Here is a 235814-nt window from a genome sequence, read left to right as displayed (position 1 = left end):
GTTATGTCCGAATGATAGCTTTCATCTATCAAGCGGTATTCAAGTGGGGATACGACATGCGCATGCATGAACCGTATCAAAGGTATTATATCAAATCATGGTGTTTGCATAATAGTTCTATTTGCAGATAGTTTAGTTTGTATTATTATTTCCTTTATCTTTTTTGGATAAATTATATGGTATTTTATCTTTAAAAATCTTCCAAATTGCCTAGCCAAATATTCATAAAGATGAGGATCATAAATAAAAGGACCTTTTCAAGTTTTACCAAATTGACAAAAAAGATAAAACAAAGTTTCACATTTGCAAATGTTCGTTTAAAAGTTATAATATTTGCGAGAAAACATTAAATCTAAACGTTTACCGTGCTCTTAAATATTAATCATATACAACTGTTGACAATTTAAAGACCTGAAGAATATTAAGTGAAACAAACGCGAAACGATTTAATCATTCGATGAGATCTTTGTTTATCGTTATATTTTGTGACATAACGAGGACTGCATATATTACATATCAATTTCTTTGCATGAGCACGGATAGCTGAGTGCTTTGAGCGATATACTTTTACTCCGAGGGTCACCGGTTCGAGCCCAGTTGAATTTGTTTCTTTCTTGAGTATTCTTGTTTTTTAACTGGAGCTATTTAGTTCCAATGTTAACATTAATCAATTTAAATCATTTAATGACAAACTTCAATACATCTGTGAAAAGGTGCCTTTAAACTCAACATATTATATCAAAGTCAGTCCTGTGCAATGGAGCGTCCGAGAATTGAAAATTGTATAACAGCCTTTATTTACGCAAGTTTGCATCAGTATCACATTAAGAAGTTTAAACATATCTGTTGCATGTATCAAAATAAACGAATATATTATAAAGTATATAAATTATCGTATTATCCTTATATTGTACTTTCTCACAGTGCACAATGAAAGCGGTAGAGGAAACCTCAAAATGCCCGCATCCTGACTGCAATCAGCACGCCACACTGAAGGACCCAACTCTGCAGTTTTTTAAAGCCATACTTGACGACATGTTTAAGGTGTACGATGTCACCGATCACTGCTCACCTTCCACTCCGCCAAATGGCAAAGATGTGTTGACTGTTTCCCTTCTTACGGGACAGAGTTTTACGCTTCCTTTTGATCAGAACATGGAAGTTCTGGATTTGAAGTTGAGAGTCCAGAATGAATTCAAACATAACGTGAACAAACAGAAGCTGCTGTACAGAGAGAAGAAGCTCAAGGTAACTGTGCACACTATGTGTTCGATAATTATTCATCTTAAATTGCTTTTAAATCTAAACTTCAGTGGGTGGTATTTGTGCAAAGGTTTCTAATTGCAGAGTACATTATTTTTAAAATGTTCACTTCGCATTTTTCATATTGTATTGGTGTGTGATATTTTGGCAATAATACTTAACAGTCGTACCTGTACGTGTTATGGAAAATAATATTAAACATTTATCCCAATCATTCATTGAAAGAATGTAGTTTTGAAATGTAGTACATATTTCAGGACCATTTGAAGAATGGTTTAAGGGCAAGGCTCAGTGATGTCGGTGTGCAGCCGAACTCTACCATATTGCTAGTGGTCCTTCTTGTTGCTATCCCAGAAAACATCAATGACGTTGTGTTTGATTTAAACTGGGGATATCCGTCTCACGGTCGTGATTTCCTTGACGCTACATGTTTCATGTTTAATGGCTCAACGTATTACTGCCTGTGTAATTTCAAAATCAAAGCCCCTTGCGACGCAATACGTCATTCTGGTGACGTCATGGATGATGAGCATAAAAAGGGGCATCACACGATGAATGTTTCGCTAAAGGATCTTCCGCCCACCGTTACACATTTGTTCTTTACTTTAAGCGCATATAAATCTCCGATTATTTCTAGATTTCCTAACACCAGTTTGCAATTCTATGAAGCAGCAAATCCAAGCAAAGACCTATGCAAGACTACATTCCATCACGCAGGTGCCTTTCAGGCTGTGATCATGTGCTCTCTGTCACGTGGAGAGTATGGAAAGTGGGAAATATTTGAATTTGGGAAATGTTCAGAAGGCAATGAGGAGAATTATGAGCCACTGATAACTACAATCCGATCGTTGATTGATCAGGGATTCTGATGCATTACAAGTGTATAATAGGTTTGAATCGTAATCACCTACCAGCCGAAAACGTGATGATTTAATTCGGTTTGGATATTGTTAAAGGGATCTTTTCACGCTTTGGTAAATTGACAAAATTAAAAAAAGTTGTTTCAGATTCGCAAATTTTCGTTTTGGTTATGATATTTGTGAGGAAACAGTAATACTGAACATTTACCATGCTCTAATATAGCCATTATATGCATCTTTTGACGATTTTAAAACCTAAAAATTATAAAGCGTTGCAACGCGAAACGATTGAATAATTTGGAGAGTTCTGTTTTTGTCGTTAAATTTTGTGAAACTACGAAGATTGCTTATATAACGTATAAAATACGTAAATTATGTGTACCCGGCGGAATAGCTCAGTAGGTTAAAGCGTTTTTACTTCAGGACTCTGGCAGGACTTCAGGGGTCACTGGTTCGAAACCTGCTCCGGGCAATGTTCTTTTCCTTTTTTTAATTTTATTCTTGATTTTTTACTGGAGCTTTTACGATCCAATGTTTACATTTATCAATATAAAGCATTTAATGAATAAGTTAAAAAAATGCCAAAATCTGTGAAAAGGCCCCTTTAATATTAGAAATTGAATGGACAAAATATTTCAATAGCTTCAGTTATCATAATGTATAATTTTGTTATCGTTTGGCTTTGTTCGAAAGAAATGTAATTAAAACTTAAAAATGATAGTCCTTTTGTCTTTCCACCTTGATATATAATGAATAGATATTACTTATTTTCGCCGATGGCTTAAAATAAATATAAAGCATTTTGTGTTTTTAATGCAATACGAAAATAAAAAGTGTACTACACACGTCGTTTAACATAATCATGATACTTTATCAATCCATTTCAACGCTTGCTAAAACAAACTTTAGACGGGGCTCCGCAGTTATCTGTCGTTCTTCTTAAACAACACTTAATTGATAAAACGTCGACCAAATTATTTCATATCGGGTAAGTTATCAAGTTTGTCTATAGTTCGATGACAACAAAATTGATAAGCGCGACAGGTGGACTTGATGCGAGACAATAATGGGTTATCATTTAGTGCACGATATGATGATTCGTGTAACATAAAAAGAAACTAACGCTGCTATTTAACTAGTACACGTGTGCTCCGCGTGCTTGCAACTTTAATTAGTTCATTACATATCTCACACTATCAATTAGATCAACGTGACCCGATAACCGTATTTCTAAAGTTGGTTGGTAATGCTAAGATAGTAATTAAAAGCAATTGCATAATAATTGGTGATGTTTTATTCACAAAATGCATAATACACACATGCGTGAAATCAATTCTACGGAAGATAACACTAACAACAATCGTTTATTTTCTTATAGTACTCGTGTTTGTAGAATATAACAAATAATAGTAAATTGTTCGTATAGTTTTTTTTTTCGATGTTTCAACAATAGTTAAGCCAACGCATTGTTATTTTTATCATCGTAGTGTATGTAGAGCAGTGTATCTCTTTAATAAAATAATTGAATAAACTACAGCCACTATCAGTGAACTAATCTTACAACGGTTCAACCTTTACTGCAAACCGATGAGTGATGTAAGACAAGTATCTCAATGTAGTTACCATATTTTACACGGTTCGGCTCGTAGTTCATGATTATGAACTTGTTGCAATTAACCTTATTCCCGGTGACGTTTCGTTTTGAATGTTAGAAAGTTCTCGCTGGTCGCCCTTGTTTTGTTAAACCATTCTTGAACTATGAACGGAGATAATTCATGTAATTAGGCGTTGTTATAACACGTATATGATACGTTTAATCTCGCCCTCGTGATAAATAAAGTTAGATTATAGCTATCGTGCATAATTAATATGGATGTTTCAATACGTATGTATATTCACACGTATTCGACCTCAATCTGATGCCTAATATGAACAGTGCGAGGCTACTGAGTGGTTTTTGACCTAGTTCGAGACTCGAAGCTATCACACTACATTTATTTTCGTTAGTTTTGGAAAGCAAGTTTTAGGCAAACGTCACGTTTTACCGGTCATAATTATGCGTCCGCATTGACGACATTGTGTAGCTTAGCGATGTTTGTATACCAATGTTGATTTAAACACCGACCAAGAGTGAATGTAAATGTGTTTACTTGTGTTGCTATTACTTACACATAAAAGTGAAAAGAACAGTGTTATTTAATGGGCTTAACCATGTATATATGTTTACAAAGTAACTGCATATATAATATGCGTTTAAAGAATCAATTAAAAACCAATTGAGCTCTGTACTCTGAAATGCATGACAGTGGTTCATAAAAGGAAAATAGAAATTTATTCCAAAAATGAATTGGTCCAATATCAAAGAATTTTTTTAGCCCACCCTTTCTTCTACATGTATATCGTTCTTAGAGATAGCATGTGCACAAAATAGTACTTTTACTACGTTTATTAGGGGTTCTTAAAAAATGTCTATGAAAATATGTATTTATCCCCACGCTTTTTAAAAGCGTGGGGATATTGTATTGGTCTCCATCTTTCTGTCCGTCCGTTCGGCCACTATTTCCTCCTACACTATTAGCACTAGAACCTTGAAACTTACACACATGGTATCTATGAGCATATGTGCGACGGTGACGGCGACGGAATGTTGATCTGACCCCTGGGTCAAAAGTTATGGGTAGATAAATGGGAAAAATGGGTAAAAACACGCATTTTACTAACAACATGCGACGCACATGAATCTAATAACTTTTGATCGAAGGGTCAGATTCAAATTCCAAAAAATGAACCGTCGCACATATGCTCATAGCTACCATGTGTGTAAGTTCAAGGTTTTAGTGCTTATAGTGTAGGAGGAGATATTGGCCGACCACGCCCACCAAAAATTTTGTTTTAACATATCTTCTTCATTTATTCATCAATTGACTTCAAATTAATACTGAACATCTCGACCATCCATGTCCACATTACCCACCCCAGGGCCATTGATAAAGGTAAAGGCAGTTTGGTTCCCGTCCTCTTTCAAATTTATTTAGAGGTCCACGAGTACTACTTCCCAGTACCCCCATTTTTTTTTCGTACCCAAAGTTTTTCGTACACATTTTTTGTTCGTACCCAAAATTGTTCGTATAAAATTTTTTTTGCGTACCCAATTTTTGTTCGTACCCAATTTTTTTTCGTACCCAAAATTTTTCGTACCCAATTTTTTTTTCGTACCCAATTTTTTCGTACCCAAATTTTTTTCGCACCAAAATTGTTTTTCTTACCCAAATTTTTTTTCGTACCCAAAATTGTTCGTACTCAATTTTTATTCGTACCAATTTTTGTTCGTACCCAAAAATTTTCGTACCCATTTTTTTTTCGTACCCAATTTGTTCGTACCCAAATTTGTTTTCGCACCCAAATTGTTTTTCTTACCCAAATATTTTTTCGTACACATTTTTTGTTCGTACCCACAATTTTTCGTACCCAAATTTTTTTTCGTACCCAAAAATTTTTTGTACCCAAATTTTTTTTCGTTTCCAAATTTTTTCCTACTCAAATTTTTTTCGTTCTAATTTTTTTTTGTACTCAAATTTTTTTTCCAACCCAAATTTGTTCGTACCCAATTTTTTTTCGTACCCACATTTTTTTCGTACCCAATATTTTTTTCCTTCCCAATTTTTTTTCATACCCAAAATGTTTTTCTTACCCAAATTATTTTCGTACCAAAATAATTTTTTTTGCATAATTTTTTCGTACCCAAAATATTCATACCCAATTTTTGTTTCGTACCCAAAATTTTGTTTAAACATAACTTCTTCACTTATTCACCAATTGACTTCAAATTAATACTGAACATCTCTTATGACAACACGGTCTATCTCGACCATCCATGTCCACATTACCCACCCCGTGGCCCCACCAACATAGGCCTTGCCCACCCAAAATTGCCTTTAATATAACAGCTATGCGGCGTGGGGATACGCGTCGGCCTCTGCCGCGCCACTCCTAGTTATAATTTGACTTTAAGCTTTAAACTGTTCGATTTCTCAATTTACTTTAATGTTACCGAAACATTCGACCTGAAAAAAATATATATATATAAAACAGATTGAAGTTGCAAAAATATCTACAAGCTTGCCATATTACACTTGGATTGCTCTCCGACTTAAACACAGTTTGATAGCTACAATCAGTGGTGGTCTTACGATATATTTTAAAAGTAAATTGATGTGCTTTCAAATTAAATGGCAATAAATCACTTGTTATTCGCTTGATTTATTTTTTGTTTGGTATATGTAACAAGTCGCACGTCTTAAATTAAAGAACAGCTGGTGGGAACAATAGTATCAATCATTTTACTTTTTTGAGTGTTCTTATTTAATTCCATATATGACATGTTTTGTATTTTGTTTAAGACCAAATTACCAAGCGATTTAAAACCTGCTACAATTAAGAAAAAATCTGGCGTGCTACCTTGCATTGCAAGTAAGAGATCATACGACATTGTTGAATTTGGTCAGATATTAATCTTAACGATATCTCAGCTGATTTCGAAACTGGAACGCGTGATGACCAACATTTGGGTCTCAAGGTTACATTATAGAAATAGATTGTTGCCTCACTAGAGACCACATGCGTTGCACTTTATTCAATGAAACTTGGAGAGAATGTTTGTTCCAGTGATATTCTAGCCGAGTGCGAAACAGGTTCGTGGAGCGAAATAAAATAGGTCACTATATCAATCTAAAGCATACGTCTACATTGCATATTTCCTTCCCATTGGTTATAAAAATTAGTAAGATCATATTAGCCACTTATATATAAGCCGTGTTTGAAACTGGATCATCTGGGGTTAAAACTTTATCACGATGTTTAATTTTAAGATACACACTTGTGAACATTCTAGAGGCCTCATTTATTGCACATGCTTCATAAACCTTGGATAGAATATTCGTCGTGTTATATCTCGGTCAAGTTAGAAACTTATTCATGATATAGGGTTAGGCAACTAGGTCATAATCTTTAATTGACGAAGTTTGTAAAAAAAACTCCTTTGCAAAATTTATGAAACGTAAAACACTTTTTCTAATGATTTCTGCGCCGGGAGAGGTATGGTTCTGGTCCATTAAATAATATGGCCGCAATGAGCTGGGGCAGTGTTTCATCTGTTATTATTCGTTTTGATATTGTTATGTTAAGTGCATTGCGAACAAGTATTAAAAAAGGTAAATGAAAATGATATTTTAGTACTGATATGACAAGTCAATTTTATTGATGCAATACTTGAAGGACCTGTAATCACGCTTGTAATGCGGATACTTCGGTAACAAATGGCACTTCGCTAACAGAGAACAACAAAATCCACGCGTGATAGTTAAGTTCCTCAGTTTGTTTTCAAGTTATTTCCTAAAGATTAGTTTTTGAGACAAGGCACATGGTCGAGTTGATAAATGGTGTATCCCTTTCTATTGGGAAGAAACAAATCACGGTTAAATGGTATTTGTTCCCAAAAATAGAATGTTCGGTCGGAAAACAGCATAAACTGGGTGAACAGTGAACAACTGAACATGCCAACAAAATAAAACTACTTAGAAATATTGCAAGAAATTGTTTGCTATTGCAGCATGTAGAGTAATCACTGTGCTTCAAATACTGAAATTTAGATAGTATTCAATGATATATAAACGAAGATAGAGCATTTTTAATAGGTGGGATTCATGGCGTTGCGGATACTTCGATTCCCGATATAGCATACTTCGGATAACAGAGACTTTCAACAAATTGGGTACTCTGATAACCGAGTGTTATCTTCTACCTGTAATGCATTTATGTATATTATTGCTATTCTTACCAAACATTTTGAAGTACGAATCAATTTGCATAGTCAAGCGCGACACATTTGGAATCTATGCATAACGTACGTAATTACATACACATGCGAAATATAACCAATGGTGTTGTTTGTTTTCAAAAATCTTATTACTATTAATTTATACAATTAATGTTATAAGTGCAATTTTTACATAAGATTCAAATGCTTATTTCTGAAGCAATATATTTCAAGTGACAACCGGAAATAATACAACGGATCATGTGGTTCAACACGAATGTGTTTAATTTTACTTATAGCAGGCCTCTAGATAACGGGAGCAAAGGGATCTTAAAGCGGCAACTACACATTTGTTCTTCGTAAAATCCCATGTAAAGTAACACTATAATTGGTGAATAAGAATTCAGTACAAAACTGTCGCTACTTGCATAAAAACTGCGCCTTAATTAATACAGTAGACTAACATGTATATACCGGAAAACACTGATGAGAAAAGCGATTGAAAGTTAAGAATGCGGTATACATGTGTCTTCATGATTGTCACATATTGTTTTGAAAATAACAAACAAAATGAAAAAACAAAGCAGAAACAATACAAACAATCATGCTTAATAACATTTAAACCTTATCTCAGTAAAATCATATTGAGCTGACAAAGTCAAACATCAAAATAAAAAGTCATTAACAAAAATATCAATTCTTGTAATTTAAGTGTCGCATACTGTTGCTTTAAATTAAGATATGTTATGAAATCTTGTATGCGTCATTTGTGGAAAGAAAAGAATACAATGTAACATTACTTTAACAAAATGATGATGACATTAAATGGTCTCAACGTGACCAGAGGCTTTTTTGTGTCGAACAAGGCCACTCATACGTCGCGTCACAAGTACAGAGGAACCTCTGCTCGCTATGCTCCGCGACCATGTGATTCCTCAGGCTTGCCCTATGGCTGTATACTGTATCGAAACAAAAAGTATTCAAGTGCCATGCATGTCATTAACATGCATGGCACTTGAATACTTTTTCTTTCGGGCAAAACGAGAACATGTTCACTTTGAGCATACCGGCGAGTGAATGTCTTCCGACAATGCTCGCACGAATATGGTGTGCGTGTTCAGGTGGTCTTGAAATTTAAAATTCTGTCTGAATATTTTCAAGTTGTTGTTCAAGTTGACAAGCCCTGCCTCGTGCTTTTTTAAAATTCGATATAATTGCAACTGCAGAAAATCTTTTCCACAACTTTCGCACATGATTGGGCTATGTTTCTCCTAGATGTGTTTCCTTTTATCTTCATCAGTCTAAAAGAACTGAGTGCACACTGAGCACTTTATGCATCCATCCTCGTGTGTCTTCAAATGGCGCTTCAAGCTGGCTTTCCTAGTAACTTGCCTCACAAATTCCACACGAGAACCGCTCGCTAGTGCACAAATCCTCTTCTACACTAATGTCTAACAACGAACCATCGGCGGCATTATCCAAGTGCATATGCAGAATGTGTTGTGTTTGTATTAATAATAAAGACGGGTATGCACAATTTTGACACCACTATCGTGTGATTTAATCGACCGCCTGTTCCATTATTGCTATATTTTTTTTATTTTACTGGCATTGAGCCAAAAAGTTCCAATAGAATTTCGGACTTGCATAGCTGCTGAAATTTATCTCCAAGTTGCAGTGTTAGCAGAGTGAAGTTTAATGACATGCTATCTTGTATATAAGTAAATGGTCTTAGTACCTTAATTAGGACATAATTATACTTGCTTTAGATCAGCCGTTTCGCTACAAAGAATGTATTTTTAAATTGTTAAAGCTCGTATTCTTTGTAGAGCTCCAGCTGTTGAGTGACTCGAAAACTGGAAGATGTATGGTCATGTAGACGGTAGTCATCAGACATATCGAAATTTTTTCGTATTTATCTTTCACATTTATACAAAATCATAATTATATTTCAAAGGGATTAGAAAATGTTTCGTTAATTCGTTTTTAATTTACGTCAGTACATACATTTTTTTGTATTGCCTGCTAACTATAACAGTATTCCACAACGAATTCTGCATTTCTGATTGACTAAAAATAGTGTGTATATCTGGTAAAAAGTGTCGAGTAATCTGGAATAGAAGTGCCATTGCCATTGAGATGATGGGTAAAAGAATTGTCCATGAACATTTGGCATCCGACTCTTTAAACATTTGAATTACCTCAAATACGTAAGTAAACTAAAATGTTACATGTTGTAACATTAATTGACATATTGATCTTTTATTTGGAATAGTTGGCACGTTCTCGATTTATTTCCAATTATTTATTTTGTTAAAATACGTACTGATCATCGAATTCATGATGATTATCGATGGCATTTTATCTTTTTTTTTTATAAAATCCACCGTTTTTCCGTGAATTTCTTTGTTCGCAATTTGAAGTACAATACCATAAATCTACCAAACAATGTTTTGCGTTTGAAAACGAAATGAACAGAACATAAATGCAAACAAACTGAAGAACTCGCCGCTCGCGCGTGGCTTGTGTTGTTCTCTGTTATCGAAGTGCCATCTGTGATCAAAGTATCCGCATACCCGGCGTGGTAATTACTACATTAGACATTTGGCTGTGGTCTCTATAGGTCTTCTCGGTGAGATCGGCTCTGATCATGCATGGTTTTATCCTTGCCTTTTTTAGCTGCGATGTTTTGAAGCGCCGCATAATCCTTTAAAAAAGCAAAGGCCGCCACGCTTGATAGCATAGATATAAGGCAATATATGTGGCTGTGACGCTCAGACTGAGCTTGATTTCCTCCACAGCGTTCTTCTGGTTGGGTATAGAGCGGATTGCATTAAAAAACACTCGATTTATATCAGGTTTTTTCCTTCTTTTAGACCCACCGAAAATCGGCTTATTTCTTTAGACGTATTTTTTCCCGTTGTCATGGATTTTTACTCCAATGATCCAAGTTCACCAAAATAATATTTACTAATTTCGTAAATATCGTATAACATTCTACAATCGCAACGATTGTGTCTACCGCAAACAAGCCAGTGGGTATAATATAATGACGGGAATTCCCCAATTGTGTCGATTTATCGCCGAACGACACAAGACTTTCTGTGACAATATATACGATTGAACTTTGCAATGCACACATGTCGAAAACGAAAGAATACGTAATTATTCCAAGATGGCGCTCGATTGAAAAAAAAATTATGATTCTCGGCAAATATGAAACTATCTCATTATCAAAGGTCATCATATAATAAATTGGTATAAATAAAATTCGTTTGTGCATAAACGCTTTAGAATACGTTTCAAGTACTCAAGACCCTTTTTATCAAACAATACCTACCTTTATTAATGAAATTTAGTTCCGTCAATTGTGTGTGATATTTTCTGTATATGCAAAATCTTTCGTTTTCTTCTTTTTTCATGTTGTTTTGTTTATTTATACCAACGTTTACTTACGTGTCTCAGACCATTGCATGTTGTTAACATTTAATTAATGTATGATATTGTTACTAATTTAAGCAAGCATATTTGTATCATACCAACAATAGTCTTTAAATCTTCTTTGGACCATGAGACACCGACCTTTAACCAACATACACTCATTTTGTTCTAGTTGAATTTGTTTCTTTTCCGATACACACATTTACTAATTTACTCACATACTCACTTACTCCCATGTATTATATACATTTCAGTGATGAAAACAACATTTTAAGTCACCGAATCATTACTCTGTCTATGAGTTTCAAACAAAAAATAGAATAGTGTTGTCTTACGCAAATTACATTATGAGGCCATGATGGTGTGTAAATTAGAGACGTCATTCACAAGTACGTTTTTCGAGCCCTTCTATAAGGAAAAGGATCTAACACTGTGAACACCGGATTTCCTATATTTTCATTTGAACAGCATAGTGGAAATTCTCTATTATTTCAGTCTGATTAAAGATATAGAATTAAGCGACTTGATATTACATGTTGTATTATAGTAATTCTAACTGTTTTTATCTGGACTTGTGTTTGCTATTACAGGAAAATCATTTACAATTTTTTAATGTTACGATATAGTCATGTCGAATGTAAAATCTCGCTGCAAACACACACATGGTAAAATTGATTTTTTTTTATTCTATGTGTGAGGACTTAACAAAGCGCTGTCTTTGGACATAACACACATTGTTTTTTAAGATCGCTTCTCTTTGATATCAAATGTCCGTTTTTTAACTATTAATCTTCATACAAAAAATTGGAGGTTATTAATTTGTTGCAGTGGCTGGGGAAATATGTATTATGACTTAAACATATAATTTTCATTTTTTATATATACTTCATTTTCACTTTTTTTTAAGAAACAAAATGCAAGAACAGACTTACATAAGTGTGTGTTTTCTTAATATTAACATAACATAATACTACACAGTACAAAATGACCTTAATTTGAAAATATCGTACCAAAACACTTAGGTTAGACACACACAAGTAAATTAACAATGAACAACAACAGCAGCATTATTGTATTTCAATTTAGTCCTCTGATACACTTTTAAAACATGTTTTCCATGGGAATATAATTAAACATGTATGTGTTTCAGTTTAACATTTTTATTTAAATTACCAAACACAAAAATCACATATGTAGACTTGATACTTTTTCATCTAAAAAAATAAATTAATCAAATAAATCACACGAATATCAAATCGATAATAATTTTACAGCATGTTTTATGGACATAGACTGTGTGACCACAACACTAAGGCTTACTATCGTTGATTGCCTTCGCTTTTAAACAAACTTGTTAAATATGAAATATTGACACTTCAAAATAAAAAATGCTTCACCTTTGTTAACATCAAACTTAATTTGTTAACATCACATTATAAACATGAAACACCATTTCATATGCATATCAATTAAAAGTGAATATAATTTTTTCATGAAAACCAATAAATTAATGAATCACAATACATAAGTTTGGTTTTGGAATGATCATGAATTATACGATACATATATACAAATAAAATACTGAGAAGTATATTTTTTCAAAATGCAATTAAAATCTTATTGATTCATATACTTTGAAGTCAATATAAATTGAAAATATAACATACTTTAATAGTAACAAGGTATTTAAGAAATAAAAACATACTGCGCTATTGTTCAGAATATCGTAAAAACGTATATATAACTTTATTTCCTAAAAATACACGAAGAGCGGAACAAATAATCAGTCAAAAGTTCACAAAAGTTAAATAAACTTAAATAAGCATACTATGTGTGTATAGAACAATACCATATCGCACACTTCTTTAGCGATCAACACAGGTAACATTGCCATTATTAACATAGTAAACGTATATACAAATATGTTTAACTAGCATTTAAAGGCATGGAATTAAATCAAAGTTATAGGAGTTAGGAATATGAGGTCGACGAAAACGAAAACAGTATGCACGTGAAATAAACGTTATAACAATATAATATCATAGTGCACCAGTATATACGGGAATGAGTGAATACGCGTAACGCACATCAGCATGTATTTTCAAACCAATGCTGAGTATGGTGAGTATGTTTGTTTACAGTTGAAACAGGATTGAATACATTATTATAAACAAAATCAAGCCGAAAGAAACACATTTTTCAAGTCATGGGTAGTGAAATACTTAGCTTAATTTTCAGCACATTCAGGCATATTTGAAATACAAAATCTTGAAAAAAATACTTTGTTCTATGTAAATACAAGTGTGAAAGGATGTTAAACAGTGCTTGCTTGTAATAGATCCAATAACAAACATGTAATTTAACCCCAACTTGAATGTATATTACTCTTGTTCATGCTTTACCAGGCCTTTCAACATAGGCAATAGGCATGTAGAATTGTTTTGAGGAATGTGACCTGAAAAACTCCCGTATGTTATATGCGTACCTCTGTCGTTCCACTGAAAGTACTGGTCCTGAGATTGTAACAGGCAATAGGTGATCGAAGTATGCTATGGATGCATATACATTGTATCTGTACGTTTAACTTGGTTTCCTCGCCATTTTAAAGTTCACTGCAGACGAAAATCAAGGCTCTGTTGAACTCAACACAGCCTTGTGGTACTGCAAAAGTCCCCCTTCAATGACACAAATCAAATTGCTGAAAAACACCCACAAGTCATAGCAAGCATAGGTCTTATACAGAATATGTTGGTAGTTGTAACCATGCAGGAAGAACTTTCCACGCTGCTCGCAAACTCATTATTATAATTGTATAAAATTTAATAAGTGGCGTGTGCATAACAACCCAGTCGACAAATAACCGATGTAAACAAAAAACAAAGATCATTTGATAGACATGTTTCTATGAACAATAAAACAAAAAAGCTTTCCATTATATCAGATAACGAGGTATTCATATACAAAATGTTATAACATGGTTTGGTAATTGGTGGACTTGTTTTTGAAGAAAGGGATGTAACAAGACGCATAATAATTTGTTAATTACAAATGTGCTTCGTTGAACTTAATGTACAAAGTTAAAAACACATTCACTGCTTGCAAGTAGTCTGAAACTTACATTTAAGATAAAACAAAATAGCATATGAAACCTGTACAGGTGATACTATTGACAAAAATTAAAGAATGGCAAGGCTGCAAACAGGGGCTTCAAAATCAACTTTGAGACATGTACGAAAGTGGCTGGGGACGAATGAAATGTTTTGATAGCCTGCTTTTGGAATGATATGTTTACACGCAAAACATAGCACAACCCATCAAACCATGAATAAATACCTCGTGGTTTGCGTGCAATAATTCACAGCGTAACCCTACTAGCGATTTCATTTTACAACTAATCCAAAATACAATATGCCTACCGCAGTTGTCCTTCTTGAGTAACAAAGAACAAAAGTATGTGAAGAGGTCATGACCCCACAGTTTTGCATTTGAAAATGGTCATATTCTTAGGATTTAATGCAATTTATGGGTACAAAAAGACATATTTCCCTCAAATTTGACATTGAAATCTACCCTTTCCCAATATTTCACTGTTTCACCGTGTGGCCAATTTGAATAGTCTTATTCCTATGGTGTTGTGCTACCTTAAGGACACCAATTATTCTTTTTCATTACTGCAAAAGCATCTTTTTCTAGTATTTTAGACTATTCCCGACAAAATAGACTGTTTTCACTCAACTGTACTGCAAAAAAGACTGTCTTTCTTAACATCAAACACTTAAACCAAAGTGCACACTTAACTCCTATTTCCCTGATAACACATGCTTTCAGAGTTCTGAGAGAAACACACTTTAAATGTCTCCTGGAACCTTTTGGACACCGTTCAAACCTTTTTAAACACTGTGCTCATGCTTATATACATCTTACTTACACAGCAGATACCTTTTCCAACATGTCTGGACCTAATTTTTGAGAAAAATAGTTGATTTTTCAGCCCTTGGGGAGCCAATTTCCTATATTTTTGTCTAGTTTGCTCCTTTTTTTATTTAAGTACAACTGTTTTAGCATACATAAGACACTAAGAACATGAGTAACACTATAATAACATGTAACAGTAAGAGAAACATGATAAAATAATAACAAACTGGATGTTCGACAGCCAAATCACTGTTAACGCTTTTGTCAGATTCAAGCTAAAAATAGCCATTTTAAAATATTTGAATTACTTCTCTTTTTTAAAATCAGTTATTTACATCCAAATTATGAAAACTAAGTTCATCAAATCCCATTTTCTCACTGCATGTTGGTGGTAAAGCTTAAAAAATACAATTCACAGTCAGGCTGTGTAAAAAAAATTGTCATTTACCAATTAAGCACACCACGGTAAAAACACTCTCTCTCGGCGCCGCGGACGCCTTCTTAATCTCCACCAAGCTCAATTCAGAAAACAACGAACCTGCAATCATAAACCTAAAATTGGTGCAACATGGTAATCAATATTTAAAGGTCATTTACCGGATATTTTTGTTTAAAATGCAGTGTAAAATAATTTGTAAACAAACATGTGAGAAACTTGAAAGTTTTATTACTTTAAGGTGTACTTCCAGTTAATGGTAGTGAATTGTTGCTGACATAAGTTTTGATCAACGTGACCACATATACGTTTCAGTACAATGGTCTATTGTGATGTGGGAGTTGATAACCATGTATTATTAGTACAAGTCCTTCCTTGTCATGTGAAGTATTTGCAATTCGTTTTTATGGATTGAATACGCGAAACTTATGTTAGCTTTGGTTTCTTTCAAAATGTATTTTGACTCGGTCTTTGTCATTGTTAACAGACATCGTGAGATATATAGGTAAGTGTCTGATTTGACAACCAAGTATGGATATTCATTGCTTAATATTAAACAGGATCTCTGGTTTCAATAGTGTCAGTGCCCTTTATGACAACCACAAGGCTTTAAAAAGAATTCCTTAAGTTGTTGTTTTAACTGGTGTCATATTTTCGGTATTCAATTACTTATATCATACTGTGAACAAATCCATTTAGGTTATCTACTTTAGAACTCTATGTAAACCACGTGACCCCTTGGGGTTAGCAAATTAAGTGCGGGTAAATTTTATGAGGTTACACACCAAATTTTAAAGTTATTTACCATAAAGGTGTAAAAAAGTGACCCCTGGGACCTAGCTAGTTTTTACCTCAGGGTATGATTCACATAAAGTTAATAAACGACAACTATATTATATTGCACACAAAATAAAACCCTGGCCTTTGAGAGTATAGAGACTTTATATTTTTAATCAAAATCTAACAGTCGACTGAAAACGAAAACTGACGATTCTCAAAAGACAAGAGGATGTCCCAAAAGCTCACCCTGTGCATAACATAGGTGTGCTTAAGTATGTACAGATAGAATACATGTATGTATCCCCGTTTATTTGACAATTGACCTTGAAGGATGACACTGATCTTGACCTTTCACCATTCAAAATGTGCAGCTCAATGAGATACACATGCATGCCAAATATCAAGTTGCTATCTTCAATATTGCAAAAGTAATGGTCAATGTTAAAGCTTGACGCAAATAAACCAACAAACCAACAAATATACAGGGCACAAACAATATTTCCCGCAGTATAGACTGGGAGACAACTTGGGGACATAATAATCTGATAAGTGCTGTAACACTGAATGGTGCCCCATTTGTGAATGATTGACTTTTGACTGTGGCATGTTTCACTTTACTGAGTTCTGATCAGCGTGTATGGTCAGGTGTGAATATTGGTCTTAATTTTATTAGGATATTTAATTGAATGGATGTGTTTTAGTTTATACAGTAGCATGGAATAGATTTATGTTCAAACGGTTTGATATTCTTTGTAGATGCGTAATAACCTATTAAAGTAAAATGTTTTTTTTAAGAATTGTTTGAATAGAATTACCATATTCATCGCTCAGATATCATTAACTTATTTTGTGAATTAATATTGAACCATTCTTTTTTCTTATATCAATTCATGCAAAGCTACAATAGCATACTTAATATTTATTCCATTATTATATTCAGCATTTCCGAAACCTTATACATTTCAAAATGAAAATAGCAACTTCTACAACAAAAAGCATCTCTGATCAAAAAGGCTTTCTGATTCATGAAATAAATTGTAAACTGTGTTATAATGGAATTTCTAGAAGGGTGACAATTATTTCAGTGCCTGCACATAACTTTTTACCTGGATACAAGTTTTAAGGTAGTACTTAAGATTGTTACAGATGATCCCTATTTATTTTATTATTTGTTGTGTTTGGTGGTTTGCCGTTTTAACACGTATTTCATTCAGCACTTCTATCAGTTAACCAATTAATACAGAACAGAACAGAACAGAACAGACAGTTTATTAGACTTATACATAAGTACATCGTCTTTAATGCATATAATCATAAATAAAGTAATGTCACGTGTCATTATACTATAGTAAGTAACTAAATTAATAATACATTATATATTTATAAATATGACAATTCAATGAAATTTCGACACAAAATAAGAACAGAGAACAACAACGATTTCGCAAAGAAAAAACATAATAATTTTAAAGGTAGTAAGGACAAACTACATTTCATTTACTATGGTACACATATATATGATACAAAGGAAAAATAAAGAACAAAACAATAATACACATACTATCATGACTGCAAAGTGATACATAAACTTCGCGCATGCGAAGTAGAGAACATTATTAATTTCAATTAGTGGTATTTAAAATAGTATTTCGTACAATTAGGGCTTCCTTAACATATTTACATACATTAAGTATTTCAATTTTACATGTTGATATTAATAAATTATGAAACTTGACAACAGATGGGTGCATGTAATAAAAACGTTTAATATATTTTTGTCGTAGTAAACGGTAACATGAACAGACACAAATAAAATGGAACTCATCCTCTATGTCCCGTTGATTACAACAAAGGCAATAACGTTCTTCACGGGGAATATTGTTGCGTGTATATCTCCCGGTCTGTATTCTCAAGGGATGGGCAGAAGCCCTTAATTTTACAAAGTATAAACGTAGACTCTTCTTAATACAATTCCTATGATAGCAGCGTCTTCTTCTATATAAATCAGTTTTGTATAAACAGACCTTTTATCATTTACATCTATTTTCTTATAGCAATGAGACTCGTTCTGGGGAAAACTAGGATTTATGCGTGTGCAAAAAGTATCAATCTAGAGAAGCCTTGAAGTTTACACAGGACGACAATCCGTTTTTGTGGACTTTTTGTGTAATTGAAGTCTCATCATAAAGACAATCCAGACAAAGCGAAAAGTGTCGTTCCTGATTAGCCTGTTGACACTTTACCCACATTCATTAAGCCCAGTTTTTCTAAAACTCAGTCCCAAAGGTCAAATATGAATTCCCGCCAGAAGCCGTACAAGCTGCCAAATCCATGTATTGCTCTCTATAATGTGATGCTGTACAATGCGCAACTCTGAAAGTTGCAAAATTGATATGATGCTGTTTGTAGGTATCATTATTTAAAATTATTAATATCATTATACTCAGGCTTATTATACACATGTTTTAGTCGCATCGGGATAATGCTACCAGTACGTAGAATGTCGGACTGAGACAATGGTATCATTACAACGAATGTCAGGCTGAGACAGTGAAACCAGTACGTAGCATGTCAGACATAGACAATTGTACAAATACGTAGCATGCTCGACTTGAGACAATGATATCAGTACGCAGCATGTAAGACTGAGACAATGGTACCAATATGCAGCATGTTAGACAGTGACACTGGTACCAGAATGTAGCATGTTGGACTGAGACAATCATTTCACGTAGTAGCATGTCGGACTGAAACAATCGTACCACTACGTGGAATGTTATTGCTGAGACAATGATACCAGTACGTAGCAAAAAGGATTTAGACAATGGTACCAGTGCGTAGCATGTCAAACTGATACAATGGTACCAGTACGTAGCATGTCAGACGGAGACAATGATACCAGTAAATAGCATGTTAAACTGAGGCAATCGAATGATACCAGTACGTTGCATATTGGACTGAGAAAATGATACCAGTTTGTAGCATGTTCGACTGAGACAATGGTACCATTATGTAGATTGTTTGAGAAATTAGATAATGACCGATATCCTGTATAAAAGGGAAACAATTCGATAAACTTTGCCTATTCATTTCTTTAATCGTTTGGGTTGGTCTTGATGCGCATCTGTAGATACCTCATGGTTGATTATTATACTTACATACTGTACTGCTATCAACAGCGATACCGATGAATACTAAGTAAGTAATAAAATGAATGAAGTCCGTCCATAAGTAAAATGTACTTTAATAACTTATAATTTTCGGCTATCTGTTAAAAGATATGTTTCATATTAATGGTGCGATGTTATTGCAGCAAATCACGGAGCCGCGCTTGGCGATCATGGACAGTCACGAGGCGTGTCGCTGCCTCCCGGATCGCAGCAACAAGCTGAGTGGTTCTATGCTCTACAACAAAATTCAGAGCACACAGGCAAAGTGGGTTTTAAAAGGTTCGTACGATGAAACTAATAGCTTGTAATGACTAAAATTGGATCAATGTACATAAAAACATGAAATACCGGTTTATTTGTGAAAATTTAATTCTCATTGCAAAGGTTATGTTTATTTAGCCTTTATTTGTTGTTTGAATACTTAAATATAAAAATATATGTAGCTTTAAATGTCGATTCAAACAGTATCAATAATCGTTGAGAGCTTTATTGGGAACCAAGTCCGTTTTCTTTTCTTCCGGTGGAGTATTAAAGTTTTTTTGTTACTCTCATAAATGTTATGGTCAGTGAGGGTGCGCATACGGGGGCTTACTGCGTTTAAGAGAGGTTAGAATTGGATTTACACATAACATTTTCTCTAATAATACGCAGAAAACGCTCATGTGTATAGACAAAAAATAAAAAAACAAGGTTATTTTATTTTTTCTATGCGGATTTATCTCTAATAATTAATTTGTTGCCGAAACATATTGGTTTTACACCTCTTTCTGGAACGAAGTGAATTTCTTTCCAGCAAATTTTGGGACCTGATTTTCAACCGTTGAATATAGCGCATGCCTATGTTAAAATATTTGCAATTAATTCAGAATGTATATACTTTTTAAGAACGTTTTTCTCCGTTTAAATATACACCTTTTTCAAACTTTTCAAAATAAGATTTTGATGTGCAGCCCTGATTGCAAATGTTGATTGCATAGTTACGGTCAATAAGCAAGAATGATTGCCAGTATTGGATACATAGTTACGATAATTATTAAGGTATGTTTTACAGTCTCGGTGGTATATAGCAAGTCTAGGCTTCAACGCGCAATCATGTTTATCAGATGGAGGTTCATCGCGAGGTTAAATGTGCAGGCATGTTTCCCAGTTTGGGGGAAATTTGACGTTCACTTGGCAAGTATGTTTTTAAGTTTTTTGGTTCATAGTTAGGTTCAAAAGTTCAGGCACGTTTGCTAGTTTGTGGTACAGAATTAGGTTTTATGTTCATACATATTTTGCAGGTTTTGGTATAAAGTTGCGTTCAAAGTGCAGACAGGTTTGATGGTTGTGGGAACATAGTTAGATTCTTTGTGCAGGCATGTTCATGCTAAGGCACCTTGTCCAGTTTGGAAACATCATTAGGTTCAATGTTAAATCTTGTTTGCCAGGTTGGTGTACGTAATTGGCACATGTGATATCATTGACGAGACTGCACGACGAAATTATGCAAAAATAAATGTGTAAGTGCCTCAATTTACCAATATCTGATAACATTTCAAAATGTTTAGACTCAATATTATATTTAATCGATGTTTGCAATTCAATTACTCAAAACTGGTCGTACTCAGTATTTGTAGCGCCAACGTGTTGCCCAGTATGATATCGCACGGTCAAATGTGATCCTTTCAGTATGGACAAAAGCACGCAATGTGAAGATGTTTTTACTTTGCATTATAACACATATGGCATAATATATTAGTTCTTTGAATCAAAACGATGATAGTTTAACATAATCTGTTGAAAAACACACATAATAAAATTACTTTTTTACTTAATACAAGGTCCCATTGTATTGATATATGTATACGTTTTCTTTTGAATCCAGATAAGGACTGTTTAACATTATATATTTACAAACGAACATATTGGTGTGTTGAATCAATATAATGATCGTTTGACATTATATTTTGACAAATTGCACAATAAAATAATGACGTATTGACTTAATATAAGGGAACACAGGCATGACGTATTGGTTTGTTGAATAAACATAAGGAGGGTTTGACATAATATATTGACACACCCACAAACCATATTATAAGACATATTGAATTAAGATAATATCACATATGCATCATAAATGTTAGTGTCCATTTGAATCAATATGATATTTGACAATGCACATAATACAATGACCGAAATACTTTATATACAGTTACATGGGCTGGATATAATGTCTAATTGAATCTATATAAGGACTTACTCGCTTAATGTATTAATTAATGCACCTCAATTAATGACATATGTACATAATAGTATGACAAGGTCACTAAATATATTGCTATTTGGAATCAAGCATGTGCATTCTTTAAGTAAAAGACAGTAAATTCTTTCCATACATTTGCCTCGACTGAATTGTACATAACGCGTATTGTTTCACGAACCGGGTGTTTACATTTTCGGTTTTGTAAAATATATCTCCGTAGTCAAATTAATCTCGTTATAGTACATTTTACCTCATTATTATATGTTTTGGGTCTTGTAATAGTTTACTGTATACATATTTTGTGAGCACAAATAACCTTCCAGACCCATTACGTGTCATTGTCGAGCTGTGGTTTGGACGGCAAATCATGCTGCCGGCTTAAAGTAGAATTGCAAGTCCTAATTGTATGTCTGTAATATAAGGTTTCGTCTAATGTCGATAGCGAAAAAGGTAAATTGCCTTTATAATCATTGTCGTATCTTTACCTCTTGAAAATACCAAGCGTTGCTTCAAACTAAATAGGCAAAATACTACCCCCGTGATATTCTCTTTACTTTACAGTTTCGCGTAAGGTGCATTCTTGCTCAGTTTTGGGTTCCATGAGTTTAAATATCTTAAACAGAACGCATATTTTCTCTTACGTTTGTTGTAAAGACACATCCTCGTGTGTTCGCACAAGTTGACGATCGTTGGGCAGGCATTTGAAAAACCTTGCATTCAATGTAAGCATTAAATAGTCGGGGACCTTAACGGGGCGATCATCTGTTAATTTGCTTACAATTAATCCAGCGCAAATAGATACGATGGAAACCAACAGTGAAATATACAGATACGAAATCGAGTACAACCAGTCAAGTCCGTGGATGGTTTCATGAATACCCGGCGTGGTGTTTTTGCTTAGAGTGATTGTCGTATCATATAATGTCCCATTAGTATTTGTCAGTTCGTCAAAAAACGAATGGTCATCAAATGAATTGTTTCTCAAACGTACGGAAACAAATGGCGTCGTCGTGAAGTTGGCACGGGCCAACGACGTATTGTGATAGGAGAAACACTTGTCAGTATGACCCAGCGGTAATATTGCAGGTTGCAGGCGACCGGGTGAGAAGTTGCTCCCCAGAGACAGCCACATGGCAAAACACGCTCCGACTATGACGCTGCTGTAGAGACCCCTACGAGTGGTGCACCTTACGAATATGGACAAGAAGAACACGACAGCAATTGGCGCGTTTACTGCCCCAAGTATGCTGCCGCTTATCTGCCCCATCGGGCCTTTCACCTGGCTGATAAGTATGGCGATACCAATTGAGACCACTCCGGCCATGACAACAATTAATTTTGAAAGTTGCGTTAGCTTCTTTTCGGAGGCTTTCTTTAACCGCGGTCTGATGAAGTCCTCGGAAGTGACTGCTGAAATAGAGCTGAGTAGCGAAGAGATGGTACTCAGTGACGCACTGCATAGCGCGGACAGGTACAGGCCAGTTATACCGGGAACGCTTGCAAATAAATCTCTCACAAGATAGGGTATAATTTGGTTCGGGTTTGATATCTGTTTCGACGCAATAGGATCGCAACCTTTCAGTGAAAAGTATGCATATGCCACTAGACCTTCGCACATGATAAGAATCTGTAATATCACAAATGCTGGGATCGACATTGCTGCTACCTTTCTTGCATCCCCTATAGAGCGGACAGAGTTCAGACGCTGTACCAATGGAGGACTAAATATGATGCCGGCGCACATCCATCCGTTGCCTATTGCAAGAGTCCAGAATGTGTGCCGCTTGTACGGGTTAGGATCGAAGTCAAATATCTGTAATCTACCCGTAGGTCGGTTGATCTCAATCACTGTAGAAACGCCTCCAACGCGAATACAGCCGTATACGAGTATTGAAAATATCATACCTATCATAATTACGCCTTGAACTACGTCAGTTACCACGACCGCCTTAATTCCGCCTAGTGACGTGTAAACCACCGCTATCGACGTCAACACTACGATGTATATCCACGCGGATACGCCAGTAACCCCTTCCATGCCCGTTGCGGCGCCGAAAGTGACGATTCCCGCATATAGAAAACTTCCGACGTTACCCAACCACATGGACATCTGTCGGACTCTTTGGGACTCGTGGCGCATCTGTAGGTACTCGTAGACGCTCGTGATTTGTAGTGGATAAAACAATGGAATAGTTATGAAGAACATCATCAGGTATCCGGCAATCAGCCCCGTGATAAGCATCGCGTAATATGAGCCGTACATGTAGATTTCGCTTGGTAATCCCAAATAGGATATTGAGGATTCAAATGTCACCACTAACGAAACCGCGACAGGAACTGGGTGCAACTTGCCGCCTCCTCGGTGGTACCGGAAGGACGATGACTCATGACGACTCTCTTTCACTGCGTAGACAACACCAACAACCAGGGACGCCAGTATGCCGCCACACAGAACAGCGACATCCGCGGGACGCAAATAGTTATCCATACTCATTCGAAGACCTTTTTTGGCGATTAGTCGTCACGTTATGGATTGATATTAAGTACAATACTTAAACATATGCCCAGACACTGAAAACGCATGCGGTAAGGCCATGCAAATTTAATTGTATGTTAAATTGATATTATGCGCATCTAGTATTATATGGTATGTTTATAGGTGTCTGTCGCAACCGTAATTTTTTAATTATTTTTTTGTGTTTTCACTTCATATACACTTATATTTGTTAGTGCAGCATCAACATACTGAAACAATATCCCGGAAAGAGAAAAATAAAGCATTTGAATATCAACCGTACTTTCGTTTGACAACTGATCATGCATGTACGATGTGAATCTAAATGTAATTTTAGTACAGATTCGTTCTTATCTATTCATACCACCCACGAAAACTAACTCAGATCCTTATTAAAAACAGTTCCGGTCGGGTTAGAGGAAAGTACAGTCATGCAAAATATTGAATATAATATATATCTTTTATAAACAACTGGTAGCAAGATGAGTTGCAGATAATTGGTCAGTTACCACATTTTAACTAACTTTTTTGACCTGTTAATTCTTTTCAGCTCAATTCAACATTGAAAAATACGCATAATATCATTTTAAGAGTCCACTAGGATTATTGAAGTCCACCGGCCGAGCAGGAATAACAAACAACTTATCGGAACGAAAAACTATTTCACAACTTTGTCGTGGCAAAGAAACAATGTATAAATGTATAACTACCAATATATATCATCATCAGACTATATATAACTTAAATAAATTACTGTAATATGACTGTTGACACTATTATTGTGTAAAAAACAACACCAGCAGTATCTAGGATCAATCTTAACAAATTATCATACTTGTGGGTAATTAAAAACCATAGTAGAATATTTCAGAAATTAAATTCCAACAAACGTATTTGAAAGTTAATCCTTAAAGTGCGATGCAACAAATGCTATTAACGACAAAATAAGATATTAGAAATTTGTTCACATTTATGAAGTGCTTAACACTTACAAGAACACGATTCTAAAATCCATTTTGGATTTTTTATTCGTATAACCGCATTCATTAATAAAAGCAGTGAATAATAAACACAAATCTCCTAAAATTGATTGACAACAAATATTCCTAGGTACCACTTTCAGATGACATTATGATCTAAATAAGCCGTCAGGGTTTAAAAAACGATAATGAATCTGCTTTTTATCGAAACGCATGACAGTTTTGGCATGTGGGTTCTTTTAGACATTGTTAATTTCGCTTTTTTACTTGATACTTAACTACATGGCAAAACATAGTTTTTTGTGTTCGGTAAAACATCCGATAACATTCCATTGTGTTTGAGTTGCCGGTGTGCCAGACGCATGCTACGTCATGTGTGTAAGCAAGCTTGTTGAGCAATTACAATGTACAGGCACGTTCACAAGTTTAGGGTTCATAGTTAGGTTTAATGTGCAGTCATGTCTGCCAGTTTGGTGTACCTATTTGTTTAAAGTAATATCATGGACGATATAAAAGGCCAGACTTTTATTATGTAAAAATAATTTGTTAGTACCTTCAACCACCACTCTCTGAAAAAACTTCAAGCTGTTTGAAATCTACATTTTATCTGATCGGAGCCTAAATTTTTTAGTGATCATTATTTGTAGCGACAACGTGTTTCCCAGTATGCTATTAAACGGTCAATTTGATCCACTAACTATGGATCAAAGAATGCAATGTGCAGAAGATTTTACTTTACATTATTTCACATGGTTATGATATATTAGTTCGTTGAATATATATGATGATAGCTTGACATAATTTGTGGACAAATGCACATCATAATGATATGTTGACTTAATTTAAGGTCACATAGGCATGATATATTAGTTTTTTTTAATCCATATAAGGATAGGGTTAAGTAACATATTGACAATTGTACATGACATAATAAAATATTGACTCAATACAAGGTCACATCGGCATATATTAAAGGGGCCTTTTCACAGATTTTGGCCTTTTTTTAACTTTTTCATTAAATGCTTTATATTGATAAATGTAAACATTGGATCGTAAAAGCTCCAGTAAAAAATCAAGAATAAAATTAAAAAAAGGAAAAGAACATTGCCCGGAGCAGGTTTCGAACCAGTGACCCCTAGAGTCCTGCCAGAGTCCTGAAGTAAAAACGCTTTAGCCTACTGAGCTATTCCGCCGAGTACACATACTTTACGTATTTTATACCTAATATAAGCAATCTTCGTAGTTTCACAAAATTTAACGACAAAAACAGAACTCTCCAAATTATTCAATCGTTTCGCGTTGCAACGCTTTATAATTTTTAGGTTTTAAAATCGTCAAAAGATGCATATAATGGCTATATCAGACCATGGTAAATGTTCAGTATTACTGTTTCCTCACAAATATCTTAACTAAAACGAAAATGTGCGAATCTGAAACAACTTTTTTCAATTTTGTCAATTTACCAAAGCGTGAAAAGATCCCTTTAATGCATGCTTGAAACAATATGAGAATAATCAGACATTATATATTGGCAACAACACAAAATATAATGACAAATGACTCAATATAATAAAACATACGCATAATATACAATAGTATCCTTTTCAATCAGTATAAGGATGATTTAACTTAATATATATTAAAACATGCACATACTATTATAACCGATATCCTTTATGGACGGTTATATAGCTATGATATAATGTCTTGTTGAATCTATATTATGACGTACTCACTTAATATATATATATTGATACACCATATTCAATTACAGATGTACTTTATACTTTGACAAGGATCCTAAATATATTGTTATTCGGAATAAAAAATCAGCATGGTGTACGTCTAAGACAGTCAATGATTTTCATACATATTCCTCGACTGAATTGTACATACCGGGTATTGTGCCACCAACCGTGTGTTCACCTTTTTGGTTTTGTAAAATATATCTGCCTAGTCCAATTAATCTAGGTATAGAACAGTTTTCCTAAATATTACATGTTTTGGGGTGTTTTATGTTACATCATGCATATTTTCTTAGAACAAATAATAGAATTTCAAATCCCTCTTTTATGCCTGGCATATAAGGTTTTGTCTGCAGTCGATAGCGATAAAGTTAAATTGCTTTTATAATTACTGCGTGTCGTTACTTCTTGAATATACGAATCGTTTTTTCAAACTAATTAGGCAAAATTCTATATCCGTGATACTCTCTTGACTTGACAGATTCGCGTCAAGTGCAATTTTTGTTTCGTTTTGGCTGGCACGAGTTTTAAGGTCTGTAACAGGACCCGCAATTTCTCTTACATTTGTTGTAAAGACACATCCTCATTTGTTCGCACAGGTTGAACATAGTTGGGCAGGCACATGAAACACCTTGCATTCAATTTAAGCATTACATAGTCTGGGACTTGTACGGGGCGATCATTTGATACTTTGCTTACTATCAATCCAACGCACATAGATACGATTGAAATTAACAGTGAAAAGTACAGATACGAAATTGAGTACAACCAGTCAAGTCCGTGGATGGTTTGATGAAAAGCCGGCGTGGTGTTTTTGCTGGGTGCCACTGTCGTATCAAATAGTGTTTCATTAGCAGATGTCAGGTCGTCAAAAAGCAAATGGTCATCAAATGAATTGTTTCCCAAACGTACGGAAACAAACGGCGTTGTCGTTAAGGTGGCACTGGCCAACGACGTATTGTGATACGAGAAGCACTTGTCAGTAGGACCCAGCCTTAATATTGGAGTTTGTAGGCGACCGGGGGAAAAGTTGTACCCCAGTGACAACCACATGCCAATACACGTTCCAACTACGATGCTCGTGTAGAGACCCCTCCTAGTGGTGCACGTGAAGAATATTGACAAGAGGAACACGGAAGTCATTGGCCCTTTTACCGCCCCAAGTATGCTGAAGGTAATCTGCCCAATCGGACCTTTCACCTGGCTATACCAATGCAGACCACTCCGACCAAAACGACAATTAATTTTGAAAGTTGCGTAAGCTTCTTTTTGGATGCGTCCTTTAACCGCTGTAGGATGAAGTCCTCGGGAGTGACTGCCGAAATAGAGCTGAGTAGCGAAGAGATGGTACTCAGGGACGCACTGCATAGCGCGGACAGGTACAGTCCAGTTATACCGGGAACGCCCGCAAACAAATCTCTCACAAGATAGGGTATAATTTGGTTCGGGTTTGATATCTGTTTCGACGCAATAGGATCGCAGCCTTTCTGTGAAAAGTATGCATATGCCACTAGACCTTCGAACATTATAAGAATATGCAATATCACAAAAGCTGGAATCGAAATGGCCGCTACCTTTTTTGCATCCCCTATAGAACGGTTGGCATTCAGACGCTGCACCAAGGGAGCACTGAAGGAGTTACCAGCGCACATAAAGCCGTAGCCTATAGCAAGCGTCCAAAATGTGTGTCGTTTGTACAGGTTAGGATCGAAGTCAAATATTTGTAATCTACCAGTTGGTCTGTTGATCACAATCACTGTAGACACGCCTCCAACGCGAATACAGCCGTAAATAAGTACGGCAAATATCATACATATCATGATTACGCCTTGGACTACGTCTGTTACGACGACCGCTTTAATTCCGCCTAGTGACGTGTACACCACCGCTATCGACGTCAACACTACGACATATATCCACGCGGATACGCCAGTAACCCCTTCCATACCGGTTGCGGCGCCGAAAGTGGCAATGCCCGCGTACAAAAGATTTCCGACGTTACCCAACCACATTGACATCTGTCGGACTCTCTGGGACTCGTGGCGCATCTGTAGGTACTCGTAGACGCTCGTGATTTGTAGTGGATAAAACAATGGGATCGTTATAAAGAACATCATCAGGTATCCGACAATCAGTCCTAGAATTTGCATCATGTAATATGATCCGTACATGTAGATTTCGCTCGGGTACCCCAAGTAGACTATGGAGGATTCAAATGTCACCACTAACGAAACCGCGACCGAAAACGGATGCAACTTGCCGCCTCCTCGGTGGTACCGGAAGGACGAGGACTCATGACGGCTCTCTTTCACTGCGTACACAACACCAACAACCAGGGACGCTAGTATGCCGCCACACAGAACAGCGACATCCGCGGGACGCAAATAGATATCCATACTCATTTGAAGACTTTGTTTGTCGAGTAGTCGTTACGTTGTGGTTGGATATTCTCAAATGCAATAATTTATCATACGCCACGCCATTGAAAACGCATGCGCTGAGGCAATACAAATTAAATTGTATGTTAAGAGTCCACTAGGATTATTGAAGTTCACCAGTTTGGCAGGAATAACAAACAACTTATCAAACGAAAACATATTTTACAACCTTTTCATTGCAATGAAACAAATGTTTTAATGTATAACTACCGTTATGTATCATCATCAGATTATAAATTACTTAAATAAACTATTTTGTTACTGTAACATGACTGATGACACTATTCTTGTGTACAAAACAACACCAGCAATATCTTTGATCAATATTAACAAACCATCATAAGTGTGAGTATTTAAACACCATAATATCGTAGAATATTTTAGAAATACAATGACTAAACACATAATGCTCGACACTTTTGACACTTACCATAACACGATTCTAACCTCAATTTTGGGACTGTTCATTTCTAAAACAGCATTCAAAAGTTAAAGCAGTGAATAACACACATCAATCTGCTATAGTTGATTGACAAAGAATATGCCGAGGTACCACTTTCAGCTGACATTATGATCTATGCAAGCAGTCAGAGTATACAAACTATCACGAATATGTGTTTTATCGAAACACGTGAACGCTGTTGGCATGTAGGTACGTTTATGCATTGTTTATACGTTATTCTAACACGGCACGTGCCAAATTTCATATAAACAAAGAAGAAAATCGTCCATGGGTTATTCTGCAACAAATTATGGGCGGAGCTTATACACTGAAAGCACGCGCTATAGCTAAACAAAACATGCCGATACATTTTCCACCAGCGTAATAATCCGGTATTTTATGAATGAAAGTCACGTGACAAAATACTACGCTATGAACAGAAATGCGTAAAATTGACCCACTTCCCACGGTGTTCGTCTGCTGCTTCGATACTTAAATGGCTGAAGTTCGAATCGGGGCAGTGTGCTCTTATCGCGGATCGAATGATAACTGGATAGTTATCGATACAAGACATGATGGACTTGTCAAAAAGTTCTTGATTCGATCCGTGACAAGTTGAGAAGTTAAATGCGTTTTTAGTTTTGAAATCTTTGAGAAATACACAAGTACATACAAGGAACTGGACGATTTTTTTCGTGAAACAACAGGATTTGGACTTGACATGACACAAGTTTTTTGGACGAGGAATTTGATGATATTGGCGAAGTGCCACAGCCAAAACGTTTCAAGGAAGTTTCAAGCATTGACATAACAAAAATTAAGCAACAAAACACAGAGAAAACAACTAATAAACAGACCAAATGGGCAGTGAACATGCTGAAAGGTAATGAAATAAATACACAACATGTAGTCTGTGTTCTTATTTTTATGATTATGGTCAGAAAAACATTGTTAAGTAAATTATAACATCTTAACAACATTATTAAACAAGAGCATAGCATAGCGGGTGCCAACGCTCGGCTGTGTGTGCAGTTTTGTTTTTTTGACCTTTGACCTTGAAGGATGACCATGACCTTTCACCACTCAAAACGTGCAGCTCCATGGGATTCACATGCATGCCAAATATCAAGTTGCTCTCTTTAATATTGCATAAGTAATGGCAAATGTTAAAGTTTTCGGACGGCGCATGACGAGCTGGGCAGTGGCTATGACAATACCTCGGATTTTCTTCGAAAACAGCCGAGCTAATAATAACATTACAATACTTTGTTAACATTACATAAAACAGTTAAACTTCCAAGGCTAACATAGCAACAATTAATGAGCCTTGTCAATCAATAATGATGTTTATTAGGAGAAAAATTATTTTTCTCTTAACATAAATGCTAGAACCAGTATTCTTTTCATCAAACAATCAATCACACCATAATAATCCAATTTGCAAAAATAAAAATAAAAAGTACATGCATTTTATGTTGCATTCATACAGTAAACAAAATGGCATAATTTTTCTGCACTTGTTAGATGTTTTATGATAGTGGATTGAAGCTAAATCTATTTAACACATTTGCAACAATAATGTTGTGAAAACAAGGCCATTCAGGCAATTGCATGCATATTTTGTCTCAATAAAATCTAAAATTGGTTATAAAACAATTGAAAACATGTAGATGATTGATATATGAACTGTGAAATGGCTGTGAACTATTTTATACCAGTAATAACCATTTAAATGTGTTCTTGTTAAAAAATGATTATTTATTTGGCTTAAACAAACATTATTTTCATCATTTATTCATCGAACAATTTTCATCTTATCCCATTCTAAGCGGATTGAGGTTTAAAGTGAGTATGCATGATTTTTATATGTGTCAAATTGTAATATATTCATAAAAATATGTTACAATAAGACAAAATAGGCAAGAAAAATTATACATTAAAGACGAATTTCATAAAATGCAGCAAAGACAAATTATCGCCCCGAGCCGATTGTGATGAAGATATTTCGTACATGTTTTCCTACAATAACCGAAGCATTCGTCTTTTTATTAGGATCAGAGTTAGTGTGTGTCGTATGAATAGGTATCGTTCCAGGAAATTAAAATGATCCGTAAAACTAAATTTAGATTCACATCGTACACGCATAATATACATGCTGGCGAATTCGACTGTTTAGACATTTTCGATTTCAGAATTAAATAACTGGCTTATTTTGCATTTTTCGACACATGTTCTTCATAACTTTTATTTTAATTTATTTTGAAATATATGTATTTTTACATATTTTATATATATTAATTCATAAATATTTGACAATATTCGTGCATACTCACTTTGAATGAACAACTTAATGTTTATGGATTACAATTAGATCTAACTAAAATAAGTCTTTATTCAAACAGGTGATCAAATCAAATATTAGTATTTTGTTTCATGGTTTAAAATCCATCCTGGCATAAAATGGTTCAGATGCTTTTTACATAAAACCTAACAAACAGAGAACAATGAATGAATTTCAATACATTATTCTTTTTTTAGAATGGATGCTAGAGAACCAAATAAAAACAGTTGAATTAGAGACTTTGACTGACAGTGAGCTAAATAAAATTCTTGAACAGTTCTATGTATCTCTTCAAAGTAAGAGGGGCGCTGAATACTCGAAGTCTGCTTTGGTATCCATACGGGCAGGAATCAACAGGTACCTGACCAGTGAGCCCTTTTCTCGTCCAATCTCATTGATGAAAGACAGGGTTTTTATGTCATCTAACCAGGTCTTGACTGGCATCATAAAGGGTCTGAAACGAGAAGGAAAGGATGTTAGTAAACACAAAGAACCCATTAATGTTGCAGATCACAACAAATTATACCAGTGTGGAGTATTTTCCTTAAACACACCACAATCTCTACAAGATAAAGTCATGTACGAGATTATTTCGCAGTTTGGACGTCGTGGACGTGAAGGGCTGCACACTCTGACCAAATCGGCTTTTACAATTAAAACCGACATAAATGGGAAAAGGTATTTTGCCATGACATACAATGAAGCGGACAAACCACACCATGGTCTTGACAACAAAGGAAAAATGAAAGACGCAAGAATGTACGAAACATCAAATGAATTTTGTCCTCTAAAATCATTTGAGAAATATCTTTCAAAATTAAACCCAGAGTGTGACAGGCTCTTTCAGCGGCCAGCTAGAGTGTTCTTAGGAGACACACAGGAGTTTTGGTTTGAAAAAGCGCCACTCGGTATAAACACAATAAACAGTTTCATGCTAAATCTCTCTGTTAAGGCCAACCTGAGCAAAAGGTACACTAACCATTGCATCCGAGCGTTTGTCTCGACACATCTTCATGGCCAGGGTTTCTCAAATGCAGCCATCATGTCAGTGACAGAACACAGAAATGTCCAAAGCCTCACATCATATGTCAAACCCCAGGATGAGGAGAAACGAACCATCAGCAACGCCCTCTCTTATAAGGGAGCATCGTGTGAGCCAGCTCTTTCTTCACCACTGGAAATTTCCACTTGCAGTGCATCTTCTGACAGTAACAACCATGCCTGGACTGAATCTGACCAATTAACATCATCAACTGCATCTAATCTCAACCTGCTGAACACGTTTTCTCAATCCAAGCAGTGGTCCATCTTCTCAGGTCCCATTAATTCCAGCACAATAAATATAAACATCCATAAATCCAAAGATGAAAAACACTTCCTGCTTACAAACACTGAAACAGCAAAACACGAATAACGGATGAAGATGAGACGTTAAATTAACACTATTTGTAATTTGTTCTGTACAGTATCGTCAGTTTATTCCAATTTATTGTCACATATACAGTGTTGTTGTTTTTTGTAGATGTAACACTCTTGCGTTAATTTAAAGTGTACAATGAAAACATGTTAGTTTACGCAAGTTATTGTTGTTCTTATTTAACCAAACGTGAGAAATGAAATGGTTTTTTTCCATCCAGTTTGGCTGTTATTGCGGGCGGAGATCTGATCGACAGAACAGCCGAAAGCTATTTTTTATGGGCGGAGCTTCACATAAAATAGTAATCAAGAAAAATAAGATACATTCTATAAATCTTTACTAAAAATCGTGTTAGAATCGAAATAATTCGTGTACGTTATAGTTTGTTGTCGAATAACCCACGGCCGGAAGTTTAGATGCGTGGTATCAAATCACTCGTGCTTCGCACTCGTGATTTAATCCCTACGCATCTAAACTTCCGGCCGTGGGTTATTCGACAACAAACTATAACGTACACGAATTATTTCTTAAACAACTTGTTATTCCACATCGTAAAAAAACATTTTTGTTATCGAATCGAAAATATAAGATTCTGAAAGCAATTTAAACAAAGTTCCAGAATTACAGATAATGTTTTAGCACAAATATAGGTCAATTTTATATCATGTAAGTCTGAAAGGTGATTAAACGTCAGAATATGGTCAGGTTTTTATCCATTTCAAGAAGGCACTGCGTTCGGTTATTACCAAGCAATAATCACGAATGTATCCATTGTATCAGCCGTTTTGTTAAGACGTCCTTTGCCTACCCATAATATGCAAAAAAATTGTAAACGGACCTTTCAAGTAGTATATGTTACGTAACAAAGAGCGATATTATATGAATATTTAACACTGCTGGTATTTAATATTTAAACAACTATTTTAACTAAACGTGTGACCTTATTACGCGGTATTTGTTGAACAGAAACATCTGTTGCTCGATGTGAAATCATATAAATGTGCAAAAAAATTCAAATATAATCAATGGAACATGCATGTCAAGCACACGTGGTTAATATAGAATTTCACAATTAAAACAACTTTGAAAATGTGTGATGTTTTTTTTTTCTCCAGAAAAAAATAGAAAAATAGTTTATCTACCAAGTGTAATGTATGAAGGATTGTACTACCTATCGAACCAAACCTGATTTAATGAGTAGATGGTAGTTTCGACGTGTGAACGCGTGTGCTAGGACAAGCATGGCTCAGTCTTAGGGTACCCATTATGACTTAAAGCAGAATCAACCAAATACCTTCTCGCACTCTGACGTGGTCACGAGACATTCCGCGCCGCACTCGCCTCGGGACCAATATATGATCGCCTAACTGGCAGCTTGCCGCTTCGTTTGTTCCCTCGCTGGTTCGCGGGGCTTTTGAACTGTCGCCCGTGATGCTGTGACTGCGACTGACATATGTTTGAAACATATCAGAATAATTGACCTTGTCTTATTTGTACAATCGGCAGCCGGCCAGTAAATACACTTTTTGTGTTTCAGTTATGTAGGAAATGTTCCATCTTGTTTTAGTTGGTAGTGTGACAGAACATGTTACGTTATTGTACTCAGCAGTTGTGTTGAAAAATTACATGAATATTAGAAACAACCGAATCCAAGATATACATCATTTATTATTCACTGATTGTAATTGTCTGTTGAGCAGATGTGGCAGTATCTCAGCAATATATATGAAATATATAAATGCAATTAGTTTAAGTGTTACTTAATGTCGTGCTGACGCCATGCTTGATACTTAATTGTTGCCCAAGCTGTTGATGTACATCGAAGTCTTTGTAAAGATACATTTTGCCACTTGTCTAAGCACACTTCTTTGACGATCTTACCATCTACATTTTTTAGTCAAATAAACTACATGGTGTATTCTGGGACCCGATATCTATGGTCTCACATAACCGAAATCTCATAAGGAAACAAAGGCATTTTAAAGAATTAAAATCATGTGATATTTTTAACTGGTTTAAATTGTCAGATATTGTAAATATGATGTTAATTCTAATACTTGTGTTTGTGGTTTATTGTGTAGCATACATGTAGTTCAAATGAACGCTTACGATAACTGATTTGTATTTCGAAAAATCAGATCGAATTGCAGAAATTGGGGTTTTATACAGGTAGAACAGTATTTAATTTCATTTGCAATACATCTATAGCATGAGAATGTTAAAATAACGTTTCAATCAATAAAAACCGAGCTGCCGCCATGTTGCAAACTGTCCTTATGATGTTAATCGGTCAAGGATTGGTTGACGTCAGACTTATGTATATTCAATTGCTAACTTAACGTACTCGTCCTAGGGGTATAATTTTTACTTAATTGCTTACTTGCTCACTTAATTAGTTATTTGATTACCTGCTATATTTAAGCGCACTACAATCGAAAGTCTTAGTTTCATAGTTCTTATGTCCGTTTCCTTGGAAAAGCCAATGGTTTTAAAAATTATGTGAGTTCTTAAGTATTTGGGACAAACTTGCAAACGCCTCTCTGAATCGGGATCGAACCCACGAATTCCCGGTCGCTTTGGGTTCGCACCATACGATTGCACTGATGCGACCAAATCTTCTTACAGCAAGCATCAAGCGTATACCTCGTGATATAATTGGTATGCCCCGCACAACAGGCGTCAAACATCTCGCTCTGTGACGCCAAATGCACTAGTACGTATCGCCTATGAGCTTATGATATATACGGTACATGTTAGCACGCTATTTAAAATAGAAATGCAGCGCTTTTTAAAACCCGTAAAAAACTATATTTATCAAATTGGGTTGCATCGGTTGCGGAGAATCAGCCGCTCTCTCGCATAGCGCAGATTCCATATCCAAACGATAGTGCTGAAATGTTTCCCTACTTAAGTTGATATGAAATGTTTCCCTACTTAAGTTGATAATCTACTTTACCTTTCAAAATTATTACCAACTAATTATGTCTAAAGGGGCGCAACTTCTGTCATACCATAAAATTGCCTATATTCGCCGTAAATTTCCGTAGTCGTCCGTAGCATCTCGGAACGACTGTCAATTGACATCATTGAGACCAATCGGGACACCTCGGACAATTCCGCCATATCGGCGATCGGGACACCTCGGACAATTCCGCCATATCGGCGATCGTCTCTCGGGTGTATTTGGTGGAAGAATATGTCTAACGCCTCTAGGCGGAAGATATTACACCGAAAATATAGTTCGGGTTACACACCAACAAATTTGCACTAAATCAACCGATAATATAGATATATAATGACCAATATCTGTAAAGAGTAATATAATAGATATTTATTAATGATATTGTTTAAAATTAGATATTATTGCATGCAAAATATTCAAATTTTAATAAAATGTTAAGAAAGCAAAATAGTTGTTTATTGAAGTGAAAACATCAACATTATTCAAACTTAAGAGAATCAGTATTTCTTAAATTATATTCATTGCAACATTGCTGATGTTCGGCTCCAGGCGACAAACTTTGAGATTTAATCAATATGTTTATGTTCTATACCATAAACAATCGTACAACACTGTACAGTGGTACAGAGAAAACTCTTGGATGTAATATAAGAAATAGTAAACTCCACATTGGTCCCAATGGCATTATAGTGACCAGCCAGGCAGTCACAAACTGTATATGGACTATAGCCATACAGCCCTCAGTGGGGCTATAATCAGTATTGAGACACCTGAAAGGTTTCATGGAATGGAATGAGTGGGGCTTGATTGAATTTGAAAAACGATTATTTCTGTACATTTGATGATTGCAACCATACAGTACTTCTGGCAGATATTGTTTATATTTTATCCTAGGCATTTTAATTCCAGATGTTGTTATAATCCCGGTCAGGCAACTAGCTTTTCAAAGCCTTAAACAATCCAGTGCCATTAAAATTAGGGACAGCCTGTTACAATGTTCAGTTTGGTAATATTATTAAATTAAGACATAACTTTGCCCTTGGAAATGAACTAAATTCAGAGTGGCCTCTCAAAATAAGACATACTGTATTGGAAATGTTAAAACTGAGCAGTGGTGTTGTAAAAATTTATATTATTTATCTTTTAAGAATCTTTAAGATACATATCACAGGCATATCCATGGTTTTGGGTCAGTACTCTTTAGATGGGAAACAAAAACACTAACTATGGTTGACAGTGCCGGCAACAATTGTAAAAAGATATTTTCCATCCCTGACTGCCATTACTGACATGAAGTAATTTAACTGTAATATGTCTGGAAACAGTGTCTATCACACTTTTCTAAATATTGATTTATTCATGCATATGTATATATATGTCATACAAGTACAGATCATACAATACAGTCAATTTACAACATTTAATAATGGAAAAACAATTATTACAGGTTTTGGATCACAATGCATTGATATATCACATTTTGAATATCACAGTCAAAAATTATCATTTAAATTCAGTTACAAGTAAATAGTAAGTGTATTTAGCAGAGATCTGAAATAACAAGTAGTTACAAGATGTTGAAATCAAGACATGATATATATACCACAGGAATTGTCCCATGAAAGGTTTGCAACTTATTTCCAATGGGGCCCTATAGATGGGTGGAAAATGTACAAAAATGGTGGCATTAATACGCATAAAAATATCATTAATTTAAACTTGAGACTATAGTCTTGAGATCAAATAGTAATTAGTAGGTATTATTAGGGAGCATCAGTTACACAATGTATACTACTATCTTGTCATCACATTTAAATGTACATAGAAATACTTTATTGATGACTTATTTGAACAACAGTAATATATATATATATATATATATATATATAAAACAAACCAATCACATAAACATTAATTTAAACAATAAGACTACTAGTAACAAATAAAATCAGCATCTTCTTTCAATTTCAATCATATTGTCTGTAAGAGAAGTTTTCACTCTGTTTTCAAATTCATATTTATTCTTTTATAATGATTTTTACATCAGCAGGTAAACAGTTCCAGTCTTTGATAGTTTATAATTAAAAGTAGTGCTGGTAAAACCATTCACTTGAGGACATTGAGGTAAATAAAAGTTATCTTTACTATGTCTACTGTTATCACTATGTATATCAGACACTAAACTAATATTATTATACAAAAAAGGTCATGTTAGAAGGACATTTCTTGTTAACAATTTTATAAACATGGTTGAGTGTTATTTGCTTAACTCTGTTTTGAACATTTAACCAACCAATACTACTAAAATCTTTTACTTTCAAAGATGTTCTAGAGTCATATCCATGAATAAATTTAACAACTTTATTCTGTACAACTTGTAGTCTATTTTTTAACTGTTTACTTATACCATTGTACTATGAAGAGCTAGCATAGTCAAAATGGCATTGAACCAATAAGTTACATAACAATTTTCTTAATTCCATATTTGAACAGTGGTTTTTTCTATACAAGAACAGGGTGTAGCTGCTATTAGGCACAGCAGGCCCGGGCCTACAACTTTTTTTGAAACATGAAAAAATTAAAATTGCTTCAACTTCGAAAAATGCATTAAAATGTTGACCCTGAAGGTGGTGAGGTGTAAGAAATCTGCATATCATATTGACATGATCCTCAGGCAATGGATTCCAAAGGACATATCATCCAATTATCAACTTTACTTCTTTCTATATAGACATGCAAACAGTATTATTGGAAAGAATTCCCATGGTTTGACTTGTGAATAAGTGAGTGTTACAATTTTAAATGTTTCTCTGTTCCATATTGTTTTAAAATTTAGTTCTTAGGTATAAAGATAATACAGTAAAATTTAGTTCTCTGACATTGAGATAAAAAAAGTAAAATATCAAAAAAAATACAGGCCAAAGTCTTATATTTTCTTACCTTATTATTTGTCTAGATATGCTTTAAATCTCACCACAGGTGTTATGGGATTTAAACAATTTCCAGGGGGGTACCCCGCACACACACCCTGTTTTTATGTAACATATTTGGGCCTACAGCTCAAAAAATGCTAGCTACGCCCCTGAAGAATCTTATTCTTGAGTTCACCTTTTTAATAATTTTATTAACAATAGATGTAGCAGAAAGATCAGTGTCGAATATTGAACCAAGGTGTTCAACAGATGATTGAGAAACAATAGTGTGATCATTACATTATACATTAAAATTATGAAGTTTAGATTTCCTTTTGGAACCAAACACTATACATTCAGTTTTTCCAAGGTGTAAAGACAGTTTGTTATCCACTAACCATTTAATACAATTTTCAAGTTCTTTACAAAAAACACTACTGATGATACTAGGATCTTTGTGAAAATAAAGGATGACACTTTCATCAGCATAGAGAATAAGTTTACATAAATACACTAATAAAAAATCACTAATATCCTATATCAGTGTTAAGGCATTATGAAATGGAAATGGGTGTGACAAGTAACAAGAACCCTACACATTTACATCACAAAACATATGATATCTACAATTACTGGATATAATATATATGTTGAAAGTTAATATAAAGAGGGCAATACAAAAGAATGTACAAAAGTAGTAATAAAGACAAAACAGTTTACAATGTTAAGATTTATGCAGTTGTTGGCAATAAGAGATCAATTACCATTCTTAACTTTGAAATTTGCAAGTGTAAATACATGTATGTAAATCAGAACACAAGAATTTGTTTCCCGGTCACTTTGAGCTATATAAGTGCCCAATGTTTACACTCAGTGAATTTGTAAAACCAACTTATATGTGCTAACTGTTTGTCCGAAAACTTAAACATTTCCTATAACTTTTGCAATATTGAATATCGCAACTTGGCATACATGTGTATCTCATGGAGCTGCACATTTTGAGTACTGAAAGGTCAAGATTATCCTTAAAGGTCAAATATACGGCTTCAAAGCGGCGCAATATGTTTCTGACAAACATATCTCTTGTTTTTACATGGAAAACCACAGATATTGTTGGAATTTGCTACAAATAAGGCATTGTGTATACATTTTTAAACTCAATTTTCCACACAATGAAACAACTTTTTAAAAAGGCACCAACAAATGTTCCTCCATCCCCTTTGCATGCTAAACAAAGAATCAGTTTTTAGCTCCACTGGCTAAATTTGTTCAAATAATGCCCCTGGGTCAAATTTGACCCTGCCCCGGGGGTTACAAAATTGAAAATTGCTTATTAAAGGCCTATATTGTGAAAACTTTCAAAATCTTCTCGTCCATAACCATTGGGCCTAGGGCTATCAAAGTTGGTATGTAGAGACATCTAATAGTCTTCTACCAAATTTGTTCAAATTATGCCCCTGGGGTCAAATTTGACACCGCCCCGGGGGTCACAAAATTAACATATGCGTATATAGGGTCTATTATGTGAAAACTTTACAAATATCGTCCATAACCATTGGGCCTAGGGCTATCAAAGTTGGTATGTAGAGACATCTAATAGTCTTCTACCAAATTTGTTCAAATTATGCCCCTGGGGTCAAGTTTGACCCTGTCCCGAGGGTCACAAAATTTAATATATGCTTATAAAGTGCTTATTTTGTGAAAACTTTAAAAATCTTTTGTCCATATCTATTGGGCCTAGGGCTACCAAATTTGGTATGTAGTGACATCTAATATACCTCTACCAAACTTTTTCAAATAATATCTCTGGGGTCAACTTTGACCCTGCCCCGGGGGTCACAAAATTTAATAAACGCTTATAAAGCGCCTATTTTGTGAAATCTTAAAAAATCTTCTTGTCGAAAACCATTCGGACTACGGCTAACAAATTTGGTATGCAGTAACATCTTATAATCCTCTACCCAGATGGTTCAAATTATGCCCTTTGGGTCAAATTTGACCCTGACCCGCGGTCACAAAATTGAACATTATATACGCTTATATCTTGCTTATTTTGTGAAAACTGTTAACATATTCTTATCCTTAACTCTAGGACCTAGGGCTACCACATTTTGTATGTAGTGAGGTGTAGTAGTCCTCTACAAAGTATGCTCAAATTATGCGTCTGGGGTTAAATTTGGCCCAGCCCAGGGGTCACAAAAGTGTACATGTGCTTAAATAGGGCCTATATTTAAGTATTTGCACATGCCGAGAATATTTATTTCAGCCTTTTTTCAGCAGTGGAGCGATACAGGGCCATCGTGGCCCTCTTGTTTATAAGAATATGTCAAAATGGGCAAAAGTCAGGGACAATACTGTCTAAATGCCCTTTTAACAACTCTGGTGACATGCGACTGTAGTATATTTTCTCTGTAAATTTACAGCCAAACACAAAATGTCATCATCATAAATGTATACCGGGTAGCTTACATGTATATAAATATGATACGAGGTCTTATACAAATTAACCTGGATATTTATGAAAAACACCATCTCCCTGTAAAGTGTAAAGAGAGAAGGCATTTATTCACCAGTAACATTATGTTCAGTACTGGTAAATTGCAAGCAACGAACATGAAAAATTCAGTTCCCAATTCGAGTTTTTAAAAAGTACAACTTTGCTTAGGTAATAATGCATCAATGTTGATTCTAAAGAAAAAGAGTAATCATTTATGCCTAAACTGTTCTGCTGTCCAGAAGCAAGGACGTAATACACAAGCTTTACAACATTTATAGTTTTAGTTACTAAACAATCTAAAATGAATGTCCATTCTAAGTTTGCTGTCTTATTCTTCCCTCAAATCATACATGTTTCTTGCATAATTGAATGTTCATGTCCATGGATCACAATGTATATTGTAACAAACATTATTTTGAATTATCTTTCACAGTTATATATTTAATATTAGGTTAATTTTGGGATACACTAAAGCAAATATTAACATTTGTCTCAAAATGAATCATCCTCTAAAGCCCCCGATGGGATTCAAACCCATACCTCTTTCCTCTGGAGAGGAAAGTATTCTATCTTAAAATACAAGGGCATGTAAGAGGAAAACTAGCAATTTCAAAGGGACATTTTCACAAATTAGACATGTATTGAAGTTTGTTATTAAATACTTTAAATTGATAAGTAAACATTTTAGCAAAATAACTCGATAAAAAAAAAGAAAAAAAAAGAAAGGAAATCTCCCTTAACTGGGCTCGATCCACTGACCCTTGGCGTAAAAGCTTAAACAAATGGGCCATCAGTGCTCCCATATAGTCAGTGGTTTATTTTATACTTTATTAATATATAAGCAATCCTTGTAATGTCACAAAATCTAACTATACCATAAGAACTCCCCAAATTATTTTTTTCATTATAGACTCTATGCTATATTGATAAATGCAAACATTGAATCTAAAATGCTGCAATAAAAAAAGAATAAAATTGAATAAAAATATAAAAGTAACCCTCAATTGGGCTCGAACCATTGACCCCATGGAGTAAAAGTCTACCGTTTGGATCAATCGGCCATCCATGCTCATACAATGAGTGATGTGTTTCATACTTTATCAAGTTTATGTAAGCAATCCTCGTATCTCACAAAATATAACAAAAACAGTCGATTTAATTTTTAAATTTACTCGATGTCAATATTATAAGTACTCCTATCAGTATGTCAGTAATGGCATCTTAAAATTTTAACAAGTTTTTAAGTACGTTGTGGGAATTCACAGATCTACATTAAATTAGTACTTAAAGAATGTAATCTTGAAAAAGACGAGCTAAAACACACATTTCAATTTTTCCTCTTTACGAGGGGGCCTCCATCTTGTTTTCTAAAGTAGTTCCAAATCCAATATGACGGCCGCCTACGTACATCAGAGAGACGGTGTGGTGTAGCCCACTGTCCGATGCGTTCAGATTGCATTGAGACATGCATGATTGTATTCATGCTTTGTGCTTGGATGAAACTCAAATCTTTCCATTGCGTTAAACAAACATTCACATACCCAGCATGCAATTTATGAACAAGAATGTTGCATCTGTACGAATTAAGCCGAATGTGATAAGACATTCGTCATCAGGCATGCAAACGTGTCAACATACAAATTGAAGGTACCATCAAAAATCATTAACACAGTCATAAAGAAGGATGTAATTTTTAACTAAATATTGTCCCATAGTATTTATTGAATTTCAAATACAACTTCCGTTATAATGATCGGATGAGATCAAAACAAGACTATGGTGTAGGTAATAAGGGGCAGGGTAGGTCCTTTTCGTGACAGGGTGCTGCATCCCTGTGTTAGGCCCTAGTCTGATAGCGGTGAACGTTTATGATACAAAGTTGATTTAATAGTTGGAGGTCTAATATCTTATCTGATACCACATTATGTCTGACATAATCAACTTGAGATACATCCGCTGATAGGACACATTTCAACACTCAAATAACAATAAGACACCATCTGTATAAAATAATACACATTGGTGGTAACGTGTACCAATTTGAGATCTTCCTTAGCTGCCTGCCATGGATATTTGAGAAAGATAAGAAGATAAGAAACCAATCCTTCTCTTGGTGACCTTAAAAATCCAGATTATTATTTCTAATGAGAAATGTAAAGCTGTTAATTGTTTGTGAAATCGATACTAATGATTATTACCCATGCATAAAACCCTCAGCATATTATAGAATAATCCAATATAACATACTGCATGTTGTTATCAAAAAATATAAATTGTATTAATATTATTCTAATTGCCTTTATATTTAATTGTCTGTTACTAATATGTTTAGTTAACAGTAAAATATGAGGGTTTAATATCAGTTTAAGTCAGTTAACATACTTATTTTGTATTTTCTCATTATTTCTTATAAGTTAAGAAAATATAATTGACAAGCACACATAATATTTTTGACTCTGTCAATATTTTTGTCACTCAGACCAAAGCCTGATTTATTTATACGTTGAACTATCTTATGCTTTTAAAAGCTGTTTCATTTATTAGTGTTTTTTTATAAACGAGGTGATCAGTTATTTGTTACCAAAAAAGTTATGCGTACATTCTTATAAAAAGTAGCATTTTAAAATAATCCGTATCTGTATTCTACATAAAGGCATACCAATAATGCGTTTTCCTTGTTTCTACATGTAGTAATACTTAAACGGGTAAAAGCTTACTACGTATCACTTTTTGACATAACAATATACATAATTTATGCAACTCAAATTTTTCGTCACGCGTCATATATGTTCGATGCTATCAATGATTTTTTAACCGTCATAAACACTTCGGCAAATGCTATATCACATGTATAAGCATACATCAAGAATAAATGTGCAGATGACATCGGATTTGTTGCGGCTGTTGTTCTTAATATTCTCGCATTATATGTTTTCTCCGCTAAAAATACAAGTTTTGCCTACATTGCGTATAATTTCTGTTTTCTTTTTCCCTGCCTTAAAGACGAATAAGCCCTAGACTGGTTCACTTCATATCGCGATAACTTTTTCTAAACATGAATTTCGTAAACATAACACTTCTAAATGTATTTATTTCCTGAAGTCCGATTTCTTACAAATTTATTTGCCTCGATCTATCCGGTATCTTGTTGTTATTATCATCCTTATTAATTTAATAAACGCTTGTTTCAATTATTTTGTTCAAAATATTATAGTCGGCATCAGAATTCACGCGCTTTCGCTATTCCAGTCGTATTTGTGAGAGTTCGTGACCCGATTTCCACGCAGTACCTTGAAGACTATCTTGTAATCATTCAGTGTCTAAACAGTAGCAACTAGCTTGCTTAGTAAAAACATTACCTGTAATATGTATTTTTTGTTAATTGTTTATTATAAAAATAAAATGGCTGTTACTTGTTGTTCCATGAAAAAGGTACAATAAGTATCAAACCAGGATGCTTTATTATGTAAAATATAGTAAGTTATGTTACTTGTAAAATTTGTTTCAAACAAACTGCATACTATGCTGTATTATACTTGTTTTCATTCACGCATTGAATTGTTTATGATAAAGTCCTTGTTTCCACAATTGTTTAAAGGGGCCGTCCAACAGATTTTTGAATGTATTGAAGCTTGTCATTAAATGCTTTAAATGCTTTATATTGATAAATTTAAACATTTGAACTAAAAATCTCCAGTAAAACAGCAAGAATACAATTTAAAAAAAGGAAAATAAAGTAACCCTCAACAGGGCCCGAACCACTGACCCCTGGATTCCTGGAGTAAAAATCCTCCCGCCTGAACCACTCGACCATTCAAGCTCATGTTAAAAGCGGATGTATTTTTAGCTATATAAGCAATCCTCGTAGTTTCCCAAAATATCGTTTCGCGTCGATATGACGCTTTATCTATTGGACGGCCCCTTTAAAAGATACCATCACCTTATAAATTCATTTGTACCTTAATATTCTTGAAAGTTAATCGCAGTGTTTTAGTATTACTAATTGTGTTACTATTCGTTTATGTGCAAATAAATAATATGAAGTGTTTTGTATCGACATACATTACCCTATACCTTTCCATATATGTACTGAATATACATGTACTAACATCATTTACAAAATTGTGCAAAAGGCTACACTTAGAAAGTTGATGACTGACATATAAATAAAAAAGCTCATATGATTACCGATATATCTATGTTTGTTGTTAGTGTTACTGCCATGTATAAATAAAAAATATTAATGATATATTATTATGTTTTTTACCATGCAAATCGTTACTTTAAAGCTACAAACTTAGTGTATGCCGTTTTGACTGTGACTTATGAACTGCTATATAAATGGCTTGTTTTAGTTGTGCCAGACTTTGTTTTATTTGCTACAAAATTGCTAGTTTTTTTAGCGAAAACAAATACCTTAATACCCTGTAAAATACCTGTATTTATGGAATATTTCAATTGCAAAACAAGTCTGTTGACCTTCTATATAATTCGAAACTGATAATCCTGTCAATAACAATTGACATATCACTTTGTGTTGATAATGCTTAATCAGTTTATGATATAATCAACAGCGTCAGTCAGCTTTACTTGAATTGAGACTTTTGATGGGACAACCTGTTTTCTGTGTAAGACCAGTACTTGGTGTCTTTAGGATGATCCAAAGAAGGTTCCCACTTAAGGGATCAATAACCAGACGTTCCAGTCGCTAAGCGGACACCATTTCTACTAAGTCGCAGCCACCGAACCAGCTTTGAATTCCTGATGCAAAATTTACTACAAAAGCACACAGTTTTATTATAGAAGATCTGAAAGCTTTGAATACGAGTATATTAAACACTTATTTCGTCAAGCAATATTTTTATGTTGGGGCTGTATTCGTTTGCTTTTTTTTGTAAACAATAATGTTTATGATATATGTTTACAGTACATGGTTGTCAATTAAGCTTTTGCCCGTATCTTAGGTAGCACCTTTAATCTTATTACATTAAGATCATTGAAGCAGTCTAATCAGAAAAAAGCAGTTTGAGTTATGGAAGCCGGTGCGTGTATTTCGAACTTTTGTCCGGACGCTCTTTGCACTCGAAAGCAACACAAACTGCACCATATCGAATAACGTTTGTCATGCAAAAAAACTTGTTGCAACACACGCTTTAAATAAAACTAAACAAAGGACTAGCAAAACAGCACTTTATTGATTGTCAAAGTTGACGTTAAAGAGGCCGTTTAACAGGTTGTGGCATGTGCAGAAGCATGTCATTAAATGCTTTATATTGATAAATTTAAACATTTGACCAAACAATCTCCAGTAAAAGAACAAGAATACAATTTTAAAAAAGGAAAAAAGTAACCCTCAACAGGGCTCAAACCAATGACCTATGGAGTCCTGGAGTAGAAAGTCTATTTTTTACCTATATAAGCAATCCTCGTTGTTTCCCAAAATATAACTACAACAAAACTTTCTAAATTATTCAATCGTTACGCGTCGCACGACGCTTTCTAATTTTCAGGTTTTCAAATCGTCAAAAGATGCATATGATGGATATTTAAGAGCATGGTAAATGGTCAGTACGAGTATTACTATTTCCTCAAAAATATCATAACAAAAACGAAAATTTGCGAATCTGAAACCATTTTTTTTTTATTTTGTCAATTAACCAAAACGTTGAACGGCCCTTTAAAGGGGCCTTTTCACAGATTTTGGCATGTATTGAAGTTTGCCATTAAATGCTTTAGATTGATAAATGTAAACATTGGATCTAAAAAGCTCCAGTAAAAAGTTCAATAATAAAATTTCAAAAAAGTAACTTTCAATAGGGCTCGAACCACTGACCCCTGGAGTCCTGGAGTAAAAGTCTACCACTTAGACCACTCGGCTATCCGTGCTCATACAACAATTGATGTATTTTATACTTTATATAAGCAATCCTCGTAGTTTCACAAAATATTACGACAACAACACAACTTTCCAAATTATTCAATCGTTTCGCGTTGCAACGCTTTATAATTTTCATGTGTTTAAATCGTAAAAAGATGCATATAATGGCTATTTTAGAGCATGGTTACTGTTTTCTCACAAATATCATAACTAAAACAAGAATTTGCGAATCTGAAAAACTTTTTTTTTATTTTGCTAATTTACCAAAACGTGAAAAGATCCCTTTAAGTGCGAAATGTTCAAGCTTTAATGAGTAATAACAATCGATGGACTTCCGTGTCATGCGCGTTAGGTCGAGTTTGGACGAGTTAACGTAATATCCAAAACACGTGGTGGAAATATCCGAGAGGATTAAGAAAATTACCGATTAGCAAAATCTTCGGTGTTTAGAAGCAAGATATTTTTTCCACGATTTCGATCGTCTTAGCATATTTATCTATAAAATAGCATGTTTCTGTATAAACATGACAGTTATATTTAAGTAGAAAAACTAATAGCTGGCAATTTCAGATACATTTCAAAATTCGCCCTTACTTTACTTAGTAAAATAGTTTACAAGGTATACAGTAGGTGTTGGGACATCTCCGAGAAGATTTCAGTCTTGGATCGGGTCAGGTCATCGACGAGTAGTTAGGTCATGCGAGTTGTGTATCGTGTTATTTCTTTAAACTTTGACCCAGTAATTGTAAACATATTCACATTTCCAGAAAGGAAATTCATTTTTTGCGTTGAATAAGACCGGGTTCATTGATATCGCTGCACAATTGATGATGTAATGGCTGATCAAAGCGATGCATCCTATTTTCTAATCATTTTGAGTTAAATACCTTGTTATGTATAATATATATTTGATTGTGATTTTTTTTCGGAGAAGTTGATTTTTCGTTATAATTTGATTAATTTTCATTTTAAATTATGTTTTTACTAATGAGTATAATATTCACGCGCTAACCACATGTGAATACAATTAGCGGATATTTATAAACTTATTTCATTTTTATAAAACTACGAGTATCCCATTAACAACAGAGTATAGGTGGTCTGAAGACTAAACATAGACTTACACAAAACAAAGATATACATAAGCCGTATAACTCATTACGGTGTGTTAAAGGTGTGTTGAATCAACCATAAGACAAACCAATATATAAGGCGAAGTACGCGACACTATTTATGTTAATTTTCTTTTAAATTGAATCAATGTTCTTTTACTGTCAATGACAATAAAGAAGAATTATTATAAACAAGAGGAAAACACGGACTTGGTGCATAATGAACTGTCTGTGCATGCATATTGATATATCTTTATTAGTTATTATGAAGGAAAAATATATCACTTTATAGCACAAATATATATTGTTTATATTTTCCGGAAACATTAAATAACCCGACGTGGTCAACTAAAATGCTAGTTTTAAGTATGTTCGTCTATACAGTAACGTACACTCTTTATAGGACCGCGTAATGACGGAGTTGTTCGTGGTGACGACCGCGTGCATTTATACATCTCTTACACTTCTCAAGATCTGATTTCGGCTTTGGAAACGATATAAATTAAATGTCACCAACTAATCTTTCAGGATATCGATTGTCCGAGTTACATAGTCCCCATCGACACCGTTTTTTAATCTACTTTTTTAAAGAGGAAAACAAAAGAAACTCGCTAAAGTAAAAGTGAACCTATACATAGCTTGTCTAGAAAATGGCGAACAGTTCGTTGCTAACTAACACGCCCGATTAATCGATCGTTGATTGGTAGATCAGTTCTTAGATAAGAACTTGATTGACAGGCGGCGTCATGTCAATTCTGCGAGTCACGTGACCTCGCGCTCTATTCGAGTTCGGACTATTGTGAAAGGGTATGTTTGTGACAAACAAATAATGTTGGAAGCAACAAGAGAGTTGATATGGATAATTGTCATTAATTTGAACCGGCCCATAACTTCGCCAAAAATCAATGGACCGGAACGAAGCTCAAACTTCAATGGGACCTAACAATTCCCAATAAAAGGTTTAAAAAAACTTTTAGAAGGGAAAAATACGTCTAGGGCCTTCTCAAAGAAGGAAAAAAACTTGCGACGGCAATTATCAGACCATAGTCTACGAACTCCTGTAGCAGTTGCTTCCATTCGCTGCACGTATCAAAATACATGTTACATCAACCATCGATAGATGAAGCATTCATGATCACAATGGGGGACTGATCGGGGATGTGTGTACAAGGCGATAAGAAAACATTGACTAGAGGCTTATCTCGATTGGCGAGCGTTAATCCCCTTGTTTGTCTGGGACAATAAAACATATATATAGCTGCTTTTTTGTTTTGAGGGAAAGTATACTCTGATCCCTTGCACGAGAGAAAAAATTGCAGTGGGCCGATTATTAAAAAAAATCATAGTTCGACAGCCAGCTGGGGGGGCCCGGGCCCCTGGGCCCATGGCCTGGGTACGGGCCTGATCTTAATCATTTTAATGTAAGTACTCAAGCACGCGTCTAGTTTTTAGTTTTCAGGGTACCAGTATGTGTCCATGACATGAGGTTATCTAATAAATTAGAAGAAATACTGATTATGCTTGTAGTAAAACAACATACAGAATTCGTAACTAGGTGACTGCGTCGATTAACCAGCGGAGAAAACAGTTTCCATTCCATACAAATGCTGCCAATATCTTGGGCTTACAGAGATATTTAAATTCGTCAAATAATTCATTACCTCCCTTTTCTCTCCGGAAGTTTGACTGGAGAATATTTTCTCTTTTTTCGATAGACATTTTCGCAAGTCTGTTCGCAGATTTACAAAGAACTCAGTGGGATATGGTGAGATTCTCGTCTAATAATCACTGCTTGATGATATTTCATTGATTTTGATCTGGTTTTGATTGTTTTTATTGATAAATGTCATCAAAAATTGTCACGATAAACAGTTAACTATAGTTGCAATACTCCACAGTCTAGAGACATTCTCTGATCGGGAGAATTTCATCATATTTGTAGAAATTCTCCATGTCGGGAGAAAACATATAAGAATTGCGGATCATCTCAACACTGTCATGAAATATTCCCCCGATTGAGAGATTTTCTCCTTGTATGGCGTTTTTCTCCCTATCGAGGGCACAGACAGTGTTGTTACCCAATCGGAAGATTTGTTTACTTTTTTTATTACATCATGGCACGTCATGTATTTTCTCCTTATTGGGTGATTTTTAAAATATACAAAAAGGCGGGATTTTCTAAGTACCAAATAACAATGTTGGTGACAACAATTTTATATTATATGAAGTTCTGTATAGTCTTAAGTTTACAGAAAAATATTGTCTGAGTGCAGTTCATCATGCAGTAATGCAGCGATTCGCCCTATGTCAACCCCTTCGTTGAATTCCAAAAGGTAAACACATTCTATTTTTGGACCTCCTCCTCTTTGAGGACCATCGTGTCGTAAGGTTCCCATGCTGAAAACAGTTGACCGTGCCAAACTTCTTTCTGTGATGGCATTACTAATGACGCTACTCAGACCTAATGGAATCCGTCCAACATTCTGTCCATTCGTGGTGTCATACACAAGGACTGCATATTGATCATATGCATTTGTAGTCTCTCTCATGCAAGTAAGACGATTGCCGATCGCAGGCTGGTAGCGAAAGTGGTGGTACCTGAAATATAATATTTTCACAATTTAAATGCAAGTATATTATATTTGTCAGTAATATAGTTGTGTATGTCATAGTATTTGTTTTGGCATATGTAGGCTACCAATTTGAACATGATAGATTTATGTAATCTGGTCATCCTGTTTCAAATACCCGCATTTGCGGTAAAAACTGGTAAGCCAGATCTTCTCAATCCCTCAAGTTTTGAAAACATTTCACAAATCTTATACAACTTGGGTGCTAGGTCTGGCATTATGGGGAATGGAGACAGAAAATGGCTGTTTTTAGAATGTGATGGGGGCAGTGCCCCAGATAATTATTTCGGAAATAGGGTTTTCACCCACTGATTTTGAAAAATAGGGTGATTTCATTCTTGGAATAGGGTGAAATGAGTTATAAGATGCATACAGTAAAATCATTGCTGCTTTACTTCTGTTGAAGATGCACACAATTGTATTGATTCAATAAAACTGTAAACCAATATAATTAACTTTAATAAACTGATGTTTCATAACATCTTTAATCCTTGAAACTGTCAATAATATAAACTTTAATCTTAAAAAAAGTCGATAACACGAATGATTCGGCACTTATTGGCTCTTGCTTTCTTGGTTCGAAAAAGTTAGCGATCGACTGATATTTTGGCGCAACAATTGCGGACGTCTTTCTATTAGACATTTTATTACGCATCGTATTAGAAACTGAAAGTACAGACGCTTTACAAATACATGCACAATGAACGACGGATTAAGTCAGATTGAAAACGCATGTATGTCGTCGTAAATAATTTGGTCAGCCGCTTTATTTAACTATGAAATCTAGTCCGCAGAGCGTTTGAATAGCTTTGACTGTCATCCATCATCCAGGCGCTTGCTGAATAAAAACGTCGCCACGTAACGAAAATAATAACAAAAAATACCGAAAATGAGCAAAGTATTTTCGATCAAAGCTATTGTATCGTACGCATCAAATAAGAAGAATGTGCGTAAAAGGCCAATCGGGTGTGTTTTCAATACGCATGATATTGTATTTCTTTGCGTTTTTAAACATTTTAATAGGGTGAAAGACGCAGATACGCAGCTTATCTGGGGCACTGGATGGGGGGGATTTATTCTATTGTTAAAAAACTATTGTTCAATGTATTTTCTTGCTCCAGATGCAATGAAGCATTTTATGGCATGGTAGCTTTTGCAGACCATACATGCAGCATTTTATATAACTCTCTTCCAAATTCTCATGAGTTTGGCTGAGTCATTCCAATGCGAGGTCTTTTACACATAGAAATAAATGCATGTAAAGCATTTTTTGAACTGAATTGGGAAGTGTTTCTAGAAAATGTATGTTTTGAATTAGGTTTTAAAACACCAAAAGCACTTGAATGTGCAAAAAAATGTAATGACCATCATAAAACATTCAAAATTCTGGAAATATTGTACATTGCTCTAGTTGATGAGCTGCTTTTTCCATTCATATTACACTGTAGAGAAAGAAACATTGATCACACGGTAGAAAACTACTGGTTGTGGAGCAGTGAACATGTAAGAAATCCTTGTTACATATATTGTCAACAGATTGCTTTCACATTTTTGCATTCTATTATGGTTTTTAGAGTAGGATGTAGAAAAGCCAACACAAATCTCATACTAGCTGGGCGACAGAGAATGTCTCTGTTATTTTATTGCAGACACCATCCTCGCTATCAGCGCATTATGGCAATGAATGCGTATATTGAGAACATGATGCCTTTATCATTGAAATAGATAATGTTCAATTCATTCACTTTGAGTCGAAAAAACAATGTAGGTCATTACCAAGGTGGTGATGCTTGTCTGGAAGAAATTAATAAAGAAGCCAAATGTTGGGTTTCTCCTGTTGGTGTCCCTACGGAGGATGAATGGGTTAAGGTTTTTAGGAACCTAGATGCCTTGAGTACAATAAAAAATAATTTACTTTGTCCAAATTCAGAAACAACCTTTAAAAGCAACGATGAAACCACCATTGACATGGCCGAGGTTATCCCTGTTCGTGCCTTGTTCAGAGAATATCTGGCACAACCAACAGTTGAGGTCCCACACATTAGCATGTGTGGAAACAAGCTATTATCCACACACCTCAGTAACATAACAGCAGAAGCAGAGGAAATGAGATCACAGTATCACAACAGTTTCTTGTCTGGGGAACAGACCAAACTGCCAGTGGTTTACGTTACAGAAGAGGAAGCCAAAAACTTCATGCAGGTGGAAAACCTCTCTAAGGAAAATATTCGTAAAAAAATATTTATGTTGCTCGAAAAAATGCCTGACAATAAAAAAAGTTAATGGAAGAGGTGTTCAACAAAACAGTGAAACTGAAAACTAAAACGGATTACATAGTATTTTATTATACAGTTCTGGAAGACACTGCTGCTCTCGACTAGTTTTAGACTTGAAGAAGTGACACTTTCACTTTGATGTAATGTTTACTTTGAAGCATTATATTAGTTTCGGTGTTTTACATGTTGACAAGAAACATTGGTTAAGTGCAGAGGACTAATTGTGTTGTGCAACAGATGAGTAACAAAGGGTATTCGCCTTTATGATTGTAGTTTTACATTTGTATAAACCTGCATAATGTTAAAATACACAGACACAGAAAAATGTTATATGTAATCTTTTTATTGCAATTCCTTTTTGATATAACATTAGGACAATAACAAAGAAAGTAATAAAAATACAGTGATTTCTTAGCTTAAGCAATTAATTCGCTGTCAATCATGTTAAAACATAAATAAATTTTGCAACATTTCTATAAAAATCTTGCATCATAAATCATTTAAAGAAAAATTGTCATGTTCATAAATATGGAGTTCATTTTCTGTTACATTTGTCTTAATTTTGGGTAAGAATAATAATTTAACTAACAAAATAACTGATTTAAATAAATAAATCCTCAATAGACAACAAGTACTGGTTCTACCCCGGAAACAGACTTAAGAGTGTCTCAATAAGCCTTAGGCTAAAAATGCAATTGTGCTAAAATAAATAGGTTAAAACTAACTAAATAAATAAATTTAAAACTTAATTAATAAATTGATAAATAATTGATTAATTAACAAAGAAACACAAATTACAACGAGAATCTGGCTGATTTAACTACAGCACAGATGAGCTGGGTTTTTTATTCCATCAAGGATGTTTGTTATGGAACTTAATTTCTGGGATGCTTTTTCTTGATGGAATAAAAACCCCAGCACATCTGGCATGACCCCAAAACCCACACCCCTCCTCCTCACATCCCAGCCACTGTCCCTGTAACTTGTGAGCCTTTTTAAAGGCTCTATCCTTTGGAGAGTTAAAAATTATACTACAAACAGAGCACTTGTTGGTGACTTTGCTCTGATCATTGGACACAATTGATCTTGAGCGTTTTTTTCCAGGCAAATTGTTTATTTGCATTTGCTGACTATCCGGCCTCGTCATGAGTGCAGGCCTTGCCCTCTTTGGGGACCCAACACTTTTGGACTTTGAGGGTGTTTCCTCGGCAGTCTGGCCTGCTTGCAACCCAACGGTGCGAGATGTGCGCATGGGATGAGTTCCTGAAATGATTCTCCCTGATTCAGAGATCACTTCCCAGCGCACACTCGCACCACACTTTGTGTGCAGAAGCATGGCCTATAAAGTAATAAACATCTGTTGTAAACCAGTTAAAGTAGCTGGAATGAATAACATTTTGATTAACATCCCCACTGTGGGAGTGTTCTTTAACTTTCCCCCAAAGACACCAAGTACTGGTTGTTGGCCCAGGAAACTGACTCGAGAGAGTTTTAAATAAGCCTGAGGCTTTCAATGCAATCGAGCTAAAATAAATAGGTTTAAACTAAAACTAAGAACATTTGAGATATTAGTTTATGAGTTTATTTTGGATGTTTACTAATCTATTTAAAAGTATAATTAAATTGAAGACAATTACTACCATTATAATGAGTAATTACAACATTAAATATTCCTGTTGAGAATCCCAGACATTTCACATTATTCCTGTTAGATATTTCTTTTCTTTTTGCTAACCTGTTTCTTGAAAGTCTTCATCCTTTTTGAAAAAGATTTTTGTCTGGCAAGCTTGTCCGATATCCTGTCTTCGGATATAGCCCCTTGGTGATGCCTTGGACTGGTCACCTGTTTTGAATGTTAATATTTTTTCATGTTTTTTTTGGGTTAAAATCAAGAAATATTAAAATATAGCACTTCAATGTTGGGGTACTTCTTGGTCACATATTTTAACATTATTAAGAGATAATTTTTTGGATAATTTATTAGTTATTATCTGTTCTTCAATTATCACAGCCTGTGGTGAGATTTCTCCAGCAATAACCTCTGACCCAATGTCTATGAGGTCCAGGGATGTGGGCTCAAGCTGCCAATTAAAAAAAACTTAATGAACTAAATTAATTTATATAATTATGCATTAATTGTGAAGTAACTGTTCACTTGTGATCAATTTACTTAATATTATAAATGTATTAATTTTTTGAATACTTAATTTAACATAAAAATGTTAATCACTAAACAATTTATAAACAAATAATTGCTTAATTGGATTTTAATTGGCTGTGATGTAGATTCCTAGACATATTAACTATCAGAGTTACATAACAAGACAAAATTACTTCAGTAGCATATTGGTGATCTGCAACACCAACATCATCTGAAAATATAAAAAATATCATGGTTCTGGTGGTTTTCTGCTTTTACTGGTGGCATTGGAGTTGGTGACTGTCTTGCCTTTGATCACTGATAACAATGCTAGTGGTAATGATGATGATAATGATGTTATGATGATGATGATAATGATGATGATGATTATAATGATGTTTGCGATGATGAAGGTGAGAGGAAGCATCAATTCTTAAAAATTTCAAAAGCTCAAGAAAATCTTTGTTTGACAACGTTAATTCTCCCGATAGGGAGAATTTACCTATTACCCCAAAGTGGTTCGTAAAATATTTACACCGTCCCTACCTCAGAACATGGCGGCGGTTTCAAACCGAGCGAAGACGCTCCTTTTTTATCATTATACACACATGAGTAGGATGTACGAAGGGTGTTCATATTTTATTTTGTACGGAACCATATTTAAGTAAAACTGGAACATAATTTGAACAAAAAAGTCGCGATGGATTTACCATGAATCGCATGAAAGATGTTCTCGGATGTCATGGCTGCCGATGGCAAAAAGTTTGTTACCGCGAAAAGGTCGAATTACGTGCGCAGGTACCATATATTATATTACCATCAAAATCGACTATTTTACACTCCTTTTCGGGATAATTTCTCCCGATCGAGTGACAAAAAAATGGGACTTAAATGAGCCCAAATCGCCTTGTCCGGAGAAAGTCTCCCGATCGGGCGAAATTCACCGTACTTGGGAATGTCTCTAGACTGCTCCAACCCCCATGTATCCTCCAATTACCTTGAGTCGAGCGGTTAAGGAAACAAGAAAAATAATTCCTGAATTAATTCAAATAATGCCGCAATAAACGATGTACCTCTAAAGATTTATTTCATTCCCGATAAACCAATTTCAAAATTGTTTATTCACAGCATGTTTAACCACTCAAAGTCGATAGTTCCATACACACTCCGCAAATGATAGACACTACGCGCATTGTTTACCTTGAGTCGAGAGGTCACATAGAAAAAGCGAGAGTACTCGATTGCAATAGGCAAGAAGTCAACAAAACTTCGAAATGTCGATTCACTGAACAAATTTAGAGAAACTGAAAGATTAATTTAACTTTTTTCATATCTTCTATTTACCATTTAACAAATTTCTGTTTTATCGGTCGATCTTCTTTTGAGCAACATTGACAAGAAAAAGTGCTCAAGAGTTAAAAAAGAAATAACGTTCCCAATTTGTTCAAATAAAATTTTGGCATATATATGTTACTATTAGAAAATTTGATAAAATTATCACCCAATCGGGACAAGGCTTACCCACTGAAAGTGAGTATATCATCATGTAACCTATTTTCGCGATGTGCGTTCACAGATTGTTCCATGCAACATTTTCTAGGAATCGGGAAAAAATTTAAGAATTTTCATTCAAATAAATCAAATACGTGAATTTGTTGTGTTTAAACTAGGGCAGTGGTCTGCAATTTATGTGCAAGTTTAATGAAGAGTACCGAAAAAATGCAAGAAATGGGCATAAATTTGGACTCTTACAGTTGAAGAATTTTAAATACAAATAATTTGGGTTTTTTCCTTATATAAGTCGTGTCTGTAATTATTTTTCAAGCATAGTAATGTTAGTAAAACAAAATACTCTGAGCACATGCGTGTGACGTTATCATGAGAGCCACGTTCTTAATGTAAACAAAGTGATTGACTTTGGGTCATGCTCGACTCAAGATAATTGGAGGATATTGTCGTACAGTCAGTCAGCCAGTTTAGAACAGGGGTTTTTCTGCCTACTTTGGGAAAAGGAGTCTGACCAAATTGGGAATTTTTTATTGACAAAATTGCCCATTTTGGGAATTTTTGTTTGTGAAACTGCTCATTTTGGGGGAAAAAAATGAACTAATCATGCTAAAATAAGTCCGTGGTTTAACAATTTTCTTTATATAAACACATGCAAAACAAACACTGCCCAAACACAAGTTACAGCAACATTTTTGGCCGAGCTAAAATAGAGCCATGGGTATTTCATTTCATACTTTAATGTATTAAATGACGATTGAAGTACAACTTTCTTACAAGGCTCTGAGCATTCAGTTGCCAATTTTGTGATTGACGGCCCTGGCATTACTTCTGTTGCTGTTACATTTTGCTGCGTATCGTCCGAGCCTGTCTGTTCAGGGTTACTCGCGGCAGTAATTTCAGAAGATTCTGAGCGTTTCGAAAACATCGATGATATCGTTACACATCCTTTAGCGTCTATTTTTTTGTGTTTTTTAATGTAATATTTACTATTGTGTGAAGCCATGATTGAAAATAAGCGTCTACAGATATGGTATAGAATGTGTATTGTGCGACTCTATATACTCTTGTATAATGCGGAACAGTTCGACCGTCATTGCTGAGAGTAAATGCATCACTCTGGATCAGCAGACGATTTATTTCATAAATCAATCTCTGGGTTAATGGTCGCCATCTTTCGAACTACTTTCAAAAGTACAACAACAACAATAACAGTAGAAGACAATTTTAATTGCGAAAAGTTGAAAAATTGAGTACATACATGTGTCACGGTTGTTGAGTGGAATAGTGTTATTTTCAACTGTGTATGAAGCATGTGAACTGGTAGTGGAATAACCGAATTGTTGGTGGAAATGGAATTTAGAAATATATCTAATAATTCATCATCGACATCGTGTAGAATTATCATCAGCATCATTTCTGTGGAACATTGCACTATTCAAAATACAAGTGTTTCATAGATATGGTGCTTTTGACATGTTTCACTAACCATCAAGACTGAAATGATTCATGCACACAGGTAAAGTAAATAATTGAATTTGTGCAGAATGTTTATTTTTTACAAATTGTTATTTAATTTGACCATTTTAGATTGATCGCACTGAAACTCAAAGTCTACAGCTTAGTAAGACACTTAAGCCAGTTTTCTGAGAAGAAACAATACTTGTTCAGAGTATAGCAGGCTCATGCGGCCTCTGGTTTATTTATTTGGCCTCGGCCTTTAACCTGGGTCGCTTTGATTTCAGGTGTTTAGCCCCCATATCAACAAGGCTCTCGACCCTATATGTAGTTATTTATATTGTTTAAAGATTTTGAGAACCCTCACTCGGTGCCAGTGGGGATAAAACAGGGACCTTCATATAGCTAGATGAATGCATCAAATATGCCAGCAACACTTTATAATCAATAACTTTATAATTGATGATTCTGTTCTTTTAACTAATTACTAATTTACCAAAACAATGTGAAAAACATTTTTATGCCCCCAAAGGAGGGCATATAGTGATCGCACTGTCCGTCTGCCTATCCGTCACACTTTGCATTTAGGTTTCGAAAAAATGCTCATAACTTCTATGTCGCTTCAGATGTAACATTCATATTTGGTATGCATGTGTATATGGACAAGGCCTTCCCATACACACACAAATTTTGACCCCTTTGACCTTGAACTTAGGGTCGGTGTTTAGGTTTTGAAAAATGCTCATAACTTCTATTAAAGCGTTTATCGGGGGCGTATGTCATCCTACGGAGAGAGCTCTTGTTTTTGCTACTGTCCTCTGCACAAACCATGATATATCTGCATATATGCATCCAACCAAATCAGTAAAACTATTTGTCACTTAATTACAGTAAACTTATTGCATGTTAACTTTTCAACAATATATATATGTACATGTAAATATAATACAATACATGTAACAGTATTGGCATTGTATTTATCTGCATTTGATGTGCATTTAATACACTTAAAAATGCAGACAAGACACACTTCTAACAGAAACAAATGTATTTTTTTCTGCATTTTTCCAGCATTAATACTCTTCAAGTGTATTTTTTATCATCCCAAATACACTTTACCAGGAAAAAGGTATGTTAAAATGCATTTTTAGTTTGTTTTAAGTATATTTTCAAATGCATTAAGACACTCTTTTCTTTTGCAAAAAATGTTGAACAAAAACTTGAAAATATTTAATATACTAAAGTGTAGTAATAATTAAAGTTTTGTATGAGCATCAAAAACAGTGTCAAATTCATACCAGTGCCTATTTAGTAGAAGTAGACCTTATATGGTCTACTTGTGGTAGAAATAATGCATTTTGTATAATACAACATACATAAATTAAAAAAATATAGCTGCCCATATAGTTCAATACAATGTTCAATTAACTACACTATGCAAAGTTGAAATATGACATCAAGCTTGGAATAATCTTTTCAATAATGAATAATATGCTGTTTTAATTTATAAGTGAAATAGACACTTGCATATAAAAACTGATTTTACATCAAAGCAAAATGTTTAATTTGATTTTTAGCTCCACTGGCCAAAGGTCCTGTGTCCATCGTGCATCCATGCATAAACTTTTCCTTTAAACATCTTCTCCTAAACTACTGGCCCAATTCTGATGAAATTTCTTAGGAATGTTCCTGGGGTGAACCTCTTTCAAATTTGTTCAAATTATGCCCCTGGGGTCAAATTTGACTCTGCCCTGGGGGTCACAAAATTGAAAATTTGCTTAAATAAGGCCTTTTTTGTGAAAACTTTCAAAATCTCCCGTCCATAACCATTGGGCCTAGGGCTATCAAATTTGGTATGTAGAGACATCTAATAGTCCTCTACCAAATTTGTTCAAATTATACCCCTGGGGTCAAATTTGACCCTGCCCCGGGGGTCACAAAATTGAACATATGCTTATATAGGGTATATTTTGTGAAAACTTTACAAATCTTCTCGTCCATAACCATTGGGCCTAGGGCTACCAAATTTGGTATGTAGTGGCATCTTATAGTCCTCTACCAAGTTTGTTTAAATTATGCCCCTGGGGTCAAGTTTGACCCTGCCCCGAGGGTCACAAAATTGAACATATGCTTATATAAGGCCTATTTTGTGAAAACTTCAAAAAATTTCTTGTCCATAACAATCCGGCCTAGGGCTATCAAATTTGGTATATAGTGACATCTAATAGTCCTCTACCAAATTAAAGAAATTTGTTCAAATTTAATCCCTAGGGTCAAATTTGACCCTGCCCCGGGGGTCACAAAATTGAACATATGCTTATATAATGCCTATTTTGTGATAACTTAAAAAAAATCTTGTCCATAACCATTAGGCCTAGGGCTACACAATTAGGTATGTAGTGACATTGTATAGTCCTCTACTTAATTTGTTCAAATTATGCCCCAGGGGTCAAATTTGACCCTGCCCCGGGGGCCACAAAATCAGTTATATGCTTATATAGTGCCTATTTTGTGAAAATTTTAAAACTCTTCTTGTCCTTAACCATAAGGCATAGGACTACCAAATTTGGTATGTAGTGACATGTTATAGTTCTCTACCAAGTTTGTTCAAATTATGCCCCTTGGGTCAAATTTGACCCTGCCCGGGGTCACAAAACTGAACATATGCTTATATGGGGCCTACTTTGTGAAAAAAATTTTGTTGTCCATAACCATTGGGCCTAGGGCTACCAAATTTGGTATGTAATGACATCTAATAAACCTCTACCAAATTTGTTCAAATAATGCCTCTGGGGTCAACTTTGACCCTGCCCCGGGGGGGTCACAAAATTGAATAAACGCTTTTAAAGCGCCTATTTTGTGAAATCTTTAAAAATCTTCTTGTCGAAAACCATTTGGACTATGGCTACCAAATTTGGTATGCAGTAACATCTTATAGTCCTCTACCAAGTTTGTTCAAATTATGCCCTTTGGGTCAAATTTGATCCTGACCCGCATGTCACAAAATGGAACATTATATACGCTTATATCTTGCTTATTTTGTGAAAACTTTAAAAATATTCTTGTCATTAACTCTAGGGCCTAGGGCTACCACATTTTGTATGTAGTGAGATATAGTAGTCCTCTACAAAGTTTGCTCAAATTATGCCCCTGGGGTTGAATTTGACCCAGCCCAGAAGATCACAATAGTGTACATGTGCTTAAATAGGGCCTATATTTAAGTATTTGCACATGCAGAGAAATTTGTTTCAGCCTTTTTTCAGCAGTGGAGCGATACAGGACCATCATGGCCCTCTTTAAATACTCAAAAAATGAAACCGTGTTCATGCTTGCATGAACACAGTTTATAAATGCTGTCAGAATTATAAAATATGCAATTACTATACATACAAATGCCACGGAAAAGTGCTTTTTGTACTAAAAAATTCGAATGAATATTACAATAATACATTCTGAATACTTTAGTATGTTATTAACAGTTTTGTCTGAGAAAATCACTAAATTTTATATATTTATTCAAATTCACATAAATCATATTTCAAAAACACATCATTACTTCAAATCCTTTCACACAATACTGAAAAAAATGCACAGTTTCTGATTGTTATTTATTCTTTATTACATTATATAATGCTGCAATACTAAAGTAATTTACTAATTAAAGGTCGCTGATGTGTAATGGATGTGGTGTCCACCTAATGATCTGGAGGTCACTGGTTTGATCCCCAGTGTGGGAATATTCTTAAGAAATCTCCAAGAGACACCCAAGTACTGGTTCTAGGCCCAGGAAACGAACTCGAGAGCATTTCACATACATGTACGTAGTTAGTACTTTAAATTTAATCGAACTAAAAATGGGTTAAAACTAACAACTGAAACCCTTTTTAATACACTTTATTTTGAATCAAGCAAATGTGCAAATTCATTAAAAATAATGAGTAAAATTTAAAAATTCTACTTTAAAGTAATCATGATAATTTAGATCATTTTCAGAATATTTAATGATGATAATGATACAATTATATATTGCCTAAATGATAAAAATAAAACATGTAATGTTAATTTATGAAAAAAACGTTTTAATTTTATCAATATCATGGTAATAACAACTAGATACAGGCAATTAGATCAGAAACGTGCATTTATTATATTAATGAACAACCCAGACATTTGTAGTGATTTATGGTCACTATTTGATTAACGTTCTATACATGACCTGTCATAAAAGGTATTTTTTAGCCAGTACTACAAACGGCAATGATAGTCTGTATTGCATACATATTCCAACGTCTATTATCGATTCGCTTCCTAAAATTGAACAAATATTTAATGTTTACATCGCGAAACGTAATGCATCCAGTTTCACTTTCGGTTTGGTTGGTTTTGTAAACACCGTAATTTCATCTTTAAAATTGGATGATAGGGTGATTAAATAATAATGGAAAAGTAAATCACTTGGATAATAGGTCAAAATGCAACACAAATGAACGTTAATAGTGCTATTAATATCAAAGTTTCGGTAAAAAGTTTGGCGCTAGTTCAACGCGCATCGTATACAGCCTCATAACAATAGACTGACAACCTTTTGGGTAGTAAAGTAGTAATACAAGGCAATATGGCGACCGTTAGCCACGAGGCCTATCTTACGGAGGAATCCGAGATAGCCGATGTATCACGATTGTAAATGCATCTGGCAAATACACCAAAAAATCTGTGTCACTAAAGGCTTTATTACGTTGCGAATGAAGGGAAGTCACTCTTTCGATAAAAATTATGTTTACTTTTTACGATTTTGCAAGATTTTATTTTTTGGAATTGGGAAAAATGCAATCAAAATTCGATTGGGAATGGGTCTGTTTGCTTTGGGAATGCCTCCGTTTCCCGGAGGCGCAGACAATGTTAAAAAAAACCTGTAGAATCACCCCGCAAAAAAAACGTTAATTCTTTTGACCACAATAATTTCTTTCGGAATAAGTGTCAATTTGAAAAGATGTAAAAATAAAGTGTAAAATTTATTTTGTATGATACCAGGTTAGGCCTGACGACATATGCATTTTTTTGTAAAAAAACCTTCGGAAAATTATTAAATATCATTCAACTTAGTTACAGAATAAGTATTTCAAAACATTATCATGGCATTTTTTTTCAAACAGCAAAAAGTTTATTTGAAAATAATAAAGCCTTCTATATCCATATATTATAATGCACATTTCAAAACATAACTCATTCATTCAGTTCCAGTTAACTTTTTGCTGCATTTATCCCCCCTGCAAGCTGTTTACAAAAGCTTTCTTGCTTAAACTTTGTTGATTTATTCCTTTACCTAATGTATACCGTAGACTCTTATCATTTTGTTTTTATTTGGGCATTATGGAAAATTAAATACAAATTATTAATTAATCAGAACTGCTGATTATCCGGAACTGGTTGACAAATAGAGCTGCAACGATTCACCAACAGCTCGATTCGATTTCAGACAGTCCTATACCCATTGTTTCGATTTGATTCAGCTTTCAACCTAGTTAGCTCGACTGTTTTCAGAGAAACCCGAGGTATTGTCATAGCTAGCTCGTCGTCCGACGTCCGCTTCGTGCTAAAACCGTAACATTTTGTTAAGGTTTTGCAAATTGGCTCTAAAATCAAAGTGCTTTAACTAGTGCTGCAACAATATACCAGTATATCGTCATATATCGCAATACCCAATCCACATATTGTATTGCGATATGATTTTCATCATACCGGTACGAAAATATTACAAAAATACATCCATATTTCATCCAGATAGCCATCCAAAATAATGATATCAAGGTAAACAAAACAAAGTGTTGTTTAGGAAAAATTAATTGTTACGTAAAAATAGCATTTTAAAAAGTCTATGATACAGAGTAGCGTTGTTACATGGGAGCATTCGTTTGATGCTTTTGAACAAATTATCGTTGAATTAATTACGCACAACTGTAACTGTTTCATTCGATTCAGAATTGAGCATTATTAAATTTGTAATCCGAATGTCAGAAACACGCTTCGGAATTTTAATGCTTACGCGACAATAACAAATTCTAGCGTGAAATTAAACATGCTTTATCCTTTGTCTCAATAAAAAGCGCCCGAAAATTATGCAGACATGTAGAACGTAGCATGGAAAGTGCGGTTGTATTATGTGTTGTATAAAAACGGGAACATCACAGGCGATTTACGCGTGTTCAGTGGAAAAAAACTGCCCCGATTGGACGTTATTTCATGACATCTTTAAATAGTAACAAATGCCAAAATGTATTTGATACTTAAGAAAATTGGCGAATGTTTGTGTTTCTTGTTATTCTTGAGCACTTTTATAGCAAATATTTACCATAATTTGCTTTAAAACTGGAATATACGGGATTATCGGGTAATTGGCGAGTTATACTTCTGGTACAAGTTAGCAATATATTGAGATATATTGCTATACAGGTTTTTGAACTGACAATATATTGCAATACGCTTTTTGGCATATTGTTGCAGCACTACTAATCATAGGACAACACTTTACTCACTTGCATTAAACCTGCTTTTTACAGAAAACTGCTCTTTTATTAAAAATCCATATACCTTTCTCATAACACAGATAATGCCACAACCAAGTTATTAGGTGTTAGATGGAAAAAACAGAGTAATCAAGCGAAGTAAAAATATTTTGATTCCTATTTCAATTTAATCAAAAGGCGGGCAGAAAGGGCAGAATAATAAATATGTAATTGTCCATATTATTAAATTGAACATTTTTACCGAATATATATATATTTTTTTGTATTGCCAATGCGCGTAAGTGATTTTTATAAACTACTCATTTGTGCTAATGTGTGGTTTAGACTGTTACTTGTGGATAACAAACGGACGGCAGAGTGTGAAGTTTTTGAGTTCTGCAATTCCGTAGCTGTTATAAATGTAGGCCTATTCTAAATAATCTTAGACAACCATCTTATCTGAATGACCACATGCAGTTCAGCATATTAAATAAAATTGTGTCCAAGGAATTACAGGTTGAACAGTTGTAAGAATGTGCACGGTGGTCAGGCGTGCACGGTGGTCAGGCTAAAATTAAACAAAAGATGTGTTGCTCAAACCAAACATTGTGTTGACAATTCTAGTCACTTGATCAAGATCAGTGAAACAAATAATCAAATAAAACTTTTATCACTAGATCAAACGACTAGGACGTTATAATTTTAAATAGTTTATGGATTAGACATATTTTCAAGTGTTATTTAATGCATTTGAATACTTTGATTGGCAAAACACGCCACATGTCAAGAGTTTATACAGATGTACCTGTTACAGTGTTTACATTGATTTCCTTCATCAATTCCTAATTATTCATTTATAGCTTGACATGAATATTACAAGACCGGTAGGCATTTGATATGGGGTTATCGTTGGGGAATGGTCTTCTCTAACAGCAATTTTTTATGCCCAATTGGGGAAAGTATACGTACCATAATAATTGGAAAAAATATGAGCAAAAAAAACTGAACTTGGGAACATTTTCGTCATGAACTCTTCTGATTGGAGATAATGGGTCTTTTTAATTGCTTGGTATTCATTGCACAAACCAATTAAAATACAGTCAAAACTGAGAACAGTGGTCAGTCAAGGGAAATAGCCAAAGTGACCATTGTCATCAAGTGACTGCTGTTCTTGGACCACCACTTATTAGATGGTTGGTCAGTTGGTAGTATTGCTTTGTCGTTTCCCCACCCAGTTGTTCGCACAGAGTTTAAACCAAAGGCTCATTGTAGATAACTAAGCATAACAACTTCTATTGAATACTTCAGAATATCTTATAAATTGATTTAATTTCCAACCTATTTTTAAAATAAATCTATGACTTTATCAAGGATAATATTTTTGTTTACTCAGGCATCTTGTTCATTCAGTAAATCAGAGAGTTTGTATTACATTCAGTGGGAGATATTTTTAATAAAGGTTGTCACGTTTCATTGAGGTCACATCCGAACAAGTATAAAATGCGGAATCACTGACATAAACCAAAAGTACGGCATAACTGTATCATTCTCATTCAAAGAAAAGACACCAAAATCGTGTAAAAATTTATTTAGTTTGTTATAAAAGTGTCATTTGAATGTCTGTTTTTCCTAAACAGATGATCACTAATCCTTTTATCAGTCCAACCTGCCCGAGCGACCGCCTGTTAATAGCGACCAATAGTCAATAACGACCACACCGATTTCCTCCCGAACGATTACGCTATATATTAAACCTGCGAATAAAGCCCACCTGCGAACAAAGACTGCCCTTTTACGTTCCCAAAAGTCCATTTTGATAGCTTACAACGACCACTGCAATCATAAAAATCAACGATTTTGCAACTTTTAAAAAACAAAATGGCCGCCATGACGCTGTGTAGTCACGTGATACACATCTTACCAGTGGACTCGTCGGTCGCTATGGAAATATCGGCAATTGACAGTTTATTGCACTCGATAGCAGTTGTTTGTTTATTAAACATGCATTGCTAATTGTTAGGTGCCTGCTTCTTTAATGCATTTGACAGTTTGTCAAAAGTGTAAAAATATTGCCTTTGTATTAAAGTGACTCGTGATTAATGTACAAATTGCTGAAAATATCAAAGACAAGTTTGGGGCTTTCATCAACTCATTAAGGAAATTAACGGTTTTATATCAATAACGATGCCTGAAATACAAACATTTTGATAGCCCTTCCCTTCTTACATTTCTCCTTGAAATGATGTGCTTAGATTATAGACAAGAAATCGGTTCAATTTAACCATCATGGCTTCCAAGCGTAAATTCTTGATGTTGGAAGAACGCATTGCAGTCATTAGTTTGTTAGTTAAAGGACACAGTTGTAGACGAGAGGCTAGTGATCTTGGTGTAGGCAAAACTCAAATCCAGAACATTCTGATTTACATGTACATATACATGTATGTCAATAATTATTTATAAAAGTATATGATTAATGAAATAAATAATAAAAACATAAGGGAATGGAAATAATAAAAACAAAACTGTGTTTTCAATCCTTTATTTATTATACATGCATAAGTATTCAAACATTTAAACAAAAGAGCACATACATAGATAAGGTACCTGTTAAAACAGGGATTTCAATAGATTTTAAAAACCAGGAGTCAATGACCCCTGGACTGAAATTTTGAGGAGTCAAATTGAAAAATGCTGGGGTCAATTTTGAAGCGCATTAATTGCGTTTTTGTCTGTATTATTCTATTTTTTAGATAAAAATTATATGCTCTAAGCGTAACACAATATCTTAAAAAGTAATACTGCTTTATTAAATCACAATACCATGATACATAACACAACATATTTTAATGAATTGGTACATTAAAATCAACTTCCTTATAACACATTCAAGTCTTTTAACACATTGAAGTAATTTAAGATAAGTACCGGTAGCACCTTTTCATCACACATTTATCGTCATTATATTATCATCATCCCTATGATAGCTTTTTTTAACAAAACACAATCTAAATGCATGGAACATCTAGTATAATATCTATTACTGTTTATCCGAATACTATACATGTCCGAAATATGTACACTTAAGAATGCCTTGCATGTAGTAGTTTAACCTTAATAATCCAAATTTTTCTTGTTGTTATCTGGTTTAACAAACCTTATCAAATGTTTGTTAAATCCAGTTAAAGCTTTCTCCATTACTGAATCACCATTACTTGCAATTTGAATCGCAAGCTTTTAATTGAACGCGGGTTGAATGTTACGTCCGCCATTTACAATGTTGAAGGTCATGACGTTGCACTTTAATTCTACTCGGATAATTTATATCTAATCGAGGAAATGTGTTTTCTCAATGTTTATGTGTAGTATAATGACTTGTTAGTATAAAAAATGAACTGTGATTCCAGTTTATATAAGATAGGTGTTACTCGTAATTATCGATGGAGTAACAAACTGACAAAACTCGCTGGACTTACTAGTGGACCTACGTAATTAATAGACCTTTGATCAATTTATTTTTTTCTTTAATTACTTTTGCCGACTTTCTTTAACTGTGCCGTCTGCAAAAAACCCTGCAATTATCGGATGGTCAATCAATTATCACGTTATCACTGCTGCTAATTACCCAGTAAGTGCGCACGTACTATTTAGACGGTGACATGTGTATTGGAAGAGATGAGATAAGATAAACGACGCCCGGGGTATTCCCTCGATTATAGACCGAGTTTCAAATACTGAAACATTAATTTCAATTAAGAGCACAGCGGGATTTATTGCCATGGAACTCGAGATGTTAACTGACTGACGCACGGGTCAAATTTATGATGCGTCAAAATGACGCACGGCAGAAAAGGGGGTTGCGTCAAGAACAAGTCTTTTTTATTTTGCTCGCGTCAAAACGCAGGATTCTGCGTCTATTGAAATCCCTGTAAAATACTACTAGCATATTTTGCAAAGTTTCAATCGACCCTGGGAATAAAGACCACCTGTGAACAAAGACCACAACGACCAAATCTTTATAGACAGGTTAGACTGTACTATGAATATGTTTCAACAGTTAGTCAGGGGAGGTAAAGAATGGATTATGAACTGAACATATATGATATATATTTATGTCCCTTGCTTGTGTCTTCAGGAGTGAGCCAGGGGAGGTAAACCATGGGTTATGAACTGAACAGATTTGAAGGTGACGTTGATGAGGAGCTTGTGTGTCCTATCTGTGGTGGTGTGCTGGAAGAACCCCTGCAGGTTTGTTGAACCCCTTCAGGTTTGTTGAACCCCTACAGGTTTGTTGAACCCCTACAGGTTTGTTGAAACAGTCTTAGAGGGAAGGAACAACATTATTAGTTTTATGGTATTTTATCGTTAATTGGAAGTCTCTTTGTAGGAAAATTCCAGTTAAAGATTAGGTCCCCTGTTGGGACTGCACAGGCTTATCTTGAATGACACATTACACACTTTACAGTAAGTGAACTTTTCCCTTACTATGCCCCTAGAAGAGATCATAGTTTTATAATAAGGTTGCAAATGTTGAGGATGTCTGTGTACCTAGTTGGGTTTTGGGAAGGAATTAAATCATGGGAGATTGAAGTGTGCGTAATCAGTCATGCAGTCAATGCTCCAGTGTGAGTATTACTAAGTATAACACAAAAACTAAGTATCATAATGCATTTCTCTATCCGAAATCAGGACTTCTTTGAGTGATTGTTGTGAGATATTTTAGCAGCAAAACTTGGATGAAAACTAAAAGAATTTTCTTCTTTTTTTCAAAGTAAACATTAACAAAAGGTTCCTGAACTGTTTTATAACAAGTTTAAAAGAAACATTATTATTAAAAGTGAGACATGTTTCCATAGGGAACAGATGTTCCCTCCTTTAACCCTTTTCTTCTCAGAAGCAAAGTGAAAATGGTTATGTGCAAATAGCATAAAACCAAAACAGCCTGCGTGTAGTCTGTTCAGGTTTTATGCCGTTTGCTGCTCATCAGTATCTAAGGGTTGGACATGAAGCCTTAATAACTTGAATCTAGACAGAAAGGTCTCGAATTAAATTAAACTTTCTTAGAGACTACAAATGCGTACAAATACGTATCTTAAGTGGTTAAGGGTTAACTATGCTAATGTCATTGTCAAAAATAAGCTGGTAATGGAAAAATTGGCTTTTGACCTCTAAGTGTGACCTTGGAGGTAATGAAACAGTTGAGTCATTTGTGGTTAGTAATCTTAAAGTGAGTATGCACCCAGGGCCCTCAATCCATTTTAGGGAAAGCAGTTCGCTACCCTCATGAGGGGGAATTTTCATGGTGTTTCCCTTTTTTGGGGATTTTTTACTTACTCTCTCGTTATTACATTTGTACATGTTTGCACTATATTAATTTCTTTTTTCATAATTAAGTATGTTTGACAAGATTAAATTGAAATAGAATTGAGATATGATAATCATGAGACACATCTTTAAAAAAATATATAAAATTTAAATCAGGGGTAATTTTTGCCTCCAAAAGGGGAAAAAAGTATACTTTTCAGGTGGGGGATATAAAATTAATAAAAAACTTATTATACATGTACATATACATGTATTTCAATATAAATTAATTAAGTTCAAGCTGTTAAATGGCCTTATTTGACATTTTGCCTATAAATGTGACCTTGACCTTTGAGGTAAGTTGACAGACACTATGGTGAACATTTGTGCCAAGTTATTTCAAGATCGATCAATATATGGCAAAGTTTTGGCTAAGATGGGAAACTTGACCTGTGACCTCTACGTGTGACATTTGAGTGAGGAATAAGGGTGCTGTACCCCATTAGCCTTATTATTGTTGACTTGTGTGCCAAGTTATTAAAAATCCATCAATGTTTGGTAAAGTTATGCATGAGACATGAAACTAAGCAAAAATAGCCAGACGCACAGTGTGATTTGATTGATATATGCTTCCTTCTTTGAGGGGAGGGGGGGGGGGTCGTAATACAAAAAATCCTATTAAATCTCAGTTTATGTAATTTTAGGATAATATGTTAAAAAGTAAAGAGAAAAATGGTAATATTTTACTGCAGATTTATATGTGTATGCTTACCACAGCAGTGATTTGATAGTGCTTGATGCTTCAGGTAAGTATATTGAATGATGCAATACAAAAATGCTTTGTTAAAATATCTGCCAAGAGGCTTTAATCAATAACAACAACTGTTTTATGTGACATCGACACCTGATTGTAAACAAGTCATTAACGTATGGAAAAAAAAATTATGTTTGATCTTGGGAAATCTTTCCATTGATTCCATACATTTCAAGTAAGGTTGTTCGACAACATAATGATGTTAAGTTCTTTGTGTGTATATTAAACCTTAAAGAAGTTTGCAGTCTATAGATTGTAGCAGAGTGCCTTCTTGTAGCTTCATCATTTAAATATGGGAAAGATCAATACTGAATAGAAATGCTCTGTGAACTGCACCTTTCCTTACCAACCTCCCCCCCCCCCCCCCCCCCCCTCCACCACCACCACCACCCCCCAACCCAACTCCGTAGTTGACTAGTTGACTCTCAGGACTGCTCAAAACAAAAACAGGTTTTCATGTGCATAAAGGCTAAACAGGTATTTCCTTTGAAGGAAGTCTCCACTTAAAGAAAATCATGTGCATGCAGGAACTGTCTTCCATGATTAGTCTGTGTGGAATGCACAGGCTAATCTGGAACAACACTTTAAGCACATGCATTTAGCCCCGTTTTTTCCAGAGTTAGACTCAAATACATACTTTTTCATTGCGCCCTTCACCTTGTGCTGTCCAAGAAATTTACTTTCTTGAATCAAAGACGACAATTACATGTTGTTGTGCCCTTGAAAGTAACCAATATGGATTTGTGTTCATATAAACTTGCATATTCTAAGGTTTGCTTAAACAAGTTAATTTCCTACACATCAGATTATCAGATTGAAAACAGTCTGCTGGCTTTTAGAATTGTTTCCATCCACTGTTAAAGTTATGGTTTGTCTATGTGTTTCCTATGTAAAGCTTAAAAAGGTATTTAGATTTAAGCACCTGATAATTCCCTATGGCTGTTCAGTTAAGGCTCTACTGTAGAAGCATATGGCAGTTTTGACTCCAGACTGTGCCTAACGTAGCAGAAATGATCTGCTGTGTTACACAATGACTGCTTTTACTTACACTAGAAACTGGCCGCAATGTGTCACCTTCGTCGGCTAAACAACATACGACCAGATTTAATCCCTTACAATTATTTAATCTGAATATCAATATTTGATTTCAACCATTAAGGCCACAGGTAACTGCTTCGTTTTATGTTAAATAAAAACATGCTTTTGTTTAATAAAAGAAATTGTGAATCAATTTTATAAACATTAAATTAATATTTAAACTGACAATTAGTATTGAAAGTTCAATTATTGAGTGTGTACAGTTTGAACCATGATCACTATCATTAATATTGTAATAAAATGTAAGAACAAACAACAGTATTTGAGTTAACAATTGTAATATTTATTGTTTACAAAAATTACTCGATTTAATATGGTGATCATTCTTTCAAAGTTTTATATACATGTAGTTTGCATTGTCTATCAAATGTGATAAAAATTTGATTTTTTTTTTTCATTTTATCCCATTATGATTTATGTAATGTATTAATTGGTGTTTCTTTTGAAAAAAAAATAATTCAGCCACATTTTAAAAGTGTTTTTATTCCAAAATATCACTCTAAACTACAATTGTGTTAAATACATACGGACTTACATGCAATAATATGACAAAATGTCAAATATGGCATGGCATGATAAAATTCTCAGCTTTATATATATCTCAACAGAATCTCCCTCTAATTAGAAATTTACCAATGAAAGCTTTTCTTGCCAACTGCACATTTTTAAGACTTCTATTAGAACCAATTGTCTCAATGTTTGGCCTTAAGGAGTATTAGTGCAGACAATTATTATTGGTTCCTTTTTTGTGCAGTAGTTGAATTTATTACATTCTCTAGACTAAACAAAGAAATATATACTAGTGATGTACATGTACTTAATGGAATTAAAATCTTGTTAGTGTTACTTTAACCTGTGTTTATCTGAAAATTAATGGTGCGTTCATTTAAAATAATTACTGGTAAACAGATAATAACACTGTGAGAGAAATTGGATTTTCTTGGCAAGAATTTCTTGAAAAATAGTGTTTAGATCATGGAAATAAAGGGCCGAGGATAAAGCAGTTGTAAGTTGTTGAATACCATACATTTGTAACAGTTTTGTTCTGAACACTTGGTATGTATACATGTATTGTGTTTACATTTGTATGTCTTATAGGTGTACATGCAATGATTAATGACGTGAAGTAAATATTTCTAAGAAGGATATTAGCTGGTCTCTATGAAAATCAGGCTTCAGTGTTGTCTCTATCTTGTGCAGTGGGCACAGGCTAATCAGGGAAACTCTTTGTTTCTATGGAATTTTTTGTTTAAAGACAAAATCTAAATGTAATGGAATCTTAAATCCAGTAAAGGCAAAAATGGTCATCACAGATAACCCTGTGCGAAATGCAATATTTCAGCTGGGAAATACTTTGTGTTTTCATTGCACTGCAGTGGAAGAAGCAGCTAGCATATTTTCATATATTAAAGGACAAGGTGGAAGTGTTTTAATTTAGAAAAGAACATACAGTAGTTATAAATCCGCCAAGGCTAATCTGGGATGACACTTCAATCACATGTAATGCATTAAACAACATTTTCCCAGATCGAGGCTCGTTTATTTGTCCCTGTCTATTCCAGGCGCCGTCCTGTGAGCATGCGTTCTGCGCCTCGTGCATTCAGGAGTGGTTGACGCGACAACCAACGTGTCCGGTGGATCGTAACCCCATCACACCAAACCAGCTGAAGCCAGTACCTCGTATACTGCGCAACCTCCTCTCCAGGCTACAGATTAACTGTGATAATGCCAGGTATCTCACCCTTTTATAACGTTTTCTCTTCTGTCTGAGAATTAGCTGTTAAAATTTTGTTTTCACCACTATTGGTTGTAAACCAATATATCTTAGCTGGATTGCATTGAAAGTGCAGCTCAAGGGTTAAATACTAAACACATGTTTGCAAATTGTTTGTTTATGCATGATTATGTCGCATATTATGCAATAACCGGCAACAAAAATGCACTTTTTATCCCCCCAGTAGGGTGGCATATAGCATTTGAACTGTCCGTCCGTCAGTCCGTCCGAAAACTTTAACATTGGCCATAACTTTTGCAATATTGAAGATAGCAACTTGATATTTGGCAAGCATGTGTATCTCATGAAGCTGCATATTTTGAGTGGTGAAAGGTCACGGTCATCTTCAAGGTCAAAAGTAAAAAATACAATCCAAGGAAAGTAATAAGCTTAAAAAGGGAGATAATTTCTTAACCTGCTAAATGATATATTGAAATTTTATTTCAAAGTGGAGCAATAGGAGGCATTGTGTTTCTGACAAACATATCTCTTGTTGTAAATATTTTGCATAGTACACTCATCTGGAACTAAGTTGTTTGTAGTTCAACCTACAGGCATAATTAGTGTTTTCTTGCCTTTCCAGTTTTGGCTGTACAGTGGTTGTAAAGCTAGACATGTTGCCTAACCATCTGAATGAATGTGAGTTCAACCCAAAGAAGCCAGTCCATTGTGATCTGGGCTGCGGACTGGTTGTGCCAAAAGATGAACTTAAGGTAAGAAAATAATGGAGCCCAAAGTAACCAGTCCACTGTGATCTGGGCTGTGGACTGGTTTTGCCAAAGGATGAACTAAAGGTAGACATTATAGAACTTAAAGCAACCAGTTTATCAAGACTGTTGAAGTGGACTGGTTGTACAACAAGTTGAGCTGAGTATACATTCAACATTCAGGGGATTGTTCACATCTATATCGGGGTGGCCTGCAAAGATTCCAAGTTTTATGTGACAAATTAAAATATGTCTTCATTAAGTAAGGCACAAACTGTCCTATACAATTCAATTTAGGGCTCTGTCTTTCCTTCACTAAATAAACCAATTGTTTCATCCATCACCATTTGGCATCCCCCCTACATGCAGTATTTTTTGTACAACAGTAAAACAAAACATGTTTTAGTGTAAATATGTTGTTATTAACCTCAGCCTAATCAGTATTATAAACAATTTTAAATGATGTGGTGGCATGGATGATATGTAGTCTGCGTTGCAATATTTGGGGGATCATTCTGAACATTGTCTCGAAAGGCTCCAATCACTGGTTCAACCCCAGGAAACAGACTTTAGATTGTCTTGGTAAGCTTGTGACTTTTGAAATCAATTAAGCCAAAATAAATAGGTTTAAACTTACAATTAAATAAGACAAATGGTTTTCCTAATTGATACTATAGCTCTTTATTTCTACAGTTGTTTGTTTAATGTGCATGTTTCGATGGTTTCTAGGAGCACAACTGTGTGAGAGAGTTACGGAACCTGGTGCAGCAGCAGAACCAGAAGATAGCAGAGATGCAGACAGAGATAGCGGAACACAAACTGCAGATCAACGAGCAAAAACGGGAATTGCAGCTTCTCAAGGTCAGTTGGAGATTTGAACGCTGGCACCAGCATATATTTCGTTGTTTGCTGCAGAAAACACTGTGATCATTTACTGTTGTAGAAGGTTGTTAACAAGGATATATTCTCACTATTGGCAGAATGTGGCTGGGAATGTTCCGATTTATCTTATCAGATGAAATTTAATTATTTGAGTTTTGGTAACTTAAAATAAAGAATGTTTTCAAAAAAATATCCTTATTATAAATTAATAGATGCACCTTTTTGTAGGAATTTAATTGTTAATTTTAACATTTTTCTGAAGTTACATTTTCTAAACACTTATTCTTATTAGTTAAATGTTTCCAGGGGGGAATTTCTCATCAATTTTGATGGAAAATATATACTTTATGCTAAGATACTGATGAGCAGCAAACAGCATAAAACCTGAACAGCCTGCGAGTAAATTGCAGGCTGTTCTGGTTTTGTGCTATTTGCATACAGCCATTTTCACATTTCTTCTGAGTGAGAAAGGGTTAAGATGAGTGACACTGTGTGTGGGGCCATTTCAGGAGTACATGCGGTCGATGAGAGTGTCCAACCCTCGGATGAGAGAGATCCAGACAGAGATGGAGCAGTCTGACATCGTCAGGTACCACACGGGCTGTGTTATCAGCTTTACTCTATTCAGCCCTCTTGCTCAATATGTGTAGTGTTTGATTAAACTTAAACAAAATATTAATTGTCCCCTACCGGTTTCACCGGAGGGGACTTATGGTTTGCGCTCTGTGTGTCCATGAGTCCGTCAGTCTGTCACACTTTTCTGGATCCTGCGATAACTTTAAAGTTCTTCATATTTTTTCGTGAAACTTGAAAAATGGACAGATGGCAATATGGAGATTATGCACGTCATTTCATTTTGTTCCTAGGTCAAGAATTCTGGTTGCTATGGCAACAAATAGACTAGAAATACTGCTGAAAATGGTGGATCCTGCACACTTTTCTGGATCCTGCGATAACTTTAAAAGTTCTTAATATTTTTTCATGAAACTTGAAATATGGATAGATGGCAATATGGACATCATGCACGTCATTCAAATGTCTTCCTACGTAAAAAATTCTGGTTGCTATGGCAACAAATTAAAAAAAAAATTCTGACAATGGTGGAGACGGTAGGGGACATATATTGCTTGGCAATAGTCTTGTTAATTTTTGGAAAAAATTAAAAGTTAAATAAAAAAGATACAAATAAAAAACATTCTTTATAATTCTGAAGTAATTTTAATGTGCGGTAAATAAGTTGTCTCTAATATTTTATTTACATATTCAGTTTACTGGCTGTTATTTTAATTGCTCATTTAAATTGTCACCACCTGGGTCCCATTCTATGTCTACTAGAATCCAGTCAAATATAAACTGCAACTCTCCCCCTAGCTCTGATTCCAGTAGTGCAGTTGTCAGTTACAGACATAGATATGTTCACTTAGAAATGGTAGACTACATCAACAGCCTTTATAAGGGTACCCTCTGGGCTTAAAAAAGTTTTCGCCACTTACTTTCGCCAAATTCAAAAACTTGTTGCCAACCTGGGGCCACATTAGGGCGAAGAAGATCATATCTTCAGTAGATATCAGAGAAGTGAGAAATCATTTAAGGACTTAAGTTATATAAGCTAATAACTACATGTAGCAAAAATGTAAACAAGCCAAAAACACACAAATATATTGCTTTTAAAATTTACATTGTTTGGTATTGCAATTTTATCACATGCTATACCCTATTTCTCATGTAATACAACCATTACACATATTTTTTTTATTACGCATGTGTAATACAACATTTTGAAGCGTTTTCATTGGCTTAGTTTTCGCTTATTGACCAATCGCATTTTGTTATTTTGCGGAAATGACGTTGCAACCACAAATGACGAAATGTAAATAACATTCGGGATTTATCATTATGTTTGCGTAAATATTTATTTAATTTGCTCATTTAAAAGCATGTGATAAAAAAGATCTTACACTTGTTGTCATATCATACTATAGTTTATTAAACTCGTCCAGGAAATTTGTTAGTAAGCTCGCCAAAGGCTTGCTTTATAACAAAATTCCTGAATTCGTTTAATAAAATATGGTATTATATGACAACTCGTGTCAAGATCCTATATGTATATAGTGTTCTAGTATATCTTCTAGAAATGGGAGTAAACTTAGGTTTGTGTATAAAATTTATTATTCATTCCCAAGAGAAAACTGGAAAATGAAATCTTGTAGTGTGCTAGGAAGTTCTATGGCTTATACACACTACAGAACAATTTAGGAGATAACTCTCACTTTACCTAATACATGCCTTCTAAGACAATTATGCTCACAACTAAGTGACGCACCATAATTACTTTGCACTATCTTTGTAAATAAACAGCCCTGGTTTGAGCATATACAAAAATCAAGCGCTTTTTGCTGATAACGTTTAAATGATGTATTAACAGTTTTTTATGTGCGAGTTTTTACAGAAACAATGTTGATAGTAAGCTGGGCTGTAAATTGGGATACCAATTTTGTGCTGGAAAATGTTAGTTTATAACAATGAAAATATTTAAATTGTCCGAAAGTATCTTATTAGAGTGTGCAGATTTTAAAATCCAGAGCATGTAGATTTAGTGATCTGAGCAAGTCAATTCCAACATTTAGCTGACTGTCTAGGCAACTTGAATTCAGGCTCACAAAAGGGCATAATGTATTTTGTTATGAAAGCAATTAAATATTTTTGTCTGATTTGTATTGTTAAAAAAATAACTATGAGATTTTTGGCGTGTACAATTTGGCTGCAATTGCCGGGCTACCAAGAGATAGTTGCCTGTCTGGGCAACATACCATAAAAGTGGGTTAATATCCCTGCAAATGGTAGCAATCACTGACTTTCCTCTCTGCCCCTAGATGGACCAACAGCTTGGTGACTGCCCGTGTGACCCGCTGGGGTGGGATGATCTCCACCCCTGACGCCGTGCTGCAGGCAGTGATCAAGCGTTCTCTGATAGACAGCGGCTGCCCCTCCCACATCGTCAACGAGCTGATGGAGAACGCTCATGAACGGCGGTGGCCGGCCGGTCTGGCCACCCTGGAAACACGGCAGCTCAATAGGAGACAGTATGAGAACTATGTCACCAAACGTATACCAGGTAGGTTAACCCTTTCTCTTTCAGAAGCAAAAATGGCTTTGTGCAACCAGTATAAGATCATAAAAGGTTCAGTTTTAATGGTGTTTGCTGCTCATCAGTATCTTAGGGATGGCAATGAAGCCTTGCAATCTTCAATCTATTAACAAGTGTCTTTAATTGAATAAGATTTTGTAAGCTTCTACAAACAAGTCAAAATACTCATAATAAGAGATAAGCGGTAATCACAAGGTAACACAGCTTAATAGATGCCAGTATGAGAACTTTGTGACAAACATAAACCAGGTATGGTTTGAGATATAATAAAGCATTGTTTTTCTCGAAGCTATGCTAGCAACTGGTCATGCTTGAAAGATGAAAGCTAAATGTAGACAACATGCATGACATATAGGCATACTATAATGTTTGAGTTGCATAATAACGTCTTGCATGAGTATGGCTAAAAGCTGTAACAGTAACACAATGAAAAAATGCGCCATTCAGAACTTAATAAACAAAGGCAAATCAGGGACGTAGTTTTTGGCTGCAAGTCCTCGTTGAGCTGGTATGTATGATAGAAATAAGGGAAAATGCTGTAGTTAAAGCTGTGTTTTCCAAACTCTAATCAGAACAATTACAAAATTTTGATGTTCAATATTGAAAATGGCTCTAGGTTATGTTCGCTAAATATCATTTGTATTATAAACTAACAATACATGTATTGAAATATATACAAAATTAAGTTACTTCAACTGTAAAAGGTCCAACAACCAAGTAAACAACATTTTGTTATAATATTGAGCATTTACACTTTCATGGCATTTTTATGCTCCCCAAAAAAATTTGGGGGGAGCATATAGTCGCCGCTTCGTCTGTCCGTCAGTGTGTCCGTCCGTACGTGCACAATTTTTGTCCGGGCTATTTCTCAGCAATTAATGACCGGAATTCAATGAAACTTTATGGGAAGCTTCACTACCAAGAGGAGATGTGCATATTATCAGCTGGTTCTGGTCGGATGATTTTTCACAGAGTTATGGCCCTTTGAAATTTTCCATTAACTGTACATATAGTGCAATTCTTGCCCAGGCTATTTCTCAGCAACTAATGACTGGAATTCAATGAAACTTTATGGGAAGCTTCACTTCCAAGAGGAAATGTGCATATTATCAGCGGGTTCTGGTCGGATGATTTTTCACAGAGTTATGGCCCTTTGAAATTTTCTATAAAAAATTATTGTCCCCCCAACTACTTTGCCCTCAAGAGGTTTCCTTTTATCTGAATATATAGTGCAATATTGTGACAAAAAAAAACTTTGGGGAGCATCACCCGTCTCGGACGGTTTCTTGTTTTTTTTAAAGGAAGTCTTCCGAAGCAAAATCAGTCTAGGAGGAAAGTGTTGTTCTTAATTAGCCTGTGCGTGCTGCACTGACTAATCTGGGACGACACTTTAGGCACATGCTTTACGCCATGTTTTTCTAGGGCAAGGCTCTAACATTGCAATTATAAAATAAAGGAATAACACAGGTTGATCTCAATATATATTTGTTCAGGCAAGCAGGCGGTGGTTGTGACGAGCATCGAGAACCAGCACATGCCGGAGGATCTGATCATGGAGCCAGGCCTAGTGATGATCTTTGCTCACGGAGTAGAGTGAGGGGCACAGGCTGTACTTAGGTTGGTATGTGTTACCATGGATATAGAGAAAACTCTTTTTATGCCTTCCGATCGAATGATCGGGGGTATATTGTTTTTTACCTGTCTGTCTTTCATTATATGTGTGTGTCTGTCTGTCCCAAAACTTTAACCTTGGTCATAACTTTTTCAATATTGAAAATAGCAATTTGATAATTTGCATGCATGTGTATCTCATGGAGCTGCACATTTTGAGTGGTGAAAGGTCAAGGTCATCCTTCAAGGTCAAAGGTCATTTTTTCTTAAATAGCTGAGCGCAGTAGGGGGCATTGTGTTTCACAAACACAGCCTTTGTTTACCTTCAATTTTCAATTTTAATTTTAGTTAGTGCGCGTTATACATTGATACAATTCCTGGCTTCTAACTTTCAAACAATGTATCACTTCATCGTATATAATCATAACATCCCTTTTTTTCTCGTCTTGAAATTATATTATTTTTCAAGTGTACACGTGCAAAACCATTTTCTGCATGCTTAATTCTGTGCATGCTCAATTTAATGTTCACATTCCAGAGTTATCTGCCCTTGAACCTAATAGGCAAAGTAGTGCTGGAGTGTTAACCCATTTATGCCTAGTGGACTCTCCCATCCTTATAAATTGGATCAATTTATTTCCAATATGAGGGGTGTCCAGTATATTTATTTCTATATTTAGAATATTTCTTACAGAAATTTCTTTAAGCAAACAGCGGAGACCCTGATGAGACGCCGCATCATGCGGCGTCTCATCTGGGTCTACGCTGTTTGCCAAGGCCTTTTTTCTAGATGCCAGGCATAAATGGCTTAATCATGTTTGGGTTGTGGCTCTAGTTACCTTTGCTTTAATTTCAGGTAGATGGTCTTTAGAAGGAATTCAGAATATCTGCTGCTTCACAGATTGGGTCATCATATTTGTTTGATACATTGTTGTACATTGTTATTTATTTATTTACTCATTTTTCATTTTTTCTTTCACATTGTTTAGTTTTCATTGTTTCCATCACCGTTTGCCGACCATTTCTGTTTTGCGTTTACCAATAATATATTTATATTTTCTAATCACATCTATAAACTGTGCACTTATTCTCAACAATATGAAGTACTGTTTATCTGTCCTTAGGAAATAAGCTCATGATGAGCTTTTGTGATCGCCTTTATTCTGTTGTGCATTGTCCTTCATAAAAAAACATTGTGCCCAATCTTCATGAAATTCCCTCAGAACATTAACTCCAATGATAGCTCAGCCGAGTTTCTATACTGTGTCATCTGAGATAAAAACTGGAACAAATTAAAGAAAAGGTTTGTGAAAGCTGTTGTGTCCACATTTATTGCCCAATCTCCTTGATACTTTGTCACAACATTTGTTGCAATTAAATTTGGGCCGAGTTAAAAACTGGGTCATTAGGTCAAATGAGAAAAAAAGCTCATGAACAATATAAGAGGCCACATTAATTTGCCCAATCTACATGAAACTTGCTCAGCATGATGATCTTATTGTTATAACAGTGGAGTTTGAAACAGGGTCACTTAGGGTAAAACACTAGTTCACATTAAAGAAAAAGCTTGTGCACAATCTAGGGGCCACATTAATTGCCCAATCTTGATGAAACATAGTCAGAACATTAGTACCAATAATTTCGTGGGGAAGTTTTAAGATAGGTCAAACTAAATAACAATAGAGACCTTTTTTTTTCATCTAATCTTGGTGGAACCTCGGTAAAAATGTTTTTCTTTGAAATGTCTAGGTTGAGTTTGAACCTGGGTCCCATGTGACCAAACACTTGGTAACCAGGTCAAATATAACACAAACTTTGTTCAAACTTTAGAAGTCACATTTTTGCATCCAATCTTGATGAAACATGTAAAAATGTATATCTTGAAAGTGTTGTGTGTTTTCTTTTTAAATATTAGGTCACCAAGTCAAATCTTAAAAAAAAAAAAATTAAAGCCCGTTGGCACTCTAGAGGCCTTTTTGATCTTGATAAAACTTAAGCTTTATGTTTATCTTGAAAATATTTAGGCCTAGTTTTAATTCTGAGTCAGTTGAACAAAATTGCTAGGTCGCCAAGGCAAATCCTAGGCAAACCTGTTACTATTTTAGAGGTCGCAGTAATGACTCAATTTCAAAGGAACTTGGACAGGATAGTCATCTTCAGAATGTCTATGCTCATTTTGAATCTCGATATAAAAATTAAATCACAAAATGTTTATGTCAACAATATTAGAATCTGGGCCACATGCATCCCAGAATTAGGTGATCGGGTCAGTGATACAGTTTAAACTAAATAAAAAGCTTGAATTTACATTTGCGTGCAAAATCTTGTGCAAAATTCGCGAGATGTGGTTCTTGTCTGTGAAAAAACATGGGCATTTTACGGTGGGACAGTTGACTGATCAGGTTATAGTCAAACTATGCAAACACTTGCAACTTTGACCCTCTTATCATGAATCTTGCTCGTAATATCAAAACTTGTGATGGTATGATATCTGGGCAGAGTTTGGAAAATTAACAGGATAATTCTAAAAGATAGCTGCCAAGTGTTGAGGTAGATTTACTTCTAAGGCTGTTGTGAACCATGTTGAGCACTTACTGTTGAGAACAGTCATGTTTCTTGAAGTCTCAGGTGATCAATATAGGGCTTTTGGCTCTCTTTTTTAGCTCATCTATTTTTTGAAAAAAAATTATGAGCTATTGTCATCACGTCGGCGTCTGCGTCGGCGTCCGGTTAAGTTTTGCGTTTAGGTCAACTTTTCTCAGAAAGTATCAATGCTATTGCATTCAAACTTGGTACACTTACTTACTATCATGAGGGGACTGGGCAGGCAAAGATAGATAACTCTGGCGTGCATTTTGACTGAATTATGTGCCCTTTTTATACTTAGAAAATTGAAAATTTTGGTTAAGTTTTGTGTTTAGGTCCATTTTATTCTTTAAGTATCAAAGCTATTGCTTTCATACTTGCAACACTTACTAACTATCATAAGGGGACTGTGCAGGCAAAGTAATGTAACTCTGACTGGCATTTTGACAGAATTATGTGCCCTTTTTATACTTAGAAAATTGAAAATTTGGTTATGTTTTGTGTTTAGGTCCACTTTATTCCTACAGTATCAAAGCTATTGCTTTCATACTTGCAACACTTATTAACTATCGTAAGGGGACTGTGCAGGCAAAGTTATGTAACTCTGACTGGCATTTGGACGGAATTATGGGCCCTTTATACTTAGAAAATTGAAAGTTTGGTTAAGTTTTGTGTTTTTGTCCACTTTACCCCTAAAGTATCATAGATATTGCTTTCATACTTGGAACACTTGCAAACTATCATAAGGGTACAGTAAAAGGACAAGTTGCATAACTCTGGATGTCATTTTTACGGAATTATGGCCCTTTTTTGACTTAGTAACTTTGAATATATGGTTAAATTTTGTGTTTCAATCCACTTTACTTCTTAAGTATCAAGGCTATTGCTTTCAAACTTCAAATACTTTCATGCTATCATGAGGTTACTGTACCTGGCAAGTTGAATTTTACCTTGACCTTTGAATGACCTTGACTCTCAAGGTCAAATTATTAAATTTTGCTAAAATTGCCATAACTTCTTTATTTATGATTACATTTGATTGATACTTTGACAAAACTACTCTTACCAGACATACCACAATAGACTCCACCCAAACCATCGCCCGTGCCCCCCCTTCCCCCCCCCCCCCCCCCCCTCCCGAATCCCCCCCCTATTTTTTTACACACTCTCACACTATACCCCCCACCCCCCACCCCACCCCTCCCCAATTTTTTTTTTAAACGGTTAAAAAACAAAACTATTTATTTTGATTATTTTATGTTTGAAATACCGTCCAACCATCGCACCCAAGAATCCCCCCCCCACCCCCCCACCCCTCCCCCCACCCGAATCCCCCCCCCCCCTAATTTTTTTTTTTTTTTTTTTTTAAGATCATCTCACAAATTACCACCACACCCTCACACTATACCCCCCACCTCACACCCCCCCAATTTTTTTTGTTTAAACGTTAAAAAAACACAAATATTTATTTTTATTATTTTATGTTTGAAATACCGTCCAACCATCGCAACCAAGAATCCCCCCCCCCCCCACCCCCCACGACCCCCCCCCCCCCGATTTTTTTTTTCCTCTTTTTTGCATTTTTGAAAGATAATGTCATAAATGTCAACACACCCCCACAATGCACCCCTCTTCACTCCACCCCTCCCTCCTTTGTGATTGTTAATGAGAGTCCCTTCACCTTTAAAAAGAAAATAGATGAGCGGTCTGCACCCGCAAGGCGGTGCTCTTGTTTTGTTTTACATTTATTCAAAATGGTAATAAAACAACCATCTTAAATAATTTTACAATACATTTATTGTCAATATTTTTTTAAGATTTTAATTGTTTAGTTGTTGAAATAGTTCTAAATGAAGAATTCATTTGATTTTTTCAAGTTGTATTAAAATAATGGCCCTATTTGCCATGCTGTTTTTAAAGGTGTGATTATTCTGTCTAAAAGCTGAATTCCTTCATTCATATTTCGTAATTAGGCCACCATCAAAGATGGCGTGAGGCAAAAGTTTGCAAATATCCAAAGGCATGTTCATCTATCTGTGAACCGTATTTTGTCCCTGTGCTTATTCTAGCGTGTTTCTTGTAATCACAAAACTAACAGAAAAGTTTCTGGGAATGTTTGTCACCTCAATAGGACCAGAAAATGCAGATTTGTGGGCCATGAACTATTTGCGCTTTATGTAGTTTCTGGTATAAACGTCCATTTGTTTTAATCTGCACTTCACCAAACTTGTCATTCAAAATGTTTCAGTGGACCAAATGAGGGCGTAGATTTTTTGCAAACTGATTGTGTTTAAAAAATGTTCTTAAAGGCTGAATCTGTTAACATGTATTGTTTCAGCAACATTTTTAAGAGAAATTCCGACCTTCATTCATTGTTTATAGTGCCAATAAGGGTTTGGTTGTTAAAATCATTTATTTACAAAGTCATAGTTCATTTTCCATTCGATGTATATATGTTTTGTTGTGTTGAATCATGCAAGTGCTTTTGTAATTTTGCCTACAAGAGAGGAGTTTGCTACCATTGTGCTATTGATAGTGTATGTATAAAGAACAGCTTTTTGTAATCAAATTATGTGTACAAATATTGTTTCCAGATATGTTATATTTTTTTATACCATGGGTACTTTAAGAAGTTGCCAAACATACCGGTATGAATTATTGCAATCACATTAGATAGGGTAATTTCATGTAAAAGAGTGCAAAGAAATACATGTTCTTTTTTATTGTAAGGCGATTTAAATTTGTCAGTCTTGAGTTGGAAGAATACCTATGAGAACCAAATAAAGTTTCAGAGAGCAAACGCATTTAAAACATCTGCCAATACCTAATAACTCATTTAATGTAAAAAAGAGTTTTTCAATTTGAAACAATGTTTTGTTTTTAAGTTTACCATCGATGTATGGTATTATGTCAATACCAATGGTGCAAGCAAATGAGTTGTTGCTCAATCACCAACAGTATTCTTAGATTTTATTTTTGCAAAAAAAAACAACATTTTGTAGACAAGTATTTAATCTGTAAAATGAAATATGTAAACATTTTCACCATTTTATTTCTAGAAAGTAATTAAAAGCTTGCTTTGAAATTGTTCAGTTGAATGTATTGCATGGTCTGAGTTGCAATCCGTGATGTTGGTTTTTGTTATTATGGATGCTTGAAATATGTTGTAAAACATTTTTTGTTTGATCACTACAAAGTAGTGAAAGGCAACATTATAAATAATGTATGTTTGAGACAAAAGCTGTGCATTGTATGTGATATACACAACCATAGCTGAAAAGTGTTCTAAACTTGAAAAAACAAAGTTCACTTCTTTTCATTTATCTGTATGTTCTGTCCACTTTAAAATTACAGGCAGTTGTTTAGACCACTGGGTATCAAGAAATACTGACCATCACATTTTTTAGTTACTTTGTTTTTTGTGCTTTTTTAAAATGCAAACTCGTGGTTGTGAATTATTTTATTATGAATTTAAAGACACAAATGTTAATTGATTTTGTGATAAACTTTTTACAAAAGTTTAGTTTACATAAATTTTTTTAGCTATCTTGTGTGTTTAAGGTTTCAAGATTGCAGCTGAATTGCAAAGTCCATGATTTTTGTTAATAAAAATGTGTGTTGTCAAATTGTCGTATGACATTGTTGTAATTGAATTGTAGGCCTTGTAGAACAATATTTTACTTAATATTCACAAGAATAAACCCTTTACCAGTTTAGAAACACACTTTGATGCATTTGAAGTCCTTCAGAAAAGCAAATTAAATTTAAGGCCTTTCTTAATATATTCAAGTTTGAAAGGCTTTATTTCCAACCCTAAGATACTGATGAGCAGCAAACAGCTTGAAAACTTAACAGACTGCAAGTTACTCGCAGGCTGTTCTGGTTTTATGCTGTTTGAACATAGCCATTTTCACTTTGCATCTGAGTGGGAAAGGGTTCAAAGTGCATATTCATGAATATGTTGTTGTATGATGTTAACTTTAATTGTAAGTTACAAGTACGAGTATCTTTTTGAGAAAGAAATTTGTTGAATAGATGATTTATTGAGCAAATCACATTATTGTTAAACTGACAATTGTAATTTGCAATAAAGTATATATAGTTTGTGTCTGCCTTATCCCAATATGTTGCACATCAATATATTATTGTGTTTTTATCATGTGTACATACATTTTAAATGAGCTTTGCTTTGGGAAAATCTTGCTTAATGCATGTGTGTAAAGTGACTTTCCAAATTAGCCGATGCAGTCCACACAGGCTTATTAGGGATGACACTTTCCACTTTTATGGATATTTTTTGTTTAATTGAAGTTTCTTCTAAATGAAAATCGAATCTAGGCAGAAAGTGTTGTCCCTGATTAGCCTATGCTGACTGCACAGGCTAATGAAAGACAATGCTTTACAGACCTGCATTAAGCCCCATTTTCCAAGATCAAGGCTCATATATTATTGTGTTTGGATCATGTGTAGATACAACTCAAGTTGAAAATGTAGTATATTGTCACTTCAGTTTGTTGTTTTCAATCTTGATAGAGATCTGATTGTGAAAATCCTTTTCTTCTCTGTCATACACTGTGTGCATAATTGTTTGACTTGATCTGTATGATAGTGATTGTTGACCATTGTACATAGCTCTATAGACTGTTGCTTTTTTCATAATAAATGAATATAAAAATCAATTGAACAATTTCTTTTTCTTAGCTAACCAACTTTTTGTTGTTGAGTAAGGATACAAAATAACTTATTACTGTTATATTTGATCAGTATTCATTTTAATGAGACCTGCAGATACTGTATTTTGTGTTGACACATCAGACAGTTGATCGGTTTTGCTTTCACTTTGATGGAATGCATTTATGTGGAAGCCATAGTCTGGGAAAACTGGGCTTAATGCATCAATTTTAAATGTCATCCCAGATTAGCCTGTGTTGTCTGCGCAATATTAGTCTGTGTAATCAGCGACAGCTTATCTTGGATGACTCCACTTTTATGGACTTTTTTGTTGATAGCAAGTTTCCGTAAGCTAACTCCAGTCCAGGCAGAAAGTGTTGTCCAAGATTAGTCTGAGCAGATTGTACATTCTAATCTGGGACAATTATTTATGCACATTCCAGAGTGCAACCCGTATAAAGATAATGCTTATGTGTATCATCGGGAAGAGGACAATTACAACGAGCGAGGCATGGTATAGGGGAGATAACCCTGGGTTATGGTTAGGTTAGGGTTAGTGTTAGAGGTTGGGTTAGGGTTAAGGTATGGGTTAAGGCTAACCCGAACCCAACCCATAAAATAACCCTTACCTTAACCCTCTAACCTCCCATGCGCATTACAATACCATGCCTCGCTCGTTGTCGTTGTTCGCTTCCCTGTATCATCCTTTTAAAAGGACGCAGTTCACATAGTTTTGTTGACTAAAATGCTAAGGAATTTATTTATTGCCTGACTTGTGATAATAATTAGGCCATGCTCTGTGAAAAAGGGGTTCAATGCATGTGCATTAAGTGTCATCCCAGATTAGCCTGTGCAGTCAGCACAGGCTAATCAGGGTCGACACTTTCTGCTTATATAATATTTTTTCTTTTTAAGAAAGTCTCGATTTAACAAAAACAAAGTTAAGGCGGTGTGTGTCGTCCCTCATTAGCCTGTGCGGACTGCACAGGCTAATCTGGGGCGACACTTTAAGCACATGCATTAAACCCCCTTTCACAGAGCACGGGCCAATTATATCGTGTTGTCATACCGTAAAGTATATTTTATTCAAACGTGACAACGTTATGACAGCAACAAATGCACGTGTCTCCAATTAAATATTGACCGAGACTCGGACACGCAGACATATTTTTAATGGCTTTGGGGCATTGTCCATGGGCAATAATGTCGTACATTCAGTAGAAGCGGTATGATGTAAACTTTACGAAAAGGCATAAGTATAGTACAAAACCCTGTAATATTGCTTACTGCATCATATATAAAAAAAAAACTCATTTTACACACCAATTTGGATCCAGCAACGACCAATATTAAGACAAAAAATAACGCTAACTCTGTAACTTTGTATTAAAAAAGTAAGATCGTATTAACTCCCTTGGTATTTGTAAAATACTTTTTAGCTCTTGAGATGCCCCCTCGTGTCGGTTAACTCCCCCTTGGGCATAAACGGACAGAAAACACCTATCTGGTTTTGACGTTAAATTATTTAACTGGATACGGTAGCTGAATATTCTAACTGCCAACTGTATGTTGACCATGTTCGGTCAACAAAATGTTGGTGATCATTAACACATGCGGGTTTTCGAAGTGTGCGTGTTAAACTGTGGGATTTCGAGTGTAAATAGTATGCGTTAGTTAATGTAATATTTGTACATGTACGTAAATTGGATAGGCATTAAAGCGCTATTAGTGGGATTTAAATCCGTGATTTTAGTGTACCTTTTCGCACCTTGGATAATTGATATAAGAGCTCCAGACGGCTTACTGGTTATTTAAGGTAAATATTTTCACTTGGTTTATAGCTATTTAAAGACATTTTCTATAATTTCCATAAGTTTCTCCTTTATACATGTATCACAGTATTGTTTGCTTATGATATTTTACACCTTCGATGGGTCAATATTTTAACGCTGTATAATTATTAATATGTAAACAATATTTGCAGAAATTATATTGACCATTCATTTCCAGATGGATTTGTAAAATTTCCGCGGCTTATATTTTGGTGGACAATTTAAAACTGAAACGTGTACTGTGTGTTGAAGGTAGAACTACAAAAATATCACTATACTCTGACATTTCTCTCTATATAAAGTATTGATCACATACTGGTTTCTCTGATGAATAAAAAATTCTTTACTCTAAACAAAACATTAGTTTGTGGTTTAAATAATAAATAATTATGTCTTTATCTTTTTTTTGTAATAACATTGTGTCCGTTGACAATGAGGTACACTCTTTAGTTTTAAAGTTAATTTGCACCACTGTCTTACGATTAGATTGTGTTAAATATAAAACTTTAATGAAACGAATGGAAAAGCATGTTAAACATTCAACTTAACAGATATTTCTTTTGACGTAGCTGAATACGTTTTCACTCAAATTCTAATCGGCTGAGCCTAAAGTAGTAATGGCTTATCGGTCAATCGCGTACCACTACAAATAAGCTTAAAGGACTTGAGTATTACCTTCAAGTTTGTATAATGCCTAATTCGCATTTGATCCGATAATACCATTGCTTAGTAAAAGACAGTGATATATATTTGATAAGCACCAAATAAGTTACGATAACGAAACCATAACTAAAATAGTACACACTTAGTTTCTCTATACGTATAGCTACTTAGAAAAACGATAGGAAGTTTTCACAAAGTATGGGCACATCTAATAGTTACGGTCTTGCGTCCCAAGGAAAGTGCATAATGGGGCGCTAATTTGCCTACTTTGTATTCTTAACTACAGGTAATACTTGAGATATATTATAAAGGTGAATGTTAAAGAGCTACAGATGACGTCAGTTAACGCTTTTGTAAAACCTTCACTATTATATGACACTGCGTGATATGCTTAGGGCGTAAGACAAACACAAAACATTATCATCACTATAATCTAGGTATCTTTAAAACGATACGGTATTAAATATAGGCCAAATAAAACGCTCGTTTGTTTAGCGTGTATCCTTTCATATAAGCAAGGTGACCGAAACAGTGTGTGACTATTTATAAAAATAAAATTGGACTTTTTAACGTGGTTCCCACTGAAACCAAAAGAATCAGCACACCACTCGTATGTTTTAGTTTAACCCATTTATGCCTAGTGGACTTTCCCATCCTTCTAAATTGGAACAATTTATTTCCAAAATTATGGATGTTTAGTATATTTATTTCTATATTTAAAATATTTCTTACAGAAATTCCTTTAAGCAAACAGCGCAGACCCAGATGAGACGCCTCATCATGCGGCGTCTCATCTGGGTCTACGCTGTTTGCCAAGGCCTTTTTTCTAGACACTAGGCATACCGGTAAATGGGTTAAATTGGCAATACAAGTAGTCATCTTAAGGTCAACTGTTGCACACGTGATAATATATTCAATGTATAAACGCCGAAAGACCATTTCGTTGGTAAATATTGAGATGTACAATCGCACATTTAAACAAAGCATGGGTTGTGAAATAGAAAGAAGCCGTTTTATTATATCTTCTGCAAGGAATTGACTTCTTCACATATAAATTAACATTAAATGAAAACAGTTATTATCAACTTCGTGAGAGATGTACATCATAAAACAAACCGGAGACAGGAAAAAAAATGCTGAAAAACGCGATAACAATGTTGAAAGTTTAAGATTCGCGAAAATAATCGAGGGAATGTCTAAAACGTTATAAACTGCATTGGGATAAATTTAAAAGCTGAGTAAGGGTATCATATACATCTTTAATTTCAAGTTTGTAATCATTAATACGACGGAAACGTATTGAATATTATTGGCCTAACGTGTTGGTGTCACCTGCTTGTCATCGATGATACAATATAATGTTTGAACAAATATTATCACAAGATGGCGGCGGCTAGTAGTATCGATATGAGGGCTATGTGTCATACTGTACAGTGTACATTATTTATTGTCTCAATGTGCGACATGTGTTCGTGTTGTATTGCGAGCATTACATAACACGTCATTGAACAATTTTCTGTTGGGTGACACACCCTTGGTCAGAAATTGAAGCAACCGGCATAATGTAATATCTATTGAGCATTAATTCTTTAAGGTGGTGGTGGATATTTGTATTTTAATTAAAACCTAGCGCACGTTTTTTTACTCTTTGGTTGCAGTTTATGTTGTGTGTTGTTGTTTTTTTCGGAATGGGGTGGGGGTCAATAGAATGGACCCAATGCCAGAGGGGATGGGTCAGAAGAAATTCGAAGCAAATGATAGGCCGCTGTCAATGATTGTCGTGTTTTGTGGTTTCAGTCATTAACTTCTGTGTCATGTGAAATGCGCACACTTATATCAGGCGATGTTCATGCTTTCTGAAAGCAGATACGATCGACTTCACTTAATTAAATGCGTGGCCGCGGGGCGCTTTCAGATTCGCTGAATACATAATGCACTTATGAAAGCGCCCACATTTAATTTAATGAATAAATATATATTGAATGAAAAAGACTTTCCGCTCGAGCTTTTTGAATAAACATGCGTATCAATACTACACGTATTGCACATACGATACGCATATCTGTTGGCTTCAACAATTTGACTCGTCGATATATTGCGCTTATCGTTAAACATTATCAAATAATCTGCATAATACTTTTAACACCTCAAATTAAGTATTTAATTGTAGGATATTGCATGCACATTATGCTATTTGAAAGTCAATCGTGTGACGTATAACTGTATTGCTAAAAACTTCGTTAAAGATGTGACAGTATATGCAGCTTGATTCGTCAAAGGTCAATGATGCATTTGTACTGTATTACAATTGATTAAACTTAAAAAGTATACACCGTTAATGTGCAAGTCTTCGCGCATGTTTAACGAAAAACGCTATGCTATAGCTTGTTAATCCTTAACAATATCTCAAAGCGCTCGAATTTAGTGATTAACGTGATGCTCGTATTATGAAATCAATTAAATAATACATGCACTCACTCTTTCTCAATAACACATATTAAAACATGTGCGTAAAATTATTTAAATGTGCATATACATGTATGTTACGAGTAGTACTTACTTAAATTTAACATTCATACTGCATGTTGCACACGTGATAATATATTCAATGTATAAAAGCCGAAAGACCATTTCGTTGGTAAATATTGAGATGTACAATCGCACATTTAAACAAAGCATGGGTTGTGAAATAAAAAGAAGCCGTTATTATTATATCTTCTGCAAGGAACTGACTTCTTCACATATAAATTGACATTAAATGAAAACAGTTATTATCAACTTTGTGAGAGATGTACATCATAAAACAAACCGGATACAGGAAAAAAATACTGAAAAACGCGATAACAATGTTGAAAGTTTAAGATTCGCGAAAATAATTGAGGAAATGTCTAAAACGTTATAAACTGCATTGGGATAAATTTAAAAGCTGAGTAAGGGTATCATATACATCTTTAATTTCAAGTTTGTAATCATTAATACGACGGAAACGTATTGAATATTATTGGCCTAACGTGTTGGTGTCACCTGCTTGTCATCGATGATACAATATAATGTTTGAACAAATATTATCACAAGATGGCGGCGGCTAGTAGTATCGATATGAGGGCTATGTGTCATACTGTACAGTGTACATTATTTATTGTCTCAATGTGCGACATGTGTTCGTGTTGTATTGCGAGCATTACATCACACGTCATTGAACAATTTTCTGTTGGGTGACACACCCTTGGTCAGAAATTGAAGCAACCGGCATAATGTAATATCTATTGAGCATTAATTCTTTAAGGTGGTGGTGGATATTTGTATTTTAATTAAAACCTAGCGCACGTTTTTTTACTCTTTGGTTGCAGTTTATGTTGTGTGTTGTTGTTTTTTTCGGAAGGGGGTGGGGTCAATAGAATGGACCCAATGCCAGAGGGGATGGGTCAGAAGAAATTCGAAGCAAATGATAGGCCGCTGTCAATGAATGTCGTGTTTTGTGGTTTCAGTCATTAACTTCTGTGTCATGTGAAATGCGCACACTTATATCAGGCGATGTTCATGCTTTCTGAAAGCAGATACGATCGACTTCACTTAATTAAATGCGTGGCCGCGGGGCGCTTTCAGATTCGCTGTATACATAATGCACTTATGAAAGCGCCCACATTTAATTTAATGAATAAATATATATTGAATGAAAAAGACTTTCCGCTCGAGCTTTTTGAATAAACATGCGTATCAATACTACACGTATTGCACATACGATACGCATATCTGTTGGCTTCAACAATTTGACTCGTCGATATATTGCGCTTATCGTTAAACATTATCAAATAATCTGCATAATACTTTTAACACCTCAAATTAAGTATTTAATTGTAGGATATTGCATGCACATTATGCTATTTGAAAGTCAATCGTGTGACGTATAACTGTATTGCTAAATACTTCGTGAAAGATGTGACAGTAGATGCAGCTTGATCCGTCAAAGGTCAATGATGCATTTGTACTGTATTACAATTGATTAAACTTAAAAAGTATACACCGTTAATGTGCAAGTCTTCGCGCATGTTTAATGAAAAACGCTATGCTATAGCTTGTTAATCCTTAACAATATCTCAAAGCGCTCGAATTTAGTGATAACGTGATGCACGTATTACGAAATCAATTAAATAATACATGCCCTCACTCTTTTTCAATAACACATATTAAAACATGTGCGTTAAATTATGCATAATGTATGTTACTAGTAGTACTTACCTAAATTTAACATTCATATTGCATGTTGCACAATTGTGATAAACATTGAAGACCTTTCTTTAAGCCAAGTCTTACTAGCGAAACATTACAAGAGTATAACCTAATAGTATATCGGTTAAACAAAGTTCAACCTTTTTCAAACGTCCAATTATACAATTGACACAATTAAACAAATTAATTATGTCAATATTTGCGTCACAGTGCCATGGTTCATGTGTACACATAACTTTTTTTGCAGCAATAGCGTACTAGAAATTGGCGGTAATTTGACCTTGTGCAAATACCGCATGACACGAATCGATCAAACGTTTACTCGCTCAAATATTTGATCGTCGTTTACCTAAATTATGTTATTCTTAGTTCTACATGACACAAAGCATGTACAATATACGTTATTATATTAAATTTCTTAGATAATACACATTTTATTCTATCCACACATTATATAGTTTACATCAAACGCAATTAAATTATATAAAAAGTAAATACGAAATTTAAATTGCCAATCACGTATGAACTCGCCGGTTAAGAAATTAACAATATCTTAGCCGAGTCATTCAAACTCTAATGGTCGGCAAATGAACGCACATTATCTTACAAACGATAATATTCGCAGAAAAATATCAACTAGATCCAACTGCGCAGTTTTTTCAAGGTATTTTGAAACAAAATACGAGACACAAAACATGTTCACGCTATCTCTAAAACGACCGCTTCAAAGGAGGAAGTATTATTGACAAAAAACTCACTAGGACAAATAGCCTCCTGAATAAAGTTCACATATTGACATTGAGATTAACCCATTTATGCACAGTGGACTCTCCCATCCTTCTAAATTGGATCAATTTATTTCCAAAATTAGGGGTGTCAAGTATATTTATTTCTATATTTAGAATATTTCATAAAGAAATTTATTTAAGCAAACAGCGCAGACCCAGATGAGACGCCGCATAATCATCTGGGTCTACGCTGTTTGCAATGTCCTTTTTTTCAGGACGCTAGGCATAAATGGATTAAGGCACACTATTTGTTATCCTTTAAAACAAGCAAATCTGCATAACGATTTCAGCACACTTCAAATCGCCTCATTCCCCCGATTTTTTTTCCAAGTCAAGTCAACAGTTCATTAAAGAAACAGAGGCCTCCGGCCCAAAATACATATCATGTAATATACAGAAATTGCAAAGTTGTGTCATAGTAATATTGTACAGATGTAAATGTTAATACATGTATCTAGTCTTTCATAGAATTCATAAGAGAGAAAACATACACTGCTAATTTCTAATAGTTTCAAAATCATTCGTTGACAATAGGTCATAAAAGTTATTCAGTTTAGTACCAGAGTCATACCAGTTGAACAGAAACTGATGTCTAATACTTGTATACTTAGCACAATGGAAAAATGCATGATATTCACAATCCACATATGTCATATTAATAATAATTTGTGAACAAACATTACACTAGCGATTCTGGAAAGTAATATTCAGATGAATATATCCTTCAATTGCTACCACAAGTAGATGTAACAATGAGTTTTATCATATCTTATTAACTATATGTACGCATGAATCATAAAAAAGATCATCGTTACAAGCACCTTTGATTTCTACAGTAAAGAGATTTATAACTAGCCTTGCAAACATACATTTTACTCGTTGAATGGCGATTTGGTCCATCAGAGCAGCAGACGGCATTTGAGTTTCCATTATAACTCAGTCAGATGACAAGTTTCCATGAATGTGCGGTCGCCAAGCACATTGTGAAATTTTGACCATAGCCGATACGCGTTTAACATGCTATATTACGCTGCTACTTGTAATGTAGAGCAAACTGAAAATATTTTTCGGCACACGTTGGGTATGATATTTTGTGATTTTTATAAACACGAATGCGTAACATTCAACATTACAGTTAAATGTATGCAAGTGTTGGAAAACTTAATGAGCAGTGTTATGCAAATTCGATCGAACGAAATTACATGTATGAGATTTCCTCATTTGATGTAAGAAGGTTCACTTTATTGCACTAATTATTATTTTCACAATTATTTTTTTTGCATGCGAATATAGACGTGAAACTCAACACGAAAATTTAGAAAATTATCCTCACAGAGATAACTTGATATGTCATAATTTATAGTTTTGTCTGACCCCAGTCTAGATGTAAATTGAGAGTTCAACCGGTTGTTAATGTGCCACAATCATTTGTTATTACGGTCTCTGTCAAATCGAATCTTTCAGTCCCACGCCCTTGCACAACTGCTGTACGGGTTTCCATGTATGGAGGACCACCGTTGTGTCAAGGTCTTGTCTCCTCTGTCAATAAAGCAATAGCAATTTGATATTCGTAATTTAGCCAATTCATGGGCAACATGATGTTTTGCATGTCTATAAAACAGACGTAGGCTTATTTATAAGCCCACATTGCCTGATGTATAATGACAGAATAACAACTATTTGTTAACATGACAAATGAAGGACAAATGCATTTCCAACAAGATAATTAAGAAAGGAGGTATTGTTACAATTCGCAAATATTTATTTGGGACAAGTTACAATACATATGCAAACCGCTGTGGAATGGTTTATACTAAGCATTGAGATTTACAACATGTTAGAAAGTTCATCGCAAGTTACACAAAGAAACATATCCTTATACAAACTTGACATCAATATTAATGATATAGATATTTTTATTGTTTACAATTCAACATGTATATATTAAAACATAATGTTAATAAACATATCAGATGATTGATTTTGCGTAGTCAAATGAATCACTTTTGGAAAGTTGCCTCGTAAACTCTGTAAGACCGTTCTTTATCAAACGTGTGTTAAAAAGGAACTGTGCTTGTAAGGTGGTCATCATACAACAAACTTATTGTGTTACCCCATCTTGGTTTTGAATGCTGCGGTATTGATCAATAAAATGTTATAGCAATACTTTCGTAACCACGAATTTCTTATTTTACCCAGTAAATGTTCGCCTTTTAAAAAAATCCTTAGACCAGAAGCATTATATCCAACCTAACGACAGTATCATTTAATACATGTCATTAGATCTCTTATATTAGTGATTTCCAGTTGTTTAATGTAAATGTATCTTACGGGGAATTCAAACTTTATTCAGCAATTGACCTAAATATTATATAAAAGCAATTCTAGAGATTATAACAATGCATTTTGAAGACCAAAATATAATGATTTTCTATAAACATTTCAACAATAAACGGTACGGTTCTGGTGTCATTCGAAGCGTGTACAAGGATGTCACTAGAGTAAGTCTTTAATTAAAGGCGTGATGTATGTCGGTTTTGGTCGATGGCAATTCAGTTTAATTTTCATGACAAAGTAAACGTACATCCATTAATTTTACATCTGTGTCATGGTATGTGTGTGTTGTGGGTGAGGTAGGAATGGGTTAAAAAAAAGTGTAAAAAATATGTACATACTTTAATGAAAGTCTGAATTTATAATAATGAAATTTAATAAAACAGATGGTAAAGACCATGTATAAGGTTAGATCTGTTTAAAATAAACTGGAGTATCCCAGTCTGCACAATCTCAGTCATGTTATCTTAATTAAAGCATGTAAAACTGGGGTACGATTTAAATTGTTCATGCGCATATTTGTTTCATATGCGCACGTAAATTGAGTATATTTATTTTAAATTCGAAACCTATCGCGTGCAAAGTTTTAGATGCAATTTTTACCAGAAAAAGTAACGACCTGTTTCTGTTAAGTACGACGGATTGTTCTTTGACCGCGATATAAAGTTCGTGATAGCAGAAGCCGTTTACAAACAAAACGCCACCTGTTCGTTTGCATGTTAAACTTGTGTTTTGGCAAGATCTTGACACCTCAATATTTGAAATGGTTTAGACCAATTTGTTTGGCGGTGAAAAAATATAAACACATGTACCTATCAATCCCCACTGCTAAATCTTTGCACTAATTGTACTAATGTGACGACACCAGTTTTATCCATTTCATATGAGTTTACTATTATTATAAGCTATTCTGTCGTGCTAGAATGTTTTGGCCACTTTCAATAAAGTACTTCGTGCTGTTACGAGTATAATATTTCTCGTCCTCTTATGAAGTTGGGACTAGATAATTTCACGAATGAACGCCCTTAATATATCAACGACCTTCTGCTGAATACCTCATCTTCAAAGAATATTATCTTTGTTGCGCGTTGATGAACGTTAAGATTTAGACGTTTATTTATATGTTAGCTATCGAAACGTTGAACTGGGACTGTCAACAACTCTCTTTCGTCTATTCAAATGAATCCATTAATTGTGTTTCCAACAGTTTAATTAAATAAGGATTGATTTACACGCATTGCAAGCTGATTATTTTACTTAATTAAACGTCGCAGTTATGAAATCTATGCATTCCAAATGATCACGTTTCCAAGTGTTGATGTTATAAAAGTACAGAAAAAAACTTTAAGCATGCATGATTAATCACAAAATGTAATTCTTGCTGCAATAATGTCGATATACCTCTTAGATCAAATTTCACAGTCGGTGAGTTATTTTTAATTACAATTTAACATCTTTCTAAACTTTGGTTGATATGGTGCTTTATTATGATTTATTATCATTTTTTAGGCACGTAGTCTTTTTTTGTAATTTAATTTAATCGACCATTTTATGCATGATTTTACATAATTATGGATGGTATAGTGACGGTGTATCAAATCTATAAATCTTTTAGCTAACTTAATAAATTTGACGTAATAAACAATATTGGGATCGACATATGACTGGTATATTATCATACTACTACTGTTCTATGCATGTATATCGTTGTATTTATTTACTTATTGTAATTAGCATCTTGTTAAAATACGATTACATGAACCGTAAAACGTATTATGTGTACAATGGTTAATATATTATGTTTTCGACATTAACCATTTTATGCAGAATAACGCTTTCCGCTGTTATATAATATCGCCCCATTAAACATTTTCATTCAATCTAGCCCAACCGACTGAACTATCAAAATCAATATTTACATTCATCCCACATTCTTTCAAACACTGTGTTATTTTTTAAATGAGGAGTAAACAGGTTTTTAGATCATGTGATTGCTCTATTTAATGAATTAATGCATGCATAGATGTGTACTTGACCTTCTGTACTTGTTCGGCTCAGAATACATGTCGAACAACATTTGCATACATGTAGTATAATGCGAACGTTTAATCTAGCTGTTCATGACACCTTTTATAAGTAGTTCAGGGACTTGTTCACATTTTAAAGTATTGTTGAAAAATGTTAATAAATTTTGTTTCGTAACAAACCAATAATATTTTGACTACGGGTAGTTTAAAACAATATTAATCGCAAAAAATGCTTATCACCAGGACCCTTCTAGGGGCAAAAGCTAATGCTAAACCACGATTAGAAAGGCTTCTCATGTCAAAAGCTATGTAAGTATTACACCTAATTCCCGGATTATCGAAGATAGCGTTACAAAGGTTTTGTAATTTCGAGTTTGATGGATATCGATGGATGTGTATGTGTAATCGAACCAATATATTAAACATTTGTCCAACTAAGGAGTTATTTTGCTTGTTTGAATAGCATGCTTACATTATTTTAGCTCACCCGAGCACAACCTTTCAACTTGTCTGTTGGTTGTCGTGTGTCAATATTTGCTTTGTGAACACTAGAGCACATATGTATTGCTTCATCTTAAAGAACCGTGTTCAGAACATTTTGTCACAGTCATATCTCGACCGAGTTTGGAACTGGGTCACTTGGTCAAATATAAAACAAAAAGCTTGTCAACACTCTGTATGTCACACGTATTGCTGAATCTTCAGGACACTTGGTTGGACCATTTTTCCCAATGATATCTTAGCCGATTCAGCAACTGAGCCGAGTGGGATGAAAAATAGGCTACTAGGTCAAATTAAAGAGAAAACATGTGAACACTGCTAATGCCTCCATTTATTGGCCAATCGTCAGGAAACATGGTCAGCACATTTTATTAAATGATATCCCGACTAGATTGATAATGGGTTACGGTGGGTCACAAACAAGGTAACTATAATAAATAACAAAAGCTTGTGCGCGCATTGTTTTCGCATTATTTATGATATGTGCTATATGCATATGTTCTTTTTATTTTTTAGCTGACTGAGATTTAGTTTTTGTCCATTGGAAAAAATAGCTGTCATGCAGTACCGTTCCTTTTTTGTTGCTTTTGTAAAACTATTTTAACGCGCTGGAAGTCAGATTTTGACTCCCTCATCATGACACTTGGACAGTAAACATGTGTGATCTTAATCATCTTATGATATCTTAGGTTAGTTAAAAATGATTGCAGTTTGTTAAAAACTGTTGCCCGATGAAGGGGTCGTTTTGTTAGTATATTGTGAAACATGGTGAACACTACATGCTCGGAAGTTTAGTTCCTTTGGTTCTCAGGTGAGCGGCGTAGGGCCTTTGACCCTCTTGTTAAAATTAAATAGCAGGTAGCCAGTAGGAATTTGTGTTTGTGCTTTCATGGTCACTTAGTCTTAAACTAGCTTGGCAGTTTTTATCAAATGTAGCTGTTAATGATTATTGAATACGATTTTGCATGAATGATTACATTAAAGTATATAACTGATATCATTATTTAAATCGAAAATAACAAGTGGTTTCATTTTTAGTATGCAATATTTTCACAGTGCTTACGGCGATGATCCGTTGTTTTCAGCGGTTGCGAGGAAAGTATGCTATGGTACTTAGAAATAGTCAGGTCTCATCAAACATCCTCGAAGAAAAATCTTTATTACTGCAAGTCATTTATATACAACTGTAAAACCTTCACTTCATGGTTAATGTTAAGGTTCCAGTTATTTTATCGTTTCTGGTTCTTGTTCTGGGTTGCAAATAGACATTGCCAAACACAGTAAATGTATGTGTAAAATATACTTTTAATTTTTTTCGAGTTCATCGTGGGTAAATCATAATTTAAAAACGTTGCATTGGAAAAACAAATCAAGTTGTTGCAGTTGTGAGCGTGTGCACAGCATGTTTATTTCCCTATTAATTACACAGACATCCTTCAAGGCAAAAATGTATTGACCTTAATATACACAATAATTAACAAGGACATTTATATGCAATACTGCGATCCTGTCAATTTGTTTTGTTAACGCCCAAGGCATCGTTTCTAGTCCACCAACTGTGTCACTTTAATACGTCAGATCTTTTAACGTGATACAGCAACATATGTTCAGCACTGTTAGATAAACAATTGTGATACCAGTGTCTAGAGAAAATCAATGTCATTGAAATTACTGTCAACCTTTGCTTTAAATAATATTTAAATCACAAGAGCATACCAGATACCTACATCAAGCCAAAAATAGAATATGATTTGTTTTCACTAGCATCGCCCAAAAAAAATAGGTAGATCAGTTTAACTTAAGTAGTTTTCATTATTTCTGTTTACGATGTTCCACTTATATACGAATATGCTATGAATTACAGTAAATGTTACCAATCTCTGTATGAAACACTTTGTTGAGTTATGTGTTATTCTTCATGAAAATTTAATTTAACGAGTAATTTCATCGAATGCAGCAAAATCTATTAATTTTTATTATAGGAAAAGTTATTGCTTTTAGCAAACATGTACGAAAACTCAGCATAAAATACTAAACAGAGTTAATGGTAGGCACAACGAATTATGGTCGTTCGTGTTACTGGAAACAAACTAATGAAATGATGTCATTTCTATCGTTTTCATATATAGAGATGTGATGCTTGTGCCTCGTGCATAAAGTGGCGGCCCAGATAAGCCTGTACGGAGTACACTTTCCGCCTAAAGTGAATCTTTGCTAAGAAGAGACTTTCTTATAAGGCCAAAAAAAAAAATAGTCTTGGTTCAGGGAACCCGACCGACCCTATTTTTTGCCCCCGACCCTAACGATTTTTTTGGTCCATGGAAAAAAATCTGATGGCGAAAATGCTAAAATCTCGTAAAATTTCATTGAAAACAGCCACCAATTAAACCTGGATTGGTTTTCTATATTTTTCTCTTTGTTTCAATGAAAGTGTTCGCAATTTGAACAGTGAACAATAACCGGTCTGCACGTGTATACGAGACATCGCTTGACCTTATTGTTATTGAAGTGCGCATGCTAGCTGGCCAATCAACATTGAGCTCGCTTACACATGAAATGACGTTGTTAAATGAAATGTAAAAATGGGTGGAGCTATGGAGTAATATTCGGTCATTCATGCGCAGACACTGTGCACTTTGAATACACAGTTAATATTGTCGTCTGCAAACAAAATAGCGGCCGGTCGCAAATGTCGTATTATTAAAGATTAAAAATGAAAAGAAGCGTGACAATATTTTAATTATTTCCAAGCTGTCTATTGATCTGAATTTAAAAGTGATAATTAAATAATTAGTTCTATGTCGATGATGTTACAACTTTCTGCCAATTTCCGATCGAAATGAAAAGATGATAATTAATTAATTTGTTTGTTTTACTCGCACACTATGCTAACTGACAGCAGCGTATTTTAATCAAATAAAAATGTGAAAAACACGCGCGGTTTAATTTTAATTAACATTTCTAATTTTTAACACATAGGAAGAGTCATTCATCTACACTACTATAAAAATGGAAGTAACCACTTTGTCTCTAAAGTCGCTAACATGGCGTCTTTAACCTTAAAGCGTTGTTGGACGAAAAAGAGTCATAACAAAAAAAAATAATTAAAACACAAAACACTAGAACATTCAAAGAGTCATGGAAACTTGACAACAATTGGCTTCGCTTTGATAATGAATCAAAATCAATGTACTGTGACGCCCTTAGCCTGTACAAACCAATAGCAACATTCAAATTTATGTACACTGCTCACTTCCTGTGCGATGCGCTCAAACCCATTGCCATTTTATCAAAAAATGTACCAGAAGAAAGACTTGTGGTATTCTGAGGTTACCCTCCTTTTGACAGCCACTATTCAGACTCTTGAGCACCTGTCGGAGACTAGGTCAGGTCTCATGATGAAAAAAATTCTGAAGGTCACACCCCAAACACCAGAGACTGATAAAGATGGCTTGTTCACTTTTGAATATGAAGGTCACACTATCACAGACAGACAAAGAAAAAATGGTTGGCTAAAAGAAATTTTGGGCCAGCGCTAGCCCTGAAGAAGTGCATAAAGAGCTAGGAATATTGAATAATATACAACGACTAAATACCACATGTGCAATATTAATCATTTGGTCAGTGTTTAAACAATCATGGGTGCATTAACTGACCCTTTTTCACCCTGAAATCAGTCGACTGGTAAAAAAAAAAAAAAAAAAAAAAAAAGAAAAAACCTACCTACCCTCCTACATTTTTCTGGCCATGTTCCCTGAACCAAGACTATTTTTTTTTTGGCCTAAAGTAAAACACCATACAAGCGGAAAGTGTCGTCCCTGATTTGCCTGTGCGGACTCCAGATCCTATTCAGGGACGCCTTGGTGTAATGGATATGGTTTCCGCCTAGCGACTGGGAGGTCAACGATTCGATCCCCACTGTGCGAGCATTCTTTAGATCTCCCCCAAAGACGCCAAGTACTGGTTCTAGGCCCAGGAAACGAACTCGATGGCTATTCAATAAGCCTCAGGCTTTCGATGCAATCGAGCTAAAATAAATAGGTTTAAACTAATCTGGGACGACTGTTCACGCTTTAGTATAAAGCTCCGTTGTCCCATAGCGGAACTCATATGCAAATGAAAGTCACAAAAGTACGCATTTAACTCAAGGCGTTATGTACATGTGTATTTCGGTTTCGGTCGATAGCAAATGCAGTTAAATATTCATAGGATTCCAATTAATTAATGACAAAAGGCATCTGCTAGTTGTGGGAAGATTTACCAATCGAGTTCACTGCCGGTCAATGAATTAATGTGTTTAATGTCGATCAGGACATTGGATTGTTGTCGTCGTATACTTACCAGCTTTAATATACTTGTTAAGTATGCACAAGGCAATGTAAATTAAGTCACCATATAATTTATGTACATGGTGTGTCTGGATTGTTTGGGTTTTTTTTCGAAGTAAAAAGTAACATGTTATAAGTAGTGTGCAGTAAAAATATATGAAACCGAATTTAAATGAAAGTTGGTAAAACATATGTTAGACAACTGCAGCAGGTTGGGTGTGTTTAAATGGCATGGACCATCGTCGTATTCATAACGTTGACTAGCTAAAGAAACTTCAGCGTACAGTTTATAAAGTATTGACAGACCTGTATAAAGTCGCGCCAGTCAAAAATCATAACAAGCGACATTTAAAGTTATGGTAGCCAGAACTAAACGTTGACTAGCGGATTGTTTGTCCACCAAGCCCGCTAAACAACCTAAAAACTACTTGCAAGCATAAACCGTTTTTTAAATTTTAAGATCCATCATGCAACTGCATTTTCTGTAAGCATTTTTGCTTCATTGACACGAGTCAGCTGGGTGCAGTAATTTGAAACTCGAACCAAAGTACCTACAATTAGCGAGATTAAATTGTAACCAGTAATTAATTTAAAACCGGCTACTGCTTGTTACGACTCCTTTGGCGACCGCAATATTTAGTACGTGGTGACAGAGGCCATGTAAAGACAACAGGCCGCTTGTTCATTTACATGTTGAACTTCTTGGATGGCGTGAGCTTGACAACTACATATATGTGTTTAATGATTTAGATCAGTACCTATGTTTATCGTGGGAAAACATGCATAATAAGCAAGTTTGTATTGTGACCCTCATTTTTAGACTAAGAGTGTTGATACCATGCATTTTTCTTTGTAATCATCTTTATTAAGTTTGATTTTGACGGAAATAACTAAGGCATCAAACAATTTATTCCTGAAATGAATGTGAACAAAAAGTGTCAAAAATGTATAATTTTCCTCCAAATACACAAAAAATACGTCATTATAATAAGATAATGTCAAATTTTAATTATTATTGAATTTAATGCGAAATAAAATATCATTTTTATTATCAAATTGATCATAACAAAAAACATTGCATATCCGTGTAGTGTTGTTTGGCTTGTTTAACGATGACGTCAAAATTATGAGATATATATAAAGCAATATTTTACCCACGTTTCTTCACATAATTGAAATGCGTTGTCCACTGGCATAAATTGAATATGCCTTCCAATGCGCGAGTTCGACATCCGTTTTGGGATTTATTATTTCCGAACATACTTAAAGCCACATACCTTGACATGAAATACATGTTAATCAATACATATAGATGCAATTTGAAAGTTTGCAAAATTGTCATTGAATCTATAGCCTAGTTAGCAAGTTTTTTTTCTTTTTTTAAAACCGAAAGTAGGATTCCTATACGTATACGTCCATTTCGACAAACGCGATTATTTTTAAGTTTTAAAGCGCAAAAAAAGACGGATTTCTACTTTGTAACCACCAGATATATTCTAATTGGCATAGATAAAATATGTTTCTTATTTATACTTAAATTTACTATGCCATGTATGTAATTTCAATGTGTGTGGCTTTAATTTTAAAAAATCTATTTATAAACATGTATTACATAATTCATTCTTTACTTAAAGTCATTGACTTAGAGAAGTGCAATTATTCAACCTTACACCGTTGAAGTTCGCGCGTTTTTGTCAAGAAGAAATGCAAATACACGTTTTATTTTTATTAATTCCTAGAAATTGTAATTGCTTTTAAATAATTTAACGAATGCACATTCTACATTTATCAAATACTGAATTACTTAACATACGCGCTTTCACTTTCAAACGTTTATTATTTTGTTGCATGGTGCAGTTTTGACGTTGATGAATAATTCGTTGACATTTTACGCTACGTTAAAATTTAGACGTTTAATAATATGTTAGGTTTCAAGCGTTAAAATGTGCCTGTCAAAAACTGACTCAAGTCTATGCAAGTGAATCCATTCATTTTGCTCCAACATGTAATTAAATTAGACTTGATTTACACGCAATACAGTTGCACGCAGTTTTTATTATTAAACCACTTAACAGTTATAAAATCCATGAATTCCAAATAGTCGATTTCAAAATCATTGTTTCAACTTCACAATATGTACGCTTTAATAAATTTTATATATGTTTCGAAACCTTGGTCTAGATAGGCATGCTACATCCTAGTATCTAGTTTGGTGCCACGATTAAAATCGTGGTCTGAATCGTGAAGTTATCGTGGTTATCGTATCAAATCGTATCGGGTATTATCAAGTATTTTTCAGAACTTTTAAAAAATCTACGAAAAACACGATAACATGCGACCAAGTGTTGATCTGGGTATTTTTATATCGAATTGCAGCGTAACAAAGCGTGACAAAATTATCAATTTATCCAGTTATCTTTTTTGTCACCGTTGATCATATTCATGGAAACACTTCATATTCTGGTCTGATCCGTTGCTATGTTAATAATAAACAAAGCCGATAGTAAATCGGGCTGAGATAATATCATTCGGTTCAAGTCCGGGATACCACTGATTAAATCGTGAACAATTTCGCAGCAATATCATATCGTATCGTAACGAAACGCATCGATTATTGGTTTACGTAGATTAACTTATCCCTAATACAATAGCGTACTAATACTAACTCGATCGTGGTGATCGTGTCGAATATAGAAGCAGTCGTGGAATAATTATAAACACTCTCATAGGATCGGATACGATCGTATCTGATTTGGATGTAAGCCGTATCAGATCATGGCACGAGTAATGGTCAAATCATGATTAGATCGCAATCATTTGCAGAGCAGCGTATCGTTATGTACGGACACGCATGATATCGTATCTAAGCTTGAAACCTAAGAGAAATACAACGATGAGTTACGAGTAGCCAATCGTGGTGCTCGTGTCGGATCGAAATACAATTGGAACGTAGCATTAGCGTACGTTGTTCTTATGTTGTGATTTATTAAATTAAACAGGTTTACTTCTAATTACTAACATAGTTATAAGTTCCAGTGTTCTATGAAGGATCATTCTTATAACGCTACTCGCAACGGTTACCTAACTTGAAGTTCCATATTAGAACTAACTTTGCTTGGAATCAATTAACGTCAACATGCTAACATAATTTTTTATTTATTTCTTTTTTAAACATACCAATAATGCAAAATGATGAAACTTGGAAAAGCATTGATCTTTTGAGCTTAAGTTGGAACTGTAAAACAACAGTCCTATCGATTAATGGCGGGTATAATATCAATACACACATCGTGTTACTGTAATATGCGTAGATATACTGTTTTAATATAAATTTACGTATTCGTTTAAATTGTTCTGTTGAATTATGCGTGTATGAGCAGTTAAAGTTATCTGTTTACAATGATAAATAGTTTCAGTTTTGGTGAACCCTTTTGGGACGAATACACGCTTTTATCTTTTGTTAAATATCGTCGTATTAAACGATCAATTTCACTCCCCGTATAATCCTGCAAACATGTAGCTCGAGTGACTGAATTATCAAAATAAATATTTACATTCATCCCGCTCTCTTTCAAACACTTTGAGAGTTCGAAATGAGGAGTGAAAAGGTTTTAAGATCAAGTGATTGCTTTATTTAACGAATTAATGAATGCATAGATGTGTTCATGACCTTCGGTCTTTTTGGTGCAGTATACACGTATATATCAAGCTATATTTAAAGAATTAAACGCTGACGTTTAATTTCTGTAGGACAGTTTTTAAGTTGTTAATCTGAATATTAGCCTATACTTCTGCATGAGATTCCCCAATTACCACGCAGAGTTGTCGTTCCATGCTCTCACATACAATCTCTGCCATCACAAGAAAATCCTGCCAGATTTGGAAGGATTCTATTTTTTGTTTAAGTATTTTATTATGAAAAGAAGCATAATTTTCTTTGATATTTTGAAAAATGTGTATAAGTTTAGGTTCATGATAAAAAAATAAGTACACCTAAAGTAAAGAAGTTAAATTAACAACGGTAAAATTATTGCATCTCGTGGCAATTTTTTAATTAAGGTAATTCATTTGTTATAATGAACCTAAACTTAAACACTAATTTCAAAATATATCTGAAAATGATACTACGTTTCATAATATATTGCTCAAACAACAGAACATAAAATCCTACCTAATCTGGTAGGATTTTCTTCTAATGGCAGAGATTGTATGTGATAGCATGGAACGACAACTCTGCGTGGAGATTGCGGCGGTCGAAGACTCCCAGTTGATTTCAAGTCAATATTACGATCCGGGCGTGTACCATGTCCCAGAGACATTTTAAGTGTTTTATAAAACGTATATATTACCTGGTAATAGTGCTCATTTTATTTATGTCTGTTCACAAATATCATGTATAATGGATATGCCCGAAACGTCGAAATATTCATACTTATTATGTTGAGAAATTATTGTTTTTTGCATCATGTAACTATTATCTTTGATTTAAAACAGCAAGTTATGAATCACAAACAAAACGAGGCTCTACAAAGTGTACGGTGCATTTAATTGACACCAATGCACATCGATTAATTTTCTTTATTTATTAGCCGATCAACTTGAAATGTCAGCTTTCATTCTTTGAGTTATGTATACATGGATATGTAAAAACAAAAACAGCACAAGATACCGACGGTATTCGCCGATATACTTTTTAACAGCTTAATTTCTTATGAACATAAATTAAAAACGTACATAAAAATATTCCTCTGTAGCGCAATAACTTGTTGAGAGTATACGAGTCCTGCTCTGTGAAATGGGGGTTTAATGCATGTGCGTAAAGTGTCGTCCCAGATAAGCCTATGCAGTCCGCTCTGTGCAAAAAGGTTTTTAATGCATGTGCGAAAAGAGTCGTCCCAGATTAGCCTATGCAGTCCGCACATGCTAATCAGGGACGACACTTTCCGCTTTTATGATATTTGTTGTTTCAAGAAAGTCTCTTCTTAGCAAAAATCAAGTTTAGGAGGAAAATGTCGTTCCTGATTAGCATGTGCGGACTGCAATGGATAGTATAGGACGACACTTAACGTACATGCATTAAACCCCCTTTTCACAGAGCGCGGCTCATTTATTTTGTATAATGACACATACGATGTACGCATTTTAAAAAAGCACCTGAATATGTTAGTAATTATCAAAATGTATGTACATGTGTATTACAAAGCTAACACTCATGCCCGTTTATTGACCCCGATAAATTACATTATTAAACTGAGACCTCCGTGAGTTATTTAATATATACGGGCTAAGATTGCGATCTTTAGAAATAAGTTAGAAAGTGTTAAATTTGCCTTACATTGACACAAATGGGTAACTTTTTAGAGAAATTATATACCATGAACAATTAAATAATGGTACTCAACCAGTGCATGATTTATTGTGATACGGTCATATCCGTTATTCGTTTCGTATGGAGGTATAACGTTTTCGTCACCGCTTTCCATATACATTCGGAACAACGAACAATTCTACGTATTGCGTGTGTTTTGCTTATAAGAACAGAGAATACATATTTCTCTGCTTTTTTATATTTAATAGTGTGATTTTAATAATTTCAATCAAATTGTGAGTTTATTTGATATTCACGTGTCGTTTAATGATTGAAAACAGCAACATGTTTTCTACCATTACACGTATTGTTGAAAAACAATAGCTAACGTATAACCTCATAATATAAAAGTCCAAGTACATGTATTAAATCATTGGACTTGAACGTTAAATAAAATTAATACTATTTCTTCTGCTGAATATCAAAGGCCTAACATAGTTTGTGTATTTGGGTTTGTTGCATGTTTTCGTCTTCTTCACTTTATTGTGGAAAGTTGATAAACTTCAACAAGAAAGCATCTTCCATCTTTTACTAGATTAGTTGGCCTTTAAAATACTCACTATGACACGATGTAACGCCTAAATAGCTCCGTAACTCGGGAGATATCAACTACTTAAGTAAAAACAGCGGTGGAGAATTTTAAGTATTACGAATCCAACCGATTTCAGTCGCGATGTAATGGTGAAATCTCTACGGGGGCGGGGGATGAGCAGATAGTTGTTGTCGCTTCAAAGGAAGACGCCCGTGAACCACCAGCAAACACATATCTCTAGTCGTACCTTAAGTACTCATGTAGCTCCACACAACACTGAAAAAAAAACAATATACAATATCGGTGTGATTAAAAAATATAAACCTATACTATTCTGTCCGCGGAATCTTGAAGCGGGATGAAAATATTGATATTCATGTCCTGTTCGCCCGTCCTTCCGTCCTCTCTAAAAGCCACAGTTATGACTCAATCTTGAAGAGACTTGTTTATCTACTAAAGGTTTCCAAACGATGCATATCAAGGGCGTAAAACTTTGTTAAACTCGATATAACACTTTGCTTATCGATATTATAATTATAATTACATGTATACGTATTAAACCTAAACGACGAATGTGTTTGCACCTATCCTATAAACACCATTTCTTGTGTTTTTTGTTTCGCTATAAATTATTAGCAACGAAGCTCTACATATGATTTCAACACGGAGCGTATATTGTCTCATTTAGAGTCCGTGATTTCTATAAACTTATTATATACATGTTTCATGCTTACAAATTTCGTAAAAATCAAATTTCCGAAATATTAAATGTGTTATTCGACACAAATATTAACCTATTTACTAAGCTACAGTTCAGGCGTTTGTTTTATTATAATAAACGAGTGAAACATAATATACACCTTTCGAACAATCGAACGCTCGCCTATGGGTTTTAAATTTTATCAATGTGTATTTAAAACGCTGATATGAGTGGTTGTAAATAATATTCACCTCTCCACTATAACACAATACATTACGCTGACTTGCAGTTTATCTGTATTTACAACTCAGTAGCTCAACAAACAAATAATATCTGTCAATAGAACTATAAGTAAAGGGTGTATTGGTCTTTGATCTTTGCACTACTTTAGAGTTATATTATCAAGCGAAATAAAGGTTCCTTTGCACAATACTGTTTTCCTTGTCGGTGTATTCTGTTCACTTTTCAAGGAAATAAAATTAATAAATGCAAAAAGGGACCTATACAAACTTATAGGTCCCTGATGCAAATGTGTGTAGAATTAGGGCTGTCCGAAATTGATTCAAATTTACCGCCATTGCAGTGCATTCGGCAACCTTGGCCATGATTTAGCACATGCGCAGTGGCGCGTTAAATGACAGCTCTTTAACTAAATGTTTACGAAGTGTTTTTGTTATTTTCAGATAAAAGATGAGCTCCAAAAAGGATCAAATGACTTTGGAGCAATGTTTCGATTTACTCAAACAGAAACAGGTGAGTTATGTATTCATTTTAACTTGAAATTTGATTAATTTAATATCAAAAGATACCGGTGTTTTACACCTGCCAATCAATGAACTTTCAGGTATTGCTATCGACATGTACACTTTGTATGATAAAAAATAAATAAATTCCGTGTTCATTATGATGTTTCATAAAAACAGAAAAGTTTAATGCCCTGACATGTAATTCAGTTTTAGTTGAGAACGATATTTAGCTAGTTATTAAATGGGCGTCGACGGCTCACAGTCACAGGCAGCAGTATCATAAATTTGCAGTATCATTACCCCCCCCCCCCGAGCTTACCCCAGGGGTTCCAGATTGTTAAATGTACACCTATTGTGTATGGTTTGACTTTTCAACAACGAATATTGACAAACATACACAGTTTGAAAAAATAACCCTCGTATAGGTATTATATCTACACAAGGTATGAAACGCACTATATGCCTATTGCTGAAAGATTGTGGAACACTGGACGTGACCTTTTTCATCGAAAACACACATGTTCCCATGCAGTTGCCGACAAAATCCAACTGGATTCGTTAAAAGACAGTAAAAGCAACGAGATTACACTACTAACCGATCTCATGCTCGGCTAATAACTTTAATATTCAATTAAATTCGACTTTCTTGCTACATGTCTGTGTTTTGCTTTCATATTTTGTCGATCGAATACTCGGTTCTAAAACGCCATATCATTGGCCAACACAATGAGAACAACCAACCAGATGACGCGTTATAAAATTAAAATGGTGTACATGATGTAGATGACAGATAGCGAGAAAGTCAAATTTAATTGAATATTAAAGTTATTAGCCGCGCAGGAGATCGGTTAGTTGTGTAAGAGAGCGAGGAACTTGTTCACAGATTTTCGCATTAAAAATATGACAATTACTGAATTAGCTAATTAAATTTATTAAATATGTTTATGACGATGATGATCAATCTAGTTGCGTTATTTATAGTTATCTGGTAGTTACCTGGTACCTGTACCCAGTAAAATGTATTACAGAATAAACTGAAAATATGAAAACTTAACAACTGTTTTCAAGTAATGTAATATAGTTGTGATATTTTTATCAATATAAACTAATAATTGTAAAAAATACGGTATTTTAGAAGTTTTCTTTTTTCGTCAATCGCGGTTGACGGTCCCTTTAACAGGCCCTAATATTCTTATATTATAACTCATAACCTGGAAAATTTGCCCAACTCACATATACAGTCATGGCGTGTTTTTGTGTGTGTCAATATTTTCATGGAAATATTATTAATTTGCCCATTTAGTTAAAAAACATATATGGATCCTGTATCAGGATAGGGTTTCCCTTAAATGGACATGGAACGATTAGACATTTGAATGACTTAGCCTCTTTGAGGCTGTATAAGGTCTACAGCCTTTCAGACAGTCTGCTTCAACTGCTAGTGGAGACACTTTTCTGAGTATTAACTTCATCAAAGGTTAAGCTCCATCAAATCATTTGGTTTTTAATTGGAATAAGTAATTAGTAGGTTATTGACTCTGAGGAGTTGAGACTTTCTCACGAGTTTGGTAAGTTGAAAATTCCACGAAAGCAATCATGCATTTTTACAAAATAACACAATAGTGTTTTTAGTCTGTTAAACTGACATGTTAAAATTGGTTTGCATTTTGAAGGACGTACTTCTTCTACATATCATTTTAATCATGTTTGTCTTCACTTAATTGAATGAGGCAGTTTTGCTTGTATTCTGAAAATTAGATCTATGTCAGTTAAATTAAACATTCTTTTTCCCTGTTACAATTTTTGATTGCGCACTATTAACATGTCTTATATTAAGATCACATCCGCTATGATCAAGTGATCTTGTTTAACCTTCTCTGATCAAATCCATGGAACATGTTCACAAATTAAAAAGTTGACATGTTTTCAAATGTTATACAGCATGTTTAAAAAATGTAAGTATAGTGTTTATAAAAAGCGAAATAATACGAAAGACAAAAATTGCCCTTAAAATGTTAGTTTTGTATTTATCCAAATATCGAGAAAATTCTGAAGAACTTTTTTATTTTTGTGCTGCAATGGTGTAGTCGATATGTTATCTGCATGGTGATCAAGAGATCTTGCCCATTGGTGTATTTAAAACCTTTTCTTAAAAACTAGGATCTTGTTGTGTCAAGGGACTGGACTAGAGTCCCAATTCACCAGAGGTTTGCAATCCAATCCAGATCAAATTGACAATTTATATGAACGAAATAAACATGTTTAAAATAACTGCTTTGATATCCATGATATGTCTTTGTACTTAAAGAGTTCAAAATTCAAATAATTACCAAAACTAGCTATATATGTATAAGATACAATACATTATTAAACATGACAAGTGTTACATGTATGCATATGTTATACATGTATTTGGTATTAAATATAATGTTTTTAGCTCACCTGAGCACACGTGCTCATGGTGAGCTTTTGTGATCGCCTTTTGTCCGTCGTCCGTTGTGCGTCCTGCGTTGTTCGTTGTGCAACGTCAACATTTGCCTTGTTCACTCTCTAGAGGCCACATTTATTGTCCAATCTTCATGAAATTTGGTCAGAAGATTGGTTTCAATGATATCTTGGATTAGTTCGAAAATGGTTAAGTTTGCTTGAAAAACATGGCTGCCAAGGGGCGGGGCATTTTTCCTTATATGGCTAAATATGGCTATAGTAAAATCTTGTTAACACTCTAGAGGCCACATTTATTGTCTGATCTTCATGAAACTTGGTCAGAAGATTCATCCCAATAATATCTTGGAAGAGTTCAAAAATGATGCCGGTTGGTTGAAAACATGGCCACCAGGGGGCGGGGCATTTTTCCTTATATGGCTATAGTAAAACCTTGTTAACACTCTAGAGGCCACATTTATTTTCCGATCTTCATGAAACTTGCTCAGAAGATTTGTCCCACTGATATCTTTGATGAGTTCAAAAATGGTAACCTTTGCTTGAAAAACATGGCTGACAAGGGGCGGGGCATTTTTCCATATATGGCTATATATGGCTATAGTAAAATCTTGTTAACACTCTAGAGGCCACATTTATTGTCCAATCTTAATGAAACTTATTCAAAAGATTCATCCCAATAATATCTTGGACTAGTTTGAAAATGATGCTGGTTGGTTGAAAAACATGGCCGCTAGGGGGGCGGAGCATTTTTCCTTATATGGCTTTAGTAAAACCTTGTTAACACTCTAGAGGCCACATTTATTGTCCAATCTTGATGAAATATGGTCAGAAGATTTGTCTTAATGATATCTTGGATGAGTTCGAAAATGGTTACGTTTGCTTGAATAACATGGCCGCCAAGGGGCGGGGCATTTTTCCTTATATAGCTATATAAGGCTATAGTAAAATCTTGTTAACACTCTAGAGGCCACATTTATTGTCTGATCTTCATGAAACTCGGTCAGAAGATTCATCCTAATAATATCTTGGAGGAGTTCAAAAATGATGCAGGTTGGTTGAAAAACATGGCCACCACAGGAGCGGGGCTATTTTCCTTATATGGCTATACATGTAGTAAAACCTTGTTAACACTCTAGAGGTCACATTTATTTTCCGATCATCATGAAACTTGGTCAGAAGATTTGTCCCAATGATATCTTGGATGAGTTCGAAAATGGTTTTGGTTGCTTTAAAAACATGGCCACCAGAGGCGGGGCATTTTTCCTTATATTGCTATATATATGGCTATAGCAAAACCTTGTTAACCCTCTAGAGGCCACATTTATTGTCCAATCTTCATGAAATTTGGCCAGCAGATTGGTCTCAATGATATCTTGGATGAGTTCGAAAATAATTATGTTTGCTTGAAAAAAAATGGCTTCCAAGGGGCGAGGCATTTTTCCTTATATGGCTATAGTAAAATCTTGTTAACACTCTAGAGGCCACATTAATACTGTCCGATCTTCATGAAACTTGGTCAGAAGATTCATCCCGATAATATCTTGGATGAGTTCAAAAATGATGCAGGTTGGTTGACAAACATGACTGCCAGGGGGCGGGGCATTTTTCCTTATATGGCTTTAGTAAAACCTTGTTAACACGACTAGAGGCCACATTTATTTTCCGATCTTTGTCAAACTTGGTCAGAAGATGTGTCCCAATAATATCTTGTTATCTCAGGTGAGCGACTTTGGGCCTTTCAGGCCCTCTTGTTTTTACTTGCTGCATCAAGTAACATAATCCATTATTTATGCGCGTGAAATGAGGCAAACAATTTAAAAGTCATTCAAGCAAATTAACAAGTTGAACAGTTTACCTGGTTTTGTGGGAAAACAGAAACAGTATTGTGTGAAAATTACTGATAAATTAACATCATTTGCAAAAATTACAAGCTAGTTGAATATGCTCTTTGTTGTTAAAAGAAAGGCATTGGCTGATGTAAATTTTATTAAATTATCCACTATAAGGTTTCATTTATGGGGGACTTTTTTCATTTTGTAAAGCAATACATTTGTTCATTTAATTGAAATAAAGCTAACTCCAAAGAAATGATTTTGTAAATTCGTAGCAAATAATTATTTTCATCGGTAAAGCTTACCTTAAATGTTCCATCAGTTGACTAAAGAACTTTATTCATAAAACATAATACTGTTTTTAAGCACATGCATTAAGCCCAGTTTTCCTTGAGAAAGGCTGATATACAATCCAATGAAAAATTGGCTATTAAAGATGGTTATTTCTATAAGATACACAAAGCTTTAACAATCTGATTTGCATTATTGTTTTAAATGGTCAATTCTGAAAGCTTGTGGCTGGTTCATTGAAAAGTGGTTTTGCCGTAAGAAAGCTACTTAACGTTGTCCTTTTATATTGAAGATGGCCTAGTTTGTTTAAAGATGGATTGTCTCTTCTGTCAATGAAACAGCAATGTAATTGAATATTGTATAGGTCGTATCAGTTTGGCCTCACTGTCCTGAGATATTGACAGACCATTGTTGGGAAATGTCACCTTGACTGAGTCCACCGTAATTAACACCTTAGCCCAGGGGCATAGCATGTGAGGCTAGACAAGTCACGATCTTGTAAGGTCAGCATGTGACCTTTTGTTGATTGTCACTTAATCACAGTAGTTAATGGTGAAGTTTACTTAGTTGACTTCTTGCATTTCTCATTTCAATATGCCAAATAACTCATTACAGCTTAACATTTGCAATTCTGGCTGAATATTTACTTCTGTGGGTATATGTTCCCCCTAATATAACACGTATATTACCCCAAATCAGTAGGATTTTAGAGTTAGGTGAAGAAGGAAATTATGTTTTGAATTGGTCTGGTTACCATTAGATTAAGATTGCTTTCAATTTGATGACAATCACTTATTATTACAAAAGAGATCTCATTGGACCTCATTATTCATTAAAAATATTGTATAGAAATTTATATAAAAAATAATCCATGTGACATTATACCCTTCATATAATAGGGTATTTAATAGGCATTAAATTCAGCGGTATTGGCACCGCATTAAATGCTATGTAAATTAACTTGTAAAACACTTGAATATCTTTTCTTTATCTTGTCTGCATTTTTGATAAAAACTTGTATAAATGCACTTAAGCTTACTTATTTTATTGTTAAGTGTGTTTTTATGAAGGAGAAACACACTTTTTACATTTAAGTGTATTAATATTTATAAATTTTGGAAAAATGCAGAAAAATCTTTTTATTTTAAAGTTACTTTTTCCTGATTTTCCACTGTGTTTTAAGCACTTAAAGCACAGACAAATTACCATCCTTTGTTTCTTAGGACCTTGAACCAAAAATAATTTTCCCTTTTGATTAAAACATTGTATAACTGATTTCAGGTGGCCATACAAGAACTTGCGTTCCATAGCAACCAACTTGGTGTCCAACAACAACTGGACAGTCTTCGAGAGCTGACAAAAGACTTCAAATCATTGAAACGGAAAGTAGACGAGTTCAAGAAGTCAAAGGTAAGCAAGAGATTTCACATGAAGGATGTTTACGCGCTAAAACTTAGGTACATGCATTTTCTGTAATAATGGAATTAAAGTGCTTGATTATCTCTCCATACAAGGCCCAGTGGCAAAGCATGATAACTTACCAATATAAGGTCAAGCGTCCATCTTTTTATGTATTAAAACAAACAAACAAAAAAGACCAAATTAAAGTTGTCTTTTTTGATAATTAATAATTATTTAGTAGTTAATTATAACTTTAGTAGTGAAATCAAGGCTATTCATCACCATACGCGTTTTTTCAGAAGCCCCTTCAAGATGCGCCAGCCCTTGAAGTGGAATATGCACTGTTGGAGGTTAGTTTTGCTTTTTACATTGAATGTTGTTTCACTTGTCGGACTAGCAGACCCTTTTTGGGCTTCTCCATATATGACCTACATTTTGTTTCTTGTGGATAATGAGACCACTATTAGAGGTGTGCCCTGTGTAATAATAAAAAAAAACTCACCCTTTTATATCTAAACACAATTGTCGGATAAGCTACTTTACAAATCACTGAACGGAAAGTAAAATTTGATGACCTTTAAATTACCATATTGGAGCTAACAATTTACGCTTAAAATTTCAATCCCTAGTGGTACCGTGTAATGAGCTGTTCCCACTTAATACTATTGCCTTGCATATCTAATTTACAGTAGGCAATTTGTTTTGTTGATATGTTGAATACAAAAATAACATTGGCATGCAATTCACTAGTAACTTATTTTGAGACACATCAAAACAATATTTTCTTGTAATACCAATTAATTCGCTGCAATTCAAGCTATAAGTGGGGCAGTGTAACAAATATGTGAAACAGATAGGTATTGTTGAAGTCCCATTTCAGAGATAAGACAATTTATGTACAAATATCTTGAAATCTATCCTTACTTTTGTATTGATACATGATATGTATTTATCACTGATATTAAAAGGACATGAGATTGAGTGTCATCAAAACTAAAATATTTTGCTGTAGCAAATCAATCTGTCAACTGAAGTGGGTCGCTTGTAGATATGTATGTTTATGTTTTTATTGATACGTTTCACACACTTATCGCTTTTATTGAAAGAACGTTATCTTGAGTGCCATCAAAAATATTGTTCAATAGCAGATCAATTGATCATCTGTTGGCCCAGCGTATATAGTTCTTTTATAGCATGTTTGAATTAGACTCAGTACTATTTTAGTCTATTAGAATTTTACATAATATATATTCAATGAATGAACATATGAAAAGCTTTTCATGTATATATATCAGATTTAGTGCCTTTCTGTTAACGTTAATATAAGGTTATATTTTCACATCAAATGATTATAAACTAGTGGTAAAAATATTCAATTGTATCATTTTGAATTTTCATTATATATACTTAGCAACAATGTTGCAATAATATCATGTGAAACATTTTTGTGTGTATTTTGTTGTTTATTTTGAAACAAGAAATATCTTTTGAAAAGATATTCAAAATCTGTAAAAAAAAAAATTAGTCAATAGACAGGTACATTAAGACTAGTTTAAACCTTTTTATATTTGCTCAATTGCATCAAAAGCCACAGGCTTATAGAAACGCTCTCGAGTCTGTTTCCTGGGCCTATAACCAGTACTTAGTGTCTTATGGGAAGACCTAGAGAACGGTCCCCGAGTGGGGATTGAACTCTTGACCTCCTGATCGCTAGGCAGACACCTTATCCATAAGGCCACGGCGAACTACATTAAGTTTGAATAATCATATTGAACAATTTGAATAAAATACTCGATAAGTAAGGAATGTGAACTGCAAATTTATTCAATTATAATATAACTATTTCTTTAAATGATTTATTGTTTGAGAAAACCCCTTGATTGAGATATGATCAGGTTTGTTCTGTTAAAGTATTCATGTGAGGTGTAATTTAATATTAACACCTGCCATCATGTTACCTTCTTTGTAACCCGATATGAACACCACGCGACTTTTAGCAAACTTAAACATTGTATCAAGACGTGCTTTGTTCCTTGGGTTTTGTTGCGGTATCAATTAACAAAAATATCTTAAGGCTATTAATTCATTACTGACTGTTTGTACAATAGTTTAGTGATGTTACACTGATAATGACCAATTTTGCGATGTAAAGAACACAATGAAAATCTGCCATTTCATTCGGAATTCTTTTCATACCATGCCGAAATAGGAATGGTACATTTGTAAATCGTAAAGCAGTTTGTTTTCCCATTGTTTTTCTTGTGAATATTGACTGTAATGAATGTGGTAATCCAATGTTTATGTTTTTGTGCATCAATCATTACACTGCTGTTGGCTAACATGGAATGCAGCGGATGACTAAATGTAATCTGGGTGTGTTAGCAGTTGCATATAAATGCAGTTTATATTATTAAACAATCTGTAAAAATCTTTTTAAAGTACAACACCTGTTTCTAAGTAAACATTACTAAGGATGGATTTGTCTAATTTTGATAAGGTTATCAAATATAAGTAAAGGTTTTACAATGAAGCATTAACATTCATGCATTCCCCCACCCCTTGTATCTTCACATGGGTAGTATTCACGTTGGCCTTCCTATAAATAATTTTGTTAACTAGATTTTTAGCTCGGCTGTTTTCGGAGCAAAACCGAGGTATTGTCATAGCCAGCTCGTCGAGTCCGCCGTCCGTGTCAAGGTTTGTAAAGGTTTTTAACATTGGTTCTAAAATCAAAGTCCTTCCACCTACAACTTTGAAACTTCATATGTAGATGCACCTTGATGAGTTCTACATGCCACACCCATTTTTGAGTCACTAGGTCAAAGGTCAAGGTCACTGTGACCTTAAAAAAAAAAAATTCTGACAAGCTTTCGCAGCCGAGCATGGCACCCGTTATGCGGTGCTCTTGTATCATTTATCATTGCACTAACACTAACCATAATCAGATGCTACTTATAAAGTTGTCAGTGCTTATTTATAGTTATGCCCCCCTTGGAAGAAGAGGGGGTATATTGTTTTGCACATGTCGGTCGGTTGGTCTGTTGGTCCGTCTGTCGGTCCTTCCACCAAATGGTTTCCGGATGATAACTCAAGAATGCTTAGGCCTAGCATCATGAAACTTCATAGGTACATTGATCATGACTGGCAGATGACGGCTATTGATTTTCAGGTCATTAGGTCAAAGGTCAAGGACTTGAAGCAGCCAGTAAAATGGTTTCTAACGTTTTCACACAATGGCTGCCACTACAACTGAACGTCCATTTGGGGGGCATGCATGTTTTAGAAACAGCCCTTGTTCTTGATGATTTGTCCCTTTTCCTTTTTTTCTTCACAGATTTTTGTATTTTTCAAAATTTCAAAAATTTGATTTAAATTAATTTCCTTCAATAACTGTTATTTTTGCAATAATTTTAGGCCCTTAACAGGCAAAAAGGATTTTTTTAAATTGCCTTCACAGTGCCAGCTTTTGCATTTTAAGATCTATGAAAAACATTATTTTCTGATTTCAATAGAGTAATATGGATAAGTGAAAATACATTTTAACATTTGTCGTATCCAGGGGTATTGTTTGCATGTTTGAATATAATGCATATTTTTAAAACAATAGCTTTTTTTAACCCATTTATGCCCAGTGGACTCTCCCATCCTTCTATATTGGATCAATTTATTTCCAAAATTAGGGGTGTCTGGTATACTTTTTTCTATATTTAGATATTTTCTCACAGAAATTCCTTTAAGCAAACAGCGCAGACCCAGATGAGACACCGCATTATGCGGCGTCTCATCTGGTTCTACGCTGTTTGCAATGTCCTTTTTTCAGGACGCTAGGCATAAATGGGTTAATGTCACTTTGCTAAACTGCTTACAAGGCCATTGAACAGGGAACTAGTCATTAAACAAATATATTTAGGAAAAAATTGTTTGTGGTGATCTATTTTAGGGGATAAATGCATAATATTAAGGAAGACAAATCAGGTTGGTTCTTCAGGCAATTTTTATCAACCCATATCATGTGCTTTCATTTTTACCTGGACCTAATAGGGTGTATGAACTGAGTTCTTACCAATTATTATTTATGAAATATACATATCTGCAAACCTATTTTGAACATGAAAATTATTGAAAGCATTAAGTAAAAAAAATCCTTCTCATTGAAGTAAACATTTTAGTTCTTAAACATTATAATAATGTCTTTCATCAGAACTTATGTCTTTTTAACAGCATTGAATAGTTTTACACTGAACTGTGGCAAAGGCTGAGGTCATGGCTCCATGGTTCTGTGATATTTTCACTGCCTTGGTGATCAATTATTATCTTTTTAGTTCTTTTTTTATAAAACATTCTCCATTATAAAAACAACAACAGCAACCTTACATTCATTAGTATTGTCATACATCATGTGACAATTGTGCTTAAGGCATTTTGACAGTGTGAAACTGAGAGTAGGGTAGGATGAAATAAGGGAAATATAATGTGACAATGGTGCTCCTTAGGTTTTATCACATGAGTATATTCTGTTATGTTGTATTCCACATGCTTACAGGGCAAATGGACTGTGCGTTACAATACCCCAAACACCACAGGCATTTAATAGTGTTTTCCTCAACAGTGATTTTATTTGAAATCTGTTCATTTATATTACACAAAAGAGAAAAAAATCACATGTTTTTAATTGTTAAAATGTCTTTTCAGAAGATGAATGTATTAGCCGAGTTTTATTTGTCAAATATAGTGCCATTATTTGGCCACATTTGCAATCTTAAAAAGATATGAAATGCTCCTTAAATTCCTAATTTAAAGTTTTCATAAACAAAAAAATATATTTTTTTTGTAAGTTAAATGCAACATTGAGTTAATTTCAATTTGTAGCTCAATGGGTTAAACCTAAGTAAATACAATATTGAAAACACTAATTCTCAATTTTAATGTCTTTTAAGCTAAAAATAAAGTACACCACTTTACTAAATTATTCAAAACAACACGATTTTTCACAATCCAAAGGACACTGGCCCCATTCCAAAATTGTAAATAACAACAAGACTGTTTGTATCAATCAATTATATGTATGCTATTTGTACCACAGCTGAAACAAAAATGTGAAAAATGCATACCAGCCACATAAACAGCTTTAAAATAATGTTTTTAAACAGTTTGTGTGGGTGACATCAGTTGATGTGGTAACGATGGGTATGAGTCATACTAGACACTGCCTGGAGGACAAGAAATGTACAATATGTGAAAACATCAGCTGTATAGTTAACCCTTTCTCAATCTGAGACAGAGTGAAAATGGCTATGTGCAAACAGCATAAAACCAGAACAGCCTGCGAGTAACTCACAGTCTGTTCAGGTTTTATACTGTTTGCTTCTCATCAGTATCTAAGGGTTGGAAATAAAGCTTTGAAAACTTAAATATAGTAAGAAAAGTCTTTAATTAAATTTAACTTTCTAAGTGACAACAAATGCGTCGAAATACGTTTCTAAGTGGTAAAGGGTTAAAATAATGTTTTCAAATAGTTTGTGTTGATGTTCTTAAGGTGGGTATGAGTCATACTAGACACTAGACACTGCCTGGAGGACAAGAAATGTAGAATATGTGAAAACATCAGCTGTTGTATATATTTAATGATTGATATGATACTGAAGAATTGGCCTTGTATAATGTAACGGGCAATAACAGTGCTGCTGTAATATGTGAACACAAAAATAGCATAAAGACCATACAAACATTAATACTAGATTGTATTCCTCTCCTCCCTCAAGGCTGCTGCTATAATATTATATGTGAACACAAAAATAGCCTAAAGACTGTAAAATCATTAATACTACAATGTATTCCCCTCGTCCCTCAAGCCTAAACACACATAATGTTAAAAGCATCAAATTAATTTACTAAATTTGCGTAGTTATTGATCCATCATTTGGTCTAACTTCTAAGAACTTTTCATTAAAATGTGATCATATGCTTTTGCTTAAAGTTACTCAGAAACATACTTAAGAAAGCAAGAAAAGTTACTCAGAAACAAACTTAAAAAAGCAAGAAAAGTTACTCAGAAACAAACTTAAGAAAGCAAGAAAAGTTACTCAGAAACAAACTTAAGAAAGCAAGAAGAGTTACTCAGAAACATACTTAAGAAAGCAAGAAAAGTTACTCAGAAACATACTTAAGAAAGCAAGAAAAGTTACTCAGAAACATACTTAAGAAAGCAAGAAAATTTACTCAGAAACATACTTGAGAAAGCAAGAAAATTTACTCAGAAACAAACTTAAAAAAGCAAGAAAAGTTACTCAGAAACAAACTTAAAAAAGCAAGAAGAGTTACTCAGAAACAAACTTAAGAAAGCAAGAAAAGTTACTCAGAAACAAACTTAAGAAAGCAAGAAGAGTTACTCAGAAACATACTTAAGAAAGCAAGAAAAGTTACTCAGAAACAAACTTAAGAAAGCAAGAAGAGTTACTCAGAAACATACTTAAGAAAGCAAGAAAAGTTACTCAGAAACATACTTAAGAAAGCAAGAAAAGTTACTCAGAAACATACTTAAGAAAGCAAGAAAAGTTACTCAGAAACATACTTAAGAAAGCAAGAAAAGTTACTCAGAAACATACTTAAGAAAGCAAGAAGAGTTACTCAGAAACATACTTAAGAAAGCAAGAAAAGTTACTCAGAAACATACTTAAGAAAGCAAGAAAAGTTACTCAGAAACATACTTAAGAAAGCAAGAAGAGTTACTCAGAAACATACTTAAGAAAGCAAGAAAAGTTACTCAGAAACATACTTAAGAAAGCAAGAAAAGTTACTCAGAAACATACTTAAGAAAGCAAGAAAAGTTACCCAGAAACAAACTTAAGAAAGCAAGAAGAGTTACTCAGAAACATACTTAAGAAAGCAAGAAAAGTTACTCAGAAACAAACTTAAGAAAGCAAGAAGAGTTACTCAGAAACATACTTAAGAAAGCAAGAAAAGTTACTCAGAAACATACTTAAGAAAGCAAGAAAAGTTACTCAGAAACATACTTAAGAAAGCAAGAAAAGTTACTCAGAAACATACTTAAGAAAGCAAGAAAAGTTACTCAGAAACATACTTAAGAAAGCAAGAAGAGTTACTCAGAAACATACTTAAGAAAGCAAGAAGAGTTACTCAGAAACATACTTAAGAAAGCAAGAAAAGTTACTCAGAAACATACTTAAGAAAGCAAGAAAAGTTACTCAGAAACATACTTAAGAAAGCAAGAAAAGTTACTCAGAAACATACTTAAGAAAGCAAGAAAAGTTACTCAGAAACATACTTAAGAAAGCAAGAAGAGTTACTCAGAAACATACTTAAGAAAGCAAGAAGAGTTACTCAGAAACATACTTAAGAAAGCAAGAAAAGTTACTCAGAAACATACTTAAGAAAGCAAGAAGAGTTACTCAGAAACATACTTTAGAAAGCAAGAAGAGTTACTAAGAAACATACTTAAGAAAGCAAGAAAAGTTATTCAGAAACATACTTAAGAAAGCAAGAAAAGTTACTCAGAAACATACTTAAGAAAGCAAGACGTTGCAAGTTAACTTATAATGTTTTATGTGGCCTTCCAACATTTATAGCAGATCATACAATGTTCTTGATGAATGTTGATGGAGATCCTTTTCTCACCTGTGAAACTGAACCCTCACTTTGTTATTAACATAGCAAAATTTAGTGTTATGAACAAGCAATAAAATTGCAGCAAATTTGAGTTTTGATGTATGTATGTGTCAAATCCTTGTTTTTTGTGTTCTCGAATGTTTATGAACAACAGTGTAATTATTTGGCCATAATGTTTCATTGAGCTGGTAGATGAAATAAAGCTGTGTGTTTTTATTGAAACTTCACCTTTTTGTTGCCAAAACAATATTGTATGTAACTCTTTCTAGCATAAAACGTGTATAAAAGTAAGACATTATTGCTCTTCTTAACCCATTTATGCCTATTGCCTAGCGTCTAGAAAAAAAGGCCTTGGCAAACAGCTAGACCCAGATGAGACGCTGCATCATGCGGCGTCTCATCTGGGTCTATGCTGTTTGCTTAAAGGAATTTCTGTAAGAAATATTGTAAATATAGAAATAGATATACTAGACATCCCTAATTTTGGAAATAAATTGATCCAATTTAGAAGGATGGGAGAGTCCACTAAGCATAAATAGGTTAAAACTCTATCCATAACCTCAAGGACAACAGTTGTGGAGATGCTGTTACATTCCTCACAGCAACTTCTGTCTAGACTAACTCTTCAAAAAGTTTTGAAAAAAAATGGACAAAATTTTATTGTACATTTGATGCAATAAACACAAAATAAAAGCCAACAGTTAAGCATAAATAAAGATGATCTATCATTTATAACTTAATGTAGTAAAAATGCAGATGAGTTTATATTACATCATTTATATTAACAATTTTGTTTAAAATGACATTTTGTAAGTGTGATTTTAGAGATTGTGAATAACTATTAATTAAGTTTGAGATGATCGAGTGACATTTTTTAATATAGAAAACAAAAAGCTGAAGTATGCAAGACACGCCTTTCAGTGTTTTTCTTTCTTTTTTTTTATTGCAGGACCAAGCATTACAGAAGAAGCGCTGCCTGGAGTCAGTGCTGTATGTTTGTGAGGTGGAAAATGTGCTACAGGTATGACATACATACCTGTTACAACCATGTATATGAAAACTAGGTAGTTTTCAAAGATCAGAAAACATGGTGTTTTGGGGGAATTTTGTTTATCCCCATCAAATGTAAGTACACAGATAAAATATACTGTGAAACTTTTTGAGGATGGGAATCCTTAAAAAGTACAAGAATATATTTTACCTTTGTATTGCCTTTTATGTAAAAAAACGTAACAGTAACAGTTCTTGTTCAGCCAGGACAGTTCTTGTTCAGCCAGGACAGTTCTTGTTCAGCCAGGACAGTTCTTGTTCAGCCAGGACAGTTCTTGTTCAGCCAGAGTCCTTTGAATACATGCTTGTTATTGATATTACATCAATAAAAAATAACAGCACAAAGTTTTTTTGTCAATTGTGGCAGATTTAATGTAATAATGTGGTTTTTCGTTTTTTTGAACTGTTCACATTGAAAACAGTTAGAAACTGTTGTAGCAAAGTTTAACCGTTTAACAGTAAGTTTTCCTTGTATATATAAAGAAATGTTAACTTCCTAATGTTTTGCTGTAAATGGGAATAAAGCAAGTGTCAAGACCAGGTATATCAGTAAGACCTGTAGTTACTAAAATGCAGAAAAATAAAAGTAAATCATATGGATTGTAAGGGTTCAGTAAAAACATTAAGGAAATTTAAGCAAGCTTTATGTTTGTTTGCAAGATTAGGGCGACCATAAAACATTTACTACCTTTTATTATTCTTGGCTGCTCCATTTGGATTGAGCACCAGTAACTGCCCATTTATGAAGCTCGTAATGATGTTAAATATCGATCAGCCTACATTCACCAAAGCAAATAAAAATAGCTTATAGATGCATAATGTTAAAGCTAAATATTGTATCCTATTTGGACAGCATTTTTTGTGCGTATAATTGCTGATTTTTTAATAAATGGAAAAAAACCTTTTTATGCAAGTGACACATTTGTACTTAAAAAATAGAAGTAAAACCTGCAAGTAATCTTTGAATTCTGGATGAATGTGGAAACCAGACTCATGACCTAATTCTGTTCATAATATTTCAATATCTTTTATGCAGGGTAAGGAACAACCTTTTTAGCCTAAATTGCCAACCCCCATTCTTTCAACACTAAGTGTACAGCGTTTCTTTAAGTTTTCTAAGAAACTATCCGGCTTAACACGTATTTAAGACACCGTTGGCTAGAGTGCCATGCAAATAAATGTCCTAATAACTGCTCCATGCTGAAGGAATTATAATATCAGGTTGCAGTGAAACAAAATGTCAAAAATGGACACTGACAAAAACTTTTCAGGGATGACAGACATTGTAGAAATGTTGTACTGGTCACTTTGGCGTGTTGGATATGGAGTCTGTCTAGCGATTGGGAGGTCACAGGTTAGATAACTTTTGTGGTAGCATTCGTTTGATTTCCCCTAAAGACACCAAGTTCTGGTTCTACCTAACCTAAGGCACTCCATGCAATTGAGCTAACATAAATTTGTTTAGACAATATCTGTACTTGGTTTCAGAATGCCCAGACAGAGTTTGAGGAGCGAGGCCTGTACCTGGTGGAGAGGCGGGGCGTGTTTGACAGCATGTACAGACCAGAACACATGGAGACGTCAGCCAGGATGCATCGGGTATGTAGCAATAAAATATCCTCAATCTGAAAAAAAAACAGGTTTTATCCAAAGTATTGTCCCAGATTATCACATGCAGTCTGCAAAGAACAATCAGGTATGGACAATCTTCCCCCCCAGCTGGATTTTCGTTAAGAAGAGATTTTCTTTAAAAAACAACAACATAAAAGCTGACAGAATTGTCCCTAATACGCCTGTGCCAAAATAATGGATGAACTCCATTATACTTACACAATTATTGCTGATTGCGGTTCCCCATTCTTATTACCCAACCTTTATTTTAAGCTTGACCATTCTAATAAATGAGCTTCTAGCACCAATTAGGGAAGGGGAGTACATATATTCTAGTCGAAATGTTGTTTCATTTAGAATGTTTGAGCTACATAAAATGCTACATGTTTTTATACATTCAACTGCCTGGTTAGAACTAGTTACATTTTACATAGCTGTAATGATCTCAGATTGATAGTATATACATATGGTTTGGTTTTTCAACAGAACAAGTGTTGGTTATTGTTCTCATAATCATCATTACCATCATAGTAATCATCATTCCCCTGACCGGTCTGGCAGTTGGGGGTAAACGAGGGACAACGATACGGAAATCCTCCAAGTCAGGTCTGTTGGGTGCTGCTGAGAGTTAATCATCCATGGAAGGGATTTCCACTCTTCCACATTGTCCGCCCAGCTTTTCTTCTGATGGCCTCGACGTAGACCTCCTTCTAGGGTGCCCTGGAGATCAGTCTTGCGCAGAGATTTGTGCTGGATGCTGTGTCCAAACCAAGCCAGCCTTTGTCATTTGATGGTCGCCAGTATGAGCCCTTGTGAGCCAACAAGTGTTGCAGTCTTTCTCGGACGTACTGGTTGTTATTTTGCTTTGTGCAGGAGATAAGGAGAAGTCTTTGGAGACATTTATGTTTAAATGCCTGTATCATTTGTTCTGTGCTCGCGTGAAGCGTACAGTTGGATGGAGACTATGAGGGACGTGTTGAGCCTGTACTTGGTTATGAAGGTGATGGAACTGCTTGTCCGCATCCTGCTTTGTCTGGCCATCGGTCACCATGGCAATTTTTATTCGGATCTCAGAGGTACTGGTACCATCCTTAGACAGGGTTGCACCCAAGAACTTGAAGCTAATCACTTGTTCTAGCTTCTGGCTGTTCATGGTGATGTCTGCACTGGTGTTTGTTGTGCTATTCATTGGTGATGGTACATAAGTCATGTTTGTGACAATCTCTAGCTATATTTACATTATTTAACCTGTTATCTTATATCTCTCTGTTTTCCCTAGGACTGTGTGTACACAATGCGTCGTAGCTGGGCCTGGCTTGGCATAGTATCCAGATGTATGGAGGTCCACCTGGCCAATGCTGCAGAATATCACCAGGTATGGATGGCATTTCCATGAGGCAAAAACCATATTTCCATCTCCCATGTTTCAGTAATATAGTAAATCTCCACTATTTCAGTAAGCCCATGTAGCCCAGTACATTTAATCTCTTATATTTCATGTTTCATGTACTTCCATTGGGCACATTATATTCTATGTGTTATATTTCAGTATTCCATGAGATCCAATTTAACCCTGTCCCACTCAGAAGCAAAGTGAAAGTGGTTATGTGCAAACAGCATAAAACCAGAACATCCTGCAAGTAACTCCCAGACTGTTCAGGTTTTATGCTGCTTGCTGCCTATCAGTATCTAAGGGTTGGACATGAAGTCTTTATAACTTGAATATTGTAACAAAAGTCTTTAATTAAATGTGAAGTTCTAATGGACTACAAATGCGTCAAAATATGTATCCAAGTGGTAAAGGGTTATTTCCCCATATATGTTTCAGTATTTTCATGAGGCCCAGTACCTGTATGAGGACATGCAACAGTACCTGGCCTGGCTGAACTCTGAAAACATGAGACAAAGGGTGGAAACACTCGAGCCATCAACCATCATAAAACACATACGGGTAGGTGAGAACATGAGACAAAGGGTGGAAACACTGGAGCAATCAACCAGTATGACTATCAAACACATACAGGTAGAGATTGTACAACTTGCACTACTCAATACATATAGAGGTTCACACAGAGTTAAGGATATGGTATCCTACTGACAGGAGGTTCCTGGATCAAGTCTCATTGTGAGGCTGTTTTTAAGACCTCTCCTAAGAAGTGATTCTTCCCAGGAACTGGACTCAAGAGCATCTTGCTAAGACTTAGGCTTTTATTTCAATCAAGTTTAAATGAATAGGTTTATACTTAAATTTGAGTTCACCAACTCATTCCTAGATTTTAGCCTTTACAGGAAAATGTTTACCTCTTTATATATCAGATTGTAACTATTTTCTAGTTTAATGAAAATTAGTGTGATTTTATAAAAACATGTCCCTATGTAAAAATTTTCAGGTGATGACACTTTAAATATAGTCTTCAAACAAAAAGATATGTAAAAACGTTTTATTTTTTATCTATGTCTACACAGGCTTATCTGGTACAGCACTTACCACACATGCATTAGGCCCAGTTTTCCCAAAGTGCTGTTCATATATTTTTAAGGTCATGCTTACAACATTAATGGGTCTTTCATAGGAATGCAATATTCGTCTGTTTATTAAACAAAAGCCTTTTACTGATTTCACAGGATGTGACCAACCGACTTCACGACTATGAGAGCCGCGTGGAGCGTCTGTCCGGACGTAGTGCGGACGTGTACCCCATACATCTACGTAAGGAGGTGGAAGAGTTTGGAATCAAAGGGAGAGCTCTTGTCGACTACAAACACAATGAGGTATGGTCCTGAGAAATGCTGGTAGCATTAATGTCCAACTGGGTAAACACAAGTTAAAAAAAAATCATTGCAATAGACAATAACAGATACAAACATATGTTGGATTGTTTTCTGTAGTTTACAGTAGTAGTGAACACTTTTTTGTAGTAAACAGTACTCTGTACTTTTCTTGGGCAAGCTTTACAGATCAAGTAGTTTTCCAGTTCTCATATTTAAACTAGGAACAGAAAAAACACCTTACTTTAATTAAAGATACGGGAAGTATTGCTGCAAAATTTATTCCAGCATCAATTCCTCAACAAGTCACATAAGCTGACTTGGAACTATACCCATAAACCACACATGGAAATTCCTGCACTTTTCCAACTGAGTTAGCTGGCCAATCATATTAACAACAGAAACATCAAAGATGCATCCCCCAGTAAAATTCTTGCAAACTATGCAGTTTAACCATAAAACTAATCTTAACCCAGCAATTTGCATTCCACTACTTGAATTTATTTTTAGCTCTGCATTTTAGGAGAAAACCCGAGGTATTGTCATAGCCAGCTCGTCGTGTCGTGTCGTCCGCCGTCTGACGGTGTTGTGCTAAAACCTTAACATTGTCTCTAAAATCAAAGTGCTTCCACCTACAACTTTGAAACTTCATATGTAGATGCACCTTGATGAGTTCTACACGCCACACCCATTTTGGGGTCACTAGGTCAAAGGTCAAGGTCACTGTGACCTCTAAAAAAAAAAAAAAATTCTGACAAGCTTTCATTTATTCAAAACTGCACCCGTAGCCGAGCGTGGCACCCGTTATGCGGTGCTCTTGTTATGTTCCCCACCACTATAATGGGGGACATATTGTTTTTGCCCTCTCTGTTGGTTGGTTGGTTTGTGTGTTTGTTTGCTCCAACTTTAACATTTTGCCATAACTTTTGCAATATTGAAGATAGCAACTTCATATTTTGCATGCATGCGTATCTCATGGAGCTGCACATTTTGAGTGGTGAAAGGTAAAGGTCAAGGTCATCCTTTAAGGTCAAAGGTCAAATATATAGCTTCAAAGCGGTGCAAAAGGGGACATAGTGTTTCTGACAATCACATAAATTATCTCGTTCAAAATACAAAACAGTGCAATATATTTTTCCCCAAATTAAATGCTTAGGGCATGAAGTATGTGCACTTAGTACTGCAAAACCATCGAACCCAGGAAAAGTGTCAATAGGTGTATTGACTGCCATAATATGAATGAAAATGTTCAAAATGATGAAAAATCCGTTCAAACAAACGCACGATGTTGCAGGTGTCACTCAAGGAAGGTGACGAGTGTATCGTGCTGAACAACACAGATGGGGAGGTCTGGCAGATACGCTGTAGTGACAGTACTGAGACAGAGGTACCTGGCATTGTGCTGGTCATACCTCCACCGGATAAACTGGCATATGATGAGGCACAGAGGTAATGTATTTGATATGGACAATTATTTGAGGGCCTTGATCTGGGAAATCAGGGCTTAGTGCATGTGCGTAAGTTGTTGTCCTGGGGCTGTATTCCAGTAGCATCTTAAGTTTTCACTTAAGTTAAGAAATTTCTTAGATAAATTTCTTAAGTTCAATTTGAAATGTAAAAAATAAAACATGAGACACTTAGTATTTCTCTTTCAGAAATTCCTTTAAGAGTTAAAGAAAGTTAACTTAATTTTAAATATATGAGAAAAAATACACAGAGTAAAGAAATTTATTAAGTTTATGAAGCTACCAGAATTTAACTTAAGTGAAATCTTATGTTTAATGAAAAAATGGTGGAGATCAGAAAAAATATTGTGCAATATTTCAACTTAAGTTATTTTTTAACTTAAGAAGCTACTGGAATAGGGCCCCTAGATTAGACACTGTAAGTTTGCAGAGGCTAATAGGGGACAACACTTCCTGCCCTTATTAGATTTTGGCTAAGAAAAGACTTCCTTTAAATGAAAAACATGATAAAAACAGAATGTGTCATCTCTGATTAGCCTGTCCAGACCTCACAGGCTAATTTGGGACGAAACTATCCGCAAGCATTAAGCCCTGTTTTCCCAAAGGCAGCTCATTGTTTTTTGTTTTTTTTTATTGAAGCCTGGTGGTGATTTGTTATATACCAGTAAATAATATATTATTGTTAACATTGCACCTTGACAAGAGCATTGGATGTAAACAGCTTTAAGTTTTCTTCTATTAACAGTTGACTTTAGAATTGCATCGCACACATATTTGCAAAAATAACATTATAGACATTCTTCCTCACTTGTTACCGATTGCCCCTCTAAATAATCACCCCAACCTCAACCTCCACCTTGTTTAGAGCCAAGGACCATGTTTTATTGTCCCCTACTGGTGAAACCGGAGGGGACTTCTGGTTTGCACTCTGTGTGTCTGTCAGATGGCAATATGTGGATTATGCACATCAATTCATTTTGTTCCTACGTCAAGAATTCTGGTTGCTATGGCAACAAATAGGCTAGAAATATTGCTGACAATGGTGGAGTTTCAGGGGACATCATTACTTGGTAATAGTCTTATTTGTTATTTTTTTCATGTTTAAAGCCATGGAATATATTTTATTTGTTGTTGTGTTCTTGTTTAGAGCCAAGGACCATGTGTAATTTGTTTTTGTTGTGTTCTTGTTCAGAGCCAAGGACCAGCTGCAGATCAACTGGGACACGAGCGTTCAACGTCTGCGTACTCAGCTCACCCAGTACCTGACGGCCTCCGCAGAGGACACCACTGTGAAAGAAGTAAGTACCTGACGGCCTCTGCAGAGGACACCACTGTGAAAGAGGTAAGTACCTGACGGCCTCCGCAGAGGACACCACTGTCAAAGAGGTAAGTACCTGACGGCCTCTGCAGAGGACACCACTGTGAAAGAGGTAAGTACCTGATGGCCTCCGCAGAGGACACCTACCTGACGACCTCCGCAGAGGACACCACTGTGAAAGAGGTAAGTACCTGACGGCCTCCGCACAGGACACCACTGTCAAAGAGGTAAGTACCTGATGGCCTCTGCAGAGGACACCACTGTGAAAGAGGTAGGTACCTGACGGCCTCATCAGAGGACACCACTGTGAAAGAGGTAAGTACCTGACGGCCTCTGCAGAGGACACCACTGTGAAAGAGGTAAGTACCTGACGGCCTCTGCAGAGGACACCACTGTCAAAGAGGTAAGTACCTGACGGCCTCCGCAGAGGACACCACTGTGAAAGAGGTAAGTACCTGACGGCCTCCGCAGAGGACACCACTGTGAAAGAGGTAAGTACCTGACGGCCTCTGCAGAGGACACCACTTAGAAAGAGGTAAGTACCTGACGGCCTCCGCAGAGGACACCACTGTCAAAGAGGTAAGTACCTAACGGCCTCCGCAGAGGACACCACTGTGAAAGAGGTAAGTACCTGACGGCCTCCGCAGTAGACACCACTGTCAAAGAGGTAGGCAATCAATTTTGGTTAATTTATACATGAGCATGCTTTAAGGAAATCAGGTTTAATGCATGTGCCAAAAGTGTCATCCCAGATTAGCCTGTGCAGTCCGCTCAGGCTAATCAGGGACAACACTTTCTGCCTTAAGTAGATTTTGTATTAGAAGAGATTTCCTTTAAATAAAAAATAAATATTTTTTAAGTGTCTTCTGGGATTGGCCTATGCAGACTGCACATACTAATCTTTGACAACAGTTTACGCACATGCATTAAGCAACTTTTTCCTATAGCATGGCCTACATTTATTGCGTTCAGGATAAACCTGGAATAAACTCAATTCTTCAACCAAATTTGTTGATAGGCATTGTACATATTTTAAACATTTGCTATGATAATTATTGTACCCAGGTATATTGTTAAATACTTGGTGCCATGCTTGGACTTATTGTAACGATACTTTGACATTCTCAAGACTCTCACTTGCCATTAATATTGAGTTGGGTAGAAATTCCATCACTTGTGTGATTCAAAATTAATTTTTGTTTTTAATTGAGGACAGGTAATGAAGTTGATTCCGTATATTGAATATTTATAAGCATGGTAAAAGTATTTGTCATTAAAAAAAGAAGCAAAATAAAAATGATTTTATTCGAAAATGGTTTCATTACTGAAAACCTAAAAAAAGGATGTCATAAAATTTTACTGTAATTATTTCAGTTCTACAGCATTTCATCCAATCAGAAGGCAGACCTGATGAAGCTCATGAATGAGGCGGTGCAAGTGTTACGACCCCCGCCTGACCAAGATGACCTTGACTACCGTGACCTGGTCTCACAGGCAACAAGCTTCAGGAAGATACTGAGTCAGGTGAAACCAAGCGCCAAAGAGACTCAGAACGGAACCACGCTGACATGGCAGGCAAACAGCAAAACTCTCATGGTGTATAAGGTAATGTTTTGGTATTCAATAGGACCATAGTTAAAAAGTAAAAAATATGGGAGACATTCAATTACAACAAGTGTTTAATATATGAAGCAGTTACACTTATCGCCAAGTTTGTTTGAAATCCACTTTAGGCTTGTCAATATTTTTAGTTTTCTGATGAAGTACCAGAAAAACAACTTAAGTTTAGCTTTAAAAGTTGCTATGTTTAGACAAAAGGTGAAATTATTAAATATTTGGGTATTATTCAGATTGTAACTGACTGTAAAACCATTCATATATGTTAATACAATCAGGAAAGAAACAAGAGCAGCCTGCGGGTAACTTACAGTCTGTACAGGTTTTATTCTGTCTGCTGCTCATCAGTATCTTGGGACTTGAGTCTGCAAAACATGAATCTATTACGGAAGGTGTTAATTTAATTTGATTTTTTAAGCGACTACAAAGGAGCTACAATGAATATCTGAGCCCTAAAGGTTTAAGCAGACACACAACAAACAGTTTTTTCTTTTCTTCTCTATAAAGGTGTTAATTTAATTTGATTTTTTAAGCGACTTCAAAGGAGTTGCAATGAGTATCTGAGTACGGAAGATATGTTCTTCTCTATAAAAGTTGTTCTTCATATATAGGTACTAGAGGAACACTTACCTGGTATTCTCTATGAAAGTACAAGAGTTTAAGCCCATACACACTACCAAATGTGCTCTGTTCTGGTCTGTAGGAGTTGCTCACGTATGCCAAGGCCTACAGACAGAGCCTGCTGTCCTCCAGAGAGAAGACTGGGGTGCTGCTGTCCGAGTCCACAGGTCCCATCTACTCCACCAAGGCATACTTCCAAAAGTAAGGACTTAGCAGTCTTAGAAGAGCCTCGTTCTTGTAAAACCGGGCTTAATGCATGTGCTTAAAGTGTCATCCCACATAAGCCTGTGCAGACTGCACAGTCTAATCAGGGATGACACTTTCCGCTTACAGGGTTTGTTTAATTAAAAAAAGTCTCATCTTAACAAAAAACATGTTGAAGCGCAAAATGTAGTCCCTGATTAGCCTGTGCGGACTTCACATGCATATAAGGAATGACCCTTAACCCATGTTTTGAGCCCAGTTTTCCCAGAACAAGGCTTATAAGAATTAATAACACACCCTTTGAGGGGTCACTTTTAACACACATTGACATGCTGGGACTCTGCCCATGGCTTGGTTGTGGTGATTGATTTAGTGGCCTGTTTTCTTTGGCTTGATTTTGTCATCACAATTTTTGTATGTATTATTGGCTTAGTTTTGTCACAATATTTGTATGTGTGATTGTCATTAAAGTAATGCAATTCTTTGTTTTAAGCTCAACTGAGCGCAAATTGTGTATGGTCAGCAATGTTGGTTGGTGGCATTCTGACATCGTCCATTGTAAATCTTTAGTCATGTGTCCTTAATAATTACCTTCAAACAACATTGCCTCCTTAACTGTTTGGCAGATTTCATGAAACTTCACAGGAACTATACTTTGGATAAGCCTCTTTCAAAGTGTTCCAATTCACTGCATATGAAGATTGCAAGAGCTAAACATATATATTTAAAAGTTTTAATATGTCATGAATCTTTGAAACCACAGGGCTAAGAAATTGCTTATTTTTGTTGTAAACACCAAGTGGCACTCAACATATTTGGTGTGAAACACCACATGGCAACCAACAAATAGTCTCCCAATTATTATCCCCCGCCATAGGCGGAGGGATATTGTTTTGGCGTTGTCCCTCCTTCCGTCCGTTCGTCTTTCCGTCCTTCCGTCCATCCGTCCGGCACTTCTGTGTCCGGAGCCATATCTTGGAAGTGCTTTGGCGGATTTCATTGAAACTTGGTATCAGTATATATATTGATAAGAGGATGATGCACAGCAAATGGCATTGTACACCATCTGTTAATAACGAAGTTATGGCCCTTTGTATCTTGAAAAAATGCTTTTTTGAGTGTCAAATATAACACTTTTTTGTCCAGAATATATTGGCGGGGGATATCAATTCAATGAATTTACTTGTTACTCTTGGGTCATATATGGCATCGCCCCAGGGGCCATGTGATTTCTTTATATTTATATGGTAAATATCTTTAAAAAAGCGTTTTCACTGTAACATCAAGGCTAACAGTTTAAGTTTTCCTCTGTCAAGCTAAAGACAAAAATCATGCCGATGGGATCAAAAAAGGCACCAGCCGGGGTGTGGGGGAAAAATTTAAATGTGGCTTGTTAATTTTTGAGGTCCCAAACCAAGATAGTTCAAATAATAGCCCTAGGTTCAAAACTTGCCCTGCCCTATAACACAGATGAGTGCTCTAGGGCCATTGTAACCCTCATATGGCATTCATATAATTTAATTTTATAGCTGAAAAGATGTGACTCATGGACACTTTGATTTTGAATCATTCAAATTAACCCTTTCCTGCTGAGAAGCAAAGTGTAAATGTGCAAAGAGCATAAAACAAGAACAGCCTGAAAGTAACTCGCAGTCTGTTCAGGTTTTATGCTGTTTGCTGCTCACCAGTATCAAAGGGTTGGAAATGAAGCCTTTAAAACTTGAATCTGTTCAGAAAGTTTTTTAATTATATTCAACTTTCTATGGGACTACACACACGTCAAAATACGTATCCAAGTGGTAAAGGGTTAAACTCAATGGCCATTTTGCTAATAGGGCTCTGCCTCTGACAGACGTTGACGTTCTGACCAAGCAGACCTGTACCACGCTGGTGAAGTCTGAGCTCTACATACACGAGCGTCGACCCGGCAAATCACCCATCCCACCACCCCGTAGACGTCAGAAGCTGCGCCGCGTGGCGTCAACGATTACGTCTGATACGTTGAGTGGGGTGGTGAAAGAAACTACACCGTTTGTTATCACGGGTAAGCAGTCTTAAAATGCAATGTTTAAAATTAATTTTATAAAAGATTTGTGGAGCTGTGATGACTGTTATAGGCTGTGAATGTTTGAAAAAAGCTTGCTTAAATTTGAAAATATTAAATAATTATTAAAATTATAAATAAAAAAATTGAATTTGAAAACTTTACTTTTCATCCTTATAAAGAAACATTTAAAAACTAACACTTAAAATCGATTTATGTGATCCATTATTATGCCCCCCTTCGAAGTAGAGGGGGTATAATATACTATATTGCTTTGCTCATGTCGGTGTGTCGGTCGGTAGGTCGGTCGGTCGATCGGTCGGTCGGTATGTCGGTCCGTCCACCAGGTGGTTTCCGGATGATAACTCAAGAACGCTTCGGGCTAGGATCATGAAACTTCATAGGTACATTGATCATGACTCGCAGATGACCCCTATTGATTTTGAGGTCACTAGGTCAAAGGTCAAGGTCACGGTGACCCGAAATAGTAAAATGGTTTCCGGATGATAACTCAAGAACGCATACGCCTAGGATCATGAAACTTCATGGATAGATTGATCATGACTCGCAGATGACCCCTATTGATTTTGAGGTCACTAGGTCAAAGGTCAAGGTCACGGTGACCCGAAATAGTAAAATGGTTTCCGGATGATAACTCAAGAACGCATACGCCTAGGATCATGAAACTTCATGGGTAGATTGATCATGACTCGCAGATGACCCCTATTAATTTTGAGGTCACTAGGTCAAAGGTCAAGGTCACGGTGACCCGAAATAGTAAAATGGTTTCCGGATGATAACTCAAGAACGCATACGCCTAGGATCATGAAACTTCATGGGTAGATTGATCATGACTTGCAGATGACCCCTATTGATTTTGAGGTCACTAGGTCAAAGGTCAAGGTCACGGTGACCCGAAATAGTAAAATGGTTTCCGGATGATGACTCAAGAACGCATACGCCTAGGATCATGAAACTTCATAGGTAGATTAATCATGACTTGCAGATGACCCCTATTGATTTTGAGGTCACAAGGTCAAAGGTCAAGGTCACGGTGACCCGAAATAGTAAAATGATTTTCGGATGATAACTCAAGAAGGCTTTTGCCTAGGATCATGACACTTCATAGGTACATTGATCGTGACTCGCAGATGACCCCTATTGATTTTCAGGTCACTAGGTCAAAGGTCAAGGTCACAGCGACAAAAATCGTATTCACACAATGGCTGCCACTACAACGGACACCCCATATGTGGGGCATGCATGTTTTACAAACAGCCCTTGTTAATATTTAATTAATGTTCAAGACTCGTATCATCACCCTTGATTTCAAAATGGTGTCTTTTGGAAAACTGAGTGTAGTCTTTTTCAGGTGTGTAAGATCCCAATACTGTGCCATTTCAGGCAGGTGTCACTCAGTGAAAACAATTCTTATTTTAGCTACGCTTGGAGAAATGTGGTTTAGTGCGTACAAAAAAATGATCGTCGATCTGTGAATACGGGGCTGACGCATTTTCGTTAAGGTGGGATTTTTGCTAAGATGAGACTTTCCAAAATACAAAAACGTAAACGCGGAAAGTTTCTCCATATGCTTATCAGGGACGAGACTTTACGTACATGCATAAAGCCCGGTTTTTCAAGAGTGCAGCTCATTTATTGGTTCCTCACTTCTTCAGGCGTTCTTTAGATCTCAATGCCATTGCTCTAAAATAATTAAGTTTAAACTTTTTTTTCCTTACTATTTCAGGTGTGTTAGATCCTGTCACTAGAAAGCCGATGAGCGTGTTCCAGGCATTGTCCAATGGAATACTGGACCAGATCAGCGGCACATACAGGAACCCTACCACTGGAGAGACCATGTCCATACCAGAGGCCATACAGCGTGGGCTGGTCCTGGCTGACTTCAACCAAAACCTGACCAATGGTAGGTGAGGGATGGCTCGGGGATTGTGTGGCTATGTCACAATAGATCAGCAGCGTCATGGGGAAATGGGTCTTGTACCAGAGTAGCTTCAGACCAGCCTGCACATTTTATAGAGCACAGGGTTGCTCCTTACCAGACTAGTCTGGAGCCATTGTGGCAGCATATGGCATAAGACCCTTTTTTGCATGATGCTGCTCACATGTATCTGTATCCATGCCTAGTAAGTACTGATAACGAGTAGCATCACATTCAGAATTAGATAACTTATCTTTCATGTTTTCTGAATGGTATAAATCATTGCCTTCGTCATAATGTCTTTTGAGCAGTAGTAATTGAATTATTTTATTTTATTAATATGAATACATTAATTTTGTACAATGATTTTGCTCATTGCATGTATTGGAATATAGTGTGAAAATACCTTTGGTAGACCTTAATATCTATGATATATTTCTATGTATTACATTCAGTTTGTCAAGCGTTATTATTATCATTTTGATGTTCCAGTTCTGTCAGGCAATCAATACTAGAGCTGCAACGATTCACCAACAGCTCGATTCGATTTCGATTTCAGACACTCCGATACCGATTTTTTCGATTCGATTCATCTTCAAACCTATTTTTATCATATATTCACTCTTATGCCTCAAAATTAACATTTCTGTTCAAATGTGATTTCAATAAAACACATAAAAAATAATAGCAAATTAGGACTCAATTTTAATATAAAAACTTCTGACTAGAAGATTGTGTTGATTACACAATAATATAAAAAATAAATAAATAATCATAAGAACGTATCTGGAATCAGTTGAATGGTAGTACTATCACTATAACATCTTTACCCAAAACCGCTATAAGCATGTCAACCACTGTGCCATGACAGCATCACCTGTTACCTGTAGGACAAATCACATTCTCTAATAAACTTAACAAAACTCCAACAGAAATAGAACTACTTTTCTGGCTGGCGACTTGAGTAGTTGCACTTGTGCGACCTCTTTGTCTTGCTAAATCAACGTAATGTTTGCGTTTGACATATTGCATTAAATTAGATTAGTGGTTGAGCTGGACTTAGTGTACGCCACATCCATGAAGCACAGTTTACACTTTGCTTTATTGGTAGGGCTACCATCCCGAAACCCAAAATACTGCCACACTTTTGATTTTAGCTTCTTAGGCGCATCTGATAATTTCAATTTGTCGGCAACAACTTGTTCAGCCATTTTGACGCTTTTTCCGAAAGTAGACCGTAACGGGCTTATTGATTGGATGACTAAAGTAATAAGCAACCAATCGCGCGCGTCGTAATTACAGGTAAATATAAAACCTACACCTTCCTGTATCAATAGTCAGAATACAGCGTGCTTTACGTATCTATGTATATATATGTATATATGTTAAAGAATCAAATCGAATTTGGTAGGTTTGGTATCGTAATCGAATCGAAGCATTTCGAATCGATTTTCGATGAATCGGATCGAATCGTTGCAGCTCTAATCAATACAACTGCTTCTTCATATTAACACTTTCATTTTGCTCTGTTTTGTGTTCATCAGTTGCAACCTTTCTATCATGGATTGAGCTGGCAATTTATGGCAATTTATGGGTTTAGTTGTCTGTGTTAATAACAACTCATGTTTGAATAATACCAGCAACCTTTAGACAAGCGTAAAAAAGCTAAGTAAACTGGTCAGTTGTTTTGAAATTGTCATTCAATTAATGTTGTTAGTATTGAATATCATCAATTATTAGAAATGAGCATGTTCATTGGATCTAAATTTAATGTTTTTTTTTAAGGTTGAATATAAGTCCTAGATGAAAACGTTTATTGAACATTTGTGTCTTGTTCTGAGAAAACTGGGCATAATTCCTGTGTGTAAAGTGTTGTCCCAGATTAGCCTGTGCAGTGCTCACAGGCTTATCAGGGACGACACTTTCCGCTTTTATGATATTTCTCGTTTAAAGGAAGTCCCTCCTTACAGAAAATCTTGTTTAGGTGGAAAGTGTCGTCCCTGATTAGTCTGTGCAGACTGCACAGGCTAATCTGGGACGACACTTTACGCACATACATTATGCCCAGTTTTCTCAGAACAAGTCACATTTGATTTCCTGGCTGAGCAGACCCATACAAATTCATGGACAATTATATTCAACAATTAATATTCGTTTGCAGTATTTGATTCAGAACTAAGATTGTCTTATTCTTTCAGGTGATTCACACCATGGTGGGTTCTCACCGATTCGGAACAAAATGGAGACCATGTTGTACCCAGTGGAAGGAGTCATTGATTCCAAAACTGGCGAATGGGTCGGAGTGAAGGAGGCCATTACTGCAGGAATTATCGACCCACGTACGGGCCAGTACACAAACCCTCTCACGGGTGAGAAAATGAGCATTCTAGAAGCCGTTCAAAGTGGATATTTGGTTGCGGATCCAGCATTACTTGACGAAATCACTGAAGAGAATGGCATGTACACCTGCGTGGATTTCTCTGACATTTCTCATGAGGTTTTATCCGTGATGAATCCAAGTACAGGGGAGGAGTTGACATTAAAACGGGCAATTCAGGACGGAGTGATTGATCCAGCGAATTCGCTGTACCGGAACCCTCATACTGGCGAAACCATGTCCGTACAGGATGCCATTAAAAAGGGGCTTATTAAAGTAAGGCCGGTGGATGCGAGTACTCCCAGTGAAAATGTGTTGACTTTCAAACAGCTTCATATCAAGAAACAGCGGTTTATTGCGGGTGTGGGGGACATTTTTGAAGGTGATGATGATGTAGACGGTCTACAAAGGGATCCAAACAAGAAAATGGCAGAGAGCTTAAGATCAAAACATGACGTGTCTGTTCCTTTGATGAAGAATTCTGGAAAGCGTGATATTTCTCTAGAAGATGCGATATCGCAAGGTCTTATTGATTTTGTCAAAAACCAGTTTTGTCCTCCTGGTGGCAGTGCTATGTCGATAGAAGATGCTGTCCAAAATGGCTTTATCTCAGCTCAAGCTGCCAAACAAATTCTTGACATTTACAGCGACAATTCCATTGGTCAGCTGATAAAGGATGGAAAGTTTGACCCTGACACAGGTCTTGTAACTGACCCAAATACAGGACACACCATAACGCTGCAAGCAGCTATAGCGCAAAGGATTCTGGACCCGAGTTCTGTGTATCTGTATGACAACACGGCTGGCAAGGTGGTATCACTAACAGCTGCCATAGACAGTGGCCTTTTTGATCCAAACACAGGAATGTTTGTCGATCCTAATACTGGGGAGCAGATAAGTCTGTCAGAGGCTATGGCTAGGGGTCTTATTCAACCTGATATTAATTCAAGTGATATTATTGACAATAGACAGCTGCTTGCAAAATTGGGGGCAAAAACAGACATGGGAGTGAAATGTGTTCACGGTCCGAATCCCAGTGAACAGATGTCGTTAGAAGATGCAATCAAAGCAGGTATTCTTGATTTAAAGAATGGAAAATACAAGAATCCAGTGACAGGGGAGGTGATGTCTATAGCTGACGCTATAAAAGCAGGGAAAATTGATCCTCGTTTAGTTGTACCACTTTTAGAAATGTTGAATGAAATGTCACTGAAGGATGCCTCAGATAACGGTGTACTAGATTTGAAGACCGGCATGGTAGTTGACCCGCTGACAGGTGACAATATGTCTATCAATGCTGCAATTGCTGCAGGAGTATTTGATCCCAACTGTGTGATGCTCGTTGACAAACTAACCGGAAACATCGTAAGCCTAGGATCACTTATGGACAATGGGGCTTTTGATCCTGTATCTGGACGTTACATCGACCCTAAAACAAAGGAGAAGATAACTCTTGCTGAAGCCATAAAACGGGGCTACATCGACCCAGAGGTGGATCCTAACAAATTTGCAGACACTTCAGCAACATTACGAGATTTGATTGACAATAACCGAGTGAATCCAAGAACGACAAGTTTTGTCACGCCAAACGACCAGAAAATGTCGTTACGCGACGCTTTAGCCAATGGTTTCCTTACGATGTCATCGAAAGTGAAGGTCGACCCCGAGACAGGGGACGTCAGTCTGGCGAGCGACGAAGGCATTGTGAAGAGTTTGCTTGACATCAAGGACCAATCAGAATGGCTGCAGGACGTGGAGCGACGCCTGGCAACACAGAGACACCCAAGTGAGATTTCAGAGAGACTTGAGAAACAGCGAGAGGACTGCCATGTGAGTATTGGGAGAGAGGAATTTGTTCTGGAAGCAGTGTGGTCCTTTTTGAAAATGGGGCCTTTGTCCTGTTGAATTGGGAAAATTCGTATTGTTTTGATTAGAATTGCGAAAATAGTGTTTTTGTTTTTCTAACTAATACTTTAAAATTGAGAATAAAGTGTTTTCAACATTATTCACCAAAGTTCAGCTTCTAGATGTGATGGGAGATTATTTTAATGTTGAGATTTAAAAAATAAATGAATAATTTTTGTTTTTCAGTTGAGAATTTGTAGGTCCCAATAGGAAAAAGTGAATAATTGTTTCAATTAAGAAACGGTTCCTATAACGGCCCCATATCTGAAGGAAAAACACTGCGATAGGAGTTGTTTAGAAATGTCTTCACTTTCATGTAAATTAATTAGGTTGTAAAATAACCAGATATAAGCATATTAAAACTGATTTCGTAATTTGTTTACAATTTTAATTTAATCTAATCCATCTGTCAAATAAAATTATTGAAAGATTTATAAAAGTTAAATATACATTTAAAGCAAGTTTGTTTTCTAAATGGAACTATATTTGGGTTGGGGTATATTAAGTCAGAGTTCATAATGAACTTTCAAGATAACTTTCCAGTTTGACTGATGCCCTATAGTTTTAATTTTTTTGACCTTGAAGTTTGAGTACAGTCAAATTACCATTACCAGATCAGTAGCGTAATTAAGTTGTTCTGGTGAAAAGCAATAAATGTTTTGAGACTTCTTTTACACCAGTTTTATTAAATATTACCTTTGCTTACTGATTCAGCACACAGACTTATTTTTAAACGCAGGCAAAAGGTATTTGTGATACATTTTTTTCGCTGCAGAATTCATGCATTAACGGATCAGTTGTAGCCATAATGGATCACATGACTGAAACCACTCAGCGGGCATCACACGCTATTTGAACTGTCGAAACTTGAAATGTGGTGTTTACAATGACCAAGTTACATTGCCAGTTATAAACTATATTCTTTTTTTTGTTATAAATTGTTTTCTATATGTGATCTTGTATCCACACTTTACCCATAGTGTTCTTGTGTGAATTATCTGTTGAAAATCCTAATAAGATCGAAAAGATATGGGCATCTTATAAACCATGTTGTTGTTTGAATCATATCTAATCATCGATATTGAACATGGAACATAAATAAAATATTAAGATTGAGATCAATTAGTGTAAGAATCAACAAGATGTGCATATATTTTAATATGATATATTATAAAAATGCATATGTCAGTAAAACATACCAACATGTTTGACAAAGAGTAGCTTCGAGTACGACTCAATCAATGTGTTTTAAAGAACAGCCTCAGCAGAAGACGCTGTGTGCAAAATATCATCTAAAAATGTCAACTATTTATCACGATACGCAGTCTTGAACATCAAAGTGATCCGCTGTAATGATCCGGTAATGGTAACTTGACTGTATAATATTAAACACACCAATACATGTAAAGAGAATGAACACTTTAAAAAAAAATGTTATAAGGCAATTTACTTCAAAACCAATACATGATTATAAGGCACATTGAAACAACAGAGTTTTACATTTGCCTGATACTATTAGCTGTTCTTATCTTATTTAAACTATAATTTCTTTTTTTTTATCAATCAAGAAGAAAAGCTTTGCATCAACTAAAAAGATTAGACAAAGTGTATTTGAAAATTTCTTGAAATTGCTTTTTTGGTTGAAATAGTTTGAAACAAAAAAATAGTTTTTTTTTGTTTTGTGAATGGGGCTCAGTTTTTTAGCCCCAAACTGGCTTTAAGAAATCATTTAAGTGTATAATCCTTGACATTTCAGGACTTTCACCAAAGTGTTGATCAAAAGCAGGACGAGATTCGAGGGTCAATCAAGGAGGCAGAGTCACTGGTCGCAACCGGTTTAACCGATAAAAAGGACGAAAGTGCTCAGCAGCTGCAGAAACTCAAATCAAGCGCAACCGATCTGAAAGTCCGCTTGGATGCGGTGAGTGGTGTTGTGTTTATTTGGAAATACGGTATTGATGTTACTATCAGCTTACTTAACTTATACACTGATACATTTGATGAATGAATAAGTAGCATACTTGCTGAAAATTATCAATGAACTGTTATTCATGTCTTTGAACATGTTAAATTGGAATTACAATTGTATGCATTTATGTTGGTTAGGCCATCATTTTAGTTTTGTACATAATTCACCTCAAAGTTGTCTCAAACCATTCTTGTGATCACTTCTTACTAAAAACATGACTATCCTTAACAAAAGTTAGAGGAAAACATAATAAAGAGCGATAAATACTATAATTATTGGCCACATTAATTACTGACTGGTGTGTGCTCCGTCAGACTTAATGACTTTAACTCTCATATCATCTTACGTCCATTCATCAATAGTGTCACTTGGACATAAACTTTAATGCAGTGTAGTTAGTGAGTCATTTCAGAGGGACATTGAGTTATTTTAACCCTTTCCCACTCAGAAGCAAAGTTAAAGTGGCTATATGCAAACAGCAATAAAACCAGAACAGCCTCCGAGTAACTCGCTGTCTGTTCAGGTTTTATGCTGTTTGCTACTCATCCGTATCTTAAGGTCGTAAATGAAGCCTTTCAAACTTGAATATATTCAGAAAGGTCTTAAATTTAATTTGATTTTCTAAATGACTTCAAATGCGTCAAAATGTGTTTTTGAGTGGTAAAAGGGTTTAACTAACAAATAAACAGATAATTTTAACAATAGTATACAATTTGTTCATACTTATTCAAAACAACCATAATCTATTACGATGGTCCAACCATTGAATACTACAGTGTATATTCACTTTAAGATTAGTATTAATAGATAATTTTATTTAGCAAACTTGCAACATGCAAGGCTAATGGAATAAAAAGCGAATTATTTGGTTCATAAAAAAGTGACAAACACACATACAACAAAAGAGTGTAGCTAAGGAGGGATCAAACTCACACTCAAGAAAGTGTTCATATAAACGTATTGCTTTAAAACATATTTAACCCTTTCCAACTCAGAAGCAAAGTGAAAATGGCTATATGCAAACAGCAATAAAATCAAAACAGCCTGCGAGTAACTCACAGTCTGTTCAAGTTTTATGCTGTTTGCTTCTCATCAGTATCTAAGTGTTGATATAGATGTATTGCTCTACCACGTAATTAATGTGTCAAACTTAGTTATTGTCTTTCTAATGGCATTCCTATCACTCCATCAAACACTCCAGCACTTGTTTTGTTTTTTCCTTGATTTTTTTCAACGATGTTTATTTGTTGTTTGTAGTGAGCTGAATTAATAAGAACTCTTGAAACCAGTTTTTTTATGGTAAAAAAGGAAAGCTGCTCTGTTATTATCATAAAGTGAAGTGAAACATACAATGTGAAGACTGGCAATGAAAAAATAAAATTAACAGGTACTAATAATGTTAAAATCGAATACAAAAATATGGAATTCAATGTTTTAATTATCTACAACCTTGCGAAGCTGTGTTTGCAGGCACTGCTTGTGTTTGTGGTGGGGGAGGGGGTGCTTGAATAGTGAAAGGATGGAATTCAAAGGATTGTTTTGACCTAAAATGCTTCAAATTATAATATTCAGAAAACAAATCAATCAATTTCCAATGCCTTTGCAATAAAATAATGCTTCTCAATAACTTAAGAATGTATATGGATGTAAAGAATTGCTCAATCAATAAACAATTTATTTTTTTGTTTGTTACTTTTATGTCTTATGACTTAGGATTTTGGCATTTTAAGTCAAAACGTGCCATATTGTATGATCATTTCAATGTTTCTGTCCCCTGTGCTTTGAAAGGAAGCTGTCTTCAGAATGATCAAAATTGCAAGCAATGTTTACACGGGGGAAAGTAGGTGCAAAGTAGCTGTGGGCAATCTATGATGAATGAAACGTTTGACAGAAATGAAAATAGCAGTCTAGTCTTCTGTGTGCCCTTAAATGTACGCCAACAATCAAGTGAGGTGTAGCAACCTTCAGTGGCCATTTAACAGAGATGTTAAGAAGTCCAGATAGAAATCTGTGGTTGCTAAGTGTGTTGCTCTCAAGAACAATGCATTGTGGATTAGGGGTGAACAGTGTGCTTTAAGTGAACATGATTTACAAACAAGATAAAACTTACCCTTAAAGTATTCAGACAGAAAGCTGTGTGAAGTGAGTTTTTAACATGGTTAGAGAGACAAAATTTCACATTTTGAGTGTTAATGTATTGCTTGTAATCACCGTGCAGATATGGACCAGAAAAAATGTTAGTGCCGGATATTAAACAATAAGTGTTTTCTAAATCAACAGTGTTTTGGTTTGAGTAAACATGTTATGGGTTTATGTTTCTTGAACAGTAAAATGATGTAATATAAAGCATAAGATTTATTTTCTTGCACAATTTTAAAATGACGAGATTTTCAATGGAAACAATATGAATGTGTAAACCTGCATACTAGCAAAGAAACCAATATTTATGTGATTTCTTGTTTATCTGACAATGATGTTTAAACGAAATAATGGATTTATTCGTAAAAGGAGTTATGGGGGATTCAATGGTCAGGCAAAAGTGCCATCAGCTATTGGCAAGGTAGGTACTCTGACCAGAGGTCAGCTGACATTGCTTTTTTGGTCATTCAAAATAAGGGTGATCACAGTAACAATCAGGGATCATATTTTTTTCGGTTTTGTCAGTCCTAGGACCGATTGGGGTCATGAAAGACCGATTGAAAATCCCAAACAGTCGGTCCGATTCTGTTTGCTTAAATTCCCATGTCATGAAAATGATTACACTGTGAACATGCTAACACACCCTAATGACATTCTTATCTCGATTAGGTGTGATGAACCATTCGCTGCAGTCTCTAAACCGGTCAGGACTTGTTTATTGCACATCAGACCAAGAATCAAATACTTGTGACCAGCGGATTAAAGACGCGTCCGAAATTAATAAGGGTGTTCGAAAAATTTTCAAACTGAAAAAAATCGCAAAACAATTTAAGAGACTTAAGGCCTGTGATGTACATATCGATCGATTATCGGTGTCATTGTGTGTCTATTGATAGTTATCATTGTTATAGCGGTTTCTCTGTTTTGTCTGCTAAGGTGACTGCGCGCACTGGCTTAATTATTATCGGTCTTCGATGATAATTGACGTGCATGTGATACAAAACAATATGTTGCGATTGTAATGTATTTTCATTACTGTAAACTGTAATAAATTTAATAATATCTGAGATAGAAGTAAAAAACACGGCACGTCAAAAATTTCATATAAACAAAGAAGAAAATCGTCTATGGGTTATTCTGCAATAATTATGGGAGGACCTTATACACTGAAAGCACGCGCGCTGTAGCTAAACAAAACATGCCCATTCATTTTCCAGCAGCATAATAATCCGGTCATATAATTATGAATGAAAGTCGCGGATCTGATCCACAGAACAGCCCAATGTTATTTTTATGGGCGAAACTTCACATAAAATAGTGCACAAGAAAAATAATATACATTGTATAAATCTTTAGTAAAAACCGTGTTAGAATACAAATAATTTGTGTACTTTATAGTTTGTTGTTGAATAACCCACAACCGGAAAATTAGATGCGTGGTTTCAAATCACTCGTGCTTCGCAGTCGTGATTTAATCCCTACGCATTTAGACTATCGGCCGTGGGTTATTTCACAACAAACTGTAACGTACACGAATTATTTCTGAATTATTTGTTTTTGTTATTGTCAGTAGCCAACCTACGCACAGACATTTGTTTGGTTCAGTGCATGTTTGTAAGCGATTATGAGTCGACAACGATTTAAAACATCAGTATAGACTTACACAGATTAATAATATTGACAACGAGGAAAAAAAGTCTGATAAAACAGCACACAACAACAACAAAGCACATGAAACAACAATGAAATAGCAAAGGATAAAACCAGTTGAGAAAACTCGTATGTTCTGTTTAATGGTATGTATTTTAACGTAATTTGTCATGATTTCGGATATAAATTTTCGGATACTTTTTCCCCATTTATATTCAGACCGATTGATGTTGCAGGAAAATATGATCCCTGGTAACAGTATATAGCCTCACTCTGGGAAAAGGGGAAATAATGAATGTACATAAAGTTATTGCCCAGATTAGCCTGTTGTCTGCACAGGCTAAACATGGAAGATACTTTTGGCCTAAACTGGATTTTTGTTTGGAAGAGACTTCTCATAAATGACTGCACAGGCTAATCTGGGACAACACCTCATGAGGCACATGCATTAAGCCCTGTTTTCCAAGACTGAAGGTCATATGATTATACAGGTATAAAGCGCCCCACAGGTGCAAAAAGGTAACATGTGCCTTCTAATTGCTATGTCACATGGTACCTTTTTGCATCAATGGGGCGAAATAATGTCCACAAAGAACATGTTGTGTAAAAGTAATACACAGATACATGTGAGTGGTTGGTAAAATGTTTGTCACATGCAGTAAATGGATGAGTGTGTCTAGGATATGTGATATTAATTAATTCATGTATAAATATTTCTGCATCTTATAAACCTATATACCATGGGCACAGTTCTCTTCATTGCAGTTGCTTATGTCATATAACATTGTCTTGTCATTGGAACTTTTTGTATACAAATATTTAGTGGAAATTGTTGTTAAAAAGATTACAAGTCATATCTTAAATAAATGAGCAGTTACCTGGAAAAATGGGGCTTAATGCTACGTAAAGTGTTGTTCCAGATTACCATGTGCACAGGCTAATTGGTGACGACACTTTCCTCTTTTATAGTATTTTAATTTGAAAGGAAGTCTTCTCTTTGCAAAATCTCCAGTTTATCCTGAAATACATCATCCCAGATTAGCCTGTGCTGACTGCACAGGCTAATTTAGGACAACAATTTATGCACATGGATTAGTCCTGGTTCTCTTACAGCGAAACTCATGTATTAATGCACCTATAGACCATACTTTGATGTCTCTCAACCTGAAAGCTATGATTTAAGTTAACTCCAGTCAAAATTGTGTCTGCTTGGAAAAAATAAAGCCATTAGGGTACTCTGATAGGTAGTTTATAATAAACCACCATGATAGATTGTTTAAGTAGTTTTTTCTCTGCATGGCTTGATTCAATTATACGGACCTGTTTGACTTGAACCATCTCTGCCTTTATGGATGTAAGGAGGTCATGCTGACCTGGGGGCCAAACTTGATTTTGTAATTGTAGCTGAATCATATGGTACAAGGAAAATAGAACATTTGAAGTTGTTATATGATATAAGGAATTCAACTATTATATTGGACTATGCACTGTTGGTAACGTGTATAGTCAAGCCTGTGTTAAACAGCCAGTCAAGGGAAGTGGTCAATTTGGCCACTTAGGGCAGATTGCTGCTTAAATCAGGTGATTACTTTTTAGATGTTTGATTTACTGATAGCATCATCCTCATTCAAAGAAACAAAGAGAAAATTTAAAAACACTGCTTATCCATTTATGTATAAAGTGATGCACATGTATATGTGTACATGTATGTGAGTAACTCGCAGCATGTTCAGTTTTTATGCTATTTGCTGCTCATCAATATCTAAGGGTTGGAAATGAAGCCTTTAAAACTTGATTTGGTAAGAAAGGTCTTAAAATTAAATTTTTTAAGGGACTACACATGCGTCAAAACACGTATCTAAGTGGTAAAGGGTTAATTTTGTTTCTCACTGTAAGGCAAAAGGATCCTTGCAATTAATAAAGTACTGCATTGTATAATAGGGCTTCTTTCCTTATGGTGCATCTGAAGTTTCAATGTGTGTGTATTTGTTTGTTTATGTAGTTAACCCTTTGAATGCTGGGAAATTTGTCTTCTGCTAAAATGTCGTCTGCTGAATTTCTAAAATTAGCATTTTCTTAGGGTTTTTTTTCAAAGAATACTATCAGAATAGCAAACAGTTTGAATCCTGATGAGACGCCACGTTCTGTGGCGTCTCATCTGGATCCAAACTGTTTGCAAAGGCCTTCAAAATTCGGTTCCCGCACTGAAAGGGTTAATAAACTACATGAAATATATTGTTTTTGTTACCAAAACAAGGAACTTCCATACACGCCATAATTTTTTCTGTTTTAACCTAAACAGACCATCATTAATCTACGTATCGCCTGCTAATAACAACACTAGCTAACTGTGGTGTTGACACTCAATCAGCGATAGAGATCTATTGATTATGTCACTCTCTCATGCTACTGCGTTACGTCTATTGGTCATTAATTGCTACTAAATGACATTGCTATTGTTATGTGGCGGCTCTAAAAACGGCCACTGTGTTGTTGTTTTATAGCTTTATATTACTTATATACTGTGCAATATATCATCTTCATGTTGCATTCAATCTAGATTTTAAGTCACTGGTTGCTTGCTCATTATTATTTATAAGAGCAGTGAACAATAAATTGTTGAAAAATTGTAATACAGTCATATTATCTTATCTTTTGTGTATTGCTTTAAAATCCATATTCAAATATGTGATAACTCTCTCAATGTTGTTAAGTAGAAGTTGGCAATCATTTAATGTCTGTTAATTGTTTAACTATTTTATCATTTATTTAACTCTTTACCACTTAGATACGTATTTTGACACATTTTTAGTCCCTTAGAAAGTTAGATTTAATTAAAGACCTTTCTTACTAGATTCAAGTTTTAAAGGCTTCATTTCCAACCCTTAGATACTGATGAGCAGCAAACAGCATAAAACCTGAACAAACTGCGAGTTACTCGCAGGCTGTTCTGTTTTAATGCTGTTTGCACATAGCCATTTAGCCATTTTCACTTTGCTTCTAAGTGGGAAGGGGTTAATATGTAACCATTAGTCTGACATATTTTATTTTTAAGATTTTCTGGTAATTATCACTGTTAACAAACTTCTCAACAGTCAACACCCTAGTAATTTGACCCCTTTCACAATCTCAAAAATGTGTATGTTTCACTTATCACTGCCTGAAATTCCCAATTGATGGTTTCCAATAATAAAACAATTAATTAAGAAAATAAATATCAACAATTAGTTTATTTCTCTCTATAAGTGCAACAAAAGTAAATGTTAATCTTAAAACTATTTTAATTCTCATTTAAAAAGTATTTCTTATAAAAAAAACACACACACACAAACTTTTCCCCAATATTAGTCAAAATGATGAGATTTGTCCAATCCATAGGGCTCCGGCCCCATTCCAATAATGGTTTAAAACATGAAATTGAGAGCTAGAAAAACAAAATTTTCTTAAAATACACTCAGTTAAAATGTTACTGTTTTCAAAATCTTCCTAGCCACATGCAGTTCTTTTCATAATATTATGAAAATAAGAGCCTTAACTAAAAACTTTGCTGCTTGGTTGATTTCTTTTACATTGTAAGGTTCGCAACATAATCAAAATCATAAAAGAATGATACACTGTACTCCTGAGTGCGTAAAATACTATAAATAACTAATGCAATTGAAATCTCATCTGTGATTATTCAGTGGAACATAATTATTATGTTGTCTAAATAAAAGTAATACAGTGTGATTTCTAATGTACACATATTGTACACATGTTTTTCGGGCAGTTGAAATCTTGTTCATTGTTTCCTATGTCTTGTTGGATTGAATGGATTACAGGCTGAAATGGTAATGGCTATTCTCAAAATAAAGGTGTGAGCCATGATGTGCTCTGTAAAAGGGGAGTTAAATTCATGTGCGTAAAATGTCGTCCCAGGGATGACACTTTCTGCTTTCATGATATTTTCTGTTAAAGAAAGTATCTATTTAGCGAAAATCCAGTTTAGGCGGAAAGTGTTGTCTCTGATTAGCCTGTGCGGACTGCACAGGCTAATCTGGGACGACACTTTATGCACATGCATTACACCCCTTTTTCACAGAGCAGGGCACATTGATTTCAATTTTTGTTGTTGAGGTGTTGTTGTGCAAGGTAGCTTATACAATCTGGTAACATTTAATTACTAGACATTTGGTTTAACTTAGTAAATGCTAGTTGTCAGGTATAGTAGCAGCTGCTGTAATAAAAAGTGGTAAATTGCTGGGGTGGGTTATTCTATTCACAGTTTGCAATAAGGTTGATGACATTGGAAGATGTAATTGTGAAGGTCTGAGCTAGTTTGTTCCCACCAGCTGTGAATGCTGTGGTTAAATGATCAAGAAAGACACTTGAACCCTTTACCACTCAAATATACGCACATTGACAAGTTTGTAGTTCATGAAAAATAGGATTCAGTTTAAGACTTTTCTTACTAGATTCAAGTTTTAAATGCGTCATTTGCAACCATAAGGTACTGATTAGCAGAAAACAGCATAAAACCTGAACAGACTATCAGTTAATCTATTTACTTAAGTTACTCACCGGCTGTTCTGGTTTAATGCTTGTTGCATATAGCGATGTTCACTTTACGTCTAAACAGGAAAGACAAAAGTCCGGTTCAAATGCACATATGACCTGGAGGCATGGCAATACTTTCTCTTAAAGTGTGTATATTATTCATAAATAAAGGTCACTGGTGAAACAATTTCAGCCTTTGATATTTCCCAATACCAGCATTTCATTGTTCAAATGTCTATTTGTTTGATGAGACTTTGTACAAGATTGATAACTTCACGTAGCACTACATTTAAACAAAAAATGTCACAAGAAAAAATTGAACTTTTTATCTGTTTTTATCTTAAATAAAGGATTTATATTTCAACAGTTACTCAATCAAATTTATTATTTGATGTAATGTAAACACAAAAATGCACATGTCTAAATAAATGTGGGTTTGTTTGACATGCAAATGTCACTCACAAGGGACAGTATTCTGCATTGTTCCATCTATCACCATCAGTAAAAGGATATCTGCTCATTAGTATGAGATATATCAAGCGGTTATAATGGACACCTTGTATTACCTTTCAAACTTTGTAAAAAACAACAACATCCTAGCCAGTCTCCGTAGCCTAATGTTAGTAAACAAAGAATGTTATTGTATGGTGCTAAAAAGATGTAAATGAGGTAATATTGAATTTGTAGTTAGGGATTTATGCTGTGGACCGCAGGTTGCATGGAAAGCAAAATATCAGTTGACATGCAATCAAATTTTTGTGTGGTACGAAATACAGTTGAACATCAATATCATCAGTTTCAATGTCCTGAATGCCTCATTTGTATTTTGTTGTTGTAATTAGTTTAAATGTTTCAAAGATTTAGTTAAAACTATGAATCACTGAATAACTATTGCCCAAAGTGTTTGTTGTTCATCATTTCTAAATTGGATTTACTCACCTGTATTGGTTGAAACTTTCAACGGGATTTATTGTGGTTAATTTTTTACAATATATTTTTATTATGATATAACTTGGGTTCAAAGTAAACAAAAACAATTTATTAATAGTGATCATAGTGTGTTGTTGAAAAAGTGGTGTGATTTTTATGGGTAAAACAGAACTATATTGAACAAACATTTTGTAAAACACTAAATATTAATTTTTAAGAAACAAACACATGGTTATGCAAACTTTATCACTGATTTTTGAAATAACCTTAACAGAACTCACTTCAAGTCATGTTGCATAATCAAAATAATTTTAAATGAATTTAAATTATAACAGTGAGTAAATACTTTTAAAAGACTTGTTAAAACCATGTTATCACTAAAACTGAATAGTGTGAAGCGTGTGGTGCTCACGTTGTCTATAGACAACGAGAATCCATGGAGACCACGTGCAACACATGTTCATGGACGCAGGAGACATAGGTGGCCTCGACATTGTTGTCATCGACAATGGCTAAAACAGGTGCTTGATAAACATCTGCATTGTCAACATTTTTTCATTTTTTTGGGGGGTGGTGGATTGGTACTGCATAAAAATTGACTTCTGCAGCCAATGGTTATTTTTATTTTTTATTGTTTGCAGTAGTCTGGCTTAAATACAGTAGATGAAAGAAACGGTCTGTCAACTACACCAAACTGAAAAATTGTGAGACCACAACCATTTGACATTGTAACAATCATAATATTATTAGTGATACAAATTTATATTAAGCCCCATTAAAAATGGCAAAAAATCAAACAAACAAACTGCAACTAAATTTAAACGAGTTTAATTGATAAATTTTATATTTTCCAGACGGTTGCGGAGACATCAAAGCGATGCAAGCGCCTGGATAACATGTGCGATGATCTGGAGGACTTCTACAGCCAGCTACAGGACCTAGATCAGTGGTTAGACGAGGCCATAGAGCGGGCTGTGGAGCTGAAAACTGGGAAAGATGCCATCGATGTGCAGTATGCCAGCTTCAAGGTGAGGGGTTTTATTGACCTTACATGTATTGAATTACATTACATTGATATTAGATTGACATGAGATTGACATAACATTGACATTACATTGATTTTAAATTAAGATTACATAGAGGATATTTTTTGGATTCGGTGGATTATCGATTTTAATTCACGAGTGATCATAGAAAATATATTTTTTATATGATCACGAGTGAATTAAAATCGATAATCCACTGAACCCAACAAATTTTCTTTTTATTTAATGCTTTTTTTCACAGTTAATATACATTGTTACAGAGTTTAACTAAAGAATTTTGCTGGGAAAATGACAGCATTTCGTCAAAAAAATGACGTCATTTAACATAAACAGTGATAATTATCAATAATTTTCACTGATAGTTTTCATTGTTTGAAACAGTGAAATTATCGGTTTTAATTCACTGATATTTCTATAAATCACTGGAAAGCATAAAAAAATAAATCGATTTAATAATTACATGATATTGTCATAAAAGTGACATTACATTGATATGATATTGATAGGACATTGATGTAACATTGCCAGTAAGATTGACATTACATTAATATTACATTGAGAGTACATTGACATTACATCAATAAACTGATAAGTGCCATAAATATTGACCAAAGATGCTATGACAATTGTAAGGTACATGAAACTGAACAGTCATGGAGGGATACTCTAAATGGTGTTATCCCGGCAATAGTAGGTTGGGTTTTTTGCCCAGAAAACGGTCTTGAGATGAAAGTATCTAATTACTTTATTAAATTTAGCGGAAATAAGAATGTTTAAACTAAATTAAATGTCATTATGTCATTGTTGTTGCTCTGATTATTGCAGCTTTAGAAGATTTTAGTTTTGTCAAATAAATCGATCTCTGTGCCAACATTTCATGCGACTTAATAAATCAATTGTCCTTTTTAGCTCGGCGTTTTCGGAGAAAATGAGGTATTGTCATAGCCAGTTCTTCGTGTCGTCCGACTTCGGCAGTCCGCGTCGTGCTAAAACCTTAACATTTTGTTAAGATTTTGAACATTGGCTCTAAAATCAAATCGCTTCCACATACTACTTTGAAACTTCATATGTGGATGCACCTTGATGAGTCCTACACGCCACACCCATTTTTGGGTCACTAGGTCAAAGGTCAAGGTCACTGTGACCTTTAAAAATAAATAAATAAATTCTGACACGCTTTCATTTATTCAAAACTGCACCTGTAGCCGAGCATGGCACCCGTTATGTGGTGCTCTTGTTTAACCCTTTGCATGCTGGGTAATTTGTCTTCTGCCAAAATGTCGTCTGCTGAATTTCTAAAATTAGCATTTTCTTCGATTTTTTTCAAAGAATACTATCAGAATAGCAAACAGTTTGGATCCTGATGAGACGCCAAGTTCTGTGGCATCTCATCTGGATCCAAACTGTTTGCAAAGGCCTTTAAAATTCGGCTCCAGCGCTTTAAGGGTTAATTATTATACTTAAAAATTATGACACAAACAAGTGAGCACAAGATTTCTATTTGAAATGATTGAAATCAGTATTTACTGATACAAAGATAGAGGATGACCAATAAAACTATAATATGTGGTTAAATACCTTGCTGAATGATTATCATTATTGTACCTAATACCTGTTATTCAAAAGATTAAAAACATTTTAAAATGTCTTAAAGTTTTACATTATTATTATATATTAAAATTGCTTTTAAACATGAATTGAATTTAATGCATGTTTTGCTTGTTATCTACGGGATGTACTGTTCATATTTATAGCCACTCAGTGACGGCTTTTGAAAGCGAAAATGCAGTTAATACACTAGATGGGCCATTACGTTGAAAATCTCTTTTATGCCGCTTTGTTCAAAGTTGTCCACCATGATTAGTATTGATTAGTATTGATTTGCAAGAATGGTTGATGATGAATTGTGTGAAATGGTGTAACAAATATGTGGAAAACATTTCTGTGATGTGAGAAATAGAGGTGTATATTAAAGGTGAAAAGTCACCCCAAGTGTTACACATTTATTAATTTGGAGTATTGGAAATGTTTGAAGAGTTCAATAAATCTATCTGGACAGATACCATGCAATCTGGGCACAGCTTTGGATGTAATAAATGAAAATGCACTCATGTTCACAGAATAAAATAGAAGGTTTCAACTGAGGACACATTCAACATGGCATGTTATGTTTGGATTGTCCTGAATTGTTCAAAAGTGATTTAGCTTACAATAAATTTTGCGAAAGTGTGAACTTTCTTTACATGATTGTGTCATACAGCTTTGTTTCTCTTTCCTTTCTATTAAAATAATTTAAACTGTTTATTAACCAGCTATTTCTAAGTATTACAATTGCTTCAAGGAGTGTTTTTCCTTCAGTTTTTTATGCCCCCGAAGGAGGGCATATAGTGATTGAACCGTGCGTCTGTCCGTCTGTCAGTCCTTCCATCACACTTTGTGTTTAGGTTTCGCGTTTAGGTTTCGAAAAATGCTCATAATTTCTATGTCCCTTCACATAGCAACTTGATATTTGGCATGCAAGTGTTTCTCATGGAGCTGCACATTTTGAGTGTTGAAAGGTCAAGGTCATCCTTCAAGGTCAAATGTCAAAAAAACATGTATCAAAGCGGCGCAGTAGGGGGCATTGTGTTTCTGACAAACACATCTCTTGTTTAATTATTAAATGCAAGCTACACAATCTAATGACATTTATTATTTCATTTACTTCTGGGTTAATATTCCTCTCTAGCATATTCCACAGTGAAATCCAAATAAATATACATGTAACACTCTTTCATATCATAAGATGTTTGAACACTGTTTACAGGCTGTTTATTTATTAATCATAATAGAGATCCTGGACATTTATTGCAGGTAAATAAAGCGCTTTGTAATTGACAGCCTCTACAATGGTCCTATTTTCAACTGTAATACAATTTTGTATGTGAAAAACTAGTGTTGAAATGCAGGTTGTTGAAAACCATGCTCGGTATAAATTGTTAACAGTCTATACAAAGAAAACATGTGATAAGGTTTATTATATTTGTCAATCTTTCCTCATAATAATTTTCTTAATAATTGTCAAATTATAACTTTGCCTTGTTTGTTGCATTTGTAGTGAAAACAAAATGAAACCAAGCTATTTTTTTATTGGCAAAGAAGCAAGTTACGTATTTGAAAGCATTGTTTTAAAAGGGTGTTTATTTGTCATTTTGTGAAGTACAATATTTATGAGGAAATTACAATGTCTTGAGCGGATTAAATGTTGACATGAGAGATTTTAAAGAACCCATAAAATATGTAAATGACATCTTTATTTGTCTGTTTACTTATATAGATACTTGATCATCCGCTAAATATGATCAGTTAACCTTTCAGAGTTTTCTTTATTGTTAATCGTCTGATTTGCGCGACAAAAATGTTTGGATCATTCAAATCTTGAATACAGCCGAGTGATAACAATTTAATAGGATTTAGCGAGCATTTAATCAGTTATCAATTTTATTTGTCATGTAAATGGCCGGTCACAATTTTATCAGACTAAAAGAAATAAAATCATTGGCAGAAATCTCTTTTGGGGCAGTTTTACATTAAGTTAAATGGAATTTTGCTGTGAAAAAAAATAAATTTCAAAGCTGTGTGGAATAAATGTGAAAAGTAATGTGGAAACAGTCCATAATGTATGTGTGGTATTCACAACATACAAGACTTCATTTTTTCAAAACAAGTGTATATTAACACGCGTGGAATGGATATATTTTACAAATGTACAAACCACTATTTTACAGTGTAAATTCATTTTTTTAAACTGAACTAAATATTTATAGATAAAAGTATTGATTTGGAAAGACATTGTTTATATATAGTTGCTAATCAAACAGTATAAAGCATGGAGTATTGATTTGAAATGTGATAAGTGAAACACACAAAAGAATACAATTGAATAAAATGAATTTCCAGGCATTTTGTTTGAAATTAATTCTGGAATATTAAACAATAAAGATAATTTATTTCATCAAATCATGAAATAATTTTATTTAAACAAACCATACATTACAATAATGTTTTCAAAGTTAATTTTGAAAACTGAAAATGATGATTCAAAGCGTGAAACAAACACATGCTAATGATATTTAAGAACAATGGATGAGGTTAATGACATGGCTCTATGGAAACAGACTATTCATGACAAAATACAACCAGTTATATGTAAACAAGTAGTAAGGAAATATAGACATTCCAGCATCTGGATGATAGAGAATCATGTGTGCATGTTTTCTAACCCTGACACTGGGGAGTATAAACATGAGTTAGAACATCAGGAGAACAACTCCGACCATTCTCCTTCCAATGCTGTTGAAAAACCATGGGCAATAAAACAGTCTTGTGGGGCAACTGCCAATGTCGGTGGTGCACAGCATCTGTGAACATATCTGGGCCTAATTGTGCAAATGCAGTTGAAGAACCAGTGGATAATTCACAAGCATTTCAGGCAGCTACTTGTAATGAAAGTAATGACATTGTAACTGATCTCTATGACTGCCATTCGTTGAGTTCCCACAATTGTTCTCAGGGCTTGAATTCCTACAGCACTGATCTCAATTCACATGGTTTTCATTCAAGTGAAGAAAGTGCATCAGAATTGAAAATCCAGCCTTCATATATAAGTGAAATACGTGTAGCATTAAAAGCACAAGCTAACAATCAATTGGAAATAGAGCAAAATAAAGTTAAGATTCTAGTTAGAAATGCAAAAGATCACTCACTAGATCCCAGAAATGGTTTTTACCGCCCACCTTTAGATTTCCAAAGACATGATAAGGACAATAATGTGGCAGCAACAGATGAAGCAATAGAACATCTTGTTACTGATTCTGGTTGTCATCATTTTGAGGTGGAAATCGATTCCTTATTAAGGAATGACAATGCTTTTCACACTGGTAGTTCTGAGATAGTCTCAGGGTTAGATATAGTGGATGCATACTCTAGTGATTATTCTGATGGGGAGAATGATAAAGGGCGAGATAGCAAGGTGAACTTGCTAACCAACTCTGTTATAGCTGTAGATTTAGGAATAGATTTGGATGAAGACAATATTAAAGTTTATGGTTCAAACAAAGAAAGAACTGTTTCTCAATGTAAAGACTTAGATAAAGACCTTAACAGAGCAAGGCATTCTGTAAGTTATAAACTTAATGGTCCAACAGTTGATGGTAAGAACACATCAAAATGTTCCAATAAAGTGAATAGTGATGCCAAACTAGATATGGAGACTGACACCGCTCTTGTTATAGACAGTGACAATGCAAAGTCAAAAAGTTCCAGTTCAGAAATTGGAAATATCAATCTAGATCTATACACTGACACTTCTACGCTTATTAACAGTGATAATGCTAAATCAAAAGGGTTTGACATAGATATTGTCAAGACTGAATTAAATCAAGACAATGCAAAAGCTACTACTGAACTAGTTCTAGACCTTGACACAGCTATTGTAAAGGGTAGTGACATTACTATATCAAAAAGAGCAGATGCAGGTATTGTCTATTCAGAGGTAGTTTTGGATGCTGAGGTTGCTGTGTTTGGGTCACTTCAGGAGTTCATGGAAGAGGTACAGTCCAAGGAGGAAGAGATCACTAAGGTGACCAAGAGGGCCGACAACTTCAAGGAACAGGCACAGGTATGACATTATTAATAGGTAGAGTGATTTGCATTTAGATATATTTTTTGACCTTAAATGTTTAATGATAATTAATGGAACATTTAGTGTTAAATTTACAAAATTGTTTCAAAGAAACTATGTATATTGCATTGCATCAATTTAATTTTTTTTAACCAAGGAGATCAAATCTGGCTCTACTATAATAGTGTGTATAAATTCAATATTGTTACGGCTGGGGTTGTTTTTAACATTAACAAATAACCAATTAGTGTTATTTCAAAGGTAATAATGGCAGTTTACTGGTATATAAATCGTTAAATTTCGGTGCTGGTCATGAATTTGTTTGTTCTGATAAAAAGCGTGCAAAAATTGGCGTGGGTGTATTTATTTCTAAATAAAAGTTTCGTAGCGGGTACAACATTGAGATAATTTAATTTCCATTAAAAGTTTCGTTGTAAATTTCAACTAAAGTACCGCGGCATTGACATTTCCTCTTAATAAAATATAATTTAAACACGCTGTATCGTTACCGTTACGCTGTTTCAGTTCCTTCATTAGGACTATTTATAAGGGTAAATTCAAATATATCACAATAATATTTTATACGTTTTTTTTTAACGGCAAGAATTCTTGTTTTGAACTGTTTCGCGAACGATCCTACATGAAAATGAAAAATATAATTTACATTTTGGTTTTTATGATAAATACAGATACGTATGTTGTTATGAAAAATGTTTATTTAATTTTTTTTAACCAAGGAGATCAAATCTGGCTCTACTATAATAGTGTGTATAAATTCAATATTGTTACTTCAACACTTATGTTGCATTATTATTGAATATTAAAGGTGTTTTGTCTTGAAGAAATCTAATTGTTTTATTTCACTCGACACATATTAATTACCATTAATTTCAAAATTTGTTAATGTATCATTATTTGTATGCTTGAATGTTTGTCATGTTATTCATGCTCAAAATCAATGCAAATGTATGAATTGTTGTCTGTTTTGCAAGTTATTCACATTAAAATTTCACACAGATAGCCCTTATCTTATGACTAGCTTAATTAAATAATTTGTTTTTGCTTAAAGGAATTTGAAAAGGAGGCCGACACATTCAGGAAACGCCTGCAGTTCATGCCACCAATACAGGAGGAAGGAGAGGGTCAAGTCATCGATAAAGAACTTGAAGCTGTAGAATCTAAATATAAAGACATCTCCAGGGATTGCGTGAAGCATCTTGACAAACTTTCTGGGCTTGCAAAACACAAGAAAACATTTGACGAACTGGCTGAGAAACTTGGAAGCATTTATCCAGTGATTGAACAAAGTCTAGGTGAGATTGATGAAGCAAACTTTGGTAAAAATGCTGATCAGGATAAACAAAACTGTGCTCAGTTGAAGGACCTGAAAACAGATCTGATTGGTCAGGAAAGGAAGCTGAAAGAATTTGTCAATGCTGGTGATAAGCTTATGGCAGGTCTGTTGGAGATGAATATGCCAGATCTGGTTGACGAGACAAAGGAGAGGGTCAAGGAGATTAAAGACAAGCATGAAGCTCTTAATGAGGAAATCACAGATAAGGAACAAAGTCTGGATGCTGCTGTGTCACAACAGGAGAGTGTGATGAACAGACTTGAAGGTCTGAAAGAGTGGGCTTCCGAAGCAGAGAATCAACTAGATGAAAGACCACTGATAAGTCTGGACAAGGATAAGCTGAATCAACAACTGCAGGAACAGCGTTTGACGAACTCTGAGATAGAAACGAACAAAGCGCTGATAGAGCGATTGTCAAGTGAGGCACAGGACACACCTTCTGCTCAGGATGCTGCAGAGGCTTTATCAGATCTGACAGACCTTTTGGGTGAGATTGAGCACAAGGCAGAAATACGGACGTATGAGCTGGAGGAAGTGTTGTCTAGCATCAATGATATCGACACACTTGTTGCCAATGTGGATGGATGGGTCACTGAAGCAATAGCATCACTCACAAACAAGGCAAAAGGTACAAATTTGTTTGTGAAAACTTGAGTTTTAGGATGTAGTTTTCATGATATGACTAAACATCTGTTATATACTTTAGAAATATGTTTATGAACTTATGAATTTGAGTTTGGATTTCTCAACAACAATGAACAATCTTTAATGAAAGCCAGACTTAAACATGTACCAATAAAAGCTGTAAGAAATGACAAATTTCAAGAATGTTGACTTTTGTTCTGAAAGTAAATGTTTCTTACCTCCAATCATAAGAAGATTGAAGTGTAAAAGTGAGATTTTTCTCATATACAGGAACAAACCAAAAGGCCATGAAAACCAAGGTCGATGCCCTTTACATGGAGAAACGCGAGAGGGAGTTTGACATGGAGAATCTCCGCAACACATCTCGCAAGCTGATGGACGATGACCGAGTGTGTGACCAGTTTGTAATGAAGGAAGGCCTGATGGACGTGGAAGCCAAGTGGCATGAACTTACAGAGCTGCTGGTACAGCACGTCTCTTTGGAGGTGAGAAAACAGTTTGTTTTGTCTTTCAAATTCTTGGTTGTTATAAGGGCCCCTTACCAAGTTGAAAAACAATATATATTTTTCCCAAATGTGACCTTTATATTCCCAATTAAAGGTTTTCAAGTAGAACAAACATTAAAAAAAAAGAATGCATCTCATCATTTATTTCATATCCAATCCTGCTCTATAATTGAACCCTATACAATTATTGAATATAATTCCCTAACATCATATTACAGCTTTGTTATGTCCTTTAATAGTCCCTCAATCCTAACTTCTCTTCCCCTGACAGGCTCTCACAGAGGTGGACAGTATGCTGCGATACCTAGACAAGGCAGAGAACGACATCAACACTGCAGAACCAATCAGCATTGAACCTGAAACACTGGGCGTCCAGCTGAAAGAAAATGTGGTATGTGTAAGATTGACACTCAGTTACTAATAGAAAACAAATAATCAAATACATGCCAATGTAAACATGCATTTGACATTTGGTAAATAAAAAACATAAAATGTTATAACCTTCTAAGACAAAAACAGCACTCATCAACTAAGGCATTGAAGGAGAAAGGATGTTTTAACATGATTCTAATAATGTACTCAAATTTTCTCTTTGGGTGTCAGCAAAGGAGATGTTTTTTTCTAAATTTTTTGGAATTGCCTTTCTTTATACATAGTGTTTTTGAGCGAAAGTCATATTATTTTGTAGATTTTTAATGCATTTGATAAATGAGGCAAATATCAGGTGCATACATGCCAGAATTTTTTAGGTCCAAAGCGGGACATTCCATAAAAAATTGTCGGGACATTTGACCAAAAAGCAGGACACCTAAAACGATCTATCATTCCACTTTTACTGTAGTCAGTATAGTACTAACAAAAACTCTTGATACTTTTATTCAAGACATAAAACATCTGATATGAAGCATGAAATCTAAAACATAATAACAGTTTTATTAAATAAGACAATAGCAAACAACGAAGATAATATTCATCTTTTTAGAGTACAAAATCTGGAACATTACGACAACAATACTCATTATATTACTTTCAATGGCAAACATTAACGCAGGGGAGGCTATCCAGTACACTGAAAGTACGGGTTACAGTAAACTAACTTGACAATTGTCGCGGCTTAATTGGAGTAGGGTCAAACTGTCATGCATAGCACCTCGTTGTTTTTAGCTTAATTGGAGTAGGGTCAAACTATCATGCATAGCACCTCGTTGTTTTTATTACAATTACACCCAATTACACTAGACAGGATGGGTATCACTTATTGGACTATTTGTTGCGATTTTGGTATATTGCGCATTCGGATTATCCCGCTATTTTGGAACTAAACATTGAATGTAAAAGAATCATTAATGACGTAGAATTAATTTTACAAAACAATTTTTTTGTAAACTGTTTCAGACAAAGACAAAAACAAACACATTTTTAACATTTATTTCATTATAATACAACTATCGATAGCAATAAGCAACCACTATCTTGAAGACCACCATGGTGTAAATGCCTGATAAAATCAATAATTAGCCGATAAATCACTGATAAGGTGTCATAAACAACACTGGTACACGTGAGAAGTAGAATCGGATTGTTAATTGGGGGCAATAAAGGGATTAGCGGTGGTAAGTGTTAGCGAAACAGAGCTTGAATAGCGAATTTTATTGGGAACCTATAGACCTTACAGCGTATTTTATGAATGTCGGGACAAATCGTCTCATATTGGGACGCCGGGACAAAGGGTCCAAAAGCGGGACTGTCCCGCCGAGATCGGGTTGTCTGGCATGTATGATCAGGTGCAATTTTGTATTCATGATCAATATGCATTGGTTAGAGAGAATGGATGTCTTAATTGCCATTTGGAAAGAATGTGTTATAAGCTGGGTATTGGGATTTGGAGCAAGTACTTTTTAATTATTAAAAGACTCAAAGGTCAATACTTGTGATAGGAAAGGAATCAATATTTAAGTCTGGGGATGGAGTTAGCCTCATTTTAAGACTATGCTTTAATATTAAATGGCTATTACTTTATAAAGTGAATTAAATATAAGTATTAGTAAATTTGACAGTTATTTCTTTGGGACCTATGGTGACTTTGAATTTAAATGTTAATTTTGTCCTTCTAGGATAATATTGTTTCTTAAGCATAAAATATGGGATCAAAATAGCATTCTTAGTGGTGAATCTGTAAATTAATATTAATATTTCTGTGCGTTGGTGCAGTTTTCATATTGTGTTACTATGGTAAGTGTACAGTAATAGTTTAATACTTTATAGCAATGCTCCATAATCATGTAACTATACTATCAAGTGTCATACATGGATTTTATATAAGCCATGCTCTGTGAAAAGAAGGTTTAATGCATGTGCGTAAAGTGTCTTTCCAGATAAGCCTGTGCAGTCAGCCCACGCTAGTTAGGGACCACTCTGTCGGCCTAAACTGGATTTTTGCAAAGTAGAGACTTTCTGTAAATAAAAAATACCATAAAAGCGGAAAGTGTCGTCCCTGATTAGCCTGTGTGGACTGCACAGGCTAATCTGGGACGACACTACGCATATGCATTAAACTCCCTTTTCACAGAGCACAGCATATATATTTATATCCACCACAACAGAGTAGGAGGTGTTTGAATACTTGAACATCGTTCGGATTACTCGAAGGCTGTTTTGGTTAAATGCTGGTTGCATTTAGCCATTGCCACTTTGCTTCTGAGGGGGAAAGGGTTAATGGGAGCCATGACTGTGTGTTGCAGTCGTTCAATGGAGAACTTCATGATAAGAGAAATGCAGTGAAGGACATCATCAACAAGTGTAACAAGATGCTCCGGGAGACGACCAACTCTCAGACCGACGCAATCAAGAGCAGGCTGGAGGATATTAAAGCACAGGTAAGTCACAGGTTAGTCTCCAGTCACATGTCACAGGTAAGTCACAGGCTAGTCTCTAGTCACATGTCACAAGTGGGTCAGTCTTGTGACTTTATTTGTCACTTCTCTTTGTTAAGGGCTTTTTCAAGGGCGGATGTGATTATGATAATGGTGATGATGGGATTTATTAATGATAATGGTGAGGGTCAAAAATAAAAAAGAAAGAAGAAAAAGAAAAGAAGAAAAAGAAGATGATGATTAGGATGATGAGGATGATGATGATGATGATGATGATGATGACGATGATAAAAAAAATGAGGATATTTATTGCTATGGTGATTTATTGGATGCAGATGTTAATAATTGTTGTGGTTTTAGCCATTAAAACTAATGAGATTCTAAAACAATTGAGTAATTAAATTGCAATTAAATCAAATTAAAAAAAAAAATATTCTTAAACAATTGAGTAATTAAATTGCAATTAAATCAAATTTTAAATATCTTTCATTGCTATTTTATTGGATTAACAATTCTATTTAAAATGTAAATACTCTTGTGTAGTTTTTTTATTTGAATAATAATGCCATTTAATTAATTTGTATTCACACTTATATGTTAATGATTATTTGTTTGATGTTTGGAATGCCTTTCAACTGATTAAAACAAGCATTCCATGCACTGCTCTAAGGTTCTGACCTCAGCTTTAATCATTTTAATGTGGTGTTGTATCTATTGTCCTGTTTTTTATAGGCAATTGGTCTCGAGCCTTTAATAAAAAAGACAAGTAGATGTTAATATTGTGTTCTTATGTGTGATAAAGTTTCTTGATTTTTTTATCTAACATGTATCTTTTGTTAGAGGCAATAAAAGTGAGAATGAAAAGATGATATAGTTAATCATTTAAAACCAAATTAAGATGTAGATCATGGTTTAACATTTGCATGTTCATTCACTGATAGGTGGACATTATGTGTCACCTTAAAATATGACAGTTATGAGATTAAAAAGTTTATTAACATCAAAAATGGATCTTAAGCCATACGTTGCCAGAGTAGCTCCAGCCCAGCCTGCACATCCTCACAATCTGAAGAGAGCTACCCTTTCCGCTTATGAGACAGCTAAACCTTTTGTACTGCGATTATACAGGCTGGTCTTGAGCAATACTGGCCCTTTATGGTATAAGACCCATTTTTTCATGATATGGCACATCAAATATCACTGACTCGACCCTACATTTCCATGTGCCCTCTCCTGCAGGCTGACATAGTGTGTCACCTGAGTGCAGACCGCCTACAGCAGCTGGAGGCTGCTCTCCCATTGGCCACGTCGTTCAGCGAGAGTCACGCAGAGGTGTCCGGTTGGCTTGAGGAAATGGAGGCGGAGTTAAAGACGCAGGGGCGGCCCGGCGAGTCTCTGGAACAAGTGCGGAAGCAGCACGATGGATTGAAGGTCAGTTATGTGTAAGAATTATGAAAATGTATTTACAGGGATCAATTTCTTCTCTTTTCAGCTTATTTTCTTCCTTTCGATGTCCAAATGATTTCAAAATAGTTCTGAACTTTGCTGGATCTATATACAAATGAAGAGTTTTGTTGAACCCTGTAAAGGGGTTAAGGCATTTTTCTCCCCTGAGGTGTTTTAGAAATCAAAGCCCTGATCGACTATTTGCTACAAGACTACATGCAAAAGCTACCAGATTAAGTAACATATGCCAATGCCAAAGTATTTTTTGTGAAAACGCCAGATCACTTTTTTGTAAGTTATGTCTCGGAATAAATAATGTAAAGACTTTGGGCACAAACCATAGAGATATGGAACATAGATTAAAGGATAGAAATAAGTAATTTTTTTAAATCAACTGTTAATCTGTTTTTTCATAAAATCTACTTAAAAACTCATTTTAAGCTTGTCTTTTTCTCCATGTAGAGATATTGATTTTAGCTGAATTCATATGATTGTCAGATTGCAGGTAAAACGAACTTTTTTTGCACTTGCTACAAGACAAAAAGTGTTTACATGTACTTGCATCAAAAGCAGATAAAATAGTTTATAATTTATTTGCCAGTTTCATCGGGGGTAAACAAAAAAAAAACATCACTATTTTTAGCTCTGGACCACAACACAATTTTATTTCATATCTTGCAGTCCACTCAGCAAACTATAGACGACAGAAAGCCATTCATTGATGACCTCAATGCCACGGGTCTGGAACTAATGGAGCTCTGCGGAGACAGTGACGCCAGCGAGATCCAGACCAAACTGGTCAACGTCAATGACAGGTTCGTCAAGTTGAAGATGCAGGCCAGGACAAAACTGCGTGAACTGACCGACATACGGCAGAACATGACACAGGAGGTGAGTGGAGAGGTTAATGGAAACTGTGTTAGAACTGGTTATAGAGGGCAATGGACAGTTTTAGGCTTTAATGTACATGATACAAAAAAGAATGTGAATATTAAAATAGTAGTAAAATGTTTAAGGTTATAAATGTACCTTTATGCATATTTGTTAATGATTGTATTGCAATTGTCTTGGTATCTCCATGGAAACATAAAATAACTGTAATAATGGCATAGGTTTTCCTATATAAATAGACCATCTTTAAGGTTTTAATGTTGGCTAATAATATTTCCACTTTCTATATCATTTATTTATTTACCATTTATTTACCTGTATAGGGCTTTTTAAGGCATATATTTGTTTAAATTAGTTCATTTTCTGTATTTTTATTATGTCCCCCAGGGGACATATTGTTTTTGCCCTATCTGTTGGTTTGTTTGTTTGCGTCAAACTTTAACATTTGGGCATAACTTTTGCAATATTGAAGATAGCAACTTGATATTTGGCATGCATGTGTATCTCATGGAGCTGCACATTTTGAGTGGTGAAAGGTCAAGGTCATCCTTTAAGGTCAAAGGTCAAATATATGGGGGAGGACATAGTGTTACACAATTACATCTTGTTATTTTCCTGTGTTTGACCTCTTAATAGGTACTTATTTTGCGAAAAGATGTGTTCACTTTCGAAAAATATTTATTTTTCTATATTAGGCATTTTTAATGTACTAATATTAGAAATAGTATGATCACTCCCTATAATATTTATTCTCCTACATTGGACCTTTTAAAATCATTTATGCTGGAGAAAATAGCTTCACTTTCATAAATATTTATGATTACATCTCAGGTATCAGATGGCCTAGACAACCTGCTTGAGGACCTATCAGGTCTCAACCGGATCATCGTCAACGCCGACCCCATATCAGCCAGCCCGGACAAACTGAAAGATGACATTGAGGAGAACAGGATCATCCAGGAGGAGCTGGAGAGGTCCCGGCCCCACATACAGCGAGCTATTGAGGGGGCCAAGAGGCTGGTGAACCAGGGCAATGAGGACGAGATTGAAGGTACTTTACCTGTTATCACTCAGATGCACGTTGTCTTGTTTGTAGTCCCTAAGAAAATCAAATTGAATTAAAGACTTTTCTTACAAGACTCAACTTTTAAAGGCTTCATTTCCAACTGTCCGTGTGTCTTTAGGCACAAACTTATGTCTATCAAAAGTTCTCCTACTCGTTTTCTTTTAACCTGCAACATGAAGAACTCTTATCTGCAATTAAGACAAGTTAAACCCTTTAAAAAAAAATCAAATCTAGACTTACCTGTGACTGTTTGGTTTTCAACTAAGAGTTTCAAAAAAAGATAAATTTAATTTATAGATGTACACATCTTTCCATCTGAAACTAAATATATGTGACGGATTCCAGCGGAAGATATCAAGCAGAAGATCATGGAGCTTAACGGACTGGCCAATCAGATTAAAGATGGGGCCCAGGCTCGTGACCAATCCCTGAAGGAGGCTCTAGACATGGCAGAGAAGTTCCATGACCTTTGTGGCGAGGTCATGTCGAACCTTCGGGATCTGAAGGACAACATCATCTCACAGGAGCCGCCTGGAGTCGATCCTCAAACAGTGAAGGAGCAGCAGAAGGAACTGAAGGTGAGGAAAATGTTTAGGTTTCACAGGGAATGGTGAACAGGCTCAGTGTATAGAGTCAACTAATGTTTGCTATAATATAATAACATGAACATTTGTTGTAAAGCTTGCAAGTCTTTTGAGTTCCTGATTTATTACAGTCATTGAAACACATCCTTAACATCGCCAGATGCAAACTTTCAAATGACTTCATTATTTTAATGTCATGGTGTTTAAAGTTCCATTGAATCTATTAACAGAACAGTTTAAATGTTTAACAAATGCAAAAAAGGCCTTAACGTGAAAATTTGCTAACTTTTAATTATTTTTTTTACAGCTTTCAAAAATGTGTATGTTTATTTTTCCAAGGAATTACGAAAGGAGTTGGGCAAGACTCGTCTCACTCTGGACGAATGTCGACAGAAAGGCGAGCATCTAGGAACGCTTGTTGGAGAGCCAGGTCAGATCGAGGTGCGTAAACAGCTTGAGGACATTCAGAACCTCGCTGACGACGTTCACGACATCGCCAAGGACCGTGATGAGGACCTGCAGGTGGCGCTTGGCCATGCGGAACGCTTCCAGCAACTACATGAGGTAAGGGATGTGTTCAAAATCAAGGCACTGACAGCAGGGAAAGACAATATCTGACTCTTGGGCAGAGGACATTTTTAAACATTGTTCATACACTTAATTTTTTCTTAAAGGCATTTCGAAATTTCATTATATTACATTTCTTACATGTAACTGATAAGTAATTCAGTATGAAAAAACTGAAGGAGGTGAGTACAAAAAGAAGAAATGTGTGTTTCCAGCATTGCAGTGTTCACAAAACTTTCATTTTTGAAGTTTTAAATTATTAACAGAATATTTAAAATCATGGATTCATAAGGGAATATGATAAAGAAAATTAAAAAACCTGAAAATAGTTCAAAATAGTTGTTTATGTTTTTAAATATGTTTCTTACTTTGATATAGGCATTAGAAGAATGGTTACCATTGGAAGAAAATAAACTAGCCAGCATGAAACCGGTTTCACATGACCTTGACCTGTTAGGTCAGCAACTGGAAGAGCTCAAGGTCAGTGTAATCATGGAAACCTGCATAGTAAATTGCTAACAAGCAAAAGGTGTAATATTTTGTTCTTACATTTGTTGTAAAATGTGTGTTTGAGTGACTGTAATTCACAGGCAAAAGGTCCATTTTTAGAACTTTAGCTTTGGTTTTTAAGTTCAATGTTGCAGTTCATTTGCATAGTTTGTGGTAAAGGGACTTTGTCATAACATTGGCAAATTTATTAACTAAAGGTTTTCATAAATTGTCTTGACTAAAAATACTTGTTAAGTGTGTCAATATTTTGAAGTCATCAAATGCTCCCATAGATATAACTGTTGCCTTGAACCTGTCTCTTTCAAGCTTTCATAGTTTGCAGATGTTTTGTTCATATTTGCTTCATTAAATTTATTTTGACGCATACATATAATATATTTATTTTTAAAACAGTAAAAAGGTCCCTTGGCAGTTGTTTTCACTCCTTAGTTCACCTTGTTGTTGCTTGCATTTATTGTTGTTTTCATTTTAGTTAATGAAAGCCTCAGTTCACCCGCGCGTCACTGACATTCAGCAGTTAAACCAAGAGTTATCTGCCCTAAAGGACATGTCCCATGTAGCTGCTGCTACTCTACAGCGCCCTGTTGATGATATCAATAACAAATGGAGCGAGATTTTACGTGCCTTAAATGACCGAGAGGTACATTACTTTAAAGAGATTTTTCTGTAATTTTTTATGTTTATATGTATTTATTTTTTATAACAAGGCATGTTTTTACAAACAGAGATTAGATTCATTTAAAAAAAAAAGTCATTTTTTATAGTTTACACAAATCTATTTAGAGAATCTAGCATATTTTGCCAGGTAAATGTTAATACATAATAAAGTGAGGAAACTTATTTTGAGAAAAAACAAACTTTTTTGAATACTTTATTTAGTTTAATTAATGAAAGTATCTGCACTATTGGAGATATGGTTTTATGGAGATGTTTTTTTACAATTAGGAATTATTATGGAGAAAAAAATGTTTACCTAAATATTACTTCAAAATAAGAACTTGAATGAACACATTTTGAAGTCTTAAAGGTTTTTTATTTCATAAGCATCGCAAAATTCCATCTGATGTCTAGTTATTGCTAAGCAGCTTTTGCAGTCCTTATTTATCCTATCGCAGCTATCAGAAACTTTCGGACCATGTTTGTTGCATGTCTATCCATGAGCCACACCTTTGTGGCATCAGATAAAATATAAACATATTGCATTAACCCTTTCAGTGCGGGAACCGAATTTTAAAGGCCTTTGCAAACAGTTTGGATCCAGATGAGACGCCACAAAACGTGGCGTCTCATCAGGATCCAAACTGTTTGCTATTTTGATAGTATTCTTTGAAAAAAAATCAAAGAAAATGCTAATTTTAGAAATTCAGCAGACGACATTTTAGCAGAAGACAAATTTCCCAGCATGCAAAGGGCTAAACTTCAACACAATAAGGAGCTTAAAATTTGTAAAATATTTTAAGTATATCATATGATTTAGTGAAAAGTAAGATGATGTTTTGCTGGTAAAAATGTTTTCATAGAGAAGAAGAATTTTTAAAATAATGGAGTAGGTGTTACAGCAAATTTTCATGAACTTTATATATACATTGCAAAAGTAAGACCATGCCACACATCACTTTGCTACAACTGATAATCAGAGACATTATTTTGCTGTATGGATTTCTTTATAAAGATATTTTTATTATTGAAGCCATAGTTTAATTTTCATCATTTTGTTTGGCTATAAATATGCATGAGGAATGTTATCTTTCATTTTCTATCGAATGCTACAAAAATGAATTAAATAATTTGTAATCTTTTGATAGAAAGTGTTAGTAAGTATAACTGCCCCCTGATGTAGACTCCATGCTTGATTTTCTTACTGTAACAGAACGTTTTTGAAATTAATAGTATGTTGATGTTTACCCTCTTGTTACATGTCAGACATCCATTTGATGCGGGTGCTGGAAAACAGGGCTTAACGCATGTGCTTAAAGTGTCATCCAAGATTAGCCTTTGAATTCTGCACAGGCTAATCAGGGACGACACTTTCTGCTGTTTTGTTCGAAGGAAATATCTGAGTAGCAAAAATTCTGTTATTTTGAAAAGGTCATCTCAAATAAGCCTGTGCACATTCTAATCTGGGAAGACTTTTTGTGCATATGCATTAAGCCATGTTTTCCCAAAGCAAGGCACATTTGCTATGTGGTTTATGACGCAGTGAGCTCTATTGTTTGTGCATGATTCTAAAATTAAGAGAACCAGAGTTGTTCACTGTATTTTCTTATCGACTCAAGGGCGAGTTACCCTAGACGGGTTTCTAAAAAAAATCGTACCACTTAATATTTAAGACTTTATCACAAATAAGTTATTAAAATATTGTTTTACATGACATATTCACTGTTCAGGAAAACATTTAACAAGAGGTGAAACATGTCTTACAACTAATTTTAGATATTTTAGTGTTGTTTTAATTGAAATGGGACCTACTTCTTATTATTTAAGTTGCGTAGAGGCGTTTTTCAAACATACATTTTTATAATGTTAGAATTAACAAATAGCTTTAGATAAACAATGAATTTTACTAACATAGCCAACACCATGGCCCACTGTCCCATAATTAATATATCAACAAATCTTTGAAGTCTTTGTTGATATTTTATTTAAATTTTTATTAATGTAAGCTTAAAAGCTAACATAACCTGAAGTGGGAATCGTTTGGTACATACTGTTAGTTTGATATGTTTTATTTCTTCTGCCATTCTACAATTGCATGCATTAATGTACTATTACTGTGTGTAAATATATATTAAAGAATATACAATCTGACTCCTGCCATATCTTTCATGTTTTACTAATTTCTCTGTCTAGACTATCTGGCCTATGAAAAGTGCAATGAGGCATACAGTCAGATATTTATTAATCAAACTTACCATATAGTTGTTATGTTTTATAACACATTTACTCTCAATATATTGCAAAAAGAAAACAACAAATGAAAACATTTATTCGCAATTTATGACAAACAAAACATAAATCGACTACAACAAATTGTTTATATTGTATGTAATTTCTTAGTTATTAACACTTCATTTTTTGCACTTATGAAATATTTTTTTGGCTAATTGAGTAATCTTAAAATTTTTACATGTTTATGGTGACTTGAGTTTGAACATAGTGGAAAAATCACGATTGAGGCACTTACAATGTTTCACTGAACTGTTACTAACCTAGCAACTTCTTGTGGAATTAGTGTCTTACTTTGTTTCCATGGTGACAGTTTTAAAAGTTTTTGTGCACTGATTTTATTTTTAACTAGGTTATGGGGCACATGCATTTGGTAAGTAGTGTCATTTCACATTGCCAATACAGATGCTATTGGAGTATCGACTGTTGCTATGGGAGTTTTAACAATTTCTATAGGATATTTGACTTTTGATGGGAGATTTTTCCATTGTGATGGGAATTTTTACGGTTTTGATGGGAGAGTTGACTGTGGCTATGGAGTTATAATGACCACTGCAATTGGTGTTTGACAGTTGCTATATGGCTAATATTGACAATTGTTAGTAAGGTTGAGGTGTTATATTTAAGAATTTACACTTTCCATTGAACTGTATTTAATCTATTTGGCTTCTTTGCCTAATAAAAAAAATATTAGTTAAAACCTTAATTGCATGTTTACCCCCCTTTTGCATGACCTTAATAATTGTTCATGTAACATTTATTTGAAAATATCATAAGGGGATTTATATATAAGTGCTGTTAAAAAAGAACATTGTCTTTCATGATGTGATTTTCATTTCCTTATGATGAATTTTTGTGGTTGAGGTAATGGCATTAGGTACTAATCATTTTTAAGTTATTGTAAAACTATTTTATGCATAATTGCTGTTTGGAAGCAGACAAGAGTATGCACCTTTTAGGAGCATGAATGAATTGGTGTTTATTTTATAAAAAGATGTAAATTAGGAAATATCGGGAAATGCCTTTTTCATCTTGCCAATAATTAACGCTATTTATGTATTGTAAGTATTTGGATTATCTATGGATTACATCTAGATTTTACAGTTTTTTATTGCAATTAATTTGAAAGAAGGTTAGTGCCACCCAACAATTGTACAACACTTCACAGAGTTCATGAAACTGTATTGAAGATAGCATAGTTGGCAAAGTGAACTATTTGCTCTTCAATATAACCTTTGTTGTTTTATTTTTCTGTGATTCTTGTTGTCTTTTCAGTTGTTGTTTTTTAATGTGAAACTAATAGTGTATCAGTATCTATGATGTTGTTTTATCTCTTTGTTGTTTTTCTACATAGCTGGTACCTTTTGTATTAAAAACATAATTTAAGTTTGCCATGGTGTAATGGACGTGGTGTCTGCCTAGAGATCGGGAGGTCACGGCTTCGATCCAAGTACTGGTTATAGGCCCAGGAAATGGACTCGAGAGCGTTTCAATTAGCCTGAGGCTTTTGATGCAATCAAACTTAACCCTTTGCATGCTGGGAAATTTGTCGTCTGCTAAAATGTCGTCTGCAGAATTTCTAAAAATAGCATTTTCTTCGATTTTTTTCAAAGAATACTATCAGAATAGCAAACAGTTTGGATCCTGATGAGACGCCACGTTCTGTGGCGTCTCATCTTGATCCAAACTGTTTGCAAAGGCCTTTAAAATTCGGTTCCCGCACTGAAAGGGTTAAATAAATAGGTTTAAACTAAAACTAAACATAATTTAATTATGAATTGTCATTGATTTTGACATGCTATTATCAAAGAAATCACAATTCAAGGGTTAAGAGCAAAACTATTGTATCTTATAAAGAATTGTGGTGGAGATACTACAAATTCACGCTAAACCCTTGATTTGTCTAGCCTTTCTAAAACAAGCAGAAGATACATAAATTTGCTAAACTGTAATGTGATTTTTATTTTAAGAGAAGACCATTTATGATGCTTTGTCTCTTTCTGCAAATATATTATCACAACTTGACTGGTTTGCAGTGTTCTCACCATAGTTTTATGGTTTAGGAATGGCCAGATACAATAGATTTTCATGATGGCATTGCAAAATATATGTTAAAAGGTCACAGCTAGCTGCTTTCAACAGAAATACACTTCAACACCGTTATTTCGAAGTCGTCGGGACCGTAAAAAAAACTGCGGATTAACGATAATTCGAAATAAACATTTGACAGAAGACTTCTTTAATTCTGTAAAAAATGAATCGTGGAATTCACATGGTTCGGTTACACGCTTACTGAAAAGCGTAAACTAGTCAGATAGCAATAGATTTCCACTTGTAACAAACGGAGGAATAAAACAATTATTTTTCTTGTTTTTATTTTTGTCTTATTACAGAACATATAAAATATAATGAATAGCACAAATTATCAGACATACATACATATTAATACATTTTCGGAAATTAATTAACATTTTTTTAACTAATATGCGATGTCTCTCTGAACACCGGCGTTCGCGCAGACGACAAAGGTGTAATTATCGGCTTTTCATGACGAGCCACGACAAAGGCGTGAAATTACGCTCAGTATTTTGCAGTTTTGACTTCGGATTAAAGATTATTAATAAGGTGCAAATTATAGTGTTAGGACGGACTGAATCACTTCGAATTAACGATTTCTTCGGTTTAACGAAGTTCGGATTAACAATGAAATTTTACATTAAACAAAGAAGAACCAATATCGGGACCCGAAAAATACTTCAAAATAATGTTGACTTCGGATTATCGGTGTTCGAAATAACGGTATTGAAGTGTAGATACAAGGCTATTTTAACACAGGAGGCTCAAATAAGGCTCATTAAATAATATTGTTAAGATTGAGAAAATAAGTATTCATGTAAACTATTAGTAAAAATTATTGCTTGAATAATCTCAAATGAAGTTTTTGTATAACAACAAATTAGGTTTATGTATAAAAGAAAAGATTAAGTTCATATAAATTAACATGAAATTCATGTATAAAAAAAGGAAAATAATGTAGACTGGTAATACAAAAATAAGTTTATGACTTACTATGTAGTCTGAGGCTTCTGATATAAATCAAGGAAGGGTTTCAAACATGTATTTGTTTTTAATTCAAAAATTGTGAAGTAAGTTAACTTTGTATATTCAGAAAATGCACTGGTGTAGGTTGCACTTGTTCATTGTGGAAACATTAGTTCTTGAGTTTCGTTAAATTTTATTTGCTTTAAAATCTTTTGTACCCTCAAAATCAAATCATTATAGGGTACAAGCATCTAGCATTTGGAAAAAAGATGTTAACAGGACAAATCCATCTAGAATTTTTTTTTAAAGACAGAAAATTTAACATGATGCGTCATACCTACATAATACAAAGGAAAAAATCATGTTTCAATAAAATGCACTTGAAATATTGATCATCATTATTACATAAAAAAGACTGTATATATTAACCCTTTCAGTGCGGGAACCGAATTTTAAAGGCCTTTGCAAACAGTTTGGATCCAGATGAGACGCCACAGAACGTGGCCTCTCATCAGGATCCAAACTGTTTGCTATACTGATGGTACTCTTTGAAAAAAATCGAAGAAAATGCTAATTAAAAAAATTCAGCAGAATACATTTTAGCACACGACAAATTTCCCAGCATGCAAAGGGTTAATAATGACATGTTAAAACAACAATCATACTAATGGTGCAATTGGAAAGATGTAAATCCTTTGAAAATGGTTTTGAACATATTAATGGTTCCACAATGTAATTATAGATCTTTTCTCTATGTTTTCAGGGGTAAACAATGAAAATCATAATTACATAAATTATACCAGTATAAATTGGTTTGACAATTGCAGGCAAGGTTACATTATTATACCAGTAAATTGTTTGACAATTGCAGGCCAGGTTACAGGATGCTCAATGCGAGATTGGGGATGTAGAGAGGGGGATGTTAGAGGTCACGGCTGCATTGGAGCGTGCTATGACGGAGCTCAACCTTATGGACATAGTCACTGGCGATGCTAAGTGCCTGGAGAAACACCTGAAGAAGTTGAATGTAAGCAGTTGTGATGTTTTCTGATTGGTATGGGTCCTGTGATCCATCTTTTTAATTTGCATTATAAAATATCCCCAAAAATTGTTTATATAAAAAAAAACTTCAGAGAAACAACTTATTTTGTTTAATGAGCTCACCTGGGCACAACATGCTCTTTTTTAGCTTTAGTCTGTTATGCTGCTGGACAGTTGTGTTATATATTTCAGTGTAACCTTGTTTACACTAGAATTCACATGTTTTGCCCATTCACCGTAAAAATTTCTCAAAGCACTTGTGCCAATGATATCTGGGCAGAGTTTGAAAATGGTTCCTGTCCTTTGAAAAGCGTGGTCCATTAAAAACATTTCGGCTGGTGTCTTGGCCATTTCCTTGTATGGCTATTTTGATGTATGTTTACAGCTGCTGCAGTCCGATGTTAAGAGTAAAGAGAAGGCCTCAAGGAAGCTCGCCAAGGCCCTGGACACGCTGCTAGCCCGAGGTCAAGTGGACAGCGGTCACGTGCAGGGCGTCCAGGCGGAGATGAGTGAGATGTTGAGACGGGTGCAGGCTGACTCCAAGGATAAGGAGGCCAAGCTTCAGGAGAAGCTCAGACAGGTACAGGGTCTGAACTATCTGGGTGCTGTTTTATATAAGATCATACAACCAACTTAAGTAACAACATAATGTGAAACTTATAATATGGGCCATGCTATGTGAATAGGGGTTTTAATGCATATTAGTAAAGTTTTGTTCCAGATTAGCATGTGCAGTCCGCTTTTATGATATATTTTGTTTAAAGAAAGTCTCCTCTTAGCAAAAATCCAGTTTGATGTTGTAAGTGTCATCCCTGATTAGCCTGTGTGGACTGCGCAGGCTAATCTGGGAGGACACTTTACACACATACATTAAACCTCCTTTTCACAGAGTGCAGCTCATATACATTTTTCAACTTTAAATAAAGACAACATCAAGATTGAAGAAAAAACATAAGAAAAAATAAAATAAGCCAGCTATAGAGGTTGGTTAGTAGAATATTGAGAGCATGCAAATTTGCACTTGAACTTTTCATACAAATTTAAATAAAAGTAGCTCTACATGAACTTTGTTTGTTTTTGTTTCTTTTGTTCACATCTAAGGAAGTTGGAATTCTGTTGATCTGACTGTTTGGAAGTGAAATGGTTTTAACATCGAAATGTATGAGTGTATGTTTCATGAATAACTGTGGGCCAAATGTGAGCTTTTTAGTTTTTGAGTTGTCATATTAACTATTGAAGCCACTTGCATGAGAACAATAAACTGCTGTTATGCAGATGAAGACCGATTGTTTATATGACTGTTATTCTGTAATTGTCTATATGAACAATATCATGCAGATTCTAAACTGACTTGTTATTGACAATATAATGAGAAGCAATTTTATCAACTACAATTTTTCTTGCCATGTTTGCATTTTGGTTACCTATTGTGACCATACTGTCATGTTGTACTTGATTACTTTAGCTTCAGTGTGTGAAAACTGGTTTTAATGACTGCATCTGCTTAAAGTCTTGTCCCGGACTATCCAATGCAGTCTGCACAGGATAATCAGGGACCACCAATACTGCTTTTATGGATTTTTTTTGTTTTAAAGAAAGTATTTGCTCAATGAAATTCCAGTCTTGTTTAAAGTTTAGTCCATGATTATCCTGTGCTGAAAGCATAGGCTAATCTGTAAGACAATTTACGGACATGCATTAAGCCTAGTTTTCCTTTAACATGCCTCATTTAATTCTTTATTGGCACTTGATTTTTGTTTACAGATGAAGAAGTTCCTGGGAGATGCAGATGACATGATCCAGTGGCTGGGAGATCTACGGACTGAACTCAAGTCCAACACACCATTCGGGGCTCTACATGAGACAGCCAAAAAGCAGTTTGACACCTTCACTGTAAGTTTTGTTGTACAGCAGTCATAGAAAATTATGTCCTTAATGTTGGGCACCTGCAGTCCCAGGAACCCCATCAAAATTTACCCTTACCAACTCATAGGCAAAGTGAAAAAAGGCCATGTGCGAACAGCATAAAACCAGAACAACCCGCGAGTAACTTGCAGTCTGTTCAGGTTTTATGCTTTTTGCTGCTCATCAGTATCTAAGGCTTGGAAATGAAGCCTAAGTTTAAAAGTTGAATCTAGTACGAGAGGTCTTACTTAAATTTAGCTTTCTAAGGGGGTACAAACTTGTCAAAATGCATATCTTAGTAGTAAAGGGTTAATCAAAGGAGGCTTAGTGTATGGGATGAACAATTTATCCCCTGTTTAGGAGGGCATGTCTCCTCCCATGATACAAGTATCAGGGTTGTGGTCAGGGAGGGCATGTGTCCGGCTTTATATAGAACTGGTATGTTCTGTGTATTGATGTTTGTACACTGGTGGTTACAGAAATATATACTGACTCAGCCCTACACTGAATGCCCTTTTTCCTGGAGAGTCACCAGCAGCTTCAGAAGTTGGGAGCCTACCTAAATGGTTGTGAATTTCAAAGTCAATGAAATATTTCTAAGCCCCAAGCTGCAATTTTTGTTGACCCTTAATGTTTTCCAGCAATCCCTTTTTTTACTTATTCATAAATGTTTGTGATATTATTTTATTTTTAGGCTCTGTTCCTAGTTGTTTTTTTGCTTTACTGAAATATATTAAATATTCATGACATATTGTGCTATGGTTTGGAAATCAAAGTACTTTAAGGAAATCCCCATTTGTCTCAACCAAACTCACACATATGCACTGGGAGTGAGGATCAAATTGGAAGTGATCCAGTATATAACCCTAGTTATCTTGGCTAAATGCATGTGCATGAAGTGTTATCCCAGAATAGCCCGTGCAGTGTGCGCAGGCTAATCAGGGACAACACTTTCTGCCTATACTGGATTTTTGCTTTAAACAGTCTTCCTTAAAACGAAAAAAAAAGAAAACAGAAAATGTTGTCTCTGATTCGCCTGCACAAACTGCACAGGCTAATTTATGGCGACAATCAACCCACATGCATTAAGCCCTGTATTCCCAGACCGAGGCTCACATCCCTCTGTCCAGGAGCGTTATCAGCAGCTCTAACAGTGGTCCGCACATGCTTATAAGGGACAACACTTTCTGCCTAAAATGGACAACACACATGGCCTTATTTGCAGGAGCGTCACCAGCAGTTACAACAGAGGGAGGAGCCAACCAGGGCCCTGCTGGAGAAAGGGCAGGAGTACCTGGAGGTGTGCCCACCAGAGGACGTGGTGCAGGTGTCCAACCGCATGAGGAGGCTAAAGGATCTGTGGGCCGACACTTTGGACAGGGCTCAGAAACGAAAGGTATTGGAGAGGGGAAGGTTGTGGTATGGTTGTATTTAAAGGTATGGGGTGGGAGAGGGTTATGATTGACAGGGCACAGCAACTAAAGGTATGGGGGAAGGTTGTAATGAACAGGACACAGAAACAAAAGGTTTTGGGGAGGGTAGTGATGGACAGGGCACAGAATCTAAAGGTATGGGGTGGATTGGGTACAGAAACAAAACCATTTGGGGGGACGGTTGTGATGAATTGAACATGGCAACAAAGGGTATGGGGTTGTGGTTGAAATTTAAAAACACGGGAACAAAATGTATGGGGGTTGTGGTTGAAATTTAAATACACAGGAACAGAAGGTATGGGGGTGTGGTTGAAATTTCAATACACAGGAACAGAAGGTATTGGGGTTGTGGTTGAAATTTAAATACACAGGAACAGAAGGTATGGGGTGTGTTTGAAATTTAAATACACAGGAACAGAAGGTATGGGGGTTGTGGTTGAAATTTAAATACACAGGAACAGAAGGTATGGGGTTGTGGTTGAATTTTAAATACAAAGGAACGGAAGGTATGGGGGTTGTGGTTGAAATTTAAATACACAGGAACAGAAGGTATGGGGTGTGGTTGAAATTTAAATACACAGGAACAGAAGGTATGGGGGTGTGGTTGAAATTTAAATACACAGGAACAGAAGGTATGGGGGTTGTGGTTGAAATTTAAATACACAGAGGTATGGGGGTGTGGTTAAAATTTAAATACACAGGAACAGAAGGTATGGGGTTTGTGGTTGAAATTTAAATACACAGGAACAAAAGGTATGGGGTTTGTGGTTGAAATTTAAATACACAGGAACAGAAGGTATGGGGGTTGTGGTTGAAATTTAAATACACAGGAACAGAAGGTATGGGGGTGTGGTTGAAATTTAAATGCACGGGAACAGAAGGTATGGGGGTGTGGTTGAAATTTAAATACACAGGAACAGAAGGTATGGGGGTGTGGTTGAAAATTAAATACACAGGAACAGAAGGTATGGGTGTGTGGTTGAAATTTAAATACACAGGAACAGAAGGTATGGGGGTGTGGTTGAAATTTAAATACACAGGAACAGAAGGAATGGGGGTGTGGTTGAAATTTAAATACATGGGAATTAAAGGTATTGGAGTTGTGGTTGAAATTTATATACACAGGAACAGAAGGAATGGGGGTGTGGTTGAAATTTAAATACATGGGAATAAAAGGTATGGGGGTGTGGTTGAAATTTAAATACACAGGAACAGAAGGTATGGGTGTGTGGTTGAAAATTAAATACACAGGAACAGAAGGTATGGGTGTGTGGTTGAAATTTAAATACACAGGAACAAAAGGTATTGGGGTTGTGGTTGAAATTTAAATACACAGGAACAGAAGGTATGGGGTCGTGGTTGAAATTTAAATACAAAGGAACAGAAGGTATGGGGGTTGTGGTTGAAAAATTTAAATACACAGGAACAGAAGGTATGGGGGTTGTGGTTGTAATTTAAATACACAGGAACAGAAGGTATGGGGGTTGTGGTTGAAATTTAAATACACAGGAACAGAAGGTATGGGGTGTGGTTGAAATTTAAATACACAGGAACAGAAGGTATGGGGGTATGGTTGAAATTTAAATACACAGGAACAGAAGGTATGGGGGTTGTGGTTGAAATTTAAATACACAGAGGTATGGGGGTTGTGGTTGAAATTTAAATACACAGGAACAGAAGGTATGGGGGTTGTGGTTGAAATTTAAATACACAGGAACAAAAGGTATGGGATTTGTGGTTGAAATTTAAATACACAGGAACAGAAGGTATGGGGGTTGTGGTTGAAATTTAAATACACAGGAACAGAAAGGTATGGGGTGTGGTTGAAATTTAAATACACGGGAACAGAAGGTATGGGGGTGTGGTTGAAATTTAAATACACAGGAACAGAAGGTATGCGGGTGTGGTTGAAAATTAAATACACAGGAACAGAAGGTATGGGTGTGTGGTTGAAATTTAAATACACAGGAACAGAAGGTATGGGGGTGTGGTTGAAATTTAAATACACAGGAACAGAAGGAATGGGGGTGTGGTTGAAAGTTAAATACATGGGAATAAAAGGTATGGAAGTTGTGGTTGAAATTTAAATACACAGGAACAAAAGGTATTGGGTTGTGGTTGAAATTTAAATAAGTCATGATTATAAAATAAAAACATTTGGGGGGGGGGGTAAATTCTTGGCTGCTTTTTTGTGTAAGTGAACTTAGAAAATGAGTTAACTTACATCATATATATTCATTTTTACTTGAGATTTCCTGTGGACTGAGCTCATGAGCGAAAGGTATATGGGTGATGTCATTAAGATTTTTAAAAAAGAATTAATATACCACAGGCTTTTTGCTGTAAACAATATTTGGTCGAATGGACCTCACTGTATCATACAGCATTTTATTAAGCTAAAACTGTAGCTATTCAAAAAATTTTTTTTGCCAAGTGTGTCATTTTGAAGCCATTGGCACTATTGGGGAATGCAGAGAAAGCCCTGTTTATGATTTTCTCTCGGGGCCTTTTTTTACAGGATACGTGTTTCATTAATACCTAAGATCAAAGTTGCCAGAAAAGAAATTTTGTGTTTTGCTTCTCGCTGTTTTCCTCATTCCATAATTATGTAAACAAAAAATATATTATAACCAGTTCTTAACTAAAGCCTCTCGTGTGATAATCATACCCTTTCTATACAATTTATAGTTAACATTTGCAAATTTGAGCGGGATCAAAACAATTTCAAAATCTAATTACCTTGACATCCATTCATTCGCCACTATGGTTTCCCATATTAGGCAGAGATTTCATTGTTTAATTTATGTGCATAAAATGTTATCCCATATTAGACTGTGTAGTCAGCACAGGCTTATCAGGTATGACACTTTCCGCCTAAATGGTATTTTTTTGCTAAGATGAGACTTCCTTAAAACAAAAATAAAGTCAAAAGTGTCATCTCATATTAGCCTGTGCAGACTGCACAGGCTAATCTGGGACAAAACTTTATGCAAATGCATTAAGCCCTTATTTCTGTTCCCAACTTTCAGGCCAAGATGGATGAGCACCTGGTGAACATTGATGAGTTCCATGGCACGCTGAAGAACTTCACAGACTGGCTGAACAACGCGGAGATCACCATGAGGGGCTTCAAGTACCCCAGCAAACTGGTGCCCAAGATACTTAAACAGATTGAGGACCACAATGTACGATAGGGAAATATCTTAAGTGCCTTATGAAATTTTGTAAAGTCTTCAGTTGTCTTTGCCCTTTCCCACTCAGAAGCAAAGTGAAAATGCTTACCGTTATATGCAACCACCATAAAACCATAACATCTTGTTCTCAAACTCCAACAGATAGAAGATCACAATTTACAATAGGTAAATAAGCAGGGCCCGAAATTCCATAATGACCTTGCGAAAATCAAGACATTAATGAAATTCCTTTTGGAGAGTTTTTGGTAATTACTGTTTACGTCAAATGGCCTGAAGCGAGTTAATATTACTAGATTGGTTAATATTTTAACCTTATTTTGTAAGCAGAAGAGATTGGTTTTCATATGGAACAATCATTCTGAAATTTGGACCTAAGTATGAGTTAGTTAAGAAAATCCTTAAGAGCTTTTGCAATTAATTAACAACTTATTGCCAATTGTTAATTACGTTATTAACTGCAGTTAGTTGTTTTGATTAAATGAAATGCAATCATGATGGCCATTGACCAATATAGAATGAAACAGAGTATCACAAGGATTTAAAAAAATATTTGCTGATATACAATGACAGTCCATTTAAAAATCCCTTTACTATCCCCCCCTCCAGGCCCTGAAGACAGAGCTGGACTCCCAGGTAGGGAAGATGCACATCCTGGAGCGTACCGGCACCTACCTGAAGCACTTTGGGCGCAAGCAGGACACCATCTACATTAAGAACCTCCTGGTTGGCATCCGGCTGCGCTGGAAGAAGCTGCTGCGCCGCACGGACGAGCGGGGCCGACTGTTCAAGACCGCGTACAAGGAGGACAAGCGGGTCAGTACTGATAGCTGTGAGATAGTCTGAAAACTGAGGACAATTAATAGTTCATTAGGTTTTTTATGGTTTATTGTCTTGTCTTTTCTTGTCTACTCTTGTTTTTTGTTCTGTCTTTCTGTCAGTTGGTTGGTGTTGTCCTGTGCCGTCCGTCCTCATGTCTGTGCTTGAAACATCTAAATACTGAATGAATATGTTACTGCATAAGCTAGCATTATTTTATATTGTAATATAATAATTTTATAGAACCAATTTTGTTTCATTACAGGTCAAAGATCATTATTCTTTAATACGAGAGGGTTATATCTTAAATTCAGGACACATATTCACCAACCTTTCCATGGACTAAAACTACACAATAAACTTGTAACATAAGAAAATATGTCCTATTTACAGTTCTACGATGCATGGAAGGCGCTCTGTGACTGGCTGGATGAGAGCACTCCAAGACTGTCCAAGTTTATGTCCCCTGGGTACTCATCGAAACAAGACGTGGAGGAACTGAAGGTATGTAGGGAAGGCGTGGCATGTACCACATATATCTGTATGTATGCGCGCATGGGTGGCTGGTGTAGAATTGTTGTTTGCAACTTTGATTGTCAGCTTGGTAGAAAAGCAAGTGTAAACTTTACAAAAATAATATATTTATATATATAGAGAGAGAGAGAGTAATAATGATGATGATGATGATGATGCTGATGATGATGATGATCATGATGATCATGATGATGATGATGATGATTTTATTAATATAATATAATTTTAATAATCATATTATTACTTCTACTCCTTATAATAGTAGGTTTGAAACATCTTCCATGAAAAGCTCATTCATATAATTATCATATATAAATGTTTGTTTTTCTTTAGGCAATTCTTTATAAAGATCGATTTTGAATAAATCAACTATAAAAGAATACTCTTTTCACGTTATGTTGATGACTTGATGATTATCTTTCCTTTTGGGGCAACATCTACCATAAAAATTTGAATAACTGTAAATACAAACAAGTAATTTTTATGTTGATAATGGTCATGTTTGACATATATTATAATATTATTTAATGTTTCATAATAATCTGTATTAATGGTGGTAGATGATACCTAAGTTGTATTTCACCTTTATTCACACTGCATGCATGTTCTCATTGTATATTGTAATTTTCATCATAATGTATTTAAAATCGTGTATGCATGTACATATTTTATACACTGTAATATTGCGCCTGTATATAAAATTGTGGATGGCGGTCTTGCGTTGTAAATCACCCTCATATATATTTTGTGTGTTTCTAACTATCTAGGAGGAAACAGGTTTAGACTTGGAGGTATGCATACACACATCTGTCTCTTTTTTCTCTTTAGCCTGTGTCTGTTAATATGTATGTCTATAAGTATGTCCCTCCGTCTTCCGTCATTGTCATGATATATAGTTTGTATGCGTGCTCTGTGAAAAGGGGCTTTTATGCATGTGCGTAATGTGTTAATTTAAACCTATTTATTTTAGCTCAATTGCATCGAAAGCCTAAGGCTTATATAAACGGTCTTGAGTCCGTTTTCTGGGCTTAGAACCAGTACTTGAGATCTAAAGAATGCTCCGTTGGTCGGGATTAAACCTGTGACCTCCTGGTCGCTAGGCGGACACCAGATCCACTACACCACTGTGACCTACGCGTAATGTGTTGTCCAAGATTAGCCTGTGCAGTCCACTTGTATGATGTTCTGCATTTAAAGAAAGTCTCTTCTTAGCAAAAATCCAGCTTAGGCGGTGTCATCCCTGAGTAGCCTGATTAGCGGACTGCACAGGCTAATCTGGGACAACACTTAACGCACATGCATTAAAACCCATTTTCACAGAGCGAGGCTCCTTTATTACAATTTGTATGAGTGTGCGCTTGTAGCGATAGTGTGAGGTCCTTTATTGCATTTACCGATCTGTCTTTTCCAAATCTCAGCCACTCCCCATAGTGACCCATGCTTCGAGGTTTTTAAGTTTCGAATTCTCTGAATCAAATCCATATATTATATTATGTTATATTATATACTTTAACTTATATAAAGTACAAGTTTATTTTTGCCCACTAGTCGTTTGTTTTATTAAAAGTTACAACTAAATGTATTTCGTCAAATAAAAATAATCAATGTACTAGTTGTAGCAATACTCATGCTATATAACATGTTTGATGAGATTAATATGTTATACAAAACAAACATTATATATTTGGGTTACCAGGAAAACACACTAAATAATATAAAATAATGTATTTCGAGTTAATAGTATAGTAACAATTATTGTGAAACAAACATTATCTTAACCAAGTTACGGTCGCTCTCTGTTTTTGCTAGACACTGTCCTATATCCTAAACTCTATTTTATAGAAAATCATTTCTTCGTTTTCTAAGTTCTAAGGAGCTGTTCTTCCTTATATTGGAACCAAATGCATCTTGTATGCTCCGCTCTCCGTTTTTATGCCATCAATGACAAAAATACATGTGAAGATTTTGTTGAACACTTTCGGTCAACTTTGCATCAGCAAACTTAGAAACCCCATGTGATGCAATAATACCTGTCCGTAAATGCTGGGGACACAACCGGCAATTTGACCCATTTATTCCTAGCGTCTAGAAAGAAAAGGCCTTGGCAAACAGCGTAGTCCCAGATGAGACGCCACATGATGCGGCGTCTCATCAGGGTCTGCGCTGTTTTCTTAAAGGAATTTTTGTAAGAAATATTCTAAATATAGAAATAAACATGCTAGGTCAAGGTCATCCTTCAAGGTCAAAGGTAAAAAAAATCTAAGCGGCGCATTAGGGGGCATTGTGTTTCCGACAAACACATCTCTTGTTAGTTCTAACATTATGTTGCAATAAAACGATTTTACTTGGTAATTTATTCATTGGAACTTGATATACTCGTTTATCTGATCAAACCAGGAAACCCGTAGTTTCGTTTACTAAAAAATGACTTGCGTGTTCGTAAGGGCTTAGTAATGGTAGTTATATCGGTTCAAATGGCATGTTCCTGCACGGAGCGTATATTGACCTAAAGTCCGTGGTTCCTGTAATCACATTCAGTGTGTGTTGACTGAGCTTATGACCCGTGAGTAATATGTCCCCACTTAAAAATTTATCTCCCACTTTTTAGCCTTTATGAGTTTTACCGTAAAATATTATTTCTTTGAAAAGTACAGTATAGAGTTATTGTCACGTTATATGATCTACCCCAGTATGGGGCGTCATCTTTTACATAAACGAAAGGCATTTGAATAGGATGATTTGTCCGTGAATATAAACATGCGATATTCAGGCTTTTTTGAAAATCTGTGTGTACTAACTTCAACGATTAGTGTTAATGCTGTCTGGCCGAGATGTGTTCGTCTTTTCATAAGCCTTAACTTGATGTTTCTACGAACATCTTAGCATAATTTATGCTTGATTTGCACTCATGTTCATCCAGGATTTTTTCAAAGTTGGTCCTTCCTGTATAAAAAATTGTACCGGCGTTCTTTTATTGTAAATTTGATTTATGATCTAATAGAGTAAGCCAATTACAATCAAAACGACGGCGAGCAAGTAAGTGTACCATAATAATTATTATATGCAACGTCTGTCTATAAACTGGTAACAGATAATGGTTCATATTTGTTGCGACTGCAATTTTATGCAAGCGCTAAAATGTATTTCACATAACGCTTATTGACCTTTGGTTGCATGACAAGAAATAAAGTTTAGTAAATGCTCTTTGCTTACAGAATAATCGATCCAGAATTGAAATTATCAAACTTACTTCCCCGATCATTTAGATGTTTAACAATTAAATGTTAATGTCATAGGCTGGTATTTTGTTCATAATGATATATTTTTGTGTTTTTAAAATCATTTGGGGCGAATATTATCTAAAGGGACTTCAGCAAACAGGTTGTATATTACTGACTATTCCGTATGTCGAGCTAAATTATAAAATATAAAAAGCAAAATTTAAGTATTAAATGGTAGCCAAAACTTGGCGATTTTAATAATTACTGCCATTATTATAACTAACAACAATATCACGTATGCATTCTTTTTCGTCCGCCTAGAAATTTCTAAAGTTATTAAATAAAGCGGTCATACTTTGCTTCAATAACCGATTGTTCGCCATCACAAACCTCAACAAAGAGGTCTTTATTAACGATGTAAATTTCTGCTTCAGTGGTCCGTGTACGTTCATGAATGCGGGCTTTAAATGAGACATATTACAAACCTGTATATACGTCGAAAAAATATGCACGATCTTGTTGCTGTTTTACGGGGTATCTAGTGTTTAACAAAGGATATAAATTATTTAAATCAACTTCAACTGTCGGATTACTATTTTCGTCTTGATATTAGTCAGGGTTGGTAAGTGCAATCTTTGGTTTTGAAGTTGCAATTGCTGCAGTTTGTAGCAGGTGGCGGGGATACTTTATGTTTTTTCACTCGTCCATCTGCATTCCAAAACGAAACTTTAATACACGGCTGTGTTTGTTAAAATCAAAATTGATTACATGTACTAGCATTTGAATGGTGAAGAGTAGTATTTATAGACGGTAGATTAAAGAGCACTAAACATGCGAATACCCGGTATTTGCTTTTAGTTTCCGCTTTCGGTCGTTAAATACATGTTATCGCTGAATGTTTGTCAGCAAAGATACATTTTTGGCTCGTAACTCCTAATTTATGCAAATGATTACACGCAAATTTTCAAAATCGGCTCAAGAAGGGGCATTTTTTTAAATAATTTTTTTCGAAGGTTTTGGAGACATCAGTCGCACCCGTTGCACACCTTACTAAAACATAGTTGCCACATGTCGTTTCATATGTTCCCACTTATTTCGGTACTTAGGTTTACACGTTCTAATTTTTTACGCATATTTATCCAAACAAAGCTAAACTTGCGAAAAACTACGGATATTCATTTTGTTTACTTATTGTTTACGCATGGAACTATTTACAATAAGGCCAACACAAAAATAGGTCCGTTTCGGGTCTCCCGACCGTGTCTCCCGAATTGGCGCCGACCCTCAACTTGGTGTCGCCAAAAAAAATCGTTAATTTTCTTCATATAAGATGTTATATCAAGCAAACAAAGCATATATATACATGTATTTCTTATAATAAGCTTTAGTAGCCTTCCATTCTAGTACCCGAAAGACAAAAAAATCCCCACTTAGTTACCGACCCTGTTTTTTTCCCCAAGGAGACCCCAAACAGACCACCCGACGCGAATCTTGACCATCTGGTTTTTTTTATGAAATATGTTTTGTTTGATTCGATCCTTACCCGTCGCATACCTGTATCTGTAAGAAGGCCAATCTTGCGTATACATTCCAGTCGAGCCTGTTTGGCTTCATTGTTCATTTACTACGATTGTAATATTATACCGGTTTTTGTTTGACAAGTAGTGATGCATGGATTGCTTTATATTTCATCAACGCATACAATCATATACATCGAGTATCGCTCATCAATGCATACAATCATATACATCGGGTATCGCTATCTAGTTCCGTAGTTGAGATCTATATCTTTTTCGGCGTTTGTAAGTTGCTACAATGAGGCGAATTGTTCTTGAAGCATTGTTCTGTGTACTTCAGATGATCGCTTTGTAAAGTATGTATATAACGAGCAATATAGTACAGTGAATATGTATTGTATATTTTCGTGAAACAAACGGATCTTCGATCATTTATATAAAATATGGTTGGTGTGTGCGCATTAAATTTTCAATTGGCAATAGTCACACGAAAGATACCCACCACTTACAAAAAACGCTGCTGTTTTTTTAAGGTTGAGACTTCGAAAAGTTGAAATTGAGTATCACCAGGTTGCGTCCATATTTGCATTTTTATTTATATCCTTATTAATATTTACATGCATGTATATAAACGCCTTCAATGTAAGGAAAAGCTCTTATTTCAAGTATCGCGTTGTGTTTAGGTTTAGTCACCTCATGTGACACACTCGTGTTCTGTTAATCCATGTACTAGCGCACATGATGTATTATGTTTCAAATACGGCACGATCGGATGCTTTGGTTTTTCTCATTTGTTAGAAAAAAGGGTCAATACCTAAAACATGTACAAATATAAGTTTTCATCTGTCGGCTTGTGCCAGGCCAGATGTGATCGCGAACCATGGACGATCAGCGTACCTACGGGCCATTGTAAAATACGACCTCTCGATTAAAGTCAGGCTGAAGCATTGGGGTTGTACGAAAAGTTGCATGTTCGTACAGCGTATGCTTTTGAATGCATATATACGAATTTTCAAACCTAAAATAAGTTCTTATATATGCGGTGACATGTCAAAAGCGTTTATGTGATTAAAATTTAGGGCATCTGATCGACGCGCTCTGAATAACATATGAAAAAAACAACAACTTGAAGCCTGTCCTGCTTACGATTGTTTTCATAAAAATAAATGTACTAAATTCAATGACAGCTACAATACATATGACTGACGGCGTAAGGAAAATAATCGTTAAATGCCTCAGATTCGCTTTGAGAAGAATTTTATAACTTTGTAACGTGTTCATATGTGTTCATAAAAATCTTCATTTAACTGAAATTTGATGCATTTCCCGGCTTTAATGTGGCTATTTTCCAAAAACAACTGTATCTAAAACATAACGAGTATATAAAAAATATTTAAAAAAAACGTGCTCAAATAAACACGTGCTCCAAGTAATGCGTATCGCGCAATTTTACTAGAAATTGAACGTTATTATTTACTTTAACATAGGCTTTGCTTGTATACATTTTTCAGAATTTCAAAAAGAACGACTCTTAGACAAAGTGTTCATTTGATAGGTGAACGTGAAACAGTTCAGCTTAGTATCTTATTATTATCTATCTTCTATAGAAGTGCTAAGCCGATCACATAATTTCGCACTTAATCATAAAATTTCTGTCAAAAGTTATGTCCTGTATAAATAAATTAATATTAATATCCATTACTTTCTCTACATTCATGATTTTCCCATGCTTCTCCCGCCGGCCTTCAAAAGTATGTTTTGAAACATGCAGACGAGTTTCTTTTCGTTGATCTCTGCTTTTGGCATGTAAGGCGCCAAAGGTGCCCTCGCCGTGATACGCGATACCTTAATTGTGCCATGCCCAGTCGATACGTTTGGCCCACTATTACAATCTGTGAATGGGGACTATACTATAAAATATGTCTCACGCGTTGTACGATTTAGGTCAAGAGTAGTTTTATGACATATTTAATACCATACTGAAATAGACCTGCTTACAATATGTGTTAAGCGTCGTCGCTGCATTGAGGTTGGTGGTCCATGTACCTGACAGGTGGAGTTAACTCCTGTTACTCCGTTTCCCCTCACCCACCCACCTCCCACACGCAATATAAGTTCACACAAAGCTGAATATATTTATTTCAGTATAACTAAATAGGAGGACGATGCAAGTCAAAATTCGTCGCAACTGCCTATAGTCTAGTAAAGATCGACACTTTGAGAGACACACACACACACATGCATGTACCCACAATTAATTAAGACAGTGGCGGTAACGTTTTACCGAGTCATAGAAATGACGCTTGTGTGTGTGTGGTCATTTTGGATGGCTCAAAACGACATGTACCATTAAGGAGTGAAACAATACACCATTTTATACACAATATAACAGAGCTGCTACAGATTCTACCATTAAGAATACGTTGGCAGTTCTTCTTCAACCTATGCCGTTCGCGTGATCTGCATTTCACTAATTAAAGTAATATTTCGGGACTTTTGGGAATTACATGGGCTATTAGGTCCGAAACGCGTGTCTCAGATACAGGCTTTTTCCGCTCCATTTTGGGAATACGCCACACTGGAATTTTGGGAATTTCGCGTCGTGAAAACCCTCATTTTGGGAAAAAAAATATTCGCAAAATTGGCTCAATTGGGAAAAATTATCGCATGTAAATAGTGTTTCTTATATTTCAAAGTAGCCGTTAAATGGTAAATAACGTCTATTTTGATAACTTATTATTAAAATTTTATAAAGTTTTATGAACATGTGAGATAAGTGCAGGTTTTTCAATCTGAATTTGGGGAAAAGGCCTGGCCTTTTTTGAGGTGAAAAAAATCGTGCGAAGCGCCGGATTTTGAGGAAAATAAGGAAAGTCTTAAATAATCATTAACATATTTTACAGTTTTTAAAACAAATTCAAGGCAACAAATAATTTAATTATGCAACACTTTCTATTTTCTACACCGGATCAGGTTAACTTATATATTTAAAGGTAAAAAAAAACAAACATTTTTTTTTGGGGGGGGGGATTTTATTGGGTATTTTTTTTTCAATTGGGAAAAAAACAACCAGATTTGCATTGGGAATGGGGCCGAATTTCGGACCCGTGGCATAGGGCGGAAAAAGCCTGAGATATGCGTCCCATCAAGGAAATACCAAAGGTTTCGACGATGACGTTGTTTATAAGACATGCAAACATTTACTGTTGGGCGTCAACGAATTATGTGACAATATCAAAAAAAAGAAACATGGTCTAATATTCAGTATATATTTATTCAGTTTACAAAACTCATAAGCTTTTCTATTGAAACGTCTGCGCGTGTACCTTTAATTATTTGCGATTCAACAATGCAAATGGGCAGTTCATTTTTACCGTGCCATTGACCCGGTGAACAAACACTAGCAACTGGTAAATCTGGGTAAATAAACGTTGGGTTAACCCCAACTCCTCCGTGTTTAAAGCATCTAATTAGGATAATGACAGTGACTCAAATTTCAGCGTACCAAGTTAACTTTTCCTCGGGGTGATACTTCACGTACTTCAAATCGCCCTTTGCGATCTCTAAAATTCGATTATTAAAGGGGCCGTCCAACAGATTTTGGCATGTGTTAAAGCTTGTCATTAAATGCTTTAAATGCTTTATATTAATAGATTTAAACATTTGAACTAAAAATCTCCAGTAAAAAATAATAATACAATTTTTAAAAAAAGAAGAAAAAAACGTTAACCTCCACAGGGCTCGATTCGAAGCACTGACCCCTAGAGTCATGGAAGCTTAGAGTAAAATGTCTCCCGACTTAACCACTCGATGTCACGTCAAATGCGGGGGTATTTTTTTGCTATATAAGCAATCCTCATAGTTTCCCAAAATATCGATTCTCGTCGAACGACGCTTTAATCTGTTGGACAGTCCCTTTAACATCTTAGTGACACGTTTTTTGTCGTTTCTTTTACCGTGAGTACCGAAACAAATACACCGTTATTTTTCAATAAACTATGGTTGAATACCAATTTTATAACTATGTTCACATATTTTAAATTGACAAACAAAAGATGACTTCAATTAAATTACAATTTAATGACAACAAAATTACGGAGCAAAACAAACGTGACACACATACTGCACAATAGGTCTACTATTGCAAATATTACCATTCATATTCAATTTTAATTTAAAGAAAATAAATGCATACAAGAACGTTAGTTTATAAATTCCTCACGGCAATTCTCAACTGTTTGAAAATACATTTATTGAATGGCAAAGGGATTACATAGTATTTTTCCTCTGAAAGCCTTAATGACATAAGATATACACAATAATGTAGTAAATCAATTTAAATGGAAGTTATTTAACAGCAATTATCCAAATCATTCATTAAAAAACACAAGCGTGTAATACACGTGCATAACTTTTTCAGAGGTTTCAACACCTTCTCGCCGCCAAGCATCCAGCCTTCTATTCAGCGTCGCGTCTAGGAAGAAATCTGAAAGACAGATGCACAAAAACAGATCCCGAGCGCGATGAGCTCCAACAAATGCTTGATGACCTGAAAAACAAATGGAATTCAGTTCGTTCTGTGGTCTCAAAAAGGTATGTATCAATCTTGTACGTGTGCGATTAATGTATGACTACAACTTAAAACATACAACGTAAGCTTGAGACGCCCCCTGATTTTTACCTGAGCAAATAGAGCGTGACTCATTCCGAATACGGCGTGCCTCTGTCAATGTCGCTCACTTGAATGTGGCGGTATAAACCGAAGCATCCCGCATGATAGAATATTGTCAATCAATTCGACCTATAATTGTGCCTGGGCGGACGCGTTTTGTTGCAATTAAGGAGGATTATTTTGTGTATTTGGATTAATTATTGACTATTCAAACTGGCGTCCGATTCGGGGACGGATATGGGCTCCGAGGAGGAGAGATGGGGCCATATGACGATCCCTCGGTTAATGCGAATGTCCACCAGGTAAATGTCAGGTGTTGCATTTAAATTAAATGTCGCGTTTTTGTTTACCTTTAATGATCGACAATGTGTTATCAATAACGATGACACTCGTTCATATCGGGATGATGTTATACATGTATGATGTATTTGTATCGAAATTCGTCGATTCACTGTGAAATGATGTTCTTTTTACGGGTCCATTATCCATATTGGATGAACGATTGGTGTATTCTTTATATCTGTTTTGAAACAATGCAGTTAATTAATTATTCAACATCTAAACTAAGCTGGTATTGATCAGATGGCATGTGGGTTTCTCTGTCATTTGGTTAATTGATATTGTTGTTACTATTGCAAAAGAATGTTAACTTGTGTGAGATAATTGAGAAAATAAGACAATAAACAATGTATGATGATTGGAAACATTAAGGTTATACTTTATTCATTTTTGTGTAGCAATTCTCAGGTGAAGCAAATTGTTAAGCTGTATTGTACAGCATTAATGCTATTTAAGGCTTGAGCATGGATGCAAGTTTAATATTTTAAAACGAAGGCCCTGTTGAATAGGTGCAGGAAATTGATATTTTTTAGCCGTGTCTGCTCTGGTTTCGTTACTGCATATTGCAAAGTTATAATGAGGGATTATGTCATTGGATGGCTTCTAGACTCAATGTCATATAATGATCATAATTGCACGAGGTAAATCCATTTTCAGTTGCTTTGATACTGTATACATTTACTGAATTCATGACCGGTTTTGTGTTTACAAACAGCTTTGAAGAAACAGAATTACTATAGAAAGCTTTTAAATGGTAATTAAGTATTATTTTTGTTTAAATGAATACCCATAAATATGTACATTAAGTTTTAATTACTGAATTTTAATAAATGGAACCGGTCATTAAAGAATTTGTATCATACCAATACGATATAGAGCATGGAATAGCAGTAGAAGACATGTGTGGGAGAAATATTTGTTTATTGTTCTGTTAAAAAATGTGCTTTAAGAGCTTGTCAGAGTTATATGTGGATTATGGAGTATTCCTATTGATACAGGTGGATAGCAGGGTTTCTTTGTGACAACAAGCAATACTTATATAGCTTAAGATAGCAAAGCAGACAGGAGTCAGGATTTTGTCAACACAAAGTGGGCTGATTGTTTACAATGAAATCATAATGCAAATGTGATAAACTATGATCAGCTTTAGAAAGAATTTTCACCTTTTTTGTTGCCACATTGATGCTTTCTTTTGATAAAATCCACCTTATCACAGTCGCATACATTCTTCTGTTATTTATAAAACCTGCAGCCATTGCCATGGGACAAATGTAGGAAAAATAAGGGTGTGAACTTATTATTGTTTATTTTGTATCTGTATTTTAAACTTAAAGAGTATTTCATCATTTTTTACTTTTAAAATTATCAAAAGCCAAGGCAACCATCTTTATTTGTTTATTTAAGATATCATAATTTTAAATATTTAACAATGCAATTGCTTTTTTTATTATTTATAAGTACATGAATGTGAAACATAATTGTATTGAAAATATATTGCTGAAGTAGTATACAAAGTTTGGGAAAGTTAATGTCAAATATTATTTTTCCTTTACATGCAGGAATACCTGCAAACCTGGCAAAGAATGTTTAAAAGAAGGCAAAATGCAAGAGATTTGGACAATCATATTAAGAGTGAGATTGTTTCAAGTCCTCCTGTTCAGTCATCATGAGTATGAAATAGAGTCATTGTATTAAATTTTCACACTTTTTTACAAGTAGCTTCTGGTATTTATTGATATCTGCCTCACGGTAGATAACACATCATATTTCAAAGATAATATTGTTACCATAGATACTTAACGATGTTATCAGTGATGAAAGTTTGATCAGATTTCTGTCATTGTTTTTATCATATTATAGTGATTTTACCATGCAATATTCAGTTCCATAGTTGACCTAGCACAGCTCTGTTATTTTTGTGTAAGCACACTTCTTGACGTTAACATACTTTAAATTTGTTTAAAAGGGGTTTTCTCAAAAAGGCAGTGACTTTGTCAAGACTTTAACATAATAATTTACTGGTGTTTAAGATGGATGATTCAGACTGGTGTATCTGCCTTGCACCGGTATACAGGTATAATGCTAATGAAAACTGTGCATTTCATGAAGTCAGTTAAATCAACATTTCACAGATGCAATTGTGTCAGAGCAAATAATTGGATATTAAGGGACAGTTTAATGTTGACTAAATGAAGCCAAGTTGACAATTAGACAAGTTTATAGACACAAGTACATGTATGTGTCCCAACATAAACTAGACTGCATAACTCACTGATACAATTGTGTTCAAATAAAACTGTAGTAATTTTGACACATTTATTGTTGTATGAATTGATAGCATTCAACAGAAATCAGTTATTCCAACTTCATTAATAAGTGTTGGATACATTTTAATGTTCTGTTAATGTATAAATTTATTGACTGTGGTAGACATTGTATGTTTGGTATTGATACAAAAATCAATGGACACATTTGTTCCTTTTGTAAAACAACAGCTGTGTGTGTGGCATCAATGAGTAATACTATATAGGAAGTAATTTGATCAATTAACAAATGGAATTGTATTGAAGTTGCAGTCCTGTTGTATATATTATGTAGGCCTATTGATTAGGAAATCTCTTTCTTCAATCCACACTCAACTAAATTAGTACTTCAGGTTTTCTCATTTGAGATTCTCCAGATTGTCTACTTTTTGGGGTTGAAAGTTTGTTAAAATTATTTAACTTGTACATACAATAAATCTCAAAACTATTTTTAATTGCATAAGTATATGGAAGATGTAAAATTCATAATTTGACAGTAACTTGAAACTGTTTTTACAAATGTGTCATTTGTCGTATATGTTAATCATAAATCACTTTTTTCTCAAACAGTTATGATGATTATAATAATTATAACATTGTTATCAAATTGTTTATCTGTTTGCCCTTGCAAATGCACTGAAGCAGAACAAATAATTATGGTGTAACCTCAGACACTTTCCTGTAATAAAAACAAGTTTTATTTACCCCCAGTCTACAACCCCCAGTGGAGGTGTGTAATATACCTTACCTTATATAAGATTGTACAGCCCTGCTATTGTGACAAGACTGTAAGCTGTCAGTATAGCGCACGGCTCATTACACTGCCTAAATGGACTCTGACAGGGGCTTAATTGTCAATGAAAACCATAAACTGCCAGAATCTGATACAAATTTGCACTGAGTTGTTACATTTTCTCACTTAAATTGATTGAGATCCTCCAGTTATGTATTACTTAGTGCATGTGTTGATATTTTACTTTTATGTTGGTTTTAATAGGGCGGTTCATTGATGGTTCTGAAATATTTTGTGTGTGTGACATTGAAAATGAGCTGCCGCTTCTCTATTTAAGCTTTGCTCTTGGAAAACAGGGCTTAATGCATGTTGAGAAAGTGTGGTCCCAGATTTGTCTGTGCATTCCACAATGCTTATCAGGAACAACACTTTCGGTTGCTAAGGTATTTTCTGTGAAGGGAAGTCTCTTTATAGCGAAAATTAAATTTAGTAAAGAAGTGCAAATTGCAGACGTCCATGATTGGCCTTTGCAGTCTGCACAGGTTAATCTGGGATGACACTTTTCACAAGATTTTTCCAGATCTTGGCTAATGTATTTCGTCTGCATTTGAATACAATGTAGCTCTGTATTTAATTCTCATTTACCTTACTCACTAAAGAACTCTTCACTTCTGTCAATTGAATTGCATTAATTATTGTACACATCATCCTTGAAATGGCTAGTTTAAGGAATGTCTGGCGGTGTATTTCACTGTTTGTTAAGTCCTTTCTCGCCTTAGGCTGCATTATGTGAGGACCGGCAGTGTATCCCAGCACTCATACCTAAACTAACTTATTAGGTTCATAGCCATATCCAGAGTCCAAGTGTTTATTTATAATTGAAAGATATTCAATTTTGATGTGGTCTTGTGTTTTTTTGGAAACCGGGAGCAAACCACACCTTTCTAGTATGGTGAACACAAACCACAGTAAGAGCGGCTGGGATCCAATACGGGGCGCTGAGGTGAGAAGTGCGCCTACCAAACACCATTGTTACTGGGCAACCTGCTCTTCTGTAGTGTTGAGAATCTCCTTATAAGGGCCTGCTACTCCCGCAGTGACCACTGTCAGGGGTGCCATTACATTTACACAGGATGGGTTGGAGGATAAAATAAAGAGGGATTAAACTATTCAAACTAGGCTTTTGAACATGGTTTATATGAATGTATTGCACACAGTTACTTGTACATATTAATGGTCATTTCAGTGCCTTTCAGCATTATGACCATATCTACATTTGGTATTGGAACAGTTAGTAAGTTAAACCAAACATGTTTTACCCCAACCAACATGTGGCCCTTACCCCATGTATGTCCTTATGTCAACAACACGCACACCTTATATTGGAGAAATCTTTGTGAACTTGGGGGCTTTGGTTTACTTTTGCATAGTTCTAGAAAAGGATCTGTTGTCTATCAATCAAAATTGGTACCAGTCCATCAACCATAATGATATTTGTACCAGTCCATCAATCATAATGATATTTGTACCAGTCCATCAATCATAATGATATTGGTACCAGTCCATCAATCATCATGATATTGATACCAGTATTTGAAGTTTCAAGCCTGCACAATGTCACGTGAAATGTAATTGTACTGTGACGTTAGAACTGTACATCTCAACATTATTGTGATAAATCTATATCTGGTCTTCCTAAAGGAATTTTGTCTCTAAAATGTACGTCAGAATCGGTCAATACTAGTATTTCTTACTTTAAATGCACATTTCATTTTCCTCATTAATAATCAAAACTCAATTGCTCTAACCACACTGTTTTTAATTTGCATGTAACTGAAAGTTCAGTTGACATGAAATCATTTTTTGTATGACAACCTGCTCTAGAATTTACTTCCACATGAAATCTTCCTGTATCCGCTTTCATCAGTGACCCCTAACCGGGTTTTTCCAGACTGCAGGGCTTTGGTTTGAAATGGAAACAACTCATTATTCTGTACTCTCTCCAGCACATGTGTGATGTCTATTATGTTATATGAGCCTTGCACTGTTTAAACCAGCTTGAATGCATGTGCGTAAAGTGTCATCCCAGATTAGCCTATGCAGTCCGCAGGGATGACACTTTACGGACTGGCATTAAGCCCCCTTTTTCAGAGCGAGGCTTAAATGTTGTTTTTTATGGAGGGTTTATTTATGTGATGATTTCAGGGCTTGGCAGACATCTTCCCTGTTATCCTTGTACCTTTGTTCTACTATTCCTTAAATTGCAACGGTATACATAGTTAAGTTAAGACTGTAAAAAAATCAAATTAAGAACTGTTCACATATTTTTAATCCCCTTCTTGGAAGAAGAGGGGGTATATTGTTTCGCACATGTCGGTAGGTCGGTCCGTCCGTCCACCAGATGGTTTCCGGATGATAACTCAAGAACCCTTGCGCCTAGGATCATGAAACTTCATAGGCACATTGATGATGACTGGCAGATGACCCCTATTGATTTTGAGGTCACTAGGTCAAAGGTCAAGGTCACAGTGACTCCTTCTTTGATGCAGTTTAGGACCACATTTGCAGATTATATTATGTACATGTACTGTTGTGGTGGGGTCTCCGTCCATCCACCAGATGGTTTCCGGATGATGACTCAAGAACCCTTACGCCTAGGATCATGAAACTTCATAGGTACATTGATCATGACTGGCAGATGACCCCTATTGATTTTGAGGTCACTAGGTCAAAGGTCAAGGTCACAGTGACTCGTTCTTTGATGCAGTTTAGGACCACATTTGCAGATTATATTATGTACTGTTGTGGTGGGGTCTCCGTCCGTCCACCAGATGGTCTCCTGATGATAACTCAAGAACGCTTACCCCTAGGATCATGAAACTTCATAGGTACATTGATCATGACTGGCAGATGACAGCTATTGATTTTCAGGTCACTATGTCAAAGGTCAAGGTCACAGTGACAAAAAACGTATTCACACAATGGCTGCCACTACAACTGACAGCCCATATAGGGGGCATGCATGTTTTACAAACAGCCCTTGTTCTATTTGTTTGTTTTGATTATCAAGATATTTTGCCAATCATAAGTGCAAAATTCAATGTTTGTTCTGCACAATTTCTTAACATTTCTTCAAAGTTTTGAAGATTTTATATTATTGTTTATTGCCACATAATGATTGATACTTTAGTGCATCTTCAAAAGCTGACTTAATAAGACTCATTGATTGTATGGAATACAGTGAAGTTATTTGTGACTACATACATACCTTTTATGAAAGCTTTAACACAATTAAAAGATATACAAAAAAGCTGTAAAAATATTAGTGCACATTTAATTGGAAAAACAAACAATATTCATACATTAATTCAATAATGCAAGAAGTGTATGTACAAACTGTAACATAATATTTGCATACTTTAACATAAGGAATGACCTGGAGTTTTAAAAGGGTACGATTTCGGATGTTTGAATATTCTATTTTCACATGTATATGCCCTCTGAATGTAAATTGCTTGCTCATTATTTGGCATGGCTGAATGGTGATTAGCCCAGTAGATTCATGCTCAATTTAGAGATGAAGTGTACTGATACACAGATATGGATCTTTATAGTATTTCTAATTGTCGTCAAGGGACATTTTCAAATGCTTGAAAAATAATACAAATATGTATAAATTTTGGAGAACAAGTAAGTATGAGAAATTTTGTTTTCAATGTCATTGGACACATTTTAAAAGGGCATTACTACAATAGGTATAATAAAATTGTTGCCATACCATTCAGAAATCAGCTTGACAAGGTTGACTTTTGATGGTTTGGTATAAAATAAAATAATAATTGCATATCTACAAGTGCAAACACAATTTATATTTTATAAGAAATAACAAGCGACAGAAAAAAATTCAAATTACAAATAAACTTAAATGACATTAGGCATTCCACTCTTAGTATAAGCTAGTGTTTGACAAAGCGTTTGGCCTTTCTATTGATATATTGATATCCGTGAGTGCTTACTTTTATAACTTGTGCCAATTTAATTCAATTGGTAACTGTTATAATTTCAGAATCATCAAAGGGATATAGGTTAACCGCTTGAAAATACGTCAGGCATTGATAGTTGGTCTTATTTACAGAGCTGTTTTAAGACCAATTCAAACGGACTGTACAAATATTTTGGATTAAAGAGCTATTTATCTCATCAATAGAACAGTAACCTGTTTGGGGGATGTTTATCTATACAGAAGCAATTGATACCATAGTAAAAACCTTCTGACAGTTACATGTAGAAGGACAGTCAGGCAAAGTGCAGTTGGGCTTGGATGATTCACAATTACAGCACTTTATGTTGCACTTAAACTCCTAAGTTTTATCACAGTTTTACAATGTTGGCACCTAATATAGATCTAAGCTCTGATTTTGATAACTGTTTTACAACTTTGATGAATGAGAATTAAGTATACAGTGTTGTTAGAAATAGCTATCATTGTTGAAGGTTAAACGCAAGGTGTTCTTAAATTTAGTCATCACCTGATCTGGTTGATCCCAATATTATTCAAAGTGTAAAAGGTCAAACATTCAGTTTTTATATACCGCCCCAACTTCCAGTATAATGTAAAAGTAGTAATCACCAACCATGTCAGTAATATCTGTCTGTCTCTTTGTCTGTTGACCAAAAGTTGCCAGGAATCTTTCTGCTACACTGTTCAACATTATCTTTAAAGTCACACACGCAAAATTTTATATCATAAGGAACAAATGCTTCAAGTTTAAATTTTAAACTTTCTTATGATATGGAGTTGTGCTTTTTCGACTTTAAAAAAACAAACAAAGTTATGCCTCTTTTTCAACTTTTCTTGTATTATGCTCTTATTATAATATTGAAATTTTGTCCAAAGCTTATCTCAGAAACTAAAAGAGGTGTAAATTTGAAACTTAATAGGTCTGTTGATCTCATTTGGGGTAAGTTCAGTGTACAAGAAACGTAACTCTTTCTCCTATATTTTTAGAGTGACATTCCTTGTCAATTTTTGTACATATGTTTTGTCTGAAGATATCTTAAAAACTGTATGTGACATCAACTTGAAAGTTGATTGGTTGGTATATCTCATTAAGGGGATGTGAAGTGCAAAATTAAGAGCCATAACTCTTGCTGCTATATTTTAAGAGCTAAATTGCCCTTTATTAGATTGAATACTCCAATTTTGTCTGGAGCGTATATTGAAAATCATAAGAGGTAACAACTTTCAACTTAATACATGTATGTAAGTAGATCACTATTAGGGAAATTGCAATGCATAACATTTAATTAAATGTAAATTGTACCAAACCATCACTGAATTGCATATAAGGACTATTATATATATCTCATTAATTTAGACCATTGCAGAGAATTGTCTTCCACCATCAGTCACTCACAGTCCCAAAATTATATTCCCACTTGACATTACATCCAATAGGTTAGTTTTAACCCTTTACCACTTCGATACGTATTTTTAAGCATGTGTAATCCCTAAGAAAGTTTCATTTAATCAGAGCTCCCGATAATAGGCGTATCTGCGTATTTACGCATTGAAAAAATATAAAAAAACGCATTAAAAATCGGCCCAGAACATAACAAAACGCAATACAAATCTTGGTACGTATTTTAAATCGATTAAAGTGCGTAACCGGTTTAACCAATAATCCAGTTGAGTTTTTAGTGTTATTTAACCTTTGAATCAAAAGTAAGTCATTCAAAATAGGTTACGCATGTGCAATTAATTTCCATCTATATGACATATAAAATAGTTGAAGTTCGATATCAATTTTTACCATGATCAAGCAATGACCCACTATATCATCATACATCATTGGAAAGATTAATGCATAATCTTTTGAAAAAAATGGATGTCATTAAATTCTATACGTTGTAACTCAAAATATTCACCTTAGAATAGGCCAACCTGTTTTGACATCTGTGCAGGCGACCATTTTGGGCTCAAATAGTATGACCTACTTTCAAAGCCGGGAAGCATCAACAGAAAAAGTAGAGCACAAAAATGGCTTTTTTTCTTATTGCTTACAAATAAACCTTAAAAATTGATACCAACACATTCCATTTGCAATGTATTTTACAGATCCTATGCAGTATGCACTGAACAATGTGTGCATTGTCAAACATATCAAACTGGCTGCATGTAACCCTGCAAACAGGGGTTCCGGTTTGGGGTTATGTGACAAATAAGCTTGTCATAAAAATGGCGGCCCATCATGTTTGTGGATTAAAAAGGGACCTTTTAAGCGACCAGCGGCTCCTGCAGGAATATTTTTAAAGAAAGTCTGTTCATATCGTCACTTTAAATTTATTCTGTTTGCATTTAATAATATAAATAACAAATAATAATATTTCTAGATTAAAAACGCCATTTACTCTTTCAGTTTTCTATGGAAATGGAAAATAACCCTAAATATTCCTAAATACTCTTTATGGCTGAAACAAAGGAGTAAAATACACTTTCACAATAATATCAGGGGGTGAAATACCCTTTAGACTAAATCCTTATCTGGAGCTCTGCATTTAATTAAAGACCTTTCTTACTATATTCAAGTTATAAATGCTTCATTTCCAACCCTTAGATACTAGTGAGCTGCAAACAGCATAAAACCTGAACAGACTGCAAGTTACTCTTTTCATTTTCACTTTGCTTCTTAGGGGGAAAGGGTGAACTTAGTGAAATCCCAAATTGCTAGATTTAAAGGCATTGACCTAATTATTAAGTCTTCTTATCAAACTATTGGACTAATCTAACCATTTGGAGTATTTGCTCACTTGTTTATATTTAGGCTCCATTTCACTATTGAGTAATGTACAGATAGGGTTTGATTTTAAAGTAAATATTTTTGACAGAGTTGGATGTGATAAAACTTTATTGGTTCCTAAACAAATTGACCATCATAAGTGATTACACTTATAAGTTCCTGCATATCTTGCAAGGATATCTATCATTCTGCTGTTATAAACAGTAAAGCAAATAGTGAATGATTATCTCATGTCTCTAATACTGGTTTGAAATAGAGATCATGACAGAGATCTTCAGCTTGCATCAAGTGAAGTAGTTGAGTGCAAGTCTCTGTAGATAACTAGCCATATACAGTATGATATAGTCTATAAGAGTAGGTATATGTTTGTTCAATACTGATAAGCGACTAGTTTGTTTGGCAAACTGATGTTTTTGTAGTATTGATATATTGATCATTGAGTATGTCAGTTGAGAGCTGTTCACAACTCTCTGATTTATGACTCCTCTTTGCCCATTGTTTTATAATGTTTAATATATTAGCAGTTTAAATCCAGGATGGCATTTATTAATAAAAACAGATTAAAAAATGTAATGTTTATGTTGTGTGCTTAACCCATTTATGCCTAGCGTCTAGAGAAAAGGCCTTGGCAAGCAGCGTAGACCCAGATGAGATGGCGCATGATGCGGCGTCTCATCAGGGTCTGTGCTGTTTGCTTAAAGGAATTTTTGTAAGAAGTATTCTAAATAAAGAATTAAATATACAAGACATCCCTAATTTTGGAAATAAATTGATCCAATTTAGAAGGATGGGAGAGTCCACTAGGCATAAATGGGTTAAGCCTTGAATTAATAATATTTTCTCGGTACTGATAGATTATGATCATTTAAATATCATGTCTATTGCATGTTGTTTGAATTTTAAGTTAGTGTAAATGTTATCTGATTTTCCTGATTTGTTTTTTATCAACCATAATAGATGGTGTTGACATTGATTAAATCCCTTCCTTTTATGACAGGATGCATGGTTGATATACAATTAGAGTGAAAGTCTGAAATTGCAGGGAAAACATTGATTAGTTCTCCAATAATGGCAGTTGTAAAAGCAGCATTGGATTGAAAGGCAGCATAAGAATTCCTGTATAACATAATAGTTGTTGAGTACTACATTAATAATAATACCTTCTCGAATAGTCGATGTAAGTTGGTCTGTTTGAAAGTCCCTCCTTCAGCCAGTCTGATCTTACATGTTTACCCATTTCTCAAGCAATATTCTTCTCTGCCCATTTTTTTCAGATCAAAGCAATCTGTAACTTCAGTAGCAATTATATTCTTCCATGCCTGTATTTATCAGTCAAAACAACCTGTAACTTTAGAAGCACACATATTCTTCCCTGCCTCTGCTTTAAAGTCAAAACAATTTGTATCGTATATTCTTCACTGTCTCTTTTTCAGTCAAAATAGATGTTACTTATATTCTTCTGTGCCTCTGTTTTCCAGTCAAAATTTGCTGTAACTCCTATTCTTCTCATCCTCTATGTTTCCAGCTAAAACAAGCTGTAGCTTTATTTTCTTCCCTGCCTCTTTTTTTTTAAGTCAAAACTTGCTGTATCTCATATTCTTCTCATCCTCTACGTTTCCAGCTAAAACAAGCTGTAGCTTTATTTTCTTCCCTGCCTCTATTTTTCCATTCAAAACAAGCTGTAACTTGTATTCTTCCCATCCTCTATGCTTCCAGCTTCCAGCTATATAAAGCTGTATCTTATGTTTTTCCCTGCTTCTATTTTTTCAGTCAAAACAAGCTGTAACTTCATGGGCACTAATCTTTTTATCTGCCACTTTTTTTCAGTCAAAACAAGCTGGACGAGGCGTTGCTGACATCTGGCCGTGTGGCCGACGCTCTCAGCTCCATGTTAGAATGGCTGGGCAAGGTACAGAGCAGCCTGGGAGAGGACCAGCCCATATTGGGGGACCTGGATACCGTCAGCATGCTCATAGAGCAACATAAGGTGAGCCACTGTTTTCTGCTTTTTAGCATGCTCATAGAGCAACATCAGGTGGGTCACTGTTTTCTGCTCAGAAGCGAAACGAAAACAACTATATTCAACCAACATAAAACCAGATTTCGTGCTGTTTTCTGCTCATCATTTCTTAGGTTTGGAAATATTTTTTATGCCCCCGGATCGAATGATCGGGGGGTATATTGTTTTAGGCCTGTCTGTCATTTGATGTGTGTGTGTGTCTGTCTGTCTGTCCCAAAACTTTAACCTTGGTAATAACTTTTGCAATATTGAAGATAGCAACTTGATATTTGGCATGCATGTGTATCTCATGGAGCTGCACATTTTGAGTGGTGAAAGGTCAAGGTCATCCTTCAAAGTGAAAGGTCATTTTTTTCTAAAATAGCTGCCGTGCGGCTTCAAAGAGGCGCAGTAGGGGGCATTGTGTTTCACAAACACAGCTCTTGTTCATTTGTTTCAAGCATTGCAGAATTTACCTTCCCAGGAACAGAGAAATAAGGCCCTCTTGTTTTCTCACATACTTTTCATAATTGTTTCCCCTTAATATTCCATGGAGTTCCAACAAGCTTTATCTTCCCTCTAGCAAAGAGTGGTGGTGCTATTGTTTTCTCTCATGATTGTCTCCCCTGATTATTCCTTGCTTGTATCTCATAATTGTCTCCCCTGACTATTCCAGGCATTGCAGCAGGAGTTGTCTGCCCGTGAGCAGACGGTGGCGGCCATGAAGGCCTCCGGTAACCTGCCCCCTGTTCAGATGGAGGAGCTGACATCACTGTGGGAATCTGTGAACGCACTCAGTGACCTTCGGGAGAACAACCTCAAAGAGTCCCTGCAACTGGTGGGTACCAGAATGGTTCATAAAGCAATCTTATTCCACCATTTGACTAGCAAATATATTTGGCTTCATATATACTCATAAAATAACCAAAATAAGTTAAATGTTGCCAACGCAAATCAAATTTGGCTGATTTTTTTTTATACAGGGCAGCCTTGTAAATACTTTGGGTAATATCGTTACTTTCAAAGGCTCCTGTTTTAAGTGTTCTAACCATGCCAACTAGCTAAGTTGGTAGAGTCCTGGACTGCTCATCAGAGGATTTGAATCCCCACTCAGTATTACAATGTTAGCGGGCATTGAACATTGTTTTTTATGCTCCCCCAATTTTTTTTCGGGGGAGCATATAGTCGCCGCTTCGTCTGTCCGTGTGTGTGTCCGTCCGTCTGTGCACAATTTTTGTCCGGGCTATTTCCCAGCAATTTATGACCGGAATTCAATTGAACTTTATGGGAAGCTTCACTACCAAGAGGAGATGTGCATATTATCAGCCGGTTCTGGTCGGATGATTTTTCACAGAGTTATGGCCCTTTGAAATTTACTATAAGCTGTACATAGAGTGCAATTCTTGTCCGCCCAACTACTAGACGTTTCCTGTTATCTGAATATATAGTGCAATATTGTGACAAAAAAAACCTTTGGGGAGCATCACCCGTCTCCGACGGTTTCTTGTTTTTCATATGACATTTACCTCTTTCCCCTGTATCAAGTCTGTTTATTGCCAGATACTGCACTTATAACTGTGTAACCTTCTCTCCTTGATCGTTTCCATGTTGGAAAAAACATCACCATTTTACGACTGAAATACTGTTCAAAACCGGAAAAAAAACTTAACAAAAACCCATAAAATTATGATGTGTTCTAAGTCTTGCAAAATGAATATCTCAATACTCATCACCCAGCTAGTCTTATCTTTATTTTCTTCCTGGTAAAAGTGCCATGAATTTCATAATTTAATTTTTAATGAAACAACAACACAAATTTTCCAAATTGTATTCCTCATCCAATATCCCATATTGATTTCCCTGCCCTGTTTCTCCCTTCCAGGCTGAAGAGTTCCAGGGCGTGGTGCAGGTGATGAGAGAGTTCCTTCCTCAGGCCGAGGCAGAGCTCAAGTTCAAGACTCTACCAGAGGACGAGGTTGCCATCATACAGCTGATAGAGAAACATGAGGTGAGACAGAGAAACACAAGGTGAGACAAAGAAACACAAAGTGAGACAGAGAAACACAAGGTGAGACAGAGAAACACAATGTGAGACATAAAAACACGAGGTTAGACAAAAAAACACAAAGTGAGACAGAGAAACACAAGGTGAGACAGAGAAACACGAGATTAGACAAAAAAAAAACACAAGTTGAGACAGAAAAGCATGAGGTGAGAGAGAGAAATACAAAGGGAGTCAGAGAAACACGAGGTGAGACAAAGAAACATGAGGTGAGACAGAGAAACATGAGGTGAGAGAGAGAAACACGAAGTGAGACCGAGAAACATGAGGTGAGACAGAGAAACACGAGGTGAGATCGAAAAACACGATGTGAGCAAGATAAACATGAGGTTAGACAAAGAAACACAAGGTGAAACAGACACATATGAGGTGAGAGAGAGAAACAAGTAGTGAGACAGAGAGACACGAGGTGAGACAGAGGGACACAAAGTGATACAGAGAAACATGAGAGAACACGTGCTGAGAGAGCGAAACATGAGGTGTGACAGAGAAACACGAGGTGAGACAGAGAAACATGACGTGAGACAGAAAAACACTAGATTAGACAAAGAAACACAAGGTTAGACAGAGAATCACAAGGTGAGACAGAGAAACATGAGGTTAGACAGAGAAACACGAGATTAGACAGAGAAACACAAGGTTAGACAGAGAAACACAAGGTGAGATAGAGAAACATGAGGTGAGACAGAGAAACATGAGGTGAGACAGAGAAACACGAAGTGAGACAGAGAAACACAAAGTGAGACAGAAAAACTTGAGGTGAGACAGAGAAACACGAAGTGAGACAGAGAGACACGAGGTGAGACAAAGAGACACATAGTGAGACAGACAAACACAAAATGAGACAGACAAACACAAGGTGAGACAGATGAACACAAGGTGAGACAGAGAAACATGAGTTGAGACAGAAAAACATGATTTGAGACAGAGAAACACCTGCTGAAAGGCGAGACAGACAAACACAAGGTGAAATACAGAAACACTAGGTGTGACATATAAACGTGAGTTGAGACAGAGAAACATGAGGTGAGAGAGTAGACATGGATCATACAGCTCATTTGCTTCATGCTCTAATGAAAATTACATTTATTTAGAGCTACTTTAAGACTTTTTGGTAAATTATTAATTTGTTTTACTCAATCAATTTCATTAAAGTCACATTTTATCATATTTAATAATACAATTTTATAGCATGATCAGAAAAACAAGCCTTGTAGCAAAATTGATTTTTAAGTCCAGGCACCGCGAGCCCGCTGTACTAAAATTGCCTGGGGAAAAGCCAGCAACTACCATTTTAATGTCAGATAATTTTATGAATTTTAACTTCTGAGGTGTGTGTCATCTAAATTTAGTACAATATAAAGTTCACTCCACTGCCAACAGTACGAAGACCATACCTTTGTTGAGATTGAAGGATCTTAATTCTATACATATTTTTCTCCTGTGTTGTAGTTGGGCTAAACTTGCCCATGCAATTTAAAGTGTGAGTATGCTTATGGGTCAGTGAACAAATGGTGAAAAAAAATGCTCGTGTAAAATTGTTTCCATGTCAATATTTGAAAGATTTAATATGACGTATCAGTAGAAAATTTTGAAGATATACAAGGTACTATATTTTTCATGTAGATTGGTCATATTCACAGACTAAAATTAGCTCACTTCTTATATAAATATGTTCAAAAGCGTATAAAGTACAATATTCTTTCTTACCTGTCCCATTTACTTTCAGAAATTTCAAGCAGAACTCCGCGGACACCAGGATACCATTGACAAAATAAAAATCCTTGCAGAAGAAATTCTACGAAACTGTCACCCGAATGCTATCCGATTTGTGAAATACTATTTGACAATAACACAAACCCGTTGGGACCAGTTGCTACAGCGAGCTAAATCATTGGAGCAGAGACTGCAGGAGGCTCTCAGAGCCATTCAGGGTAACGCAGCACTCGTGGAGGAGCTGCTGTCATGGCTAACAGACGCTCAGGTGAGACTTCAAATAAACAAATTTAACCCTTTACCACTCAGATATGTATTTGCTTGCATTTGTAGTCCATTAGGAAGTTTTATTTAGTATAAGACCTTTCGTACTAGTTTCAAGATTTTAAGGCTTCATCTCCAAACCTTAGATATTGATGAACAGCATAACACCTGAACAGACTACAAGCTTCTTGCAGGCTGTTCTGGTTTTATGCTGTTTGCACATAGCAATGTTAACTTTGCTTTTGAGTGGGAAAGGGTTGACTGTTTGGGAATTCTTTGCCAAATTTTTCCAATTGTTATCAAATCAGTATATATAGCAAAACAGAAATTGTGTGTCTTCTATCTTTTCTGCATGAAATGAACGTAAGTATCTTGGACAAACTAATGAAAAAAATGTTCTTGCATAACATTATTGGCATCTGATTCAAAGGTAATCAATTTTTTAGCATTGTAAATCTTTAAATAGTTTTTATCAATTATATCCTACCATATGGCATTAAAAGTATCAAATTTATTCAATTACACAACTTGACAACCTTATTTTCACATTATTCTCTCCCATGGTCTATGCTATTCTTACACAAGAATTCCCTTCTTTGTTCTATCCTATTCTTACTTTAATCACAAGATTTCTTATACAAGAGTTCCCTACCATAGTCTCCTATTATGGCATAAAAGTTATCTCCCCTAGTTCTATCCTATTGCGAAACAAAAGTTCTCCTATCATAACCTAATAGTTTCCTCCCCTAGTCTCCTATCATAACATAAAAGTTCCCTCCCTTGTCTATCATTACCCAACACAAGAGTTCACTCCCCTGGTCTCCCCTATTTTAAAATTTAAGTTTCCTCCCCTGGTCACTCCTATTCTAACATCTTAAGTTCCTCCCCTGGTCACTCCTATTCTAACATCTTAAGTTCCTCCCCTGGTCACCCGCATTCTGCCATCTTAGTTCCCTCCCCTGGTCACCCCTATTCTAGCATCTTAAGTTCCCTCCCCTGGTCACTCCTATTCTAACATCTAAGTTCCCTCCCCTGGTCACTCCTATTCTAACATCTTAGTTCCCTCCCCTGGTCAGCCCTATTCTAACATCGTAGGTTCCTCTCCTGGTCACTCCTATTCTCACATCTTAGTTCCCTCCCTTGGTCACTCTAATTGTAACATCTTAGTTCTCTCTCCTGGTCACTCCTATTCTAACATCTTAGATTCCTCCCCTGGTCTCTCCTATTCTAACATCTTAGTTCCCTCCCCTGGTATCTCCTATTCTTACATCTTAGTTCCCTGCCCTGGTCACTCCAATTCTTACATCTTAGTTCCCTCACCTGGTCACTCCTATTCTAACATCTTAGTTCCCTCCCCTGGTCACTACTATTCTAACATCTTTATTCCCTCCCCTGGTCATCCCTATTCTAACATCTTAGTTGTCTCCCCTGGTCTCTCCTATTCTTATATCTTAAGTTACTCCCCTGGTCACCCCTATTCTAACATCTTAAGTTCCTCCCCTGGTCACCCTTATTCTAACATCTTAGTTCCCTCCCCTGGTCACTCCTATTCTAACATCTTAGTTCTCCCTCCTGGTCACTTCTATTCTAACATCTTAGTTTCCTCCCCTGGTCACCCCTTTCCTAACATCTTAGTTTCCTCCCCTGGTCACTCCTATTCTAACATCTTAGTTCCCTACCCTGGTCACTCCTATTCTAACATCTTAGTTCCCTCTCCTGTTCATCCCTATTCTAACATCTTAGTTCCCTCCCCTGGTCACCCCTATTCTAACATCTTAGTTTCCTCCCCTGGACACTCCTATTCTAACATCTTAGTTCCCTTCCCTGGTCACTCCTATTCTAACATCTTAGTTCCCTCTCCTGGGCTCTCCTATTCTAACATCTTGTTTCCCTCTCCTGGCCTCTCCTATTTTAACATTGAAGATTCCTCCCCTGGTCGCTCCTATTCTAACATCTTAAGTTCCACCCCTGGTCACCCCCATTCTAACATCTTAGTTCCCTCCCCTGGTCACTCCTATTCTAACATCTTTGTTCCCTCTCCTGTTCACCCCTATTCTAACATCTTAGTTCCCTCCCCTGGTCACTCCTATTCTAACATCTTAGTTCCCTCCCCCTGGTCACCCCTATTCAAACATCCTAGTTCGCTCCCCTGGTCACTCCTATTCTAACATCTTAGTTCCCTCCCCTGGTCACTCCTATTCTTACATCTTAGTTCCCTCTCCTGGTCTCTCCTATTCTAACATCTTGTTTCCCTCATCTGGCCTGTTCTATTTTAACATTGAAGTTTTCTCCCCTGGTCACTCCTATTCTAACATCTTAAGTTCCTCCCCTGGTCACTCCTATTCTAACATCTTTAGTTCCTCCCCTGGGTCACTCCTATTCTAACATCTAAAGTTCCTCCCATGGTCACTCCCATTCTAACATCTTAGTTCCCTCCCCTGGTCACTCCTATTCTTACATCTTAGTTCCTTCCCCTGGTTACTCCTATTCTAACATCTTAAGTTCCTCCCCTGGTCACTCCTATTCTAACATCTTAAGTTCCTCCCCTGGTCACTCCTATTCTTACATCTTAGTTCCCTCCCCTGGTCACTCCTATTCTAACATCTTTAGTTCCTCCCCTGGTCACCCCTATTCTAACATCTTAAGTTCCTCCCTTGGTCACCACCATTCTAACATCTTGGGTCCCTCCCCTGATCACCCCTATTCTAACATCTTAAGTTCCTCCCCTGGTCACTCCTATTCTAACATCTTAGTTCCCTCCCTTGGTCACCCCTATTCTAACATCATAGTTTCCTCCCCTGGTCACTCCTATTCTTACATCTTAAGTTCCTTCCCTGGTCACCCCTATTCTAACATCTTTAGTTCCTCCCCTGGTCACTCCTATTCTAACATCTTAAGTTCCTCCCCTGGTAACTCCTATTCTAACTTCTTAGTTCCCTCTTCTGGTCATCCCTATTCTAACATCATAGTTTCCTTCCCTGATCACTCCTATTCTAGCATCTTTAGTTCCTCCCCTGGTCACCCTTATTCTAACATCTTAAGTTCCTCCCCTGGTCACCCCCATTCTAACATCTTGGGTCCCTCCCCTGGTCACCCTTATTCTAACATCTTAGTTCCCTCCCCTGGTCACTCCTATTCTAACATCTTAGTTCCCTCCCCTGGTCACCCCTATTCTAACATCTTAAGTTCCTCCCCTGGTCACCCCTATTCTATTATCTTAGTTCCCTCCCCTGGTCACTCCTATTCTAACATCTTAGTTCCCTCTCTTGGTCTATCTTATTACAACTTATTTCAAGTTCCCTCTCTTGACTGCTATTAGCATAGAGAAGTTCCCTCCTCTGGTTCTATCCTACTCTAACACAAGAGTTCTCTGCCCCTGGGTAGGTGCTGCTCTCCACGAAGGAGAAGGACCCGATACCCGATGACCTCAGTGTGGTTGAGACACTGTGCAAGGAGCACGCAGAGTTCCACAATGACATCACAGCTAAGAACAATGACGTGGAGAGACTCACCAAGATCCTGCAGCATGAACCAAAGTCTCCCGGTGGGCCCAGACAGTATGGCAGGTGAGAGACTTTGGATTGCATAAAACATTCATAGAAATGTATAATTATTATTATGTCTCAATGTAATAATATCAAACTAATTATAAAATTATAATTTCTATGATTTTGCTCTTATATTGTGAATAATAATGAAGAGTAATATTAAATAGGTTTTTCCTGAAATGGCTAGAAAAAGGCCTGAATGTTTGTCGCTCTTTACCTTACCAATCAGTTATTCTTCTTTATTTGTATGAATATCAAAGTTCTGCTATTATGGTGTTTTTTGGAGGGCAATATAATAGTGTAAAGACTATTGGCTCAAGGCACTATTTTGTATGTTCAGTCATTACATGATAGGAGGCCCTCACAGTACTATTTCTTGATTGGATTCATGCTAGTGGCTTTTTAACCCTATCCTTACATTTCCAATCCTAACTTAGACTGTTTGTCTCATTCCATAAAAAAAATTCCCAAATTTGCTGAGGAAATACATTACATGGACATGATTATGATTGCAGCCAATAGACATGCTACATGTGCTTTGCAATTTCAGTCTCTCACGTCTCAATGATATGGATAGCCAGAATCCGCGGGTGGTTGCGTTACAGAATCGATGGAGAACCGTGTGGCGAATGTCTGTAGACAGGAAGAAGAACCTTGAAGATGCTTTAGACACTCTAATGGAAATGGACAGTGTGAAAAACTTTGACTTTGAGTTGTGGAAAGCACGATATTTGAAATGGATTCAGGCAAAAAAGATGAGAATAACAGACTTTTTCCGCCGCCAAGATAAGGACGGTGATGGGTTTTTATCACGTGAGGAATTTGTGAATGGAATGATAACCTCAGGTATGGAATTCGACTGCTTCTAAAGTTGTAAATTAAGGTTAACTTCTTGTTAGCCTGACTGCATTGAAAGCGTAAGGCTTATATATACACTCTTGCGTCTGTTTCCTGCTTGTGTCTGTTTCCTGCTTCATGTCTTGAAATAGACTCTGGGGATGCTTTCTGATAGGGGATTGAACCAGTAACCTCACATGTAATGATTGGAGATCAAACGCAGAACCTCTCCGGGGATGCTCCATGATTGGGATTCGAAACTAGAACCTCCCAGTTTTAAGGCTGACATCATACCATTAACTCCAATGCAACCTCTAAATTGTTAGTTTTAATGTTACCGGTAAATTGCCTGGTCATTGTTTAGTCATGTATGGATTTATTTATTCCTTAATAATGTATATATGACATCAATATGATTAGTTTGTAAAGTATTACAAAATGTGGAATAATTCTTTCATAGCTTATCTTTTTACATAGCAACATGTACAGAGCATGTAATTGAAATGCAGAGTTAAAATGACTGGACCTCAGTATTTTGACCCCATAAATGTTCAAGCCTTGGGTCTTTGTTCTTCTTTTATACATTTTTTTTTAATTTGTGTTCACAAACACATATTTGGTTGTCTTCCAGGCTTCAGGACAAACAAAACAGAGCTGAATGCAGTGTTTGATCTCTTCCAAAGAGAAAACAGAGACTTCATAGAATATCAGGAATTTATAGAAGCAATGAAACAGAGACGTCATGTAAGTACACTTCAACACCGTTATTTCGAAGTCGTTGGGACCGTTAAAAAAAATTCGGATTAACGATAATTCGAAATAAACATTTGACAGAAGACTTCTTTGATTCCTTAAAAATAAAACGTTGAGGAATTCGCATGGTTCGGTTACTTACACGCTTACTTAAAAACGTAAACTAGTCGGATAGTAATAGATTTCTACTTGTAACAAACGGGGGAATAAAACGATTATTTTTCTTGTTTTATTTTTCTCTAATTACAGAACATATAAAATAAAACGAATAGCACAAATTATTAGACATACATACATATGAATACATTTTCGGAAATGAATTAACCTTTTTTTAATAATATGCGATGTCTCTCTGAACACCGGCGTTCGCGCAAACGACGAAAGTGTAATTATATGCTTTTGACGCGCCACGACAAAGGTGTGAAATTACGCTCAGTATTTTGCAGTTTTGACTTCAGATTGCTATTAAATTAGGTGCGAATTATAGTGTTGGGACCGACAGAATCACTTCGAATTAACGATTTCTTCGGTTTAACCTAGTTCGGATTAGCTATGAAATTTTACACTAAACAAACAAGAATCAAAATCGGGACCTATTATATACTTCGAAATAACGGTGACTTCGGATTATCGTTGTTCGAAATAACAGTGTTGAAATGTATATGTGACCTTGTTTAGAGAAGACACTCAGAAGCTAAGTAAAAATGGCTCTGTGCAAACAGTATAAAACCAGAACAGCCTGCGAGTAACTCGCAGTCTGTTCAGGTTTTATGCTGTTTGCTGCTTATCAGTATCTTAAGGTTGGAAATGCAGCTTTAAAAACTTGAATCTAGTAAGAAAGGTCTTGAATTAAATATAACTTTCTAAGGGACCACAAACGCATCAAAATACGTATCTAAGTGGTAATGGATTAAACAAAAAAAAGTGTCCCTGATTAGCCTGATTTGGTGACCTTCAGAGTATCAGGTGTCAGGATCTTTGTGCCATTTTGGGAATAATCAATAATAGTTAATACCTATACATGCATAACTTGGAATTCAAGCATCAATTTACAATTAATTGGTATAAAAAGTATAAAAATTATTGTCGGGTGTATAAGATTTGAATAATTATCAATATATAACATACATTTAGTAGAAATTCCTGACCCCAAACAATCGGTCAATTGTTCTTATGACTTCAAGCGTTTATTTCTACAAATTACTTCTAATTCAACAATGTGTCTGTATATAATAAGGTCACTTTTTGAACAGAACTTTTGTTAATTGCAGCAAAAGGAGAGAACGCATGGTGTGAACAAGAATCTGTCTGACACAGAGTTGATACACGATGAGATTGACAAGGAGGTGGCCCAGTGCACCTGTAGGAGTCCCCTTAGGGTGGAGATGGTTGATGAGGGCAAATACAGGGTATGTAGGAGAAATGTTTGTGTAAGGAAATTCATGTGTGGGAAAGAATTTGAATCAGTTAGGGTACTGGATGCTGTTAAGAAAGGTCAGAGTGGAGAGCCAGACCAGTCTGGTGATATTTGGGAAGAATTTGCCAAAGTCAAGGATAGTTTTAGTGTTTATTGTGCTTATTGTGGTATTATACATTTGCAAATCAAGTATTTTATAAGTTATTGATTTTTTTACAAAAAAATGAAATCAATTTTTAACCAGGTTTTCTGAAGGAAAAAACTTGTTATTAGATTGGCGAATGTCGGCGGGCGGGTGGGCGGGCGGAACAAGCTTGTCCTTGCCATAACTTTTTGTCGTTCATTGTGAGTTTTAAAATCATTTGGCACATTTGTTAATAATCATTAGACGGTGTGTCGCACAAAAGAATTACGTTGATATCTCCAAGGTCAAGGTCACACTTTGAGTTCAAATCAGTTCAGATTGAGTTGTCTCCCTTTATCAGACGTTTTCAAATTGAAAACCTGGTTTTGAGACAAATTTGTCCCTTGTTAAAAGTTTTTACTGTAAAATTTTGCTCTTTATATAGAAAACTAATTAAAGTCATTTACAGTGATCAAATAGTCACTTTTACCCTTTCCAGCTCATAAGCAAAGTTAAATGGCAATATGCAACCAGCATGAAATCATAACAGCCTGTGAGTAACATGCAGGCTGTTCAGGTTTTATGCTGTTTGCTGCTCAGCAGTATCTAAAGTTTAAAAATGAAGCCTCTTTAAAGTGACTCTAGTTAGAAAGGTCTTCAATAGTATTTGATTTTCTAATGGACTACAAATGCGTCAAAATGCATATTTAAGTGGGAAAGAGACATTACTTTAATAAATTGTGTCATGATTTTCAGTTTGGAGAGAAGAGCGCTATACGGCTGGTGCGGTTCCTTAACAGCACAGTGATGGTGCGAGTGGGTGGTGGGTGGATCACTCTCGACGAGTTCCTAGAAAACAACGATCCTTGTAGAGGTACGTTTGTGGTGCAGTAGGAATTAAGAATTGTGGGGATTCTTCTATGGGGCATGTCATACGAAAAGTGGACTAAGCGATTGTATAGCTGATATTGTTATACAAGTTCAGTCTGGGGCTAATTCTCAACTGTGTCTCTTTTGATTTGACGGTCAATCACGTCAGTCATACAAATACAGGCTGTAGTAATGATTATTCACAGCAAATCAACATTAAGAATAAATTTACTAACAGCAATGGCTGGTGCCTGTCAATTAGGCTTCTAAGATTGTGTTGTACAAATACACATACAAATACATTTCTTACGCAAATTAATTGATATTTAACAGATGTTGTCGAAATAAAGTGAAAATTTGTCAGACATTAGTCAATCTAAATGATCCACAAATTTGTCACTTGTTTGCCTCTACACACAGCTGACAAAGTGGTAAGGGGGTAAGAGTCCTGTCTGTGATAAAGTTAAAGTTTGTACTATAAGCTGACCATTCAGCTCAGTTGGTTGAGCTTTGGACTTCATATCTTAAGATCAGCTGGATGTATTCCTGATCTTGCCACATACATTGTGGGGTGATTGGCCATGACATTATTTCAAAGCTATTCTAGCCTGCGCTATCCTGATTAAAGCAGGGCAGCTGTCAGTTACTGATATTAGTAGGTGCACCTTGTACTGGTTACAAGCTAAGCCAAGAAAAGTTTTTTAGTGGAACTGAATGCTGTTATATGGCGGAAATACTACTGAAACTGTAAGAAATACATAATTTTTGTACAATATTTTTTAAGACAGGTAACAGAATAGCACTGTCTGCTCTTTGTTTATTAATTGTAAGAAGACTTCCTTGAAATAAAGTAAAATTATATTTCACTGGAAAGGGACATGTACATTGTGCTTGCCTCTTATACATCACTTTGTGTACATATATTAAGCCAGGTTTTTCTATGACATGCCTCATATATAATGTAGAAGCCAGTTGTCTTTTTATACATTTTGGGGATCATGTATTTTCAAATATTATAATATATATTACAATATTATTCAAAGTAGTATTAATATTTGATAACATTGATATCAATTGTAGTGAAATTCTTTAATTTATATCATCATGATAATATGATAATTTATCTACATATGAAGATTACAGTTAAAAAAATGTGTGGTTTGCTAGAAATGCCAGAATTTTGGTTTGTTAAATAGTGTAAATTGATTTAAATTTATTTGCTACATAATAGCGTAGAGACTATTGAATGAGTATACATCATTACATCATAATGCCTGCAGGTATTTAATAAGTTAGTGTTCAATTTTAGGTCTAGTTCACCGTGTTAATACGAAGCTATATGAAAGCTTAAATGATCTTTCATTTAACAGTAGTAAGTATGTGCCAAACATAAACAGATACGAGACACTTTTGGCACGGGAAGCAGTACTAAATTGTTACTAGTTCTATTTGTTCTATGTTACACCATCATTTGCATGTAAGATGCAGTTTGTTGAAGCACTTTGTTTGCTTTTGTTTTGTGACGCAAAATGGGGCTGCAGATTGTAATTGTGTTTGTTGCCATCCTTGTTTGTTTACTTTTCATCCCAAATAAAAAACATTCATAATATGTCTTAACAAATCATTTGTAGCTATCAAAGAGTTGCTTTCATACACCTGTATTTAAAAGCCGTATATCTCAGAAAGCAGTTTAATTTTGGGGCTTTGTTATGTTGATGATCCATTAAAAATATATACATAAAACATACAAAAGCCCTGTCAAAATTAAAATTCAGTTTTGAAAGACATACAAATTATATTATATTTTTGAGTTTTCTTAGCCAGGAGGTAAAGTTTTAAGAACGTTATTTCAAAATTATTTTTTTCAAAATAGATGTTATTTGTAAAGCTTGTTTTTCTGCACTAATTAAATTTGGAAATTTAAATGGCCAGTTTATGAGGAGTAAGTTATCAGTTTTGCTGAATGTTTTTTGGACTATGCTGCTTTATGATCAATAACAGGGACTTTGTATGTTGTCATGATGATACACCAAATTTTATCAGCAATAATTTTAGGTTTACACACATTTGGGTGAAAGTTTATGTTCTATAAATGAATTGGATTTTAAAATAATATTATATATGAGGCAGGTTAAGCGAAGATGGGTCTAATGCCTAAGGTAGCCAGTGAAGCTCAAGACGAACCTGTGTTGCGCATAGTTGTAATCTAGTAAGGAGTTACCCTGTCACTTAAGAAGACCACTTAATATTCTGTGACTTGAAAGTAGACAACAAAGCTCCTGAGCAGATTTCATGATTGCAAACTGGACTGGAGCTACACTGGCTGCATATGGCATGAGACCCATTTTGCATGAGACGTGTTAAAGAATTATTAATAAGGTTCAGAAGTATTGGTTTATTCAGGAATTCAATTAAAATCAAATTCCTCCCAAATTTCAGTAGCCAATATTTAAAACAATTAAGACTAAAGTCTTTTTCAATCAGAATTTTTTTGGGAAATGAACATTTCAGGAACAGGTGTTTTAACATTTAATACTAATTAAAATGCCAAGTGATGTTGTTACCATGTAACACATTACAACCAATGTATTGCTAAAAACATGCAAAAAAAGTGACATCAAAAACATTTCAAACAATGGATGACGTATATAACATTATTCATATTTGTGAGATGTTTTACTTATTTTGAGGAATAGGATGATCACTTAAATTTTAATTAAGGCATTCTTTCAATATCATAGTTTTATCAAGACGTTTAAAAAACAAATTAATCCATCTCTTGGCATAGCTCATTTGGTGGCAGTTTATGATCAAAGGGATAGCACTCACACAACTGTTTTCTATTAACTTCCTTTTCCTATAGCACGAGGGCGAACAAACTTAGATCTCAGAAAAACACTAGGTGGCGCTGAAACCCCGACCTCTCCCTCTCCCAATGGGAGTTCAACGTTCAGATCGCGCAGTGGTAGCGGTACTTACGGATATAAGTCACGCCCCAATGACAACGGTTACTCGTCATCAGCATCATCAGGTTTGTCAGTCATACTCGTGCAGTAACTGTATCGTAAGAAGAGTATCCCTTGAGGGATTTTTCTATTGCTGGTTTGTCCCCAAGAAAGCAGAAACTTTTCATCAAGTTTAAAAATAAACAGATTTTGCTTAAGATTTTGCACAGTAATGAAAAAGTTTTACTGGTTGAACAGTCGGCTTTATTTGCTGAATAAAACTGCAAAGCATGTAAAGAAAGTGTAATCTTTAGAATGGTGTCTCAATGGATCGATTAAAATAAGTTTTATTAAAATATATAAATTAAGTATTTTGTATGACATGGATTAATTGTATTTAATAAACTCACAATATAAAGCTGAGCCAGTGAAATTTTTATTGGTTTTGAATTTTGAAAAACATCGTAGAATGCGCTTGTTAGATAGATTGCTAGTTGTTTTCAATATCTAGTTATTTTTAAAACATCTGAGACAGGCTTTTTGAAAACCTGACCGAATCCATGTGAGTTAATTGTTGTTTAAGATAAGCCTGTTCAGTCCGCACAGGCTTATCAGGGACGACTCTTTCTGCTTTTATGGAATGTTTGGTTTAACCCTTAAAGCGCTGGAGCTGAATTTTAAAGGCCTTTGCAAACAGTTTGGATCCAGATGAGACGCCACAGAACGTGGCGTCTCATCTGGATCCAAACTGTTTGCTATTCTGATAGTATTCTTTGAAAAAAATTCAAAGAAAATGCTAATTTTAGAAATTCAGCAGAAGACATTTTAGCAGACGACAAATTTCCCAGCATGCAAAGGGTTAAAGACAATCTCATCTAACTACAACTCCATGCTGGGATGAAAGAAAGTGATGTCCCTGAATAACCTTTGCAGTCTGCACAGGCTACTCTAGCAGTTTACTTTACTCACAGGCATTAAGTCAGGTTTTTACAGAATCCGGCTCATTTCTAACAGCAGCTTGAAGAAAGGTTTATGATCTGGTCAAATATATCACTAAATCTTTCTTCAAATGTTTTTGTTACTTCATTGATTCTGACATGGCGTTATAACCATGTTGTTTACTACTGCTTCTAACACACGGTTGGGCAACAGTTTTATGGGGTTGTGTTTAACAGATATTAATTAATTAACAATGTTTCACACCATAATATTTGAGATTTCACGTTAATTTGTTTATTGTTTATTGTCCTCATAACTTTTCCTCCTAATTTGAATTGTCACAATCATCTTATACATCATCATGAGCAGTAGCAGATAACACTGATGTTCTATTTTCAACTTCAAAAACCATTATGGCATTGTTTCCAAACCTTGTCATTTACCCTTTATGTTGAATAAAGAAGTAATTATTGTCCATGATTCCAAGTAATGTTTCTGAAAAACAGGTGACCTAACCACAATTCCAATAAAGGGTTATATTTAAATACATGATCAAATAATATACTAGCGTTTTCATACATACTATTTTATTCCTTTAACAAGTTTGACATCAGTTCATTATAAGCAATTACTTTGCATTCAGTGTGGACTATCTTACAATCTTGGATGATCTCAAGCTATTCTGGCCTTGATTTTGGTAATGTGTTTATGTTTTCAAAGGTCATACATGTATACTCACTTTTTCCTTTAAGTGGACTTTGATCAAATTTCTGCACACAGACACCTTTCATTTGTCAGCTCAATTTGTATGTGAGTCTTCACCTTTACCATTTATGTCAAGAATTTCATTTACAATTTCAGAATTACCCGTAGCATTTCAGAAATTCACATTACATTTCAGAAATTCACATTACATTTCAGAAATTCACATTACATTTTGGAAACTCACATTACATGGCAGTTATTCATATTACATTTAATTAATTTAAGGAATTCACATTACATTTAAGAAATGCACATTAATTTTCCTAGGCCCAGTAGTTTAAAAAATAATAATTAAACTGCATGTCAGTGTAGATTTTTTGCATGGTTTGAGTTTGATGCACTCTTTTTTGGTTCTTTTAAATTTATTCAACAAATGTGTACATCATTAGAAACACATTATGTTGTGCCCTCATTTGGTTATCTATGTAGTCATCACCATTTTATCACCAATCACTGTAAATTTATATAATCCATATTTTTTAAGTTTGCTATACAAGCAACTCAATATGTCGTATTCTTTCCAATTAAATACCTATTAGTGTATACAATATAACTTATGTTCATATATTTCTGTTTTCTTTTTGTTGAGTGTATGACTTGGCTGTTCTGTTATATTTATCTTTAGTAAGGTAAACTAGTAACAATCAATGAAATATATACAAGAAAAATACTTGCATTGGATTGAGAAAAACTGTTCAGAATAAATCATGCCTAGCAGGTATAACAGTATAACTTGTAAAATATGGAGGTAAAATGAACACACAGATTCCAAGCTGTTTCATAACATGTCATTAAAAACATACACACATCTTCAATGTCAAATGTCATTGACTACACACAAAAACAACAACAGACAATAGGACAGTCTTAGCACAATTTAGGATCTGACTATTGTGGACAAACATCTCATATAACACTGCACTCTTGCAATTTTAAGTTTTTGTGCTAAAATAGAAAAATTCAATGTTGAACAGAAAAAAGTATGTAGCCTTCAAAGTTAGATTGCTTAATTGCAATGTATGTTCAGAAATATAAACTATTTTGTCATAGATATAAATACAGTCAAAAGCATTTGCACACTCACATACACAATTTAACTGAATAGATAGCTAGTTAAATATGAAACTGTTACTGGGTAAGTCCAGCTGCAGGCTTCAGCACTAAAGGTCTAGACAGGCAGGGCTCATACGGATATGGAATAGTCAATGAAGACCAGGTTTTGTGTGGAAAGTAGAGGACACTTTCTAATTAGGATTTTCTAATAAGATTTTTTTTTTACTAAACAAATGTGCTATACATATGAAAAGTATCATTGAGGATTTGGCAAGTGTACTGATGAGAATATTCAAATTAATTGTAAGATAATAAAATAAGAAATTATTTATTGCTAAGATATAAATTTGGATTGTTTCTTGCACATATAATGTATTCTCAAAGTAGACATGTAGACAGAAAAACTGAGCTATTTTATGGAAGAAAGAATTTTGGTTTGAACTACCGGTATTTGTATGGACCCTGTCATGCAATTCAGGACAAATAATTTCACCTATGCTGTTCTTCTATAACCAGTCACTTGTCATATATTCGTCACGTCTTACTTGTTGATTTGTGCACGTTTCACCATGTTCCATTTTAGCGGGAAGTTCGGGTGATTCATCGTTACGACGTTCCAAGCAGATGACTTCTTCAATGGTCAATCTTTCAGGCAACTCTAATACTAATTTTATCAACTCGTTGCGAAAACAACCAGACTTTGGTAGGTTTGAATCCCGGGATATGATAGTATGATATTATTAATATGAAAAATGATTTACAATGAAAGAGAACAAATTACATATTTAGAATGAAGTTGTAAGAAATAAAAGTGATGCTTTTTATAATAAGTATTGGTATGATGTGCAAAGAGAGAAATTTATTAAGTGTTACAATGAAATGTAATGACAAAAAATTTTAAAATCGATATTGATTACATGGTAGTTTTCACCTACTTTAAATAATTTCTTTCATAGGTATTTTTAAAAATCTGTTGCACCAAGTTTAAGGGAATCATTTTATTAAGATTCTTAATTTGCTCACAACTTTTTTACAGTGCTTCATTGCAAAACAAAATTTGTATTATAAAAATTCTGTTTTAAAGTTTCTTTGAGATATTTGATTATATTCTTCTCAATTCTTTGTGCTGTCCTTATCTTTTAGAATCTGTTTTATTATGTACAAAAATCTTTCCGTGGAACTGTTTCTCTGAAACAAAATCGTAATGCATGAATTAATTGTTCCCATATATATAACACATAGGTTACAGCAACATATAATATATATCGTGTTCATAATCTATTGTTGTGTTAACCCATAGAAACAAGAAGTATTTGAAAATATGTTGTAATGAATGACCATCATATTGTAGCTACATTTTGACACTGCTTTTTTTAACTCTGCTAGTTTAGAAAATTCATTTTCATAACAGGTATTTGTATTTTACTGCTTGATTTTACTGAATTTAGACTAGAAAAGTTTTTGATTGACATGGTTACTATTTATATGCCTTCGGCACTTTGAACAGTGTTACACTTTTCTTGCTGTGAATATATAACACATAAACATTCCTGCAGTTGTTTGCTGTTTAAATAATGTTGAGTGCAAAATCCTTATAAAAGTTGTCCTTGTTTTCTAGGTGCAAGAATGTTTCCTTTCTCAATATGTGCCAAACAAACTACCAAGTGAATCGTCCAAATGAAGATCATTGTATTTTAATATTTATTAAATAAAATAAGATTTTATAACTTATTGAATCTGTTAAGGTCTAAAATTCAAATTTGTGTTTTTTGGATGCACAAGAATTGCAAATTTTTTAAGTGAAATTGTATTAATAAATGTCAGTTAGATTTGCATTTCAAGAAAAATAACTGATATGTAAATAGATATGTTGCAGGGTGTATTAAATAGTTAAAAGTAAATTCAATAGATTACCAATCTGTTTGCATTCTAAGTACAATATTTTCTAATGAACAATTCAACTTCTAGTCTCTCACATATAATGTGTTCACATTGCAGGCTCATCAGGCAGCCTGTCTCACATATAATGTGTTCACATTGCAGGTTCATCAGGCAGCCTGTCTCACATATAATGTGTTCACATTGCAGGTTCATCAGGCAGCCTGTCTCACATATAATGTGTTCACATTGCAGGCTCATCAGGCAGCCTGTCACGCACCAAGCGTCTCAGCAGCTCGTCCTCTAACATCACGCCAACCAAGCCCCGCCCACCATCGACCCCGGGCTCCAGCACCCCGCGCTTCATGAGCCCTCGACAGCCGTATGGGCGATCAACCACGCCCACCCCCACTACGGCATTCGGGCGCTCAACAACACCCACACCCCCAAGGACTTCCACTTCCAGCTCCACCCCACGGGCTTCCTCTACGCCCAAAGGGACGCCATCAAGGTCCGGACAACAGACGCCCAATACCGGGCGCACCACACCGACACCCACTGGGCTCAGTGGGCGCACAACACCAACTTCGTTGTCAAATGGACCTCGACGTCTCCCTACCACACCGAAGCACCCGAAAGTATAGCAGTAACGTGTATAGCCTAGATTTAATTTATATATTAATTAATTTTAAATTTAATTAATACATATGTATGGAAAAAACGTGGAATATTGCATGTTACAGATTTCATTTACAATGAGGTGTCTTCTGTTATGCATGTTGCAGGCCATATGGAGCACTTCTATTGAAGTTGAAAGATGGTTATTCATGATTAAAATACATGTTAATAGTATGGATTTCAGCTCCATTAGTGTCAGTGATGGTGACAATGGTCACTGATGATGCATTCCGTCACCATTTAAGTGAATGTTTTCATCGGGGACTTGCAATATTCTGCTGGAAAGTGAAATAAACCGGTTGACACATTTTTGTATCCATCAATTTGTTGTAAGTGCAAAAAGGAAATTTAAATATTTTGTGTCTGCACTTTCAGCTTAAGATCTGATTGGTCTATATGCCATGTTCTGATATTAAAAAATGTACTGTTCAAATTTTTACCCCTATAAATCAATTTATCAGTTTAAATGCAAGGCGAAACTAATTTGTTTAAGGCATTAAATTGTTTAGCATATCATAAAGATTGTATTTTGGTTGTGTTTTAGCAAAAATTGGGTTGTAATAATATTGTTTGCTTTACACCCTGCCTTATTCATATCAGTATGCTATACATTTCAATACATATCAGTTAGCTTGCCATGTGTTACATGAACTGTGTTGAACCCTTTCACACTAACTTAGAAGCAAAGAGAAAATGGCTTTGTGCAAACAGCATAAAACCAGAACAGCCTGTGAGTAACTCGCAGTCTGTTCAGGTTTTATGCTGTTTGCTGCTCATCAGTATCTAAGGTTTGGAGATAAAGCCTTAAGAACTTTAATATAGTAAGAAAGGTCTTAAATGAAATATAACTTTCTAAGGGATTACAAGTGCGTGAAAATACATATCTAAGTGGTAAAGGGTTAAACCCTGTCCTTATGTCTTTTTATACCCCCACAAACGAAGTTTAGGGGGGTATATAGGAGTGAGCTTGCCTGTCGGTCGGTCCGTATTAAGTGTCTGCTCTCTAATTCAAGTAGTTTTCATCCGATCTTCACCAAACTTGGTCAGAGGTTGTATCTACATGATGTCTAGGCCAAGTTTTAACATGGGCCTTGTCGGGTCAAAAATTAGGTCACGGGGTCACTGAGTGCGTTTTAAACATTCAGCATGTTGTTCGCTCTCTAATTCAAGTAGTTTTCATCCGATCTTCACCAAACTTGGTCAGAAGTTGTATCTAGATGATCTTAAGGCCAAGTTCGAACATGGGCCTTGCCGGGTCAAAAACTAGGTCACGGGGTCACTTAGTGTGTTTTAAACATTCAGCAATTTGTCCGCTCTCTAATTCAAGTAGTTTTCATTTGATCTTCACCAAACTTGGTCAGAAGTTGTATCTAAATGATCTTAAGGCAAAGTTTGAACATGGGCCTTGCCGGGTCAAAAACTAGGTCACCGGGTCACTTAGTACATTTTACACATTGAGCATGGTGTCAGCTCTCTATTTCAAGTAGTTTAAATCCGATCTTGAACACACTTGGTCAGAAGTTGTAACTAGATGATGTGTAGGTCAAGTTCGAACATGGGCCATGCCGGGTCAAAAACTAGGTCACGGGGTCACTTCGTGTGTTTTAAACCTCATCATGTTGTCCGCTCTATAATTCAAGTAGTTTTTATCCAATTTTCACCAAAATTGGTCAGAAGTTGTATCTTGATAATGTCTAGGGCAAGTTTGAATATGGGTCATGCCGGGTCAAAAACAAGGTCACGGGGTCACTTAGGGCATTTTAAACATCACAATGTTGTCCGCTCTCTAATTCAAGTAGTTTTCATCCAATCTTGGTCAGAAGTTGTATCTAGATGATGTCTAGTTCAAGTGTCGAATATGGGTCATGCCAGGTCAAAAACTAGGTCAAGGGGGATCTTAGTGCATTTTAAACCTCACCATGTTGTCCGCTCTCTAATTCAAGTAGTTTTCATCCAATCCTCCCCAAACTTGGTCACAAGTTTTATCTAAATGATCTCTAGGACAAGTTTGAACATGGGCCATTCCGGGTCAAAAACTAGGTCACGGGATCACTTAGTGCGTTTTTTAACATTCAGCATGGTGTCAGCTCTCTAATTCAAGTTGTTTACATCCGATCTTCACCAAACTTGGTCAGAAGTTTTATGGAGATGATCTTAAGGCCAAGTTTGAACATGGGCTTTTCTGGGTCAAAAACTAGGTCAAGGGGTCACTTAGTGTGTTTTAAAAATTGAGCATGGTGTCCGCTGTTTTTTGTGAAGACGACATACAAAATATTATGTGTCAATGCGGCATGTGGGGGTATTCGTCACGTCTGTGACAAAGCTTTAGTTTGACAGTTTATTCAGCTATGATGAAGATAACTATACAAAGTCATGTGAACAGCAAATTAATTGTGATTTGTTAACACAATGGGCGGTTTTTATGCCATTCTGTTTACCAGAATTATTTATGCATGACTTTGTTTACTTGTTATGTAAAATTTAATGTTATAAAAACTGTGTCTAGGTATTTTGTGTTCAAAAGCATTCCAAATGATATTTTTCTCAATTGCTTACATTCCAGTATAATATACATGCCCATTTAATGCTAGTTTAAAATATGCAAATTGCAATTTGAATATAGATATTCTGTACTCAAACTAATACTGTTGCAAATGAATAGCTGTGCAAATTTTGTTTAACCTGCATGAATTTTAATGTGACAACTTGCCCACAATGAATAGCAATGTCAAATGACTGACATACTCAATAACTAATTGTCTGCGTTCTGTTGATCCTGCTCTGTTTACCCTAGATATGTTATAGGAAATAATATGCCAGTTATGTGTACCAGCTTGCAGCTTTGTTCATGGCGTTTGTTTTATGTGTTCATTTAAGGTAGCATGTATATTGAACATTTGAGGTCATGTTTTTGAGTCTAACTTAAAGTTAAATGCATTTTTTAAAATTTGATTCTAAGGGACGAGCGGAATACTACTATCTCATATAAATTAATGTTTTACTGATGCAAGTGTTTTGCACACAACTGATCTTCATATAAACACGTGGCCTTTATTTTTATAAGTCGGGTAAAAATGTGCTCATATTTAATTTCTGGTATGAAGTGAATACATGTGTATGATATTTTCAAAGTTGTGATCATTGAATCTTTGTAGTACCTGTAATATTGATTTTCTCTGGTAAGCATTTCTTATATGTTGATTTCCTCAATTTGCTTTTTTCTTATTTATGGATTGCACAAACATAATTAGTGATTTATCATTCACTTTAAATGAAAGAAAGTGCAAAAGATTAACTTATTCTCACTGGTAAAAAAGACTGCAATGTTCGTCTGTCACTGTCAATTAGCTCTCATTAATTATACTGCTCCCCCGAAATTTATTTTGGGGAGAGCATATAGTCGCCGCTTTGTCTGTCAGTGTGTGCGTCTGTCTGTCTGTCTGTCTGTCTGTCTGTCTGTCTGTCTGTCTGTCAGTCTATCTGTCCGTCCGTGCACAATTTTTGTACGGGCTATTTCTCAGCAACTAATGACCGTAATTCAATGAAACTTTATGGGAAGCTTCACTACCAAGAGGAGATGTGCATAATATCAGCGGGTTCTGGTCGGATGATTTTTCACAGATTTATGGCCCTTTGAAATTTTCTATAAAAAAATTATTGTCCCACCAACTACTGTGCCCTCAAGACGTTTCCTTTTATCTGAATATATAGTGCAATATTGTGACAAAAAACAACTTTGGGGAGCATCACCCGTCTCGGACGGTTTCTTGTTCAACTAGGTATACAAGTGTTAAATTACAGTAAAATGGATAGTAGATATTAGTCTACCCAGGACACATGAGAATTGCTCTGAGAAAACAGACCTTAATGCATGTGTGTTAAGTGTCTTCCCAGATTAGACTGAGCAATCTGCACAAGCTTATCAGTGAAAACATGTTCTCCTTTCTAAACAAAAATCCAGTCTAGACTGAAAGCTTTGTCCCTGATTGGCCTGTGTGGACTATACAGGCTTATTTTGGAAAACACTATGTAATTCATTCAGCCCAGTGTTCTTAGAGTGAGGCTCAAAGTTCAACTTAGAAAAGTTTAATAGTAAGACTGTAAATACAAATATAGATCAGACACAGTTGTTAATTCACTACCTCAGCTTGCACATTTTGTTACAAACCTGATTACCGTTAATGTTCTTTGCCATGAGCAACTTTAGGTACAGATTAGAATCACTGTAGGACACAAATTATTGGATAGGATGTTAATTATTGACAGTAATAACAAACATTTTTTAGAAGGACAAGTTTCATGTACATTTTCGAAGTCAGTACGTTCCACAATCATACAATGATATTATCTCATTTCATATGGGTAATTTTCAAATTGGTCATTGCAAATTATGTATTCATATCATAACTTTTGTACATTAGCCATGTTTTTTGTATATAATTGATATTTACATATGCTGATGTGACCCAAAACAAAATGGTTCGTGCGTGTATATATTTTTATTAAATTTATATTGCATGGCTACTTATTTATTCGCTGTGTTGCTTATATATTGATTTAATGTAATGTTTCAATGGCAAATTATTTTACTTTAATACATCTGTGAAAAATTCAGAAGTCTAAAACTGTGAAACAAAATCATGGATCCTGGCAGATGATTGCAGACTGACATATCTGGAAAATTTAATTGTTTACGGAGGCTTATTTACTGAGACAGCACACTTTTTCATTAAGACGCAACATTTTCTTCCATTTTAAACATCCGAATCATTCATTGACCTTAAACAATTATGTGATTTTTTTTCTGATGTGTATGTACATTTGTAATAATTTACAATTGTGTCACTAATGTGTCATATAACAAGGGCTTCAATTTCAACTAGGTGTTTGCACTACATCAGTGAAATCTTCCATAATATTTAAAATAATAATATTGTGTGAATACTTTTCATAGTAAAATAGATGATAATGAAACTTATATAAGTTTCGATTTTTTGTTTATTTATTTGGAAATTGCGTAACCCAATATTTTGCATAAATTGTTACAAAACTTTTGCTATTAAAATCATTGTGAAATTGTGGTTATACAGCTGTAGAATTGGATATTCTGATGTTGTGTACAATTTACTTATCATGTCTTGCATTTTGTTACACTGTATAATTATTGACTGTAGGTTGTAGGGAATTATTGCGGAATATTATACAGCCGTTTTTGTAAATCAAATGTTACAATAAAATGTACAATATAAAGGAACATGTGTTTTATATTTAAATTTTGTTATTAACCTTTTATGGTAAAACAAATTCGTGCATCCTTCCATGAAAAGATATGTTATCATGTGTTTGAAGTTGGATCGCTTATAGATGTTTACTATGTTTCGGAACACGAAAGATGCTTACTGTGATAGTAAATGAACATACGTGTATATATCAGAGTAAAAATGCTAATGTTGCAATATAAGTGTGAGATGCATTTGCTCATAAAGCATTAAACTTAACGCAAACCCGTGATAGAGTCCCAATATTTTGTTGAAATCAATAAATCTTAACGACCACAACTGCTATTTCAATATTTGAACTACCTTCGCGATAGTGAACGTTACTCTTTGCACATGTTATATACTACCCAAGAGAAAAGATGCAAGTCCAAACAAATTGACCAATCGAAAATTAGTTTTTGCTAAGGAACAGTAGTAATACAATGAAAGTTAGTGCCCAAAGAGTGGCCTTTCAATATCGTTTGGACCAATCACAACTTTGTGATGTTGACCATTATGTATGGATAGAGATGTGGTACGGTTGTTGAATCTGACACCAGTAAGTAAAACGGCTAACAATTTTGTACCGCCACATTTTTTGCACCCAATCTGCCTCCATTGGGCTCGATGAAATCGAATTCGGAAATACCGGAATGTTTTTGGTCTCTTCGCAATCATTTGGACAAGTCCGAGTCTTATCGTAACTCCTTAAAAAACAGTTGGAACTCCCGTCGGAAGTGAAAAAGAACGGAATCAATTTTTGAAAGTACAATATTTTATGTTGAGCTGATGGCAAACCATTTGGAACCTTCCTGAACCTATTGACATCATCGAAAAGCATGTGCGATGTTTTATGAATTAATTACATACTCGTAGCCGGGGGGGGGGGGGGGGGGGGGTGCGTTGGGTGCATTTGCACCCAATGTTTTTTGACGATTAAAAAAATATTTGAACTATAAGCTGCACCCATCTTTATTCGTCGCAAAAACGATTATTTATCTGTT

General features: G+C 35.2%; 6 protein-coding genes across 19 annotated transcripts in view; 3 read left to right on the top strand and 3 right to left on the bottom strand.

The window, feature by feature from the left end:
• LOC127848798 (uncharacterized) overlaps positions 1-2843 on the top strand; it is an 8615-nt gene extending 5772 nt beyond the window's left edge. Inside the window, exons 2-3 of the mRNA XM_052381424.1 lie at positions 925-1248; positions 1521-2843. Of these exons, the coding sequence (XP_052237384.1) occupies positions 925-1248; positions 1521-2132 (936 nt within the window). The 3' untranslated portion in view covers positions 2133-2843. The remainder of the gene's footprint in view (positions 1-924; positions 1249-1520) is intronic.
• Positions 2844-22253: 19410 nt separating this feature from the next.
• On the bottom strand, positions 22254-24413 carry LOC127849114 (sodium-coupled monocarboxylate transporter 1-like). The gene is made up of 2 exons (XM_052381836.1): positions 22957-24413; positions 22254-22302 (listed from the first exon to the last, which is right to left on the bottom strand). Exons 1-2 carry the CDS (start codon positions 24411-24413, stop codon positions 22254-22256), a joined length of 1506 nt encoding a protein of 501 aa, XP_052237796.1.
• Positions 24414-28361: 3948 nt separating this feature from the next.
• Positions 28362-29561, bottom strand: LOC127849113 (sodium-coupled monocarboxylate transporter 1-like). The gene has a single exon (XM_052381835.1). The coding sequence runs from the start codon at positions 29559-29561 to the stop codon at positions 28362-28364; it is 1200 nt and encodes a 399-aa protein (XP_052237795.1).
• Positions 29562-50823: 21262 nt separating this feature from the next.
• On the top strand, positions 50824-82075 carry LOC127847980 (E3 ubiquitin-protein ligase NRDP1-like). Its single transcript, XM_052380234.1, has 9 exons — positions 50824-50929; positions 69810-69922; positions 74453-74622; positions 75248-75377; positions 76101-76232; positions 76763-76842; positions 79127-79368; positions 80895-81018; positions 81869-82075. Exons 2-8 carry the CDS (start codon positions 69833-69835, stop codon positions 80996-80998), a joined length of 948 nt encoding a protein of 315 aa, XP_052236194.1. The 5' UTR covers positions 50824-50929; positions 69810-69832; the 3' UTR covers positions 80999-81018; positions 81869-82075.
• On the bottom strand, positions 54508-55912 carry LOC127847981 (uncharacterized). The gene is made up of 2 exons (XM_052380235.1): positions 55806-55912; positions 54508-55409 (listed from the first exon to the last, which is right to left on the bottom strand). The coding sequence occupies exons 1-2, from the start codon at positions 55824-55826 to the stop codon at positions 54924-54926; spliced, it is 507 nt and encodes a 168-aa protein (XP_052236195.1). The 5' UTR covers positions 55827-55912; the 3' UTR covers positions 54508-54923.
• Positions 82076-89742: 7667 nt separating the features above from the next.
• On the top strand, positions 89743-234523 carry LOC127847138 (dystonin-like). Of its 14 annotated transcripts, XR_008033836.1 has the most exons (55): positions 89743-90085; positions 112256-112325; positions 118168-118296; positions 118587-118637; positions 126863-126934; positions 128452-128562; positions 129854-129949; positions 130403-130525; positions 131200-131346; positions 132638-132792; positions 134002-134107; positions 135502-135732; positions 136448-136566; positions 138405-138613; positions 140361-140537; positions 142751-144759; positions 146591-146755; positions 156913-157086; positions 162680-162763; positions 163836-164748; positions 165036-165250; positions 165543-165662; positions 168013-168147; positions 169384-169575; positions 170272-170481; positions 171313-171532; positions 171893-172125; positions 172471-172695; positions 173077-173178; positions 173681-173848; positions 176507-176527; positions 180068-180223; positions 180623-180817; positions 182002-182130; positions 183368-183538; positions 186605-186760; positions 187376-187582; positions 187979-188089; positions 188887-188910; positions 197278-197450; positions 202151-202198; positions 209532-209691; positions 210380-210541; positions 211586-211711; positions 213495-213749; positions 217130-217311; positions 217844-218139; positions 218762-218874; positions 220155-220292; positions 221181-221298; positions 222604-222666; positions 224158-224325; positions 227580-227699; positions 229130-230819; positions 230977-234523. XR_008033836.1 is itself a non-coding variant. In XM_052378792.1 (54 exons), exons 2-54 carry the CDS (start codon positions 112263-112265, stop codon positions 229516-229518), a joined length of 10635 nt encoding a protein of 3544 aa, XP_052234752.1. In that variant the 5' UTR covers positions 89743-90085; positions 112256-112262; the 3' UTR covers positions 229519-234523. The 14 variants fall into 14 exon arrangements, 13 of the variants coding, with proteins under 13 accessions (XP_052234752.1, XP_052234754.1, XP_052234755.1 ...); XM_052378792.1 differs by having other exon boundaries at positions 229130-234523; XM_052378794.1 differs by lacking the exon at positions 176507-176527 and having other exon boundaries at positions 229130-234523.
• Positions 234524-235814: the final 1291 nt, after the last annotated feature.

This window comes from Dreissena polymorpha, chromosome 10 (assembly GCF_020536995.1).
Source record: "Dreissena polymorpha isolate Duluth1 chromosome 10, UMN_Dpol_1.0, whole genome shotgun sequence".
NCBI lineage: Eukaryota > Metazoa > Mollusca > Bivalvia > Myida > Dreissenidae > Dreissena > Dreissena polymorpha.
Note: the sequence above shows the minus strand (reverse complement) of the source record. Positions and strands in the feature narration are given on the sequence as shown.

What these genes read in the sequence shown, in the direction of transcription:
- LOC127849114 (XM_052381836.1), bottom strand. Translation starts at nt 24,413, where the DNA reads ATGGATAACTATTTGCGTCCCGCGGATGTCGCTGTTCTGTGTGGCGGC. An exon ending in TTCTCCTATCACAATACGTC is followed by an intron (nt 22,303 to 22,956) that starts GTTGGCCCGTGC and finishes TTCTACTTTAAG; the next exon opens with CCGGCAGCATGATTTGCCGT.
- LOC127849113 (XM_052381835.1), bottom strand. Translation starts at nt 29,561, where the DNA reads ATGGATATCTATTTGCGTCCCGCGGATGTCGCTGTTCTGTGTGGCGGC.
- LOC127847981 (XM_052380235.1), bottom strand. Translation starts at nt 55,826, where the DNA reads ATGAAGACTTTCAAGAAACAG. An exon ending in TGAAGACTTTCAAGAAACAG is followed by an intron (nt 55,410 to 55,805) that starts GTTAGCAAAAAG and finishes ATTACTTTATAG; the next exon opens with GCCATGCTTCTGCACACAAA.
- LOC127847980 (XM_052380234.1), top strand. Translation starts at nt 69,833, where the DNA reads ATGGGTTATGAACTGAACAGATTTGAAGGTGACGTTGATGAGGAGCTT. An exon ending in GAGCAGTCTGACATCGTCAG is followed by an intron (nt 76,843 to 79,126) that starts GTACCACACGGG and finishes CTCTGCCCCTAG; the next exon opens with ATGGACCAACAGCTTGGTGA. An exon ending in TGTCACCAAACGTATACCAG is followed by an intron (nt 79,369 to 80,894) that starts GTAGGTTAACCC and finishes ATATTTGTTCAG; the next exon opens with GCAAGCAGGCGGTGGTTGTG.
- LOC127847138 (XM_052378792.1), top strand. Translation starts at nt 112,263, where the DNA reads ATGAGCTCCAAAAAGGATCAAATGACTTTGGAGCAATGTTTCGATTTA. An exon ending in ATGCTGCAGAATATCACCAG is followed by an intron (nt 129,950 to 130,402) that starts GTATGGATGGCA and finishes TATATGTTTCAG; the next exon opens with TATTTTCATGAGGCCCAGTA. An exon ending in TTGATGAGGGCAAATACAGG is followed by an intron (nt 220,293 to 221,180) that starts GTATGTAGGAGA and finishes CATGATTTTCAG; the next exon opens with TTTGGAGAGAAGAGCGCTAT.